The sequence below is a fragment of the Muntiacus reevesi genome, chromosome 5, assembly GCF_963930625.1.
Source record: "Muntiacus reevesi chromosome 5, mMunRee1.1, whole genome shotgun sequence".
In the NCBI taxonomy this organism is placed as follows: domain Eukaryota; kingdom Metazoa; phylum Chordata; class Mammalia; order Artiodactyla; family Cervidae; genus Muntiacus; species Muntiacus reevesi.
In genome coordinates, this window is record NC_089253.1 from 34,758,140 (window position 1) to 35,005,626 (window position 247,487).

Sequence of the window (247,487 nt, forward strand, 5' to 3'; positions counted from 1 at the left end):
CTGTCCGTTTATTTAGGCCCTTAATCTACTTGCAGTTTATTTTTGTGTGCAGCATTAGGAGTTTTCTAATTTCATTCTTTCTTCTGCCCAGTGTCCTCCACAGTGGGTGCTCCCATTTTCCATTCCCAGCATCAGTGTAGGAGGACTCTCTTTCCTCCACCCCCTCTGCAGCATTTATTGTTTGCAAAGTATCTACCTGTGACCATTTTGACCAGTGTGAGGTGATAACTCGTTGAAGTTTTGATTTGCATTTCCCTCATATTTAGCAATGTTGACATCCTTTCATGTGATTTTTTTTTGAAACTGTGAGTTAAAACTTACATATTGAAAATGGCTTCTTAAAATCCTGCCCTATTTTGAATATTTTTCCAATGACCTCCCCTAGGACATTTCTTGAGGGCAGGTGTGTTTTATTTACAACCCTGCAGGCCCCGTCAGCAATGGTTTCAAGGTTGTTGTTATGGGAAATGGCTACAGGGCAGCATGTCTTTATGCCCAACTCTGCTTACTGGGGGCACCAGAGCCTTAGGGAAAGTCCTGTTCCTGGATTGTCAGAGTGGAAAGTGACAGGAGAAACACCCAAGGCTTGTGTCCCATTCCTTCTTCCTTCCCCCATCCCCTGGACAAATCCCAGTTCCTTTAACACCACTATGTAGAGGGTACTTTCATCCATAGGTGGGGAAACCCCAAGGAAGGAGGCTGGAGGTGGGAACCCCAATACCAGGAGACATGGAGCCCACGAGGCTTTTCAAAGCTCTTTCAGTCCAGACGCTCCACATCCTTCGGGAGCAGTAGGCATAGTTTCACTGCAGGAGGACCCCCTGGATCTGGAGGTTGTGGGCCCGTGCAGAGGGGAACAGGCACGCCAGGTCCACGGGGCAGGGCTCATTGGCTGGTACATCCTCCCTAGCTCCATCATCCCCAAAACAGTCCATCCTTGGGAACCAAGCCTGCCCAGGCTTCAGGGATGTGCCAGCAGCCCAGGTCACCGAGGCCTGAGGGGAATAAAGTCGACATTCTCTTTTTGTAATTTGTATTTCATATTGGTATATAGGTGACTTAATGATGTTTTAGGATTTTTTTTGATCTTTGTTTTAGATATGACTCCCTTTGCATAGATGTAGACATGTCCTTTTCTGGGTTCCCTTCCCATATAGTTTACTATGTGGTGTTGATTAAGGGTCCTCACTGACAATTTTATAAAGAGTAGTGTGTGTTATGTTCTTTTGAAAATGAAAGTCGCTCAGTCATGTCTGACTCTTTGCGACCCCATGAGCCGTATACTCTGTGGAATTCTCCAGGCCCGAATGCTGGACTGGGTAGCCTTTCGCTTTTCCAGGGGATCTTCCCGACCCAGGAATCAAACCGGTGTCTTCTGCATTGCAGGTGGATTCTTTACCAGCTGAGCCATGCTCATTTCTCACCACACCGCCTTTCCTTGTTGGTAACCATAAGGTGCTTTGCTATGTCGAGCCCCTTTCTATTTGGTAAAGAAGTTCATTTGTGTCCATTTTTAGACTCTACCTCAAAGTGATACCATATGATAGTTGTCCTTCTTTGTCTGACTTCGCTTTTTACGATCCTCTCTACTTCCTTGTTGCTGGACAGGGCATGATGTCATCCTTTTTATGGCTGAGTGATATTGCCCTGTGCGTGTCCCCATCTTCTGTATCCACTCATCTGTGCTTCTCCGATTAGCCTGCTTTCATGTCTTGGCTAGTGGCACCGAGATCGAGGGTTACCCATGCTTTTAAATTTTAGGTTTTGTCTGGATTTACTTCCAGGTATTGGATTGCTGGGTCCTAAGGTACTTCTGTGTTATTTTTGAAATGAACATCCATACTATTCTCCCTATTGGACGTACTATGTGATTGTGAAGAAGGCTGCAGGAGGGCTCCCTTCTCTCCACACCCCCTCTAGCATTGATTGTAGAGTGTTTGGCCATGGCCATTCTGACCAGTGTGATGTGAAAATTGCTGTAGCTTGGATTTGTATTTCTCTAATGTTTAGTGATGTTGACATTTTTTCATGTGATTTTTTGAAAGACTGTGAATTAAACTTACATCTTGAAATTGGCTTCTTCCAAAATTGGCCTGCCTTCTTTTGGATTCTTTTCGATGACAACCCTTAGGACATTTTTCGAGGGCAGCTGTTGTTTACTTACACTCCCTGGATCCTTGTGAATATTAAATGCCCAACAGCGCGGCTCTCCATGGTGTTATTACAGAAAATGGCCACAAGGGGGCAGCACGTCCTCATGCCGCATGCTTTTTTTGTTTGTTTTTTTTTTTCTTTTTTTTCCTTGTAAATTCCTTGTTATTTTCTGCTGGAATAGAGTGGATTTCTGATGTGTTTGTTTCAGGAACTTGATTCAGTTATACATAGATGCTTATTCTCTTTCGGGTTCTTTTTTGCATATAGGCGATTACAGTGTGTTCAGTAAACTTCCCTATGTTGTTCAGTAGGTACTTTATATTTTTTTTTTCCAGTAGGTACTTTTCAACCCTCTAATTGATATGTGTGTGTGTGTGTGTGTGTGTGTGTGTGTTACTTCCAATCTCTTAATTTATTCCGCTTGTATCTGGAGGTGGGGGTCTCTCCAGGGGGAAACAGGAACTCCAGGTTCATTTCAGGGACACACCTCCTGCTGCATGCTCCCAGCTTGCTCTGCCCCAGGACACTCCAGCCTTGGCACCCAATCCAATCGGGCTCCAGGGATGTGACACCACAAGTCACGATGCCTTGAGGGGAAGAGAGTCGGGATATCCTTTCCGTTTTATCTGTCTTCATCCCATCATTTGAGCTGGAGCATACAGGTGAATTACAACCTTGTGAGTGTTTTGTTTTTTCCTTTTCCTTCTATGACAAACTGTTTCACTTCTACATAGTGAAATATGACTATGTGATTTGTTGGGGTTTTTCCTTTATAGGTTAATACAGAGCGTGGAGTATGTTTCCTTCTGTTACATGGTGGGTCCTTCTCACTTGTTTAATCAACAGAAGTGTGCATGTATTAGTCTGAAGCACCTCATTTCTCCATGCCCCTCATCCTTACATCTTAGTGACCAGAAGCTTCTTTTCTAAGTCGGTGAGCCTGTGTCTCCAGGCTGTAAGTTCACTTGTATCCATCTGTAGATCACACCGAGAAGCGATATACTGTGGGATTAGTCTCTCCCTCTCTCCCTTACTTCACTTGGAATGATCATCTCCACTTTCTTTCCTTCAGCTGATCTGGGCACTTTTTCCTCCTTCTTTATGGGTGAGATGTATCGCACTGTGTACACGTACCCTACCCCGTTGTGTATCCCTTCACCTGTGCTTCCACAACTAACTTGCTTTTCTGTCTTGGCTGTTGTACATAGTGGAGCCAAAATTGCAAGGTTGCCCAACTCTATTAAAATTTTGGTGTCTCAACCTGGCTGCCTCGACCCCAGATGAGTCCAGACATGAGACCCAAGCCTGCTCAGGCTCCCGGAATGGGAGCGCAGCCCGTCAGGGAGGTGGGAGGGGATAGGCATTGCTTTCTATTCCTTTTCTCTAGTCTCATGCCTGTTTTGTGTCCGAGTATAGTCAATTTGCAGTTTTGTGCTTGTCTTCAGGGTACAACCACGTGATTCACTAATGACATAAACATACAGCTTGTCTGTTCTTTTTTGGATTCTTTTCCCGTAGAGGTTATTGTAGAAGGTTGAACAAAGTACTCTGGGTTGAATATCAGGCTCTTCCTGAGAATCTATTAGAGATACAGATTTCTGTGTATATGTGGTGGGAAGGAAGGAAATAATGATTTTGCATTATCCATTACAGATAGAGATTTCTCTGTATATGTTAGAGGTACAAATTTCTGTCTATTTGGAAGAAAGAAAGGACAGAGATTTGTTATTACAGATACAGATTTCTGGGTATATGTTAGCCCTGACCTACTAATTCAGCCTTGTTTTTTCACGTTTTCTTGGAACATTCTATTTGCATTTGAATTCTCAGAGTCACTTTTGTGGTGTAAATTTGTTCCTTTGTATCTATTTTTTTATTTTGCCTAGAAGGGACATCATACGTTTTTTCCTTTCTCTGTCTGGCCAAGTTCGCCTAGACTATATTCCTCCAAGGTCTATCTTTGTGATTATTACTGGGATAATTTCATAATTTCAGTGGCCTCTTTTCATGGCTGAGTAATACTCCATCGTATATATGCACCACATCTTCTTTAACTTTTATTCTGTTCAGAGATATCTTGCTGGTTCTATGTCTTGGCTATAATAAGTAGTGCTGCAGTGAATGTGGGGTAAATGTGTCTTTTTGAATGATGGTTTTCTCAGGATATAGGCCCAGATGAGGGTATGTCAGATCATGGGCTGCCCTCTCTTGAAATCTTATTTTCTGGCATGCAGACAAACAAACTTTCTAGTAGCTGTTGCTAATGTCTATTCCAATGGCCATGTTAGGGGGGTTCACTCTTCTCCTAGCTGTTGCCCACATTTATTGTTTGTAGAATTGTGAGTATGGCCATTCTGAGGTGAGATTTGACCTCTTGCTGTCACTTTGATTGGCACTTACCCTGTCATATTTAGGGATATAGAACATTTTGTTCTCTGGCCATTTGGGGATATTTATTCTTTTTTTCTTTACCTTAAAGGGTGTATGGAGAATTTACCTTGTAATTGGCCTCGTCAAAGCCGGTTGTGTTTGCAGTTGATTTCTGCAATAATCGCCCCAGGTCCTTTTCTGAGGGCAGCTGTCATTGACAGCCCCACAGGCCTGTGACTTGGAGGTGCCAGAAGCGCAGCTGCTAAAGTTGTAGTTACAGCAATGTCCACAAGGCGGCAGCACGTCTTCATGCCCATCTTCGCTTCCACCTAGAACCAGAGCCTTAGGGGAAGTCAGCTTCCCGGGCTGTGAATTAGTGTGGAATGTGCTGAGCAAGCACCCAGGGGCTTGTGTCTCACTATTTCTTCTCCCTGCAACTTCACCTCCCTCCTCCAGAATCATACGTACCTGGGACACCCCTCCCTGCTGCGGTGCCTAGGAGGCTGCACTCTCAGGAAGGAAGCTTCAGCTGGGGACCCCAGCCCCGTGGATCTGGATACTTGGTGACTTTACCTGGTCCTCGTGGCCAGACGGTCGTGGCACCGTCATCAGGGTGCACAGGGCGAACCAGAAGGTTCAGGTATAAGAGGGGTCTCAGTGCAGGGCAAACGCCGGGCTGTGTCAACACTGCAAGTCCAGCCTTGGGACTCAGATCTACTCTGCTTCCAGGGATCGGATAGCATCTCAAGTCAGAGAGGTTGGAGGGAATAAACTAGGCATTACTTCCTTTCCTTTTATTTTTCTTTAATCTCATGCTGATGCTATGCTGAAGTATAGACCAGTGTATTTTGTTCTTGTCCTCAGTGTACAACGGACTGATTCAGTTATGAAATATACATCCACAGAGTTGCATTTTTTTATTCTTTTGCCATAGAGATTATGGAACAAGGTAGAGTGAGCTCTCTGTGGTGAACATCAAGTCTCTGGGAAGTAACAGAGAAGCAAATCTTTTGTATAGGTGCAAGGAAAGAAGGAAGGAGATAGTCCTTGTGGATTATCTATAACAGCGATAAATTTCCTTGCATAAGTTAGAGATAAATAATCCTGTGTAAATGTGCACAAAAGAAAGGAAGGAAGGAGAAAATCCTTGTGGATGATCTAATAGAGATACAGACTTCAGTGCATATGTAGAAGGAAGGGAGGAAATAATCTACGTAATTTTATCTGTTACACATACAGATTTCTATGTACAGATTAGTTCTGACTTAAATTCATGCCTGGTTGTCTCCTTTTTTTCTTAAATTTGATTTGTGTTTGAATCTCTAGAGATTCCCAGGTGGCTTAGTGGTGACGGTTCCGCCTACCAATACAGGACACGTGGGTTTGATCCCTGGGTCAGAACAATCCTCTGGAGGAGGAAATGGCAACCCACTCCAGTATCCATGCCTGGAGAACCCATGAACAGAGGAGCCTGCCAGGCTATATAGCCCCTGAGGTCACAAAGGGCCGGACATGACTGAGCACACACGCAGTAAAAACAACACCTCAGAGCCTCTCTTTGTGCCTTAAATCACTGCCCCTGTATCTCTTTGTTTCCTAATATGGCCTAAAAGGGACATCGATGAGGGAAGGTTTCAATGAAGGGCTCCTTGCCAGGCTGTGTCAAACCCATCCCTGTCCAGCCCTGGGAATCAGGCCTGCTCTGGTTCCAGTGATCAGGTGGTATGCAGGTCAGGGAGGGTGGAGAGAATACACAGGCATTACTTTTCTCCCCGCTCTGTTCCTTTATCTCATGCTGATGCCCCGCTGAAGTATAGTAAATTTGCAGATTTTGCATGTCCTCAGAGGACAACAGACTGATTCAGTTATTATCGATAAATAAAGCGTATTTGTACCTTTGGTTCTTTTGCCGTAGACGTGATTGAACAAAGTGGAGTCAAGTTCTCTGTGTTGAACACCAGGTTCCTGTGGAGTAACTGGTAGAGATCCAGTGTTTCTGAATCATGGAAGGAGCAAATGATGGTCTTTGTGGATTACGGATTAGAGACAGAGTTCTATGTATTTGTTAGTGATAAATATTTCTGTGTCTATTTGCATGGAAGGAGGAAGGAAGGAGGGAGGTAATCCTTGTGGATTCTGTTCAGTCGCTCAGCTGTGTCCAACTCTTTGCAACCCCATGGACTGCAGCACGCCAGGCTTCCCTGTCCTTCACCAACTGCTGGAGCTTGCTCAAACTCATGTCCATCGAGTTGGACACAGATAGAGTTCTGTGCATACATTAGAACCAACTTCTAAATCATCTGTGGCCATTCCCCTGCCATATTTTTTTTAATCCCTGCTTTGTGTTTTAATCTGAGAGCCTCATTGTGTGTTTTTAATTACTTCCCATGTATCTCTTTTTAATAGTGCCTAGAAGAGACATCATATGCTTTACCTTCCTCTGTTGCTGAGTTCACATTTTGTATAATCCTCCTCTTGTGGGGAGAAGTATCATAATTGCATAATTTCAGTGGCAGTTTTTCATATCTGAGTAGTAGCCTATTGTATATAAGTACCACATTTATTGACCATTTAATTTTTTTTCATTTATTTTTATTAGTTGTATGCTAATTACTTTACAATATTGTAGTGGGTTTTGTCATACATTGACATGAATCAGCCATGGACTTACATGTATTCCCCATCCTGATCCCCCCTACCACCTTCCTCTCTACCCGATCCCTCTGAGTCTTCCCAGTGCACCAGGCCCAAGCACTTGTCTCATGCATCCAACCTGGGCTGGTGATCTGTTTCACCCTAGATAATATACAACCATTTAATTTTTGATGAACCTTTCCTTGGTTCTGTGTTCTGGTTTTTGGAAGTAGCAGTGCAGTGAGCATTGGGGTGCATGTGTCATTTTGAATGATGGTTTTTCATAACATTGGCCCAGGCATGGGTATTAAAATCCTAGGCTTTGGTCTCTTGAATTTTTTTGTTCTGGCCAGTGGAGGCTATTCTTTCAGGGGTTGTTTCCAATTTCCGTTCCCCTGAAACTTGCAGGAGGGTTGGATCATCCCAGCCCTCTCCCCCATTTAGGGTTTGCAGAAGGCAGGATGGCCATTCTGTCAGATGGAATGTGGTTTCTTGTTGTCCATTTGATTAGTATTCCTCCTGTAAAAATTAGCAATGCTGAACATCTTGTCCTATGACTGCTTAGGGTTATCTTCCTGAAAGGGTGTGGGGAAATTTATGTTTGCAATTGGCCTCTTGAAAGTCGGTTGTGTTTGGAACTGATTTCTGCAGTACTCACCCCAGGTTCTTTCCTGAGGGCAGCTGTCATTAACAGTTCCGCAGGCCTTGGGACTTGGAGGTGCCAGTAAGCACAGGTGCGCAACTTGTAGTTATAGGAAATGTCCACAAGGTGAAAGCACTTCTTCATGCTCATCTCTGCTTCCACCTGGAACCAGTTCAGTTCAGTTCAGCAGCTCAGTCGTGTCCAACTCTCTTTGTGACCCCATGAATCGCAGCACGCCAGGCCTCCCTGTCCATTACCAACTCCCGGAGTTTACTCAAACTCATGCCCATCGAGTCAGTGATGCCATCCAACAATCTCATCCTCTGTCGGCCCCTTCTCCTCCTGCCCTCAACCTCTCCCAGCATCAGGGTCTTTTCCAATGAGTCAGTTCTTCGAATCAGGTGGCCAAAGTATTGGAGTTTCAGCTTCAACATCAGTCCTTCCAGTGAATATTCAGGACTGATTTCCCTTAGAATAGACTGGTTGGATCTCCTTGCAGTCCAAGGGACTCTCACAGTTCAAAAGCATCAATTCTTCAGCGCTCAGCTTTCTTTATGGTCCAACTCTCAAATCCACACATGACTACTGGAAACCCTGCTTATTTAACTTATATGCAGAGTACATCATGTGAAATGTCAGGCTGGATGAAGCACAAGCTGGAATCAAGATTGCTGGGGAAAATATCAATAACCTCAGATATACAGATGACACCACCCTTATGGCAGGAAGTGAAGAAGAACTAAAGAGCCTCTTGATGAAAGTGAAAGCGGAGAGTGAAAAAGTTGGCTTAAAACTCAACATTCAGACAACTAAGATCATGGCACCCAGTCCCATCACTTCGTGGCAAATAGATGGGGAAACAATAGAAACAAGGAGAGACTTTACTTTGGGGGGCTCCAAAATCACTGCAGATGGTGACTGAAGCTGTGAAATTAAAAGATGCTTGCTCCTTGGAAGAAAAGCTGTGACCAACCTAGACAGCATATTAAAAAGCAGAGACATTACTTTGCCAACAAAGGTCCATCTAGTCAAAGCTATGGTTTTTCCAGTGGTCACCTGTAAGCACAGCCTCAGGGGAAGTCAGCTTCCTGGGCTGTGAATTAGTGTGGAGTGTGCAGAGCAAACACCCAAGGGCTTGTGTCTCACTCTCTTCCCCCGAACCTTCACCTCTCCCCTCCAGAATCACCCATACCTGGGACATCCCTCCCTGTTGAGGTGCCTAGGAGGCTGCACGCTCGGGAAGGAGGCTTCAGCTGGGGGCCCCAGCCCTACGGATCTGGATACTTGGTGACTTGACCCTGGTCCTTGAGGCCAGACGGTCGTGGCACCATCAGAGTGCACGGGGTGAACGAGACAGTTCATGCTTAAGAGGGGTCTCAGTGCAGGGCACCCTACCACATGTGTCACCCCCAACCCAGTCCAGCCTTGGGACTGAAACCTACTCTGGTTCCAGGGATCAGCTAGCATCCAGGGACATTTGAGGGGATAAGCTAGGCAATATTTTCCTTCCTTTTGTTTTTCTTTATTCTCATGCTGGGTCACACACCTGGTTCTTAATCACCTGGGTCACACAGCCTGTGGCATAAGCCCTCTTGGAGGAGGTCGCCATTAATCCCATCGTAGAGCAGATGACCCACAAATTGCAGAACAATTATACCAAAGAAATTCTTGCACTGTTAAGAAAGTTCCAGGACCCACAACAGATTTCCCAACCTGGGGATCTGACAAAGGGACTGAGAATGCCCGGGAATCTGATTTTGGAGGCCGATGGGATTTGATTACAGAACTCACACAGGACTGGGGAAACAGACTCTTGGAGGGTATAAACAAAACCTTGTGTGACTAGGACCCAGGAGAAAGGGGCGGTGACCCCACAGACACTAATCCAGACTTGCCTGTGTGTGTCCAGGAGTCTCTGGCGGAGGAGTGGGTCAGCAGTGGCCTGCTGCAGGGTGGGGGATGCTGAGTGTGACAGTGTGTGCAAGGGACCTTTTGAAGGAGGTTGCCATTATCTTCATTACCTCCACCATCGTTTGTCTCAGGTCAAACAACAGGGGGGAATACAGCCCCGCCTATCAACAGAAAATTGGATTAAAGATTTGCTGAGCATGGCCCCACCCATCAGAATAAGACCCAGTTTCCCCTCCAAGTCAGTCTCCCCCATCAGCAAGCTTCCATAAATCTCTTATCCTTATCCACAAGAGAGCAGAATGAATGAAAACCACAATCAAAGGAAACTAATCAAACTGATCACAGGGACCACAGCCTTGCCTAACTCAATGAAACTATGAGCCATGCCATGTAGGGCCACCCAAGACAGGTGGGTCATGGTGGAGAGTTCTGACAAAAAATGATCCACTGGAGAAGGGAATGGGAAACCACTTCAGTATTCGTGTCTTGAGAACTCAGTGAGTAGTATGAAAAGGCAAAAAGACATGACACTGAAAGATGAACTCCCCAGGTTGGTAGGTGCCCAATATTCTACTGGAGAAGAGTGGAGAAATAACTCCAGAAAGAATGAAGAGACAGGACCCAAAGTGAAATGATGCCCAGCTGTGAATGTGACTCATGATGAAAGTAAAGTCTGTGCTCGCTTTGGCAGCACATATACTAAAAGTGGAATGACACAGAGAAGATTAGCATGGCCCCTGCGCAAGGGTGACATGCAAATTCATGAAGCATTCCATATTTTTAAAGCCATCTTGAGAAAGAAGAATGGAACTGGAGGAATCAACCTGCCTGACTTCAGGCTCTACTACAAAGCCATAGTCATCAAGACAGCATGGTAGTGGCACAAAGACAGAAATATAGATCAATGGAACAGAATAGAAAGCCCAGAGATAAATCCACGAACCTACGGACACCTTATCTTCAACAAAGAAGGCAAGAATATACAATGGAGAAAAAACAACCTCTTTAACAAGTGGTGCTGGGAAAACTGGTCAACCAGTTGTAAAAGAATGAAACTAGAACACTTTCTAACACCATACACAAAAATAAACTCAAAATGGATTAAAGATCTAAATGTAAGACCAGAAACTATAAAACTCCTAGAGGAGAACATAGGCAAAACACTCTCCGACATAAATCACAGCAAGATCCTCTATGACCCACCTCCTAGAATATTGGAAATAAAAGCAAAAATAAACAAATAGGACCTAATTAAACTTAAAAGCTTTTGAACAACAAAGGAAACTATAAGCAAGTTTCTTCCATCCTTCAGAATGGAAGAAAATAAAGCAAATGAAGCAACTGACAAAGAATAAATCTCAAAAATATACAAGCAACTCCTGCAGCTCAATTCCAGAAAAATAAATGACCCAATCAAAAAATGGGCCAAAGATCTAAACAGATATTTTTCCAAAGAAGACATACAGATGGCTAACAAACACATGAAAAGATGTTCAACATCACTCATTATCAGAGAAATGCAAATCAAAACCTCAATAAGGTACCATTACACACCAGTCAGAATGGCTGCTATCCAAAAGTCTACAAACAATAAATGCTGGAGAGGGTGTGGAGAAAAGGGAACCCTCTCACACTGTTGGTGGGAATGCAAACTAGTACAGCCACTATGGAGAACAGTGTGGAAATGCCTTAAAAAACTGGAATAGAATTGCCATATGACCCAGCAATCCCACTCCTGGGTATACACACTGAGGAAACCAGGTCTGAAAGAGACACGTGCACCCCAGTGTTCATCACAGCACTGTTTATAATAGCCAGGACATGGAAGCAACCTAGATGCCCATAAGCAGACGAATGGATAAGGAAGCTGTGGTACATATACACCATGGAATATTACTCAGCCATTAAAGAGAATTCATTTGAATCAGTTCTAATGAGATGGATGAAACTGGAGCCCATTACACAGAGTGAAGTAGGCCAGAAAGATAAAGACCAATACAGTATACTAACGCATTTATATGGAATTTAGAAAGATGGTAATGATAATCCTATAGGCAAAACAAAAAAAGAGACACAGATATACAGAACAGACTTTTGGACTCTGTGGGAGAAGGCAAGGGTGGGATGTTCTGAGAGAACAGCATTGAAACAAGTATACTATCAAGGGTGAAACAGATCACCAGCCCAAGTTGGATGCGTGAGACAAGCGCTCAGGGCTGGTGCACTGGGAAGACCCAGAGGGATGGGATGGGGAGGGAGGAGGGAAGGGGGATCAGGCAGGATGGGGAACACATGTAAATCCATGGCTGATTCATGTCAATGTATGACAAAAACCACTGCAATATTTTAAAGTAATTAGCCTCCAACTAATAAAAATAAATGGAAAAAAAAAAAAAAAAGCTTAGCACCAAAGAAAAAAAAAGAAAGTGAAGTCCATGCTATAAAGAACAATATTGCATAGTAACCTGGAATGTTAGGTCCATGAAACAAGGTAAATTAGTCGTCAAACAGGAGATAGCAAGAGTGAACATTGACATTTTAGGAATCAGTGAACTAAAATGGACTGGAATGGGGAAATTTAATTCAGATGACCATTTTATCTACTACTATGGGCAAGAATTCCTTAGAAGAAATGGAGTAGCCCTCACAGTCAACAAAGGAGTCCGAAATGGAATACTTGGGTGCAATCCCAAAAACAGCAGAATGATCTCTGTTCATTTCCAAGGCAAACCACTCAATATCACAGTAATCCAAGTCTATGCCCTGACCAGTAATAGTGAAGAAGCTGCAGTTGAATGGTTCTATGAAGACATACAAGACCTTCTAGAACTAATACCCAAAAAAGATGTCCTTTTCATCGTAGGGCACTGGGATGCAAAAGTAGGAAATCAAGAGATACCTGGAGTAACAGGCAAAATTGGCATTGGAGTACAAAATGAGGCAGGGCAAAGGCTAAAAGAGTTTTGCAAGAGAATGCACTGGTCATAGCAAACACCCTCTTCCAACAACACAAGAGAAGATTCTACACATAGACATCACTAGATGGTCAATACCGAAATCAGATTGATTATATTCTTTGCAGCCAAAGATGAAGAAGCACTATTGGTTCAGTTCAGTCGCTCAGTCATGTCTGACTCTTTACGACCCCATGAACTGCAGCACGCCAGGCCTCCCTGTCCAACACCAACTCCCAGAGCCCACCCAAACTCATGTCCATTGAGTTGGTGATGCCATCCAGCCATCTCATCCTCAGTCATCCCCTTCTCCTCCTGCTCTCAATCTTACCCAGCATGAGGGTCATTTCAAATGAGTCAGCTGTTTGCATCAGGTGGCCAAAGTATTGAAGTTTCAGCTTCAACATCAGACCTTCCAATGAACACCCAGGACTGATCTCCTTTAGGATGGACTGGTTGGATCTCCTTGCAGTCCAAGGGACTCTCAAGAGTCTTCTCCAACACCACAGTTCAAAGGCATCAATTCTTTGGCGCTCAATTTTCTTTATAGTCCAACTCTCACATCCATACATGACCACTGAAAAACCATAACCCTGACTAGATGGACCTTTGTTGGCCAAGTAATGTCTCTGCTTTTTAATATGCTGTCTAGGTTGGTCATAACTTTTCTTCCAAGGAGCGAACGTCTTCTAATTTCATGGTTGCAGTTACCACCTGCAGTGGTTTTGGAGCCCAAAAATATAAACTATGACAGTTTCCATTGTTTCCCCATCTATTTCCCATGAAGTGATAGGACCAGATGCCATGATCTTAGTTTTTTGAATGTTGAGTTTTAGGCCAACTTTTTCACTCTCCACTTTCACTTTCATCAAGAGGCGCTTTAGTTCCTCTTCACTTTCTGCCATAAGGGTGGTGTCATCTGCATATCTGAGGTTATTGATATTTCCCCCAGCAATCTTGATTCCAGGTTGTGCTTCATCCAGCCTGGCATTTCACATGATGTACTCTGCATGTAAGTTAAATAAGCAGGGTGACAATATTACAGCCTTGACATATTGTTTTCCCAAATTTGGAACCAGTCTGTTGTTCCATGTCTGGTTCTAACTGTTGCTTCTTGACCTGCATACAGGTTTCTCAGGAGGCAGGTGAGGTGGTCTGGTATTCCCATCTCTTGAAGAATTTTCCACAGTTTGTTGTGATCCACACAGTCAAAGGCTGTGTAGTTCTAAGTGTCCAAAATGTGCTTTTAGGTTTTAAAGACACATATCTATTCACATTTGGACTTTCCCCATACTGTTTATGAGATATTGTCAGTAGAAATCTTTTGGTATACCTAGGTCCTTATTGGGAGAAGACAATGGCACCCCACTCCAGTACTCTTGCCTGGAGAATCCCAGGGATGGCGGAGCCTGGAGGGCTGACGTCTGTGGGGTCACACAGAGTCGGACACGACTGAAGTGACAGCAGCAGTAGGTCCTTATTGATTTTCCTCTTTATATGGAATGACTATATTTGTTTCATCTAAGACTTTGGATTTATTCTTGCACCACTTTATCTCCTTTACTATGCATAACTTTGGTTTTTAAGTCTCTGAATTGATTCTCTTAGTTCGTTGGTGTGTATATTTAGATTCTAACTGTAAGTGATATGAGATTTTTCTGTGACTGACTTCTTCACTTAGTTAGATTACCCCTAGTTTTGTCTATGTTCTTCAAATCTCATTATTTCATCCTTTCTTGGCTGAGTCATATTGCATTGTGTACCTGTGTCACATATTCATTATCTATTCACTTCTCCCAAAATACTGTGTTTGCCTCCATTTGTTGGATATTATAAATCTAGTCCAGTGCAACTTGGCTGCATGAATTTTTTCAAAATTTTGCTTTCTCCTCAAGCACTCTTTGTTGTGGTTCTGCAGAATTTTATGGTAGACCTATTTTTATCTCTTGAAGGCAGTTCTATACTCCTCTCTATAGTGACCTTTATCGTTTACATGTGACTAGGACCTTTGTGTTAGCTGCTCTGTTCTGTCTGACTCTTTGCAACCCCATGGGGGGTAGCCCGCCAGGCTTCTCTGTCCATGGGACCCTCCAGGCAAGAACGCTGGAGTGGGGAGCTGTTACTGATCAAGGGATAGAGCCCCTGGTCTTCTGAATTGCTTTACAGGATACCATTTTCTCCATGCCTTTTCCACCATTGATTCTTTGTAGGATTTTCATGACCGCCTTTCAGGTTGACGGAGAGTGATCCCTCCTCGTAGTTATGATTTGCGTGTCTGTCATAAGTCACCAGGTTCAGCAGCTTTTCATGGACTATTTTTTTAAGCAGCATATGAAGTTACTTTAGAAATTTTCTTCTTGATTGCTTGCCCAGTTTTTATTATTTTCAATTGGTTTCCCTTAAAAATGTTTCAAGTGCAACTATCAGTTAATGCCCAGTAGTCCTTGTGAATATGAAGTAACCATGAATAATAGTTAGAATGCTGATTTTTCGGAAAGGACCACTGGTGGCAGAATTTCTTCTTGCCCTACACTTGTTACTATGGTAACTGGAGACTTAGCCTTTAGTCCTGGTTCCTCCTTGAAAATCAGTTTGGAATGTGAGAGCTTGTGTGTCCTTACTTCATCTTTTTGTCTTTTTTTTTTTTTTTAAGTAGAGGTAATGTGTATTTTTATTAGAGTAAAATTTGACTTACATTGTTGTTTTTTCTCTAGAGTTTCGAAACTTCGTTCTTTTATACCGGTGCATGTATCTATTCATGTTTGTTTTCTTTTTTTATCCCCACATATAGGTTATTTTAAAGTATTTAATACACTTCTCTTAGTAAGTAGTTCCATGTAGGTTATATATTTTACATGCTTCTTTGGTATAAGTTGATCCCAACCTCCACCTAATTAACCCTTCCACCACCAATTTAACCCTTCCACCACCAATTTTTTTTTTTTTCTGGTGGATAATTAAGATTTCCTAAGATGTGTGGTTATTTGGAATCTAAGTGAGCTTATTGGGAACAATTTCCCAATCTTCCCTGCAAGTGATATCATAATTTCTATTTTCCTAGTGAATGACTTCTCTTACTAAGATTCTCTCTCTACAAATGACGTATGTCTGCAAATGATATTATTTCAATTTTTTCATGCTTGAATCATATTCCATTGTGTAGATGTGTGATTTTTCCTTTACCCATTCATCTTTGCCCATGCAATTTCTTTCATTTCAAGTCTTTCTGATTGTATACCCTATTGCAATGCACTCCTTGGTGCATGTGTGTTTCAAATTCAGGTTTTCTCGGTGTATATTCATAGGAGTGGGACTATGGCGTCTTAATGCACTTTCATTTTTACCTTAAAAATGCCCTTCCACCAGCATGAAAAAGGGGCCCTCTTTTCCTAACCCCACTGCAGCATTCTTGAATGTAGACTTTTTGATAGTGGCCTTTTGCCTTCAATAAGGTGGTACGTCATTGTCATTTAGATTTTTAGTGTCTCATGATTTGCCTTATGTGTAACTTTTTATGTGCTGTATTTTAAACATTTATTTACCTTCTTATATTTTCTTGTGATAGTTTTCCCTGTTGCATTTTTTCTATTATATTCCTTTTTTTTTTTTTTTTTTTTTTTTTTGGAGTGTAGGTAGAATTTAAGTTCCCTAAAGGACAGGGAAGCCTGGCATGCTGCAATGCATAGGATCACAAAACAAGCCAGTTTAGCAACTGAACAGCAAAGCAATTATTTATAGGTTGCTCTGTGGGGGCAGGATTCCCTCGTGTCCAGCTGATGTTACTCATGATATGAGAACCTAAGTGAAATTTCTGCTTTGGGATTGTAAATTAGAATGGAGTGTACCAGAACAGACACCCAAAGGTTTGTGTCTCCTTCCCAATTTTTTTCATTAAATACAATTTTATTTCTCATTGTAAGTAATAAGTGTTAGCTGTTCAGTCATGTTAGGCCCTTTGTAACCCCATGGACTGTGTAGCCTGCCAGGCTCCTGTGCCCATGGAATTTTCCAGGCAAGCATACTGGACTGGGTTGCCATTTCTTTCTCCAGGTATCTTCCCAACTCAGGGATCAAACCTGGGTTTCACCATCTGAGTCACCACAATATATGTGTGTGTGTGTGTGTGTGTGTGTGTATGTGTTGATGTAGGTTGCAGGTGTACAAAATCTGCTTTTTAATTTTAAATATATATATATATATATTCACATTGGATTTCTTTCCTATCTAATTTATTACACAATGTTGATATAACTCGCTTCGCATACCTAGGTCCTTGTGGATTATCTATTTCATATGGAATGGTTATATTAGTTATGTCTAACCTTTTGAATATATATCTCTTGCCCCTTCATTTTCCTTCAATAAGCCTAAGTTTGTCTTTTAAATCTCTGAGTCTTTTTATGTTTTACTCAGTTAATTCATTGGTGTATCATTTTACTTTCTACCTATAAGTGATAGCATATATCCTATGATAATAGTATTTTTCTCCTTCTGATCTTTACATAGTGATTATCCCAAATTTTATACATCCCTGAAAATTGCATTATTTGACTTTTTTTCCTGGCTGAATCACTTTGTGTCCATGTGTCATTTCTTCTTTACACATTCATCTCTCCATAATTGTTTTGAATCCTTCCATTTGTTACATGCTGCAAGTTGTAAGCCAGGGCACACTAGCTGCATGAGCCTTTTCAAAATCTTGATTTTCCTTAAATACTGTATGACATGGTTCTGCAGGATCTATTTTCTTCTCATAAAGCAGTCCCATACCCCTCCCCATAGTGATTCTTACCATTCTATTGCCAGTAGGCCATAACAGGGTTCCCTTTTCTCCATGTCTTTTCTACCATTACCCTTTTTGAATTTTTCTGATGCCTGTTCACACATGCCCAGAGTGACCTCCTGTTGTTGTTTTGATCTTATGTCTGTCATAATTCAGCAGGTTTACCTAGGCTCTTTATTAAATACTGTGAGTATAATTTGCTGAACAAATTTTCTTCTTGGTAGTCTGTCCTGTTTTTTTTTACTATTTTTAATTTGTTTCCCATGAAAAGGTTTTAAGTGCAGGTATCTTTTAGAGCCCAGCTATTCCTGGGCTCTATATGAAGTGCCCGTGAACAATAGTTTTAAGGTTTTTGTTTAGGAAACAGCACAGGGCTACTTCATGACCTTGTGTGGGAACTACAGTAATCGGAGTGTTAGGGGTAGCCCTGCTCCTGATCATAAATGAGAGAGGAATGTGAGTTATTAGCCACCACACTTTGGGTCTGATAATTTCTTGTTTTCTTAAATAATGTGTTTTTTATTGGAGTAAAGTTGACTTACAATGTTGTGTTGGCTCTAGTGATACAGAATCTTGTTTACTTATAGCCAGGCGTGGATCTTTTCATGTTTTTTTTTTCACAACTAGGTTATTACAGAGTGCTTAGTACAACACTCTTAGTACTGTCAGACTATGCTGATGACATATTTTACATTAGTCATTGGTATAATTTTATCACAATCTCTTAATTTAGTCCTTCAACCTACCATTTCCTTTTGGTAATTATAACTTTTATTTACTCAGACAATATGGTCATTTCATATGTAAATGAGTTCATTGAGAACAGTTTCTCCTTTCCACACACAATAGACATCATAGGATATTACTTTTCTTGTTGTGATTTACTTCAGTTCCTGTGATTATCTCTAGACTGATCTATATTACTGCAAATGGCACTAGTTCATTTTTGTCATGGCAGAATCATATTCTGTGGTGTACGTTATGACTTGTTCTTTATCCATTCGTTGTCCATGTACATCTTGTTTCCTTCCTTGTCTTGGCTGATAGACATCCTGTCCCCGTGTACTTTTGGGTGCTTTAGTTATTTAAATTCTGATGTCTCTGCATTTATTCTTAGGAATGGACTGCCAGATCATGTGGCAGCTCTATTTTTGACTTTAAAAGTTACTTCCCTATTAGTTCATATAATGGCAGTGACCAGTTACATCCTACCAGTTTAAAAAAAAAAAAGTCCCCTTTTTAAACCTGACACCAGCATTTCTTGAACGTAGATTCCTTGATAGTGGTCTTTTTGACTTCTCTGAGATGATACTTTGTTGTTTTAATTTTCATCCTCTCTGATTTGCCACATTGCATAATTTTAATGTACTCTTTCTTTAAGCATTGGAAATTTATTTACCTTTTGATATTTTGTTCTCATAGTTTGCCCTGTTTTACATTTTTTATTAGTTTCCCTTTATTTTTATTTTTTATTTTTTTCGATGGCAGTTAACATTTAGAGTCCATCAAATTTTGCAAATCTTAACTGCCTATAGGGAAGAGTTTTTAGGTGGCCGTTGCAGAGCACGGTCAAAGGTAACAGAGGTTCCTCTTGTCCAAGTGTGATTACTGAGGCAATGAGAGCCTTATCAAAGTGCTGAATTGGGGTTTTACATTAGAGGAGAGTCAATTGTAACAAACACATAAAGTTGTGTGTTTCTTTCAGTTTTTTAATAAATATACCTTAAGTCCTTATTGTAATTATCATTAAGTATACTTTCTCATTCTCCAATGCAAGTTCCTTTGAATTATAGTTGTTCAAAATGTGGTCTTTAATTTTAGATATACATACATCTATTCACGTTCATACTTTTCCCCATATTGGTTATTAGAGATTGTCGATAGAACTCCCTTGGTATACCTAGGTCCTTGTTAATTATTTTACATGGAATGATTATTGTTACATCTAAAGTTTTAAATTTATTCCTGGCCCCATTCCTAACTCACTGAGTAAGCATGAGTTTGTTTTTTTAAATCTTTGAGTCTGCTTGTGTTTTCTCAATTAATTCATTGGAATGTATTTTTAGAGTCTAACTGTAAGCAATGTATTTGTCTTTGATCCTGACGTCTTCACTTAGTTTGATTGTCCCTGGTTTTGTCTGTGTTACTGAAAATTTCATTATTTCTTCTTTTTCCTACTGAGTCATATTGCATTGTGTACATGTGTCCCATCTTCTTTATCCACTCACCTTCCCAAAAATATTTTGTTTTCCTTCATTTGTTGTAGGTTGTAAATTTAGGCCAGTGTACCCTTGGGTGCTCTTTTCAAAAGCATACACAGTGTACATTTCTCAAAATCTTATTTTCTCCTCAAGCACTCTTGGGTGTATTTCTGCAGGATTTTATAGTAGGTCTATTGTTATCTCTTGAAGGCAGTTCCTTACTTCTCTCTGTAGTGATCTTTACCATTTATGTGCTACTTATTCTTTGCAGATTTCTCATGATGGCCTTTCACAGTGGCACTGAGTGAAGCCTCATTGGAGTTATGATTTGCAAGTCTGTCATAATTTGTGATGTTCAACAGCTTTTCATGAATTTTTTAAAAGCTTTAAATTTAAGAAAAAAATTTTTAAACATCTTTTCTCCTTGAGTGTCATGCATGCTTAGTTGCTCAGTCCTGTCCTACTCTTTGTGACTCTATGAACTGTAACCTGCCAGGCTCCTCTGTCCAAGGGATTTTTCAGGCAAGAATACTGGAGTGGGTTGCCATTTCCTCTTCCAGGGGATCTTTCTACTCAGGGATCAAATCTGCATCTCCTGTGTCTCCTGCAGTGCAGGAGGATTCTTTACCCGCTGAGCCATCAAGGAAGCCCTTGGTTGTCCTCTTTTATTATTTTCCATTTGTTTCCCTTACTCTTTTTTTAAGTGCAGCCATCATTAAGAGCCCAGCAGTTCTTGCAAATCTGAGCTGACCGTGCGCAATAGATTAAATGGTGCTTTTCTGGGAATGTCCACAGGGCGGCAGAGTTTCCTCCTGCCCTGCTCAGTTCAGTTCAGTCGCTCTCAAGAGTCTTCTCCAACACCACTGTTCAAAAGCATCAATTCTTTGGTGCTCAGCTTTCTTTATGGTCCAACTCTCACATGCATACATGACTACTGGAAAAACCATAGCTTTGACCAGACAGACCTCTGTCGGCAAAGTAATATCTCTGCTTTTTAATATGCATTGCCTTAATAAGCAATGTAGACAAAGACATTTGTCCTTTGCTCTCCTTGTGAGCCCCAGACTCCTTATCAACCTTTTAATATGTATCTCATTACTTCATCATTTTTTAAAGAGTTAATCTCTATATTTTTATTAGAGTAAATTTGATTACAATGTCATTTTTTCCTCTAAAGTTCCCAAACTTTGTTCACATCTTACCATGTGGGTATGTATTCATTGTTGGTATTTTTTTTGCATATAGATCATTTCAGAGTGTTTAATATTCCTCCCTTGGTAATGAAGGTCCATGTTACATATTTTATATCCTTCATTGACTACATTAATCCCAGTCTCCTAATATAAATTTAAACCCACCATTTCCTTTTGTAATTACAAATTCATTTCCTATGATGTATGGTTATTTCAAAAGTAAATATGCTTCTTGGAAACAATTTCTCAATCCCACCTGTGAGTGATAGAATGTGACATTTCTATTTTCTTTCTGACTGACTTCTTTTACGATGTTTATCTCTGGATCTGCGTTCCTGCAAATGAGATCAGTTCATTTTTCACAGCAGAGTCATATTCCATCATGTAGATATGTGCCTTGTTCTTCATATATTCATCTCTGCATGTGTATTTTCTTTCATGTCTTACATAAGTGTACATACTGTAGCAGTGCTCTTTTGCATGCATTTATTTATCAAAATCTATTTCCTCTGCACCTATTTGTACAAGTTTGACTGCCAGATCATAGTGCCCTGTGTTTTTATAGTTACTACACACTTCCACATTGGTCTTTATAATGGATTTGCTAATTACATCCCACAAGTATCCTAAAGGGACCACTTTAATTATCCCCACAGTATAATTTCCTCGGTGTAGATTTATAGATACTGGCCTTCTGATTTCCCTGTCTTGATCTTGTTTTTTTTTTTTATGTTAGTGTCTCTAGTGAATTGCATTATGGTGAACTTTTCTATGTGTTATTTTCTTAAACATTGCAGTTGTATTTACTTTTTTATATTTTCTCTGATAGTTTCCCTATTTTACATTTTTTATTCATTATCCCTTGTATATTTTTTTAAGGGTGGGGTCATTAGCGCATGGAAAATCTTGTGACTGTTAACTGCTCATTACCCATAATTGTCAGGTTGCCACAGCAGGAAGTGCCACAAGACGGCAGAAGTTCCTCGTGTTAACTGGCCACACAGGCAATGAGAGCGAAAGGGATTTGTAACCCCTGATTTGGGGTTACAATTCAGAGTGGAGCATACCAGAGCAATTGCTGAAAACTCGTGTCTCACTTTTTTTTTTTAATTAAATATCCCTTTAGTTATAATTGAAGTAACATTGACAGACAAGGTGATATAGGTTAGTCTATAACTGGTTGTTAAATTTTAAATATACATATATAGATTCACATTCAGGTATTTTAAGCAATTTATTACTACAGAATATAGATGGATCATACATAGTATACCTAGGTTTTAATTGATAATCAATTTTATAGGACACTGGACATAAAGAGCTGAGACTACAAGAGGCTTCATAACATACACAACCGGAGAGTCATCAAGAGGTCTCACAGACAACAGGGGCTGAGTGTCTGCATAGAGGTCTCACAGCTATTTACAAGGTGAGCATCTGCCGAGGGGCTTCCTTGGAACACCCGCTGAGTGAAAGCCTCCAGGCCCCATAGGCGCACAAAAGATGTCTTACTCGAAGCCGTGCAGCTCTAAAGGAGCTCAGCTTCTGCCTAAAGGCCTCATAGAAAGACACGAGCTGAGCATCTGCCTAGAGCCCTCACGGTCCCACAGGAGCTGAGCATCTGCCTCGAGGTCTCTAGACAGGCACAAGCCGAGCATCTGGCTAAAGGCCTCATAGGCCCACAGGAGCTGAGCATCAGCCTAGAGTCTTCACAGGAAACAGGAGCTGAGAGTCTCTCTAGAGGCCTCTGAGGCTCACAGGGTCTGAGTATCTGCCTGGAGGACTCATATTATACACAAGATGAGTGTCTGCCTTCACGTCTCTAGACAGACACAAACTGAACGTCTCTCTAGAGGCCTCATATTATACTCAAGCTGAGCATCTGCCTTGAGGTCCTTAGACAGACTAAAGCTGAGGCCTGCCTAAAGGCCGCATAGGACCACAGGAGCAGAGTGTCTGCCTAGAGGCCTCGGAGGCCCACAGGGTCTGAGCATCGGCCTAGAGGACTCACATTACACACAAGCGGAGCATCTGCCTTGACGTCTCTAGACAGACACAAGTTGAGCCTCTGTCTAGAGGCCTCATAGGAAAACAGGAGCTGAGCGTCTGTCTAGAGGCCTCTAGGCCCACAGGAGCTGAGAGTCTGCCCAGAGGCCTCATAGGAAAACAAGATCAGAGAGTCTGCCTAGAGGCCTCACAGAAACACAGGAGCTGAGCTTCTGCCTAGAGAACTCATAGTTATCCTCAAGCTGAGCACCTGTTACAGGCCTCTGAGTTATGTATCAGCTGAGTGTCTGCCCAGAGGCCTCAGTTATACATGAGCTGAGCGTCTTCATAGAGGCCTCATGGTTATACACGAGCTGAGCGCTAGCCTGAGTCCTCAGAGTTGTATACAAGCTGAGCATCTGCCTAGAGATCTCCTAGTTATACACCATCTTAGCCTCCTCTTTGTGGCCTCGTATTTATACGTGAGCTGAGGATATGCCTGGTGGCCTCATAGTTAGACATGAGCTGAAATTTTGCCTAGAGGCCCCATTGGACAGATGATCTGAGGGTGTGCCTAGAGGCCTCAAACTTATACATGAGCTGACAGTTTGAATAAAAGTATCATTGTTATCCACAAGCTGAGAGTCTACCTACAGGCCTCGTAGTTATACGAGTTGAACCTCTAACTAGAGGCCTCATATTTGTGCACGAAGTGAGCATATGCCTGGAAGCTTCAAGGTACAACACGAGCAGTTCTATATCCCAAGAAAACCACCATTCATAGACACACGCCCCACTGTTCACTGTAGCACAACGTCCAATAGGCAAGGCAGGGAACCACAAAATTTCCACTCACAGCTAAAGCTTAAACAAGATGTGGTATATATATACAGCAGACTGTTACTCAGTCATAAAAGGCATTACTGAAATTATGGTATTTTCCACTCTTCTCTACAAGGTTGGACCTTGAAGGATCACGTGCTAAGTGAAATCTGATATACAAAGAAAGAAACTGGCAGATAAAGAACATTCCAGGCAAAATTAAAACGAGATAAAAAAGGAACTAATTTATAACATAAAAGGAGCCTTTGAAAAATCAAACACCAAAAATTATTAAAAAAAAAAAAAAGGTCAGTATGATATGCAGGAGATTGGGATTAACATACACAAAGAAATCCATTACTCCAACATATACACCAAAATCAGTATATGTATAGATAATCCACAAGAATTCATTCCTCCTTTCTTTGACATTCACATAAAATAGGTATCTCTGATAGATCCTGCACAAGGATCTGATGATCAGCCCAGGGAATTTTTCTCTACCTTCTGCAGTCACCTCCATGGAAAAAGAACCCAGAGAAGATGAATCAAGCATCTGTACACTCAAAACAAACTCAAAACCACCAATCAGCTCTATTCAAATGTAGCACTGGCAGGAGACTAAAGAAAACACAAAGAAATAACAGTAATATCTATCTCATCCCTTCCAGCCTCCCTGACTTGGGCTGCTGCCCCTTCCCTGGAACCTAAACAGGCTTGGTTCCCACAACTGGGGTGGGGGCGTGACCCCGGAGAGGGGGCCCTTAGTTTAGAGCCCGAGTACACCCGCTCTGTCTGGTTTGCTCAATCTGGGACCACACTCCCTCATGCTCCCAAAGGATGGGGGCACACCCTCTGCCTTCGAGGACCTTGGAAAGCTCACCTAGTCACCAGGGGTCCTGGTGATGGGGTCCCCAATTCAAGTCTCCATCCTGAGAGTGCAACCTCCTAGGCCCCTTAGCAGGGGTTGTGGCACAGCCTGGGATGAGTCTAGAGGGGAGAAGAGGGGAGTAGCTTTAGGGGAAGAAGTAGTGAGACACAAGCCCTGGAGTGTTGCTCAGGCCAATTCCATCCAAATCCCTGTCCCTGGAAGCTGACTCTCCTTAAGGCTCTGGTTTGCAGGAGGACCAGAGTTGAGAATGAAGAAGTGCTGCTGCCTAATGGACATTTTCTGTAACTACAACTTGATCACCTGGGCTGACTGACACCTTTCAATTCATAAGGCTTTTGGGCCTGTGACATCTGCGCTCCGGAAATGTCCAGGGGCTGGTATTGCAGAGATCAATTCCAAACACAACCAGGTGTGCACAAGCCAACTACAACAGGTATATTCCTCAAACCCCTAACAGAAAAAAAATAAGAGGAAAACAAAACCAAATGGCCACAGGAAAGATATTCAGCATCTCTAATTATACGAGGAATGTCAAAACAACACCAAGACATCAAATCCCACCATGAAGAATGGGCATCCTCACAGGTCTACAAACAGGAAATGCAGGAGAGAGGCAGCAGATGATGGAACCCCACCACGTGATGGCTGGAAATGGACAAAGCCAAAAACCCCCTAGAAAACACAGCCTCTCCATACCGGAAGGAAAAAAAAAAAAAAAAAAACCTTTCAAGAAACCTAAGCCTAGGCTCTGACATACCCACACCTGAGCTCATATCCCGAGAAAGCCATCATTCAAAAAGACACGTGACCCCCACATTCACTGCAGCACCACCTTCAGTACCAGAGCCATAGTCCCAAGAACATTTTAACTGACAGATTGAAGCTTCAGGAAAATATGGTACAATATACAATGGTGATTACTCAGCCAGGAAAAGCCACCACGGAAGTGATGCAGTTGTGCCATTGGTCGACACAAGGATGATCCTTGGAGGATCACACATTAAGTGTGTGATGACAGCCAGAGAGAGGAAGAGAAAAGGAAGTGATATCCCTTATAGGAAAACTTTAAGACTTTACAGGGGAAGTGATTTAAACACAAACTAAGTTCATTAGAATTCAAACACAACCAAGCATTTCTTTAAAAACACACACAAAAGGGTCAGGGATAAATTTGTGTATCTACAGCAAAGTTTCACCGCACACTGGTCCCCATCGCCATCATCGAAGAGATCTACAGAGAATAAATACTCCAGAGAATGTACAGAAAATGGAATCCTCCTACATTCTGGAGGGAATCTAAATGATGAAGCCACAATGTAAACAGCATGGCAGTTCCTTGAGATGCTAAACACAGCGGTGACATATGATCCTACGATCCTATTCCTGGGTTTAGATCCAGAGAAAATAATGATCTGTGCACCTTGATGTTTACTGCAGCATTATTTACAATAGCCAAGACATAGAATCCACCAAAATGACCATTGACAGAGAAATGAAGATTACATTGTCTTCATTTTTTCACAGGAATACTATTCAGCCTTAGAGCAAAGTAATTAGACTGGCAGCAGCATGGATGAACTGATAAATTTCATCTAAATGATGTAAATCAGAAAAAGACAAATATCCTAAGATATCACATACAGGTGGAATCTATAAAACCATACCAATGAACTAATGTATAAAAGAGAAACAGACTCACAGCCCGAGAAAACCAAATTATGCTTACTAAAAGAAAGGTAGAGGAGAAGGATAAAGTAAAAGTTTGAGATGAAAATATATACACTAATATATATTAATTTGATAATGAAAAAGGAGCTACTGAATAGAACCGGGAACTTTAATGAATAAACTGTAATAGCCTATATGAGAAAAAACAGAAAAAGAATAGATAGGTGTCTGTGTATAACTGAGGGCTTCCCTTGTGGCTCAGCTGGTAAAGAATCTTCCTGCAATGTGGGAGACCTGTGTTCGATCCCTGGATTGGGAAGATCCCTTGGAGAAGGGAAAGGCTATCCACTCCAGTATTCTGGCCTGGAGAATTCCATGCACTGTATAGTCCTTGGGGTCACAAAGAGTTGGACATGACTGAGCGACGTTCACACATGTATAACTGAATCAAGTTCATGTATACCTAAAACAAAACATTGAAAATCAATTCTACTACAATACAAAATGAAAATTAAATTACATGAGGTCAGTCTGGAGGACACCAGACACTGGTGACCCTATGAATTAGATATACGACACGTCATGATATGAACAAGACACCACCAAAGGTTTTCACTCAGCAGAACACACCGCAGCAACTCACTCAAAGTCCTGACCTCAAATGAAAGCAACAAGAAAACAGAAGAAAAAGGACCATGGGTTAATCAGGGCAACAGCCTCAGTTCAGAGGCTGGGAATCTCAGAGGAGAAAGACACGCTGCAAGTAAGGAGCAGACGTGGGGGCTCCAGGCACAGGTTCCTGACCCATGTGGGTGGGGTGAGGCCCACACAGTCCCCAGAGCCGGCACCTGGGACCACACGTCCACAGTCTCCAAGGTGACGCCCCTCCCCAGCCCCTGCACCTGGAGCCGCATGACCCTTGCTTGGGACGCCAGGTCTCCGCTGGCTGGACCCCTAAGGTTACATTCCTGCAGAAAGATGTGTAGGGTTGGTCTCCTCTCCCCACTCTTGTCCCAGACAAGTCCTGCTCTTTACTCTGGCTCTGTGTGATATGAGCGGTTTCTACAGCTGTCATGATAATGTTGAACACACTACCTTGGTTCTGGCAGGCTCTGTCTGTCTTGTCCCGCTGAGATGAGGAGAAAACAGGAGAGCTGGGCAGCTCTGTCCTCTTCTGAGGAGAGTCGACTGGAAGAAGATCACACCGGCAACCTCACCTGCTGCCCGCGGACTTCTTGCCCGATCCCTGGAATCAGTTCACCGGGTGAACCTGCCTCCCTACTCAACCTGAATGCGCTGGAAAATTGGAATGGTTACCAGGTAGCCCACCTGAGGGGTCTCCATGCCCCAGGGAGGGTGAACCTGGCAGGGGAGACTCAGAGCCTGCCGCAGCACTGCCCCTGGGAGGGCCATGGAACCCCCTCAGAGGAGAGCACGATGCCCAGAGAAGCCCACCTCAGCTCCAGGCCCCCGACATCTGAGCTCTGACATTCAGACGCAGGCGCGGAGTTTCCAGGACAGAGGGCAGGCCCGGTCTCTGCCCAGGTCTCCATGTCCCAGTGTAGACAGAACAGGGTCAGGTCTAAACGTTCTCGTTGTAGAAGCACATGGTCATGTCTAAACATCATCAGTGTAGACAGGACTTTGTTCACTTGCTCTACATTCATATATAAATAAAGGAAATTCTACCACTATCATATATGAAATATGCACCTCTACTTTCAAACAGAAAATACAGAAAAAGTTACCACTTTCATATATGAAATGTGCATCTATATTTTCATATATGAAATAGAGAAAATATTAAAATAATGTCATTTTCAGCAACATGAACCTAGAGATTATGCTACCAAGTGAAGTAAGTCAGGAAGACAATGAAATATACCATGATATCGTTTTATGTGCTATTTAATATGTGAATGAATTCATATGAAATGAATTTATCTCTGAAGCAGACTCACTGATATAGACTACTAATGGTTACCAGTGGTGAGAGGGGGCAAGGTGAGTAAGGTACACATACCACTGTGTGTAAATGCAAAACTAGGAAGTCAAGAGATACTTGGAATCACGGACAAGTTTGACCTTCTCCAAAATGAAGCAGGGCAAAGGCTAAATAAGACTTTTGCCAAGAGAATGCACTGGCCATAGAAACACCCTCTTCCAACAACACAAGAGAAGACTCTACACACGGACATCACAAGATGGTCAATATCAAAATCAGACTGATTATATTCTTTACTGTCAAAGATGGAGAAGCTCTATACAGTCAGCAAAAACAAGACCTGGAGCTGACTGTGACTCAGATTATGAACTCCTTATTGCAAAATTCAGACTTAAATTGAAGACAGAAGGCAAAACCACTAGGCTATTGAGGTATGATCTAAATCAAATCCCTTACGATTATACAGTGGAAGTGAGAAATAGATGCAAGGGATCAGATCTGATAGAGTGCCTGAAGAACTATGGACGGAGGTTCGTAACATTGTACAAGAGGCAGTGATCAAAACCATTCCCAAGAAAAAGAAATGTGAAAAGGCAACATGGTTGTCTGAGAAGCCCTTACAAATAGCTGAGAAAAGAAGATAAGTGAAAGGCAAAGGAGAAAAGGAAAGATATATCCATCTGAATGCAGAGTTCCAAAGAATAGCAAGGAGAGATAAGAAAGTCTTCCTCAGCGATCAATGCAAAGAAATAGAGGAAAACAACAAAATGGGAAAGACTAGAGATCTCTTCAAGAAAATTAGAGATACCAAGGGAACATTTCATGCAAAGATGGGCTCAATAAAGGACAGAAATGGTATGAACCTAACAAAAGCAGAAGATATTAAGAAGAGGTGGCAGGAATACATAAAAAAACTGTACAAAAAAGGTCTTAATGACCCAGATAACCATGATGGTGTGATCACTCACCTAGAGACGGACATCCTGGAATGTGAAGTCAAGTGGGCCTCAGGAAGTATCACTGCAAACAAAGCTAGTGGAGGTGATGAAATGCCAGTTGAGTTATTTCAAATCCTAAAAGATGATGCTGTGAAAGTGCTGCACTCAATATGCCAGCAAATTTGGAAAACTCAGCAGTGGCCACAGGACTGGAAAAGGTCAGTTTTCATTCCAATCCCAAAGAAAGGCAATGCCAAAGAATGCTCGAACTACCACACAATTGCACTCATCTCACATGCTAGTAAAGTAATGCTCAAAATTCTCCAAGCCAGACTTCAGCAATACGTGAACCATGAACTTCCAGATGTTCAAGCTGGTTTTAGAAAAGGCAGAGGAACCAGATATCAAATTGCCAACATCCTTGTTGGATAATATAAAAAGCAAGAGAATTCCAGAAAAACATCTGCTTCATTGACTGTGTTAAAAACTTTGTGTGGACCACAACAAATACCAGAAAATTCTAGACTTGGGAATACCAGACCACCTTACCTGCCTCCTGAGTAATCTGTATGCAGGTCAAGAAGCCATAGTTAGAACCAGACATGGAAATTGGGACTGGCTCCGAATTGGGAAAGGAGTACTTCAGGGCTTATATTATCACCCTGCTTATTTAACTTATATGCAGAGTACATTATGCAAAATGCCGGGCTGGATGAAGGACAAGCTGGATTCAAGATTCCTAGGAGAAATATAATAAACTTAGATATGCAGATGGCACCACCCTAATGGCAGAAAATGAAGAGGAACTAAAGAGCCTCTTGATGAAGGTGAAAGAGGAGAGTGAAAAAGCTGGTTTAAAACTCAACATTCAAAAAACTAAGATCATGGCACCCAGTCCCATCACTTAATGGCAAATAGATGGGGAAACAATGGAAACAATGACAGACTTTATTTTCTTGGGTTCCAAAATCACTGCAGACAGTGACTGCAGCCATGAAATTAAAAGATACTTGCCCTTTGGAAGAACAGCTATGACAAACCTAGACAGCATATTAAAAAGCAGAGACATTAATTTTGCAACAAAAGTCTGTATAGTCAAAGCTATCATTTTTCCAGTAGTCATGTATGGATGTGAGAGTTGGACCATAAAGAAGGCTGAGTGATGAAGAATTGATGCTTTCAAACTGTGGTGCTGGAGAAGACTGTTGAGAGCCCCTTGGACAGCAAGGAGATCAAGCCAGTGAATCCTAAAGGAAATCAACACTGAATTTTCACTGGAAGGACTAATACTGAAGCTCCAATACTTTGCCCACCTGATTCAAAGAGAAGGACAGAGAAGCAAGGTATGATGCAGTCCATGGGGTCACAAAGAGTTGGACACAACTGAGTGAGTGAACAACAGTAATTTCCTCACACAGTTCACAACCGCCATTGTCCAAATGTGAACAAACATATAAATGCTGGGAAAAGTGAAAAAAGAGAACCCTCCTACACTGTCAGTGAAAAGGTAAATTAGTAACAGCCACTATGGAGAGCAATGTACAGATTTTTTAGGAAATGATAATAAAAAGCAATTAGAATACTCTCTAACAGCATACACAGAAATAAATTCCAAATAGACTAAAGATCTAAATAAAAGGATATATATAATGAAACTCTTGAGGAAACCAGCAGAACACTCTGTGACATAAAATGAAGCAAGTCCTTTTTTGACTTGCTTAGAATCATGAAAAATAAAACAAAAATAAATAAATGGGACCTAATTCCCCTTAAAAGCACTGGCACAACAGAGGAAACCATAAACTTAACAAAAGACAACCCTCCAAATGGAACTATATTTGCAAACAAAAACACCCATGAGGAATTTCTCTCTAAAACATACAAACAGCTTGTGCACCTCGCTATCAAAGAAACAACCCAGTCAAATAGAGGCACAAGATTTAAATGGACCTTTCTCCATAGAAGACAGAGAGATGGCCCTGAAGCACATGAAAACATGCTCAGCATCTGTAAGTATTAGAGAACTGCGAATCAGAAGTCCAGTGTGGCATCACCTCACCCGCGTCAGGAAGGTCAGCACAGAAGATCTACAACGGTAAGTGCTGGAGAGGGAATGGAGGAAAAGAGCCCTCCTCCCTGTTGGTGGGAATGACAGACAGGAAACCCACGAAGGGGAACAGGACAAAGTTTCATCAAAAACTAAACTGAAAAGTACCATAGGACCCAGCAATCCCAGTCCTGGGCACAGATCGAGAGAAAACCATAATCTTAAAAGACAGGTGCCCCTCAACATTCATGGCGGCACTATTTACAAGAGCCAAGACATGGATGAAGCCTAAGTGGATAAGGACAGATGAATGGGTAAACAAGATGAGGGACACGCACTCAGAGCAATATCAGTCAGTCATAAAAAGGATGACATCATGCCATGTCCAGCAACAAGGAAGTAGAGACGATCATACTAAGTGAGACAAAGAAAGACAAGTATCATATGATAACACTTAGTGGTGGAGTCTAAAAATGGATACACGTGAACTTCCTTACCAAAGAGAAAGGAGATGGTGGTGAGAAATGAGCAGGTGGAGATGAACATACACACACTCTTTATAAAATGATCAACAAGGACCCTTAATCAACACTGCATAATAAACTCTATGGGAAGGAAACCCAAAAAAGGACATGTCCACATCTATGCAAAGGGAATCATGTTTGGTGTACACCTAAAACAAACACATCCTACAACATTGTAAGGCACCTCTATGCTAATACAAAATACAAATTATAAAAAGAGAATGCTGACTCTATTTCCCTCAGGCCTTGGTGACCTGGGCTGCTGGCACATCCTTGAAGCCTGGGCAGACTTGGTTCCCAAGAATGGACTATCATGGGGCTGATGGAGCTGGGGAGGATGTACCAGCCAATGAGCCCTGCCCCGTGGACCTGGCGTGCCTGCTCCCCTCTGCACGGGCCCACAACCTCCAGACCCAGGGGGTCCTCCTGCAGTGAAACTATGCCTACTGCACCCGAAGGATGGGGAGCCTCTGGGCTGGAAGAGCTTTGAAAATCCCCATGGGCTCCATGGGTTCCCATCTCCAGGCTCATTCTTTAGGGTCACCCCATCTGTGGATGAAAGCACCCTCCCCAGAGTGGGATTGCAGAAATTGAGATTTGTCCAGGGGATAGGGGTAAGGAAGGAAGAAGAAATGGGACACGAGCCTTGGGTGTTTCTTCTGGCGCATTCCACTCTAATTGACAATCCAGGAACAGGACTTTCCCTAAGGCTCTGGATCCCCCAGTTACCAGAGTTGGGCATAAAGACATCCTGCCACCTTGTGGTCATTTCCCACAACAACCCTTTGAAACCAATGCTGATGGGCACTTAATATTCACAAGGCCTGTGGGGCTGTAAGTGAAAAACACCTGCCCTCAAGAAATGTCCTAGGGAAGGTCATCAGAAAATCAAAACAGGGCAGGTGTTCAAAAAGCCAATTTGAGTAAGTTAACTTACATTGTTTTTTTTTTTTAAAATGACATGAAACGATGTCAGTATCACTAAATATGAGAGAAATGCAAATCAAAACTTCAAATATCTCACACCAGGTCAGAATGGCCATAGACAGAAACTCCACAAACAGTAAATGCTGGAGAGGGTAGGGAGAAGAGGGAACTCTCCTACACCCGATGCTGGAAATGGAAATAGAAAACAGCCGCATGGAGGACACCAGGCAGGTTTCTTAGCAATGAAAATGAAAATGGAATTAGAATACTCCCTAACACCATACAGAAAAAGAAACTCCAGACAGATTAAAGATCTAAATAAAAGGAGAGATACTATGAAACTTTTGAGGAAGAAAGCAGAACACACTTTGACATAAAGTTCAGCATTTGTAATCATGAAAAATAAAAATAAACAAATGGAACCTAATAAGCATTAAAAGCATTTGCATAGCAAAGGAAACCATCAGTTAAAGAAAAAGACAACCCTCAGAATGGAAATAATTCTTGCAACCGAAGATACCCCCAGGGAATTTATCTCCAACACATACAAACAACCCGTACAGCTCAACAACAACTCACCTAACAAAAAATCATCCAAAGATCTAAATGCACATTTCCCCAAAGAAGTCAGAGATGGCCATAAAGCGCATGAAAAGATGCTCAGCATCACTAGTTCTTAGAGAAAGGCAACTCAAATGTACTATGAGGTATCACTTCACATTGATCAATCAGAATGACCATATCAAAAAATCTACAAGTATAAATTCTAAAGAGGGTGTGGAGAGAAGGGAACCCTCCTACACTGTTGGTAGGAATGTAAATCAGTATACTCACTAGGAAGAACATTATGGAGGTTCTTCAAAAACTCAAGTGATGCAGTAATTTCATACCAAGGCATAAATCCAGAGAAAACCAAAATTTATAGACACCTGCACCCAACCATCATGGTACCACTGGGTACAATAGCCAAGACGCAGAAGCAACTTAAGCGTTCATGAACGGATGAATGGATACAGAAGATGGGGTACATACACACAATGCAATATTACTCAGACATAGAGAAGGGTGAAATAATGCCACATCCAGTTACAGGGAAGAAACTATAGGTGATCATACTAAGTGACGTGAGATTGGGAAAGACAGTATCATATACCACTACTTCTGGTGGAATCTAAAAATGAGTATGAATGAACTTCATTAGAAAGAGAGACAGATCCACAGACTTAGAAAAGAAACTTATGGCTACCAAATAAGAAAAGGGCGAGGAGTAACTAGCTCTGTTCCAGTCAAAATATACACCTTAAAACAAGTGCTATTGTTGTCTAGTCGCTCAATCGTGTCTGGCTCTTTGCCACCCCATGGACTGTAGCCCACCATGTTCCTCTGTCCATGGGATTTCCCAGGCAAGAGTACTGGAGTGGGTTGCCAAGCCCTCCTGAAGGGGATCTTCCCAACTCAGGGATCAAACCCATGTCCCTGCATTGCAGGGGCATTCTTAACCACTAACCCACTGGGAAAGCCCCACACTAAAATATTACTCAGCCATAAAACAATCATACTGGCAGTACCACTGATGGACTTTCATACTAAGTGAGGTAAGTCAGAGAAAAAAAGAAAATATCCTAAGATAGCACATACAGGTGAAATCTATAAATTCATACCAATGAACTAATGTACAAAACAAAACCAGACTCATAGCCTGAGAAAACCAAATTATGATTATCAAAAGAAAGTTACAAGGGAGGAATAAATTAAGAGTTTGGGATGAAAATATACACACTAATATATATCAAGTTAATAATGAAAAAGGACCTACTGAATAGAATAGGGAACTCTACTGGAGAAAAAAATCTGTAATATCCTATATGAGGAAAAAAAATAGAAAAAGGATAGACATCCATGTATAAGTGAATCAAGTTCATGTACACCTGAAACAAACAAAATAATGGAAATCAACTCTAGTCCAATATAAAAAATGATAAATTACATATTAAATTACATGAACTCTTTCTAGAGGAAACCAGACCGTGGTGACCCTATGAATTAGATATGATATGCTATGACGTTAATATGACACCACCGAAGGTTTTCACTCAGCAGAACACACAGCAGCTACCCACTCAAAGGCGCCTGACCTTATATGAATGCAACTAGAGGAACAGAAGAAAAAGGACCCACAGATTAGGGCAATACCCTCAACTCAGAGGATGGGAATCTCAGAGGGGACAAGACACGCTGGAGGTAAAGAGCAGACATAGGGTCTCCAGGTACAGGTTCCTGACTCATGCGGATGGGATGAGACCCATGCAATTCCCAGACCCAGCACATTTCCACAACCTCCAAGGTGATTCCACCTCCCAGACACTGCACTTGGGGTCACACAACCCTTGCTTAGGACACCAGTTTCTGCTGGTTGGACTTCTAAGGCGGAAACGAGGGGGTTCCTGTCGCCTCCTGGGACGGTAGAAAGAAGTGCAGGGTCGGTCTCCTCTCCCCACGTTGTCCCAGAGAAGTCCTCCCCTTTCCCTTTGGTTCTGTGACAGTAACTGCTTCTACAGCTGTCATGATCATGCTGAGCGCGCTACCTTGGTTCTGGCAGGCTCGGTCCTTTCTTGTCCCGCTGAGGAGCTGAGAAAACACGCCAGACGCAGGGCTGGAAGACGAGGGGCAGGGCTGGTCTCTGCTGAGTAGGACGGTCGACCTGAAGGCGCAACCTCAGCTGATCCCATTGGCTTTTTGCCTGATCCATGTGCCCTGTAGTCAATCCACCAGGTGCCTGCCCCCCTTCTCGCCATGTTCGTCCTGGTGAATTGGCATAATTACCAGGTAGCCCACCTGGGGAGTCCCCAGGCGCCCCAGGGAGGGGAAACCTCTCAGGGGTAAAGAGGCAAGCAGGTACAGGCCTGTATAAAGTGAATACACTAAAGTATTGATTCCTAAACACAAGTGAGCTCTCGCATGTTCTTCCCTCTCTCTTAGCTCTGTGTGTGGGGTCTCCCTGCACACGATCCTGACCCTCACAGATGGGGTGAGGCTCACACCGCCCCCAGACCCCCCACCTGGGGTCTCACGCCCCCTCGGTCAGGACACCACGGCTGTGGCCGGCGGGCCCCCAGTGTGTAACCAGCCAGGTCCTGGGGCCTCCCGGCCCCTAGAAAGAAGGGAAGGGTCCTCTCCTCTCCCACAACGGTCCCTGAGAGGTCAGGCCCCTCCTGTTGTCACTGTGGTTCTGTGTGATGTTTTGCTGCTTTGAAAGCTCGTGCTGGAGGGGACACACTACCTTGGTTCTGGCAGGCTCTGTCTGCCTTGTCCCGCTGAGATGAGGAGAAAACAGGAGAGCTGGGCTGAGGGACAGGGGGCAGCTCTGGCCTCTTCTGAGGAGAGGACCGGGAGGAGGTCACAGCGGCAACCTCACCTGCTGCCCGCGGACTTCTTGCCCGATCCCTGGAATCAGTTCACCGGGTGAACCTGCCTCCCTACTCAATGTGAAGGTGCTGGAAAATTGGAATGGTTACCAGGTAGCCCACCTGAGGGGTCTCCATGCCCCAGGGAGGGTGAACCTGGCAGGGGGAGACTCAGAGCCTGCCGCAGCACTGCCCCTGGGAGGGCCATGGAACCCCCTCAGAGGAGAGCACGATGCCCAGAGAAGCCCACCTCAGCTCCAGGCCCCCGACGTCTGAGCTCTGACATCCAGACGCAGGCGCGGAGTTTCCAGGACAGAGGGCAGGCCAGGTCTCTGCCCAGGTCTCCATGTCCCAGTGTAGACAGAACAGGGTCAGGTCTAAATGTTCTCTTTGTAGAAAGTACACAGTCATGTCTAAACGTCATCAGTGTAGAGAAGCTTAAATCTACCATTAACTGGTAGATTTAATTTAAACTTGGTCAGGTTTAACTTAGTTTAAAGCTGCTCTCCCAGGAGGCACAGGTCACACACGTGCAGAATCTCTCACTGTTGGACGGGGCTCACCCTCATGTGGACTAGGATGTACATTTCTTGAAGAAGAAATCATCACTGGGTTCCACACTTTACCCACATCAAGAAACAGAAAGAATCTGTGTCATTTCAACAGGCAAAAGAAAAATGTCACCAATTTCTCTGCCCACATGATGGTCAGGATTCAGGGGACAGCCAGGAATTTCTTAGAGTGCAGCCCAGTGTCCTGTAAAGACAGACAAGAAGTAGCCTGATTCCAGCATCACAGGCTTCCAGCAGGAGGTGGCCACACTGAAAACCTTCTGGAAGAGGATATTTTTTATCAGAGAAAAATGTATTGTTGAGATTACAAGCATACTAGCTATTATCTGCAAACCTAAAATATTCTTAAAGCCTTGGCACCCTGATCTTCCCGACCCTGGGTCAGGAAGATCCCCTGAAGAAGGAAATGGCAGCCCACTCCAGTATTCTTGCCTGAAGAATCCCATGGACAGAGGAGCCTGATAGGCTACAGTTCACGGGGTTGCAAACAGACATGACTGAGCAACTTCACTTTCACTTTCTAGGTAGAAACGAGCCATCATTTCAAACTAGTTTCTTCTAATTCTGTATTTCTTAGCATATCAATGAAAGGTCACACTTGAAAAAAATATATAAGAAAATTCCTGCAAACAATTAGTGACTCAGCCCACAAACTGCATATATTTCATCTTCTAACAGTTTCATTTTTCTCCCTGAAGAAACCTGAAAAAATAGGCCCCCTGATTTTTTTTGCTTCTCTGATCTCTGTTCATTTCCAAGGCAAACCATTCAATAACACAGTAATCCAAGTCTATGCCCCAACCACAAATGCCGAAGACACTGAAGTTGAACGGTTCTGCGAAGACCTTCAAGATCTTCTGGTCAGTTCAGTCAGTTCAGTTGCTCAGTCATGTCCAACCATGAACTGCAGCACGCCAGGCTGCCCTGTCCATCACCGACTCCTGGAGCTTGCTCAAACTCATGTCCATAGAGTCGGTGATGCCATCCAATTATCTCATCCTCTGTCATCCCCTTCTCCTCCTGCCTTCAATCTTGCCCAGCATCAGGGTCTTTTCCAGTGAGTCAGTTCTTTGCAGCAGGTGGCCAAAGTATTGAAGCTTCAGCGTCAGCATCAGTCCTTCCAATGAATATTCAGGACTAATTTCCTTTAGGATTGACTGGTTTGATCCTTCTAGAAATAAAGACCTTCTAGAAATAACACCAAAAATATATTCTTTGCATCATAGGGGACTGGAATGCAAAAGTAGGAAGTCAAGAGATACCTGGAATAACAGGCAAGTTTGGCCTTGGAGTACAAAATGAAGCAGGGCAAAGGTTAACAGACTTTTGCCAAGAGAATGCACTGGTCATAGCAAACACCCTCTTCCAACAACACAAGAGAAGACTGTACACATAGATGTCACCAGATGGTCAATACCGAAATCAGACTGATTATATTCTTTGCAGCCAAAGATTTAGAAGCTCTCTACAGTGAGCAAAAGCAAGACTGAGAGCTGACTGTGGCTCAGATCATGAACTCCTTATTGCCAAATTCAGACTTAAATTGAAACTAGGGAAAACCACTAGACCATTCAGGTATGACCTAAATCAAATCCCTTACAATTATATAGTGGAAGGGATTAGATCTGATAGACAGAGTGCCTGAAGAACTATGGATAGAGGTTCATAACACTGTACGGGAGGCAGTGATCAAAACCATCCCCAAGGGGAAAAAAAGTGCAAAAAGGCAAAATGGTTGAGGAGGCCCTACAAATAGTTGAGAAGAGAAGTGAAAGGCAAAGGAGAAAAGGAAAGATATATCCATCCGAATGCAGAGTTCCAAAGAATAGCAAGGAGAGATAAGAAAGCCTTCCGCAGTGATCAATGCAAAGAAATAGAGGAAAACAAAAGAATGGGAAAGACTAGCGATCTCTTCAAGAAAATTAGAGATACCAAGGGAACATTTCATGCAAAGATGGGCACAACAAAGGACAGAAATAGGATGGACCGAACAGAAGCAGAAGATATTAAGAAGAGGTGGCAAGAATACACAGAAAACTATACAAAAAAGGTCTTAATGACCCGGAACCACAATGGTGTGATCACTCACCTAGAGCCAGACATTCTGGAGTGTGAGGTCAAGTGGGCCTTAGGAAGCATCACTGAGAACAAAGCTAGTGCAGGTGATGGAATTCCAGCTGAGCTGTTTCAAATCCTAAAGGATGATGCTGTTAAAGTGCTGCACTCAATATATCAGCAAAACTGGAAAACTCATTAGTAGCCATAGGACTGGAAAAGGTCAGTTTTCACTCTAGTCCCAAAGAAGGGTAGTGCCAAAAAAGAAGGGCAACGCCAAAGAATGTTCAAACTACCACACAATTGCACTCATTTCACATGCTAGCAAAGTAATGCTCAAAATTCTTCAAGCTAGTCTTCAACAGTACATGAACAGAGAACTTCCAGATGTTCAAGCTGGATTTAGAAAAGGCAGAGGAACCAGAGATCAAATTGCCAACATCCGTCAGCCCATAGAAAAAGCAAGATAATTCCAGAAAAATATCTACTTCTGCTTCATTAATTACACTAAAGCCTTTGACCATGTGGATCACAACAAACTGTAGAAAATCCTTCAAGAGATGGGAATATCAGACCACCTTAACTGCCTCCTGAGAAACCTGTATGCAGGTCAAGAAGCAACAGTTAGAATCAGACATGGAACAACAGACTGGTTCAAAATTGGGAAAGGAGTGCATCAAGGCTGTGTATTGTCACCCTGCTTTTTTATCTTATATGCAGAGTACATCATGAGAAATGCCAGGCTGGATGAAGCACAAGCTGGAATCAAGACTGGAGAAATATCAATAACCTCAGATATGCAGATGATACCACCCTTAATTGCCAAAAGTGAAGAAGAACTAAAGAGCCTCGTGATGAAGGTGAAAAAGATGGCTTAAAACTCAACATTCAGATTACTAAGATCATGGCATCAGATCCTATCACTCCATGGCAAATGGAAACCAGTGATAGACTTTGTTTTCTTGGGATCCAAAATCACTGCAGACAGTGACTGTAGCCATAAAGTTAAAAGATGCTTGCTCCTAGGAAAAAAAGCTATGACCAACCTAGACACCATATTAAAAAGCAGAGACATTACTTTACCAACAAAGTTCATGAAGTCAAAGCTATGGTTTTTCCAGTAGTCGTGTACAGAAACAGATGTGAGAGTTGGACCATAAAAAACAGAGTGCCGAAAAATTGATGCTTTCGAACTGTGGTCCTGGAGAAGATTCTTAACAGTTCCTTGGACTGCAAGGAGATCAAACCAGTCAATCCTAAAGAAAATCACTCCTGAATATTTATTGGAGGGACATATGTTGAAGCTGAAGCTCCAATACTTTGGCCGCCTGATTCGAAGAGCCGACTCACTGGAGAAGACTCTGATACTGGGAAAGATTGAAGGTGGAAGAGAAGGGAAGACAGAGGACAAGATTGTTGGATGGCATCACTGACTCAATGCACATGAGTTTAAGCAAACTCTGGGAAATAGTGGACAGGGAAGCCTGGCGTGCTGCAGTCCATGGGGTCGCAAAGAGTTGGACATGCCTGAGCGACTTAACAACAACAACATATCATAGAAAGGGCATGCTACACCATATTTAACTATTTGCATATTGAGAAACGTTTGCTATAATAAATAATTCTGCAGTCAGAATCTTTAGGGTTTTTTTGTGTGTGTGCTATACACGTGTGTGTGTGCGTGTGTGCACTTAGTCACTCAATCCTGTCTGACTCTTTGTGACCACATGGACTGTAGCCCACCAGGCTTCCCTATCCTTGGAATTTTCCAGGCAAGAATACTGGAGTGGGTTGCCATTTCCTACTCCAGAGGATCCTCCCAACCCAAGGACTGAACCTGGGTTTCTTGCATCTCCTGCCTTGACAGGTAGACTCTTTGCCACTGTGCCACCTGGGAGCCCTTAAGGTTCTTACGATTTATTGATTCTATGCAGTTTCCAAACTGTGATTACTGGTAAATGGTATATTTAGATCTTCATTTAATTCATTTAAAAAATGTTTATTTTAGGCCGTGTGGTATCTTAGTTGCAATACAGAGGATCTTTTGTTGTGGCACTCAGGCTTAGTTGCCCCGTGGCATGTGGAATCTTAGTTCCCCAACCAGAAATGAAACCCAAAGCCCAGCATTGGAAGGCGGATTCTTAACCACTGGACTACCAGGAAAGTCCCTATTTAATACATTTTAAATTTTTGTTTGTTCAGGGTGTCAGGCAGGAAGGAATGTGTTCTACGTTAGTTAGGTTATGGTGAGATGGCTGGATGGCATCACTGACTTGATGGGCATGAGTCTGAGTAAACACCAGGTGTTGGTGATGGACAGGGAGGCCTGGCGTGCTGCGATTCATGGGGTCACAAAGAGTCGGACACGACTGAGCGACTGAACTGAACTGAACTGAACAAAAACTTCCAATAGCTATTACTTATACAACAGTCAATTATGTCAGTAATATTTATAAAATAAACCATTTCCCACTGAATTAAAATGCCCTCCTTGTGTTTATTTAGGCAAACTTACAATTGATCTGTTTCTAAATGCTAATTTGTTCCATTTTTTATTGATGTAGACCATTTTTAAAGTCTTTATTGAATTTATGGAATACTGCTTGTTTTTTTAAATTGCTGTTAGGTTTTTTCCTTTTTTAAAATTTTATTTTATTTTTAATTGGAGGATAATTGCAATATCGTGATGGTCTGCCATACATCAACATAAATCAGCCATAGGCATACATATGTCCCCTCCCTCTTAAACCTCCCTCCCACTTCCCTCCCCCTCCCATCCCTCTAGATTATTACAGAGCTATTGCTTCTGTTTTCTGTTTTTATTTTCTGACCTCAAGGCATGTGGGGTTTTAACTCCCTAACCAGGGGTTGAACCCTCACCCACTACATGGAAGGTGAAGTCTTAACCACTGGACTGCCAGGGAAGTCCCTAAACTGTTCCATTTTTATATTAAATGAGTTTTATAATAATTGTTAGCTGCTCTTATTATATTAATTTATGGTTGTTGATATCTTAGTAATTTATCTTCTGTTAACTGTTTGATTTAAGCTATTTGATTTACATTATTTCCACAGATCAAGCTAAAGTCGGTCAAACTTGTTTTGTAAAAACTGGTTTGTCCTGGCACCTGGATATTATCATTTGAGGCAGAGGTCATTTTCTTAGTTCCGGGTTTTCAATGTTAAGAAGCATCTCTACCCCACTGTGACTACAGCTAAGACATCACATATTTGTTTCATCAACATAGCCTTAGAGGAAAAGAAACCATTACTGAAGTAAAAGCCTGATCACAGCAGAGATCTAGAGAGAGGAACTGAATTTCCCAGGGTAACTGGACTCCACCTTACCACTCATTTCACAAACAATGGGTGTGAGCAAGCATCAGGATGAGCTCTAATGTTAAATCAATTCCCAAGTTGATGGGAAATTGAAGAGGTGCTCTCCAGCCCCTGGCTCTGGAACACTATCCATCTCAAGTTTGTGGCTCCATTAGCCTCTTAACTGACAGCATTGCCTCTGGCATGGTCTCCCGATAGCACTGCCTCTGGCATCGTCTGTTTATAGAGGAAAACTTTGGTCAGGTTTATGCCTTATGTGCAAAAGCCCTTCCTTTGACTTCGGAGAAAAGCCATGTGATCAAAAGAAGCTGCACTTGGGATCCTGTCCTCTTTCCACCCTGCTAGAGTACACCATTTTAGTCGTTCAGTCGTGTCCAACTCTTTGTGACCCCATGGACTGTAGCCTGCCAGGATCCTCTGTCCATGAGACTTCCCAGGCAAGAATACTGGCGTCATTTCCTTCTCCAAGGGATCTTCCCCACCCCTGGATCGAAGCCACATTTCCTACCTTGGCTGGCGGGTTCTTTACTACTGAGCCACCTGGCAAGCCCAGAGTATACCCTTTGTCTCGCTCCAAAACCTAAACAGAGCATCTCTCCTGTGAACCCTTCCTAGTTTCCAACGCCTACAACAATGAAGTGAGCTGGAAGGTATGTGGCTTCTCGGGTCTCAGCCCTGACTTCCTGTGGCCCCTGTGAAGCTTTTACCAGGGGCATCTGTCCACACTCCTCTCCCAAGTTCTGATCGGTGGGTCTGAAATACAGCTATGGCTCTTGCATTATTTTAACTTCCACAGGGGATGGGCAACAGATGGGGTGGGAATAAATGCAATAGGCCAACCCTTTAACTTAGAGATGAGGGCATAGAGACCACAAAACACTACACAGACAGACGTGTGTTCCCTCCTGGAAACAGATCCTTCAAAGACTGGGACTTGAACTCCTCTGCAGCAGTGTCTCCAGAACCTAGAACCGCATCTACCTAGTAGGCTGATTTGTTGGCAGAATTGTGCAGTGAATGAGTGAATATAATGTCAAGCTTCAGTCAGAAAACTGGTCCAGGATAGCGCACTGGAGCCTGTGGAAGGTGCTCCCCCACTAGTTTGCTGGGTTATTCACCCTGTTTGCTTGACTTAAACAGTCTTCCTTGCACCAGCCTGCGCTGTCGCCTCCCAGGCTCTCTAATTGCGTTGCATCATAGGAAGTCAAGGTTAGTCACAGCCAGCCATAGGTGACCGGGCCCGGTCCCTGTGGGAGCACACGCCTTAGGGAGTGTCTGGAGTCTGGGGAAAATGGGGCAGGAAGGTCAGGGGCGTGGAGACCAGCGCGGGCTTTGAGGCGGGAGGCCCAGCACCCGGGCAGCTGCGGGAGGTGGAGCGGGAGCGGGGAGGGCCGGTTGGTGGCGGCCTGGCTGAGAGGGAGGGGCCGTCAAACCTGCTGGGTGGCGGCTGCACTCTGCGCGCAGCAAGGCAACGGACCGACGGCCCGGAGGCGCTTGGCGCAGGTGAGACGCTGGCTGCGGGCAGAGGGCTCGGAGCGCGGCCAACGAAGGGGGCTCGGTCAAGGGAGGCGGCGCGACTCGAAAGGGCAGGGAGGCGCTAGAGACCCAGGGATGGGAAGCTGACCCGGGGCCCCCCCGGGGCTGGGGGATGGCGCACCTGGCGGCTCCCACCTCGCCCCGATCCTGTGTCCGATCGCGGGCTGCCCTGGGGCGAATATTGCTGCGTCTCCAGCCTGGCAGGGCGACCGTGTCGCCCGGGGAGACGAGCTCCCCAGTGTGAAGCCCCAGCATCCGTCCCGCCCCAGAATGGGAAACTCCCGCGGGGACGGCTGGCGTCCCGCCTGGAGACCAGAGCTGTATTGCGTCCGGGGCTCATGGTGCATCTACAGCGACCCTCAATGGGCAGTTTCACCCCCATGAGGGCGCCGACCACATTCCCCCCTTAGGCCAGGAACCCTGAAGGTTAACAGCAAGAGGCGATTGACAGATATTGTCCCCTGAGCCATTATTTAGCTTCCACGAAGAGGCTAGTGGGCCGAGAGATGTGAGGGGCAGAGGGTGAAGGTTAGCGGTGCTTGGAGAGGTTTTAGGTGTTCCTGTCTGGGTCCAGAGGGAGAACCCCTGGAGACAGGAGCTAACCCTAGACGTGAGAAGTGTTTGTGTTGCAACAGCGGGGAAACCAGTCACTTTCTGAAATAAATCACTTTAAAATTTTAGCCAGGCGCCTGTCTAAAAGTAGCGGAAATGACCCCTTCCTTCACGTTCTCTTCCACCACGGCCCTCTGCGACTGCCGTTTTCCTCGCATCCCTGACCCTTGGCACGGTCGCCCCACCCATGGCTCTGCTTGGCTCATAAAGTGACAAATGGATTTTACCTGTATTTTTACATTCACTTTAATAGGTAATGTAGCTTATGGTTAAAGGAAATGTGTCCTGTTTTTAACCCGATGTGCAACACATTCAATACAAACTGGGTTTTGCCCCATGTTGAACACCATTGGGAAGAAAAAATACTACACTGTGATCTATGCAGCCGACACCTGCTCTTCATGACTGAGAGCTTGTCTGCTTGATATGATGTAGTTACCCTCTGTTCCAGCGTCTCTGGAAAAGTTGTGGGATTAATATGAGGGCTCTATTAATATGGCCCCTTAATTTTACAAGCACCTGACATCGGCTGAGGAAGAAGGCGTGGTTTCTGGTTATGAATTCTCTGTTCTGGGACTACAGGAGGCAAACATTCAATTTTCTTTTCAAAGACCTTGGATTTCCTCTCACTTCATCCATACACAATGGAAACAGTGGCTTGCTTATCTCACACTCTGCAATTTTCCTTACATTCTATGGGTTCCTCCCTGCCCCTACTGGGGGGTGTTGGTTATGATGGGCTAGGTGAAGTTATTGAATCTCACCAGTAACTTTATTTAAAGTATGACACCAATATATCCTTGGTAATGTGTCTTCCCTAATCTTAGCACAGGGCATTTCAAAACTGTTGGGATTTGGCCAGGGCTGAGGGAAAAGGGGGATATAAAGAAAGAAAAACTTCCGCTTTCTTATCTCACCACCACTGCCATGCTCAGTTGGTCAAAGTACAGATGTTACCTATCTATGTAGGCTGTAATCAAAAGATTATCTCTTTCCCTCAAGTGCATCTGCTCATTGAAAATGGATAAAGGCAATTTTCCTGTACATAGGGCCACTCCCGTAGCCAAAGTTCCTGTTATTGCAAACCTGTTTATGATTGTAAGAGAGCAGAAGTCACTATTCTGTCATCAGCTAATGGCTGCATCTGTAGACAAATCTCCAGTCTACACTTGTTTCTATAGACAGGTTTTATAGCAAAAACTAGATTATTCACAATACTATACAATACTGAATATGGACAATTATTAGCCAAAGATTAGTGATGTAATTCCCACATTTGTTTTGAACCCAGCTTCCTTTTTAACCAGTCACCCCTCTCCCCTGGGTTTAGAAACAGAGATGATTTCAATTTTAGCTGTTTTTGTTTCTCTTGTCTGTTCACCTACATAAAAATAAAATGGGTCTCAAGGTACACGACAGAAGGAAGAAGGAGACTCGAAAGATCTATCCACCTTGTGTGAAGAATTAAGCAGCAAACATCAAAGCAGGCTCATGTATTCCCCTGGCAGGATTTGGATTGTCTAAGCCATTATCCATCTCTTCCTGGTATCACATCATAATGGGGTTTTACAGAGTACTGGGCACTTTCCTTAATAAGCAGCATCGTGAGGTCAGAGTGTTGTTGTTGTTTAGTCACTAAGTCGTGTCCAACGCTTTTGTGACCCCACGGACTGTAGCCCGCCAGGCTCCTCTATCCTTGGGATTTCCCAGGCAAGAATACTGGAATAGGTTGCCATTTACTTTCCAGGGCATCTTCCCCACCCAGGGATTGAACCCACATCTCCTCCATTGGCAGGCAGGTTTTTTACTGCTGAGTCATCAGGGAGGTCAGAGTTACAGCCCTATTTCATAAATGAGGAAACAGACTGAGAGACAGTTTCTGTCCCAGGCCTATGTGGCAGAGCCAGATCTCAAGCCAGAAATCCCTCTATGACATCACAACTCCTTCTCATGTGTTCTTTGTCGCTTAGTTTGTTTAATTTAGATTGGGGGGTGGTTTGTGTTTTGTTTAATATATTTTGACTTGAACTCATAGAGTCTAAATATAGAAACACTCTTTTGGGTACATTTCAGAGCCATCTTTGTTCAATGTGATCACAAAATATTTTAGGGCTGAGGATAGCCTTAAAGATTATTAAGACCAATCTTCTTGTTTTCAAAGAAGAAAAGTGGATTCAGGGAAAATTCAACACCCCATGAAGCTTCCCCAAATGTACTTTGCTAATGGATTACAGAGAAAACCTAGGTCTCCCAGTGTCCAGGCAGTTGCTATTTCTGACATGTGGACTCCTGAAGATTTCCTACCTACATAAATTGAATGGTTTATTTCCATGGACTCTGTTGCTTTAGGGTCTGTGACAGCAAGCCATAGCCCCTCTGAATCCTGAACCCAGATACCTGTAGATTCTTCTACTCTAACTGTATTCCACACTACATGAGGGAAAGAATCTTATTTATCAGGCCTATTGTGTCATTCCTAGCACACTGCCGAAAGCACTAAAAAAAAAAAAAAGTGTTCAATATATAGTATATCAAACACACTTTTGAATAAGTATCAGATGTCATGAGGACCTCGTGTAGCTACAAGTCACAGAAGACCCTGCTATGGGGGGCTCAGTAACTAAGGAGCTTGTTCTCCTCAGTACCAGATGTCTGGAGGTGCAAAGTCCAGAGCTAGAGTAGGCTCATTCCACTCTTATCATGCTTTCAGCCTCCCTTGAGGACAGGCAGCTCTTCTGTGCTTAATAGAAAGAAGGGCAGAAGCCATGTACCACTTGAGTCTGTCCCTCTTTTATAATATAATAAGTCTCCTGTATATGAACCTTCAAGTTGTGAACTTTCAAAGATGGGAACATGCCTTCCATCACCATCACGTGTGAGGGTAACTGCAGCCTGCCCTCTGTCTCTTGTTGCTGACGATCCTTCAGCTCAACCATCTCCGCCCTCCTCTCCTTCCTCGTCAGTAACTCTTCTTGCCTGTTCACGCAACACCAGGCCCTGTGTGCCTGCTGTCGTACTGAACTACTGTACATTTCAAGGGACTGTTCAGCTCAGTTCAGTCACTCAGTCGTGTCTGACTCTCTGTGACCCCATGGACTGCAGCATGCCTGGCTTCCCTGTCCATCACCAACTCCTGAAGCTCGTACCGACTCCTGGAGAAGTACCCACTACAAGGTACTGTACTGTAGGATTAAAAATATTTTCATTATTTTTGTGTACGTTTTTTATACATTATTTGTGTGAAAAGTATTATAAACCTATTACAGTACAGTACTATACAGCCAATTGTATTGGGTACCTAGGCTAACTTTATTGGATTTACAAACAAATTGGACTTACAAACACACTCTCAGGGCTTCCCTGGTTGATCCAGTGATCCTGCCTAACAAGATACTGGTTTGATGCCTGCTACGGCAAGATCCCACATGCCATGGAGTAACTAAGCCCATGAGCCACAACTACTGAACCAGCACTCTAAAGCCCTTGAGCCATGCTCTGCAACAAGAAGCCTGCACACCTCAGCTACAGGGTAGCCCAGGCTCGCCACAACTAGAGAAAAGCCTGATGCAGCAATGACAACCCGACTCAGCCTCCCTCAAAAAGGGAAAGACTCAGAACCGACCTTGTTCATATGTAGGGGGCTTACTGCAACATTAAGATCTTTCCAGGAAGCTCCACCCAGTAGACCCCTTACATCTCACTGGCATAAAAATTATACCACACAACCACCCCAAACTGTAAGGAGCCTGAGAAAATCTAAATCTAGTGTTTTAGTTGGATGTGTTGCCAATACAGCAAAACAAGGATCCTGTGAATAAGGAAGAAAGGATATCTGGTAAAGCAAATAGCAGCATCTGCCACAGTGTGTTTTATGGGTCACTGACTCTGTTTTCTACATCTGCTGTTGTTTTTCATTTTATTTACTTTTTTTTTGTTTGGTTAACTAAAAAGAAATAAATAAGACAGTGGATCTAGGGAACTTTTTGAAATTGTAGGTTCCAAGTCTGGCCCTGAGAAATGCTGATTATTTAGGTCTGGGTTGGGTCTATGAATCTGAATTATAAACTGGGCACTGCAGGTAATTTGAATGCAGGTGGTCACAGGACTACAACTTGAAAAACACTGAATTTGGAGGAGTTTGGTAAAGGCAGCTTCATTTTATTCCAACAGCTTTCTGTCTCACTCCTCTTGAGGCTATCACTTTTTTTTTTTTTAATTCCCCATTTTGGTCAAAACAAATAAAATAGAAAAGATAGGAAAATTAGAATTCGGATTCAAGAGATCCAACCTCTAAGTAATTAATGTAAGTTTCAGGAAGAATAGTAGGAATTATATAACAGAAGAAAACCACCCAAAAGTGAAGAGTATGATTTTTAGATTGAAAAGGTAAAGTACTTAGAACAATAACCAAACCAAACAGAAAAAGCCCAACATCAACTTACAACACATTGAAATATCAGAGCATGAGGATAAAAAAAGAGAAGGATAAAAACTACAAACATAGTTTTAAAGAATCTGCCTGCCAATGCAGGAGGCACAAGAGATGTGGATTAATCCCTGGGTCAGGAAGATTCCCTGGAGAAGGAAGTGGCAACCCACTCCAGTACTCTGGCCCAGAAAATTCCATGGACAGAGGAGCGTGGTGGGCTACAGCCCATGGGGTGGCAGAGTTGGATATGACTGAGCACACATGCACATACACAAAAATCTGTTAAGTTCTACAAGGTTTTTACGGAGTCAATACTAAGTTACCTCTCCTGAAGCAACCACGTTCAATGCTTTTTGCTATGTTTTTCTTATATTTACTACCATTTTCCCAAATAACATGCAAATATTGCAAATATTGGCTCTTTTTTTGTACACCATTCTAGATAATATTTGCTGACATCCTACCTTGAAGGATGAGGTTATTTAATTTTTTTTATGCAGCCATCATCATGGTTTACTTTTTTTTCCCAATTATTTTTATTAGTTGGAGGCTAATTACTTTACAATATTGTAGGGGTTTTTGCCATACATTGACATGAATCAGCCATGGATTTACATGTGTTCCCCATCCTGAACCCCCTTCCCACCTCCCTCCCTATCCCATCCCTCTGGGTCATCCCAGTGTACCAGCCCCGAGCACTTGTCTCATGCATCCAATGAGGTTATTTTTTAATTAATTTATTTTTTAATTGAAGGATAATTGCTTTACAGAATTTTGTTGTTTTCTGTCAAACCTCAACATGAATCAGTCACAGAAAGGATGAGGCTTTAGCTCTCTTAAACACTATAATTCTACCTCACATTCACTTCCCTTTCTTGCAAGGTCTCTATATAGTTATATTCTAATATTTTCTGATATAGTAATATTTAGGGTTTACATTTTTATGCCTATGTAAATATTCACAACTCAACCATGTGATAAACCAAGAGTTTTTACACCTCTTTTCTTGTATACCTTTTCTCTGCCCACTGGAGTTAGTCATTGCTGCATCTTCTTCAATTGTTTAGGTTTTGGGTACGCATTACTATTAAGCTGGCCAATAAGTTCATTTGTGTTTTTCTGTAACATGGAAAAAACTGAGTGAACTTTTTGATCAATCCGGTACTTCTAGTCTATCCTTTGACAAGATGGTAAAATCTCAGTAGTTAATCAACATCAAGTAAGTAGCCAGTTTGACTTTTTCTTTCTTGGAAACATCTCTGACTCGCCAACCCCCATTCCTTCTCTGAGTTCCTTCTTTTCCTGGGAGTTCCTGGTTGGCCCTCCTTCCTGACTTTCCTCCGGGTTCACCAGCTCACCTTGGAGGGTTGTGATTGCCAATGACTGTGACATCTTTTGCTGTTGACATGGCAGGAAACATTCCACTCCTCAGTGTTAATAGAGTGAGAACAGGTTTATCTGGCGTAGGCTGAACTCAAGTTTGAGGAAAGCTAAGTGTTTTCAAACCTGTCTATGGGAAATGGGAGAAAGAGCTTGCCAGAGCAAGAAGGGCCACTAGTGAAACCAGAGGCTGGGCAGCCATCTTGTTCACTGAGAAAGTGCTAGACAACTTCACTGAAAGTGTGGTAGGGTAATATATTAAACATTTTTTCCCTCGTTGCTTGAAAAACAACCCATCTTTCAAGTCCAGATATCCCCCTTTTACTCTAAGTATGTTGAAGTGGCAACTGGTAACTGGCCCTTTGTTGATGACATCCGTCAGCTGACTTTCATCTTCCTTCACCATGACTCAACTGGCTCAAATTCTGTTAACATAAGTTCTTTGTGCCCAAAGCACTGTAAGGCCAAACAAACTGAAATGTCAGTTTGGAGCAGAGAAAGGTTTATTGCTAGGCCACATAAGGAGATGAGGTGGCTCAAGTCCTAAAAAGCCCAAGGTCCCTGAAGGGTTTCAGCAAAGCATCTTTAAAAGGCGGGTTGGGTGAGTGGGGATGGGGGTGGGGGTCACAGAGTAAAGGTGCACAATTCTCTGACTAGCCAATGGTGAGGCAATAGGGTGATGTCACAGGAGTTAACCTTATCAGTCCTTAGGCTCCAGGAGGTCTGTGGCTATATGCGCATGGTCATCAAGTAGTTAACATCTTCCACTTGCTAGAGAAGGGGAGGTTTTTACATCTGCAAAACAATTCAGGAAATGTGCATCAAATACTGTTATCTGGGTACTTCAGTTCAGTCTCTCAGTCATGTCAGACTCTTTGCAACCCCATGGGCTGCAGCACGCCAGGCTTCCCTGTCCATCAGCAACTCCCGGAGCTTGCTCAAACTCATGTCCATCAAGTTGGTAAGGCCATCCAACCATCTCAACCTCTGTCATCCCCTGTCATCCCCTTCTCCTCCTGCCTTCAATCTTTCCCAGCATCGGGGTCTTTTCCAATGAGTCTGTTCTTTGCATCAGATGGCCAAAGTATTTCAGCTTCAGCTTCAACATCAGTCCTTTCAATGAATTCATAAAGGAGCTAAAGCAGAGGATATGGGGAAAGTTCCCATAGGGTCCTTCTCAGTTACAGTTCCTTTTCATTTTTTGTTTCACAAAGGGATTTTAGAATTAGGAAGGGCCATGGAAATTACCTCTTCCAAACTATATCCATTTAACTGTAGAAAAACACATATACACACACAATGTGAGAGTTTCCAGTTAACTTTTATTTAGGACAAAATGAGGACCACAGGCCAGGAGACAGCATTTCAGATGGCTCTGAGAAACTGCAAGGGAGGAACTGGGATATATAGTTTTGTAACAAAGGACAGGTAGTTTCTTCTGTGCTCAGGGAATATCTCCTGGAGAAGGAAATGGCAACCCATTCTACTAATCTTGCCTGGAGAATCCCATGAACAGAGGAGCCTGGTGGGCTACAGTTCATGGAGTTACAAAAAGTCAGACACGATTGAATGACTAAGAATTTCACTTCTTCCTTCCACCCTGTTGGAGAGGGGAATTGTTCTTGGACTGCTCCTGAGTTGGAACTGGTTCATTGGGGAACTATTTCTCGTGAGGTATAAGCCTACCCTAGTTGGAATTAGTCCATTTGTTTTGTAGGGTAAGGTTTATTTAGTTGGGAACCAATTCAATTGGAATCAGTTCTTTGGGGAACTAGTTCTTGTCGGGATAGGCGGCCTAGTTGGAATTTGTTCATTTATTTTGCAGGGTAAATTTATTTACCTGAGTTGGAAATTGGTTCATCTGTGCATCAGTGCTGGACTGTGTCATTTGTGCAGGAATTTGCCTACATCTTTTGTGTTTTGGTGCTATCAAACTTATAAAAATGGGAACTATTTCACCTATCCCGAAGCAAAACTCTTTGGGGCATACATTAGATACATTAAGATCAGAAGAGCAATGGACCCTGAATGGCTCACAATTATACAGTCTCACAGTTAGGAGCATTTTGCAAAAGAGAGAAACACTGATAACAAACCAAGGGCTCCCCTGCTCATGAGGCATCCAATTCTGTTGACTTAAAAAACAGTCACAACTTGAAAGTTGAGAGTTATGTTTCATTCAGTGGGAATTTTTAAGCCCGGGAAACAGCATCTCAAGTGACCCTCAAGAGAACTGCTCCAAGGAGTGAATGGAGAAGCCAGGTTAAATAGAAGCTTGCAACAAAAAGGAGGTAGTCTGAACATCATAAGTATTCTGTGAATTAAAGAAAACCAGATATCCCAAGTTAAGGAATTTAGTACTTTTCTATGTATGGGAAGACCTAAGAGTCTGGGCTCACTGAAATCATTCCTTTCATATGCATCTCAGCTATCTGGGGCCAGTGTTCTGTATTTTCACATCATGAGTTCCTCCATGCTTACCATAGGGAGTGGCTGCAGCCCGATGGTTATGAGATCACGCAGGTATTCTCCTCCTTCCTGGATGCCCTGAGGGCTCAGAAGCTTACACTGGAAAGCCAGATTCACTGACGATTGTGAAATCCCTGTTTACAATGTGGCAGGAAAGATTCCATTTCTCAGTTCTTATTTCCTCTACAGGAGTCCCAGGTAAACTGACAGTGGAGAGCTTCAGCTCCAGCTTGGGGAGCTCTGCCTGTGAAGAAAAACTCTGTAGGAGGCATTTTGAACAAAGGCCACAGGTCTAGTGGGACTGGGAAGTCACAATAGTGTGGCTTTCTGACTGGCTCTGGTTTGGTTTATTCTGGTTATTGTGGCAACACGCAGAAATCTAGTACTACCTGCTGGAGCTTAAACGAGAAGAACTTTTAAGGTTCCCCCGTTCCCACCCCCGCTTCTCATTTCTTTCTCCTCAAACCCTCTGCAAACAGGCAAGTGGCTATGGAAGCAACTGAGAACTCTGGGCCAGGCTTACTCTCTGGCATGTTCTGAAGGTCCCACAGCCCACTGTGCCCCAGTAGCTGACACCCAGTTGGGTGAGGACTCTCCTCTCCTCTTTCTCCTTTAAGCTGAGCAACAGGCCAATTAAAACTGTGTGGGCATGGGGCAGGCCTTAAAAGCCATTAGGGCACCTGCCACTTGAAGGCTCCTATGACAGGATAAGCGGGTCACAGAACAGACCAGGCTTCCAGGCAGGGCATCTTCCCCCACAGCAAGGTTCCCATGTGCCATCTGGCACATACTGGCTCAAGCAAAACACTGAGCCCACTCCCCTGGCCACCACTTTCCTGGCAGAACCAAAAGGCAGGCTCTTCAGCCTGTCTTTCCTCTTACCTTCACCTCTTTCCCCTTTGGTATTAAACAACAGGGAAACCTAGTCATCCTAGGAGAAACCTGCCTATATCTTTGAGATGTAAATGTCCCATCTGGTCTTCTCAGGAACGCTGCTCTCTGTTGTCTTTTAAAATGCCAATTTTAGAGAAGGTAAAATAATTTAGGAGTTGGCCTGTCCAAGGTAACTAGAAATCCTAAATTCTCTTCCTGCAAATATTCAGCTGTCTAACAGGTGAGCTTGACTTGTTCCATGTGGCAGTAACCCAATTTTAATACAACCTCTTTTGTAAACCGATCAGTTTTACATCGCTGTACCTAACTCAGGGCTTACATCTTGGAATAAGAAGAAAGGCCTCTCTATTTGTGAGTTTGTATGTGGTGATGGAAGTTTATTGAACAGCTAGGCCACTCCCAAGTAAGTAAGATACTGAAACATTAATTACTGAATACTGGCTTCCTTTTACAGAGAAACTAAAGATATCTTTGACTATTAATGAATGTTTGGTGCCACCTTGAGATGTTCTCTAAGAAAGCAAATAATTTAAAAAATTATCACTGGTATTTATGCTCACCAATAAGGTCAGTTTATGGTTGCTGAAGGAAAGTAGGATGTGTGTTTTCAGTAAAGAAGGCATGTAGAATGGAATTGCTTTTTTTTTTTTTTGGAATTGCATTTTTATTAAGGAAAAAGGAAGTAAGTCTGATTTAGAGGTGACTAAGTTACCTCTAATGATGAGCAAAATAAGTGGTGACTACAGAAAGGTTTGTGGAAAGTGACACTGAGGAAAGAATCTTGCACATGGTACAAGTTTTCTGATGATGTTGAACCACGTTTATAACAAATTTTAAGTTCTTTACGTTTACACGATTTGCTCTGTATTTGCCTTTGAAATCTTTGTTACTTTGGCTAAGTAAATAACTATTGTTTCACAATGACCTATGACCCTATTGTGTTTTAAGTTTTTTTAAGTTTCTTTGGACAAAACTTTCCAAATCAAGTTATAATAAAGTTCTTTTGACCTCTAGCTAACTTTGGGATGCTTCCAAGAGCTCCTGAAACACCCCAAAGGGAGATATTAAACTAATTAGGTTCACTTAGTGTACTAAATTACATGGGAAGTGTTGTCAAATGAGTAATACATCATCTTAGGTTATATAGTGTGGTAAATGGTACAGGGATTCTACATACTATGTGGAATTCGGATATGTCTTGGCAATATATTATCAATCATAACTCTAGTTGTTACCTGAAGCAGTTGCATGTCACAACAGTAACTGGGCTTTGTCAACTGCACTGTCATCAGGTTTAAACATGAGTTCTTAAGTCTTTTGTTACTATAGACAGTTATGGTTTCACTGCGATGCCTTTGCAAAAACGCCTCCCCTTCAAGATTTATAAAAAGGACTTTGCAACAAATACAAGTTTCTGACTTTCTGACCATAGTGCTGAACTGAGTAAGAAATTGAAGAATTCTAATGGGAAACCTGTTGGCTTCATAAAGTTGTTAACAAAAAGAAATAGTTATCTAGGACTGAGTGAACTGGTAAATATGGTCATAATTTTTGTGGTTTCCATCTAAAAATTACTGGTTCAAACCTATGTTTTCCAGGTATAAGAAAAACCTCCTCCTTAAACTAATTATGACCTACAGTAACTTGGTAAATTTTACCTTTTGTGAGCAGAAATGAAACATTTACCATTTTTCCCCCCTCTCTACCTGGTTGATCCTGCCAGTAACATATGCTTGTCTCAAAGATTAAGCCATGCAAAAGTAAGTGTGGCCAGTACAATGAAACTGCAAACAATTCATTAAATCAGTTATGGCTTCTTTGGTTGCTCGATTATTGCAACTGGATTACAATTAGTTACACTGATCACTGTTCGTTCTTTGGTGAGCACTGTGTCTCTCTATGCAGTATATCACCGTCCAATGTTACTAGCTGTTATTACTTACATCCTGCCTAACGTTTAAGATTGTTGTTTCTGACAGTAATCAAAGTGTAATCAGGCCTCCAACAAAACTTCTGTGGCTAAACATCTTGAGAAAATAGATCATATTTATAACATAAAACAATTGCTAATAGTGTGATTCTAGGTATGGGATGACACAACAAGGGAAAATGTCTTCTGGATTATAATTAGAGAGAACCCAGAGAATCTTTAATTATTGATGGGGCCTGGTCCAAAATTTAACAACTGGAATGGCATATCAAGAATTTTTGCCCGAACTGGGATGAGTCTTCCAGCCCCATGTGATAAAAGTTGATCAAGAAATGTCTCCCAAATATTGGTCAAATTCCTAACCAAGAGGCGAAGACCTAAGTGCAATCAGCAGTTGCGGCCCTCCAACATGAGCCAGCGAGCCCCGAGAAAGAATACCTGCCATCTGTCGATCATCAGATGGAGGCCACTCCCCAGGGTGAACCCTGAGGAATACAGGACCGCAGGCCCCAGATAGCTGACACGCTACCAAGGAAGCGATTTTAATGAACCCTGACTCTTGCATCTTCCCATACACAGAAAAGCACAATTCTTTAACTTAAAATGCTGGTTCCTGGGTTTGAAGTTCAGTATTTCCAAGTCTATAGGAATAAAGTAGGGACTTTCAAGGGGAACAAAGGAAGACAAGTCTCAACATCTGGGACACTGGCATTGGTGGTGGACACTCTGAAAAAGACCCATGGGACATAGCAGTTAGAAGAGTCATTGCCCCCTTTCCCACAAGACTCTGGAATGAATTTGGACAGTGGGAAACTGTTTCAGGGAAAAATCAATTCTAACTCCAAGTTGGAACCGTTTATTTGACCTGCTTTTCATTGCTTTTTTTTATCATAATCATGCATATTGGCCTGCCTCAGAGAATCCTGCCCCTCTGCCTGACTGTTAAAAGTGCTTTTGTTCCAGACTGTCCACCATAGATGGCAGAAAGGGAGAAATTATCACATTCTCTGCCCGAGGCTTACCATTTAGGAGATGTTTGCAAGATTAATGGTCTTTTTACTTTGTTTCCTCAATCTATAAAAGAACCTAGCCTCCAGACCCGGACAAGATGGTTATTTTGAGACAATAGTCTGCATCTTCTCAGTCTCCTGGCTCTCCAAAGTCGTATTCCTTGCCTCAATACCTCATCTCCAATTCATTGGCCTGTCATGTGGTGAGCAGAGCAAGCTTGGACTCGGTAGCAGCAGGAAATATTCATTTTCTCATAATAAACAAAGAAATTCTGATCCTAAGAGCTTATGTATCTTACTCAAGATCATGGAGTAAGTTCGCAGCAAACTTTGGACCCAGGTCTTCTGACTCAGAGGCTAAAGTTCTTCATTAGAGCTTCAGAAATAGTGGGACTTAGCACAGGTTTGTTCTTCAGTCCTTCAGATCCCAGTACCACCTGATTTTCAGGATAGTTAGATAAGGCAATCAAGAAACGTCCAGCTCCAATGCCAGCCCTTCTGTGGAGCCTTCTCAAATTCTCTGTTGAGAGTTACTCTATGTCCCCAGGCAATCACTGTCAGTATACCTCATGATGTTCAACTTTTCACAAGTATCTAGTTCCCTGCTAGATTATAGACCCCTTGCTAGTAGGGATCCTTTCTTATGCATCAAGTCTTGTATTTCATAGGTGCATGTCAAGGAGAAAAAAAAGGTGGAATGAGATCATCTTTTTTTGAGGAATTAAATGAAGCTGGGAGGTAACTGAGCTCATTTTTGTTGTTTTTTGGCTGTACTGGTTCTTCACTGGCAAATGGGCTGCTCTAGTTACGGCACTTGGGCTCCAGAGCATGCAGGCTCAGCAGTTGTGACTCACAGGCTTAGTTGTTCACTCACGTAGGATCTTAGTTCCCTTACCAGGGATAGAACCCATGTCCCCTGCACTGGAAGGCAGATTCTTAACCACCAGACCACCAGGGAAGTTCCTAACTGAGCTCTTGTTCGTGGTAATTCTGTTCCATATCATAATGCATTCATGCCAGAACAAGGTTCAGACTCATTCTGGTCTTACTCCTTTTGACCATGCTGTTCTAAGAACCCATCTCACAGAGAAAATAACAAAGGTATACTAACTGTCAAATTCTGAAGACAAGTGATGGACTTCAGAGGTGCTTGAAGCTTCCTAGGCTAGCACAGAGTAGGGAGACACCTTGCCTGAAGTTCAGGAGTAAGCCACAGTCACATTGGCCTGTTGGAACTTTCAACACCACGCCCTGTGATTCTCCTGCATTCTACTGCTTAAGCAGCTCACAGGACTGGTAAACAAGGAGCGGTGTGAGCAAAACTGAGTCAGGCACTGCTGGTTCTATTCCAAAGTAAATGCAGACCAGAAATCCTGAGTGTTTCTCCTGGGAAGGACAGATTCAGGAAGTATAAAAACCATGCTCTGCAGTAGAAGAATACGCTATATTCTTCCCATAACCTATGCCCAACTGGCCAAACACATCCACTGTTCCCATTAAAAAAAAAAAAAAAAAAAAAAAAACCACCACCCAGCCACTACCATCTGCAAGGTGACATGAAGGTTCACAGTGACATCCCCACCTCCGGGTCAGCCACTCAAAGCAAAGGACAGTAGCCTTGGTTCTAAGAGACAGGACTCAGTTTCTCCTTCATTGAACATGGGAATGGGAATTAGAGGATCATGGAAGAGACAAAACTGATACTTACTACATACTTGTTTCTAGTTAGCTCCTAGACATTTTCAATTCATCCTCACAAGATCCCTGTGAGGTAGACGTTAAGGTCCCTTTTTAGAAAGTGGCGTACTGAGATTCAGTGAGTATAGGGGACTCAGCCAAGGTCTTCGACTTTTGAGTAGACTGTCTTTTTCCATTCCTGATAGAGACAATTTCAAGACTTAATGCATTCCCCCCACCCCTGCCCTCACATACATACCTCATGGAAGAGAATAATGTCTGGTCTTTTTGGTAAAGACAGTAGTTGATGGTAGGGCACAGAGAGAGTGCTGGGCAATATCATCCAGCCACAGGGATGCCTGGCTGCAACCGCCTCTCACCCCTTGTACCCACACTACATGCAATACTTGTTTTTCAAGTAAGCTTCAGTGATACTTCCCTCTATAACCTTCCTCCTCTTTCCCTCAGGCTGGAGTTCTCCCTTTATTGTCACAACACTACACTGTATTAGAATAGTTAATTTATGTGTCACAGTAGCTAAATTACCCTTCTTCAGCACAGTTTGACGTTATTGTAGGCAAAGGCCTCCACTGAAGATTGATGAAATCCATTTTCAAGAATAAAAAGGAGATAAGGGTACCAAGACAATTCAGTGGGGGAAAGAAGAGTCTTTTCAACAAATAGCAGGGATAACTATATAATAATAAAGCAACCATACCACCTGCCCAGGGGACAGCCAGAAATGCTTAATGAACAGCATGATATACTCTCAAGTTATCTTCTATATTGTTTTCCCTGTTCCTGCAACCACATGCCCGTACACATGTGTATACAAATACCTGGGATGTTCAGTGCTACATAAAATAGGATCCTATTATATAAGTGGTCTTTTCCATCTTTCACGTCTCCGCCAACAGAACCTCATGGAAAGCCTTACAGAAGAATAGGCGTTAACACTAATTCCTTCTTGATAGTGGTCATATAACATTCCACGGTGAAGACTATCCCATGGTGAAGCAGAGGTCCAGGCTGTGACAGTTGCTAGTCTACGCATCTGTATCCTGTCATCACAAATTTGAGGAAATTGGCTTTAATGCTCCCCTTGCTGTGGATGCCAAGTCCTAGATTCTGCTAATTTTGAGAAAGAAAATGAAACACCTGAGAAAGAAAATGAAATTTATTTTTCCTGTTTTTCTGATCCTCTCACTCACCTCCACACACCCTTTCCTTCACAGTTCCTACTTTCCCCATCTACAATAGAGGGAAGCACTGGATTTGTTTTAAAAGGCACCGTATTAACAACAGGCAAACGGCGCCACCCGTGGCTTCTCCTTTCCTCTGCACCACCTCCCCTGCTCCTAGGACTCTCCTTTCCTCGCTCCCGACTCTTCCCCACTCTCACCTCCTCCTCTTCAAGGGCTTCTACCTTGTCTTACATTTCAATTACCTTAAATGAGAAAGAAGGAATACAGATTGTGGGGGGGGGGGGGGTGGTTAAAAACTAGGAGTATAAGGAAAGAGATGAAGCCTTAATGCTCCATTTCCAGTGATCTCCGCATGAAAAGCTGCCCAAGCCTCTAGTCTTCTTGATTTCCAGCCTTAGCTCAAAGCTACTATCTCTCAAAACATTTAACCCTCCCTTCATACTCCCATTTTATCTCGTGTGATAGCAAGAGAATAAACATATTAAAAGCAAGGAAATTTATCTTTGTGGAAAGAAAGTGAAAGTTGCTCAGTCATGTCTGCCTCTTTGCCACCCCCGTGGACTATACAGTCCATGGAATTCTCCAGGCCAGAATACTGGAGTGGGTAGCCTTTTTTTCCCTTCTCCAGGGGATCTTCCCTACCCAGGGATGGAACCCAGGTCTCCCGCACTGGAAGCAGATTCTTTACCAACTGAGCTATCAGGGAAGCCCATCTCTGTGAAACCACTTTCTAATGTTTTCCTATCTATAGCCTTTCCTTAGATTGAAGTATTTTACAAGATTCTGTGTATTCAAGGACCCTCACCCCTTAAATGTTTACTATTTAATATTTCACAATTTTTTTTAAGCTGGACTTTTCAAGGACTTAAGTCTATCTGAATAGTATTGTACAAATTAGTAGAAGTCTACATTTTTACTGTTCTGTTTGAAATTACTTCATTTCCTCTTTTTCAAGACTGGACCCATCTTCACTCTCTAGACAATCTATAATGTAGCTAATCTAATAACCTATTGGGCTTCCCAGGTGACTCAGTGGTAAAGAATCTGCCTGCCAATGCAGGAGACGTGTTCAATCCCAGGGCTGGGAAATCCCCTGGAGAAGGAAATGGCAACCCACTCCAGTATTCTTGCCTGGGAAATCAAATGGACAGAGGAGCCTGGCGGGCTGTAGTCCAGGTAGTTGTAAAAAGAGTTGGACATGACTGAATGACTGAACAACAACCTATTAATTTGTGCTTTTTAAACTTTTTATTTGATATTGGAGCATAGTTGATTTACAATGTTGTGATTGTTTCAGATATACAGCAAAGTGATTCAGTTATGTATACACATGTCCTATTCTTTTTCAAACTCTTTTCCCATTTAGGTTGTTACATAACATCGAGCAGAGGTCCCTGTGCTATATACAGCGGGTCTTTGTGGCAATAACTTATTGATTTAATGGAAGAAACTTCCCCTGCTCCTCTCCCCTGTCAAATCAGGATACTTGGCCTTCCAAGAAGAACACAGGAAGTTAAAACTGGTTTCTCCAGACAAGGTGCAGGTCTTAGGATCCATTGGTGTGAATTTTGAAACAGGTAGATGGGAAGGGTGAGGCTGGACAAACTGGGCGGACGCCACTCAAGCTGACAAGGGCTGTTTCCATTTAGGGTTTTGCTTTTCAGAAAAATGGGGAAGGGCAAGGAGGATTTGCAAAGGTGGCTTTCTGTTCTCTGATTAGGAAAGCAAAGGAGCGTCACCGGCTTGATCAGGAGAGGAACAGGGTTAACCATTACATGAAAATATAAATTTTGAAAAATGTTTTCCAGTAGAGGATTAATAAAGAATGAGAAGGGGGCCTTCCAGTAATGGCACGGATAGGCAATTCCTTTCTGCAGTCCCTGCCCCCCTCCCCCTCCACAATAAGCATACCGCTAGACAAAGTTACCAAAACCACCCATTTCAAGGAACTGGAAATTGGCCAAGGTGGACAATAAATGGAGAAGCTGTGGTGACTGTTAGGGTACTTGTTAAATAGGGTCCTGGAATGCCGCATGGTGAGCCTGTTGACAAAAGCCTACAAGAGAACTGAAACAGAAAACCTGGTTGCCCACAGGACCTGGATGAGCCCACTGTGGGGGGCAGGGTGGGAGGAGGACAAGGTAGAAGGGGCAGGACTGCGGACACATGCCCTTACTAGGGTCCACAGATGGACTATTTCAGGGTTCCCAGGGAAGCCAAACTGGTCAGTTCAGACCAAGAAGAGCAGCGTTTAGGTATGCTTTGCAGGCTTCTCATCCTAGGGGTACACTGTGGGGAAGGCCCCGGGACGTCAGATTGTTTATCACTGTGACTCAGCAGCTGTTTCACGGGCATGCTCACAAGAGGTTAGTGTCAGTTCAAAGCCCCTGCAGGCCACCTGCCACACAAAAGGTGCCAAGGCAGCAATGTTTCGGAGGAGCCCAGCTAGCCTCTCACCAGCAGCATTTATTAAGAAATGATTTAGACCTTCAGGTAAGAACGGCGGGAGACCGTGGCCTTCTGGCTGCACCCTAATGGGGTCCCCCCGACTCAGTCCACATGACTTACTTTTTTTTAAATGTTGACCTTTTTTTTTTAAGCTTTTATTGAATTTGTTACAATACTGTTTCTGTTTTAGTTTTTTGGCCACATAGCATGTGGGATCCTAGCTCTCTGACCAGGGATCAAACCCCAAGTAAATATTAACCGCTGGTTTACAAGGGAAGTCCCCCTCAGTCAGTGACTTTTACATAAGGTGGTGCTGGCCATGAAAACAAGTCACTCGGCTGCCTGTACAGACACAGCTCATGATAGTGATGGGGGCAGGCTAAGAAAAGTTTGGCCTCATGGCGTAAACATGGGAACGAATGCTGGGCAGTGAGCAGGGGAAATAAATGCACAGCTTTGCTAGCCTGCAGTCACAGCCCCAGCTGCGAGCAGCTGGCCAACCAGGAATTTAACAGGGAAAACCCTAGAAATGAGTCACAGAATAGTTGAGATAAAGCTCTCTGCATTATCTCTGGCTGAATGACAGGCTTTGTCATTTTAGCAAATCTGAATGACCTTATACTTAGAGGGGTATAAAAAAACCTTAATTTTTCAAATTAGGTGAAAAAACAGTATTTTCAACAGAACATCTTTACAGTATTAATTATCAATTAGCATTCCCATTCACATCTTTTGCCCATTCTTCTGTGGTCTTTTCCTTACTAATGTGTAACAGCTCCGTAGCAGAATAGCCATTTATCACAGCTCCTGCAGACATCTTCCTGAACGGTTTGCCTTCTGATTGTTTCATATGTAAGATGTTTATGCAGGTGACTTTCTCTTTTTGAAGTCCCTCTTTTACCCTTATGTTTAGGAAGGTTTTTCTATTCTAAGATCAGGAAATATTTACCCATCCCCTGTTCCCTCCGTTCTATTAAAAAAAAAATTTAGCTGCTCCTGATCTTAGCTGCAGCACTGATTTTCTAGATGCAACATGCAAACTCTTAGTTGCAACATGTGGGATCTAGTTCCCTGACCAGGGATGGAACCTGGGCCCTTGCACTGGGAGCTCGGAGTCTTTGCCACTGGACCACCAGCGAAGTCCCCCCAACCCTTTTATTTTACCCATTCTTTTAAAGCCTTGGTGCCTGCATTGCAGGAGACCCAGGTTTGATCCCTGGTTTAGGAAGATCCCTTGGAGAAGGGAACGGCTATCCACTCCAGTATTTTTGCCTGGGAAATCCCATGGACAGAGGAGCTTGACAGCCTGTAGTCCATGGGATCACAAAGAGTCAGACATGACTGGGCAACCAACAGTTTCACTTTAAAAAAAAAAAAAAAGCCTCAGAGCTAGTGTATTCTCCTGGGCTTGTTAACTCACTGAACAGATAAGACTTCAGTGATATAACACAGGTATGTTCTATGAGAAGGAGGGGCTCTTTCTTACTACAGCTTACAACTCGGAAGCCTCAGTCATGGATCATGTTTCCTACAGAAACAACTATTTATGTCTTCATTCAGCCACCTAACAGCTGTTGCCTTCCTCTTTAGGTGTCCTGGGACTTGATGGCAAACTTCAAGGGCCATGCGCTCCCCGGGAGCTTCTTCTTGATAGTTGGACTGTGGTGGTCGGTGAAACACCCACTGAAGTACTTTTATCAAAAGGAGAAGAGCAGCCAACTGACCCATCACTACCAGCGTCTCGAGATCATCGAAGCTGCAATCAGAACTTTGTTTTCAGTCATCGGTAAGGTTGGGAGTCATCTGACTCAGGGAATTCTCATCAAACCCAGAACCCAAAAGCCATCTCCTGGCCCCTGTGAAACAAGTTTCTCCACCAGTAGGGGTAATGGAGAATTTTCAGTTGGGCGCTAAATATCCTACCATAGCGTCCACTGTGTACCAAGCTTTGGTAGGCTGACGGTTGATAGCACCTTTGCTGTTGGTTGTTTAGTCCCAAAGTTGTGTCTGACTCTTTTGCGACCCCACAGGCTGTAGTTGTATGGCTGCATTCCTATTGCTCTTTGTCCCCTAAGGAACAACACAGGCACGTGTCTGCAGATTTCTTGGCAAATAGCTTACATGGAAATAATGGCATCTGAGGCAGCAACGTGGGTCCACAGGGCATGGCCACCCCCACCTGTCCCTGGGGGTGACTTGGCCATCTGTTGGTCCTGGAGCGGTTCTCCCCTCCCTGACCTCCATTCTCGTTTCCCTGCAGGGATCCTGGCAGAGCAGTTTGTTCCTGACGGGCCCCACCTCCACCTGTACCACGAGGACCACTGGGTAAAACTCATGAACTGGCAGCACAGCACCATGTACCTGTTCTTCGCAGTCTCGGGCATCGTGGACATGCTGACCTACCTCATCACCCACGTCCCCCTGGGGCTGGACAGACTGGTTATGGCTCTGGCCGCCTTCAATGAAGGTAACGAAGTGGTATGGATGGAGATTTAGAGGGACTGGAGCACAAAAGATCAGAAATATTGAGACTTTAGTTACCTTCCCCAGAAAATCCCACTCTCTGAACTTGAAAACCCCACAAAGGACCTGATCCTGTGCCCTGGATGGTACAAATGACAGACTCCATAAAGTAGTGCAGGAAAGTACGGGATTTTTAGCCAAAGTCAGGTGGTGTCAGTGGTAAAGAACCCGCCAGCTAATGCAGGAGATGCAAGGGATGCAGGTTCGATCCCTGGGTCAGGAAGATGCCCTGGAGAAGGGAATGGCAATCCACTCCAGTATTCTTGCCTGGAGAATCCCATGGATGGAGGAGCCTGGCAGGCTACAGTCCATGGGGTCGCAGCGTTGGACAGGATTGAAGCGACTTATTAGCACGCTAGGCACAGACGACTCCTGCCCGCCTGCGCGGCCCCTCCACACACCATGAGGCGAGGGGGCGACCCTCTAGTTAGGGGAGAAGGGCTCTGTCTGGCTCCATCAGAAGGCCCACCAGCAACCAGCACACAGCTCCCAGGGTAACTCATGTTAACTGGGAAAACGCAAGCATGTCGTGATCCAACCCCTTCATCTGCTTCTGTACTGCAGGAAGAACTGAATAAAGGCTGGAGGAGGGTAAGAGTGAATTTCAGGTACACACAGACAATTTGTCACACGTCAGCAACACCTCACTGTCCTGTATTGGACCCTACCATCTCGGTGAAGAGGTGTTACGATTCATCCTGTGCTTACACACTTACACACGCACACGCACACCCCCTGCATCAGAGGGCTGCCCCCGAGCGTGACGTGAACTGACTTCCCGAGTGCTGGAAGCTCCAGCTTTCACAGACACTGCCCAGCAAGGCTGAGGTCGGGAGAGGACCCTCGGGCCTGATGGTCCTCTGCTCCGCTCAGGCTTCCTCTTCTACTACCACGTGCACAACCGGCCGCCGCTGGACCAGCACATCCACTCCCTGCTGCTCTGTGCTGTATTCGGGGGCGCCCTCAGCCTCGCCGTGGAGGTAGTCCTTCGGGACAACGTCGTGCTGGAACTCTTCCGCACCAGCCTCCTCCTCCTTCAGGGCACCTGGTTCTGGCAGGTAAACCCACGCTCCCCACCTGGTGTGAGCCAGGATGAAGCGGGTGTGCAGAGCAGACCAGGAGAGGCAGCACTGACGCACCACGCCAAGGGCCTCAGGGCCCGCTTCTCTGCCCCCTGCCCGCGACCTGTGTGACCTTAGCCATCCACATCCTGCTGACGCATAGACAAGCGAGCAGGCCGAGGCTGTCCCTGACCCACCTTCCCAGCAGAGTTACTAATACCGTTATCAGACTCTCCTTGCTAGACTGCTCATCTGCAACATGGGCCCTGAAACTTTAAGCAAGGACCCAGAGCTAACTGAGAGCGATTGCCTGCACAGAGGCCGCTCAACACCAGCAGAGGGGTGGGCTGTGAGCTGTCTGGGTAACTGCGAATACTCTGGCGGGCTTGGGGGCTTCGCAGGTCCAACTAACCTAACAGCAAGGCTGGCTCCTCTATTTTAATCCGCCAGATTGGGTTCGTGCTGTTCCCGCCTTTTGGAGGCCCTGAATGGGACCAGAACAATGATGACAACATCATGTTCATCACCATGTGCTTCTGCTGGCACTACCTGGCCGCGCTCTGCATCGTGGCCACCAGCTACTCACTAGTTTACTGGTAGGTCCAAGAGGAGGTGACTCTTGTCAAGTGTGTCTTCCTCACCAGCCCTGTCCTGGAAATGTATCACCCCACACTGTTCTGATCTTCAGTGACCTCTCCTAAGTGAGCAGTGCAAACATCCACCACGTGATGAGGGCCAGCCATATGCCTACTTCTGTGTGCCTGTACACGAGGGTGATGAAATCTGAGAAGGCAAAGGACCTCTCGGGTCACAGAGATCGGACAGACCCAGGTTTTGAAGGCAGTTCTGGTGGATTTCAGGTCGGAGGTTTGACAGGAGCAGCTCTGCGTCAGGACTCTGTCCTGGTTCACTGGGAGCCCATCACCTAGGTGCTGGGTCCAGGCACACGTGACCCTCAGGTGAGACACGACAGCAGCAGGCGTTCACAACAGCACTGGTACTCCAGGTCATGAGAGCAGCTCTGAGTGCCTGGCACTGCCTGTGCCCGGCACTGTGGTTACACTTAGTGTATAAATCACCTCGCTTCACGCTCCCCTGCGAAGAATGCACGTGATGTCTGTAGCTGGGGAAACCAAGGCTTCGCAAGACTGGGTAACTGGGTCAAGGTCACCCCAGGAGTAAACAGCAGAGCCCAAGTCTAACCACCATACACCTGGTCCTACTAGTTCTGTGTTGTCAGAGATGCCTCGTTCTCTCCTGGTTCCTGATTTCCCTACCCAGTGCAGAGATGCTTCACCCAGAGAGTTCCACACACATTAAACAGCAAGCAAACAGGCCATGGTTTCTTTCAGTTCTATTGCCCGGTCTGTGAAATGATTACCTAGGGGTGGGGGGAGACCGAGGTCCAGTCTCAGTTACAACACTAACCTGTAAATACTACTGACCGTGAGGCCCTTCATCTACCAGAGTCCTGTCTAAGCAGCCAGAAAGGTAGTATTTGAAAGAGAGAGAACGCCCTGAGAGCCGGGGAATGCCTCTGCACCCCTGGGTGAGGGAATATGTCAACCTGGGGGCTCACCCATCTGCCCTTGCTGTCCCCGTTACAGCTTCCTGACGCGGGTGAAGAGGCCGGAAGACAGAGAAGTCATTGGGATTCAGAAGCTGAGGTCGGATCACACATACCGGAAGGCCCTCCTGAGTGGCTCTGATGAGGAGTAGGGGCGGCTCCCGGTCAGCAGCGGAGGGTGGCGTGTCCTGTAGGCGCTCGGCCAGCGGTCAGTGGGCCAGCTCCCTGCCTCCGCTGCTGCCCTCACTGTGATCTGCTCCCAGGGTCCCACCTTCTCGCTTAACCAACTAAGGTCCGTGTGGGTGTGCTATTCTGTCGAGAAAAATGAAGTCAACCTTTATGTGCGTCTCAGAATAAGGAGAAATCAGACTGAAAGTTTTAGAACAGAAAGTGACCTCCTGGATGAATTCAGGATACAAACCCAGAAGAATTTACTGTTTTGATAATTTAGCCCCATTTCTCTCAAATGCGGGAGGTACTTTCCTATCAGAAATCAAGTCAATGACAGAACCTTTAGAGAGACAATTCTAATTTAAGTAAAATAATACACAAGCTTTGGTATTTTAAGTATTACTTGTTAAGCATCTCCTAACTAATCCTAATACTCAAGAAGACTGTATTAACACTCACTGTTGATAAACAACAAGGTTGAGCCAAAGTCACTTTGTATTTAACCAGGAAGCCAGTCTGGTCCAGCTGAGGGCTGAACTCAGATGTTCTTACTCCTCAGACGTACCTAATGACAGGGTGCTGAGAGATCTCCATGAGGCAGAAAGAAACGTCAGGTCAAGGGAGGCCTTGAATTTAAATACAGCTGAAAGCAAAGGATAAGAATCCTGCAAATCCTTCAAAGAATGTGAATCTTGAATAGGTAACAAACACTGGATATGCAAGTCTTAATTCTGGATCTTTTTTTCTTTTTTAAACTTCCTTCAACAAATATTTATTAAAGATTTACTTTGCACCAGCACAGCAATGGTTGTTAAGCATTATAAAATATGTGCCCAGCATGGAATTCAGCCTAAAGGGAGAGCTATAAGCAGTTCCATGCAAGATGACTGGTGTCCCCAGGACATGAAGGAGGGAAGAATGGGGGTGGGGGTGGGGGTTGCCCTGTAGAAAAGCACATCCCAGGCAGTGAGAATCCAGGTATGAACTCTCCAGAGAAGAAAATGTAGAGTTAATCAGGCTCTCTAAGAGTGGGTTAGGACAGACCTGAAAAGCCGTGTGGACCCACAGTGCCACTCATTCGTACAGGATTTCCCAGAGGAGGTTCTCGTGAGGTTCTCACAACTGCCTGCACTGCAAGCACATGGGGCACTTCACGGAACAGGACTAGCCTATGGCCACAAAGTCACTAAGCCCCTAAGGCGGTCCTCAGCAAGACTGAGAGGCCAGCTCCTCTGTCCTGCACCCTCCACTACTGCACACCAACCCGGCAGAGGCCATTTGTGTGAAGCACGGATGCTCTGTGGAAGGAAGGCTATACTTACATGACAGGCAACCAGCCTCCCGGGGTGAGCCAGCAGCTCAGGGCTGAAGTCACACCTCAGGGATTAAGAACTAACTACCTGGAGACACTGACTGAATTCTGAGAGGAGAACCTGTGGATTCCCTTTCAGGATTCACTTTGGTCTGCGTGCTAAGTAGGAACCCAAACGTTCACTGGTCAAGTCCTGAATGAAGCAAGTTCTATTACTGGTAATTAATGTAAACCATGTTCTTTCCTCAGGGACTGGAGATGATAAGAAAGAACCTAGTCCCAGTCTTCCTTTCACTGGGAGGGGACAAAACACTTTAGGGAACTGCAGCATTTTCTCTAAAGTGAGGGACCAAGGTGTCGAGGGTCACATACAAATGTTAAAACTTGCTTTGACACCCTCTGCACAGCACAGGTTGAGACACCTTCACGGAGGTGTGTGTGATGAAGTACCAACCCATCACGATGCCTGTACCAAATCTAGTCTCAGATATGTGATCTGAATCCTTACACCAGCCTCTGAACCAAATTCTTCTGGATCTGTTCCCCCCCAACCCCCACGATAGTTCCCATGTCTCTATAAGACCCCTGAGGGCTGCCCGGAAGTAGCCAGAGCTGATGGCTGTGCTGGCAGCGTCACTCGAGCAGCCTGGGGGGAGGAGGGGCTGCCACCCCGGGGACCCACAGACAGGCTGGGCAGGTAGCACCAGGTCACACATCTCCAGGGTTCTGAAAAAAACCTGTCTGCTCGGATGTAAATGTCTGTGGGCACCAAGGAGACAGTCAGAGTCAGGTGACTTCAGCAAAAAGTGGGGGTGAGGGCTGAGGCTGAACACGTCATTAAATCATTTGCTAAGTAAATTCAGAAGGGGTTTGTTTTAACCAGCAGTAAACAGCAGAGCCAGGATTCCTCAAATTACTGCCTCTTTCTCACTCGGAAACCAGGACCCGGGGTTTTCACGTGCAATGTGCTGCAGGGAGTGACGCCATGTGGACATACCCTCCTTCACTCAGCTCAGAGGCCGTCTTCCCTCCCTGCAGGCTCCACCTCTCTCCATCACCAACCTCCTCTCTGCCCTCCACCACCCGTCAAGAGCTCCATCCCGCCCCGCCCAGTCACCCCTGCAATCTGGCCCCCAGGTTCACCCCTCCCGGCTCAGGGCGGCCACCAGGTCTCACCAGAACACATCACTTCCCCGCAGGAAGGCAGCAAAGAGGGCGCTTGACCTACAACCAGAAGACTGCACTCACATCTTGGTTCTCTCTAACCTCAACTCGGACACAGATTCTCTCAGTTAAAAGAGGGATGACTGTCTGTTTCACAGATCTGCTTTAGGAATCAAATGTCTTTGAGTCCAGTGATCTGCTCTAACTTTCTCTGCACTACTGCAACTTGCCTGATACTCAAGTTCCACCCAGAAACCCCTCCCAAAGATGGCATTCCACTTCTCTGCCTTCCAACTCCACTTCCTCACCCTGACCCCGTCAAAGATAGTCACTGAACTTTCATGGGTGAGGAAAACATTCTTAATAACCCGGATACTTCCCTGAGAGACAGGAAAGCCCCATGACTGCAGAGAAGCTTTACCACCCAACACCCATTCCAATATGAAAGAGGCACATATTGTTGACAACCAGTGGTTTTAATTACATTTTAAAACAGCATTCTGAGCTCTGCCTATGGCTCAGTGGAGACTGAGAACCGTGAACAGTCAGGAGCTAATGACAATAAACCCAGACCCATCTCCTCTGCAGCTGATGCTGCCTCATGGCCACATACCTCCAGCCCCACCATATTCTGGTGCAGAAGCAGCAAAGTTCTACTCAATGGGTCATGTAGGAAATTTTTTGGACTTGAGGCTGTGCAGTCTCTGTGACAACTACTGAGTTCTGCCTTCTAACTGGAAGCAGCCACAGACCATACCTAAGTGAATGGGTGTGGGCTATGTTCCAGTAAAACTTTATTTACAAAACCAGGTAACCAGCCCAAGGAGCAAGATTTGCTGACTCTTGCTCTGGAACAAAGCAAAACGTATCATCTCTGAACCACAATAAAGCTTGTGCTGCAAAAGCAGTTATATATCCTGGCCTCTGCCTGCTCTGTCCACTGGCTGTGGACGTACATGTAGACAGGTTTGACAAGGAGGACAGAGTCAGCAGGTGAAGGGTGGACCACAGTCAAGATCCTGACTGCCCGTCTTTAAACAGAGCTACCACACTAATTCCACTTCTGGGACCCCACATGACCTCACTGCCCACGTTTCTCCTCCACCTCATGGTCACTCTGTTACCAGGCAGCGATCAAGTCAGCCACTAACTTACTAGGAATCTTGCTGTTCTTTCACTCTGGTCAAAAAATTAAGTAAATCTGCCTGCAATGCAGGAGACCTGGATTGGATCCCTGGGTCAGGAAGATCCCCTGGAGAAGGAAATGGCATCCCACTCCAATATTCTTGCCTGGAGAATTCCATGGACAAAGGAGCCTGGCTTGCTGCAGTCCATAGGGCTGCAAAGAGTCGGACACTACTGAAGCAACTTAAGGCGCGTTTTTGGGGATGGGGGCGTGTCTAAGCCCAGGTTTCTACTTGATAGAGATGTACAACAGCTTTTTGCAAAAAATGTTACATAAAAATATCTGGACACAGAACACCAAGCCAGACCACCAATCACAGACAAGACCAGGGTAAACACAATCCCTGCACAGAACAAGTCTCGCTCACCATCCACATACCTGTGACATCAGCCCGTCCCCAGCATCTCCTCTCGGGAGAGCTGGGCTCGTGTGACCACGGTGAGTTCACACGCCCCCACCAGAGACACTTCTCCTGGACCAGACAAGACAGAGCCCGGGGGCCCAGGACACCTGGCGCGGCCCACTCCCCTCGGAGTGCGGCTGAGCGGCCAGCGTCCTGCTGCTGGCCTTCCTCGGGCAGACACCCACCCAGCCAGGTGGAGGGGGGCGAGGCAGCCACCACGCTCCTGCCTTCCCAGCCTGAAGGCCAACTGGCGTGGCGTCCAGCCGCCGAACGTCTTCCTGGGAATCACTGCTGCTCAGGTGCCTGCTTAGGAGACGGGGCTGTGGTCACGACGACAGTGGAGACGGCCTTGGAGGAACCGGAGGCTGTTCCCTGCTGGAGGTGGGACGCGGGGACTGTCTGGATGCGCACCTGTTCACAGAAAGAGCTTCGGGTGGGCAGATGGCCAGTGGCCCGCGAGGATGAGTGCATGGGGAAGGGAGCAGCCCGAGCCCCGCCAGGGTCCCGGGCCTCACCTGCGTGGCCTGACCCTGCTGCTGGAGCTGCTGCAGCTGCTGGGCCGTGAGGAAGCTGACCGGCTTGTTGCCCGCGATGAGCTTCGCACCCGCCGGCATGGTAGTGAGGATGATGTTGCGGCCCAACCCACCGAGGCTGTGGGGAAGAGGCGTGAGGCCAGGCCCGGGCCCAGGGACCCCAGCCCTGGACTGACAGGACCCCAGTCAGAGATTCCCCCACTTCCTCCAGCTGCCACACTCCCATGTCAGACAAAGGCCCCTGGTGCTCTGGATCAAAAGGCTCGACGTCTACTCGGTGACCGGCCGGGGTCAGGATGGGTGTCGGGAGGTGTGCGCTCCCAGCCAAACCCGGCCCCAGGGCAGCTCCCTGACACCCAGACTCCTGCCTTCACCTTCGCTCCTGTCAAGTCAGAGCCGCAAAGGCCTGGCCCCAGGGAGCTCCTCGCCGCTGCGCCATCACACCCTAGGGTCTGACTTCAAGGGGAGCTTCCCTAACAGCACGCTGGTCACCGCCCTCTCCACCCAGTAAGTCCCGTCGGTCCCTTGCTCTGTCCCCAGAGACGAGGTTAGTTCACTGTTCCTACAGAACGAGCCTGATGGCAGCACTGACCTCACTTTATCCCCAGCGCCGGAAACAACTTCAGGTGCTTCAGGCACTGTCAAGCACAATGAAGGCGCCCAGGAAACCAGCCGCCTGCCCCATACCCTCGTGTCCAGGAGCCCCCAGCACTGCCTCCCCCATTCCCCACAGCACTTACTTGGCCCCCAGGTTGCCTTTGATGATGGGGGCTGTGACCACACTCTTGCCCTTCATGGGCTGGCTGATGACAGACAGCGGAACTGTGATCCGTGTAGGCAGCTTCCCCTAGAGAGAAAAAGCAGCAGGTTTATCGGAAGGAGGAGGCAAGGACCACCACCCAGCGTCACCCAGGGGCCGCAGGAGCCAAGGGGTTCTCTGCGGGGCCCAGTGCTCCTATAGCTGGGGTGCAGATGAGGGTTCACGTGTTCTACCAAGGGGTCATCTGTCTGTGAGCCTCCTCCTTCCTGCCGAATCAGAGAGGCAGAGTGCACCTGCCGGCATCAGGATAAAACGTGCTCCTGAGCCACCAGGGAAAGCGTGTGTTCCCTTCAACACAGTAGCGTCAGGGCTCCCAGAAGGGAGGCTCTCACTCACCCACACACCCTGACACTTAGCACACGGCAGCCGGGCGGAGGACCCGAGCCGGGACAAAGGTGATCAGGAGTTGTCACAGTTAGGTGCAGAACAGGGGAGCGCACAGCAGGGCGCATTCCTGGGTGCTGTTCTTCCCAGAGATGAGGGAGGTGAGCTGGGGACACTGATACTAACCTCACCCAAGAGAGACGTGCACCCCACAGTTAAGAGTGTGGGAGGAGCGCAGAGGGAGCTGGACATGCCTGGCGTGTCTGGGACTTCAGGATGGTCAGCATAGGTCACTACGGCCACCAGTTTTTAGGTTGCCTGGTTTTAACCTTTGGTTGATAAAAGTTTATATATGGTAAAATCTTGTGTAAATCTGACTTGAAAAACTTGAAAAAAAACTTGAAAAACTCGAGAGGAGTAGTTGACAAGATGCAAAGAAAAGGAATCAATATTTCCTTACAGGCAAGCTGATTCTACAAGGGCCAGGCACCCAGGAGGAAACCTGTCTCCCGGGCCAGACACTGGTCTCCAAATGACCCAACTGCATGCAGCCCCTTAGAAAGCACTGAACAATGCCAGCAGGCCAGAGAACACGGCCAGGCGGTGCCTTCAGGGAACTGACTGGGGCTGCACTGCTGTCTTAAGAAGCCCAGTGCTGGGAAGACTTCAGAGCAGCATCCACCGACCGAGTGTCCCTCTGTGAGCTAGGTAACCAGCTGCCTAGGAACCACCCCTCAACCTGCCTGCCCACCCGGAGCTCTCCGCTTACAGTCACCCCGACTGATGACCACAAGCTGGATGCCGTGGGACACACCTGTGTCAGAAGGACTCAAGAGAAAAGTGGATCAAGTGAGCGCCTCGTTGCTTAATTCTCTGATGTGAGAACCTGAACAAACATCTCCTAAATTAAAGCCACGCTGCACTTTAGGGTTGGTTGGCTGGCTTTACTACCATATTGGTCCTCCTCTCCCCATCGCTCTGGATTTTATCCTAATTGGTGAGGTTTTACTATACAGCTTACTTAGAGAAGTCAGACTGTTCTGTACTGTCAAGATGCACCCACCATACAGAACAGTGCCCCTTACCTGGAGGCTAAAGAATAAACACCTGCACCCCAAAACACACCTGTGGATACAGGAATCTGGTTTATGGTAACGGTAGTATCTCAAATTAGTTGGGAAGAGACATATTACTCAACGATGCTGGAATAATGTGAAAAATGTAAGATGAGCTCTATCACACATGACATTCACAGAAATACATTTCAAGTGGATTTATCCATTATACTTTTTTTAAACTCTAAAAATATTTTCTGAAAATGAGAACCGACGTCTTCATAACCCTGGGCTAAGGCATAAGATGGTGAAACCTAGGAACCAGAAAATGCTGATGATCTAATCAGATAAAATACCTGCAGAGCAAAAAGCCTTCATATGCAAGGTTAAAAAATGACAGACTAGAAGAAAATATTTTCTACACATATAAGAACTAATATGTGGGAAATATAAAGGTCGGTAGAAACTCACACAACATGGAAATCCCAGAAAAACACCCCAGAAAAACAATGGCAAAGATCCCATTCACCCCTGGAGAGCCCTCACCAGCCCCCCGGTGAAGGGACGCCCATCCCCACCAAAGACGAGGAAGAGAGAAAAAGAACTCTCTTCACCAGTAAGAAGGGGACATAAAGATTTACAGAACAGGCTCTCAAGTGCTGGTCAGGGGATAAGGGAAACAGAAGGCTAGCTGATGGAGCGTAAGCTGGTGTGGTCTTTCTCTGAACACAGCGGGAGTGTCAGAATGTTTGAAGCGTACCTCCCTGACCCACTCTAGGAACCTCCACTCCTGAAACACTGCCCCGTGTTCACACACACAAACAGGCCACGTAGCACCGGTGTTAACAAGCGACATCGATGTCACTAAAAGGGCGCAGTCTCTGCATAGAATCTGGAACAACCCCCAAGACGTACTTTTAAATGAACAAAGCAAATAACAGAACAATATACAGACTGAGGTTTCTCATAGGAATCTTATAATTGTACTTATGTATGAAAACGCTCAGAAAAAGGACTTGGAGGATAAATGGCAAAACACCACTAGTGATGAGCCTCAAAAGGGGAACCAGAGGGTGGGAAGAGAAAGCTCGTATTTACTCCACGCACCTCCACAATGCTTTGCTGTTATGGGAACTACTGCCTGTGCCACACTTTCGTAAATGTGTTTCAGAACTAAACAAGAGTCATCTAGTGAACAAGCCTGTCCGGGTCAAAAGAGGAGACAGACTGCGCTTCTAGTCTACACCCCTGAAGTTACTCACGGCCTGCGATGTGGAGACGACCGCGGTGCTGACTGGGACCTGCCGCACAGCAGGGGCTCCGGTCCCGATGCTGATGGGGGCGCTGGCAGCCCCAGAAGCCACAGCCACGGTCTTGGACACGGCAGCGTTCACACTGGGCAAGGACACAGCCGACGTATGAACAGTTCCAGACCCACCGGCCACTGAGGGCCCTTGCTTGGTGTGGGCTGCAACCGTGATGGTCTGGCCTGCTTTGGGGGGCATCACCCCCAGGCCCTGCACGATGCGAATGGTGGCAGCTGGTTTCGCTTCCGATGAGGCCACTGTGTTTTTCCCCTTCTGGTCGGCCACGCTCACGCCAAGCGCTGGCATCAAGCGAAAAGCTGAACTTGAGGCTTCCGCCGGCTTGAGATCAGGAGTCACTTTGACCACAGTGGTCCCTGTTGGAGTGGACGACGGGGCAGCAGCCACACCGGCCTTGGCAGGGCTGTCAGTGGCATGAACGGGGTTGGATGTGACGTGGAGGGTCGCCGAGATGCCTTTGCCCGTGGCACCGGCGCCCGTCCCAAAGAGGTCCTGGGTCAGTTTGACTGTGGTGACCTGGGACTTGGCCAGCGTGGCCATCATGTCTGGGGTGATGCGCAGCACCGTCTGGCCCTTGGCGTCCGTGGTGATGGAGGAGGGCGGGAGACGCAGCACATCCTTGCCCTGGATCCGGAAGTTGGTGGCTGTGAGGGGGACGCTGCTGCCCGTCTGGGGCTTCACGCCAAGCTGCCCAGTGATCGCCACCTGCAGGGGAAGCAGCACACTGACGGAGGTCTTCTCGGGGCTCAACGGGTTTCAGGGGAAAGCTGGGGAACCTCCATTGAGAGAGATGTGTGTTTCATGTGCTTTCCTAACTTTTTATTTTGAAAAATGGAGGACGGTCACCAAAGCAGAGAACAGACTAACAAATTCACGTACCACCAGCTTCAGAAGTCACCACATGGCCAGAAGTATCTACTTTTCCCCACTCTTCAGGGGCCTGGGTGGAGGGGGGGAGGAGTCGAAATATTTTAAAGTAAACCGGTAAATATCATTTTGCTCATCAACACACTCGTCCCTGGGTAGCCAAGGCTGCTCCAGGCCTTCACATAAAATAGCCCAGAACCAAATTTAAAAGTAACTATCTATTCTTATCTAATAACTACCTGGTAAATATTATAAGACACGCTCATATTTCTCCTACTGTCTCAAAAACATCTAATTATGGCTGAACCAACCTCCACTTTGAGGCAGCACCAGGCTTGGTGCTGAAGGGCATAAGCCCTGGGACCAGACTTCCCAGGTTTTCACACCACACCTACTGACCTACGGCCAACGTCCACGTGCAACAGGTATGACCCTCCTGGCTGGGCACTCTGTCTAGTGAGCCACCCCCCACCTCTGCTGGACCACTAAGTGTCACAGTGCTGCCCACACCCCAAAATCATGCCCACCCCTGCCTCACTCCACATCCCCCTGCAGCCTCAGGTCTCTGCTCTCAGCGAAAGCAAGGCTATCTATCACTGTCTCCCCTGTCTCGCCTCACATTCTATTGTGAACCTGTTCCCCAAAATCCATGACCCAGTGTTCCGGTTAAGTTCACTCACTACCCCTGTCCACTGAGTGCTCACTTCTCAGACCTCGTTTCACGCCCTACACATGCCTAATGCTGGAGCTACACAGCTGCTACTCCCGCCCACGTGGGTTCCCTGCTTCTGCTCTAGGCTCCCAGCGTCCACAGTGCACAAGTAGGGGTTTCTTTTTTTTTTTTAATTTATATATTTTTAATTGAAAGATAATTGCTTTACAGTACCATGTTGGTTTGTATCAAACATCAACATCAATCAGCCACAGTTACCTATGTTCTCTTCCACTTGAACATCCCTCCCAGCTCCCTCCCCAAGCAGGAATTTCTTTAAGTGAAAACTAGGTCAAGTCATCCCAGCCCACAATCTTTCCACATCTCCCATCACATCTAAATTAAAGGCAAAGTCTGACCTGACTTAACTGCTGGCAACCTCGCCTTCTAACACCTTCACACTTGCTCGGGAGCTTCCAACTGCTTTCCTGTCGTTCCTCACACACTCCTGATGGAGGCCTCCTCACGTGCCATTCCCACGCCTGGGAGGCTGGGCCCGGCCAAGCACAGCACAGCCTGCTCCCCAGCTTCGCTCAGCTCGCTGAAGAGGCCCCTCCCCAGACGGGCCTTCTCTCATCAGCCGCCACCTCAGACCATCACCCCTGACCCCGCCATGCCGCTGACCGACTGTCACGGCCTTATGGAACTCGACCCGGAAGTACTTGCCTGTCCCCCACGTGACGGGTGACACAAGCCCCGGGACAGCAGGGACCTGGTCTGTGTGATTCGCCCCTTGACCCCACACCCTGCACAGCGCCCGGGACACAGAAGGCACTCAAGAAGCCTTCGTTTGATGAAGAAATAACTCTGCTTCATCGTTCGTGGTTCTGCTTCTTCATAGTAAAAGGGGAATAATGAAAGTGGCATAAGTGTCATGAGAACGACAGTTCTCAGCATCTACAGCACGCTCAGCACTGCGCAGGCCCTGCCCTCAGCAGTCGGCGCGATTCTGCCCAACCAGTCCCTGCAGCTCAACGGTTATCTTCGCGCACACACCTCCATGAAAGCACAGACATGTTCGCTTCTACAAGTAGAAAGTGAAATGTCAACAATGCCTGTCCAGGTATTCTACAGGCTTTTAGGTAAGCAAATCCATGAAAAGTTGACTCCAAATCCAAAGACTCAGCTACTAAATCCTGAATTTCATGGAAAGAAATGGAAAACCCTTTCCAGCATCAGGATCTCCCAAGCTTGCACTGCCCTTGCTGGAAACTCACACCTGAATAGAAATGAACTCAGAGTCAGAGGTCACAAACCACTAAGGTCTCCAACTGTCCTCTGATTCTGGACAAAAGACTCAGACCCGCCCAGAGGGGCTTCGTGTACCTGCTTGATAATGTTCTGTCCTGCGACGTTCTGAAGAACGGCCGCCGTGGGGGTGCTGGGGGCGGAGCCCCCAGGAGAGCTGGTGGCGGGCTTGCTCGCAGGGTTGGCCGCTGCAGGGAGACTTGTCACCGTGAGCCCCGCCGACCCGGGTCCTGGCCGCTGCACGGTGGCTGTCGCTGTCTGCGCTTTGACCGGAACGGTGGCGAGGACTGTCTAGTTCCGGGCAGGAGGCCAAGAGCTTAATTAGACCGGAAGCTGCAGACCGGCACCTAGAGAGGTCTCCAGCTGTCACCACCCAAGACGCACTCCCCCAGGAAGTCTTCTAAGCTTACAGTGCTGAGCACTCACTACCCCTGAAACGGACAGTGTGGACCTCTGACGTGCTGGTAGAAGAGCTTAACTTGCAGAAACACTTTCATGTCTAACATCACACATCGCAAAAGAGAGGGGAGACACCACACCCCTTCACAGCACAGGAGCCTGAAGCAGAAGACCCTTGTCTACGGCCCCACGGCCAGTGGCCTGGAGAAGGTTAGAGTCAGAAGGAGCCTGACACCGAGAATCACAGGCCTCTCTCACATCCCACCTCCACTCACCACGTTCCTGATGTCACAAACTGGGGTACATCACTAAACTTCCCACAGTTCTGACTCCCAACGTGCAAACACCACTCACAACTCAGCCACCGGGCTCTGAGCATTAACTGAGCTGTTGTGATAAATGCCATCAGCAGCAACCGTGATGCAGGTCCTTGGTCCTGACCTGGACTGGCCACTGGACTCAGGAGCCCACCCGTGCAGCCCGTCCCTCTTACCTGGGGCCCGCCTTTGGCCTGTGCGCCAGTGGCCGGCATGCGGATCTGTGTTCCCGTGGGCATCGGTGGAAGCGCCGGGGCTGGCCCCGCTGGCTGCGTCACGGAGGGAAGGCTAGGTGGGGCCACCACCCGCACCTGGGGGAGCCCGGCCGAGCCCGAGTGGCTCACGACACGGGCAGCAGCCTGAGAACTCGGCGGGGTCTGGCTGGATGCTGGGGACAGCATGGTTCCCAGCTGCGGCATGGTTGGTGAGGACACGAGAAGAACACTGCGAGGAGCACCCAGGGAAACAAGACACAACTCAGGACACCATGCAGAAGGAGCCTGCAGGGAGAAGGCCCAACAGGAAGCAGAATCGCTCACCCTGACGTAGACTTGGCCGGTTCCGAGACTGTCGTGGGGCCACTCTTGTTCACTGGCGGCACTGGCGGCGGGGAGATCGGCGTGGCAGGGAGAGCAGGTGTGGTGGGCGTCACGGGCGTGACCGGGGTCGGGGGCATGCTGGAGTCGCTGAGGCTCAGCTGGCTCTGCTCGGACGGGCCGCCGCTCAGGACCTTCACCGGACCCTCCTTGCTACTGGACTTCTGCACGCACACGGGAGGGAACACACTCGGCGTGAGCAAGGTGGCAGGGACAGCTCGGCCCCTCCACTGCCGTCCCACGAGGTCACTCACCACCTTGGACGGAGGTTTGGGCTTCTGCTGGAGGGCTTTCCTGGCTTTGGCTGCAGCTGCTTGGGCTTGGTGGATCCGCTCTGAGGGCAAGAGTGGGCAGCTGAGCTCAGGAAGGAGGGTGGTCTCACTGAAAGCCAGGGCTCTGTTCCCCTGCACAGTGGCGTCCTGCCCGAATGCCAAGGAGGAGAAGGGTGGGGGACAGAACGTCAGGGCACCCTGGGCTAGCGGGGCACACACCAAACTCCTCCTCGCTGCGGTCCCGATGCAAGTAGATCCACAGCTTCCGCCCGATGTCATACTTCACGCACGGGTCCTTCTCATAATGCAGCCGGTCCAGGGCGCCGCTCACCACTGTGTTCACCTGAGACCCAGGACAAGGGAAAGGAAAACCACCGGCTCAGATGCCAGAGGAAAACCCGGGGTGGGGGGAGGAGGCACAGCCCCCACACAGAGCCTACTCCCAGTGGCTCAACTGTCACTTGGCAAAACAAGAAACTATTGAGTCCTGGGGGATGGAGTCGCCCTGAAGACGGTGAGTTGAGGACCCTCAGCAGACGCTGAAGCAAAGCCTCGCCGTCAGCAAGATCACAGGGCAGCTCTGCTCACCCTTCTCCAGACTCCTTTCTTTTGGGTTTTTTTTGGCCACGCCGCTCAGCTTGTGTGATCTTAGTTTCCCAACCAGAGACTGAACCCAGGCCCTTGGCACTGAAAGCTCAGAATCCTGACCACTGGACCGCCGGGAAATTCCTCAGCAGTTTTATTAAATTTGTTATTCCAGTCTGTATTCCCTCATGTGGGCTTCCCAGGTGGTTCCAGTGGTAAAGAACCCACCTGCCAACACAGGGGACATAAGAAAGGAAGGTTTGAACCCTGAGTGGGGAAGATCCCCTGAAGCAGGGGATGACAACCCACTCCAGTATTCTGGCCTGGAGAATCCCCATGGACAGAGGAGCCTGGCAGAGTACAGTCCATGGGGTTGCAAAGAGTAGCAAAGAGTCGGACATGCCTGAAGTGACTTAGCACACACATTCTGTATTCCCTTGTAAGCATCCTTAAAAAACCCCCTAACAAAACCCGAGCAGCCCCTCCCCTCACACCTGCGTGCTGGTGACGTCGGGCGCCAGGAACTGGGAGTCCTTGAGCAGCTCACAGATCTCCGCCCGCGTGCCCTCCCCATTGGGCAGCCGTGCTGCCGCGTCACGAACTGACACCAGAAACAGCAAAGAGCACGTTAGCAGGGTTCCTGGGGGAGCCATCCCTCAGCTGCTGACCCAGCAGCAGGGGGACACGGCCCTCTGGGGGTGGCTTCCTCCACACCCCTCACACTTTCAGTCAAGGCTGAAGGCCCTGAACTTGAGAGTTCACGGGGTCCAGGAGAAAATTACAACTTAAACTGAAACTTAGCATTTCCTCCCACTGTGAGCCAAGGCTGGCACGACCTTTGCTGGCATACGTTGCCAACCACACGCTGGCAGTGCTGTGATGTTGTAACAGAAATCAGACGATTTCTTACCACAGCACAGCTGCTGTGACAACTCAAAGTATCATTCCTACTCATCACTATGCAGGAATCAGAGGAGCCACAACACCTGCGGCAAAATAAAGACCTATTTCTGCACCATAAACCTGCTTGAATATTTTTGCAATATGACTGGTTTCTTTCATAACTGTGTATTTTATTTCAGGCATTTAAAAACCTAATTCTGAGAAGGGGTCCAGAGGCTACCAGACTGCCAAAAATTCATGGTACAAAAAAGGTGAAAAATCTCACCTTTAAAAAAATCCTAGTCTGGAGGAAGAAAATTCTGGCACCTAAGCTAACTGAACAATTCCTAAAGGAACGTAAACTTGAGCACAGAACCCAGGAAGAAAACAAGGATTCCATGTGACTCTCTGGGCAGGAGCCTGCCCTCCATGTCCCCACTGCAAAGCTTCCTGGAAGGAACCGAGGATTCCCTGTGACTCTCTGGGCAGGAGCCCACCCTCCATGTCCCAATTGCAAAGCTTCCTGAAGCTACACTGACCCTCCAGCCTTTGCTGGGGGGTGGGGGTGGGGGCGCACCCAGGGACAGGATGGTGACGTAGGCGGGCCGGTCAGAGCGCAGCAGTGAGTGCTCCCGTGCCTTGTTGAGCGAGGTCTCCTTGTCAAACACACCCTTCACGGGCCCCACCACGGACTCGAAGCCGTGCATGCGGAAGGTAAAGGCTTTGTGGGGCTGGCTGTACCGGTAGCGCTCCTGTCAAGAGAACGGACAGAGCTCCTGAGTCAGTCAGAGGGGTCTCTTTCAGCCACCCCGAGCAGTAAGGGGTTGGCCTGGAGAGACTGGAACAAGGAGGAATCAGGCTATTCCACTAGGACCACTGAGTCGACCAGAGTGGGGAAAGGATGACCCCCAAAGGCCAGGCACTAGCAAAGTCATCAAGAAGTCAGTGTGTTTTGTTATCTGCAGAAAAAACCATCAAAAGGTTTCTCATTCCCTTCCTCACATCATCTCTACTCCGGAAAAGCAATCCCAACTAAAGGAACAGCTGAGGTTAAGAGTCTGAGCTGCTTCCAAGAATTTTGGGCTCAGAGCATCTCTTCACCTGGTCTCGCAGACACAGAGATTTACATGGGGTTCCAGTTTATTCACCAGTTTATTTTCCCTGGTGGTTCAGACGGTAAAGCGTCTGCCTGCAATGTGGGAGACCCAGGTTCGATTCCTGGGTTGGGAAGATCCTCTGGAGAAGGAAATGGCAACCCACTCCAGTACTCTTGTCTGGAAAATCCCATGGATGGAGGAGCGTGGTAGGCCCATGGGGTTGCAAAGAGTTGGACACGACTGAGCAACCTCCCTTCCCTTCTTCCAATTTGTTCTCACCTGCTCCTGAAAAACTCGCTTCTCCTCCCCTGTGCTGGGCCGCACCACGTAGTCAGTCCTTCTGGAACACAAAGACCTATGGGTACACTGCACTCCACCAGCGCCCAGAACTAACAGGCCCATCACCCCTTCTCCAGCGTCCAGAATCACCAGGGTCCATCACCCCTTCTTCAGCACTCAGAACCACCAGGCCCATCACCCCTTCTCCAGCATCCAGAACCACCAGGCCCATCAGCCCTTCTCCAGCACTCAGAACCACCAGGCCCATCATCCCTTCTCCAGCATCCAGAACCACCAGACCCATCAGCCCTTCTCCAGCACGCAGAACCACCATTCTGCACGGGAACTGAAGGGAGACCAGGGAAAAGCACACACCTGTAGGTGGACCCTGCCACTCAGGCTTCTAGGGCAACACTCCTACTCTGGGAGCACGCTGCCCCCCGGGGAGGCTGAGGCCGGCAAGGACCCAGGGACCCAATCTCTCTCAAGCTCTCCGGCTCTGACATACAAGGATATGTCAGCACAACCAGGGTGGGACTGAGACAAGGGTTTCCTGGGGTACCAGCCTCAGTCAGGGCACTGCTATACTCACACCCGAGGAACAGGCGTTGTGGCATCTGAGCTGTCTTCAGTTTCTTGCTGGAAAAAGGAAAACAGTGACAGGTCAATGGACTGAAGAATTCCAGTTAACTCAAGGGTTCTGGAAGCCCAAGACGAGAGAGCTGGCGGTTCTCAACAACATACCTTACAGAAGGCCTGGTCTTTGGTTTCCAGCCACAGCTGGAAGAGTGCAGCTAACTCCTTTTCATTATCTTGGGACTGGCCTATTAGAACAAAAAGGCAAAAAGTAACAACAGTGTGATCTAAAGGCACAGTGTAAGGACCTCACTTCCTCTTCCTCACTGTATGCCTGAGGAAGAACCTGCCAGGACCATTGACAGCCCTCGGCCTGGACGTCCACAGGCTGGATGAAAGTGGACTGCTGTCTGACAGCACGCACGGAAATTAACTTGAAATCAACTTGAAGGGATTAAAACCCTGGCAGGAGTAACTTCAAGTGTCTGATGGACACCCACACAGGCTGTCTAGTCAGCACCTTAACTCCTCAGTCACTCCCACAATCACAACTAGACCTTGACACTCTCTAAAACAGGAATCTTCAAGATGTCTAATCCAGTTTCTCAACCCTGGTTATATGGGATTACCTGGAAACTTTTGAAAATACGGGGCTCAGGCTCCCCCAAACCAACCAATCAGAACAAGTGTGGGGAAGGCCCAGGCATCAGAATTTTTTAAAGTTTCCCAGGACATTCCTGGCAGTCCAGTGCTCAAGACTCCGTGATTCCAATGCATGAGCTGCTGGTTTGAATCCTGATCAGGGAATGAAGATCCCACACGCTATGCAGCACGGCCAACAAAAAAATTTTTTAAATAAATAACAACAGATAACACTGTAGAAAGCGTGGTCCAGATCCACTGTCTCCCTAACTGGAGGAGAGCTGCAGGAGAGGGCCCTGACAGCCAGGACACGCAGCTCTCCACAGCGCACGCAGAGGTCAGCTTTGTGGTTGTTTGCCCACGTCCGGTCTCCAGCCGCCCTGCACAGGGCAGAGCTGAGCAGTTGCAGCAGAAGCATCTGACCCACGAGCCCCAGACACTCCCTGGTTGGGTCAGGCCTATCGCCCCTGGCCCAGCTGGACCCATGGCCTCAGATGACCTCTGGCCACAGCCTGCATCACTCCTCCAAAAGCATCACCATTTCTTCCATGTCCACAGACCCTGTCTTGACCTCCTGAGCGGTAGGAGCCATGGCAGCTAATGAACACTCCCCATCTCCTGAGTCAGACCTCATGGCTTCCTCCCAACTCTGTGATCACTGCTTCTGGTGTCCCCCTCTGCCTCTCCCACCTCAGAGTGGCTTCATCTCTCAAGGCTTCATCCCAGGCCCTCTGGCCTCCTCAGTGGGCCCATGCCTCTGGCTTCTCTTACTGCACACATGCCCACAGCTCTCTACCCTGACTCTCCGGTCTGGACTCTAAACCCACCATCCACTCAACACCCCAAAGGAAGCTCAAGGCAGCATGTCCATAACCACACGCATGCTCCTCACCCTCACCAAGCCTGACATCCTCCCCAGTTGCCCATGGTGGAGTTCGTTCACCAGGTCCAAGTCCAGCACCAGTGACACGACCCCCTCCTCCTTCATTCCCCACACAGTCCATAACCACCTCTCTAGCTTTTACCTAAAACTCTGAAGTTCATCCGTCCTCCCTACCCAGGTCCAGATTATCATCATCTCTTTGCAGGCTGGTGTGATCCTGAAAGGAAGCTTCCCCGCGCCACTGACCCACACCACTCCCTCCATGGGAGCCTCTTCCCCTCTCACTGCTGGGCTGGTCCCTAGCCATCGTGAAGAACTCTGCTCAAATGACCTTCCCCAGGACAGCTGTCTCGAACTCTGCATGCACACCACATCAATGCCTCATTACTACCCCTACCAGCACTTTCCCTCACAGAATGTGCACGTTTGCTATTTGAGTTATTTGTTCCCCAAACAAGTCTTAAGCTCCACGGGGGGAGCACACTGTTTAAGTCACCAACCATTATACCCAACACCTAACACCACCTGACACCTAGAAGGTGAATCACTGTTGGAAGGAAGGAATGAACCTACTGCTTCAAAGCTTCTCTCTGTGTTTCTCTTCACAGACCACTGGACAGAGTGGAGAGAGATTTGAGTATTTCCACAGGAAATCAACACGAATCTTCCTCTCATCACCAAGTTATTTCAAGTACACGTTACTACAGCCTACATGGTAAGTGGGACTTTACAAGTTTATAACAAAGGAAGCCTTTCCTGTAAAAACAGCTTACTTGGGGCTGCCTGACACATTATCCTCAACAACAAAGCCCATTTTAGGAAAGAAAAGCAATCATATTACTATAAGTTACCCTAAAGGCACAGATACAAATGATAGAAACACAGGTGCTACTGTAAGACACCCCACAGATTTCGATTCAGCAGCCCTGGGGAGCATCGGGACACAGGGCAACTTCACCTTAGCCAAAACCCAATGGGGTTCACGAACTTAGACCGTGAGACTTCCTAAGGGCCTGGAAGGATCCTCTTACTAAGCAAAACAAGGCCTAACACTGCCCTTCTCAACATTCTCGTGGCCTGCGCTGCCCGGAAGGCACCAGAAGCTTAGGGGAGAAAACAAGAGAAAGAGAACCTCTGTGACAGGTCAGTGGTATGCAGTACTCACCAAGCAGTTTCCACTGCTGGGTTTTCTCCTTGAATTCAACAAACGGAGAGAAGCTGGATGGCACAGCTATAAGAAATGGATGCCCATGAGCAAGCCACACAGGCCAGAGAGTGCTGAACCCAGAACCACCGACTGCCCTGGGCTGGGAGGTCACTTCTGTGCATCAACGGCGTATCAGGGCAGCACAGCCCATCGCCGCATGGCGTCAGGCAGAGTCATGATGGATGCAAGCAGTGAGGCTGCATTCTAATAGGAGAATCAGATAAAGGCGGGGCTGGGTGGGAGGGAGAGAGATACTGACCCTACAGAAAAAAGCACCTTACCACGGCTTTCTCCAGCAAGATACTGTAGGGCTGGTAATACCAACTCTGCCCAGTTGGGGGCCGCGGAGAACCAGCTATTGAGGGAGCTGGCTGGAGAGGACTGCCAATCCAAAACCCGCTCTTCTAACTGAGGGAGAGAGAAAAGGCAGGACCAGGTTAGATTTCCACTCTGTTTCAACACACCAGCAATTCTCTGGCCGTGCTGGAACGAGCTGGCGGTGTCTGTCCAGTGAGCCCTAGTCACAGAGCAAGCTGGCTGCAGAACTCTGGGGAGAGCCCAGGATTCTCAAGCCACAGTCGGCTGAAGATTTCTACCACCTGAAACCGCAGTGCCCTTGGCTCTTCCTAAACTCTCACCAAAGGAAGGCTAGCCTGTCCCTCCAGCAGCAGGATCTCCAGCAGGAGAGAGAAGAAGCTGGAAGATATTTCATTGATTCCAAGGCAAGGCTTGAGATCTTCGAGAGGCCTAGTAAGGGAAGAAAAAGATAAGGACCACCAAAAAAAAACCCACACCTCTCAGTTGCTGTAGGCCCTCCAAGCCTACTAGCAGTCACAGATCAGTTCAGTGAAGGACCACACCACGCACTTTCCCCAGGACCCTGGGACTCAGGGCTCAGAGGCGGCACCAGCACAGGGGCAGCCCTGAGCCATGAACCCCTCTGCTCACTTACTCTTCCTTGATGGCAGGTATGGCCAGAGGGGATGGAGCCTGCGAGAGGGGTGGGAGCCCTTCGGGACCACTCAGGGATTCGGCCAGGTCCTCTACCTCTGACTTGATCAATTTTATTTTCTTCTTTTTCCTTTCCTCTTTTTCTTTAACCTTTTTTTTAAGGACAGCCAAGTCATATAGGGCTGGAGAAAAAAACAACATAAGTCATAAAACTACAACTTCTACATCAGGAAATGAGGGAACTTATCTTATTATTTTCCCAAGGCCCACTATCAAATGAAAGAAAAGCCTCAGAAATAAGACATAGTTTTGTTTTTAAAACCAAACCCAATGAGTGCTTTAAAAAGCCAATCATCTGTTGATCTGATTTAATAACCATTCTCCACCTACAAATCCATGAGGCGATAACGAAACAAAGATCATCAGCAAGGAGGAGGCTGTAGCTACATTTCCTTCTGCACTATGCAGAGAGGCCTGTATGAGCAGACACCAGTCAGATGTTCTGCAGGATCTTCTTACCTGCTAGCGAGCCCTTCCTGCCGGCGTTCACTCGAGTCATGATGTCATTCAGAGTCAAGTCCCCTGTCAACAGGTCCGGATGATCCTAGACACGATATTCAGAGATGTGTTATCAAGGCCCCAGAGAGGAGCTAGACATTGCTGATGATTTTGCCCATGTACCTAACAGACACAACTAGATGGTAGGTGTGCTTGAGGAAACTGTCTTGAGTTTAAAACACACACAGAGAAAAACTACTGCTCTTTCTAACAGGGCAGAGGAGAACCTTTCATGTGTGGTATTCAAAGTTCATAAAGCTCTTGTGCATTCTTTATATGTTCTTCAAATAGTACTGTTAAGTGATGCTATATTTTACAAAGATTGACAATATCGCTCAGAGAAATGAAGGGATTCACCCAACGTCATGGTGAGCGGAAAAGACAGAGACAGAACTTGGATTTAACTCCCATGGAGACTCTGCCCATCTCGCCCCTCTGCCTTAGAAGGACTGCCTTTCCTTCCTCCACTGCACTCTGGCTTGGCGTTACCTTGATCTGGTGGTGTGGAGGAACAGAAACATAAAATGTGGGAGGAGCTCAGGCTCTGCTGCTTGGCTCTGCTGCTTGCTAGCCATCAGGCAGAAGACAAGCTCCCTGGCCTCTCTGAGACCTGCAAACTGGACATAGTGATTCACACATCGGTACTGTCCTAAAGGCTAGATCAGACAACACGGTGAGCATGTCTTATGAAGTCCAAGTGTTTGTCTTCTCACATTTTCGGTGTTCCTGGGCCTCCATGCTGCTCCTGCCCTCTAACAAGTACAAGGAAAGGGGACTGAGGACACAGTGATTCCCTGTATGGTCCTCAGGACACCCGCTCGGAGATTAGACTGAGCAGCTACCGACCACCCCCTCCAATCTTACTGGTTGGTATTTCCGCTTCTCGTGGTGCTTCTTTAACATGATCTTCAGGTCGCTGTCCCCCAGCTCTATTTTATCTGAGGGAAAAGGAATTAAACCACATGGACAGTCCTTATTTCCAGAGGGCTCAGAGTCACATTTTCCTGGCCACTACAGTATTCAAAAGTAAGACATTTCTGGGTTTCCCTTCTGACTCGTGTGCTACAAGTAACGCAGTCTTAAAATATGGACAGTCACTGACTCAATTCTGCAGCTCTTCTGTAAGTTGGTCAGTAACAATAACCTCCGTACTCAGCTACTCCTGAAACGCCTAGAAGTTTCTCTATAGTCTTCTTTGATTCTTATCCAATTAAAAATATTCTCTAATTCCACGGACATGCCAAGAAACTGTTATGCCTCTGGTTACCACTCTTGTTCTATTATTAAACTGTCCCTTAGTATTGTTATTTTAAGATTCTGCTTTCTCTAGGTCAAAATGCCAGCTGATCAAATCCTAAGGGAAATTTTCATAGTAAAGGAAGAAACGCTAGCTGGCTTATTTGTAAAAAAGTAGAGCCAAACAAAAACTTCTCCAAACCTCCCAGTTCTAAGGAACATTGCTCTTTCCTGGCAGGAAGAAGCCAGTGCCGCTCCTGCCACCACACACCCCCACCACGCCCCGGCCCCAGAGCAGTGCTCACCTGCGGTTTTCATGTCCGTGGTGGAGAGCGTGGGCACCACCCTCAGGGGAACAGCAGGGCTCGGGGAGCGTGCTGGGGAGCTTGGAAGCCACGAGCTGAGATCTTCAAAAGAAAAGTTTCCTTGTAAATCCAACATGGCCTTGGACCCCGGCAGGGGAGACTGGCCAAGTGGTCGTTTGGGTTCAAGATGGCTAGGCCAACAAGCAGGAAGTCAGGTTCCAGCACTCCCTCCGGACCCCCGCCCCCCAGTCGGACTGTAGCTCTGAGGTCACGTAAGCAGCTTTTCCAGGAGGAGAGACATCCACGGTGGGGGTCACTGTGGAGGCCAGGTCACTACGCCCTTCCTGTGGGGAAGCAGTCCTCTAGAGCAGCTGGCAGAACCAGAGAGCCCGCGGTAGGGCCGCGGGCACCTGAGCGCCAAGAGCGAAGTGGTCTGCAATCACAGGAGCCCGGCGGGCGTGCCTCGGGCCCGGAGGACCAGGGACTCCGAGCTCCACTCCCGGCCCAGACAGACCACAGTGCAGAGGCACGGCTTCCTCATCGCGGGGGTGGGGAAACGGTGCCTGCCGCCCCAGGCGGACAAGCAGCCGCGGAGGAGACGGACGCCAGCCCGGGCCCGAGGGCACGCACCCTCCTCGTCGGAGGACAGCGCCGTGTCCCCACACTCCTCCTTCACCTCCCGCAGGACCTTCAGGTAGCGCTGCTGGGTGCGCCACTCCCGCTCCTCGGGCGCGCGCGACGGCCAGGGCCGCTTCTGCCGGCACGGCAAGGCGGGACCGCTCCGCCGGGCCATCTCCAGCAGGTCCTGCAAACACAACAGACAGGACGGGGTCCTGGCAGCTTGCTCTGGCCGGTCCCCCAAGTCCCTGCTTCCTTCTCTTCTTCAACGAGCTCAATTCCCTCCCTCCGATCACAAAGATGCTCGTGGATGAATACGTTCAAATAAAAGGGGCTTCTACTGATTATGGTGGAAAAGCCCAAATCGGAGAGCTACTCCATCAAGAATGAATACTTACACCAGACACCTGAGTACTGTCACACCGAAACTTACAGGTCCTCTAAGGGTCACAACTACCTGACCCTAAGGCTTCCCGAGGCTGGTCCAGACCTGGGGCCACTACACCTGACTCCCCTTGGCACCCAGACGTGAAACTGAGGGCAACCTGGTTCTTCTGAATGACCCACCATGGACTTGAGAGCCACCTCTCCGGGTAAATAAAGAAGCTATGACATTCCATCGATTCTAAGACGTATCCTTCTTCCCATCTGTCCTAACATCTCTGAAATCAGGACACGTCTGAAAATGCAGCTGAAGAAGGAAGGGTGCACTTGGCCGGCCGTGTTAGGGGTGGACAGGCAGCTTCCTTCCTCGTGGCCTTTCCTTGCTGCCCCGCCCCACCGCTGCAGGTCACCAGGTGCATGTCCGCACGGCTCCCAGGACGGGGGACACTTACGCTGCGCGAGGCCAGGATCTGCTTCAGCAGCCGGTGGAAGTACTGCTGCTGGGAGCTGAGGTAGCGCTTGTACTGCGACCGGAAGCACAGCTGCCGGTACTTGACCACCTCGGGGTTGAAGTGTCCGTCTGCAGGAACAGGCACAGCCACGTCAGCCACCGTCCACGTGGGCTGGGGAGGGGACAGCTCTGCACTGACCAGGGGACGGTGCTGGGGGAGGGGAGCCTGCGGGACGGGGAGGGGGCGCGAAGGGCGGTGGGGAGACACAGGAAGCACCCACGCCAGGACTCGACTCCCTGAGGCTGTGCAGGACCAACCTGGAACAATCCTCAGGAGCAAGAAGAGTCGCCCTAGAGGCGGCGACATAAAATGAGGCCTGATTAGAGCGACCGTGGGAAACGTCAACTAACAAATATGGGTCAGTTTCATGCGTGTCCACTGTACATGCTGTTTTTCAGCTTTTCTTATGTTTAAAAAATTTCAAGATTGGGATTGATATATATATACTATTACGTATAAGATAGATAAGATAATGAGAACCTATTGTATAGCTTGGGGAACTCTACGGGTTTGAAGCAGGAGAATAACACAATCAAGAGCAAAAGATAAAGATGGTCACCACCGCAGTGGTCCAGGTGAGGGCCGGCAGTGGCCTGGTCCCACCTTGTCCCCCCACATCCAGTGCAGAGCCGAGGCCCCAGGAGGCCTACAGACCCTGCTGTGCGGGCCCCATGCATCGCAGCCTCTTCTTCCACCAGCCTCCCTTCTGCTCCCTCCACCCCAGCCCCACTGGCCTCCATGCTATTTCCCAAGTGCACCATACTTCCCCGAGGCCTTTCTCCTTAGCGTCCTTCCACCTGCAAGGCTTCCTGCTAAGACCCAGTGTCTTCACAGCTTGCTCCTCAGATCTTCACGCAGCCTCTGTCCAAATGCACCTCATCAGAGAAGCCCTACCCAACTACCATCCAAGACAGCTCCTTCGCGTCACTCCCAGGCCCACTACCCTTCCTGAGTCTCTGCAGTGTGTAACACCGCGACACACCTGCTTATCTATCATCCTGTTTTCCCCTATTAGAATTAAGAGCTTAACTACAGCTCCAGAACCTCGAAGAAAGGCACATGTCAGCTGATCAGTTAAGTAGTGGTTAAGTGAGCAGCAGCAGAACCCTGAGATGTATTTCAAGGGACAAAGATTAGACCTGCTGATAGCCTGGATGCTGGGGCAGGAAGAGGAGCGTGGTACCCAGATCACTCGACTCGGGCGACTGGGGCCATCGTGGGAGCCACGGTGAGAGAGGTCCGTTTTAGAATACTAGATTTAAGCAGGGTGCTACAATGCGAACTTAAGGAGACAGATGGAACAGCTAATCTCAGAGAGCTAAAACACGGCATCAAAATGTCTGTTTTTATTCGAACCGCCTTTAATGACATTCCGACGTAATCAATAACAGCAAACACTTGGAACAGCACCTGACACATAACTGTCACCATATAAGGGCCGTGCATATAGTAACTCACCTCATCTTCACAACCCCTCTTCCCTGCATAAAGAAGATACCACTACACTCTCACATTACAGAAGAGCCTGAGGCGTGGGGAAAGTATATAACTTGTCCAAGGTCACACAGCTGAAAGGGGAAACTGAGTCTGAAAACAGGCCATCCAGCTCCAGAGCTCAAGCTCTCGGCCACCACGTTGTAACGCTGCCTGCTGTAGAGAAATAGGGAATTTGACTTTTAAGGAAAGAGGCAAGAGTTTAATGCTACTGATGCTGACATACAGGAACTGGACGAAAATTCTACTTCTTTACTTCTGTATTTCTCTGATGTGACCTTCCTTCAGTCTTTAGCTCCCCCAACTTTTGACAACCACAACAGACAAATATTCTATTAAAATAGAATTCTGAGTACATCAAACTAAAGAAAACACATCATTACAATCAACTGGTTTTAGTATTCTTAATGTGGTCACTGGAAGTTTTTTACCTGAACATGTGGCTCATGTAGTATTTCCATTGCCCACGCTGAGCCACAGAGCAGTGGAAAAGGCAACTACAGCCCTGGGTGAGGTTGGTAAGAGGGCAAAAGAGCCTGGTAGGTGGTGGGTTTTATTCCAAGTGAAGGCAATTGGCAAATATTCTGAAAACTGAAATTTTGAGATGCTCACGCTGGTGGCTGTGTGGAGATGGTGTCTGAAGTAGCCCCAGCAGGAGCTCCCAGAGAAGAGCTAGTAGATGGGAGCAGGCAAGTAAGGAGGGAGAGTGGGCCTAATGGCACGAGCAGAGGCAGGAACAGTGAGTCAATGAGGACTCAGCAGAGAGGAGTATGCTGGAAGGGTGTGCAAGGCCCAGCAGGAAGTCAGGAACGGGAGGGCCATAAGTGCAGAGTGGGGAGGCGAAGGTCTCACTTCAGACATCAGACATTATGGTCAAGACATCAGACATTATGGATGGGTTAAGAAGAGAACTGAAAATCATCTGCTGATCTGCAAATTGCATTTTCACTGAAAAGAAATATGGACCAGAGGAAAAAATGAGCACTGGAACAAGTAGCAAAATAAGAATATGGGCCACACAGTAGCATAATAGTGTTAAATTTCATACTGACATTCAGAATTTAAATTCAATACAGTACTTTATGTATTTCTGAACTTGATCATTTCTGGTTACCTAAGAGAATGTTCTTGCTTTTCGGAGATGAATGCTGAAAAATTAGGATTTTTCAAGTGGTTCAGGGAAACTAAAAATAGTGGTAATAAGCACAATAAGGACAAGAAAATAAATGGGGCAAAATGTTAATAGTTGGTGAACCTGGTAAGGAGTATGTGGGTGTCAATTACAGATTCTTATCACTTTTCTGTAGGTTTGAAGTTTAAAATTTAGAAAGGTGCTGACAGGTGCAGGGGACAGCTCCCCAAGGACTGCAAGCTATGATGTCTTGCCAGAAGTTTGGAGAAAAGGGAAAACGACAGATGATGATGAAGGGGACAATGGTCAAGGACTTTTTCAGTGTGAGATCCCTGATCCCATCTACAGACTGAAAAAGAACAAGTACAGCAAATACACACGGTGGAACAACTGCTAAGAAATGAGGTCCCGGAGGACGCAAAACATGAAAAGAGCAAGAGCGGGGGTCAGCCTTAAACGAAGAAAGGTCCTTCCTCCAAGACAAGTAGGTGAGCGGGCAATGACCACAGTGAGCTGGGGTGCGGCTACAAGTAGGAAGCCGAGTCCCTGACAGATGAGGCTTTCCTCAGAAACAGAAGACTGGGGAGCCTGAGAAGCATCTGGGCTTAAGAAGAAAAAGGAGTCTATCTAAAACATTACCAGGTAAACAAAACCAAAGGTAAGAGAACTGGCAGCAATGCCAACTCGGTCAAGACACATAACCACAGTAACCATGGTGACACAGCCTTCCTGATCAACACTGGACCTGAAACACGATGCAGGACAGTGAGAACCACAGAACTCCTACCTTGACATTCCTTGTCTGCATCCTCACCAGGACCATCACTTTGATTTGGAAGGAAACATGCCAACATCACAGACAGTCCCTGACATGGCCTCAACCACCAACCAGGCCTACCAGCTTAACTCCCACCTGAGACGTGGCTTTAGCCACATAAACCTTGGCCAACCAGAGGGGAAATCCTCCTTAATAACCCACCAAAAAAGGGAACACTCATTTGAACCCCTAAGATAATGAGGTATGAAATGATAAGCTTTTTCTCTCCAATATTTCTGCAGCTGTCAAACTGTCCAGTTTAACACAACTCAAGAGGTGGTGTTTTTCAGGGGCTCCTGCCAAAGCAAAGTCACCCCAGAAAGCGGGAAGGGGAGAAGCACCTTCTGCGACTCTCCATGGGACAGGGAACAAAGGGGACTTCAGCGTAACCACAAACCCATTCTGGAATCCCCAGTGTAATTACGGATTCAGGAAAGAATTGGTGGGTGCTAAAACCACTGGGGAAAACAAAGGCTTTTTGAAAGTAAGATTATCACATGGTCCCTAAATATGACCTATAGATTGCATATTAATTACAGGGGGAGAAATGTGCCCTTACAGTCAGTAGGCCCGGCAGACACCACAGAACCAAGTGATCAAAAGCAAAACTGACATCACATGCCCCCTGTGGGGGAGGGGGAAGGGGATGAAATTTCCCATTTCCTTTCTTGGCAAAATGTTTAACCCAAATTTATATCGTGAGGAAGCAATGGTAACTCCCCAGAAAGCAAGACATTTTACAAGTCAAGTGTCCTGGGCTTGTCACAAATGTATTTTGAAAGACAAGGGGGAAAAGGTCCTAGATTTAGGGAGCTGAGAGACAGGAAATCCACACACCACACACAAACCATGAGCACAACCTGGATTTAAAAGTTGACCCTAAAGGACACTGAACCACCGGGAAAATCTGAACAAGGGCTACTATGCTATTACCTGTTCACTGTGAAGCTTCTTGGGTGTGGTATTAACACTATGATTATGTGGAAGGACGTCTTTGCTAACAGATACACTACCTGCTAAAGTGCCTGGTGGGAAAGTGTCAACTTTTCTGCAGGAAAAAAGTGTATGCACATCACACACACATAAATATTTGCGACAAACCTGACATGAATGAATTAATTCGTGAAGTGAATTCTTTAGTGAATTCTGAAGACTGTTCATAAAGGGTGTCCTCAAGATGCTAATAACGTTTTGCTTCTTAATCTCAGTGGTGGCTACACAGCTGGGTTCATATAACAAACCAATGAGCAATATCTACTATGATTTATGTTTCCTATTAAGTGAAAATTTTTTATTAAAAAAAAAGAACAGCCTAGGCAGCAAAGTGCTGCCTGAAACCACTCTGATTGAGAGAACAGTGTCTGCACCTAAAAGCAGAGTAACATGAAAGGAGTACGCACAGAAGGGGGCGTGTTCCCACTCCCAAGCCTCTAAAGACAAGACTGTGGGGCTACACACCTCGGAAAAGCTTCTGGGCGATGTGCAGAGGGTTCCCAAAGCGGAAGTTTTCCCCACTGAACAGGGCGAGGATGAGCTGATTCTGCTGCTCCATGCTGTCTTCAGGAAAGTGGGGCAGAAACTGCTGGAGATGTTCACGCTGCGAGTCGCTCAGCACTTCCTGCCACGTTGAGAGGCTGACTACATCGAAGAAGATCTCGGGCTGGGAGAATCCGGAAAAGCAGGAGGAAAGCAAACGAAAAAAAAAAACAAAGTTTTTAAGTTTTCTGTGCATAAGTGGTAAAATACACATAACATGAAATCTACCATTCTGTCCATCTTAGGGTGTACGGTTCAGTGGCATTAAATAAATACACTTACAATGTTGTGCAACCATCAACACCATCCAAGGTTTTATGTTTTTTAAACAAACTAAAATTCCACTGATCTTTACCCAATTCTGAAATCTTGAGAGATTTGTCAGGAATCCCCTGGCAGGCCAGTGGTTAAGACTTCGTGCTTTCACTGCTGGGGCCCAGGTTCAACCCCTGGTTGGGGAACTAATTTACCAAAAGCCGCACAGGACAGCCAAAAAAAAAAAAAAAAAAAACTTGAGAGATCAGTAAAGATTACATATAAACCACAATCTTACACCCAGCAGTAAATAATAATCCTCAGGAAAGTGAGCTCAGCAGAGAGAATCTTTTAGAAACCACTTCTGCCAACAAGGGATAGGATGGTGAACATCTCAGTTCAGCTCAAGATGAGGGGCAGAAAAAGTCCATGTGGGAGGCAAGAACTCTAAGAGCTGAGGGCATCTGCTGAGAACGCGAAGCAGCAGGACCAGGTCTGTTCTCCACTCGGCAGTTATGTACAGGACACATCCTAAGTGCCGTGTGCTAAGATGGACGAGTGCGTATACCGTCTGGAGGCAGAATAATTAAACGAGCTATTGCAATGGAGTGGAAGTTTACCCCTGAGTACACGGGAGAAGCACACTCCCCAGACTTACAGTCTCAGAGAACACCTTTCACACGAGGTGACTTATCTAAGACAGCAAGGGATAAGAGGAGAATGTGCTGAGGCAGAAGGGTTAAAAACCCACAGAGCAAAACCCAGAGTAATAAAAGAATAATTACTAAAACAAAAGACAGCAGCGACCCATAGGAGCAATAGAGAGGGAGAAGAGGAGAGTTAGCATTCAAGTGGGGGCTCCATAGGTGTTTTATTACTGCTTAAACTGCATATAAATGTGTGTGTGTGTGTGTGTGTGTGTGTGTGTGTGTGTGTGTGTGTGTGTGTGTGTGCACTGTATACATTCTTACATGAGACACCTTTCACATTTTAATTAAAAAAAAAAAAAAAAGTTTAGGGGACTTTCCTGGTGGTCCATTGGCTAAGACTCCACTCCGCCCTAAGACCCGCTTCAACCAAGTAAACAAATAGATAAACAGAAGTCCAGGCAACATCAAGAAGCTCAAGAAGAAAGAGGGCAAGGGAAGCAGCAGACAGTAAGACAGGAGCAAGGGACCTAGGAACACGGTGAGTACTTGTCACTTTATCCTAAATGACAAGGACAGACAGTAGGGAGACAGTGAAGGGTGTAAGCAGCAGACACCCGAGAGACCAACCACCTGCAGGTGTCTCAGCAGGCAGGAACACAGCACCTCCGGCTCCCTGTCTCAGACCTCCCCGCACAAACCTGCTTCTGCACACCACGCTACTACTGGCATCTCAGCATCTGGCACAGAGCAGGCACTTAGGTCAAACAAGAGCTTGCTGGCTGACTGAACGACATACAGAGGTTTACTTGAAAGAGCATGCAAAGAAAACATGGATGGGAAGGACATATTCCAAGTCCAGTAGCTGTTACTTTGCGAAAGGAGGCAATACGGGCAAAAAGCTGGCTTTAATTTTATCTACAATTTTTAACACATGATGAAAGAAAAATCTGAACCAAATATGACTAAATGAAAGTATCTTCCCAAACTGAATGCATGGATGTTCACCATATGATACTCTATACCTGTCCGTATATTTGAACTTCGGCAAAATAAACAAATAAACACATGTTTCAGCATACCTAGTGCCTTGCACATAATAAGCATTAAATAAATGGTAGCCACCTTAACAACGATGACTGCACAGCTCAACTGTGAAAAGTGGCCAAAAGCACACTATTAATACTATCTCAAGAAATGAACTATTAATTGACTAGAAAGCTGGTTACCTTATGGACAGATAAAGGATGCATTCTGTACCATGATTCACAACTTGGGTAAATATCTAATATAAAAGATACACACAATTCGGTCCTTAAATATAAAACTTCTTGGGATAGCTCTGGCAGTCCAGTGGTTAATAAGAGTGCTTTCACTGCACAGTGGTGCAAGTTCAATTCCTGCTTGGGGAACTTAAGATCCTGCAGGCTGAGCGGCCAAATAATTTAAAAAAAAAAGAAAAGAAAAAAATCTAGTGAACTGTTGAAAATTGTCTTGTTAAAATATGGCTTATGCCATATTATTGAGTGATTAAACATGTAGAATGAAGCTTATACCCTCAGATTTACACTTAAAACATCGCTCTGGTTGCAATGTAGAAAATCAGAAAGAAGGGAGCACAAAAGACTGAAAACTTGCAGAGTGTAGAAAAGAGTGTAGAGAAGAACTCTTAGAAGGAAACAACAGTGTGGCTGTCACTACTCACGTCCTCCAGAAGGTCCTCAGGCAGACTAACCCTGGTGCCCCCCAGGAGGCAGTCCTCCATGATCCGCGAGCCGTGGCCATCCCCACACGGGCCCAGTTCCAAGGGATCCGTCAGCATATGGTCCAAGGAATCCATTGTTTATGTTCCACAAGTGCTAGACAAATCCGTGCAGTCAAACCATGAGACACAAAGGCAGAAACCCCAGAGATCTCTTGACACTAATGTTCCTTCACAAAGTATCCAACCCAGAAAACATTCAATCTCTAATTTCTTCTTTTACCTTATCCTTAAACCCTGCTGCTGCTGCTGCTAAGTCACTTCAGTCGTGTCTGACTCTGTGCGACCCCATAGACGGCAGCCCACCAGGCTCCCCCGTCCCTGGGATTCTCCAGGCAAGAACACTGGAGTGGGTTGCCATGTCCCTCTCCAATGTGTGAAAGTCAAGTCACTCAGTCGTGTCCAACTCCTAGCGACCCTGTGGACTGCAGCCTACAAGGCTCCTCCACCCATGGGATTTTCCAGGCAAGAGTACAGGGGTGGGTTGTCATTGCCTTCTCCGTCCTTAAACCCTAACCACTGCTAAACAGCTCTTCTCCCTCCCTCTCACCACATCCTCATCAGAATTTCACATCTTATCCAGTAGGTCTCCCCCAATACTCAGAACACTTCTACAGCAACTCCCCAATTAACAGAATTTCTTATACCTTCATTTTACACACAAGCAAAATGAGACTTATAGATTAAATAACTAGATCAGAGTCCACCATTTAGACTTCCCTAAGGGACTTTCACTACTTTGGGGGCTTCCTTGGTGGCTCAGATGGTAAAGAATCTACCTGCAATGCAAGATCGACCTAGGTTTTGATACCCGGGTCGGGAAGATCCCCTGGAGAAGGTATCTTCTCCACTCCAGTCTCTTGTTTAGAGAATTCCACAGACGGAAGAGCCTGGTGGGCTACAGTCCATGGGGTCACAAAGAGTCAGTCATGACTGAGCGACCAACACTTGAAATCTCTCACACTAATATAGTTTACTTAATATTGTTTTTTTAAGCAACTCTTTGTTGTTCCCTCATAAAAGAAATGACTGAAAATCCAGAGACTAATGAAGTTCAGAGAGTAACACTAAGTTAATGAGGGCCTGTTAAGTGCCAGGCCTTTCATGTACCTGATTTAATTCTTATAAGTGTGCAAGATAGGGTTATTACATCTGCACTACAGATACTAAAACCTAGGATCAGAATAGGTAAGCAACTTGCCCAACCCCAGACGCAGGACTGAAATTCAGGTGAGCAGGACTGCAAATCCATGTTCTTAACACTAAAAGTCAGTGGCCAATGCACCTAAGTTGGTCCAGCTGATATGTATAACCATGTAAACATAATGCTATTTTTCTCCTTCCTATAATAAGTGAACACTGTTGGCTACCTTTAGAAACATACATATGAAAATTTTTTCAGAGAGCATCTCATAAGGCTGATGGCTGGAATTAGGTGCAAAGCAGAGGCCATAGTTATTAACAACTGGTCCAAGGGGAGGCTGAACTCAACCACCCTACAAACACTTGCTAAATCCCTTCTCCAACTCTGATTCCTACCAAATGGAAAGGAATAAGAACAGGTTTAATAAACACCAAACTCCTAGTCTCATCTCAGCGACTCTGAGCACATCTTACCTAACCAGCTATCAATTTCTTTACCTATCTAAGATGAAGAGGAGCAGGACCTGGTCCTCTGGTCCTCTCTACAGTTATTTCCAACCATGAAATGCAGTGAATCATTTCCAGATGGATGCATTCATATAGCTTAATGCAGTCATGTAATGACTTCTCATTCTGAAAAACTCTCAAAGGATAAAGAGCAGGTCTGTAATATTACTGTTAAAACAAGCACCTTTCCCCTAATTATTTCAAGTTATCTGGAAGAGATGTCAGATCTACATAATGATATAGTGGAAAGACTCCTGTTCAAAGCAGCTGAGTGGTCCCCAAGGGACTATGTCCCATCACCCTTCAGTACACGATGAAGGACGGAATCTTGAACACCTCTGATGCCTAAATTACTGACACCATTGAGAAAGCACAATGCATTTGCCTTTAATAAAAACTTTTACAAACAAAACAAAAAAGTAGATGCAACCTGATGCTCAGAATAAAGCCCTCTTAACAGAACTGGCACCGAAGAGGGTAACAGCTGCAGGGTTTTACCTGACTCTTAGGAGAACCACCTGTTTCACAAACTGCTCACCAGTTTCTTCAATTACACTGAACGGCAACCTTTGCCCTGCAACTACTCTTTAGGTAATCTCAAAACACAAGAAAGCAGGCAGCTGCCAAAGGGTCGGGACCCCGGAAGCCAAGGGTTTTTTAGGGTTTTTAACTCTTGCGGCGTCCTGCACCACTTGACCAACCAGGAAGGCCTCTCTCCCCAAGGCCCTTCCTCTGCACCTGGGAGAACCTTCCCTCCCAGCCCCTCCCCAACACAGAAGTTAAACCCCAGGCTCCGGCCGCGGCAGCCGCCCGCTTCAAACTGCAAACCCCTCCGCAGCCCCCAGGGCCGGGTCCCGCGCCACCTCCGCGCCCAAGGCCCCTCCCCCACACCGCGCTAACCCTAACCCCCACCCACCCAGGCCGCCCGGCTCCCACCGCGCCCGCTCCCCTGCCTCGAGCCCGAGGGAGCAGCGACCCTCGGAGACCCGGCCGCTCGCTTCCTCCCTCTGCTCCATACACAACACTTTAACGCTTTCGCCGCCCCGGCCCGCCCTCACCAGCGCCGCGGGAGCCGGTCTCCTAACCCGTCTCACCTCTCAGCCCGCGGGCTCCCAGACCGGACGCGCTCGCTCCCGCAAGGCGTCTCGGTGCGTGCACGCTCCGGGGTCGGGCGGCGGAAGGGGCGGGGCTGCGCGGGGCGGGGCCTGGAAGTGCCGGGGGCGTGGCTTTCGGGGCGGGGCCGGAGGTGCCGGGGCGGGGCTCGCGAGGCACACAGCCTGTAGTGCCGAGAGCCCGCAGGGCTGGACTTTGGAGGGCAGGCTGCTGTCTGGCTCGTTAATCTCACCGGACTTAGAAGTGTCCGGAGGGCGAACTCGGTGTGGCCAGTCTTTACCTGGGCGCGAGCTGAGGCTCCAGAGCCCATAAGTGAGTGAATGCAGTTTTATTAGCTAACGTTTGCAGAGCGCCTACCCTGCTCCTGGCACCTGAGCACTTTCCATCCAAGAATCTTTGTACCAGCCACGTGGTGCGCTGTTAGCTCCTATTTTGTGATTTCTCAAGTTTCATCGAGGAGAAGGCTGATCAGAGCCTGTGCCGCTCCAACTAACCCCGGCGTGGCCCCAGTACTCTCTCCCATCCCTGGATCCTCGACGTTCGGAAAGAAAGTACACACATTTAAAATACATTTTAAATCAAACTCGATAGTCTTCTCTCTATTACTATACCTTCTCTCAACTATTCTCGATAGTTAAGAACCTGGGCCCCTTTCTTCTAACTCGCTAGGTTTCATTTTGAACGGCTTCGAACTTCTTATTACACAGGTACTTCCAACCAGTTGTTCAGGGACTGTCCTCTGTTCTCTGCATAGAAATATGTCAGACAAGCTGGCAGGCCAAACTAGTGCTCTTCCCTGCTTGGAAAATAGTGGTTTCCAAACAAAGCCAATCTCTGTTCCCTCGCTGACTGCACGCCTGCCTCTAGTTCCCTTTAGATTGTTGTGAGGCATCTGGAATCACACACCACCAACTAAAAGGACAGGGGAACAACGTTCCATACTGCCAGCCATAAATTCCCAGACTTTGTGTCTCTGACCACACCAGAGTAAACCAAAGAGTCAAAACAATGCAAGTTGTACTATTAAAAAAAAAAAAAAAAGTAACTATCAGAAGCTCTTGTATTTTGTACACATACAAACAAGGAGGATGTTTATTAAAAAAAATATTTATTAATTTTTACACCTGCTGAGTAGCACAAGACTATTAACACTATAACTCACTGAATGTACATAAATGTTCACATTTAAATAACAGGGTAGGGTCATATTTCCAACCTGTGGGTCAGCTTCAGCATCTCACGAAGTGCTTTTTAGCCCTACACGTCCTAAGAGTTTTTTGAAAGGATAATTCCAAATCAGAAAACAATTCAAGAAGACCAAAACAATAGATTTTCCCAGAATAACAGTAAGTTTACATGATGAAATGTCTGTTTATGTGGGCACAAATCAAGCAGTAAAAATGTAAAATCTGTATGTAACCTACTCCAAAATTTCCACACTGCACTGAAGTCTACAGTGCCAGCGTGTCCTAGGAGAGACCACAGTATAAACAGTGGCTACAAAATTTTTTTTCAAATTGGGTCTTAGATGACTTATCATCTGCCACCTCTTCAAATCCAAGTCCTTTTCAAAATCTATTACCTTAAAATAAATGTGCTGAATACCTGATCTTAAAGCAAAATTGTTTGGCTCAACTGCCACACCTGCAACTCTGGTTGATAATATACAAATTATCAATAGTTCTAGAGTCCTTACTTATTCCACATAAGGACGAAAAAAAAAAAAAAAAGGAAAAGAAAGAACTTAAATGGGAAAGAAACAGAAGTCCTTCCACAATATTTTTTCTCTTCTGTGTATCTTAAAACTTGAAATAGCTGGCATAAAATGAACATTCCATTCAATGATAGTTTTCCATCTTAGTCAATAAGTTATTCCTGAGGGGAGGGAGGTACATTGCTGGTTCAAATAAAAAAAGGAACCCAACAGGGCCAAAAAATTAACTGGACCTTTGGGAAAGTTTGATTTTCTTTACCTAGCAAATCTTTTGAGGCTGGACACTAGGAGATTTGTAATCATCACAGTGGAGGACTGTGGGGCTCAGAATCTCTACATTGTGACACACGGTCTGTATTTTCTGTTGAAAACATCAGCATTACCTCTTTGTTACCAAAGATACAGAGTCCATTTTCATTTTCCACACAACTACCTAAGAACTCTCAGGTTCTCTTAGTGCCTAAATTTTCAGGGCTAACTACATGAATGAGGTCTCAGTAATAAAGTGCAAAATCTACATGTTAGTAAAGTTACTTCAATAGAATTGCTTACTTTTCAGAAAGGTATCTTTACCATAAAGAATCTACTATACTTCTTAATTTGTAGAGCCAGTTTTTACCCAGAAATGTAAATAAAATAAATTAGTTAACTTCATTTGAAACTGAAGGTCGGTCTTCCTGTTCTGGAATGATAAATTCTACCATTTCCATAATTATTCTAAAAAATGTATGTCACAAAAAGTTGCTAAAATACCTACTGGTTTCTGTAATGTTTTATGTGCACAACTGGAATGTACAGTAAAAGGAAGGGAAATACCTTCCCCCACTGAATTCATAGCTACTAAGACTCCCAAACTCCAGGAACAATGATAAGAAAAACTATCATTGAGGCAGAATTTTCTCCCTCTCCCAACTAACAATGTAATATGAAGATTGGGTTTCTTCCAGATCCCTTATAATTGCCCTAAAAGACATTATAAATGGTCCCACCTTTTAAAATTTTCCCCCAAGGTGTGAAGTTAGTTATCTCACCAAAAGGCCCAGATGAATTGCAATATATTTAAAGTGTTAAGAAATAAGGAGGACCACTTTTCCATCCAACCTGAAAGAATGTTCATTTTAAGACAGTATTGGAAGGACTAAAATACACTGCACGCACGCTGTGAGCGAGGGTTTCAGGTACACCTGGGAAGGGCAAGGGTTCGCCCTTTATCAACGAGTGGTAAACGGATCCTGAAAGGCAGGAAGAGGTCTCAGTGCTTCTCACTCTCTGTATAGTTGCTTTAGCCATTTTTCTTGATACTGTCATCTCCAGTATCTCCTTCATATAAGTTCAACCAGAGAATGGGAGAGCAAGCTTTAAGGTGGGAGTTTAAATTCTGCTGACATCAGGCAACCTTTCCTTGTACAGGGAGTCCATAGTTGTGGAGTAATAAAGTAAGATCTATCAGAACATGAGGTTCTGACCTAATCTGCTAAGGACCAGGGTCTGTGCAAAGCACTACCAACAGCCCAACAGCGCTTTTCCCCAAAATGGCAAGTTTCTTAAAAATCAGCAATAAGAAAAATTTAGATGACAGTTTTTCCTTCAGACCATCATAAGGTTTCATCATTGTAATTTTCATATTCAGTGGGCTCCCTTTGTTATATTACTGAAAATGCAAACTCACAAGAGGAAGCAGTTCTAACCTAATATGTGCCTACAAAATGCCCCTTTGCCTTTGGTGCCGTGGCTTGGGATTAAGAAGTCCAATGGCCGTGGACTTGGCACATCCTTTCTCCACCTTTGGTACCACACAATACATCTTAATATTTCCACAAAGGAAAAGTAAGGCTTATCCATGTGTTAAAAAACCAGTTCAAGAGCAAGGCAAAGTTTTTCCATCTTGAAATCTGAATGACCTCCATTCCATGGCGGGAACTCCTAGGGTTTGAAGAGTCCACTTGGTAAAGATGACCTGGATAAAATAAGCCCTGGTGAGGATCAAAACTGTGATTTCCAAACTCTTGAGTGAATGATAAATCTTAAAAAGGAGTTGTGTCAGAAGCTTCCAGACATATGAATAAGAAAAGACATGATGTGACTGCTTGATTCTGGCTTGAGGGTGGGAGTTAGGGTTTAGTGATATGCACTTCACTGTTCCCATTCCCATTGGTGGTGGTTGTGATGATGTACTGGGTGGGCTGTTGGCTGGTGGTCTGGGGGTCCAAGTCACTGTGTGCAGCTGGTTGAACCTGGACTCCTCCAGAGAGAGCAGATGCTTGCTTTTCCTCCAATTCTGATTGACTTTCTGATAACACATAATGACCCTAGAGCAGGAAGAAAAGGATCTTTAGAAATCTGAGGCCAGAAGTCAGGGTGAGAGCCAGAGAAGGAATATGCAAAGAAATGTTCTAAGGGGAACCCAAAAAGGCACCTATGGGGGGAGATGGTTACCTAAGTCCTTTAGAGGGGATGGTCCAGCCACAGAAGTAGACTACAAAGGTGACTTAAAGGAGGACCTTAGTTGTCCTACCAAATGATAGAGTGAGGAACATCAAGTACAGAAATTTGCATCATGATAGTAACCTACCCGGCAAAGGAAATGTGCTATATATTGTCCCTAAGAATTTAGAAATTCATAAAATAAGGTGACTGTGTCAATTAATGTCTAAAGGCAAATACAAAATGGGTCAAAGAAGAGATAGTTAAATTATCCTTAAAGAGGCAGAATGACCCCCCCCCCAAGTCAAGATCAATGGTTCCCAGAGTTCAGAATTTCAAAGACCCAGCAAAATTAAGGTAAGAATTAATGTTCCCAAATTTTAATTTGCCAAGTGAAATCATTTTTTAAATGCTGCTGTCAAATGAGAGACATTTTAACACTCAAAAGCACAGGAAGAACACAGTCTTAGAATAAAGTCCTTTGCACTGAATAAATTTGACTTTATGAAGACATACACTGTCTTAATTTTTCCTCATTTTTCCCTCTGATCATGAAAAACATCTCCATGTCAGCTACCTTAACATTTTTAAAGAAAAGATGTGTCTGTCAGAAGGAAGATTGATCAGCTATATAGACTGAGAGAGAAAAAAGTCACGGAGGAAAACTCTGGTAGCAGCCTTTCCAAGGACTGTCCAGAGAGAAAGCCACAGCCAAATATGAATTTGATTTATCTGGGGCATATGTTCTGAGTCCATGCTCATCAAAGCAACTCTCTGATCAGCATTTGGTTTCCCAAATGGGTCTTCCTCTAGCTGGAGGGGGCTGGTTCTCAACCAAGGGTCCATGGACACCTAAGTGGTTCTTGGTGGGCTGCAGATAATCTATGGCCAAAACTGTTTAGTCGCTCAGTCATGTCTGACTCTTTGTGATGCCATGGACTGTAGCCCAGCAGGCTCCTCTGTCCATGGGATTTCCCAGGCAAGAATATTGGAGTGGGTTGCCATTTCCTCCTCCAGGGGATCTTCCCGAACCAGGGATTGAACTCGAGTCTTCTGCATTGGCAGGCAGATTCTTTACCACTGAGCCACCAGGGAAGCCCCATGTATACTGTGGCAGGGCCTAAAAAGAGTCAGTAAGTCCTTGTGGGGCTCACAAAAAAGAGCAAAAACTTCACTCACCATGCCAAGGAGACCATTCCATTCTCCACTGGTTACTGTTCCCATGACAAAAGTGTTACTCCAGATTTATACAACTCTCCTCAGTCTAGTTAATATGAATTCATGTGCTGAGAAATGAGTGAGCTCTTGGTGTGATTTGGGAAAAAAAAAAAGCCAGGTTTCTGAGGCCACTAAACTACCCTGTTACACATTGAGGCCTCTTGGGCAGTAATCAGTCTTCCCCTGGGCACATCCCAATATCCCAGGCCAGTTAAGAATATCTTTCTTAATTTAAATTTACAAACTCTGTCTTCCAGAGGCAGGCCAGAAGAACCCAGTGAGGATAAAAACAGAGTAGCAGATGCAATACAACAAAATAATTTACGGCAGGGAATTCCCTGGCAGTCCAGTCAGTAGGACTCTGCTCTCACAACTGAGGGTCTGGATTCCTGGTCAGGGAATTAGCAACCCACAAGCTGCACGGCATGGCCAAAAAAAAGAAAAAGAAAAAGAATTTCATAACACATTCATTATATTATTCTCTCCCTACTTGAGGATCAACAATCATGAAGACTCATATACTTTCTAAAAAACACATAAAAAGATGATCAATTATCTACATGTATCTATATGTATGGGCTTCCCTGGTGGCTCAGTGGTAAAAGAATCTGCTTGCCAATGCAGGAGACGCAGGTTCCATCCCTGCGCCAGGAAAATCCCCTGGAGAAGGAAATGGCAACCACTCCAGTAAGCTTGCCTGGAGAATCCCATGGACAGAGGAGCCAAGCAGGCTACAATCCACGGGGTCACAAAAGAGTCACACATGACTTAGTGACTAAACAACAACACAACAAATACATATATGGATCCAGAAGGTTCACTGTTGTTATTAATTGAATACATCTTTCTTGAGCATTTTGCTATAGCCCAGCCCCCTGTGCAAGACATTAAGGATAAAGACTAAGACCCAGCTTTTGAGGAATTCACTGCCTAGTAGAAAAAGGTGGTGAACCAATAATTGAAATAAGCTGTGCTATAATACAGTACCACAAGATATTATGGGAAAACAGAAGATATACTTCTAACTCAGATATGAAAAGTTTGGGAGGAGAAGAGTTTGGGAGGAGGGTGGGGTTGGTGCAGCATGGGAAACAGGAAAACCCTCCAAGCAACACAGCTTACCGGAGTGACCGCCTTCACCTGGCCAGTGGTGACCGGAGTTGCCACACCACTGTCTGTAATCACAAACTGACCTGGGGGAAGTGTCATCATTTGAATCTCCGATGCTGAAAAACAGGAAAGAACCACAGTTCGGTGGTCTCACATTTCAATACAAGTGGTAGAAACAAATATCTCACCAGTGACCGCATTTCCTACTGAGTCATTTTCCATGGGTTTGCTTGCTTCCAGAGTCTTATGTTGATGTGATTAGATAAAACAAGGAGACAATTCATTATTTTGAAAACTGGTAAATTAAGGAGATGAGCCAAGTATTTAAAGCATTTATCCTGCCATTCCTGTGCAAATCATACCCCACAATAACCTGACAGTTAATATAAAACTGTTTTTATTATGGAAGTTTCCCAGCAATAATTGTATAAAGGTTGATAGAATCAAGGGACTTCCCTAGTGGTGCAGTGGCTAAGACTCTGCTCTCCCAATTCAGGGGGCCCGGGTTCGATCCCTGGTCAGGGGACAAGGTCCCATATGATGCAATTAAAAGATCCCGCGTGCTGCAGTTAAGACCCGGTGCAGCCAAGTACATAAATGTTTATTAAAAAAGAAGAAGAGTGTGATAGCATCAGAACAACACAACTCTGCAGTGCCTAATGAAATGCCGGGGTAAAGGAAACAGACAAGCGTCATGTGCCTCCTGATGGAGGTAATATCAACAGATACGGAATGTTTGGGGGGCAAAAACCAGAACCTGATCTGATCAAGCCTCTAGGTTTAACTGCCCATCTATAAGAAATAAAAGAGACAGAGGAAAGCATCTTAAATGACAATACAGGGATGCCAACTGCAAAATTCGGAAGGTAGGGAACACAAGTGACCCAGTTTCTTCAACATGTTAACTGCAACTTAGGAGAAAGAGAACACATATATAAACAAAACTCAACAGACATGATCAATGCCAATGTATGGCCCTTATTTGGAACCCAATTTGAAAAACCAACTGTTAAAAAAAACATTTATGAGACAGTCACAGAAATATGAACCCCGGATATTTGACAGCATTAAACAGTTACTGTAATTTATTTTTAGGTGTGATAATGACACTGGAGTTGTGCTTTTTGTTTTCACTGCTTTGATTTTAGAGATAGATACTAACATATTTATGGATGAAATGATATGGATCATATTATATAGTTGGAGGACTGGGAGAGAATGACAGTGTGTACATATCAAACAAGACTGCCCGTGAGCTGGTAAGTGTTGAAGCTGGATAATTGGTACAGGGGAGTTCATTACTGTTCTATTTGTGTGGGTATATTTTTGTGTTTATATATATGGTTTTGGGGGGTTTTTCCCCCAACACTGCACACCTTTATGTGATCTTAGTTCCCCAACCAGGGATCGAACCCACACCCTTCACAGTGAAAGCGCTGAGTCCGAACCACTGGACTGCCGGGAATTCCCTATTTTTGTATATTTTAAACTTTTTTCCAAATAAGAAATTTCAGATCATTTCACCAGGTTAGAATGCTAGTTATTACTATGACTACCATGACTGTCGGCATCATTCCACATTCTTCTCACGGGAATGAAACTGAATGTGAATGTCAGTCTATTTACCAGGATTACTGGGGTTCATCATGAGGAAGGGTACTTCCCTGACACACACTAGGCTCAGCTCTCATTGTGACCACTAGTATTTAAGAAAATAGATTGTAAAGAAACGGTAGCATTCAAGCCTGTCTCCACACCAAATCTACATAACACAGCCTAAGATCAATCACAGCAGAGATGGACCCAAAAACAAAATCAGTAGTAAGACAGAGACTAACACAGCCCCTGTTCTCCTAGTTCCTGCTATGGAGCTCTTAACTGTTACTATTCCTATTTCTTCCATGTCCTCAGTGATAAAGGTCTCGTACTTTTCAGCTGACACCCAAAGCTGTTGTCCCCACCAAGATTTCTACTTGTTCTGACCTTTGGCAGTCAGCCCAACTGGTTCTGGTAACACGAACCTCAGGGTTTTGAAATCAACTACTCATATATCTGTCTCCACCTGATGCGAAGAGCCGACTCACTGGAATAGACCCTGATGCTGGGAAAGGTTGAGGGTAGGAAGAGAAGGGGACGACAGAGGATGAGATGGTTGAATGGCATCACCGACTCAATGGACATGGCTTTAAGCAAATTCCGGGAGTTGGTGATGGACAGGGAAACCTGACATGCTGCAGTCCATGGGGTTGCAAAGAGTCGGACACGACTGAGTGACTAAATAACAGTGAGATAACAGTTTCTTTGAGCCCAAGACTATCTGGTGAGGAGGAGCAGCACAGTGTGCTGGTTTAGAGAGGAAACTCTGCACCCAAGTTGCCTGGGTCCTAGTCCTCTGTTTAGTAGCTATGTTCCTTGGATGAGTTACTCTGTGTCCAAACTGCCTTATCTATAAAATGCAAGTACTGATAACTTATCTAGGAGGCTGCTGTGAATATTAGATGTGATATAGATTCAGTTTAGAATCCTTCCTCGCACACAGTAAAAGCTTAATGAAACTTGGTTAGCATGATTATTGTGTGGTGTTACGTGTATGAAAGTCAATATTCATCTTTTGTACACACAGGGTCTCGCACAGTGATTGATATATACACATTCCATAAACACAGCTAGAAGAGATCAATCATGACCTGAAATCCTAAATGCAGCTACTGTACTAAAACCGCCTGCCTACACTTGCTCCAGCAATATTCCTGACTTCTCAGAAAAATGTCATTTCAGGGTGGCCCTGACATCAGATGCTGCCTGAATCGTGAAACGCATCGAGGTACAAGCTTTGCAGAGTGTAGAAAATGGCTAATGAACCTTTAATCCAGAAAATTGATGATAAAGCCGATGAAATTCCACCCTGTAGCTGCAGGTCCCCCACCTGCAGTAAGTGCCAGCCTTACTTACGGTAGCCACGGAAGGAATTCCAGGTGTTGGGGAGGTACGTGTGCTGGACCGTGGAGCCCTGGGGAGGCTGCTGGAGGGCCTGGCCCTGTGAGGAGCTACCTGCGACATGCGAGGGGCTGAGCCCCTGCTGAGACTGCTGTGGGGAGGGACTCAGCGGCTGCCCAGTCACCTGGAGAGAAAGAGAGTGGGATGCGTGAACTGTCAACCAGTTGCTGAAGAAAATAAATCATGCTCATGGGAATTGTAATGCTGAATGCAGAACTGTTAAAATTGTAAATTTTATTCTGGACCGCACCATATTGCATGCAGAATCTTAGTTCCCCGACCTGGGATTGAACTCATGCCTCCTGCAGTGGAAGGGCAGAGTCTTAACCACTGGACCACCAGGGAAGTCCCTAAAATTAGACTTATTTTAAATAAGAATAGAATTAATGGAAAGCAATCATAACTGTGAAATCCTAATTACTTTCCAAAGGATGATTATCTACAAGGGTACCCAAAGACTTAATTGTTAGAAAAGTAAATGAATGGAAGTATAATTATCTTCATTGCATAGCTTAAAAAAAAAAACCTAAAAAGCTCAATGACTTTCCTGTGTCACAAAGCTAGCCTGTAATTTAACACAAACTGAAGTTGAACCCAGAAGTTGGAATCTCCACTTCCGTATACTAGATACCCCCCAGTTAGTGGAGATAAAACACGGGACCCATTCTGTCTACAGGATAAACAAACCCCCCCCCACCACTACTGTCTGCCACTCAAGCCGTCCACCCTTCAGTTCCAAAACACCTTCCTGGCCTTGTTTCCAAGCACGATTTCCTGTCACTAACACACCACATCACAATTTACAGATGCACCACAATTTCCCACGTCTCTGTCTGTCTCACTCATCCCCCCATGTCTTTCTCACAATGAGAGCATATTCAAATCATACAGCCTCCCCCAGTTACCATGTCAAAATCACACCCTCCTCCAAGACCTAACTCAAACACCACTTCTACATGATTTTCCTTGATTTCCTGCTAAGCACCACCTTTCCCTCCACTGAGCTCCCATAAACTAATGACATGTCCACGTCATCCTCAGACGCAGGCCCGTAACCTAATGACACATCCACGTCGTCCTCAGATGTGGGCAAGAGGCACCCTGCAGGGATGTTGGCCGGCCCTTCTCAGGTGAGACCTCCTGGACCTTGGAAATGGCCCTGTACCTGCTTCCAGGACCCACACAAGTCCCTCCTCTGAGCGTGGCCTCCCGCAGGGGTCCTGTCTCCGGCACAGGGCTCCTCTAACTGTATTCAGGCACCTGAGACCAATGGGGTGGCCTGGATTGCCAACTGCAGGGGTGTGGATGGAGCTGAGACATGTGGGCTGAGGCCCCGTGAGTGCAAGATGGAGCCTGGGTGAGGAGAAGGGGCAGCAGGCAGCCCCTGCTTCCCAAAGGAAGATAGAACAGCCGCCTCATCCTGACAAGGAACTCTGAGGAGCCCGTCCTGGCCCTTCAGCCTCCAGTTCCTTTGAAAAACTCAGAAGTGCGATGTTAGTGGGCCAGAGAAACTCATGGCCCTTGTGGATAGAGCCCAAGCTGCCTGTCTTGGGCTGGGACGAGTCACCAGAAACCTCACACTAGAAGGAGGGGGGGGCAATCAGACAGCCAGCAGCAGAACCCCGCCTCCACCCGCCACCAAAAAATAATAAATAGGAGGGCAGAGAAAGTGCATGTTTATCCTACGGATTTCCATAGCAGTTGGAGCCAGGAAAAGAGGGATACAAAAGAGGAAGCAGTTGGAGACCACAAAAAAGGGCTTCCCTGGTGGCTCAGTGGTAAAGAATCTGCCTGCCAAGGCAGGACGTGGGCTCGATCCCTGGGTTGGGTAGATCCCCTGGAGGAGGGCATGGCAGCCCACTACGGGAGAATCCCATGGACCGAAGAGCCTGATGGGCGACAGTCCATGGGGTCCCAAAGAGCAGACACAACTTAGCAACTAAATGTCAACGACAACAATCCTGTTCCCTACTTCCTCCCACCTCTACCTGGCCACTGCCAGTGCCAGCCATGTGTTTGGCAGAAAAACACATTTAAATATTTTTAATTGTTTTTTAAATTTCATTTTTACTGTTTTCCAGTGCACACTATTTTGGTATAACAGCTCATTTTGCACAAGTCTGTAAATATCATCTCACTGCATGGTGGATTTAATTTTTAATTAGCACTATCCACTTTATTTAATATCCATGGTTACTTTATGTATATTTTCCAATGTGATTATTATGAAAGTACCTATGTCAAGCAGGAAGACAGAACATATTTATTTAATGGTTGGTGGGTTTGAGTGAAACCTTTAACCACTCATACGATGACATGTGGCCTTCACATGTGCTCCTGTCCTGGCCCCTGTGAATGTCAGGAGAAAGTCTATGGGCATCCTTTATGGTTCAGGTACCTTCCCTTCATGCCCTGTTTGCTTGTGCGCATGTGTTACATCCCTACCAGACTCTAAGCTCTTGAGGGCAAGATGTAGAAAAGTTTCCTGCAAAGAGTAAGAATTTAATAAAGATTTTGCAAGCAGATGTAGCTCTGCTTTTGGAGAAGGAAATGGCAACCCATTCCAGTGTTCTGCTTTCTCAACGAAGGTCTCTATCACACAAACACAGTAATCCTTCACAATGTCACTGCTCTCAAATTACAGAAACAACCCTGCTCTTGCCAGCCATCATCCAGCCACCGAGAACAGGAGATCTCCAGAAGGTCAGAAGTCAGGCTCCATCCAGACAGGGGAGGCTGAGCACTCAATGGTGTGTCCCTAAGGCAGGCACACTCAGTCACTCAGGGAACCCTGCTGACCCAGGGATGGAACCTGGATCTCCTGCACTGGCAAGTGATTCTTTACCAGTGAGTCACTGGAGGCAAAGATGACTTTTAAAGGCCCCCCAAATAAAAATATCACTCCTATAGTCAAGGAGACTAGGTCTGAGATAACGTCTCTCCGCTCTTAGTACGTCTGCAGAGTCCCTGAGGCCACGTTATCCCGAGACTAGTCCCTGGAGCAGGGGCCAGCGTACCTGGGATGTGGACACAGCAGGCGCAGGGGGTTCGGTGACCTGGATGTGCTGCACCTGGATGGCATGCTGTGTGTAGGTCTGAGGGTCGTGGAGCTGGGCGACATCCACTGTGGACTGCTGGGACTGGTGTGGGGAAGTGGCCTGTGGGAGGAGAAACCCAGACCCATGCTGAGTACAGTTCAGGGAAAGCCTTCCAGAGAGAAAGTGCAGCTGAAATCTCGTCCCCCAGAAGAGATGGGACTTCAGAGCCAGAGCTCAGTCCCAAGAGCCCACACTGAAGCTAAGCTGGCAAACATCGGAGGAAAAGACAGCCTTAAAAATTATGCTTGCAAGCCTAGATGTCCATCAGCAGACAAACAGATAAAGTTGTGGTACATATGCACAATGGAAAACTACTCAACTATAAAAAGGTACACATTTGAGTCAGTTCTAATGAGGTAGATGAAACTGGAGTCTATTATACAGAGTGAAGTAAGTCAGAAAGAGAAATACCAATACAGTATACTAACACATATATATGGAATTTAGAAAGACGCTAATAATGATCCTATATGCAAGGCAGCAAAAGAGACATAGATGTAAAGAACAGACTTTTGGACTATGTGGGAGAAGGTCAGGGTGGGGTGATTTGAGAGAATAGAATTGAAACATGTATATTACCATATGTAAAGTAGATGAGCAGTGCAAGTTTGATGCATGAAGGAGGGCACTCAGAGCTGGTGCTCTGGGACAACCCAGAGGGATGGGGTGGGGAGGGAGGTAGGATGAGAATTCAGGATAGGGGGACATGTGTGCATCCAGGGCTGATTCATGTCAATATATGGCAAAAACCACCACAATATTGTAAAATAATTATATCCCAATTAAAATAAATTAATTTAAAAAATTTTGCTTACTAACCATGACACAGTAATGTGATTTAATACTGGAAGGGAAACGAGGGAATATAGCTCCTAATAAGAAGCTGAATGAGAAGCTCTCAGGAATCAAAAATCTTCTCCCCTTAAATTTCAATTAAATGTAATGGCCTACCCTTTATCAGCTAAAATAGATCAAAGTAGAGAAGTTGCTTTTGGCTTGTCACTCTTGATCACTAGAACAGTGGTTCCTAACCTTATTTGTAGCACAGACATCTGTGAACATGTGGCCAAAGTAGAGATACTTTTTCCAAAATAATGTACATATGTATCACAGTTTAAGACAACTTCAGATATTCAAAGATTCTTCCAAAGCCTAGAATTAGTAACACTGCTATATATTAAAAAAATAACCCTCCTATAAAAAAAATAAAGAACAGTCAATGACAACTTTCAATTTCCTGCTTTCATACTAGCTTTAAATCTTCAGAGTCCAGTTTATTTCAAAGCAAAACGTTTGTTCATGTGTGCCTTGAGTACAATTTCTCAGCATAATTAAGTGAAACAATAGTTTGGGGAGGATTTTTTCCTTTTAGCTCCTGAATCAGTAAGAATGAGCTACTAATTACCTTTCAGAAGGAACAATTATACCTCACTACTAATAAGGTACTGATACTCAAAATTCACAATTATTCCCTATAAGCTCCCACTGATAGACATCATTCAATGCCCAGGTAGGGGCTGATCAAACAGGTTCCTCCACAAGTAGTCAGCCTGGATGCCCAAGGTAAGGGTTCAGAAGAGGCTCACACCGTCCTGCAGTAGGGCAGGATAATGGTACACACCGCAGCTAGTATGCTAGCTAGCTGCACATTTTCTCTAGCGTCTAGAGAAAATCTCCTGGAGAAGACAATGGCACCCCACTCCGGTACTCTTGCCTGGAAACTCCCATGGATGGAGGAGCCTGGTAGGCTGCAGTCCATGGGGTCGCTAGGAGTCAGACATAACTGAGCGACTTCAGTTTCACTTTTCACTTTCATGCATTGGAGAAGGACATGGCAACCCACTCCAGTATTCTTGCCTGGAGAATCCCAGGGACGGGGGAGCCTGGTGGGCTGCCGTCTATGGAGTTGCACAGAGTCGGACACGACTGAAGCGACTTAGCAGCAGCAGCAGCAGCAGAGAAAATCTCTAGACACTATTGACAGAAATCCCTCACACCGCTGAGTCGAGAGCCATCAACAGCAGGGTCTGTACAAATGCCTCCGACTCCAAGCTGACAGGCACGGTGATGTAGGGCCCAGCTCCAGCTCTGAGCATACGGTGCTTTAGGTGACCCCCACTGCCCTACTGACTGATGGCAATACGGTATTCATGCAGGTAGAGAAATAAACGCAGGACAGTACCGGAGCCACCTGCACCACTTGAAGCTGTATGTGCTGAGGCTGCTGCAGGCCGGACGTAGACTGCGACACAGGAATGTACTGGATTCTCTGATAGTCCCCTTGTGGTGTTCGGTAGTCCGTCGTTAAGGTCTGAGACAGCTCTGTCATTGCCTGGGTCAGCAGGTCTGTCGTCTAGACAAATGACGAGAAGCACATTGCTAATTACACTGCTGGTTGTAGCTATTTCAGTGCTCTGAAATTCTACAAAATTTGGTTTGTCTTGGGACTTCCCTGGTCCAGTGTTAAGACTCTGGGTTCCCCATGCAGGGGACATGGGGTCGATCCCTGGTTGGAGACCTAAATTCCCACGTACCACACAGCTCAATCAAAAAAAATTTTTTTTTCTTTGGTCTGTCTTACTGGTGGATCAGGGGACTACAGATAAGTCCTAAGCACAGATAGAAAAAAATCCAAAGTTAAGAAGACGTTGGGGGACTTCCTTGCTGGTCAGGTGGCTAAGACTCAGAACTCCCAATGCAGGGGGCCTGGGTTTGACCCCCGGTCAGGCAACAACAGATTCCTCATGCTGCACCTAAGAGTTTACATGTTGCAGCTAAAAGATCCTGTGTGTGTCTGGCAGAAACCAACACGACAATGTAAAGCAACTATCCTTCAATTACAAATAAATACATTTAGAAAAAGATCCTATGTGGCACAACTAGGATCTGAGGTAGCCAAATAGATAAATAAATATTAAAAAAAGAAAAAGAAGAAGGTGCTGGAAGATGACCTGTCTATCTCAGTCTATCTGTGTTGGGCAGGGGAGTTACCCCAGAGGTTCTGAGAGTCTTGGGATGAACAGGCAGCATTGAGGACTTCCTGCTGCTCCTTTCACAGACAACTTTGGGAAGCACCAACTGGGAGACCCGGGCATAAACATTATGCCTTGCATAGGACACTGAAGGGTGGGGGGCTACATCTCCAGCCAATTAAATGCCAAGAGACACGCGGCCTTGGCACTGGAGCTGTGGCAGGCAGGAAGGATAGGAGAGGCACTTTCTGCGCACACTCACCACCACGGTCTCTCCAGTGGCGCTGTCGGTCGTTAGGACAGCCGGCGTTGCGCTGATCACAGCCGTGGTCAGAGGTGTGTGAATGGTGTTGGGGAGCTGGGCGTACTCTGGGTGCTTCTTTCGAATGTGTTGTACCATCTTGGTCTGAAAAATGGCAAAAAACAAGAATAATTACTAGAATTGGTTATTTTCAAGTTTTCCCAAATGCAAATCCTCCAATGGTTCCTAAAGTCTTTCATGTTATACTTTTTCTTTAAAAAAAAAAAAAAAAAAGTCAGAGCAACACTGACTCTACTTGCCTTTCCTGAAGTGGGACAACGGCATGTATGAAAGGGGGAAAAGAGGTGTGTGACTCCCCCCCTCCCCGGCCCCGGCCCCCCACCCCCTGCCATGCTATCAGGCAAGGTGAGGATACCTCACATAAGCCCTCATCCCACCCAAACCTGCAGCAAGCGGTGACAAGCCCCCAAGCAAAAGTGACTCGCTTTTCAGGAGCCATCGTTGAAGTTCTTAGGTACTGCTGCTGCAAGCCTGAGCTCATAAACCACGAGCACAGAATATTCAAATCCGAGGCCCTCCTCGGACCAAGGGAAAAGGACACCACTGGAGTGCTGGGCTCTCAGATGCCGCTAATTCTGGAGACAGTCCATTCGTATTCTCTTCCCGTTCTGTACTGTGGTCCCTGATCACAGAAAGCAGCTCCTCTAGCCCCCCCACCAATGCAGAAGAAGCCATCACAGCACCCAGAGGAGAAGCTGTCTTAAGTCAGGCTTCCCTAAACCGGGACCTCGGTTCCCAGGCGGCCCGAGCCGTCCACGTACCTTGCTGCTGTACTGTTTGGAGCAGTGAGGGCAGCAGACGGGCGGGGTGGCTATGGTGCCCGTGAGCTGGGTGTGGGTGCTCAGCATAGGGTCTGGCTCTCCGGGGCCCGCGGGGCGAAGTTTCCGAATGCTTGGCGGAAGCTCGGCCCCAGGATGGTTCTTCAGAATATGGGCTTTTCGCTTGCTGGCACTTTTGTAAACCTGAAAATTCAAAAGTTTTGCCGTGAAAGCAGTATATAGTTCTGCTGTCTTGCTTAAAGTCAACTAACAATTTCACTACAAGGAAATGAGAAAGAGCATTCATATAGCCCCAAATAAAATATATTAACAGACATATTGAAGGATAATGAGGATATAACATACATTAGAATAACATAAGAACATAATTTGGGACTTCCCAGGTGGCTCAGTGGTAAAAGAATCCACCTGTCAATGCAGGAGACGGAGGAGATGTGGGTTTGATCCCAGGGTCAGGAAGATCCCCTGGAGGAGGAAATGGCAACCCATTCCAGTATTCTTGCCTGGAGAATCCCATGGACAGAGGAGCCGGGTGGGCTACAGTCCACGGGGTTGTAAAGAGTTGGATACGACTGAGCGACGGAGCACAAAACGCAGGGCAAGAACATAATAGATACGTGAGGCATCTTCTTGAAGTTATGCGTCTAAGATAGAAATAGTAAAAATATCTATACCTTTATCTAAAGTTTAAGAGGTAGATACATAGTCATAGAAACAACTGCTTCTAAGGCCAGCTCACCCTTTAGACTCTCTGAGAAAGCTCTCATGTGATGTATGTAGTTGATTCATATGCCAAAGAACCTTCCAAAACAGCAAGTCTAATAGCAACTAGAACCCATAGTGGTGAATCTGTGCTTTAAAAATGTTTCTTGCTTTTAAGTTGACACTACTTATATATAGCTTACACCTTATACAGCTGACATTGGATAAGGGAACAATATTACAATGAAACAATAAACGTATATTCTATTCCTATCTTCTTCCTAACTACTAAAAATCAAGAATGTACAAGTACAAGCAGAGTATTACACCATAAAATTTCTTCACATCCTACTCAATCTTCTAGAAACACAAAATGTACTGTAGAATGATAAGCACTCTCATTTTAGAGCTTGCGAATTTAAAACCAATTCATAAACCAAACTCTTGGCAATAAGCCTCTTCTTCTATAGCAAAAAAAAGAAAAAGAAAAATCACAGAAAGAAGAAACAACGAGAAAAGCAAAGTCAACTAATTTTGAAGAAAAAAAATTTGACTTAAAATGAGGGTGCATTTCTAGTCCTTTCTTGCCTAAATGGAAAACTGCTGAGACAGAGAACTATCTGTTAAGAGAAACTGCGAGATCCTAGTGTGTATTTATGCGTGTGTGTGCTCAGTCACTCAGTTATGTCCGACTCTATGCAACCCCATAAACTGTAGCCCTCCAGGCTCCTCTGTCCATGGGATTCTCCAGGCAAGAATACTGGGGTGGGTTGCCATTTCCTTCTCCAGGGATCTTCCCGACCCAGGGAATGAACCCATGATCGATGGCAGGCGGACTCTACTGCTGTGGGAAGCCCAGTATGAATTTATACACGCAGACAAGCCAGCCCTGAGAGGAGCTCCCACAAAGGTCCGTCCTCCTGTGGGCCGTTTCCTTTTACCTTATCACAATACTGACAGAAGTAGTCACGGTTGGGCTTTATGATGGGTAGAGTTAACTCTGGCACCTCTTCTATCTTCATGTCTGGGTGCCTCTTTGATAAGTGATTTACCTAAAAGGAAAAAAAAGCAAACGAGAAAACGAGATCCCATTACAATCACTGAACAAACACCTCCGATATCGACTGCTGGAAGTTGAAGTTCTCTGAAGCAACGTCCCAAAACGTAAGGCATTCGGCCAGAACCAGCATGGCCAGGTCCCTCTGGGACCAAAGAATTAACAGGAGTTAATGGTAATTCAGCAAATTACTGAAGGTGAATTGGGTTGCTGTGGATTCCATTAACAGCCTTTGACCAAAAGAAAAGGAAAATTACACTAGCAGGAATTTCTTTAGTGAATTCTACTGATGGAAGCCTGTCTCTCATTACTTAGGGCCCTAACCTTACTGAGGATGTTGAATAGAATGCAAACGAAGGCTCTGTATTGTAAGTAATGGTCTCCGAAAGAGAAATATCAGAAATATCGTATGATATCTCTTATATGTAGAATCTATAAAGAAATGATACAAATGAACTTATTTACAAAACAGAAACAGACTCACTGACTTAGAGAAAGAATTTACAGTTGCCAGAGGGGAAGAATGGGGGGAAGGGGTAGTCAGAGAGTTTGGCATGGATGTGTACACACCACTATATTTTAAATGGATGACCAAAAAGGACCTGCTGTAGAGCACAGGGAACTCTGCTCAATGTTAGGTGGCAGCCTAGATGGGAGGGGAGTTTGGGGGAGAATGGATAAATGTATATGTATATAGCTGAATCCCTTTGCTGTCCGCCTGAAATTACCACAACATTGTTAATCAACTATACCCAAATATAAAAGTTAAAAGTTAAAAAAAATTAAATAACCGTCTCCGACTTTACTGGCAGGTTCTGGCAGAAATACATGTCGCAAAACCTGTCATCGGAGCAAAATGAATTGAGAACCAGCTCTCCTGGTGTCTCTGCTCAGCTGGTCCTCGTGCCATGCCTAGATGGAAAGTCCCGTCTACTGTTGTGTCGTATCTGGGACAATCAGAGTGGGCGGCTGGGGGAGAGGATCCCACCAGAAAGGCCAGTTTAGGAACACAGAAGAGAAGAGGGAAAGAAAATACACAGCAAAGCAAAGCAAAGCTAGCGAGGAAAAGTGATCACAAAGACCCCTTCCAAGAGACCCCAGAAATGAACCATGGCGAGGGGGGCAAGGGAGCCTCAGGAGGAGAGGAGCCCCAAACTGGGAACTGTCTGTCTCCCTGTCATGCCCAGCCAGTGAGGAAACCCGGTGACAGGTTGCGTGCAGAACTCTGTTTAGGTGTAGGGCAGTGGACACTGACCAGCATGCCCCGCCTCCGGAAGCCCATCATGCAGAGGCGGCACTTGAACGTGAAGCTGTCGTAGTCGGTGGACGTGATGCGGGGCTTGAACGTCTTGGAGCGGCTGCTGCGGTCAGCTTTCTTGGCCTCCCTCTCAGGATTATGCATCCTTTGCATGTGCTCCCGGAGTTTGTCTTTCCGCTGTTGGCAGAGAATTTTTGAGAAGGCAGCAGGTGGGGGTGGGGATAGAAAAATTTTAATTGAAGAGATTAAAAAAAAAAATCAATACTAGTTAGCAGTAAGAGGACCCACCAGGCTGCATCCAAATTGCTAGAAGGTACAAGGATGCGGCAACACTGGCTGGGAATCATTCCATCCACCAGGGAGTAAGTGCATTGCAGTGAGGTGGGCTTTAAAATAACCATTCAGTTTGAAAGCTACACACTGACTTCTGAGAAAAAAGACTTGGCATTTATGTAGAAGCAATCAAAGGGCACATGGAATAAATTTGGTATTAAGAACTGCAAGATAAATTGATCATGATAGGTGATACTGGATTTACAAAGCCATGTATGTACTCAATTCCCACATGTTTTGTTTTTTTTAAACAATTCCCACAAATTCTCACACACATCATGGCATTCCTCTAAACCCCGAGTGAATTTAAGTGTTTTTCACCATACGGATTTACAAGTGTGTAAGCAGTTATACTACCCGCTATGGATGGGGTATACGATCTAGGTCAAAGTCACAGCTTTTAGTCTGATGATGTGATCGAGGGATACGGGTTGATATGAGTCCACAGACAGAAAATTAGGCAGAGCCCATCCTGAATAAAAACAAACTCCAAAAATGCCAGCTCCCTGATCCAGTGAGGCTCTGCTCTCAGCATGTAATTACATGGTTGTTGGTCTTACAGAGAGTTTGAACCTTTCCACCAGAGCAGTTCTTTCCACATTTTGGCTCAAGGACGTTTCTGTAACCTCCTTCATTTTTCAGCACATCTACGTAACAAACATTTCTTGAATGCCCACCGTGCTAAGTTCAGAGATACATGGTCAGGCAGCCCCACCAACCTCCACATTCTACACAAGCCTCCTTTTCAAGGCAGTTTTCCCCTCCTGAATCCATTTCTGATTCTTTTCCAGTTTTTATGACAGGATGACCTACACTCATATTCAGCAGAGTGTCTCTCAGTGACATCTTTGCAGAAACATCTGGCTTCCCAAGGAAGCTTGTTTTACCATTTTCACAATAATTTGTTTAACTCTTATCTCTGAGTCTCCTGTGGGGTTTTCCTTTGCTTTCTTCTAAATTCCAGGCATGTTATTATACTTCTTATCTTTTATCTTAATCCCAGAAGTCATTAACATTCCCCAAAGGAGCCTAACCCTCTCAACATCCCATACACCTCCCACTTCCACTGGGTGATGTCCTAATGACCTAGGGCTCAATTATCAGACTCTTACACTTCATAAATGCTCAAGAAAAAAATCTCTTGATTTGATGGGTAAATATATTGTCCTCTCAGGAATTCCTTGATAGCAGTTTAGTTCTATTCATCATACACTTGGATTCTTGTAGGAGATGCATTATTACTCTTATTGGAGATATGAATTAATTATTTGGGGAAATTACAGTGAATTTCCTCTTTAATTTTAGGGCTTCCCTGGTGGCTCAGTTGGTCAAGAATCTGCCTGCAATGCAGGAGAACTGGGTTAGATCCCTGGGTCAGGAAGATCCCCTGGAGAAGGAAATGGCAACCCACTCTGGTATTCTTGCCTGGAAAATCCCATGGACAGAGGAGCCTGCTGGGCTACAGTCCATGGGGTCGCAAAGAGTCGGACACGACTGAGCAACTATCACTTTCAAACCGAACATAGACATAAAGTACAGCTCAAGTCCCCGCTGGAGCACAGGGGATACACCCTCAAAATGAGCAGGCTCATCCTCGGCGTGACAGTTCCGGTGGCCCGCTGGTTCGCACCTTAAACTGCTTCCCACACGTGGAGCACAGGAAGTCCTTGCGGTCCGAGTGCCGGAGCATGTGCAGACGCAGCTTGTCGGGACGGCAGAAGGCCTTGTCGCACTCCGTACACTGGTAGATCTTCTCTGAGTGGAAGCTGCGCACGTGCTTCTTCACCTGGCAGAGAAGACACGGAAAGTCAGGGAAAACGACAGGAGGCAGCTCGCCAACACTAGAGGGAGCCAGCTGCATTGCCTTGGATTCTCATCAGCCTGGCCTGGGAGCCAATCGGGTGAAACTGATAACTAACATCGGTGAGCGCATCCTTTTCACAGTGGCCGGAAAACCTTACTGGCCTCGACCTCCCAGGACTTGAGAGGAGGAAGAAAATGCTTGCTTAGTCCAAGCCCTGATCGCCTGGGCCACATTTGTCTCTCTCCCTCTTTTGTGTGTGTGTGTGTGTGTGTGTGTGTGTGTGTGTGTGTAATAAAGTTTTATTAAAGTATAAAGGAGATAGAGGAAGCTTCTGACATAGGCATCAGAAGGGGGCAAAAGAGTACCCCTCTCCCTCTTTTTTTAAAAAGAAAAGATTAAAAGTAAGAGTTCCTTTGGATTTAAATGAATCTTGGCAAAAATTAAATATAAGAAGACAGAAAATAATTCTTTCTCACTTTTTCCTGCTTCCAATATGGATACAAACAATCTAGCCCCTTGCAGTAATAGGTCCGTTTACACCCTTCCATAAAATCAGCTTCTGAAGAATTAAAGACATGCGTGCATGTGTGCTCAGTCTCTTGTACGTGTCCGACTCTTTGGAACCCACCAGGCTCCTCTGTCCATGGATTTTCCCAGGCAGGAATACTGGAATGGGTTGCCATTTCCTCCTCCAGGGGAGTCTCTTGCATCTCCTGCATTGGCAGGCGGATTCTTTACCATTAAAGACACGAATTCAATGATACAAAACACATTACCCATTTATGAGGACTATACAACACCCGCATCCTTTCCCCTTACTCGAGACTTATTCCCTGTACTTTCAGATAACTTAAATAAAAGAATATGGCCTCTCAGTCATAAATATCCAGTGAAGAAGAGTTATGTACGGGGCCTAGGTATTGAGCTATCAAACCATTCCTACAAGACTTGTCCTTTATTATTTTTGGAGTCTCTTGTGCCATTAAATTCTACACTAATGCAACTCTTCAAGGCTAAAACATAAAAATTAAAAAAATTTTAAGCAGAAACTTACTTGTTTGTGTAAAGTGAGAAAATTACCAAGACTCCCAATACTAGCAGAGTGAGTGAGTGAACGAAGTTGCTCAGTTGTGTCCAACTCTTTGCGACCCCATGGACTGTAGCCTGCCAGGCTCCTCCATCCATGGGATTTTCCAGGCAAGAACACTGGAGTGGGTTGCCATTTCCTTCTCCAATACTAGCAGAATTATGATTAAATCTCAGTTTTCTTTTGGTAATTTAAAAAAGAAGAGAGGGGGATGTTTTTATTATTGAACACAGGTCTCCTGCACTGCAGGTGGATTCTTTATCATCTGAGCCACCAGGGAAACTCATTAGATATTTAGACTCACTTATTCATTCACTAGCATATAACACTATTATCACTTGAAATCCAAATGAAATCATGAATATTCTGGAATTTATCCTGACCCCATTTTGCTCCAGAATATAACACGGGGAGGAGGTCAGTGTTTAAAACCAAAGTATACTGGCACTTTCCTTGTGGGCCAATGGTTAGGAGTCCACTCTTCAAAAGCAGGGGGTACAGGTTTGATCCAGGATTGGGAGCTAAGATCCCCCATGCTGTACAATATGGTCCTCCCCCAAAAAATCAGTATGTTATATACCAACTTACTCTATCATTTCCTTCCAAAATGCACCACCTTAGTAGCCTAAGACAGGAAGCCACAGTGATGGGGGGAAAATGTTTCCAGGCAGGAAATGGGAGCCTGTCTTCTACAGGTGCTATGTATTTTATAAGTAGTGAGTATTGGCAGGGATGAAGAAAGACTTTTTAAAAAATTATAACCAGATCTGAGTGTTTATTTCCTGTAATATAACTTAAATGCTTAAATGCCAATGTCTTATTTGGAAAATTAAGGGTCGCAGTCATCTTCTACTTATCAAAAGCAGTTTGAAGAGGTATCATTCTCCAACTATGAAGTTGTTGTCAAGAAGGGGGATGAAAGATACAGATAATGGGCCATCTCAATTTTCCAAAAACAGCTGTTTTTCTTTCCTACAAACGGCAGTACTTGGGCATCTCGGCAGTTGGTACTCACCTGGATAAAATCTGGGAACCGTTTCTTACAAGTTGGGCAGCTGAAGTAGCCATCATTGATATGAATGGCCACGTGATCTTTCAACAAATCAAGGCGGTCAAAGGATTCTGGGCAAAAAATGCAAGAGTAAGTCTTCTGGTCCGAGTGGAGCTTCATGTGGCTCTCCAAGGACGCACTGCTGATGAAGCCCTTGTTACAGAGGTCACAGGTCAACGGGCAGTTCCCCTCCCGCCCATGGAAGCGCAAGTGTTGGTCCAGTTTGTCCTTCTCACGGAAGGCCTTCCCACACTGCAAGCATTTAAAAGGCCGGAAAGACTTCCGAATAAACAGATGCTGCAGAGCTGCATTCTGAAAGACACACACAAATGGGATTACTTAGTGAGTAGGCCAGATGTGCAAGCAGCTCACACATTTATAGGAAGAGAGGACGATCTCAGCAATCACAGACTTTCCATGGAAGTTAAACTAGGATACACCGTTGAAAGAAGATTTTTTTTCTGGCAGAGACCTTAAAAATGAAGCCATCTTCAAAGAAGTTCATCTTGAAAAGACAGACTTTGTGTTTTGTTTTATGCCTATGTGTGTGTGCTTTCTTCTGAAAGGATCTAAGTCACGTTCAAAAAATAAGAGTTGTACAATAGAACAAATCCCAGAGTCAAGTAGAATAAAAACTGAAGATTTGGAAGAAATGACTCTGGATGAGTGACACATGCATGATGAGGCAGGAGCAAGTCAGCCAAATGTTACTTGTTGAAGTCCTTGAGCCGAAGAATCTGAAGCTTGATTAAGACATTTAGCAAAACTAAAGATAATAAAAAGAACTGAAGCGTAGCAGGGGCTGGAGGAAGGAGGCAGTGGACATGGAATTTCTTTTGAGGATGATGAAAATGTTCCGGGACTAGTGGTGATGGTTGCACCACATTGGGAGTATTCTAAAAACTCTACAAAAGAGTGAATTTTATAGTACATGAATTGAATATCAGTTTATGAAAACGAACTGAGAGAGAACAAAGATACAGATTTTCATGGATGTGCTTGCTGCTGAGATAAGATATATAAGCACACGTCCTAAATGGAATATGTGCCTTAATTATGTCCTACTTAAGAAATGCTACTCACTGTAGCTAGTTGGTGCCACTGGTTAGAATTCCTCGCTAACTGGGTTAAGCTTATTGCTTTGTTCTCTGTCTAGACCAGTCAATTCTGCTCTTTTTCTTTTTTCTCAGTTACAGATTGCACGTCTAATGCTGGTTAGCCATCTTGTGAATTCATGCATTGTTATAAGGAATCCAAGTGAGAGAATATGGATACTTAGTACAAATTCATCACCACCACTGGGAAAACAACTCTGCTCTCTACTGACAGCAAATCAACAAACTCATCTTTCACACAGAGAATACAGATTCAATATTTCAGTTCTACTATACTACATAAATTCCTCAAAACACCGGGAGGAAAGCTCTAGACAACTATGAGGGAGGAAAATAATTTCTCAAAAAAATGTATCTGTGAATGGGTATGCTTATGACTCATACTGCAAAATTTGCCTGCAATGCAGGAGACACGGGTTTGATCCCTGGGTTGGGAAGATTCCCTGGAGAAAAGAATGGCTACCCACTCCAGTATTCTTGCCTGGGAAATCCCATGGACAGAAGAGCCTGGAGGGCTACAGTCCATGGAGTCTCAAAGAGGCAGATACAACTGAGTGACTAACACTCTCACTTTCATGCTTAGGTAACTATAAGAGAATAATAGTTAAAGGATTAATGGAGATCTTAATGCATTATTTGTGCAATGGAAAATAGTATAATGAACAATGTTGAAACTCTTAAGCTTCAAATCACTTATAAGTAGCAACTTCTAAACTAAATCTATTGTGAAATAATCTCTTAAGGGAGAAGCAAAATAATTATTGTCAATTTTTTTATTTATTATTACTGTAAAGAATTTTGAACATAGTTCCTATGTAACAGGAAACATCTTTCTCAGGGCTTCTCTAACAAGGCTGTCAGAGATATTTCACCTACTCATTTATCTTGAGTAAATATTTAGCAATTCTGTCATCTTCCCAAGCTGACTGGGGTTGCATCATATTTTATTCTCCTTTGAATCTAGATCTCTTTAAAAAGCTGAGTTCACAGAAAGTGTCAATAAAAGTTTGTGAATTAATGAAATGTATCTCATGTGAAAAATCAAAAAGAATGATTCCCAGATCTTTTCTGCAGCATCTGAAGAGGTTGTAAACAAAAAACCTCTTTGAAATCAGCCAGAGAGCTCTCTTCCACTTCATTATACAGCTTAGCAGTCACCTAATCTCGCTACTCTATCTGGAAAGATACTTCTTTTACATAAAAGCTCTCACTATTCTGGCTACTTTCCAGACTTTAAATATTCCAAATGAACAAATGCTATCATGAGGTTCAGAGGTTCAAGGCACAGGGTGCTCAGGAAATCTAATCACCATTTCCTTTACCCAGGTTCAGCGATGTTTCCAAGGGCAGAGAGTGCACAGCAACTGATCTTGGTCCCTCAGGGGTTCCACTTCCCCTTGGGCGCCAAATCTGGATCGTGATTTTATTTGGGTTCATTATGCTTATAAGTCTCCTGTCGTCTCTGTTTAGTGTGAGTGTCCTCAGACACCGGATCTAAACCCAGCAGCGGCTCCACTTTCTTAGCTCTGTGGACAAACCTTGTCTTGACCATCTTTGTGATTTCCACGTAGCCCTGGACGCTGTCTACATACAGGAACCAGACTGCCTCTGTGATCAAATAACCCTGCTGGGGCCCCTTCATCACAAGGTGGTGGAAGTGCTGAAACTGCCCGCTCCCTCTCCCCACTTGGAGGCCATCTCTACACAACTGCACTGCAGAGCTGTGATTGGTACATATTTTCTAGAAGCTATAATGAGAACGGGCAGAGGCAGCAAAGATGAATCCCAGAGTTGCCGCTGGCCAATAACTCTGTGCTGGTTGGAACACACGTTGCCAAAATGGTAGAGATGCTAAAACCTGTGATAAGGGAGTCTATTCACATTTAAGTGAGTCCTGAAATGACAGATTCTGTGCAGACAAAACCCATAAAATGTTTCTAAAGTCTGAAATGAATAGCGAAAGGAACCTAAATTATTGACCAATTTTCATATTATTTTGACCCTGACACTAAAAGGAAATCAATCATGTTTGTTTGCCTTTAAAAAAAAAAAAGAACAACAACTTTCCTCTGGTCTATTTTCTGCCTGGTTTTCAAAACTTCTGTTGGGCCAGTCCTACCCAGTATCTCACTCTCCACTCTCCTCCGGCTGGCACCCATGCTCAGGTCAGACCAACGTGCGCAGGGCCCATAACCACACCAAGCACATTCCTGGGTCTCAGCCTTTGAAGTTACGGCTGCCCTCCTCTAAAACAGTCTCCCTTCCTCCTGTCTGTCTTTCAAGGACCAGTTTAACTCTCACTTCATCTATGAATTATTCCCTGAATCCAGCTTTCTTTAAACCTTTCACTCTTCCAATTTTCTCTAGTAATTATGGGCTCTACCTTTCCCTGGGTCAGGAAGATCCCCTGGAAGAGAGCATGGCAACCAACTTCAGTATTCTTGGTTGGGAAATCCCATGGACAGAGGAGCCTGGCAGGCTCTAGTCCATGGGGTTGCAAAGAGTCGGACAGGACTGAATGACTGAGCATGCATGTATGCACGCACCTTTAAATGTGACACTGAACTGTGACCCAGCTTACATTGGCATTGTGTCCCTAATTAGACTGGAAGATCCCAGCAGACAGGACTCCAGTGAAAATTCTCCTATGCACCTCGACAGCACTGGGCATCCAGTCAGAACTTGGTGTCATTTCAGAAGGCATTTCAGAACACTCAGCTGTCTCAGAGCTGGAAGGGACCTTGGAGATCACTTAGTCCTACCCTTCATTTCATGTATGAGCACACTGCAGCCCACAGTTTACTCACTGATTCTTTGAAAATAAATTAGCATTATTCGTTAACTAATTTGCATTGACTGTAGCAACCAAACTGTAGTTTCCACCAGGATTTAGTAAGTACGGGTTGCAAAGAACAGTAGGTCAGGCAGACACTTAAATAGCATTCTGTTATGTGAGTGAAACACAGGAAACAGACGTACCTGCAGCTCCAACTGAGCAGGCAGCATTAGAGGAGAGAAAAATAGTTACATTACCAATGGGGTTGGAAGGCTTCCCTTCAGTGGGTCATTACCAATCTGGATAGAAGAGATGAAAAAATACATAGCCCTGCTTCTTAGAATGTGTGAGAAGGTAAAAAAACAAAACCAGCTCACCTAAGACTGACTGCCAAAAGCCACATGCATGTGGTTTTTCTTTGATACAAGGAAACTTGTTCCAAAACCAGTGACCCAATTCATTCCAGGACACACGTACAACCACGGCCGCACTAGGCTTGCACACCCACGCCTCACAACACGTGTGGGCTTTAATTTTTGCCTTCAAAAAATTTAATCTAGGAAGCAAGTCTCTGGACCTAGTAAGAAATCAGAATGGCCAAAGCGAAAAGACAGCAGTTGCACAAGAGAGAGAGGAAAGCAGACTGGGAATCGTGTAGCATGATGGATAGAAGGTATTCATAGCCCTTTGCTGTTCTGGTCTGTATTCCTGTATGCTTATGTTTGCTTTTGAAATAATATTCACGGAGCTATAAGGTTCATAGGTTTCCATTTCAGGACCCTCATAAAGGCTATTCAGCCTGACTGCTCAGAATCCCGTCCGCAATGCCATTCAGAACAAATGTATAAACGTATTTTTACATAAAGACTCAGACAAGACTATTGTTCAAGTTTTGTCTGTGCCTTCTAGCCTATAGGCAAATAAGACTGAAAGAAACATAAGCTGAAATGAGCGTTCATCTAGAAACTGCAAAGCTTGGGAAGATACACAAAAAGTCTCTTTCATCCACATATAAAAGACTAAGAAATGTCTTTAAACAGCTTGCTGCCACAAACATGGATTTAAGTCATTGTTTTCTGGATGTCAATTGTCCGCACAGGCACTGAGCCCGCAAAACCACAGGGCTTTCCACCTGCGTCTCCCGCAGGTCCAAATGCACACTCAACGCAATCTGTTAAATAGGGACAAAATACACCTGGCCAGGCAGCCACTGATGGAGGCCCTGCAGCCACACGGTCTGAAGTCAAATGTGGGTTACACAGGAGAGAAGACACCGCCCTACCCCCACACCCGGAGCTTAGCTCCGCGCTGTCCCCGTGTCTGGGCCGCACCTGCCAGATCTGCTTGGACTCAGGTCCCTGTGCATTGATGAGACATGGCATTTGCCAGTTTCCCACTGGAAACTGTTGACAACCAAATTAAACCCCAAATTGACTTGAGAGCTCTGATCTGGCACAGATTAGCCTGGCTTCAATGTAAATAACTATTACAGCTCACTGTCCTCATTTCTCCATTTCCAATCTGTGAGTTTTAGGGTCCAGGGCGCTATCCTACTCTAACCACGCTAGTCTGGAGGCTGCCAAGAGCCAGGCTTCCATGTCACTGCTAAACTGATGGAATCTAGGACCAGCCATGCCAGCCTGCCATGGGACACGGAGGCCCTGAGAAACAGTTCACACTTTCTTCCAAAACAAACAAGGGCTTGAGCAGCGGGTGGTGAACAGCACGGCGCCTACAGAGCCGGCCCGCCTGCAGGAGAATCGGCGCCCATGCGGTGGGCGGAGGGGCTGGGGAAGGGGGGACTGGGCATCCCGCCTACCCGGATGCGCTTGGCACGGCGCATGTCGTCGGCCGTCAGGGTGCTCTGGGCGGGCAGCACGCTCTCCTCATGCTGGGGCTGCAGGTGCAGCTCGTGCGTGTCCGGCTCCTGCTCCAGAGAAGATGGGGCTTCCGGAGGCAGCTGAGGGAGCGGGAGGGTGGGCTGCTCTGGTTGGTCCAGCCCATTAGGAGTCGCGGCTTCAGCCTCATCGAACTGCTCCTTGGTGGAAAAATGCAACAGGTCCTGAAATCACAAGAACCAGGAGTTATTTCCCTGTCTAGACTGACGTCCATGCAAAGACTTAGAACTGCTGCTTTATGTTTTAAATGATCAGCCTCATAAGGCTCAGAAAAGATTATTTTCCTCCTGAGAAAATGAATTAGGTAACCATTCACAGGATATAAAAACCATGACATATTCCAGATCACTTTATGAGGAAAAAAGAAGGCGGGACTCTTCTGGAATATCCTAATTTCAATTGCCTGCACTAATTAAACGGAGGCCCCCATAATGTCTCTGGACAATTTCAAATCTTTAGGGCTGCAAAGTTGGGCTTCTGTTGTAAGTAACATTTAAAAATATGTTCTTTTGAGTCTTTGATCAGACTTTAATTAACAGGCAGTGCTGACAGGTAGGACTGTCAGCCTCTGTAAGGCATTTGTGTTTCAGTCCAGTGACCGTTCTAAGTTCTCTGAGCAGGCGTCCAAGAAGAGTTCCTGCTTTCCCCTCCCCCCTTACCTGTGTCCCATCATCACACTTTTCCCCATTTTCGCTGGTTATCTCCAAGCGGATAAATTTGGGAGGACGTCCTGGCCTTCGACCAGGGCCAAACCGCCTCTTGCCTCGGCCCCTTCCTCTGCCTCTTGCTCTGGGGACAAGAGATCGGGTGATAAATAGTCACAGCTACATAATACTCCACAACAAATATTTCCCTAAATGATCCAGAGTAAACCCAAATCTTGATTTCCACTCACTTTCTTTCTTTTCCTGTAATGTAGACGATCATTTTGCCAATACACGCTACCTCAATTTCTCATCTTTCCCTGTCTATATAGCTCAAAGAGACATCTTAAATTATTCAGAATAAAGGGAGCTTTAAAAATTCAAAGTGCTGACACCATTTTGCCACTGAACATTCTGAAAGCTCGAACACATCGCAGTTATGTGAGCAACGCAGACAGGACAAAACACACCAAATCTGGTGTGTATCCTAGAGACAAGATTCGGGTCTTCCCCCTTGCTCACCTCATGTTCCTTCCATGGAATCTGGCTAGAGTCAAATCTATGTTCTTGCTTTACTATTATCTTCTGGGAGGCCAGAACGAATTTCTAATTCAGTGGTTCAATAATACATCCAATAAATGCCAAATGAATTTTATCCCCTTTGAAAGGTTTCTAACATACAAAAGTTCCTTAATCAAAGGGATTCAAAAAAGTATGTCACTAAAATCTCCTTTAGAAGACATGTGTGCAAGGTGTGTTTAAAATCAATCAGACTGTGCTTTATTCTTCCACTCATGTACTTAACAATTTAATTAAAACTATAGATTTTTTCCAAGGACTTTTAAAAGATCCTTTTTTATGGGAAATTCTGAACCTTGGCAAATATGGCAAATACAAGCCCAGTGTACTTACTACCTCATTTCAATACTTATCAGCTCATGACCAGTTTTATTCTATCTGAATCCTCACCACTTGTCCCACACACATACCCATTAGACTATTTTGAAATAAATCCCAGACATCATTTCATCTCACTCATATTCATAAATATTTAAATACATATCTCTAAAACATAAAGATATATAAATGTATATATAAAATACATATGTCCACAATACCATTATCGCAACTGATAGTTGCTCAATGTTTATTAAATCTAGTCAAAGTTCAGATTTGCCTGATTGTCTCAAATTTCTTTCAGCAGTTGGCTAATGAACATTTTGTCTGCGGTGCGCCCTGCCTGGGGCTCAGCACTAAAAGACGGGAAGTTATCCCAACAGTTCTTACCCTCAGGAGTCCAGCAAAGGCGGCAGGCATGTAAACCAAAACTCGCAAGAGGGTATAAAAGGTGTTATAACAGAGCCACGATGGAGTGTTTGGGGTGCCCTGGAGGAAGTGCAGGACAGAACGCTCGCTGTGCCCTCCACGCACCTCAGCCGTTTGCTCCCGAGGTCACACCTTGCCCTTGTCATCCTCGGTAGCTGCAGATCCCCAGGACCCTGACGCCATGCCCCGTCCACCCCAACACCACGCCCTAACTTTCCAGTTCGCCCCTCGGGCACCTGAACGCCCGGATCCTGCACGCTCACCACCATCTCCAGTCCTGTAGCCTGTCAGCAGTCTTGTGTCCCCATCCTGTTTTCCCTCCCTTCTTCCACTCATCACCTCCAAAGCCCATCACTGGACTCGCTCGCGTGCACATGCTCTTCCCCCACCCTGCTGCTTCATCACTCTCCCTGCGTTGCAGGCGCTTTCTGAAACCCACTCCGCGCCCTCCCTGCATAGACACCCTCCCAGTGAAACACGGGGTGAGGACGTGGCCTTGACTCACGAGAGCCGCCAGTGAGCTTACTGCCGCAGGCAATCACACCACACTTGCCTGGAGTATTTACTCTCCCACGTTCCTGAAGGTCGTTTCACACCACCTTCTCTCTTCTCAAATTCTATAAATGCTGGCAAGCCTACGTCTGTCCCACTGAAACTACCCCAATCCAAACCACTCTCCTTTTTCATCCAAACTGTTGGAATAGTTTCTAACCAGACTCCCTGTCCTCCCTCTTACTGCAATATAACCTAAGTGCTGTTTTTACTTTTATCCACAGTGATGTTTGGGCTTCCCAGATGGTGCTAATAGTAAAGAAGCCACCCACCAATGCAGGAGACTCAGGTTTGACCCCTGGGTCAGGAAGATCTCCTGGAGGAGGGAATGACAACCCACTCCAATATTCTTGCCTGGAGAATCCCATGGACAGAGGACCCTGGAGGGCTATAGTCCATGGGGTCACGAAGAGTTAGACATGCTGAAGGGACTGAGCACACACACATAGTGATGTTTAGAAGTATAACTGACATCATAATATCCCTTGCTCAGCAGCCTCTGAAGACTTCTTATCACACACAGAATGAAATTCACTTCTCCTATCACTATCATCAGGCCTACGTGATCCAGCTGTTACCCGCCTCACCCTGTGGAATTCTCCTTCATTTACGCCTTTTTTCTTTTTTTTTTATATAGGAATTAAACACAGGACTTAGTTTAATGAAGGAATCTTACCTTTGAAGAGTCTGAAAATCAGAGGTGCAGGTTATTTCAAAGGTGTATGCTATCTCAAGAATTCCTGTTTCAGAATCTCCAGTTAAGGGAGATGCTTACTAAGGTGGAAAGATCTCCTAATGCTGGGTATTGATTATGCTTGTTAAGGGAGATGTTTACTAAGGTGGAAAGATTTCCTATTGCTAGGTATGCATTATTCTGGAAAAGACACAAGTTGTGATGAGGACCGGGGAGGAAAGCAAATGATGCATAAGAAACGTCCTTCAGCAGCCTAACTGGTTATCTGTCTACACACTCACCCATGTGCATACAGACACAAACACACACCCACTCATACATTCAGAGATGATACAGAAATGACTCTGGAACTTTAAACACTAAGTTTGTGAAAACTTCCCCCTCATTATACCTGCTGAACACATCCAGTTTCTCATCGTGAGAATTGAGATGCTGCTGCAGCTGTTCAGAGCTTATAAATCGGCGGTTACATTCATAGCAGGGCCAATTCTTCTCTTGCTCTCGAAGAACTGCAGCCATAGGAGAGAGACCATGGAGGCTGGTGACCAATTGGCACCAATAAAAGTCAAATGCCTGGCACCCCCACCGTTCTCACCTCACCGTAGCTCAGTGCTCATAGATACCCAATGTCTGCTGCTTTGTTATAAAAGCAAAGGCTCAAGTTTGACAGAAAGTAGTTTTGGGGATCTGGTTTTCTGATATATTCACATAAGACATCAAAAGAACAAAAACCGTGTGCTACCCTCTCCCACCCCCGACACACACACAACCTTACCCCACTGGGAAGACAAAGTGTGCTACAATAGGAATGCATATGCAGATAAGCCAGTAATTCAGATCCAAGCTTCATAGTCAGAGGGTACAGTGTATCATACAAATAACTGGAAGATGAATGCTCAATATCATCACTTTAGCGAAAGATTCACAAGCACGGGTTCAAGCTGATTATACCCGTACCCTATGACCCAGCAATTCCACTCCTAGATGTGCGCCCAACAGAAACATGCACATATGTTCAGTAAAGGACATGTAAGAAAGTTCACAGTGGTACTTTCACATCAGCCAGACACTGGACACTGAAAATGACTTTGTCGAACAAGAAAGACTGTGGCTGACTTTTGTCCCCTAGGAAATAGCCTCACAACTTTTGGAATTTCCCAAGTAAATGGCATGTCTTTGTCACTCCTGGTGATCTGTGACTATACCTGAGCTTATGCTAAAGAGATGGTCCAGATGGAGCCAGCTGTGCCTGGAAAGCCATCTACCTGAAAACAGGACTGTGGCTTTGAGTGAGGGAGGGGAGCCGGGGCTGGAGAGGAGGTCCAGTCATGGGCCGAGGATCCAACAGATCACACCGCTGTGATGATGCATCGCCAAGAGCTCTAGACACAGAAGCTCAGGTGAGCCTCCCACACCAGTGATGACACATTGGGCCTCCAGGGCTGTGACACAGGTGCTTCTCGTTTGGGACCCTCCCAAACTTTGCCCTACGTGTCTCTTCATTTGGCTGGTCCTGACATGTGTGCTTTATGATAAAATGGCAATTCTAAGCCAAGCACTTTTCTGACCTCTGTGCACCGTTCTAGGGAATTATTAGACCTAAAAGGGTAGTGGATGCTAAATGCTACTAGTCTAGTTGCTCAGAAGTGCAGGGGGCATGGGATCCCCCTCACTTGAGGACGGTGCCTGAAGTAGAGAGAGTCTCGTGGAGGACTCTGCCCTTGACCTGTGATGTGACCTAACTCTGTCTAGTCAGTGTCAGAGTTGCATAGTTCAACCCAAACTTCTGTGCTGAAAATAGATAAATTACTTGTGGTATATTCAATACTTTGGCCACCTGATGCAAAGAGTTGACTCATTGGAAAAGACCCTGATGCTGGGAAAGATTGAAGGTAGGAGAAGAAGGGGATGACAGAGGATGAGATGGTTGGATGGCATCACCGACTCAATGGACATGAGTTTGAGCAAACTCCGGCAGATGGTGAAGGACAGGGAAGCCTGGCATGCTGCAGTCCAGAGGGTCACCAAGAATCGGACACGACTTAGCGACTGAATAAGTTCACACAATAGAAAACAAAATGGCAAAGAAAATGAACAAATTACAATAATACACTGCAGTATGGGAAAATCTCACAAACAAAAGATTCTCACATGCCAGAAGTGTATGTGCCACATAATTCCATGTAAACAAAGTTCAGTAACAAGCAGATGGTATCTGTGGTGTTGAAGTCGGGAGATAGTTATACTTGGGAGTGAAGAGGAATTAGAAGGTGCCGGGGACTCCTGGGGCTGTGGCCCACTCTGTGTCTTGACCTGGGTCCCCAAGTATCCTCATGCTGTGAAAATTCATCAGGCTGTTATTTATGACTTTGTACTTTTCTGGACATAGACTATACTTCAGTGATATTTACTTTCACAACAAAGACAACGCCTGCCTTGCTATGTTCAGAGATGATTACATCAAGATAAGAATCATCCTCTGATCTAGGTTCTAATTTAATATTTGGACTTTTCATTATATTAAATACTATTTTCTAGAACCCATGAAAGAAATGTAAATATGTCATTGTCATTTGACCCTAGAATTACACAAGGTTATTTAGTTCTAAAAATAAACCCAACTAGAGTATCTTAAATATACATAGAGAAAAATTAGGGACTGCATAAGATGTAAGTCAGGGCTTCCCTGGTGGCTCAGAGGTAAAGAATCCACCTGCAATGCAGGAGATATGGGCTCAATTCCAGGGTCGGAAAGATCCCCTGAGGAAGGAAAAGGCAACCCACTCCAATATTCTTGCCTGGGAAATCCCATGGACAGAGGAGCCTGATAGGTTACAGTCCATGGGGTTGCAAGAGTCAGACATGACTTAGTGACTTAAACCACCACCAAAGATGTAAGTAATATATACAATTTACAATCAATACAAGAAATTAAAAAAAAAAATCCAAGTACCTTTCCGCTCTTCCTCAGAAATGTCATGGATTTTCCGGTTCACAAATTCGGCATAGGAAGCAGCATACCACACCTGCAAGAACCAAGCACGTCATCAGGGACGAGGACATCACAGGATGCACTTTAGAGGCTTCAGTTCCTCCCCCTGCTCACAGAAAACAACCCGGGTTTCCCACAGCAAACCAACAGACTAACAAAAGAAGCCGCACTGTGCGGTGACCCCGCTGGCACAGACGGTCAGTCAGGAAGTTCACACGGCAAGACACACACGGTGTGTGGGTCTTTTTTTCTCATGTGCTATACAGTAGGTCCTTGTTGGTTATCCATTTTAATGTTTTCTTAATCTTTTTTAAAAAACTGTTTTTGTTAGTACAACAACTTCACGAGAGATAACATCAGTCGTCTCTTGATCTAACGAAACAGAGCCTCTTCTGATTTTTTATCTGTTTAAACACAGGTTTCCACACAGCTGCGGTCACAGTGGCTCCACCCTCACACCGCTGGGGTTACCAGAGCCAGCCTGCCCTCCTGCGTCTCTGCCTCCATCCCACCCCGGGGAGGTTGCTTCTGCTTCCTGCCTGGCTCACCCTCCCCTCTACAACTCCTAAACAGTGCTGCTTCTGGAAGCTGAGTCCACGTCCAGGGCCTCCTCATTTCTCCCCAAGGTGATCACATCTGTTTGCAGCCAACTCTGTGCTAATGACTCTCAAGTTACCACATGCATCCCAGACCCTCCCTCTCCTTCCCTCTATCTACATTCTACCACCTGCCCGATGGAGCCGGCCCAGAACTGACTTCTAGACACTTCCCTCCTCACCTACCTTTCTCATCTCAACAAACACCCCACCTTCCACCCATTTGCTCAGACTTGAACACTAAAGGTTGTGTGCGTGCGTGTGTGTGTGTGCACACGATCAGTCGTGTCCAGCTCTTTGCCACGCATGGACTGTAGCCCACCAGGCTCTGTCCATGGCATTTCCTAGGCAAGAATACTGGAAAGGGCTGCCATGTCCTTCTCCAGGTGAGCTTCCCAACCCAGGAATCAAACCCAGGTCTCCTCCATTGGCAGGCAGATTCTTTACCACTAAGGCACCAGGGAAGCCCAAAATGAAGTGAAGTAACTCCATCTTTAATCAACAGAGCTGTCTGTACCCCCAAAATAACTCCTTCCTAATTCCCCACCCCCTGGGCCTAATACCTTTATAAAGAAGGTCTTTGGTAGACCCCAAAGTCATATACTTCTTATTCTGCTTTATTTGTGGGATTATTAGAAGTGCACAGCAACTTCCCTGGTCTCCAGTGGTTAAGAATCCACCCGCCAAGGCAGCAGACATGGGTTTGACCCCTGGTCTGGGAAGATTTCACATGTCTCGGGGCAACTAGGCCCAAACACCACAACTAACAAAGCCTGTAAACCCTAGAGCCCATGTTCTGCAACTAGAAAAAGCCCTCTCGCAGCAAAGAAGACCCAGTGTAGCCAAATAAATAAATAAAATTTAGAAGTGTATAGTACACAGCAAGTATTCATAAATAAGTGAACTACGAGAAAAGGACCTTTTTTTTAAATCTTTTTAAAAGATTACCACTTCGAGGAGAAAGACAAAAAGTGTGAAAAGCATGAAGCGAGCACAATGCCCAGCAGAGTGGCCACCGCCCCAGAGCTGTACCTTGAGCTCCTGCTTGGGCTCCACGTTCTTGATTGTTGTGTAGTACACGTGGTGGCCATACTGATACGCCACCAGGTTCTGCTCCAGGTGGTTCTGGGCCGGACGTACGAACATCATCCAGTTACAGAGGGTCTCGTCTGACAACTCAAACCACAGGTCTTCATGCAAATCCCTGTCCTTTCTGTCCCCTTTATCGAGAGAAACCTGCAACCAGAGTGAAAGTGAAAAGACACATACCCACAAAACCTTAACATCATAGGTAGTTGTGTAATAATATGCAAAAACTGTTCTTTAAATTAACCAGATACATTGGTTCTCCCCTTTGTATCTGGAAAGATACTAGAATTGTGTCTTCCCAAATGAAAAAGGGAAAAGATGCTTTCTAACGACCCACTCATAGGATTACCTAGCAAAATCTAAAAGTCAGCACACTGAATGTACAGCTTTGGTTGGCATTTCATCATTAACTAACACATCAAAAAATGCTATTGATAAGCCAGAAAGTGCAAGCAAAATATTTTGCGGTTCATTGTAAGCGGCTTCCTTTGGGCTTTCAACTGCATTCATTTATAACGTGGAGCCTGGTGACAGATCATTCTCTCTACAAAGTGATATTCTTTCTTGGACATCCTGAGCTCTCACCAAGAAAATCTCCCCATGACAGCTGCTGATTTCTCAAAAACACATATATTCTCTCCGCCCACTGTTCTTTCCCGGTTCTCCAGAGTGGCTCTCAAAAACCAGACAGCAGAGGCTTTCAATCAAAGCAAAAGCATAGAAAGTGAGGAACAGACATCAGTATACGCATACTTGAACATTCTGTGAACTATTCTTTAGCAGAAGATTCAACAGGAGAGACCTGTTTCAAAGACTGAAAAAGAGGTTTTCCTAAAAACATTCTGAGCACTTCACAGATGATACTGGTGTTGTTTAGTCACTAAGTTGTTTATGATTCTTTGCCACCCCATGAACTGTAGCCTTCCTCTGTCCATGGGATGTCCTAGGCAAGAACACTGGAGTGGGTTGTCATTTCCTTCTCCAGGGGATCTGCCCAACCCAGAGAAGGAACCTATGTCTCCTGCATTGGCAGGAGGATTCTTTACCACTGAGCCACCAGGGAAGTCCAACAGATGACACGAGTCAACATAATTCTCTTTGTATTCCAGTCAAAGTTAATATTAAAAAAAAAAAAGTTGTCAAGCCTCTATTATAGGCTGAACTGGTTTTCCCCATAATTCATACACTGAAGTCCCAGCCCCTAGTAGCTCAGACTTGGACTGCATTTGGAGGCAGAGCTTTGGAAGAGGTGATGAAGTCATCAGAGCAGGTCCCAGTCTCAACTGACTGGTGTCCTTACAGGACGGGGCGATCAGGGCAAAGAGAAGCACCAGAGGTGCTGAGCACATAGGGACCGCCCAGTGCCAAGGCAGCCACCTGCAGGGACCACCCAGTGCCAAGGCAGCCACCTGCAGGGACCACCCAGTGCCAAGGCAGCCACCTGTGAGCCAAGGGCCGTGATCTCAGAGGGACCCAACCCTGCCTGCACCTTGGCCTTGGACTTCCAGCCTCCTGCAGTGTGACAAAACAAACATACATTGTTTAAGCCCCCTGGTCTGTGGTGTTTGGTCCTGGAAGCCCTCAAAGACTAGTCTAGCCCCTGAGAATGACAAGAGCTCAGAATTATTCACATAAGGTTTCAGGGTCTGAGGGCTTCCCTGGTGGCTCAGCGGTAAGACTCTGCGGCCAACGCAGGAGACGCAGGTTTGATTCCTGGGTCGGGAGGATCCCCTGGAGAAGGAAATGGCAACCCACTCCGGTATTCCTGTCTGGGAAATCTCATGGACAGAGAAGCCTGGCAGGTTACAGTCCACAGGGTTGCAAAGAGTCAGACAGGACTAAGCAACTGAGCACTCTGTGGTCTGAAACTGTACCGTCCGTGTTATTGGTTAAGAGAAAACATCTACATTTAAATCAGTCAAGCATAGAAAGAAAATCACAGTGAACAACTGCTATGAGACTGAATTGAGAGGCTCGGTGGGAAAATGCATGCCCCTTACAAGTCATCAGGACAGGAGGGGACTGGGACAAAGCGTACACTACCTTGAGGTGGATGTAACAGTCCTTCAGCTCCGATTCCCTGACCAGTGGCCCCTCCACGGGGCCAAACTGGGTGCGCTTGGGGATGCGCCTCTTGGAGAACACACCGCCCAGGAACCTGTCGATGTAGAGCACCAGCGGGAGGCTGGCCCGTGCCCGCGTCAGCACCGGCCGGTTGGGGATCGGGTGCAGGGGGCCATGCTTCGGGCACACGGAGGAGTGTGCGTTGTTACACTCCTCACACCCTGCACAAGAAAGAAAACCTATAGGTGACAGGCTCGGGGGAAAGAGTCCTAACCTGGAGAAGCCCCATCTCTGAGTTTTTAAGACCAAATTCAACCAGCTCCTACAACTGCACAACCCATTCCACTGTAATACATGACTCTCCAGAGACTGGGAGAATCCTGGTCTTTTCTGCCAAAATCAGGCAGAATTAGCTTGTGGCCTGCCAAAAATAATAAGCAGTCTGTGATTTATTTCTCTACTGGATGTCCATTTGAAGAGTGGCACTAAATTTACAAGTCAACGTGGCTGAGTACAGCAAAAACAAACGCAGCATGGTCAAGCAACTACGCTCCAATTTTTTAAAAAGTTTAAAAAAAAGTTTATAAATCAAATGAAACATGTCTGGAAAGAGGAAAGAAGTGCTTATTAGTTGCTTAAATGTTGCAAAATCTGATGAAACAAATGAGGTAAATTTTATAGTATGTAAACTATAGGTCAATAAACCTGTTTTTTTTGAAAACCTGACAATATTGTCAGTTTCCTCAAAGGGAGCTATAGAAACAGTACTGTTGAATTTGAGATTCCCATGCATACTGCGTGAAGATAATGTTGAAATGAATGAATTTAGCATCCCATCCTTCATTCACCCGATGACACAACGAGGCCAGGCCTGATAGGTATGTTCAGCTCATTCTGGGAGCGATGGGTATGCACGAAGCATCCACATCCACCCACTCTTTCCCAGGGTCCCCCATCTGGAGCTTACCGCCAGGCTGTGATGTGTACAACAGCAGAACAGAGGAAAGAGACTGCATCCCACAGAGAGCAGAGTCCTGACTCTCAACACATCTAGTCAACCAATCACATCTCACCCAGCTCTGGCTGTGGGGTGGCCTGGCTTAGGAAACAGGTATTTTCAATTTCTACAACTCTCCAATAATGGAGAGCTACCTTGTGTTCATATTTACAGGATTAAAGTGACTTCATGTGTATTTGACTAAGGAGTTGCCCTGAAAACTTAAGAATTCAAAGCAAAGCAAAACGAGGAAATTCTCTGTTGGGTACGGAGATGAACACGGACCCCAGACAAACAGCTTCATCATCACCACACAGAGGATCCCGGGAGAGATACAGTGAGGCAACAAAGCTCTGCATGGTCTTGTAACTCAAAAGAGGAGATAAGGACTTTGCCATCTATGTGGAACATTGGTAGGCAGCAGCAGCAGCTTGGTAGAAGGAAACAGGCCCCTCCAAGCAGGCAGGACAGACGGGCAGTAGTGTCGGCTGACCGTGGGCACCAGCAACCGGACCACCTGCATTTGAATCCTGACTCCTGCAACAACTGAGCAGGACCTCTAGAAAGCTGCCGACTTCACAAGCCCATGGACAGCACTGCTCGAGTTAGGAAGCTAGTGCAGTGTACTAGTGCCCGGGCTGTGACAGGCGTCTTTTTACAGTAGGCATTTTTTAAGGTTGGTACGAAGAGAGGTGAGCACCAAATACGTGAAAGAGGGAATGGCCGGATCTGCCAGGACTGGACACCATCATGGCCTGGCGGCTGGAGCTCTGAGATCAGAGGCTAAGGCTTGGTCCTGACCCAGCGCCGGCCCCTGTGACCCCAGCAGGCTGCCCGGCTTCCTCCGGCAGCCGCTCGTGGGTGCAATCGGAGCTCTAGCAGCAGCCAGCACCTCCCTCCCTGGCTGCCCGAGGATGACAAGAAGGGGCACCTTTGGAGAGGTGAGCAGAGTCTGCACTGGGAGCCCTAGCAGAGGGGCCCACGCTGCGCCCGAGAAGCAGCGCCACTTACACAAGTCGTGCGGGTCGAAGGGCCGAGGGGGGTCAGGTTCCCAGTCGTCCAGGTCAGTGTCCTCACCGTCTTCCTCCTCCTCGTCCTCAGAATCCTCATCCTCGTCCTCGTCCTCCTCCTCCTTGGCCTCCAGTCTGGCCATGGGGTTCTGCAGAGTCGCCAGAGGGTCCGAGCCATCCACACTCTCGATTGAGGGTAACACCTGGTTGTGCACGGGCAGCGAGGCCTGGACAAGGTTTAATCACAACGTCAGCACAGCCCACGTGGGGTTGGAGGGGACCCGGACACACAGAACACGAGGTTTTGGTGGAAGGCACTCCAGTATTCTTGCCTGGGAAACCCCACGGACAGAGGAGCCTGGGGGTCTACAGTCCATGTGGTCACAAAGAGTCGGACACGACTCAGCAACTAACGCACACGCACACACTCTTCTCACCATTCCCCTCCAAGGCCATGCAGAAAGGCCTGTCTATGGGCAGTAATGAGGAAGCTGTTTTCATCTTTGCTGTTTCTGTCCCACATCTGGACTCCTTTCATGTCAGCAAGAGTTTCAAACCTCACAAGCCCCTGCCAGAGGGCTGGGGACCCTCACACTGACCCCGGCCTTCAAGTCCCACCTCCTCGCTCTCTCAGCCTTTCCAAACTTGCTTGAGAGGCCTGCCCTGCCTGCCCAGAGGCTTCAAATATGAAAGTAACAAACCCTTCCACACCCTCCTGGGGCATGTGTGGTGCCAACAGCCGCAACATCTGATCTTGGTTCTGGGTGGGGGCCCTCCTGCCTCTGCAGGTGGCCACACCTTAGTGCAGCTAAAGGCCTGACTGGTTTGCCACCATGTGGCTTTAGAACTTTACACGTGGTGCAAGATGCAGGCGGCAAAATTCAGTGGGTATGGGTGCACTTTCACACACTCTAGAGAGGTCAAGGTTTGTTAAGAAGGAAAGAGATGCCTACTTGGTTCATCATGCTGAAACAAGCTGAAATTATCTTTTCCAAATAAGACAGGGTTTATGTCACAGATTAGATTAATGCCACTTTACCAAATATGCTGGAAAAAAGTAATGGTGCCTTGAGAGTCCTCACCTGGGGTTATACACCATCCAGGCCCTCTTATGCAAGGCTATTTCTCCTGACCTGTTAGCACCATTAGTCATACTTAAGCTTCTTCCCTTGTCTGTATCTTTCCTCCCGTAGAATGCTCGGACTTCCCTTTAGGCAATCTCCTAAACCCTGTCCTCTTCCGCCTCTCCGGGAACCATCTCTGCTCTCTCTCCGGTACATCTGCAGTCATAGAAGCCCACCTGAAAACACCATCCAGCCCATCCGGCAGCCCAAATGGTTCTGAAATAGCTCAGGAATGTTACCGGGGGGTCGAGAGCCCCCCGAATTTCCTCTCAAGTTAGACCAAATAAGTCCGCCCCTCCAGTAAGTTAGACCACCCCTCCACCACGTGAAGACAGCTCCTCCGGTAGTTCAAGACCAAAACCCCCAGGTCATGGACTCATTTCTCATGAGACGAATCGTCCAGATCCCTCAGGGTCTTGCTGTGTCCATTCAGCCCTCAGTGGGTCCCCACCAGCCTGCACCTGCGCTCACTGAAGACGGCCACTTCCTAGCGCTGCCCCATCAGGACTCTGCAGGTCCCCGAGACCCCTGGGCCTAGCTGTCCCCTCACAGAGTATATGGAACCCCTATCTCCTGCTCAGGACTTAAACAGCGGATTTTTACTTACATGGCAATTTATCCCTAGTAAATTTCAACGTACCGCCTCTTCCGTTCTTCCAGCCAGGCAAGATCTTTCAGAACCTTGGTTCTCACATCTCACACCTTGGCTGCCCCCCTAGCTTGGTCTCCATTGCCCATTTGCGTGCATTTTCACTGAGTCCAGCTTGCTGCTCCAACTGCACCGCAGGGATGGAGACTACAGGTTTTGGAGTCAGACAGATTTGGATTAAACTCCTGGCTTCACTACTCAGCAGGTGAACAAACCTCTCTGAACCTGTGCTTCTTTATTTGTAAAAAGGACATGGTAATACATACTTCATAAGCTGTTGTGAGGATTAAATGGAACGATGTGTATATGAGGCCAGTAGTAGTATCCAGCATTTAGTAAGCGTTTACTATTAATAATAATTATTATTATCATAAGTCCTTTAAGGACCAAAGCAACAGCACATGTTTCCTCTACAGCCCTAACAGGCTGCTGGGCATGCGGCAGGTGGCCAGGGGAGGTCAGGTTGCGGAGAGGCGGTTGGCCCTTTGGAAAGGATGTCAATCCCTCTAGGCATCTAAAGGGACTCTGCCGATCATCACAGAAAAGTATGTTTTCAGTTGTGCATCTACATCTAAGAACTTCTTAAACTCCATGAAGAAACAGTATTGTGGGTGTTTACAGAATCTGACCTGCTCTGGCAATTAAAGATCACTGCCCAACATGAGAAACCCTCAGGCTGAAGAAGGCAGATAAGATCAGCTGCCTCAAACAGCACCTGCATGTTTGAACTGTGCATTCACTCAGCCCAGGAGCCCAGACTCATTCATGACATTCCACCTGCAGCTCAGGGCCTTGTACAAATGACAGGAGGACATGATTCTGGGACATGCTCCTGCTTCAACTTCAATAGAAACAAGAAAATGCCCATTGCGGTGAGGTCTCAACAAGGAAAAAAGAGCAGGGACTTCTGGCCATGAAACTCGATCTGCCACCCCTCTGGGTCCTCACTTGCTTGGCTCCCGCTTGCTATCTCAGAGCGTGGCTCTGGTATCACCCTTAGCTTTGAGCCACTTAAACTCTATGCCAGTGTTAGGGATGAATGTTATCACACACTGAGCAAACCAAAGCATACATCCACCTCCACTCCTCATAAATTCTTCATCTCTTTGCAGAGCTGACCTGAAAGAATAAAATCGGCAATTGAGAGTTACTCCTGGGAAGCTGCTATGTTATTTTTTCCCAACTGATGCTGCTAGAAAGACTGTGGTCAGGCAAGTTACTGCTGGCTTCTCGCCACTGCTGAAAAGCTGACATTAAAACAGACTGACAACCTCCTCATCCCCAGGCTGCAACTCTCCTCAAAGGCTGTGGCAAGGAAAAGGCTGGAAGGCTTCAGCAGTATCTAGAGCAGGGATTCCCAGCCTCCAGGATCTAATAATGCCTGATGATCTGAGGTGGAGCTGATGCAATAATAAGAGAAATAAAGTGCACAGTAAATGGAATGTGCTTGAATCATCCTGAAACCATCCCCCTTCTGGGTCTGTAGAAAAACTGTCTTCTAGGAAACAGGTCCCTGGTGCCAAAAAGGTGGGGGGCCACTGAAAGAGAACTGATACTATACACACAGATGGAACATACACCAGAATCATGAGACTTTCTGTTGAAAAGCACAGCTGATCATCATTTTGTAGGTAAGAACTGTGCATATCAGACAGCCTGGACCTTAACACGCAGGAGGCAGGTGTTACAGATTTGTTTAATTAATAATTCAAATTCAGCTGCCATTCACTGAGTGCCAGGCATGCATTTAAGCTCCTTTGAGGCCAAATCATTTTACCACCAGCTCCTGAGAGGCAGAGATGAAATCCACACTCTGATTTGGCCTGGCTTTCCCACTGCCTCACAATGGCCCCTGCGGCGTGGGGTCTGTTCGAGGAGGAGGTAAACAGTACACACACCTCGTGGGCTGAGCAACAAGCTAACACACCTGCTCCTGAGGCAACAGCCAGGCAGCAGGGCGGGGAGCTGTGGGTGTCAACTTCACTTGGAGGGAAAGAATAGTAACAAAGAATAGTGTACGCCCCTGCATGTTGTCATGCACCGTAAAACGTGGGAGAGGAAAAGGAATTTGTTAAAGTCATGGTATACTTTCTCCTTCCCACTTAGCATCACTCTCGGTAATTATTTCTGAAACGGCATCACGCATTGCAGGACACAATTTATCTGAGAGGGAACTATGAAATGACGCTGGACGGCAGCAAACACAACAGAATGCTCTGGGTTCCTGCTGAGGCCAATTATGAGGGCAGCATATTTTCCTCACAGTGTGTGGGCAGTCACACATGTCCTTGCTCAGAAACAAAGCAGAGATTGCGCTTCTAGGTCTGGGAGTTCCATGGCTTCCTTACGGACGGGGGAATGCATCTATGAACAAGGCTTCACGTGGATGTCGCTACCACTAAAGACAACTGAAAGCAGGAACCTTTTTGCTAAGGATAAAAGAAAAAAAAAAAAAGGCACTATCATCTATGTTAAATCCTCACTCCAAACTTCTATCCAGAATTTATCCAGGTCACAGAACAAACCGATGACCACTGAGGTGTTACAGCCAGAAATAAAAATCATGCCGGTTGAAAGGAAACTGCAGTAAAGACAGAGGCGAGGCAGGGGTGACAGTGTCTGTAATGCTGGGTTCACAGAGCTGTCTGAGTACAACTTTTCTTTTGTGCAAAACATGAAACAGGCAGGTTGTTTCAGGAGATGGGAGAAGATGAAGGGCACTTTGAGGTGCAAATGGCAACAAAACCTCTAATTAAAATGATACCTTAAAATTAAAACAACAAAATGCCGCTTTGCTTATCAGATTGGCACAATTTTAAAAGAATGCAAATACCCAGTATGGAAATGGGAGAGCTGATGTATTGTTGGTGGGAATGTAAACTTTTTCCGTATCGGAGACGCAATTTGAAGGTCCTATCAAAACTTTTCCATTTATACTTATAAATTTCAAACATATCTCAAATAGAATAGTGTCATAGATGTTATCCACCAGTCACTCAGCTTCAAAAATTATCAACTTACGGCTCACCTCTCTTCAACTGTTCACCCACCCACCTTTCCCCTCACTGGATTGTTTTGAAGCAAACTTCAAACACTATTCACTTTCATCTCTAAGTAGTTCAGTAGATAACTCTCTTTTTAAAAAGGACTTTTATAATTTATTATCATCCCTAAAAAAAAAAAATCACTCCTTAATATCATCAAATATCCAGTTATTGTTAGGAGTTCCCCTAACTGTTTCACATTCTTTTCTTTTTTACAGTAGGATTGTTCATGTCAGAACCCAAACAAGGTCTGCCTATTGCACCTGACTGATACATCTCTGAAGTTTCCTTTAATCAATAAGTCCCTTTTCTCTTCTTTTTCTCTGCAGTTTGTCTGCTTCTCACACTGTAGACTGTGCTGACTGCATCCTTGTGGCCTTACAACTTATTCCACTTTGTTGACTGTGCCTCCTATTCACTGGCAGTGAAGCCTAGAGACTCGATCAGATTCAGCTTTCATTTGGGGGGAGGAAGAGGAATACCTCCTAAGTGGTAAAACAGAAGAGGAGGCACACAAGACCAGGAACCCTATAATGAATGCTCTCTCTTTGTAGTGATGTCAAGTGTTCAGGGGGGTAAGCTGGCCCATTCACTACAAAGTGCCTCCTCAGCTTTTTCCTGATGACAGGAGATGAGAAATGATGATGCTCTAAGCCAATCATCCCCTTTCACTTATTAGCTGGATGCTCCCTTAATGAAATTTCCCTCATCAAGTGAGGATATTCTGGGGGAAAGGCTGGATTCGCGCCCATCACTTACCACTTTTCCCAATAACACTGTGGTCTCCTAGCATCCTCAGAAAGTGACCAAAGAGTATTTCTTTTCCTATCAGTATGAACTCGTGGGTTTTAGATATATGTAATGTATTTCAATCTATCGGAGATTTTTTCCTTTTTAATGGGTCAAATTGTATCCCCCATTTTGGACTCTTCAGTTACATCTTGAGTTCCTCTCCCAGGACCCTGAAGAGAAATTTTTATCAATATTTGCTTCCTTTCATTCTGATAAGACAGGATGTTTCAGGTAGATGTCTCAAGCACATCTCTAGCCCCAGAGCTAGAATCTGCCATTTTTCTAAGTAGTCCTGATTCCTCTTTTTGGGAAGTTGTATTTAGAGACCACATAGAATCATTGCTACTGGACTGATGACTACATTCAAATCTTTTCAGTGGACAGAATTAGAAAATCTATTTTCTAAGAGAAAAGAAATCCTGAATTTATACTGATATTCTAATTCAAATTTAGGATTCAAAATTTTTTTTTTGATTAAAACTTATTTAACTTGTGTGATTTTTATATTTGTATCTTTCTTCACTTTCACAAAAATCTTGGTTCTTAAATAATTTAAAATGTGAATATCTTTAGTATCTATCATTTCTCTTTGGAGAATTTACTCTAAGGAAATAATCTGACATGACATCTATGACAGCGTTCTGCCTTCTAGCAAAAAAGGAAGAAAGGAAGGGAGAAAGAAAGAACCTACATATACAAACAATCGACATTTTAGGAATCAGTGAACTAAGATTGACTGGAATGGGTGAATTTAATTCAGAGGACCATTATATCTACTACTGTGGGCAAGAATCCCTTAGCAGAAAAGGAATAGCTCTCATAAGCAACAAAAGAGTCCAAAATGCAGTACTTGGATGCAATCTCAAAAATGACAGAATGATCTCTGTTCGTTTCCAAGACAAACCATCCAATATCACAGTAATCCAAGTCTATGCCCCAACCAGTAATGCTGAAGAAGCTGATGTTGAACCGTTCTATGATAATGTACAAGATCTTCTAGAACTAACACCCAAAAAAGATGTCCTTTTCACCTTGCATTCCACAGGGGACTGGAATGCAAAAGTAGGAAGTCGAGAGAGAACTGGAGTAACAGGCAGGTTTGGCTTTGGAGTACAGAATGAAGCAGGGCAAAGGCTAATAGAGTTTTCCAGGAGAATACACTGGTCACAAAAAACACCTTCTTCCAAAAACACAAGAGACGACTACACATGGACATCACCAGATGGTCAATACCGAAATCAGACTGATTATAGTCTTTGCAGTCGAAGATGCAGAAGCTCTATAGTCAGCAAAAACAAGACCAGGAACTGACTGTGGCTGAGATTTGCAATAACTCCTTATTGCAAAATATAGACTTAAATCGAAGAAAGTAAGGAAAACCACTAGACCATTCAGGTATGACCTAAATCAAATCCCTTACAATTATACTGTGGAAGTGACAAATAGATTCAAGGGATTAGATCTGATAGACAGAGTGCCTGAAGAACTATGGATGGACATTCATGACATTATACAAGAGGCAGTGATCAAGACCATCCCCAAGAAAAAGAAATGCAAAAAGGCAAAATGGTTGTCTGAGGAGGCCTTACAAATAGCTGTGAAAAGAAGAGAAGCTAAAGGCAAAGAAGAAAAGGAAAGATATACCCAGTTGAATGCAGAGCTCCAAAGAATAGCAAGGAGAGAAAAGAAAGCCTCCCTCTGTGATCAGTGCAAAGAAATAGAGGAAAACAATAGAATGGGAAAGACTAGAGATCTCTTCAAGAAAATTAAAGATTCCAAGGGAACATTTCATGCAAAGAAGGGCACAATAAAAGACAGAAACGGTATGGATGTAACAGAAGCGGAAAATATTAAGCAGAGGTGGCAAGAATACACAGAAGAAATATACAAAAAAGGTCTTCATGATCCAGATAACCATGATGCCGTGATCACTCACCTAGAGCCAGATATCCTGGAATGCGAAGTCACATGGGCCTTAAGAAACGTCACTATGAACAAAGTTAATGGAGATGATGGAATTACATTTGAGTGCTTTCAAATCCTAAAAGATGATGCTATGAAAGTGCTACACTCAATATGCCAGCAAATTTGGAAAATTCAGCAGTGGCCACAGGACTGGACAAGTCAGTTTGCATTCCAATCCCAAAGAAGTGCAATGCCAAAGAATGTTCAAACTACCACACAATTGCACTCATCTCACACGCTAGTAAATGGTCAAAATTCTCCACGCCAGGTTTCAACAGTATGTGAGCTGTGAACTTCCAGATGTTACAGCTGGGTATAGAAAAGGCAGACGAACCACAGATTCAATTGCCAATACTTGTTAGATCACAGAAAAAAACAAGAGTTCCAGAAAAACATCTACTTCTGCTTTACTAATTATGCCAAAGTCTTTGACTGTGTAGACCACAATAAACTAGAAAATTCTTCAAGAGATGGGAATATCAGACCACCTGACATGCCTCCTGAGAAATCTGTATGCAGGTCAAGAAGCAAAAGTTAGAACTGGACATGGAACAACAAACTGGCTCCAAATTTGGAAAGGAGTATGTCAAAGCTGTATATTGTCACTCTGCTTTTTAACATATGTGCAGAGTACATCATGTGAAATGCTGGGCTGGATGAAGCACAAGCTGGAATCAAGATTGTCGGGAGAAATATCAATAACCTCAGATATGCAGATGCCACCACCCTTATGGCAGAAACTGAAGAGAAACTAAAGAGCCTCTTGATGAAGGTGAAAGAGGCGAGTGAAAAAGCTGGTTTAAAACTCAACATTCAAAAAACGAACATCATGGCATCTGGTCCCATCACTTCACGGCAAATAGATGGGGAAACAATGGAAACAGTGACAGACTTTATTTTCTTGGGCTCCGAAATCACTGCAGATAACTGCAGTCATGAAATTAAAAGAGGCTTGCTCCTTGGAAGAAAAGCTATGACCAACCTAGACAGCACATTAAAAAGCAGAGACATTACTTTGTCGACAAAGGTCAATCTAGCCAAAGCTACAGCTTTTCCAGTAGTCATGTATGGATGTGAGAGTTGGACTGTAAAGAAAGCTGAGCACCTAAGAATTGATGCTTTTAAACTGCAGTCTTGGAGAAGACTCTTGAGAGTCCCTTGGACTGCAAGGAGATCAAACCAGTCAATCCTAAAGGAAATCAATCCTGAAGGTGCACTGGAAGGACTGATGCTGAAACTGAAACTCTAATACTTTGGCTACCTGATGCAAAGAACTGACTCATTGGAAAAGACTCTGATGCTGGAAAATATTGAAGGCAGGAGGAGAAGGGGGTGACAGAGGATGAGATGGTTGGATGGCATCACCAACTCAATGGACATGAGCTTGAGCAAACTCCGGGAGTTGGTGAAGGACAGAGAAGCCTGGTGTGCTGCAGTCCGTAGGGTCACCAAGAGAAAGACACAATTGAGTGATTAAACTAATACAAACAATAGTTGAAGAATATGAATGATAGTAAATCCCCATAATAGAACACTGTAGCGCCAACAAAAATGATGATACAGCCTTTCAGAATGTTATTAAAAGAAAAAAATATCATCAAGTTGAAAGCTACTTTAAAAGGAAAAAAAATCAAATAAAGTAGTTAAAAATACAATGAACTAGTGAATAAAAACATAAAACCCCAAACAAAATATCAGCAAACCAAATCCAGACACACAAGAAAAGGAGTTTATAATAGAATGAAAGGCTGGCTTAACTTTCAGTGGTGGTTTAGTCGCTAAGTTGTGTCTGAGTCTTGAGGCCCCAGTGGACTGTAGCCAGCCAGGCTTCTCTATCCATGGGACTCTGCAGGCAAGAATACTGGAGTGGGTTGCCATTTTCTTCTCCAGGGAATCTTTCTTACCCAGGGATCAAACTGAGGTCTCCTACATTGCAGGCAGATACTTAGGTGGATTATTGACTGACTGATCCACTAGGGAAGTCTGTGACTTAACTTTTAAATATCAATTAATATAATTTACCCTATTAACAATGAAGAGAAAAATCTCAACAGATTAAAAAAAAGCATTTGGTAAAAATCAACATCCATAAAAAAAAAATCAACATCCATGAATAACAATCAACATCAATAAATAATAAACATTCATTAAAAACCATAAAGGAAGCCTTCTTCATCGATGTGTTCTTTTTATAAAAATCCTGCCTGCACGAGACGACTTCCCTGGTGATCCAGCAGTTAAGACCCCATGTTTCCACTGAAGGGGGTGAGGGTTCAATCCCCGGTTGGGGAACTAAGATCCCATGTGCCATGTGGTATAGCCAAAGGAAAAAAAAAATCCCTGCACTGAACATCATTCTTCATAGTGAAGTAGTGAAAGTTTTCCCTCTGCAATCAGGAAGGAAAACGAGTAACCTCCGCATCTACCAGCACCAACTCCATTCACTAATGGATTGGGGATCCTAGCCAGCAGAGCAAAGGGGAACAAAAGAAGAAATAAAACTGAAAGAGGTAAATGAGCAAACATGACAAAATAGAAACAGTTACAGACAGAGAACAAACAGATGGTTACTAGAGTAGCAGAGGGTGGGGGATGGAAAGAAACAGGTGTGGCAAATTAAGAGGTACAGGCTCCTAGCTGCAAAATAAATGAGTCATGGGTATGAAACATGCAGTGTGGGGAATACAGTCAGTACACAGCATCTTTGTATGGTGACATGTCATAACTAGACATCATGGAATATGTGAAATGTATAGAAAAAAAAACCACTATGTTGTGTAACAGGAACTAACCCAGTGTTGTAAGTCAATTATACTTCAAAAACAAACAAACTAAACACAGCACTGCTATATGACCCAGCAATCCCAGCCCTGGGCATATACTGTGAGAAAATCACAACTCAAAAAGACATATATATTTTTTTATTACAGGACTATTTACAATAGCCAGGACATAGAAGCAACCTAGACATCCAACAACAGATGAATGGGTAAAGCAGCTGTGGTACATGTATACAATGGAATATTACTCAACCATAAAAAGGAATGAGACTGAATTGGCTGTAGTGATGTGGATGAAGCTAGAGCCTCCCTACAGAGTGAAGAAAGTCAGAAACAGATACCATATATTAACACATATATGTGGAATCTAGAAAAGTGCTACTGATGAGCCTATCTGCAGGGCAGGAATAGAGATGCAGACGTGGAGAATGGACCTGTGGACACACCAGGTGAGGAGTCGGGGGAAGAACTGAGAGAGCAGCACTGACATAAACATATCGCCGTGTGAACACCAGACAGTTAGTGGGAACCCTCTCTAGAGCACAGGCAGCTCAGCGTGGAGCTCCGTGATGACCTAGGGAGGTGGGATGGGGGGATGGAGGGAGGCTCAAGAGCGAAGGGATATATTTATACACAGAGCTGATTCATGTTGTTGTATAGCAGAAACTAATATAACTTTGTCAAGCAATTATATTCTAATTGAACAAAGAAAAAAAATAGACTCATAGAAAAAGAGATCATACTTGTGGTTACCAGAGGTGGGGGCAGGGAGAGGGGATGGATGAAGGTGGTCAAAATGTACAAACTTCCACTTACAAAATAAGTCCTAGGAGTGTAATGAATAGTATGATAAATAAATTTAACACTGCTATGTTATACACAAAAGCTGTTAAGAGAATAAATCCTAAGAGTTCTCATCACCAAAAAAAGTTTTTTTTCTATTTTTTTAATTTTGGAGATGACGGATGTTCACTAAACTTACTGTGGCAATCATTTCATGATGCGTGTAAATCAAATTATTATGCTATACACTTTTAAACTTATAATACAGTGCTGTATGTTAATTATATCTCAATAAAACCAAAGGAAAAAAGGTATAAAGACTGCAAAGAAGTAAAAATGTCAGGATTCATAGACAACATAATTATTTACCATGAAAATCAGACTATAACTTAGAAAATGAAAGTTTTAAAAATTATACCGTAATTTACAATACCATCAAAAGACACCAAATATCTAACAGTAATAGATATCAATGGATATCAATCTATCTATTGAAAGACCTCTGCCCATAAGAAAATTTTTGAACTTTCATTCAAAACTCAGGGATACTGCTATATACAAAATAGACAACCAACAAGGACCTACTGTGTAGCACAGGGACCTATATTCAATAGCTTATAATAAGAGATAATGGAAGAGAATGTAAAAAAAAGAATACACATATGTTTACACGTATGTGCAACTGAATCACTGTGCTATACACTTGACACACAACACTGTCAATCAACTATATTTCTATAAAAATGTTAAAAATAAATAGATAAATAAAACTCAGGGATAGAACATGTTCACAGATTAGAAGACTTAATATTATATAAGATGTCAATTTTTCACAAACTGACCTATAGGTACAATGGAATGCCAGTAAGTTTCCCACAGGACTTTGGTGGAAACTTCCAGGCTGATTCTATTGTGTATGGAAAAGCAAGTGAAAGTTGTGAAAGTCGCTCAGTCGTGTCCAACTCTTTGCGACCCCATGGACTATACAGCTCATGGAATTCTCCAGGTCAGAATACAGGAGCGAGTAGCCATTCCCTTCTCCAGAGGATCTTCCCAACCCAGGGATCAATCCCAGTCCTCCCGCATCGTGGGCAGATTCTTTACCAGCTGAGCCACCAGGGAAGCATGAAAAGCAAAGCGACAAGAAACTCTTGAAGAACTTAGTAGAACTTGTCACACTCCTGGATAAATGGTGGTACATTCATAAAACTGAACATGATACAGCTATAAAAACAGAAGGAGAAATAACTACAGCCACACCAAACAACATGAACTCATGACTATCCCAAGCACGATGCTAAACAAGAGAACAAAACAGAAAGGAAACCATACGAAGGTATTCCACTCATATAAAGTTCAAAACCTTGGAAAACCAGTCTAAGGTGTGTGACCTTTGAGGAGAAAGGAAGGAGCAGTGATTAGCAGGAAGCATAAGGATGGCTTTTAGGAGATGAAGTTTGTGTGTGTGTGTGTGTGTGTGTATCCAACTCTTTTCGACCCCATAGACTGTAGCCCACCAGGCTCCTCTGTCCACAGAATTTTCCAGGCAAGAATACTGGAGTGAGTTGCCACTTCCTACTCCAGGAGATCTTCCTGACCCAGGTATTGAACCTTCATTTCTCACGTCTCCTGCATTGGCAGGCAGGTTCTTTACCCCTGAGTCACCTAGGAAGCCTTTAGGAGATGGTAATGTTCTGTTATTTAATCTGGGTGTTGGTTAACTCATATCATTGCATTATTGCTTATAATTTTTTGCACTTTTCTATGTATATGTTATAATTTAATCAGAAAGCTTAAAAAACATGGTAAGGAAATATGAGGGACACAAAAGAAACTATACAAATAAAATGGAAAAGAATAGATATAAAAATGATCAGAGAAAATGTTAGGTCCAGAAAATAAAACCAATATACTCACACTGATATTCCTAGGAAGATGAACACATCAAATGAAACTAAAAAGATCTTCAAAAATCTAATAGATGAAAATGTTCCCAAAATAGAGTCTTAACCTATACATCAAAAGGACACACCCTGTCCTAGGCAATTCTGATTCATGTGCTGGTGAAGTCACTAGACTTCAAAGAAAAACTTCAGGGATAAAGAAAAACTCAAACAGGCATTAAGATAGAGAAGGAATGAGGAAAATAATCAAAATTAGACTCAAGATTTCTACAAAAGTAAATGCCAGGAGATAACAGAGCAGAATTCTAAATAGCTGTGGTTACTGAATAGAACCGAAATGTATTAGTTATAATAATAACACAACTAATCCCAAACAGTGGGGGAGGGAAGCGGGGGAAGGGTCAGTGTGCCGAGTCAGGTCATCACAGCAGGAGATGAAGACTAAGGGGACCAGAGCTCAAGACAGGTTAGGAAAACATGAGTACATTAAGTTTAAAGTATTTAGATTAATAATAGCATTTAGGGCACAATTTCCCTCTATCTGTTTATCTTTGCTTTATGTCTGAAAGAAGTCCAGAATAATAGTTACCAACTGTAAGTTAATGAAGATGCTTCTGGGCAGAATTTGTTTGGGTTTTTACATACTTTCTTTTTTGCATTGCTTCAACTTTTTTATGAAAAAAAAAAAATCATTACTCTAAAAATGAGTAAATGAATTAATCATCTAGAAATACCAAGGCATTTCATTTTGCTTTCTTCCTGTTCAGATGTAAAAATGAATTAAATCTAGCCATTGCTTGTTTGGTAGAATCAATAAAAAGAGAAATGGACATGATTTGTTTTTGTCAAGAATAAACTTAATTAGTATAAAATTCTAAAATAAAATAGTAACTCTGCTACACAATATTTGTGTCTCCCCTAATTTATACATGTTCAAATCTAATCCCCAGTGTGACGAAGTTAGGAGGTAGGGCCTGTGAAAGGTGATTAGGTCATGAGGGTGGAGCCCCTATGAATGGGATGAGTGCCCTTCTACAAGACCCCAGAGGGCAGCCTCGCCCTGTCTGCCATGGAGGACACAGCGAGAAGTCAGCCATCTGTGAATAAGAAGAGGGTTCTCACTAGACAATAAATCTATTGGCACCTTGGTCGTGGACTTCACAAACTCCAGAACTGTGAGAAATAAATTTCTGTTGTTTATAACCCATCCAGTATATGGTAGGAGCTTCCCAGGTAGCTCAGCAGTAAAGAATCTGCCTGCCAATGCAAGAGACACAGGAGATCCCTGAAGGAAACCCACCCCAGTATTCTTGACTGGGAAATCCTATGGACAGACGAACCTGATGGGCCACAGATCACGGGATTGAAAAGAGTTGGACATGACTGAGCAGCTGAGCAAAGGCACATGTGCTATGTATGATGTGTTGTTACAGCAGCCCTAATGTACTAAGACAAACTCTCATTCACGTCGACAGACCTCACAAAACTGTAGGTCACTAGCAATCAGGAGAAGGCAATGGCAACCCACTCCAGTGTTCTTGCCTGGAGAATCCCAGGGACGGGGGAGCCTGGTGGGCTGCCGTTTCTGGGGTCACACAGAGTCAGACATGACTGAAGCGACTTAGCAGCAGCAGCAGCAATCAAGAATAAGTTCAACCATAAATGATACGACAAAGACCCCTAATTTTCTTTAGATTCCATAAATAATATCAACACAACTACTGTTCACTTTTCAAATTTTAAAATCTAATTATCCAAGGACTTCCCTGGCAGTCCAGTGACTAAACTCAACTTCTGCTGCAGGTGGCACGTGTTCAATCCCTCAGAGAAGAACTAAGATTTCACAGCATACTCAAAAATATAACAGGATAACAACGTCCCATCGATTTAAAAACATAATAATAAAATAAAATGGAAGTTTACAAATCACCTGCTAAGAAATCTGAAAAGCAAAAAGTGCCTACTAATGAGTAAGCTTACTTAGTAATCACTCATGACACTCAGTGGTGCAGCTGAATAACAGTCATACTAGCCATCCTGAAAATAAAACTATTTGGAGTCACATTCTTCTTAGGGTAGGGCTGACAATTATCTAGACTTTGCACCTTCTTTATCACTTTGACAACCAGAAGAAAAATAAGGAAGAAGTCCCTCAAAATCAAATAGGATATATTAGAAATAGAGGTAAAAGAAAAGAAATGTTTTAAAAGAAAACCAAGAAGAATCTCAATTCTCAGATACTAGAAGGAAGAAAGTTGCCACTAAGGGTATAGGCAATTTAAGCAGGAATTTTACCCCAATATTTTAAAACGGATTATCATACTAAGTCAGAGAAAGACAAATATCATATGATATCACTTATATGTGGAATCTAAAATGTGATACAGATGAATTTATTTACAAAAGAGAAACAGACTCACAGACTTAGAAAACAGACTTGTAGTTTCCAAAGGGAAAAGAGGGGTAGGTATAAATAAAAAATGGACAGACAGCAAGGTCCTACTATATAGCACATGGAACTATATTCAGAATCCTGTAATAAACCATAAAGAAAAGAACATTAAAAAAGAATATATATAATATAAATATAGATATAACTGAATCACTTTGCTATATACCTTAAACTAACACAATATTACAAATCAACTATAATTCAATAATCAAAAAAAAAAGAACAAGTACTAAAATGTTTCCAAATTTTCGCAGACACTTTTGAAATTCAGGATTATTCTTTGGAACTTGAACCAATACCCAGTTAATATCCTTATTTTAATTTAATGCTTAAATTTCTCCGACAAATCATTTTTATATTACCAAAGTATTTCAGTATATACTGGTTGGAGTGTGTTAGTGTTGCGTTCTGCTTTGTCTTCATTAACAGACATCAAGAATATTCTAAACACATGAGACACAGACATTCAGAGAATGTGCAGTGCAGAGGGCTGAGGGCGTTCCAGGATAGGGTAACCTCATAATACTATCCACAAACAACAAGAAGGCAAAAAAGCGACTCATTACCTGCTGAGCGGCAGCATCCTGCTGGACGTAAGCTACTTGGCCTGGGTCTGTAAACAGTGTCTAAACAAACAACAACAACAACAACTTATCAATAGATCTTTAGACAGCTTGTCTATGCAGGAAAAATTATCCTACTGCTAAGCACCAATTCCTGAGAGAGTTAACTCTCAAATAGCTAGTAATAATCTTTCATTAATAAAGAAGATAAAGACAGTAATTCTATATTTTGCCAAAGCCTTCCATTCATATGTCTTCAAAGAGATTGTAAAAGCTAAATTTCTCCATTGGCTAACACACTGCACACTTTGTGATTTTACTCTAAAGCAAAGCCTCTCCTGAGATTGAATGTCACAGTTAATTAAAAAGGCATTCCACGAACAAGGGGGCATGCATTCTCACGTAACACTGTGTCACAGGGGTAGACTTGCAATTAAATGAAAATGGTTGAAGATACACCGACAAATAGAAGAATGCTGTATACCCAAGAATTACAACTCTTTCCAATATAAATCCACACTCAGCAGATGTAGAAAATAAATAAATAAACTGCATTTAATGTTCCATAGACTCTGTTTTTAATAAAGTCAGTAAGAGGATAATTTTCAAAGTTCTCATTATAAACATTAATTGGCTGATGGTCATGATAACTAAAGAAGGAAAACCTTCAAAATTATTTTAGTTGGGACACCACAAGAAATCTCCAATCCAAAAAAGTATTCCTTTCTCTAAAACTTTTAAATGACTCTAATTTGCCTAAGGCTTTAGCAAATTTACGGTCATAGGAACCTCGGTTAAGTGCTGATTCCAAAGAACTGTAAAAGAGAATTTCAGCAAGCTTCAGATTTCTTACATTTGACGTTTAAAAACTATCCTAACTCAGACATTTCGCAACATAGTAATGATCTAAAAGTTGGGGACAGGACATTCTTTACATAATCTACGTGTTCTTATTTCAGTACAGCTGCGGGCCTAAAACTGAGAAGGGCTATTCCAAAATAACTATCAGGCAATTTCACCTTTATATAGATTTGAAAGGCATTTATTAGGTGGGTCTCATTTCTTCTTGGGAGTGCTTTGAGTCTCTTGATTAAATATTGCATGAGGGCAAATTTTTATTACCAGGATCCCACTACAAAAACTATGGAACTGGGGACTTCCCTGGAGGGCGAATGGTTAAGACTTCACCATCCAATGCAGGGATGCAGGTTCAACCCTGGTGGGAGAGCTAAGATCCCACATGCCTCTCAGCCAAAAAACCAAAAGCATAAAAACAGAAGCAACATTGTAACAAATTCAATGAAGACTTTTAAAACTGTAACAAATTCAATGAAGACTTCTAAAATGGCCCACGTCAAAAAAAAATTTTTAAACAAAAAACAATGGAACTGATTTCTAATCTATTTTAAAGTGCTATGTACATTATAAAGTGCTAAAAATACAAAGCAACATTTATATATTGGGGGATATTCCTGTTATGCATTTGGAAACCAACACTCAGAGTCACTAGCCAAAAAAATGAGAAGCAGTTATAACTGTACAGCTTTTACCCTCACTTCTATACAGTCCTAAAAATCAATAAGTTATTAGTAAACAGCAGTTAACAAGCTAGTAGGATCTCTCACTTACACGTTTAACTGAAATAATGTGCATGTTCCCACTGAGATTCATCTTGATTAAGTTACACAAAAATAAATGCCATGTTTGGCCTGGTTCTTGATACTTAGGAAAAGTAACAGGCTGATAATCCTGTTTATAACAATAATCAATCAATATCAACAGTCAGTGGGGAAAATACCTCATTCCAGATTAGTGCTCTAACTCCTTACATTTAATTTAAATAAATAAACCACATCTTCCTCTGCCAAGATGGTTATAAGCTCCTTGAGAGCACACATGTCATCTGCATATTTCCTGCATCACCTGCCAGCAGCACAGTGACTGGCAGAGCGTAAACCTAAGGGATGAATTAACAGATTAACAAACAAGCCATCAACCATGGTCCCAACGTGCCTGTGCAGCTTCCACGGGATGGATGTAGACCAGTGTGTGCTGAGGACCATCCACGGAGGCGTAGGAGGCACCATCTGCCGTGTACACCACCTGCTGCGGTGGACGGACCTGGTCATCGGTGTAGACGATCTGGGCCACAGTTCCAGCGTCTGGAACAAAATGCACCTGGGGCAAAAAAAACAGCAAGTATGAAACGATCACCCTTGTGGAACCCACGCTGTAGCGCAAAGACGGGAACTGACCGAGAAGACCACACACTTGCATTTCTAAAAGATCCCCATGAAAGGAGAACGTGGTGAATGAATGGGTCTTCATCTGTGCTGAGTTAGTGACTTGGCAGAGGGATCCAAGGACCTTCTCACTGATTTTTACTTAATATTAGGTAACCGATAAAACACCCCTTTGCCTCAAATATCAATCGCAGGTCTCTCTTTTGGGGCATGCTGAGAAGAAATGTGACAGAAGATTCCTGATGGACAACATTACCAAACTATAAAACACAGATTATTCTATAATGTGGAAAAATATGTCAAGACTCAAAAGTCAGTTGCTTTCAACACGTCATAAAAATTCTACTTTCTAACGAAGAGTACCTTTTGGCAAACACATTAAAACAGCCATGGAGGGACAAATTCTTTTGTCCCTCCATGGCTGTTCTGTAGGCAAGGGGTGAATGTCTGCTGACTTGGCGAATGTAACAGAACTTTTCTTTGCCAAGTAGATAAGGACACAAAAAATTCTGTGAATGTACTTTTCAGGGGTTTTGGATAACTATTCCAGTTGTCACCAGGGGAAATAATTTTCTGTCTATGAAGAACGAAAGCAGAAACTGATTCTGTAAAGCGCTCTCTGAGCAGTCAGCTTTGGAGGTTTGAGTTCCTGCAGGCTGGCACACAGCCTAGTGTCTGATATTGAAGGTACAAAGCAGATGGTCAAAGTACACATTTGGGAGAGAAATAATTTATGTGCTGATACTGAAGTCAGGCCCTCTTAGGTCGGAATCTTTACTCTTATACTGTCTTGGCTTTACACATAATTTTTTATTTCAGTTTTTTCCAGTGGAGAACAGATCCCAAAGATGACATAAGCTAATTCAACCCACAGAAAGAAAACTAAAGACAAGATGCAGTCAAGCACCATGTAAATAAAACAAACTTCCACTTTAGCGCTAAGTGATTACCCCAGCTTCTACATAAATCTGCTCTGCCCATGAAGATACAGTTTGCACAAGAATTGGGCTTTTGAAATATTTCTGCAATTTTAAGTGCTGCAAGATAATTTTGTGAGTTTAGATTTGTTCATTCACATCAAAATCTTTAACTAGTTTCGGTGCTTAAAAAAATTTTTTTCCCTTGAGAGTTATCCAAACTCTTCAACTTCATCTTCATCACCAAGTACTCGGCTAAACCAGGATTCTTGGATGGGAGAAGAAGTATTGCAAAGGATGGGGTGCCACAAAGGGTGCTGAGCTCTGCTGTCTACTGTCTGGTTACCTGCAAATGTGGACCCTATTTATTAATGGACTATATTTTTGTTTATAAACAAAGTACCCCAAAATATATAGCTACATGAAAGTAGCCTTCCAGGTAGCTTCCATGAGAATCAAAACAGCATTCTTAATTATTCTGTTGGAAGCTTCTCTGGTAGCTTTTTCTCAGTATTCAGACACAGACTTTTAAATCACATCTGATGATTGATTTTATCTACTGTAACATTAGTTATACTACTTAAATCAAACATAATATGTGTATTTAAAGGCTTCAATGTAAATTTTCTGATGACTTGGCAACTGAACAACTATGGTTATGTAATTTGATGAAAATGAAATTACATATATATCATAATGCTTTAAAATGAAGTTTCATACTTTGGTCACATATAAAACGTGGCTCCCTATGACTGCTGACTCTTACCAAAATTCAAATCCATACCAAAAATGCAGAGATTCACTTTTGCTAAGGACAATCAAAAGAATATGTAGCTGGTTAGTAGAGCAATTTGAAAGGCAGTGATATCTGAATAAGTGACTAACCTCCAGAGCAGTTGATTCACTGGGACAACTTTCAATAAGAAGTTTACATTCTGAATTTGAAAAGAAAAGGAAAAGCCACTCACTTTATAGACATACCTTGTACTTCACTACACACAAAAAATCAAAACCCTTTCCTGGATAACATAAAAGAAACCCTGCAGTTTGAAGCTTTCACCATGAAATAAAATGGAGCAGTGAAGAGGATTATGACAGTAAACTGGGGGGAAGGCAGAGAAGCCCATGGGTGGTATGTAGCTTCTTGAAATCACAGCAACCTGTGCAGATGGAGCATTCGAAGCGCTGAAATGCTGCCTATTCTTTACGTACCATGTCTGCCCATCAGCTCCCGCCTTGCCCCGCAACACTATACAGGAGCTGCTATTTCTCCAGCTGTCAGCAAACTCTACCAACTAAAACACCGCGGTCAGCGCCCAGCTGGGAGAGCACTTTTCACCTGTGTGGCATTCTCCTCGTGCTCGGCAGCCGGGGGCCACACGTGTGAGCTTTCATCTTTGGAATCCATCCCCTCCCGGCTGTTCAGCGGCCCGGGCACCTAGAGTTGTGCGAGGTGAAGGACAGTCATCTGTCTCCCACGCGCGTGCTCGTCAAGGACAGGAAGGCCTCTCTGCAGCATGCCTGAGAAAAAGAGAACAGGACGCAAGACTTTAAATACATGAATGCATTTTAATAAGTTACAGTCTCAGCCACAAAGAGGAAAAAAAAAAAATAAAAGCTTTGTAAGAGATAACACACCTGGGCAAAAAAGGTGAAAATGGAAAAATTATATGTAATAATGACACAGTGTACTGCGTGCACGCTCTGCTCCGGGCACACGTCGGGTGGATGGAGGCTTTATCACAAACACTGAGGGCGGTCCTTAGTTCTCCCTAGGAGGAGGATGACAAGGCCCCCACATATTAAAGGCAGTCAAGTGCTGGGTTGATACCAAATCTTACTGCTGCTCAGCCAGCTTGTCCCTGTTTGCACACCTATCGAGACACTGACTTCCCATACCACCAACTCAAAACGAAAAGCAGCATAATAAAAGTCACAAAATAGGGGAAAATGGCAGGCGGAGGCAGCCAAATTTTCTGGGCCACAGTTTGGTGAATACAGATACCAACTCTGTTCCCTATGGAGTCAATACAGGAGTGATGAGCTGGCAAATCAAAGCCTCTCTAAACATCAATGGGCACAAAACCTATATCTTGAAATATGACTATTTTCCAAAACAGATGTAATCACTCTTCCCTTTTGATGATGATAAAACACTGATGGTTTAAAGGTCACATGAGATCCGCTGTTTAACAGGGCAGCCGGGCCCAATACACCTCCTTGCACTAGCCCAGTAAGTGGCATCATAGACAGGTGAGGCCAAGCTGCTCAGAACACCACTCAACTAAAGGTGAGAAGGACCACTGCCAGAACCCTGCCAGAACTTTCTCCACTGTGAAATAACCTGAGAAACATTCTGAAGTTATGCATGCTCCAGCCTCTGAACTGGAATAAGGCCCATGGAAGAAAAGAAACTGGGACACAGCGTCGGGGTGTCTGGGATACAGAATGTCCACGTCTGAACCACCTGGGAGCCTCTCGGGAGCCAGGGAGGGGCGTGCTCCGGTTCAGCTACATCACTAGCATCCTCACCCCAACAGAAGCTGCCCCACCACACACACTCGCCCTGCGCCCTCCAGAGGATCCTGCAAACAATGCCCCGGTCAACAGCAGGTGACTGTAAGCAAAGGGGCTATAATGTTCTCTATCTTGTATCTAGACTGGGGTGGCGGATACATAGGGAATTCACATGTCAAAAGCCATCAACCTATCAGTTAAAAGAGGTGAAATCTATCATGTGTAAATTACACCTACCATGCTGTCTTTTTGTTAAGCATATCTTCCTTATATAGTAGTACTATTTAAGCATACATAAAAAGATAGAGTGAGATGTACAGTATGTGAATTAAACTTCAACAAAGTTGTTATATATTTTTTAAAAGGAACAAAAATATTAAGAAACTCAGAGGAATGTCACCAATAATATAAAGAGCTATAGGAAGATAATCACAAAATTGTACAAAAGGAGATAAAAACTGTACAAGAGGCCCAATATTATAAAATCAGAAAATGTTCCACATTATAAAAGTTTTTTAATTTTTATTTTGAAATAATTTCAGATGGAAAAGCAACAAAAACAGTACAAAGAATTTCTGTATTTCTTCACTGTTCCCCCAAATGTTAACATTTTACCATGTTTGCTTTATTATTCTCTCTCCTCTTTCATCCTCTCTCTCTCTTTTTCATCCTCTCTCTTTTTTTAACTTAAACTATTTGAGAGTAAGTTGCAGCCACAAAACCCCTTTACTACTAAATTCTTAAGTGCCTATTTCCTAAAAGAAGGATATTTTCTCACAGAACCACAGTACTCCAATCAAAATCAGGATATTAACAGTGCTATTACCTAACTTGCAGACCACATTCAACTTCTGCCAGTTGTCTGATTACCGTCCTTTGCAGAGAAGGAAAGCCCGCTTTTTCTGGCCAAGGGTCCACTCTGTCCCAGCCAACATGTCCTGTCAGTCCCCTCCGCCTGGGAACAGGCCCCAGGCTTTCCTAGTTCTCCATGACCTTGACATTTTAGAAACTCACAGGCCTTTTATTTTTCAGAAGGTCCCTTAATTTGAGTTCATCTGATGTCTCTTCATGGTTAGACTCAGGACACCTATTTTCAACAGGAATTAATACAACAACAACAAAAAATGCTATGCTTTTCCCATACAGGAATCGGAGGTTTTAGTTTTTCAACTTGGTTGATCAATTGCACAAATACCCAAGCACACACTGGGATGCAGCGAGGATGGAGGCAGGCTTAACCCCCACACTCAGAAAATACACCAGCCCAGAGTGCCTTTCTTATTTGTTTTCATTTCTAGCAAGCTGCCTGTTATTTCTTTTATTTTTAGTTATATACTTTCAGTAGGTGGCAAATTCAGTTGACTCAAAATTCAAAAGGCACAAAAAGGTGTACGGTGGACAATCTTGCTACCTGGAATCTCTTACCAGTCTTCAGAACCAATTCAGAGTATCGATTTCTTATCTATTCTTCCAAAGATATTTTATACAAATAATTTATATTATATTATATATAAACTAAATATATATTATATATAAACAAAATATTATATTATATATAAACAAAAATATAAATACTCCCTGCTTCTCCAAACCACAAACGGCATCATAGTATTGATTGTATATGATTCTATACAAAGCAGCATCTCTTTTGAACCGTATTTATTCCATATAAATCCATCCCTTTTACATTGTTCCAGATCCCTGTAGCATTTGCTCCTTCTTTACTATAGCTTCATCATTTCACTGTATGAACATATTATAATGTATTTAATTTTATGTCGATAAACGGTTATTTTCAATGTTTGTGATGAGTAAGTTTGGACATAACGTGTTATATGTTGAATTCGTGTATCTTGAATTCCTAACTGAAGGGTGATGTGCAGTCAGTTAAAGTGGCTGTGTGACTGCTAAGTAACTTACTCTCTAACTCCAGCGCTGGGGCTGTCCGCTCCCTGTGCCTGGCACACAAGGGTCTGGGCACACAGAGGGAAATGCTCTGACCTGCAAAGGAGGCAGAGTAGCTCCAAGCTTGGGCTCTGGACCCAGATTTCGGCAGCAGTTCTGTGACTTCAGTGATGTTAGGCAGAACATGGACTTGCTCTAAATCACTCTCCCTCTCCTTAAAATCGGGATCATAAGGTTATTGAGAGAACGTGAGATAATGCACGTAAGATGCTCACTTCACATAATGCCTGCCCCATGATAAGCACACACCAAGTAGCTTTAAAATAAGGCATTCGTTCAGTCATATCGCATCTTTCTGTCTCTGTGCCTCCCCATCTCAACTCTAAGTTCCTTCATGTCAAGGAATCTAAGTCACTCTAGATCGAGCGTGTGGCAAGTCTTTGATCATGTGTAAGGATTGGTTGCCAGGGGAAAAAAGAAGACACCTGATTCCTAAGGGGGTATCCACAGATGACTTCTTGGAGAAGATGAAAGTTGAAGGATGAACAGGAACAAGAAAACAGAGATGGGAAGGGATGGGATATTTACTCCAGACTAAAATATCTTTCTTCTAATCTTACCAAGATAAAGAAGTAGACATAACATGACATAAAATACCAGAAACCACATAAAGCAAGGATAAAGGGGGAGAGAAAAGGAAATAACTACTTAGTAGATGGGGGTAAAATAACAGAACAGTTCATTGACACAAAGGAAAGCCTGCTAGTAAAGTTCAATATTACAGATGTGAGATATTGCCCAAAATGGCACTTCCCAATCATTTTCCCTTTTGGCCTAGCTGGTAAAGATTCCACCTGCAATGCAGGAAACCTGGGTTCGATCCCTGGATTGGGATGATCCACTGGAGAAGGGAAAGGCTATCCACCCCAGTATTTTAGCCTGGAGAATTCCATGGACTGTATAGTTCATGGGGTCGCAAAGAATTAGACACGACTGAGCAGCTTTCACTCACTCACTCACTCAATCATTTTAAAATACTGTTAGCACATAAAGAAGCCCAAGATGGTGATGACTCTTTCATTCATAAAATGTTTGGAATCTAAAGCACCGATACAGAATACCCAGTTCTTGTTCTTTAAGATATACTAACAAGACCTACGGAGCTTCTGTAACTACTGAACTACTCAAAACAGTGTGATATTCTTCAGTTATCTGTTGTTTAATAAACTGTTCAAGAAAACTGAATTCTAGGTATGAGTCCGCTCCTAAGTAAGTCACTTGAAATCCTCTAGCATCAGTGCTGTCAACTATAAAACCAGAGTATAAAGGGGTTTCTGGCCTTAAGCTTAGATGGGAAGCAGCAGAGAATAGTAGAAAATCCACAGACTTTGAGTTGAGCACCCGGGCTTCCCCACTATCTCAGCTGCTCAGCAGTTACACCCCTTGGCCAAAGTACGTATGCTTCCGGAGCCTCGATATCATCCTATATAAAATGGAGATGATAATGACCTCCTGGTGTTACTGTGAGGGTTACATGACATGTGTCAAACTCCCAGGCATAGATCTAGCACATGGTGGTGCTCCAATCTGCCAATTTTCACATTTTCCTGATGAACTGTAAGAGCTTCAGAATTTTCAAAACATTTTATATTTTTTTAACTTAGCAATTTGTCCAATAACAACTGCCCAGTACATGGACATCCTTCATAGCAAGACTTGTCATATTTGATTTCCTTTATTTCATGGCACAGTTTATAGAGCTCTGTTGATCTTGATTTATAGGCAATGGGCCAGGGACAGGAAGGATTCCAGGAAGTACCTTAGCGCTGTCCAACAGGAGGGTGCTGACAGACTCTGCGAGCTGGGGACAGAGTTCTCTGCTCCTCTTCTCAACCTCAAAGAACCTGGGAGCCACAAACTGTAGCTTGTCTAGAGAATGGCCACACATCGTTCTTTCTTTCTTTCACCCACTGTCCAAAATGTCAGAGACTTCATTTCCAGGAAAAGAAGCATTCCTATCCTCTCTAATGATTTTATGGGCTTCCCTGAAAGCCCATTGGTAAAGAATCCACCTGCAGTGCAGGAGACCCCAGTTCGATTCCTGGGTTAGGAAGATTCACTGGAGAAAGGATAGGCTACCCTATTGCTTGTATACTTGGGCTTCCCTTGTGGCTCAGCTGGTAAAGAATCCACCTGCAATGCAGGAGACCTGGGTTCGATCCCTGGGTTGGTTATTCGACAAATATTTATTAAATTTATTAATAAATTTATTAAATTAGTATGTGCCAGGTACTATTCTAGGTCATATGTATTAATATACATTATAGGTACTGGTGGTAAAGAATCCACCTGCCAATGCAGGAGAGGTAAGAGGTGTGGGTTCAATCCCTGGGTCAGGAAGATCTCCTGGAGGAGGAAATAGCAATCCACTCCAGTATTCTTGCCTGGGAAATCCCATGGGCAAAGGAACCTGGTGGCTACAGTCCATGGGGTTGACAAAGAGTCAGACACGACTAAACATACTCACAGATGAATAAAGAGTGTAACAATATAATTGAAAGTATGAGTCTTAGAATCAGACAAATCTGATTCTATGCCCCCAAATCTACCACGTGTTTACTAGGGTATGACATTAGTAAGCCATAGACTGAGTCTCAGTCTCCTCATTGGAAAATCCAAATTATCTGCCTGGCACGGTTGTTGTAAGAGTAAACAGTCCACATTTCATCAAGTCTTTAATGTACTTTTTTTCACCTGCTCATGCTTCTGAACAAGGGTCTACTCCACCACACTGGGCTCTATATTAACTATCATCCAGATGGTGGTAAGGATGCGGACACACTGCCCACTCAAGTGTGACCTTGCTCGCCGCCCTTCATTAGTTCTGTCCTCGCTTCACTGAGTCAGTGTATTGTCAGCACTAGACACCCTGAGTGGAGCTGCCACTTTAAATGTCTTCAAAAAGATGACACTATAATTTGGCATTAAACCAAGAGGCATATGAACAGCAGCTGGGCATAAATTTGATTAGGGAAGCACACATCCATCACTGGAAAAATGACCTTGCCCACCAAATCTATGGTATGTGGGTATGAGACAGGGCAGCATGAATGATGCTTCATTGTGTGACGTTATTACTGAGACATGTGGAAACACATGCCTGCCACAGGCTGAGTAAAAAAACAATAGGATCACAACTCCCAGAATGGGTAGGAGCTGCTTGCAGGAGATTGCAGGTGACAGCAGAAATGCTGTGTCTCCAACCATCTTGGTGACACAGAGACAGTAATGACTCTGAGCCAAAAGAGATTCTCAAGAGTCAGATTCTGAAAGTGACAATATTTAGGAGTATCTTGAACATTTTACTTATATTTTCACTTCCACGCATGTGCATGAAAGATACCAATCCATGCCTAAATGAATCTAAAAGAGTTCTTTCAACAAGTATACAATAAAAATTCTAAGTAGCAGACAGCTCTTGTATCAGAGTTTAGTTGGCAAGGCTTGTTCCTTTCGTAACAATACATAAAATAATTGTTTCTTACCAGCAACATCTTAGATTCAATACAACATGACAGCATTTGGGATCACAGAGCACAATGGTGAATATTCAAAAAATAGTAGCAATTTTTTTTTCATGCTTTGTGAACATCGAGCATTAAAGGTGAGCGAGAACTCTGCTCCCTTGGAGCTCACAGTCTAGTGGGAGGGAAGGGTGGCTGGCTTCCCAACTCACAGGGGGATGCCTGCATGGTTAAGACTGACACCAAGGAACAGTAAGGGGGAAGAAGGCAAGAGAGACACCTGCCTTTCCAGCTGATTCACAGGTAAGGCAGCCCTGAACCAGACAATGGAGCACCCCACGGGTCCAGCCTCCACCTCGTCTACCCTTCTCATAGTTCCCATGTTTCCCAGATGCTGCTCACCCCGTACCACCCACCAGCCTGGTTCCCACCATCACTGGCCCTTCTGGGCTGAAAGGAGCCAGTTCTCCAGAACCACTTAGGACATGGAATCAAGAAGCTCCTGTTTCATGACCTGCACGAAGAGGTGGAAGAAGAGGCCCAGACCCACCTTCAAAGGCAGACAGGCACATTACTGAGCCTCTGAAACACTGAGGCTGCAGCAGAGGGTTCTGTGCTGGAGTGGCATGGCAACCTCCAGATTCATCATTCTTTACATGGAGAAGTGTGCTGCATTCCAGATAGCAGGCAGGCAAACCAAATTTTCTGGCTCATTACAAAGTAACCAGCAGAAACTGCTAACCCCTTCCCTGAATTCTAACACAGACATGAGTCAGGGAGAGAAGCTAGAGGGAGGGTGACACGCTTGCAAAATGGATATAAAAACTGTGGAAAGCAACGGAGGAGGTGGCTTCGCAATCTGCGGAGGGAGCGGTGGGTGGGGTCTGGAGACAGAACAGAAGGGGACCAGCCCCCAGAGTGGGGGGCGCTGTCTTCTCCCTGAGCGTCTGGTGCCACCAGCACCACAGTGCAGACACTCGGCAGCCAGCGGCTGGGAAACGTCAAGCAAGCACGAGAAGGCTGGGGGAGCAGACACCAAGGGGGCCCGCCAGCTGCCTCTCCCCAGGGCAGGGCAGAGTTTGCAGCACAGGAGAGTTCCCCTGGGGTAGACAGATGATGGCTGGGCCCAGAGGCTGCCTGGCCTGGTGCACAAACAATTGCTTCTTTTTGTCTGCTTAAAAATTTTTTCTCTATTAAATTTTGGATCTTCATTGCTGCACGCGGCTTTTCTCTAGTTCAGAGAGTCGGGGTGTGAGGGCTTCTCATTGCAGTGGCTTCTCTTGCTTTGGAGCATGGGCTTCAGGGCATGCAGGCTTCAGTAGCTGTGGATCACGGGCTCTAGTTGCCCTGACCAACGACCAGGGATCAAACCCATATCCCCTGCGTTGGCAGGTGGATTCTTGACCACTGAACCACCAGAGAACTCCCTGTTTGTTGAACCTTTCAGCTTTCTTTGAATGAGCAGGGATAGCATAAAAAGAGCATCCTTCAGGAATACCTATGTGGAAATTTGTCTCCATTTAAAGCAGTGAGGCCTGCACTTGCTTTAGGTTAGTTACACTGGAACAGGATTGCAGCCACTGGAATGACAACTTCAATTTGCTGTACTGACATTAGAGCAGGCTTCGGAGTCAGACTTTAAGCCTGACTTAAAGTCATGGATCTGCCACTTGTAGCTTTTGACAGTTTGTTTACTCTCTCTGAGCTTCAGCGTCCTCATCTATTGGATAAAAACCTGAAGAATAATAGGCGTGTAGCAGGAGATAACTGTAACTAATGTACACAATACAAAACCACCTTTGTGTCAAGAAACAGAAAGGAAACCCTTTGAAGTCATATTTAAGATTAGATCCCACTTAGAAAAGGAAAAGAGTGATTCATGCTAGGGGAGGAAAAAAACCACTTTCATTAAAGCACTAAGTTATAAAAAAGGGAAAGAAAGATAATGGGGAATCTAATTCTGTGACACAGAATAATGGGATTTCAGAACTAGGAGAGAAACCCCAAACCCATGGTTCTCAGATATGTTCACAGTACAGGACCACAGAGTTCTCACCATGAAATATTTACCTCTAACGTCACAAAACGACATTCCATAACATTGTATAGCACTATATGCCAGACATATTCTAAGTATTCTGCATGGGTGGATTCACTTAGTTTCCACAATAACCATGAAGTTGGTACATGATTGTCTCTACTTTATAGGTGAGGGACAGAAAGAGAGGGGTTAGGTGACTTGCCCAGGGTCACAGAGCTGGGAGGAGTCCGTATGTGGCAGAGCTGTGATACAAGCTCGGGCACCTGCTTCTGAGCCCAGGTGGAGGCTCCCACACCACCCTGCTTCACCATCCACAAACTAAGATCACTGCCCTAAGACTTCAGCATAAATGGCTCCATTATCTGAGACATATAAATATCACATCCAATCTCATTTTACAGCTCTTTAAACTATCCAATTAAGCAAGACTAGGTATTTCCACATCTTCCACTAACTTTTTTTACTCCTTGTTCATTTGTCACCTCCCAGTGCTAAGTTGATTGGCAGTAAAAGCAATAAACAGTTAATGAAATTTCATGGGATAAGAATCTCAAAATTAAGAAATTTCTATCCATTGTTTTTACTTAAATGGAGAAAACACATTGGCCTAGCTCGAGAACACTGTTTGGGGAGAGGGTAGTTTGGGAACCACTCATCTAGGACAGCTTCCATCTTAGAGAAGCTTCCATCCAGGCAGCCCTCTGGCTCGTGAGCCTGGTGCAGCCGAGGGAAGACAGTGTGGCCTGGCCAAGCTCAGGACGGGCCGGGCTGCCGTGTGCCAGCACCGGCCTGAGGAGTCACGGTCAGTCCGTTCAGCTGATTTAACGTCATGACACCCAAGAAAGCTGATTAACCTCACAATTCAGAAGACACGACAGGACATTGTCACAGCAAGTGCCCCGCTCTGCACACCTGACCATCCCTGCGTGACTGAGGTGCTGCAGCAAGCCTGCAAGCTATAAGACCAGACGTTCAGACTGGCAGATGAAGAAGACAGGGAACATATGTGTGTAACGGAACATGACTCCGTCATAAAGAGAGCAAAATGGTGCTATCTGCAGCAACACAGATGGACCTGAAAGTGAAGTGAAGTCAGACAGAGACAGACAAATATGCTATGATATCACTTACATGTGGAATCTAAAGTGAAAGTCAAGTCACTCAGTTGTGTCCGACTCTTTGCCACCCCATGGACTGTAGCCTACCAGGCTTCTCCATCCATGGGATTTTCCAGGCAAGAATACTGGAGTGGGTTGCCATTTCCTTCTCCAGGAGATCTTCCCGACCCAGGGATTGAACCCGGGTCTCCCGCATTGTAGGCAGACGCTTTACCATCTGAGCCACCTGGGAAGCCCTAAATTATGACACAAATGAACATATCTATAAAAGAGAAACAGACTCACAGACATAGACAACAGACTTGTGGTTATGGTGGGGTTGGGGAGAGATCGACTGGGAGCTTGGGATAGCAGACGCAACCTAGCAATATGCAGGATGGATAAACAACAAAGCCCGACCGTATAGGACAGCAAACTGTAGACAATAGTCTTTAATAATCTATAATGGAAAAGATTGTGAAAACGTATATAAATATATACATGTGCATAGCTGAATCACTTTGCTATATACCAAAACCTAATACAACACTGTAAATCAACTATATTTTAATAAATAAATTAATCCATTATAAGTTGGGAGAGAAAAGCTTCTACAATGTTCACTCATTTGGAATGGGGAAGTTGAGATTTTTACATTTCATTGATATCTGGAAGAAAGAAGCATCTTTTTCTTACCAGTTCTAAAAACTGAACTTGGTTCTAAATGGTGAACAGGAATTGGTAGGGGGGGAAGTAACAATAGGCACAAAACAAAATTACACAGATTTCAACACAAACTCCCCATTCTTGCTGAAAAGGGGAAGACCAAATACTCCATCACAGAGTTTCTCAATTTTAAAAACTCACAACAAATTACTGTAATTTCATTGAGAAAAAATGAAAATGAGAAGTGAAAACTATAGCAACATTCTTGACTTGCCTGGAAAGGTGCCCCACGCCCAGCAGACACTGTTTATTCGGGCTTCACCTCAGCCAGAGCGGCCTACAGATCACAAAAGGCAAAGGGACCAGAGTGCCAACTCGACCACAGTTCTGGGTCTGGTCAGCCTGAGGTCACTCCGTCTGTCAGAGCCCAGTTCCATGGAACCACTCTGACCCCAGCTCAAGAGCTCCTGGGAACCTGTAAGTGAGGGCAGAGAAGTAGGACTAAAATAACATTTTCTAACTCTACAAGGAACTATTAATAAAATAAGCACACTTTCAGGGAAGGGAAATATGCCTAAAAAAAGAAGTTTCTAAGAAAGAAAATAATCAGGGAACCAGATTTTTATAAAAGCTTTTCATGAAATTTTTTTCTTTTTATAAAAGAAATTTTTTAAATTATAATAACAAATCTTTGACTAGGTGCCAAATAAAAGAGGAGGCTTTAATTAAGCAGTTATGGATTGGGGATATTTCCCTATAAGCAGAGAAGTCTAAGGGTAAAGAAAGGATGAAAAAGGCATCATAATGGGGTCCTCCGGGTATTTCTTCTACCAATGCCACTCATGTTTGTTACAAATGCTAGCAATGAAGTAAATAGTGAAATGCACAAGACTACAGAAAAACTCCAGATAAAATTTTATGCCAGTGGAAAAACTCCAGAAAGACCTTCAGAAACCAGATAAGTGAGTGGGAGACAACGGCCGACAAATTGCAGCATAAGTGGCATTTGTAATATTAACAAGACAGAGCCAGAACCGCCTGTTACAACCTAAACACTCTGCAGACAGAATCCCCACAGGCCAGGGGTTAGCATTTGGCGCTTCACGGCCAGGGCCAGGGCTCAAACCTGGCTCAATCTTTCTAATTTGTTTCTGGACATAAACAAGAATGACACTGTGTAACCAGAAGAGAGCTGAACAGAATTTTCTCTCTTTAAAAAAAAAAAAAACAGATTAGAAAATACAGCAAGCAAGGAATGAGATATACCAAGCAGGTCTGAAATGGTCGCCTTGGCCGTTTCTACTCCTCTCTGTGTGTGTCTCTGCTTTCCACTTCCCTACAGAAATTGTACAAAATTCCCTATAGAAATTCCTCCTGCCTTTCTTGTGCACAAAAAAGGGCTTCAGAGCCTATGAACTAACGGTACTCTTCTTTGAAAGAAGGTTATTTTTTTCCAGTCAGGGCTGTGGCACTCCTTTCTTCATGCCTCAAAAGAGGCATGCCAGCAAATCTTTCTTTCTTTGTGTCAGCCCAAGAAATGTGGGCTTTATTTCCTAGTTCAGATAAGAACTTTTCATGCACCAAAAAAAACAAAGATTGATCCTCCCACCCCATTTGACAGTTTGTTAGCAATGCATTAGAACCCCATCAAGTCATTCAAAACAACTCCTACTGTACACTTAAAGGAAAGAAAAACCCAGACTAAGGACATGCTGGAGGTCTAAGCCAGACAATTCTACATTCATATCCTTGAGAGTTCAAAAGGAACCAGCACTCAGTCTGAGTTCTAAAGAACGGTAAACCTTGATGTTTGCTTTTCCTTTTCTACAAAGAAGAGCTGGCTGGCTGGCAAAACGTGAAGGCAGTTTCAAAGAGAAATCTATCAGGAGTCCTCCATTCTTCTCTTACAAGAGTTCAGGTGGAAATCTCAAATAGCAGCGTATCACAGGCCTACAAAGGTCTGTATAGTCAAAGCTACAGTTTTTCCAGAATTCATATACAGATGTGAGAGTTGGACCATAAAGAAGGCTGAGCACTGAAAAACTGATGCATTCAAATTGTGGTGCTGGAGAAGACTTAGAGTTCCTTGGACTGCAAGGAAATCAAACCAGTCAGTCCTAAAGGAAATCAACCCTGAATACTGACTGGAAGGACTGAGGCTGTAGCTCAAGCTCCAAAACTTTGGACACCATATGTGAAGAACCAAATCATTGGAAAAGATCCTGATGCTGGGAAAGATTAAAGGCAAAAGGAGAAGGGGATGACAGAGGATGAGATGGTCGGACGACATCACTGACTCAACGGACATGAGTTTGAGCAAACTCCAGAAGATGGCAAAAGACAGGGAAGCCTGATGTGCTGGAGTTCACGGGGTCACAAAGAGTCAGACACGACTTAGTGATTGAACAACAATGACAAAACAACAGGCCTAGAGAGAAGCACACAAATCAGGAGCATCCAACTTGAGGGATGCTCACGAAGTGAATATGTGTGGATCAAGGAACAGAAAGCCACCAGCTCCTGAGTTCTCATGGCACCCTCTCCCAAAGGCACCACCACTCCCCCACCACCCTCAGCAGGCTGCAGAAGGGCCCTGCATTCCATCAAACTGACTCAAGGCCGGTCTGCAGTTTCTGAAGGACCAGAAAACAGAATCTCCTCCTAGGTTTGACCTTCTGGAAGTGGCAATGAGAATTTCAAGATATTTCCTAGGGAGCCTCTTCCTTGGTGGGCTCTGAATTCCAATTTTTTTCTTCTCAGCAAAGCAAAACTACCCAAATCCCACTCTGCTATTCAGCTGCTTAGGGCCTGACTTGCGAGCCTCCCGACCAGCCCAACCTAGTCAACAAATACCTCGAGGGAAAAACCAGATGTGGGGTATGGTGCATTAGGCTGCCTCCTTGCCTCTGGGATGCTGGTCCCTCAGTTCTGATAGCTTTTGCAGCCCTTCACCCAGAATGTCTTATCTCTCCAGCCCAACAAGGCAGCCTAAAGCACTACCTGTCTCTTCGCCTCTCAGCAGCTCTTACCAACCAGCTTCCCAGCCTCCTGGGAATCAGAAAATGCTCCAAGGGGGAAAGCAGGTGCAGAAAGCGGGGCACACTTTAATAAGCACCTCTCCCCTGGATCTGACCACTCAGAACTGGCTGCCTCGGGAGGAAACTGAGGGCAATCCCAGGGGGATGAGACTGGAAAACAGTTTCTCTTTGACCTTGTGACTGTGTTTCTCAAAATCTGTGGACACCACTTACGGCAGACCCTGGTAAAAAAAGCACTCTGATGTGACATACCTGATACAACAAATCACAAGCAATCTACACCCAGAATCACTTAACAGGTCATTGCTTTTTTGAGGACTGGAAAAGCAATGAGAAAGCTTTGGAATATAGGCAGTGTCTAAAAATATTGTGCTGTTATTAAAATGTGATTCTCCCAACTTTGAAATGAAATATTCCCCCCTCATCCTTCCTGGTACACTGTGATGAAGGAAATGTCCCCTGTCTAACCCAAGCCAGGCTCTCCACCTGGGCTGGCGGGCAGCCAGTGTCCACCGGTCCCCTCAGAGGCTGCACCCGACCCTATGCCTCTCTGCAGCATCACAGCTCCCTCCCTGTTGGAACATTCACATCAGCAAATGTGAACAGTATCTCCTAACTTTACTGTGCACTTTTCTAAAACAGCTGTTTTATTTCAGTTGATTGTTTACATATAAAAAAACTTTCCCTTGAGCCCGCCTCCCTGCTCACCTACCCTCTCTGCTGCTCTTACAAGCAATAAAGAGCTGTCTACATCCACCTTCACTTCCTTACTTTCTCACCCCACATTCCCTCCCCAGTTGGCCTCTTCTTCTACCTCTCCAGGTTCTCATCTCACTTGACCTATGCAACATTCACACCCTCCTTAAACTCTTCTCTCCACCTCCTAATATGGACTTCCCTGGTTTCCTCCGGCCTCTCTGCCACCTCCTTTATAAGTTCACTCGCTGGGTCAACCCTTAAAGGCTGCGCCAGTCAGCCTCTCCTTCTCCTTCCAGCTTTACACCCTCCCAGGGCTCAGGCCAGCCTTCAGGGCTTTCATAGAGGCTCTGCCAGGATTCAAATGGCCACCTTCTCCTCCTCATTCAGATTTCAAGGTCAGTGCTACCCCCTCAGCAGGCCTTTCCTGCTCCCTGTCCCCATGCTGCTCTCCCATAACACTCTACAGAGCATGCACCATCAGTTAAGTGATGCACACATTTTGTGCAGAGTCTGTGTCCCCTGCCACCTGCCTCAGGGGAATGCAGCTGCCCAAGAGCACCCTCACCCGATGGGGCAAGGCAGGGCCCTCAGCACCTGGAATCCGGCCAGGAGCAGACAGTCACCACTGTTTCAGGGCGAGTCTCCTGCCTCAGAGGAAACTTGTTACTTAACAAAGACCCTCTTAGGATAAATATATAATGCATTACCACAAAAATGATGGTGTATAACTGCTTCCGTGGTAAAGAAGCTAAGTTTATGTATGATATCAATATTTACAACTATAATGAGCTGAAAAGAAAAAAACACAAAAGGGAAAAAGTAAATTACTCAAGACATTATGTAGTACCATAAACTAGCAAATGCGAATATCCTAAGGGGAACTGAAATCACACCAACTGTAAGATTATCAAGGTACATGGAACTCAGCCACTCCCACCTGACACAAAATCAAAATCAGTCCTAGTAAACGCAAAGCCAAATATGATGGAAAATGCTTAGCCAAATATGGCACTAAAAGACACTCTCTGAGAAGTCCACTCATTTCAGCCCCAGGTGCAGATCTTGATGTCTCAAGATATAGTTTCTGAAGTTTCCGCAACCATGACCTGTGTCATGCCCACAATGGCACTATCACATTTGTTCAGATATCGCCATCACCACCACACACAGAGGAGACCACCTCACAGTGGGTGAGTTCAGTTCAGTTCAGTCACTCGGTCATGTCCAACTCTTTGTGACCCCATGGACTGCAGCATGCCAGGCTTCCCTGTCCATCACCAGCTCCCAGAGCTTGCTCAAACTCATGTCCATTGAGTCGGTGATGCCATCCAACCATCTCATCCTCTGTCGTCCCCTTCTCCTCCTGCCCCAAATCTTTCCTAGCACCAGGGTCTTTTCCAATGAGCCAGTTCTTCGCATCAGGTGGCCAAAGTATTGGAGCTTCGGCTTCAGCATCAGTCCTTCCAGTGAGTATTCAGGGTTGATTTCCTTTAGGATTCACTGGTTTGATCTCCTTGCAGTCCAACAGACTCGCAAGCGTCTTCTCCATCACCACAGTTCAAAAGCATCACTTCTTCAGCGCTCAGCTTTCTTTATGGTCCAACTCTCACATCCATACATGACTATTGGAAGGAAAAACCATAGCTTTGACTACATGGACTTTTGTCAGAAAAGTAATGTCACTGCTTTTTAATATGCTCCCTAGGTTGGTCATAGCTTGTCTTCCAAGGAGCAAGTGTCTTTTCATTTCATGGCTTCAGTCACCATCTGCAGTGATTTTGGAGCTCCCCAAAAGAAGTATCTCACTGTTTTAATTGTTTCTCCATCTATTTGCCATGAAGTGGTGGGACTGGATGCCATGATCTTAGTTTTCTGAATGTTGAGTTTTAAGCCAGCTTTTTCACTCTCCTCTTTCACTTTCATCAAGAGGCTCCTCTGTTCTTCACTTTCTGCCATAAGAGTGGTGTTATCTGCATATCTGAAATTTTTATATTTCTCCCAGCAATCTTGATTCCAGCTTGTGCTTCATCCAGCCCAGCATTTCACATGATGAACTCTGCATATAAGTTAAAAACCAGCAGTGACAATATACAGTCTTGACATTCTCCTTTCCCATTTTGGAACTAGTTAATTGTTCCATGTCCAATTTTAACTGTTGCTTCTTGACCTGCACACAGGTATCTCAGGAGGCAGGTAAGGTGGTCTGATATTCCCATCTCTTGAAGAATTTTCCACAGTTTGTCATGATCCACAGTCAAAAGCATTAGTGTAGTCAATAAAGCAGAAGTAGATGGTTTTCTGGAACTCTCTTGCTTTTTTGATGATCCAACAGATGTTGGCAATTTGATCTCTGGTTCCTCTGCCTTTTCTAAATCCAGCTTGAACATCTGGAAGTTCTTGGTTCACATACTGTTGAAGCCTGGCTTGGAGAATTTTGAGCATTTACTAGCGTACGAGATGAGTGCAATTGTGCGGTAGTTTGAGCATTGTTTGGCATTGCCTTTCTTTGGGATTGGAATGAAAACTGATCTTTTCCAGTCCTGTGGCCACTGTTGAGTTTTTCAAATTTGCTGGCATATTGAGTGCAGCACTTTCATAACATCATCTTTTAGGATTTGAAATAACTCAACTGGAATTCCATCACCTCCAATAGCTTTGTTCATAGTGATGCTTCCTAAGGGCCACTTGACTTCAGACTCCAGGTGAGTGATCACACCATCATGGTTATCTGGGTTATTAAGATCTTTTTTGTACAGTTCTTCCGTGTATTCTTGCCACCCTTTCATAATATCCTCTACTTCTGTTAGGTCCATACCATTTCTGGCCTTTATTGTGCCCATCTTTGCATGAAATGTTCCCTTGGTATCTCATTTTCTTGAAGAGATCGCTAGTCTTTCCCATTCTATTGTTTTCCTCTACTTCTTTGCATTTATCACTGAGAAAGGCTTTCTTATCTCTCCTTGCTATTCTTTGGAACCTTGCATTCAGATGGATATATCTTTGCTTTTCTCGTTTGCCTTTAGCTTCTCTTCTTTTCTCAGCTTTTTGTAAGGCCTCCTCAGACAACCATTTTGCCTTTTTGTATTTTTCTTGGGGATGGTCTTAATCACTGCCTCCTGTACAATGTCACAAACCTCTGTCCATAATTCTTCCGGTACTCTGTCTATCAGATCTAATCCCTTGAATCTACTTGTCACTTCCACTGTACACGATGTAAGGAATTTGATTTAGGTCATACCTGAATGGTCTAATGGATTTCCCTACTTTCTCCAATTTAACTCTGATTTTGGCAGTAAGGGGTTCATGATCTGAGCAACAGTCAGCTCCTGGTTTTGTTTTTGCTGTATAGCTTCTCTATCTTTGGCTGCAAAGAATATAATCAATCTGATTTTGGTATTAACTATCTGGTGACGTCCATATGTAGAGTCATCTCCTATGCTGTAGGAAGAGGGTGTTTGCTATGACCAGTGCATTCTCTTGGAAAAACTGTTAGCCTTTGCCTTATGTCATTTTGTACTCCAACGGCAAGTCTGCCTGTTACCCCAGGTATCTCTTGACTTCCTACTTTTGCATTCCAGTACCTGTAATATTTTCTGTAATATTACAGAAAAGATGATGAAAAGGACATCTTTTTTCAGTGTTGGTTCTAGAAGGTCTTGTAGGTCATCATAGAACGGTTCAACTTCAGCTTCTTCAGCATTACTGGTTGGGGCATAGACTTGGATTACTGTGATATTGAATGGTTTGTCTTGGAAATAAACAGAGATCACGCTATCATTTTTGAGATTGCACCCAAGTACTGCATTTCAGACTCTTTTGTTGCCTATGAGAGCTACTCCTTTTCTGCTAAGGGATTCTTGCCCACAGAAGTAGATATAATGGTCATCTGAAATAAATTCACCCATTTCAGTCCATTTTAGTTCATTGATTTCTAAAATGTCAATGTTCACTCTTGCCATCTCCTGTTTGACCACTTCCAATTTACCTTGATTCATGGACGTAATATTCCAGGTTCCTATGCAATGTTGTTCTTTACAGCATCGGACTTTACTTCCATCATCAGCCACATCTACTCCTGGACATTTTTTTGCTTTGGCTCCACCTCTTCATTCTTTCTGGAGTTATTTCTCCACTCTTCTCCAGCAGCATATTGGACACCTACCGACCTGGGGAGTTTATCTTTCAGTGTCATATATTTTTGCCTTTTCATACTGTTCATGGGGTTCTTAAGGCAGGAATACTGAAGTGGTTTGCCATTCCCTTATCCAGTGGACACCTGGGAAACACTGGCAAATGCTCTTGGTTGTAGTTGTTCTTGTTACTGATTGTTGTTCAGTCACTAAGTCGGGTGTGACTCTTTGCAACCCCATGGACTGTAACATGCCAGGCTTTCCTGTCCTTCACTATTTCCCAGAGTTCGTTCAAACTCACATCCACTGTATCAGTGATGCCATCCAACCATCTTATCCTCTGTCACTCCCTTCACCTCCTACCCTCAGTCTTTCCTAGCATCAGGGTCTTTTCCTGTTACTGATACTAATTATTAATACACCTTAACAATTCAAGTTGACTCCTAAGGTTAAGAGGAAAGAGGACCCCTGGTTCTTCACCTGATATTGTGTAAGCAGAACATTCTTGAAATTCAGTTGATACACTTGTAAACTCTCCACTAACAGTAAAGGTTTTCCCAGCTAAGAAAATACTACAGCATACTGCAGCTTCAGAATCCTAGTTGAACATAAGGAAAAAATACAACATATTGCAACTTCAGAATGCTAATTGAACATAGCTTGTGCTTGGTCTCTCCGTCATGTTCCACTCTTTGCGACCCCATGGACTGTAGTTTGCCAGACTCCTCTGTCCATGGGGATTCTCCAGGCAAAAATACTGGAGCGGGTTGCCAAGCTCTCCTCCAGGGGATCTTCCCAGCCCAGGGATCAAACCCAGGTCTCCCACATTGCAGGCAGATTCTTTACTGTCTGAGCTACCAAGGAAGCCCATGAATACTGGAGTGGGTGGCCTATCCCTCCTTCAGGGGATCTTCCCAACCTAGGGATTTAACCCGGGTCTCCTGCACTGCAGGCAGATTTTTTACCAGCTGCGCTACCAGGGAAGCCCACTGAACATAGTTTGTGTACCCTCAACTTCAGCAAAATATTCACCTATATCTTTAACACTGGCAACATCTTTTATGATAACTAACTACACAAAGTTGCCTTTGTTAATGATCTAGCTTCTATTATGCTTATTTTGGCAGTGTACTTTAATCTTCTCAATTTCATTCGAAATTCTGAAACAGAAACAGCTAATAGCAAGTGTTGGTGAGTAAGTAGGAAAACGGGAACCCTCATACACCGCTGGTGAGAATGTAAAATGCTGCAATCACTGAAAAACAGTCTGGTGATTTCCTAAGGCTAAACAGAGTTAACCAAATGACCCAGAGCTTTGCCACCAAGGTATAAAAAACCCAAAGGAACCCAAGGGAAATAAAAACATAGGTCCACAGAAAAACTTGTACATGAACATTCTTAGCAGCATTATTCATAATAGCTATAAAGTAGAAACAACCTAAACATTCATCAACTGATGAACAGAGGTAAAATATGGTACATCCGTATAATGGAATACTACTCAGCAAAAGGAGAAGAATACTGAAACATGCTACAATAAGAATGAACCTTTAAAACTTTGCTAAGTGAAAAGCTGGTCACAAAGGACCACACATTGAATTTATATGAAATAACAGAAAAGACAAATCAATAGAGACAGAAAATGGATAAGTGGTTGCCCAGGGATTGGAGTGAAATGGGGAATTAGGGGGTAATGGCTAAGAGATATAGTTTCTTTTGAAGTTGTGAAAATATTTTAAAATTGATTGTGTTGACAGTTGTATAACTGTGAATACACTAAAGCCACTGAACTGTATGCTTTAACTGAGTGAATTGTATGGTACGTGAATTATACCTCAAGCTGTTTTTCTTTTTAATAAAGAATAATTTTTATTTTACAGCAGAAAATAGGAAAGGATAGGGATTAAGTTGGCACATCAATTAACAGAATGAACAACAGAACATGTTCAAGTTGTTTTTCAGAAAGAAAAAAGATGGGCATTTAAATCAATGCTAACCTTCGAGGAAGCCATTTGGCAATAAACATCAAGAATCTTTATATACAGGGAGATAGAGACAGAAAGAAAGAGAATATTTGCTTCTAGAGTAAATGTAAGGGTATTTCTGACGAACACAGCTTGAGAAGGTTTCAAAGGCAACAGAAATTGAGGCTATGCTCAGGGACTGGTGTGGGTACAAGAGAGAAAAGCCTCAAACACAGTTAAGGATGGGCTCTGAGACCTCAAGGTGAAGAATTACAGTTCCCAACATCCGTGAACTGGTTTTATCAGATTCACCTAAGGGCCTAGGCAAAAAGACACATTCCAGAGTCTCACTCTTGAAATTCTAGATTCTCTCCACTGCAAAGGTAGAGGGGAAGAGTAGGAGTCTTTGTTTATGAACCTCTCCAGAGGATGCTGAAGTCAGCTGAAGTCAGTCAACTCTTGCATAAAGACAAGAAACATATTTTATCACTGTAATAACACTTTTTTGGAGAATCATTCTAAAGGCAATATGAAGGACTGATTATACTGACGCCAGGAACTGCCTTTAGGAAGCACTGGGCAAAGACTGGGCATTCCTGGTGGCTCAGATGGTAAAGAATTCATCTGCAATGAAGGAGACCTGAGTTTGATCCCGGGGTCGGGAAGATCCCCTGGAGAAGGGAACGGCAACCCACTCCAGTATTCTTGCCTGGAGAATTTCATGGACAGAGGAGCCTGGCGGGCTACAGTCCGTGGGGTTGCAAAGAATTGGACACAACTGAGCAATAAGCACAGGTAATGATCAGAGCACTTAACTCGTACTCCAACTTCATGATATTAGTAACTATTGATGGCTGATGCCCACTGAAGATTACTTGTAAGTTCTAGTAATATGAAATGTCCAGAATAGGCGATCTATAGAGACAGAAATATCCCCTGGAGATGGGGTTGTCAGGTGAATGGGAGTGACTCAATGGATATAGGGCTTCTTTCTGCAGTGCTGAAAATGTTTTCAATTTAAATTGTGTTGATGGCTGCAAACCTTTGCATATAAGCTAAAAAATTAACTATAATGGGTATATTTTATGGCATATGAATTATATCTACTAAATCTGTTAAATAATTTAATTCAAAATTTAAAATTTTTTAAAAATCTTTAAAAATCTAAAAAAAACTTTAAAAATTAAATAATTGCATCAATTTACCCCCAAATAATAATTATTAATTATTATTCATGGGAATTTCTTGGCAGTCTAGTGGCAGGACTCTGAAATTTCACCGCCAAGGGCGGTTGCTTAAGTCTCCCTGGTCAGGGAACTAAGATGCAGAAAGCTGTGCACTGTGGCCAAAAAGAAAGAAAAACAGAACTTTAGTGCCCAAAGTCACCTTTTAAAAAGAGACATCTTTTATTACTAAACAAAAACTTAGCAAGAATCTTTATACCCTTCTTCAAAATATGCATCTTACCAGCTTCTCTAATACATTTGTGGTATGAATGTCTTAGAATTCTGAAAAGGCTGGTGGTGGTTACTTCAGGTGGTCTTCCTTGCCAATCAGTTTACTCTCATGCACACTTGATTTTCCAGCTTTCCTTAGCCACGTGATAACAAGCAAATCCATTCCATGCACTTACCAGGAATATTTGAAACAAGCTTTGTATGCAAATATGGGTCTATGAGGAACATCTGAAGACTGAACGATTGATACGAATGACTCATCAAATAATATGCAGCATCCACGTTTTCCGACTGCAGATAACACAGCTCTGAGCACAATCCCTCCAGCCCCCTTTCTCAACAGAAGCATCTGTTCTCGAGAGAACTGGCAAGAGTACAAGCACAGTCTGTGGCCCAGGCACACCTATAGGCAGAAAGCTATCTGGCCCACATATCGCAAGCTCCTCACTGAAACAACAATCGCGGTAACTAAATAGGAGACTCGCAGGTGGGTCTTCTGGGGCCCTGGAACCCGCACTTAACAGAGGGCTCCAGGTGGTAACTGTGACTCGATGATCACAAATCCAGGTTAGCATAAAATACCAGGTCATGTTAAGAGGCATAATCTCAAGTACTAAGCTGTTCCCTCAATAAATTCAAGTGCTTCAAAGTGTTTTAACTAGAAAAAAAAAAAGTATTTAAATTGCATAGAGGAAATTATTCTAGAGCACAGGTTTCCTAACTTAACATCATCAAGAGAAGACAGTGTGACTACCCATTCACTCTGCATGAAACACTCAACTCCTGAAATAAGCCCAGCCTTTTGTTCCAGCAGACTGGACCATGGCTCTGTCCCAGGACTAAGAAGCCAGATGACACTGGCTCCAGGTAATTCCCTCTGTATCCAGTTCAGTCCCCCTGTGAACAGGTAATATGGGTCTCACCTACTGTTCATGATCAAATTCTCACTCCTCAGCCTTGGTCCCTTGTTCACAAAGTTAAGTATGAAACACGGAATGGTCAAAAATAAGCATTTGATTAACAAAATAGTATGCCCAGACAGATGACACAATGAGGCAGTTATTGCCTTCATAAAAACTCTGTATTAATGGCATATAATTAATATGCTGTTCTAATTTCAACCTCCTCCAACTTCATAAAACTATTACAGGAAGCCAGTGGGACTTCCCTGATTCAGTTGGCAAAGAATCCACCTGCAATACAGGAGACCCTGGTTTGATTCCTGAGTCAGGAAGATCTGAGGTGGAAGGGATAGGTTCCCCACTCCAGTATTCTCGGGCTGCCCTGGTGGCTCAGACAGTAAAGAATCTGTCTGCAATGCAGGAGACCTGGGTTTGATCCCTGGGTTGGGAAGGTCCCCTGGAGAAGGGAAAGGCTACCCATTCCAGTATTCTGGCCTGGAGAATTCCATGGGTGCATAGTCCATGGGGTCACAAAGAGTCAGACACGACTGAGCAACTTTCACTTCACTTCACTTCATAGGAAGCCAGCATTCACCACTGGCCTGGTATTCAGAGATATCTTGTACAAGTCAGGACATTTCTCAAAGTGTTTTCTCAGTACAGAGCGGTGGGAAAATACTGGATGTGAGGCGAGTTCTTTATCTTGATCTTGACAACTGGAACTCACAGATTTAATTGAGCAAATTAATCAACAGCCAGGGATAAGCAACTACAAAGCTATAGTGAATGGTACTCACTATAAAAATTCAAATAATTTTTAAACATAAAAATATTTACTAAAGGCCTATTCTGTGCCCCAGCATGGTTTTAGGAAATGAAGACCAGACTGGATATTACAGCTTTCCTAGTGGCTCAAATGGTAAAGAACCTGCCTGCAATGCAAGAGACCCAGGTTCAATCCCTGGGTCAGGAAGATCTCCTGGAGAAGGGAATGGCTACTCAATCTAGTATTCTTGCCTGGAGAATTCCATGGACAGAGGAGCCTGGTGGGCTACAGTCCATGAGGTTGCAAAGAGTCAGACCCAACTGTTTTAGGAAATGAAGACCAGACTGGATATTAAAAGATCCATCAGAGAAGGAAAAAAATATTTATTTACCATTGTGCCAAAATACAGCTACCTATTTACAGAACACAGCAGCCCTCAAATACGAATTCAGTCAACTCATATCAGGGAAATTAATTACCCCAAATATCCTTCCGGGTTCTGTGATGCATACGAATTTCTCTAATAGTGTAATAACTGGGCTTTGGCGTCTGCATGTCTTTGACTTTCCAGGCAATGCCAAAAGGTTTTCCTAAGTGGTCATACCAGTTTCTATTTCTACCAGCCAGATATGACTGTTCTATTGCACAACAACTTCAGGACTTGGTATTGCCAACTTCAAGTTAGGTATGTGTTTGCCAACTTTAGGTTCACAGTAACATAGCACTCTGGCTGTAATTTGCATTTCCTTGATTATTAACAAGGTTGAGCACCTTCTCATATGTTTATTAGACAACTGGATTTCTTCTTTTCAGAAGTGCCTGCTCAAGACTTTTACCCTTACTGTTAGTGCAGGTAACATCTTAAATAAAGATACCCTCTTTAGACTGAGGTCATGAATTTAGTTCTCAATGTCAACTTCTTAAAGTTGTGTTGTTTGGCCTTTTATCTGCCATGCCTCCTGGGTCATAAATCAAATGTTTGACTGTGTGAGAGACTGTTTCTGGACTCCTTGGGGTGTTCAGTTGGTTTATTGCTCTACCCTGGTGCCAGGATCACACTGTCTTTATTTAACTCTTCTTCATCTCTGGAACATAAGTTTTTCCAACTTCGTTTTCTTTTTTGAGAGTGTCTTGCTTTATCTCAGGCCTTGACAAAAAATTTATTAGCTTGTTTAGTTTTTGCTTTTCAGTTTGCTAGGATTACATTAAATCCGTAAGTCAGTTTCCAAAAAATTGATTCTTTACAATATTAAATCTTTCAGTCCTCAAAGCAGTCTCTCCATTTATTTAGAGTTTACTCGGAGTCACTCAGTAAAGTTTTGGATTTTTTTATGTGGCGGTCTTATAAAGATTTTGTGAGAATTAAAATATACCTCCTATAGTTTATAACTGTTGAAAAACCACAAATCTGAAAAAGAGATGATTTTTAAAATGATGTATAAAAAGATACAATTGTTCAATGAGATTCCTAAGGTTTGGGAAAACTATGTATATATATAAGGATCAACTTCCTTAAATTGTTTTATCTTTTTTTTTTTAATTTCATTTTGTTTTTGTTTTCCTTTTCTTTTTGTTTTTTATTTTCTGTGATTTTTTTTCTTTTCAACTTTCTTAAAATTTTTAAATGAAACAAAGTTAATCAAAGTACAATTACTGCTCCATAATTTAGTTTTAATTCTAGAACTATTGCTTTGTGGTTATTTCACACCTTACTTCAGTGGCTTAAACATACTTGAGAAAACTTATGTGTTACATAAACAAGTGTCCTAAATGGCTATTGGCCGCTGGTGCTTGTTTATCAAGTTATGAAGCACCTGAAATCCAGAAAACTTTCAATTCATTACTTTAAGAGAAAAAGGATAAAAGAGAAGATAAATAAATAATGAGTAAGAGGCTGAATCTTATAAAAATACACACCACTGCCTGGGACTGAGGACCCAGTTCTTGCTCCCACCACTCTTATGCTAAACTTATGTCTCCTTTTTTTCACTTGTAAACCCCTGTTGCCACTACCACACAGTAAGAATTAAACGTGAAAAGTCAAACACAAAGCAATAATTAGTCAAAGGATTACAGCTATTCCTCTATCAGAAAAACATTATAACAAGTTTGCCTATAATGATGGTTTGCGGTGAGACTGAAAATAACCCCCAAGAAAATAACCCCCAAGCAAAACCTTCAAGCAATGCCAACAAGATGGTGAAAAGTAAGAATTGTGAAGGAGAGGGAGGAAAATTCTCCTTCGTACTTGAATGTCTTATGTTAATTGCACTCACTCCTTTATTCCCACAGGACACAGACTAAACACAGCACAGCACAACTAAAAGGCACTTTCAAGCTGCATTCTGTATGAGGGGACTAAAAAAATGCTCCAAGCTTCTAGGAATTTACAACACATTTAGGAAGCAAGAAATGAGCACAAATGGTTGCTCCACGATATTGTGTGTGCTCAGCCGTGTCTGACTCTCTGTGACACCATGAACTGTAGCCCACCAGGCTCCTCTGTTCACAGGATTTCCTAGGCAAGAATATTGGAGCGCACTGCCATTTTTTCTCCAGGGAATGGTCTCGACCCAGGGAATCAAACTCTCCTGCATCTCTGCACTGGCAGGCAGATCCATACCACTGTGCCACCTGGCAAGCCTGGTACTACTACACCCCATCAATAATTAAGAAACTAATTTAATAATTTGATAAAGAAACGAAGGCTTACAGAAGTTAACTAGTGGGCCAAAGATCACAGCCAGTCAATTGAGCTGAGCTCTGAAGATAGGGGGTTTTTTTGCCCCAGAGGGCCCATGCTGTTAAATTGGACACTGCATCAAACCATCACACAGGGTAGTAAAATCAAACAAAAATAATATGACTTTTTTTTTTTTAAGTATAGTATCTCATCTACTTTTTTTTTCTTGGCCAGGCCACTTGGCCTGCAGGATCCTACTTCCCTGAACAAAGGATGGAACCCATGCCTCTTGCAGTGGAAGAGCAGAGTTTTAACCACTGGACCGCCAGGGAAGTCCCAAAAGAATACCATTCTTTTAACTGTGTTTAAAGGATAGTTGTCCCATGAGCTGGTCCAAAGTGTTCCACACTTAAAAGCAAACAATTGTGGCCTTTTCTTCAATCACAGGAGAAAAAAATAAATCGTGAGCTTGATTTTCTCAATTTCAAGTTTCTCTCAGAAATATTTCTTAAATCTGTGAAAAACAGTCCATTATAAAAATCAATGAGTAAGTAGCAGACCAAGCTGGGGAAAATTCAGCTGATTATGCTTAGCTCAACGTTTTCTTTAATGGATTATGTGCTTAACAGATGTCATTTCATTATTTTAAGTTCAGTGATTAATTGAATATATTAATTCAGTAACAGTTAACTCAATTACCTGGAAGTGGTTTTAAGATTAAGGTATTCTTCAGAAGAATAATAGTGCTTCTGTGAGAGCTATCATAAAGCACTAAAAGAAATCAGATACATCTACCATAAGCAGTATCTTTTGGTTGAAACTATAGAAACAGAGATAATACACTGTATGATGATTTACTGCCGCCTGGGAGCACACGGCCCCACGGGACTAAGGTGGCTGTTGTTATCAGGCAAAGCCACACATGCAAGCCATAAACATAATTTCAAATCTTACAACGGCCACATTTGTTTAAAGTACAAACAGGCTAAATTAATTGCAATAATATATTTATTAACATGGGATTGGCAACATATTATCATTTCGACACGTAATCAGTATTTTAGAAATTGAAATATTTCATTGTTTTTACACTAAATCTCAAAATCTGGCCTGTAAGTCACACACATGGCACTAGCCACTGGACCAGACAGTGCAGGTCTGAGAGACAGTTAGGAAGAGACTGTGGCTGCAATCAGAGAGTCAGAGTGCAGCATGTGGGTAGAAAAGTGGGGATTCGGCTCCAGTGTTCCAATGCTGAGATAAATGAGGATGTTTGCAGGTTCACCTTCCAGCAATCTCTATGTTTGGAGTTATTAAAGCCCTGCACATTATTGTTTTATAATGTGCAATAATGAGTGTTTTATAATTTTATAATGAGTGTTTTCACCACATTTTTAGCTGGTCTTGCTATGACTGTAACTTGGGAGGATCTATAGTCTCTCTCCTCCCTCTCCATTTCTTCAACCCCAATTCTTTAGAATATTTCAAAGTTATCCAAAAAGAACCTACTGGCAGTTGCTGTCCACAACCTGAACATTTAAAATCTACAAAGGTCTGGGCAAGGGGAAGCCTGAAACCACCAAAGGACTTTGGAAAGGGACTGGGAAGAATGTTTCAGTACTAACAGTAATGTATCAAGTATCACAGAAAGGGCAAATAAACTGCTTTGCAGATAAAACTGGAAAGGCTACTGCTCAGAATGTCCCAGGTTAAGTCCTGAACCAGGCTTACAATTCAGAGAATAAATACGACCCAGGCCAGACACCCCTTAAGCAGTAATTCATGTAAACAGCATAAGGCCACAGAGGGAGAGGAAGGGTTCGAGAATGACCAACATAATAAAGTCAGAAAAGCTACCCTCTCACCTTCCTTGCCCCTACCAGATCCCCAGGAGAACTCCAGTGGGACCATTCTACATAGAGGTGGCCATAGCATTTCCTTAACTCATGGCTCTTTCTAGTCACCAGACCAATACTGCTAATCTATTAGAGCACCTATGACAAATTTAAACAGTAGTCAATAAATTCTGCTTGTGAAAATCATACAAATGGCTGGACAGGGTGTGTCTACACTCTCTGGGACTTAAGTGGGTGGGGAAAGACCGAATTTTACCGGGCATAGGTCAAAGAATATCAGTACTCTATTTTAGAACAAACTCTGGCTAAACAAATCCAACATTGGGATGACAGGGTATATATGTAAGCCTACTAAGGAAACCAAAATTACAGTTCAGTATTTCTCAACTCTTCAAACAACTCTACTTATTACTCAGAAATCTACTTCATTAGGTTACCTATGATAAATTTAAACAGCAATCAATAAATTCTACTTGTGAAAAACAGAACGATCCAAATTTCCTAATTCCTTTAGTTCAGAGGATTTCATGATGGCCCCTTCAAATAATGGGGAAAAACTACTGAAAATAGCAAGTCATCAGTGAAGTCATTAGGTAACTATCTACATTTTTAAAAGAGAAAAATAATAAGTAAACAACCCCCCCCCAAAAAAACTAGATATGAAAACCACATAACAAGTTTGTAAAAACATTTTCCATGCACATACAAAAGATTTGAAGTAACCAAAATACTAGTAGAAACTATCTCTGGTAATTGAACTTCAGATTAATTTTTACTTTTTATATACTATTTCTCTATTTTCTACAATGATCATGCCTTACTGTTAAAACCAGAAAAAAAAAAAATTCAGACACGTGGAGGTTGAACCAGTGCCAACCAATTTAGGATTACACTGCATTGATACACTATCCCTTATACCACCGTAGTATCTTAAAAAGTACTGAGGGCCCTTGAAGACCTGAGCTTCGCCTTATCTACCATACATACTCGATGGACACGTTATCCTGAGGTGGGGCATACTGCAAAACATTAGAAGAAAATGGCTTATTCAGAAAAGCAGACAGCAGTTTAGCGCCCTTGCAAAACAAAGAAGAGCCAAGAATGGGTGCAAGGAATAAATAAGAGTTACAAAGTGAAAAAAAAAAAAAGTTTTGGTTCAAAAATTTTAAATGTGCATCTAGTACGAAAACTGTTCACTTTATGTCAATTTCACTTCATTTAAAAACACAGAAGTTACTTTGTAAACATATTAGATTGAATCAACGCTGCTTTAAGGATGGCTTTGCCTCAATCTATCTTTTTTCTCAATCTTGCTTTTTCATTTCTAGAGCATCATGTAAGCACGGCTTCTCAACGTGGAAGCTGCTGCAGTGCCATGGGAGGAGTGTGTGGGAGGGTACCCGGGGCACGCCGCGTATCTTCCTGCCCTCAAAAAGCTTCCAGCAAAAGGTAGAAAAAGAAACAAAGGAGCGGGTCTGACCCGGAGGCCGCAAACCGTCACAAGCAGTTCTGTTTTTAAGGAAGGTTGCTTTTGAGTTTCAAGACCGTTTGGGGACGACGAGCCAGGCCAGATTTGAACAGGCGCAGACGGCACAGGGCCTAGGTGGGTGGGACGGCTCAGGCGCCGAACCCTCGGGTTCAGACCCAGAACCGGCTCATGCTTAGACGTAGGCAGACGCTGACTGAAAATGGAACGAAACGCACCAACCCGCCAGGCAAGGCTAGGCAGGCACGCACGCCCGCGATTCCAGAGCGCTGCGTTCGCTCTATTCGGTGGAGGGCCTGATACGGGGCCGCAGACTCAAAAGCGCTTAAGGAAAGCAGACGGTCGGCTGGCATCACCAACCGGCTCCCCAGAGGCCTCGGGCTAGACCCCGAGCGCACGTGGACCTCGGCCCGCGCCCTGCCCACTACGGACACCGTCCACCACGAGCGACCCACGCCGGCCACCCCCACGCCGTCCGAGCAGGGCCTCGCCGGGTCCCGGGGACACCAGGAATCCACGGCAGGACGGCGGCGCGGCCTCCCGAGACAAAGCAGGGTGCCCGGTCCACGGAGCCCGCCGCCCCCGCGCCCGCCGGCCGAGACGGCCCGCCGCACCCCGAGCGCCCGGCCAACCGCCGCCGCAGGAGCGCGCAGGGCGCCCAACTGCCGTCCCGGCCCAACCAACGCGGGCAGGGGAGGAGAGGTGCGCGCGGCCGGCGGAGCGTGCGAGCCGCTCGGGGGTCGCGGGGGGGAGGCCGCGCGCGGGGAAGGCAGGGCGAAGAAGCGCCGGAGCCATGGCCGATCGCAGCGCCAGGAGGGCTCCGAGAGCGGATCTCGCCCCTTTCCCCTTGGAAGGTGCAGATGGTTTGACCCCCCACCCCGAGTGAGGTGCCTCGTCCCAGCCCCGGCTGGACTGTACCATCGGGCGGTGCCGCCGGGATTTCTCCCCCCCACCACCACCATCAAGTCCCCCCCCACCCGGGTCCGCGGTCGGTTGGCCCCGACCGGGCTCTGAGACGCGGAAAGAGCTTGGCGCCATTTTGGGTGGGACTAAGCAAAGACGAAACACCCTCCCAGTCGATGGGGTACTCTGGACTCTGGCTTATCCGGTTCCCCTAATCCTTTAGGTACTTACACGACGTTGGGTGAGGGGAGCTGGGAGATCAGCGGGTCCCCGGTCCTCTCTCCCTAGGGGTGATGGAAATCAAACCCCCCCCGCCACCTCCAGGTGGTTCTTCCCGCCGCAGAGTGGGAGCAGCATAAAAGGCGGGGCCTCATTAGCATAACCTGCCTGGCAACCTGATCTCGGCCTTATGTGATTGGTTGAACTCTGTAAACTCCGTGCCTCGCCTAGAGACGAGTAACGCCGGGGCGAATTGACAGGCCCAGATTTAAGACTCATGACCGAGATCCTGAGACGCTAATTCAGTCGGCGGAGAAGCCAAAAGGAGATTCACACGATGGCCCAATGACGGAAGGCCTCTTTATTTCGTGTTCTGCTGTTCGTTTCAAATCCAATCAAAGAGCGCGACTCAGGCAGCGCTCGCCTGCGTTTGTGCTCTAAGCCAATCAGAGAAGCCGACTCTCCGGATTCAGGGCCGGGACAGCTTGCAGGGACCCCCGGCTGCCCAAGTGGGGAGACTTGTGCCCCAGGTCCGGAGGAGGGGCCGCTCGTCGGGTGCCCAGCCTTCCCCGCAGGCTCCCGAGGACCCGCGTCCCGGGAGCCGCGCCTGGGCACCCGACCTGCGGAGGCCCCGCCGAGCCCACGCCACGCGCGCACCCGAGCGCAGCGCGGCCGGGACTTGCGCCCCTGCGCCTTGGAGCCGGGCCACGGAGTCTGGGCTCAGCCCGGCAGAACCCTAGAGCGCCACGCCGGCTCTCTCCTCTCCCCGTTACCGTGCTCAGAGGAAGTGATTTTCACAAACATGATCTTATTCAACCCTGGTTAACCCAGGGCTTCACTCGCTCTTTTAACCTCAGGTTTCCACATCGTACCATCCCATAAAATTGAGCTCAGATTTAACAGCAAAACAGCAGCCCTAATCCCCCCGCCCCTAATATGAATGACAACTAGCTCTTGAACAGATCTTGAACCTTCGGACCTTCAGGGTGCAGTTACCCTGTCCGTGACATCTACCTTGCTACGTTGTTTTGAAGATTAAGGGGAATTTACATGTAAAACAGCACACTAGAATTTAAACGGATAAAAGTATTAACGACGATGAAAGAGGCAAAATTGCTAAACTATTAGCTAACCAAGAAAAAAGTACAACTAAGTAAAAGATTCGAGAGTAGAAAATAGGGACGGGAGGTGAGGAGGAGGTAAAATTCATTCAACGATATCCTCTTTACGGTTATGTGTTTTAAAAACTGGAAACAAAGTTTGGGAAATCTTGGGAAAACATGTCCTTAGAATTTCAAGACAGTTGACTATCTTGTAAGCAACTTGATGACTAGCCAATGGCTTGTTCCTCCATAGACCCCTGTGCACGCTGTCGTTAAATATTTGTTGAATTTAACTGAAAAGAAAGCATATTTTGGGCTGGATGAGGCAGACCTTAACATTTATAGTGAGAGGTGCTGTTGACTCATCACTGGATATAGATATGCGGAAGTCAGTGGCCTTAGGAAATTTTTTTTTTAACTTTTTATTTTATTGACATTTTAAAATTTTATTTTTGTGCGGGATCTTATTTGCTGTGCACAAATTTTCTCTAGCTGTGAAAGTGGGGCTACTAGAGAGTGGGGGCTACTCTCTAGTTGCAGTGTACGGGCTTCTCACTGTGGTGGCTTCTCTTGTTACCTCGAGGCATGTGGGTATCTTCCTGGACCAGGGATTGAACCCGTGTCCACTGCATTGGCAGGCAGATTCTTAACCTCTGGACCACCAGGAAAAGTCCCACAACTTTTTATTTTATATTGGGGTAGAGCCAATTAACAATGTTGTGATAGTTTCAGCAAAGGGACTCAGCCATACATATAGCCTGTTACCATTCTCCCCCAAACTCCTCCCCTCCCATCTAGGCTACCTCAAAACATTGAGCAGAGTTCCCTGTGCTGTATAGTAGGTGCCTTAGGAAAGATTCTGTTGGTTAAGAGACCCACTTTTAGGTCTGGTGTGGTGAGTAGACAATGCCAGAAGGGGACAGATCCACTGCCCCTGGAGAGAGCTTACCCTGTTCTCAGATTTAGTATGATTGCATCCTCTCTGATGGATTGGGAGCATCACAGCTGAGGCCTGGTGACCCTAAATGTTGCCAAGGAACCCAAAAAGGGAGCTTGCCATGAGAAATGGGGCTGTCTGGACTAGAGAGCCCAACTTAGCCTCATGGACTTGGAGAAATTGAAACTTAGATTGCACAAAAAATCGATGAGTAGACACAACCCCAGCGATTTTTTATTCAGAAGGTTTGGAATGAACCTCAGGAATCTGCCTTTTAGATAAATGTTTAAATTAAATTTGCATACAGTAGAATTTTCTCCTTTCGGTATTGAATATGTTGTTGTTTAGTCATTAAGTCATGTCCATATGTACTGTGTACCAATCACCATTGTAAATAATGAAGATGGAATGGGGAACCAAAAACAAAATGGAGCCCCTGCTCTCATGGAGCTTACATTCTGGTAGAGGCTACAGAAGAAAATTGATAAATGAGATAATTTCAGGTAACAATAAGTGCTTTGAAGAAAATAAAAGCAGAAAAATGCAAAGGAGAGAAAAACGCTTGCAATTTAAATAGAGGTGTCAAAGATATCTTTTCTAAGATGTTAACATTTGAGCTGAGACTTGATTGAAAAACAAAAAAAGCCTGCCACGCTAAGGTCCTGGAAAACATTCCAGTCTGAGAGCAGCAAATTTAAGGGCATGATAGGGAAAGAAAAGTTTGCACATACTCATTCTTCCACTGAATGAATATTCACCAGATGCTTCTGATACGTCAGGCACTGTCCTAGGTGCTTTGAGATTTGTCAACATTATGAACAAAAGGAAAAACAACCCATAAAAATCCCTGCCTTTATGGAGCTTTTATGCTAACACACTGAAAAATTCAATAAGGCCTGAGTTGATGGAACACAGGGCAAGGAATATAGGGATTCAAAAAAACCTTGGGGGCTGGGGATCCTTCCCTGGTGGCTCAGTGGTAAAGAATGCCTGACAATGCAGGCAATGAGGATTTAATCCCTGGGTCGGGAAGATCCCACATGCCAAGGAATAGCTGAGCCCATGGGCCCAGAGCTCATGCTCTGCAGCAAGAAACCACTGCAGTGAGAAGCCTGCACACAACTAGAGAGCAGCCCCTGCTCTCCGTAACTAGCGAAAGCCCATGTTTGTTGCTCAACAAACATCCAGCACAGCAAAAATAAATAAATACATCTTAAAATAAAAAACCCAGAAACCTGGGGAAACAGGCAAAGGCCAGATCATATGTGGTTTTGAAGGCTATGATATAGAAGATTGTATTTAAAGTAGTTGGGGGTTCTAAGCAAAGATGTGATACATTATTTTGTTTTGTTTGAATGACAACTCAGACTGCTCAAGGAAGCTTTATCATGGTGGGGAAGGGAACGAATCAGGAGAAAAGGATAGTAAGTGTCTGTTGCAATATGATTTAAACAGGAAATGATGGTGATCTGGACTAAAACAGTAGTGTAAGTGGGAGGGAAAGTACTAGTCAGTTTAGTTCAGTCGCTCAGTCCTGTCCGACTCTTTCTGATCCCATGGACTGCAGTACACCAGGCTTCCCTGTCCATCACCAACTCCCAGAGCCTACTCAAACTCATGTTCATTGAGTCAGGGATACCATCCAACCATCTCATCCTCTGTCATCCCCTTCTCCTCCCACCTTCAATCTTTCCCAGGATCAGGGTCTTTTCAAATGAGTCAGTTCTTCACATCAGGTGGTCAAAGTATTGGAGTTTCAGCTTCAGCATCAGTCCTCCCAATGAAGTCATCTGTGTATCTGAGGTTACTGGTATTTCTCCCGGCAATCTTGATTCCCGCTTGTGCTTCATTCAGCCCGGCATTTTGCATGATGTACTCTGCATGTAAGTTAAATAAGCAGGGTGACAATATACAGCCTTGATGTACTCCTTTCCCAATTTGGAACCAGTCTGTTGTTCCATGTCTGGTTCTAACTATTGCTTCTTGACCTGCACACAGGTTTCTCAGGAGGCAGGTAAGGTGGTCTGGTATTCCCATCTCTTGAAGAATTTTCCAGTTTGTGGTGATCCGCATAGTCAAAGACTTTTGTATAGTTAATAAAGCAGAAATAGATGTTTTTCTAGAACTCTCTTGCTTTTTTGATGATCCAATGGATGTTGGCAATTTGATCTCTGGTTCCTTTGCCTTTTCTAAATCCAGCTTGAATATCTGGAAGTTCATGGTTCACATATTGTTGAAGCCTGGCTTGAAGAATTTTGAACATTATTTTGCTAGCATGTGAGATGAGTTCAACTGTGCAGTAGTTTGGGCATTGCCTTTCTTTGGGATTAGAATGAAAACTGATCTTTTCCAGTCCTGTGGCCACTGCTGAGTTTTCCAAATTTGCTGGCATATTGAGTGCATCACTTTCTCAGCATCATCTTTTAGGATTTGAAATAGCTCAATGGAATTCTATCTCCTCTACTAGCTTTGTTCGTGGTGATGCTTCCTAAGGCCCACTTGACTTCACATTCCAGGATGCCTGGCTGTAGGTGAATGATCATACCATTGTGATTATCTGGATCATGAAGATCTTTTTTGTACAGTTATTCTGTGTATTCTTGCCACCTCTTCTTAATATCTTCTGCTTCTGTTAGGTGCATACCGCTTCTGTCCTTTAGTGTGCCCATATTTGCATGAAATATTCCCTTGGTACCTCTAATTGTCTTGAAGAGATCTCTAGTCTTTGCCATTCTGTTGTTTTCCTGTATTTCTTTGCATTGATCGCTGAGGAAGGCTTTATCTCTCCTGGCTATTCTTTGGAACTCTGCATTCAAATAGGAATATCTTTCCTTTTCTCCTTTGCTTTTCGCTTCTCTTCTTTTCATAGCTGTTTGTAAGGCCTCCTCAGACAGCCATTTTGCTTTTTTGCATTTCTCTTCCACGGGGATGGTCTTGATCCCTGTCTCCTATACAGTGTCACGAACCTCCGTCCATAGTTCATCAGGCACTCTATCAGATCTAATCCCTTGAATCTATTTGTCACTTCCACTATATAATCGTAAGGGATTTGATTTAGGTCATACCTGAATGGTCTAGTGGTTTTCCGTACTTTCTTCAATTTAACTCTGAATTTTGCAATAACGAGTTCATGATCTGAGCCACAGTCAGCTCCTGGTCTTATTTTTGCTGACTGTATATAGCTTTTCCATCTTTGACTGCAAAGAATATAATCAATCTGATTTTGGCATTGACCATCTGGTGATGTCCATGTGTAGAGTCTTCTCTTGCGTTGTTGGAAGAGGATGTTTGCTGTGACCAGTGTGTTTTCTTGGCAAAACTCTATTAGCCTTTGCCCTGGTTCATTCTGTACTCAAGGCCAAATTTGCCTGTTACTCCAGATGTTTCTTGACTTCCTACTTTTGCATTCCAGTTCCCTATAATGAAAAGGACATCTTTTTTCCCATATAGGCTATTTATTACAAAGTATTGAGTAGAATTCCCTGTGCTATACAGTAGGTCCTTGTTAGTCATCTATTTTATATATAGTAGTTTGTATCTGCTAATCCCAGTTTCTAATTTATCCCTCCCCCCCCATAAATGGTTGTTCAATACACAGGATTCCATGAAGTCTAATAAGATGAGGTCATCTAATGAGGATTAGACAAGGGAGAGGGTGTTTATAGAGGAAACAAAAGGGTCCAGGATTAAACTTTGGGGAGCTGCTGAATTCAGAGGTGAGAGACAGGAACCAACCAAAGAGGTCAGAGGGGAACCAACTAAAGAGATCATGAAGGCCAGTAAGACAGAACAAATGAGGGTGGAGTCTGAGAAGCCAAGGGAAGACAATACTTGAAAAAGGGTATAGTCATCAGATGCAGCTAATGATGCTGAGAGGTAAAGAAAGATGAAAACAGATAACCAGAAAGATGGAGAGGAAGCAGCTAATCATTTGTCAATAGCAGCTTCAGGGAAGGTTAGGAACTGTAGTAGGGATCTTCTGAAGAAAGAGTGGGAGGTGAAGAGTGACATCTGCTGCCAATAGTATAGCAGATAAGATAGGCCAGTATAAACAACCGTTAATCAAAGGGTTTCCCTGGTGGCTCAGTGGTAAAGAATCTGCCTACCAATGCAGGAGACAAAGGTTTGATCCCTGATCCGGGATGATCCCACCTGACCCTGTGGCACAATTACTGACTCAGTGTTCTAGAGCCTAGGAGCTGAAATGACTAAGCCCACATGCCTCAGCTTCTTAATCCTGAGCACCCTAGAGCCCGCGATCTGAAACAAGAGAAGCCATCCTGATGCCTGGGCATCACAACTAGACAGTGGCCCCCGCTTCCACAACTAGAGGAAAGCCCTCACAGCAACGAAGACCCAGCATGCCAAAAATAAAATTCAGTAAATAAAATTTTAAAAAGAAAAACAACTAAAATGCTGTTTGTAAAAGACTTTTTTTTTAATGCATTACAGACCTGCATTAAAAAAAACAGAGTGAGGACTCTACAAAGGTTAAAAACAAAGTCCATGAGTAAAGAAGGGAAAGCTCATCATTTTAGAAGAAAACTGATCAGAAGGAAAGGAATGCTAGAAGAAGAGCAACCATTTGGCAGCAAACATAACAATTATCTCATTTTTTTTCAAGCAAAAATGACAAATGGAAAAGTACTTCCCATCCAACATTGTTCCTTCAAGAAAACATTTTATGAATGTAGCTCAGTTTGAAGACTTTGGACCATAACTTAGATTTCATTAGGAGGGAGCCTATGTGAGCAAGAATAATTATGAATATAATGATCCTGATATGGTTCCTCCTACGTGTAGGGAGTCTTCTCAGAAATACAATGTCAACAGATACCTGAGGATGAATACCAAAGAGAAACATTCCAATGTAAGGAATGTTGGGAATTTATACTGGAGGAACACTCACGAATATAATGAGTGTGGGAAAACCTTTAGCCGGAGGAAATGCCTCAGAGACCAGGAGAAAATGCATACTGTGCATTCAGGCATGCACTGAGTGGGGTCAGGCGTCTCTCACTCACTCTTTCAAGTATTCTGTTGAATCTCATTCCTCATTCTATATTTCAGAATCCACATAAGGAGGAAATCATATAAAAGTGATGAAGGTGGAAAAGCCTTCAGCTGTCATAGAAAAAGCTCATGCTCAGCTTTCTAAGAAGACACCTTGTAAATGTGTGGGGAAACTTGTATTCGAATGTCATCTCTCCTTCAAAATCAAAGAGGGCATGTGGAGAGACCCTGTGAGTATAAAGAGAGTGGGCAATCCCCACGTCCGTAGCAAATCTCATCTCACAGAGTGTGAGACAGTCCACTCTGGAAAGACTACCCTGAGTGTAAATCAATGTGGAAGTGTCTTTACCTAGAAGGAGTGCCTCATTACAGATCAAAACATTAACGCCAGAAAGGAACTCCGTGAATGTAATGAATTTGAAAAATCTGCAGACAAAAGGGAAAACCTCATTATTCATCAAATACATGCAAGAGAGAAATCTTACGAATGTGGTAGCGATGAGAAAGCTTTTAGTCCAAAGTCAAGCCTTAGTAGGTGCTTGAGAGGTCTTCCTGGAGATAAACCCTATGCATATCAGGAAGATGAGAATGTATTCAATGGCAAGTGAAACGTCTCATTTGAGAGATACCCTGTAAATACAGTGAATGTGCAAAAACCTTCAGGCAGAAACTGTGCCACATTAAATTTTACAGCATTCGTATAGGCGAAGCACCCTGTGAATGTACTAAGGGTGGAAAGCCTGTGGAATCGCACAGCTTATTGTATGTGAAGAACTCACACAGGTAAGAAACATGAATGTAAAGTGTGTAGAGAAGCCTGCTCTCCACACATGAGAACCAATGCTGAAGGCGATGTCCAAAAACATGTGAATGGTAAATATACTGTGGTATATCTGCATGATGGAGTGCTATCCAGCAATAAAAAGAGATAAACTTGGGACTTCCCTGGTGGTCCAATGGCGAAGACTCTGCCTTCCAATACAGTTCTGAGTGGGAGTTCAATCCCTGGTTGGGGAGCTAAGATCCCACATATCTTCTGGCCAAAAATCAAAACATTGAAAAAAAAAGAAGAAGCAATATTGTAACAAATAAAGACTTTTTAAAAAATGGTCCACATCAAAAAATAAATTTGAAAAAGAAATTAACTAAGAAAAACTATTGATACATGAAAGTGTGAAAGTAGGGGCAGAGGGAAGCGGGTGGAGGGGTCAGGAGGAACAGGAAAAAAAAAAGAAAGTGTGAAAGTGTTAGTCGCTCAGTCCTGTCCAACTCTTTGCAACCCATGGACTGTAGCCCACCAGGCTCCTCTGTCCATGGGATCCTCCAGGCAAGAATACTGGAGTGGGTAGCCATTCCTTTCTCCAGGAGATCTTCCTGACCCAGTGATTGAACTTAGTTCTCCCCTTTGCAAGCGGGTTCTTTGTCATCTGAGCCACCAGGGAAGTCCATTGATACAGTCCATCATGTAAATTAATCTTAAAATGCTGAGTGAAGAGCAGACCGAGAAAAAAAAAGTACACACTTCATGATTCTATTTATATAAAATTCTAGACAAGTCAAGCTCACTGTAGCGATAGGAAGCAGATCTGACTGCCTGCATGTAGGCAGGAGGGGGAGGGGTAACGAAGGAAGCTTCTGAGATGGGTATGTTCAGTTTCCCAATGGTGGTGGTGGAGTCATGGATGTGTACATTTTTCAAAGCTGATTAAGGCACCCGCTTTAAACATGTGCAGTTTAATGGATGTCAGTTATACTTCAGTAAAGCTGTTCAGATTGTGGGGGATTTCTGACAGTTATTGTAAGTCAAGAAATGTTTTAAATTGGTTATGAATTTGAAAAGGAGAATTCAATTTCCATTTGTTTATAATATGATTAAGATTTACCAAAGCTGCTTAGGTTTTTCAGGTAAACATAATATACACAAAAATACTAAAAGGCTTAAATATAACAATAAAGCAATACAAATCTTCTAAGACAGCCTACAAACACCATCTCTTCTAAGGATATCGGCAACCTTCTTCACCGAGATTTGAAACCAGGGAGCTGTAATGGGGGATAAAATCTGTAATGGAGGGACTTCCCTGGTGGCCCAGTGGCTGAGATTCCACCCTCCCAATGCAGGGGGCCGGGTTTCAGCCCCTGGTCAGGGAACTAGATCCCACATCCCAACTGAGAGGTCACATGCCACAGCTAGAGATCCTACATGCTGCAAGGAAGGCTGAAGATCCTGTGTGCCAAAGCTAAGACCCAGTAAGCCAAATATATATGTATGTATGTATAAGGGAGACAATAGGCATATTTTAATTGCATGTAAATAAAAATGTTGGCTAATATACCATAACCAAAGTCAATAAACAATATGTTAAAATTTTTGCTATACAGAGAACAGAGTAATATCTTATAAATTTGTAAGAATGGGCAAACAGCCCAAAAGTAAAATAGACAAGGTACATTAAGAAAATTTCAAGAAAGATGAGCAAATCCAAATGCTCAAAACTATATAAAATACTCAATTTACACATCAGGGAATGAAAATTAAATGATTATTCTATATCACTTTATAGTCATCAGAAAAAAATAGAACAGTAGCACCTATTGCTAGAGTGCATTCACGTAAGGAATAGCACTGGAGTTGTTCCACTCGTTTTGGAAAGTAAGGTATTAATATCAATATTATGTATATATGTGTATACATGTTACAGAAGATACCTACATAATCATTTAACTCAGCACTCCCCTTTCTCGGATTCTATCTAGAAGGAAAACAGTCACCAGTATAAGGCGTTTAATGTAGCATTTTCTGTAATGGCAAAAAAGCTGGAAATAGTAAAACTTTAATGGTACTTCATGCCATAGTACAGCATGCAGGCATTAAATAGAATGAACTATAGCTATGTCAGTAGGCTTGGAGTAATTTCCAAGAAATATTGTTGAATTAGAATGCAAAGTGAGAAGAGTGTGTTGTATCAGTCAGGACTCATGTAGAAAAACAGAACCAGTAGGGACATATATTCAGGGATTTATTGCGGGATTCGCTTTCATACCTATAGGAACTAGCTGTTCTAGTCCAAAATCCATAGGGATGCCCAGGAGGGCAGCCGGAAGGGTTAAAGCTGGCGGTTCCAGCTCTGCTCTTCCAGGCTTTCAGCTGGTTAGATAAGACCTGCCTGCATAACTGAGTCACTCACTGGTCATGGGTTGTAATCTCATCTACAAAATACACAACAACACTTAAATCATAACTCAGGACACATATATCTGACATCACATGGGTAATATTTCATTTTTGAAAAACAAATAATGAGAAAAATGCCTGTGTGTTTATGTGTTTATGTACATATATATGTATGCAAATACCTATACAAGTTATATATACATGGTTGAGCATGGAGAAAAAAATACTGAACAATTACCTGTGTATATGGGCTAGGGTAATGTACAGTGGATGGTGGATGGGAGTAGCTGGTGGAGAAGAGGAGGAGGCTGCCAAACAAGAAAAAGACTGCAATATTAAAAGCACAGTGCTTCCCTGGCAGTCCAACGGTTAAGACTCTGCCTTCCACTTCAGGGGCATGGGTTCCATCTCTGGTCGGGGAACTAAGGTCCCTTCTGCCATGGGGTGTGGCAAAAAATTAAAAAAAAAAAAAACTGAGGAAGAGGCTGAAAAAATTTAAAAACATAAAATCCAGGCTATCATGTTATCATATTTTCATATTTGTGAATTTATATAAGATAATCTGTGTGCATAAAAATATATAAAGACACTTTAAAACTAAAATACATATTTAGCAAGTATTCAATAGATAATAATAAGAGTACTCATTGTAAATATTCTAAAATATCATAATCAAAGAGAACTATTCTTAAATATCTGTCTTAAAACAGAAAATTACCATGAACTGAATGGCTTGATCCAATAGACACCTGCTCTCTCACAGTCCTGGAGGCTAGCAGGTTGAAGACAAGGTACTGACAAGGTGAGTTTCACTCTGAAGGCTCTGGGAAAGGATTCTTACCTGGTTCATCTCAGCTTCTGCTGGGGGCTAACAATCCGTACGTTCTTTGGCCTGTAGCATCATCACCCCAATCTCTGCCTCTGCTGTCTCATGATTGTCTTCCCCTTGTGAGTACATGTGTATATTCAAATCTCCTCCTAAGAGGACAACCATCTCTGGATTTAGGGCTCATCTTCAACTGATCACAGCAACAAGGTCAATACTCACAGGTAACAAAGCTTAGGACTTTAACATATCTTTTTGTTGTTGTTGTTTAGTCGCTAAGTCATGTCTGACTCTTTGCGACCCCATGGACTACATCCCACCAGGTTCCTTTATCCATGGAATTTCCCAGGCAAGAATGCTGGAGTGGGTTGCCATTTCTTCTCTAGGAGATCTTCCTGACCCAGGGATCAAACCCCCGTCTCCTGCATTGCAGGTGTATTCTTTACCATGGATACAATTCAACCTGCTACAGTATATAATTTATGATAATTGACCAAAACATTTTTGTTAAAAAGGAGAGAACAGCTATGTCACATGAATTGCAGTTATTTAGCACTGCCCTGGTAGCTCAAATCAGTGCAATAAAATAGAAGACAAAAACAAGATAATTGTTGGAAAGAAGGGAAAAAGTCAGGGTTATGTGCAGAAATCCAGAAGCTATCCATTGATACACAATTGGGTCTATAAGAGAGTTTGAAGTAGTGACCACACACACAATGTTGTTGTTGCTTAGTCACTCAGTCATGTCGGACTCTTTGTGAGTCCATGGACTGTATCCTGCCAGGTTCCTTTATCCATGGAATTTTCCAGGCAAGAATATTGAAGTGGGTTGCAATTTCCTTTCTCCAGGGGAACTTCCCGACCCAGCGATCAAACCCACATCTCCTGCACTGGCAGGCGGGTTCACAGTAATTAAATGCAAATTAATAGTTTTCCTTAACAGTAACAAAAATCATTAAGAAGCATCATAGAAAAATATGTAGATATGGAGAGCCTGCTACACACTTGGCTCTGTCCTTCAAGAAGTGAGACGTGTCTGAGGGACTTCCCTGGCAGTCAGTGGTTAAGACACCATGCTTCCCCTGCAGCGGGCATGGGTTCAATCCCTAGTTGGGGAACTAAGATCCTGCATGCTGCACAGGGTGGCCAGAAAACAGGAAAAAAAAAAAAAAAAGACATGAGATGGCTCAGTCATTCAGAGGACTTTCTGAGTCCCAGCGGGAAGGTTTCTGCTCCAGGTACCCCAACCTGCTTGACCAGGTTGCCTGTGGTCTGCCCACTTACCATGGTTACCTTTAATCCTCTCTGCATTCCTCCCTGACAGCAGGAAACACAGCTGGGCAGTCTACAACTCTCTGTTCTCCGGTCACTGTCGTTTGGTTCCAAAGCCGTTTGTAGGTAGCTGCGCCCAAGCCCCCTGTGTGATTTTGATGATGATGTTCACTCGCTGTGTTCAACTCTCTGTGACCCCATGGGCTGTAGCCCACCAGGCTCCTCTGTCCATGGGACTTCCCAGGCAAGAATACTGGGGTGAGTTGTCATCTCCTTCTCCAGGGGATCTTCCCAGCCCAGGTATAGAACCTGCGTCTCCTCTGTCTCCTGCTTTGCAGGCAGGTTCTTTACCTGCTAAGCCATCGGGGAAGACCCTGTATGCCTTGACTTGTGGCTAAGCCACTGGAGTCACTGCCTTGCTGGTTGCCTATGAGAGGTCACTTTCTAAGCAGAAGCCAAGAACTGTATTTACATGTAGACTGTTTTAAACAAACTGTGGCTGTTAGCCAACTTTCTCCTCCTGTTTATGATTTGGCTTCCCCTCTCGCTGAACGATCATGGGAGAAAATGACAGGACAAGACCACAGATAGCAAGAACGACAACTGCAGAATTTGATGGGAAAAGTAGGAATGGGGGAGCAAAATGAAAAAAGAAACAACAAAATCACCACCACCACCAACTTCACTCAAGTAAGCTTAGCTGTGAATGACCAGTTTTCAAAAAACTCCCAGAAAACATTAAAGAAAAATACTTTCTAAGAATTTCCACAATGAAACATTCAGAGCTCCCTTTTCGGGTTGCTTAAAGCTGAATTAAAAAAAAAAAAAAAAGCGCAGGACAATTTCTATTTTGAGCTAAGCCCTTCTCTCTGTATAGCTTCAGCTTGCTGAGTCTTTCATGTGGATGGCCCCTTCTGATCTAAGTGAGATTGCAAATACATTGGCCAACCAAACAATATACTGGGGTTAGTCTTATGCTGAGTGGCAGAAAGGAAATGGAAATTTTTTTTAGAAAACAAAACACTAAGCCAAATATAGCAAAGATTAAGATCCATAGAAATGTTGTTCTGAATATTGATGGGTAATCCATGAATAATCCTCAGAAATAGATATTGCTGATGCAAATCAGATGAAAAAAAATTGGAGTGGAATTTTTCCAGCACATATGACGATAAAGAAGAATAAAACACAGCATTACTGTTACCAGGGCCGTGGAGGCCTAATTTTAAAGACTTGAGAGGAAGCTCAGTCCCATTGGCTAGAAAAGTGAGTGTGGACTTTATGTTGTTTAAGCCTTTTGTTCCTTCTCAGTAAATATTGACAAGAGACAGGTCCTGTATAGATTTAAATTTAAGACCTTTCCTGCTCCTTCCCAGTGTTTTTTTTTTTTTTTTAACTCTGCTTCTGTGGTCACGGAATGTAAATATTCTCTTAACTTCTCTCTCTTGTCATATTAAAATCACCAACCAAGGGCCTGGGATTTAAGCAGGATTCTTTCTTCTGAAGGCTGCTTTCAAACTCTAGTCTGGCATCAGATTTCATTTCAGTCAAGACAAAAATTAAATGCTTTTTATGTTTAAATTTTTTCATTCCCTCACCAGAAGGAAACATTAATCACTAATACCTGCAAACACAGTCATGGCTGGCGACTACGTTTCTAGAAAAAGTACTTTTTAGTTTTGTTTGCTCACGCAGAAGTCACGCACACATTCAGCTTGTGTTCATGCCATAGTTAATCAGCCCGCTCTCATGTCAGTGGTTGGAAAGTGTTTCCCCAGGTTAGAAAAGGAAAATAAGATCCTGGCTTTTAGCCTTGAGATTATGGATTCCTCTAAAAACTTTTAGGCAAAGTACCATGTTCAAGATCTCAGGTGCATTTGTTGGGAAGGGAGATCTCATAGTTTCCTGCAGTCCAAGATCCCGTGAAGACAAGTAATCACTGCCTTACAACAATTACTAAAAACCAAAGGCTTTTCTGTTGCATTCCATGTGCTTTCTTAATTGACTCCCTCAGTGCTTACCAAATTTTAATTCACAAATCATGTGGGGATCCTGTTTAAAATGCAGGTTATAATTCAGAAGGTCTAGGTTAACTCTGAGAGTCTGCATTCTTAACAAAATTTAAGGTGATGGTGTTACCGCTGGCCCATGGACCACACTTAAAGTAATAGCAAAAAATATGTCCAAAGAGGATCCTATGCAGAGCTTGGAAAATTTCACACATTAAGATGATTCTAATACTATGTTTGTCAATATATCCTGCTGTCTGATGAAGACAGGAAGGTAGAGACACTCACAGCGTTGACTTTTGCCACACTCAGAATAAAGAATATATTCATGAGATGAAAAGAAACACTCTCCCCCACTGTTGGGAGGCCTGAAGTTGATTTTATAAATACCATACATCATGGGAACTCTCTGAATTCCTTATTTTTCTATTTCTTCCATCCCCTGCCCTAGTCCATAGAATTGTTCACAGAGTTTCACAAGATGCTGTCTATTCCCCAAGTGCAGAATAGATAAAAATTAATGATGCTCCTTAAAAAAAAAAGTCATTGTTTCATTATCTTCAAGAATGAAATATTACCCTCTTTGTTCATCCTCAGGCATATAAAGCCTTGTTACAAATGAGTTTAGAAATAAGCAAAACAAATTTATTTTATTATTCCAGTGGGGTAATATCATTGCTTTTTCATACATTCACCTTATTTTCTTCTCCTCTGCTTTCTTTTTTTAATGCATTTTTAAAATTAAAGTATGGCCAAATATTCACAATATCTTCTGCTTCTTATGATTGACTCACTCATGACGATCAATATCTATCTGGAAGTTTTTTATTTTTTATTGAAGGATAATTGCTTTACAAAATTTGCTGTTTTCTGTCAAACCTCAACATGAATCAACCATAGGCATACATATATCCCCTCCCTTTTGAAACTCCCTCCCATCCCCCTTCCCATCCCACCCCTCTAGGTTGATCCCGAGCCCCTATTTGAGTTTCCTGAGCCATACAGCAAATTCCCATTGGCTTTCTATTTTACATATGGCAATGTAAGTTTCCGTGTTACTCTTTCCATACATCTCATCCTCTCCTCTCTTCTCCCCATGTCCATAAGTCTTATCTGGAAGTTTTGCCAATATCTGAAACTTAACACAAGAAATTTAGCAATTCCCCTTTCTCATTTATATGTATCTTCTATGACCCAAACACCTTGTGATCAAAACCTTAAGATTTTGTTGGACTCTGTGTCAAGCTTCACACTTAATCATTTACCAGATTCATCAAATCATCCTCTTGTTTTCAAAAACAATATTGAGGATTTCAAGTGGGAAAGACGATAATGGACTATACTGGGTTTCCTCCCCCCGGCCCTAACTAAAAACTGTAGCCTCCTCTCTCAGATCTGAGGGGGAAAGACAACAGCAAAGAGAAAGAGAAGGTGCCAAAGAAGAAAAAGGTAGCACAAAGTGTGTTCCAATCATTTGCACCCCATCTTAACTGAGAGCAGGACCAAAGCAGGACCATAGTGCCATGTAATGTACAAGCTTGATAACTCGGGCTCTGCTGACAGACCCACTTCCAACAGTATTTCTAAGCATTCTTATGCCTCATCTGTCTCAACTGTAAAATGAGGATGATATTTTGGGTTGTCTTCCAAAATATTCATTCTTTCCTCTTTATTAACACATTTTTATTTAGTGATCTCATAGCCTCCTTTGCAACTAGAGGGGACCACGAGACATAGTTCTGACCAAAAAGATGCTGATGGAGGTTCTTGAAAAGAGATGTTCATGTCCTTTCTGTCCAGGAGGCAGATGCAAAGTCTGAAGTGTCAGTGCTATTATGACTGGGAAAATGAAAGACACATGCTGAGAAGAGCGAAGAAAGAAGATAGGATACTTGGTGATGTCATTGAGTCATACAAAAACTGGACTGGAGGAGTCCTTATTAAATGAAAGAAGAGAGGGAAAAAAAACACTGGACTTCTTTAAACACTTGTAGGGTTCTCTACTACATGTAACACAAACCTGATAGACTATTTCACTGTCTTCGAGAATATTATTGTGTGATGTTTTTCAGTCACTCATTCATGTCCGATTCTTTGTGACCCCGTAGTCTGCAGCATATCAGGCTTGCTCAAACTCATGTCCATTGAGTCAACGATGCTCTCCAACCATCTCATCCTCTGTCATCCCCTTCTCCTCCTGCCCTCAGTCTTTCCCAGCATCAGGGTTTTTTCCAGTGAGTTGGAATTAGTATGACAGCAAATATAAAAATGGTTAACACAGGGCATAGCACATAGTAAGCATGCAATAAATGTTCGTAGTTATCATTGCCATTATATTATTATTATTATTCCCTATGGCTTCATCATTCTTCCCACCTCTAACCCTGTAACACAAGTTATTTTGCATTCTACTTTATTTCCACATCCATCAAGCAAATCAAGCCACTCACTATGTTGCATCTGGACAGTAACCAACTCACCAAGTGTTTTAGTTGTGGCTTGAAAGATGAATTGTCTTAAGTAGGCAGAGAAAAGGACCGGGGCCTTATTGATGAGGGAAACAGAGGTGTCAACACAGGTAGGGAGGTTGGAAAGCAGAGTGTAGCAGAAATTCCACACATTTCTGGAGGATTCGTGTAGGATAAGTTAGAGAATTTGGAGCCAGATTGTCAAGGATTTTCTATGACTAGCAAAGAGCAGGTCAAGGAATTTTTAGTCTATTTTCCTGTGAAAATTTTAGGACACTGTTTGGTTTGGGTTTGACACAGGAACTAATACAATTAAGGAAGTGGAAATACTTGATTCTTTTGCTTACTTGGCTGGCATTTCATTTGCTCAGTTATCACATGAAGAAGTTAAAGCAGATGCTCTCAAAAACCTGGACCATTCTAGAAGTCTAAGAGTCACTGGGAATTATGAAAATATTCTAATATCTAAATGAGTTCAAAGCCTCAATTTCAATACTAGCCTTGACTTTTTCACATTTCACATTTTGGGTCTAAGGAAATTTGCTGCTCCCTCAAGTCTCACTGGAAGCAAACTTCAATCATCTTATAAACTTCAAGAATCTGTAGCAGCAACCCTCGTTCACCCAACTTTCACACTCCTCTGTCAACCAGCTTGGGTACCAGTGAAATCCATCTTTGTCCTCCCCATTCTCCTACAGCTCATGCAGGATGCTGAATTCCAAGGTAAGCAGAACATTAACTTACAAATCAAATGTGATGGGACTTCCCTAGTGGTCTGGTAGTTAGTACTTCACCTTCCAATGCAGGAGGTTCCAGTTTTGTGGTCAGGGAGCTGAGATCCCACATACATTATGGCTAAAAAACCAAAACATAAAACAGAAATTCAGCTCAGTTCAGGTGTTCAGTCATGTCCGACTCTCTGCAACCCCATGGACGCAGCACACCAGGCTTCCCTGTCCATCACCAACTCCCAGAGTTTGCTCAGACTCATGTCCATTGAGTCGATGATGCCATCCAACCATCTCATCCTCTGTCGTCCCCTTCTCCTCCTGCCCTCAATCTTTCCCAGCATCAGGGTCTCTTCCAGTGAGTCAGCTCTTCGCATCAGGTGGCCAAAGTATTGGAGTTTCAGCTTCAGCATCAGTCCTTCCAATGAACATTCAGGACTGATTTCCTTTAGGATTGACTGGTTTGATCTTGCAGAAAACAGAAGAAATATTATAACAAATTCAAATAAATATTTTTAAAATGTTCTACATAACAAACATTTAAATAATCAAATGTAGTAATAGTACAAATGGCTTAATATCTAATAAATATATTGTGCCTGTTTTTAAAAATAGGTTTACTATTGTTAAGTTCTAGTATATTGCCAATCATAAAGGAAAGCACATGAAATACTTTTTAAAAATAAGGAATAATAATACCTCCATTCAAAGGGAAATGTGTTAATTTGGAGAGCTCTTCCTCTGTCAGTCTTTTTGGTGCCTTTTAGATAGTTGTAATCATTCTGAATTTTAGTTTAATGTTATAGCACAAATGTTTTCCATGTTATCATATTTGCTTTATATGTAACTTTGTGATAGTTACATAACATTTTAAGTTTATCATGAAATATTTCATACAAAAAGACATAAGGAATAAATATAATGAAATGCATGTATCCTCACAGAGCTTAAGAAATAAACCATAGAACGACAATACAATATCTGATGGCCTGTTATTGCAAGGAAAGGACAACATAAAGCAGTGGACTATTACCTTTGAAATGCTGAAACAAAACAAGTAGGGGCAGTCATTTAAAATTACGTCTGTGTAGGGGATATATGTATATGTATGGCTGATTCATTTTGATGTACAGTAGAAACTAACAACATTGTAATTGTAAAGCAACAATAGTCCAATTAAAATTAGTGGAAAAAAAATCACAGGACCTAATATGTCATCATTGCCCAATAGATATTTGTAAGTGAAAAAAATAAGTCTATGCAAATCAACTATACATCAATAAAAAATAAATAAATAAAAGTACTCTAAGAAGCTGAAAAGGACAAGGTGCTTTTATGAAGATAAAACCCCTCCCACAGCACAGAAATAACATGGTTACAGCGATCACTTCCGTCAAGGGCAGAATAAAAAAGCAAGGGGACTCATTTTTCACTGAAAGCCCTTCTGTGTCTTTCATACCGACTTCTGAATACCATTTAGCTGTTCAGAAACACTAAATACTTTTAAAGCCTAAATAATAAAAAAAGTATATCTTCCTGTTATAAAACCTATGTTTCTTTTAATTTGCTATTTCATGCCTAACAATATGGTCAAGAGTTATTCAAATATACATTCATAAATCTAGAAGTGAAAATGAACAGCAAAGTCATTTCTCTCTTCTTCTAGAGAAAAAACAAGGCTGAGCTTTGAAACAGGGAAGTGCTTGCATCTGTTATATAAAAACTGTTCCTTATGAAATTGCTTTTTCATTCTAATGAAACGGCCCCAAATTGAAACATACTTCCTTCCCCCAAACAATGGCAGTGCTTCATACTGCAAGCTGCTCTTTGGAACCCTATGGAATAGCCCATGGAATTCTTTAGGCCAGAATACTGGAGGTGATATTCTCCAGGTCCCTTCTCCAGAGGGTCTTCCCAACCCAGGGATTGAACCCAAGTCTCCCGCATTGCAGGCAGATTCTTTATCAGCTTAGCCACCAGGGAAACCCTTATTAGATCTAGAAGTAATGAGAAGAAGCACAACACAGATAAGCTTAATCAGCAAAACTGGGGGGGCGGGGGTGATTGTAAAATATAAGTTAAGCTTCAAGATAGTGAGAAGTGGTCTGGAATTTGAAAGCTCAATCTGCATTTAATTTTCACACTAACTTCCATGTACAGGGTGTATAACTGACTCAGAAAAAAATGTAATTTCATATTTTAAAGCCACAGTTTAATTCCCTGTACTACTTTAGGGAAAAGCAGCTTAGCATAATGGTTGACAGCACAATTTTGAGCTGGCCTAAATCACTTCCAATCACAGTTCTGTCACTTATTAGCTATACAAGTTTGGATCAATTGCCTTAATTTCCTCATCCAGAAAATGGGAATAATAATGGTACCTGTCTGATGTGGTTCTTGTAAAAATCAAATGAGGTGGCATAGTACTAAATTGCTTAGGACAGTAAATGAATGCATGCGTGCTAAATTGCTCAGCCGTGTCTGACTCTTTGTGACCCCATGGACTCTAGACTGCCAGGTTTCTCTGTCCATGGGAGTTTTCAGGCAAGAACACTGGAGTGGTTGCCATTCCCTTCTCCAGGGGATCTTCCCAACCCCGGAATCAAACCCAGGTCTCCTGCACTGCAGGCAGATTCTTTACCGTCTGAGCCACCAGGGAATATGACATGCAATAAGCAGTCAGTAAATGTTTATATGTGTTTACAAATGTTACATAGCATTTTAATTAAGTATTAACCATGCTAATATAACCTTTATTGTTTAAAAACTAATTTGTCTCTGTGTAAAATATCTTCACTGCTTTTTATTATTCCTCTGTACTTGATTAAACTTGATGAGTGTAAGCTATTGGAATAATGTACAAAAGTATTTTATTTTTAGAATGGCTTCTATCTGCAGCCCTGGAAAAAAGAAGCTCCCTTGCCACACAGTGCCATATATACACTCCCCAGGACTTTTGTCAAATGTAAATACATATAAAGTGTTTAAAGAAAGGAAAATTAAAAGTGGAGGGACTTCCCTGGCGGTCCAGTGGTTAGGACTCTGGCCTTCCACTGCAGGGGCCACTGGTGCAATCCCTGGTCAGGGAACTAAGATACTGCAAGCCTCATGTTGTGCCCATAAGTAAATAAATAACATAAAAAGTGGAATTCTATGATATATAAATTATATTCCAATAAAGCTATTTAAAAGATAAAAAATAAAATAAATAAATCTTTACAATACAATTCATACCTCTGTGTGATCATTCTCTCTGTAGCATAACTACTTTCTTAAATTCTGTGACTATCCAGTTCTTACAGTTTTCTATACTTTTACCACATATGTATGTATCCCCAAGTAACATGTAGTAACATTTGCATGTTTCAGACTCTACATAATTAACATCATACAGTTTGTATTATACAACATGCTTATATTTTTTCCTCCATGCTGTGTTTATGGGAGTCATCAAGTCATATTTGTTATATCATATTTCATCAGATAAATATACTATAATTTCTCTTATGTTGAATATTTAGGTGGTTTGCAACTATACAGACAATATTTTGACAAATATCACTTAGCATATTATATTTTTCTTCATGTAGGATTATTCTCTTAAGTGTAGATCCTCAAAGTGAAATTATCAAAAAGCATGAAGATTTTTTAGATCCTTGACACATATTGTCAAAATGCTTTCCAAAAGGATTATACCAACTTTATATTCTCACCAGAATTATAGTACCTTGTTTTATCACATACTTCTTAGCCATGGATATTGCAAATTTTTTCTTTAATTTCAACTAGTTTGCTCAGCAAAAGATAGTATATTGATTTCTGAAGAAGTTGAAATTTTTCTATTATCATATCACATCCTCTGTGATATGTCTTTCATGGCTTTTGCCCATTAAAGCTGTTGGAGAGGATTTTCTTTCAACTTAAAAGCTTTTTATGTAACAATATATTAATCTGTTCTCAAATTTGCTATACATTTTTCCTAGGTTTGTTGTGTCCATGGTTTAGTTTTTAAATAATGCCTATTAGTATACAATTAACGATGATGTGATCACTCACCTACAGTCAGACATCCTGGCTGGAATGTGAAGTCAAGTGGGCCTTAAACAATATCACCACAAACAAAGCTAGTAGAAGTGATGAAATTCTAGTTGAGCTATTTCAAATCCTAAAAGAGGATTCCGTGAAAGTGCTGCATTCAATATGCCAGCAAATTTGGAAAACTCAGCAGCGGCCACAGGACTGGAAAAGGTCAGTTTTCATCCCAATCCCAAAGAAGGGCAATGCCAAAGAATGTTCAAACTACCGCACAATTGCACTCATCTCATACATTAGCAAAGTAATGCTCAAAATTCTCCAAGCCATGCTTCAACAAGTGGATTTAGAAAAGGCAGATACACCTTTTGTATAGGAGATAAAATTGCCAACATCCATTGGATCATTGAAAAAGCAAGAAAGTTCCCAAAAGAGATCTACTTTTGCTTTATTGACTATGCCAAAGCCTTTGACTGTGTGGATCACCACAAACTGTGGAAAATTCTTCAAGAGATGGGAATATCAGACCACTTTACCTGCCTCCTGAGAAACCTGTATGCAGGTCAGGAAGCAACAGTTAGAACCAGACGTGGAACAACAGACTGGTTCCAAATTGAGAAAGGAGTATGTAAAAGCTGTATGTTGTCACCCTCTTATTTAATTTAAATGCAGAGTACATCTTGCAAAATGCTGGGCTGAGTGAAGCACAAACTGGAATCAAGATTGCCAGGGAAAATGTTAATAATCTCTGATATGCAGATGACACCACCCTTATGGCAGAAAGTGAAGAGGAATAAATAACCTCTTGATGAAAGTGAAAGAGGAGAGTGAAAAGGCTGGCTTAGAGCTCAACATTCAAAAACTAAGATCATAGCATCTGGTCTCATCACTTCATGGCAAATAGATGGGAAACAATGGAAACAGTGACAGACTTTATTTTGGGGGGTTCCAAAATTACTGCAGATGGTGACTGCAGCCTTGAAATTAAATTGCTCCTTGGAAGTAAAGCTATGACCAACCTAGACAGCATATTAAAAAGCAGAGACATTACTTTGCCAACAAAGATAAGTCTAGTCAAGGCTATGGTTTTTCCCAGTAGTCACATGTGGATGTGAGAGTTGGGTTATAAAGAAACGTGAGTGCTGAAGAAATGATGCTTTTGAACTGTGATGTTGGAGAAGACTCTTGAGAGTCCCTTGGACTGCAGGGAGATCAAACCAGTCAATCCTAAAGGAAATCAGTCCTGAATGTTCGTTGGAAGGACTTATGCTGAAGCTGAAGCTCCAATACTTTGGCCACCTGATGCGAACAACTGACTCACTGGAAAAGACCCTGATGCTGGGCAAGATTGAAGGCAGGAGGAGAAGGGATCGACAGAGGATGAGATGGTTGGATGGCATCACCGACTCGATGGACATGAGTTTGAGCAAGCTCTGGGAGTTGGTGATGGACAGGGAAGCAGGGCGAGCTGCAGTCCATGGGGTCGCCAAGAATGACTGATCGACTGAACTGAACCGTTAAAACTAAAAGTTTTAATAACTTGATTCTACTATAATGTCAGTTTGCTAATGTGGGTGAAAGTGAAAGTTGCTCAGTCATGTCCAGCTCTACTGTGGGTGGTCATACACACAATAGATAAGACATTCTGGTGGCCAAATCATTAATATAATCATTCAATTTACAAATGTGTTAATCTTTCCTGGTGGCTCAGATGGTAAACAATCTCCCTGCAATGCAGAAGACCTGGGTTCTGTCCCTGGGTTGGGAAGATCCCCTGAAGAAAGGAATGGCTACCCACTCCAGTATTCTGGCCTGGAAAATCTCAGGAACAGAGGAGCCTGGCAGGCTATAGTCCACGTGGTCTCAAAGAGTCGAACATGACCGAGTGAAACTTTAAGATTCTCTTGGTCATAACTCATCTATTTCCTAGAACAGCACTGAAGGAACTGTTGAATGCTAAACCCAGTGTAGTTTGTAAAGTGTGAGCAATTTTTAATCTTATGGAAAACTTTTGTTTATGTTTTCTTTCCTTTATTCATTTTTGTTTTCCTGGGAAAATATTTAGCTGTTCACATTTAAATAACCATTGTGTGTACTCCATTGCTCAGTTGCGTCCCGCCCTTTGCAACCCTGTGGGCTGCAGCCCACCAGGTTCCTCTCCATGGTATTCTCCAGACAAGAATACTAGAGCAAGTTGCCATTTCTTTCTCCAGGGGATCTGCCCAACTCAGGATCAAACCCCTGTCTCCTGCATCTCCTGCATTGCAGGCAGATTCTTTACCATTTCACCACTGGGGAAGCCTTCCCATGATCATTATATCCCTTCAAATAACATTTCCCTAAACTGTGTAATGTTAGCAAACTAAGTAGCCTTGCTATTTCTTCACAAATTTCTTTCACATTGAAGGGCGAGCACTTCCGTAATTTTAAAATAAAGATTTGGCCTTCAAAACAATTTAAGACACAGAGAAAGACAAATACAGGATTTCACTTCTGTGTGGAATCTAAAAAATAATACAAAACAGAAACAGACTCACAAACAAAGACGAACTTAAGGTTGCCAAAAGGGGGAAGGAGTGGGGAGGGATAAATTAGGAGTATAGGATTAACAGATACTTACATACATAAAGGCTTCCCTGGTGGCTCAGATGGTAAAGAATGTGCCTGTAAGCAGGAGACTCGGGTTCAACCCCTGGGGTGGGCATGGCAATCCACTCCAGTTTTCTTGCCTGAAGAATCCCATGGAGAGATAAGCATGGTGGGCTACAACCCTTGCGGTCACAAAGAGTTGGACGTCACTGACATGACTTAGCATGCACACACACTATATATAAAGTAGATAACAAGGTGGCTCAGCTGGTAAAGACTCTTCCTGCAATGCAGGAGACCCCAGTTTGATTCCTGGGTTGAAAAGATCCACTGGAGAAGGGATAGGCTATCCACTCCAGTATTCTTGGGCTTCCCTTTTGGCTCAGCTGGTAAAGACTCTGCCTGCAACGCAGGAGACATGGGTTTGATCCCTGGGTTAGGAAGATACCCTGGAGAAGGGAAAGGCTACCTACTCCAGTATTCTGGCCTGGAGAATTCCATGGACTGTATAGTCCAATGAGGTTGCAAAGAATCAGACAAGACCGAGTGACTTTAAAAATTATTGTATAGCACAGGGAACCATATCCAGTATCTTGTAATAACCTATAATGGAAAAGAATTAGAAAATATATGTATATAAATAACTGAATCACTTTGTTGTGAACCTGAAACTAGCACAATATTGTAAATCAGCTAAACTTCAATTAAAAATAATTTAAGACAGAGGTTGAAGGAATCAGTGATTTCACTAAGAAGGGAAAAGCAAACAGTGATATTTGCTTACCATTCTTATACCTCTTCTGTTATAAAGAAAGTTCTAGGAATTAGTAGAAGTCTCCTTTGAAGCCTCATAGAATTAATAGAGCTCTTCACAGGTCAGAACAACTATCATCTGCCTTGAAGTATTTATTGATCACTGCTTTATGTCCAAACCTACCACATGTGCTAGGAGATATAAACAGAATGACCAAGAGATCCTTTCAGGTAGAGCAGAGAAGAAAAGAGAATAGTGAGAAATCTACCTGCAGGTTCCACAGCCAGGATACAAATTATCTTTGATAACCTGAAAGAATATGGGTTTTTTTTTCCCATTGTCACTGACAGCCTTAAAATATATTTTTTTCTTTCTTTTGGCTGTACCATAAATCAGTGGGCATCTTTAAATGTACAGACATGCATGGTGCTTCATTTGCCATATTTGCAATGCCATGAATCTAATCAAATTAAAAAAAAAGCACTCGTCATTTCTCTTTGAGTAAAAAAATGTGTTTTAGAAAGATAATTCAGGAATCAGTGTGGAAAATTGGCTGCAGAGAGGAGATACAGATGGAGGGTGACCATTGTGAGATGGATTCAGTAGTCCAGGTGAGATAAGGTGAAGGTCTGATGTTACAAGACTTCCCGCTAAGCACCGCAGGGAACAGAAGCTGAGCAAGACATGGCTCCTGCCGGGAAGGATGATTGAAGAAAAATGCCAAACTCCATGCTCACTTACCCTAACATAAGGCCCTTGGAGCCAGTGATGTAGAAAGCTGTGAATAAGAGAAGAGGGGCTTGTATTAAAATCCTGCTGAAGGTGGAGGTTATAAAAAGCAGCGATTCTTCCTTGATGTGTCAGTTGAACTAGGCTGTCTCCCTTGTCCTTATGGAGTCAGTTTTTACAGCCTGCTGTTTGTGTTTTGAGCGGCCATACGAAACAAGACAACAGGAACAATGCAGTCAGCAGTTGCCTGGGCTTGTTATCGGATGTGATTTCAATAACTAACTACTTGCTGACTCAGAGATGATAGGAAAGCACAAAATCTCCTCTCCCAGTTCTGTGGCCAGCCAAGCGATTACAAGACTGCCAAAGTCCACGGGGATGGGAGACCCAGCTGGCTCATTCACTGTGTCATCCATTAAGCAGGACCGAAGTTTCATTGCAAATTGAAAGAAGTAAGTGAGTCATGTAAATCATTTCCGGGGCTTGGTGCTCAGGGCCAGGTGGGAAAGGAGACACCTTCCCTGGCCCGAGGTCCCATTACTCACCTGATGTCTCCAGTGGTTCCAGAGGGAGTTGAGAGCAGAGCTACCGCGGCACTTCCCCCACCTCTTTGGAGAAAGCAGACACCCAGCACAGAGCCTAGTCTCACAGGGAAGAACTGCAGGAATGTGGGATCAGATATGGCTGAGTACTGGCTTCGTCAAGGCTGGGTGACTTCCTGCAAGTCAGTTAAGCTCTTTCAGGCTCAGATTTCCCACCTTTAAAACAGTGGTCATGAAATGACCTCATACATCTCTGCAAAGCTTTTGGCTAAGATCAAGTGTGGTATGGGGGCTTTCCAGGTGACTCAGTGGTGAAGAACCTGCCTGCCAGTGCAGGAGACGCAAAGATGTATGTTCCTGCCCCGGTCAGGAAGATCCACTGGAATCAGAAATGGCATCCCACTCCAGTATTCTTGCCTGAGAACCCCACGGACAGAGGAGTCTGGAGGGCTACAGTCCACAGGGTCACCAACAGTCGGACATGACTAAGCACGCACAGAGCATCTCTGCAAAATAGTATATTAACAACACCTGGCACCCTCGAGCTTTGCCGGGAGGAATGTAAAATGTTGCCGCCTCTTTGGAAAACAGTTTGGCAGTTTCTTAAGAAGTTAAACATCAGTTTGCCATACAACCCAGCAATTCTATTCCTAGGCATCGGTCCAAGAGAAATGAAAACATATGTCACCACAAAGACTGATGTGTGAATGTTCATAGCCGCTTTATTCATGAGTGAACCACAAAAACATTATGCTAAGTGAAAGAAGCCACATAAAAAAAATCACATATTGCCTGAGCCCATTTACACAAGGAAAGGTAAATCCAGAAAAGACAAATCTATAGACACTTAAAGTAGGTTAGAGTCGCCTGGGGCTAGGGAGGGGGGAAGAGAAGAGGCTGCAAGGGGGCAGGAGGGATTTGTCTGGGGTCATGGAAATGCTCTGAAATTGGACTGTGGTGGTGAAGATGCAGAACTCTGTAAAATTTTCTAAAAGCCACTGAACAAACACTTAAAATGGTGGAGTTCTATGAGATTTAAATCAGACCTCAATAAAGTTGTTTTTAGAAACCCACCAGACATGTATAGATACTCAATACTATAACAAATCACTAAATGATAGTAATAGAAAATAAGTATCAATAATACATATTCTATTTAATATAATAAATAATACATATTAATTACTAATAAATACATAATAATATTAATAATAAGGATTTACTGGTAAGCTGCTTTAAACACATTACACGCTGAAACTCAATTCAACTCATTTATTTCTAAGGCCTATTTCTTTGTTTGAGTCTTTCAAACACCACTTTTACTATCTTTTCCTTATTCACTTAACGTCAACACCAGTTATCAACCAAATATTGTTTTTTGAACAAAATTACTTAAATAAAACTTAGATAAATTCACTTAAAAAATATCAGTAAGGTAAACGCAAAATCAGCATCATTTGTCACAAATAAAATGTACTGTGAAAATAAGCACAAGGAAAGCCAAACAATCTTGGTTTGCAGACAAGTGCTGTTACCTATGGCAGTCAGGCTCTCTCTGCTTGAGAGAAGATACTGACAATACTAGCGAGGTGGTTTATACCAGCACCAAAGGGGAATTTGTCTCTGATGTAATCAGAACTCAGGACAGGTATCCCAGACTGAGAACAAAGCAGGTTTTTTGTGCCTCCACCATCAATAGACTTGAAGACAATGGAAGCCAGATACCTTCTTAGGTTATCAGAGGTGGAAGGTGGCTGAGAATCCAGAAGAGCCCCCAGAAAGAGGGGCTGGGGAGGAGTGGGGACGGCCACGCTGACTCCCGACTTGGGCAGGAATTCTGCCTCCTCTGAGGCAGGATGTGGCCTGAGAGAGTCACTCGTGGGGACCACAGAATCGTAAGGGAGGAGATGGCACCCATCCACTGGAGGTTGGAAGCTGCCTCAGCCTGGAGCTGTGACCTCAACAGAGACACAGGTCTTGGAGACCGTGGGTGCTCCCCCCACCCCACCCCCAAAGTGTGGAAAGTACGTGGAATGGGAACTAAGGGACAGTGGAGGTGGTCGAGCCAGAGTTACCCTCTGATGTCGGGGAACTACTCAAGCTAATGAGAGAATCAGAATTTATTAAGACACCCAGAACAAGGGGACCTCAGTAGTCAAGATGTGTTAGCCAGAGAGGCAAGTGAGCCTAAGGGGATCAGACTTCATTTAGAGCAGAGACGTGTGTTCTCTCTTCCTTCTTTCCCAAAGTTATGGGAGAAAAAGATCCCACTGAGCATGGCAGAAGGGAAAAAAATAAAACATTTCCAGTTTATGTTGTTGTTGAGTCGCTAAGTCATGTCTGACTCTGTGACATAATGGACTGTAGCCCACCAGGCTCCTCTATCCATGGGATTTCCCATGCAAGAATACTGGAGTGGGTTGCCATTTCCTTTTCCCGGGGAGTCTTCCTGACCCAGGGATTGAACTGGTGTCCCAGGATTGGCAGGCAGATTCTTTTCCACTGAGTCATGAGCTTCCTCTTTTGGGTTTACACCCCACTTGATTCCAGTTGTTCAATAAACTGTGTAGATGCCGTTTAAAACAACTTAAAAAGATCTCACTTTCACACTCTGCCATTCAACTGCTGCCTAGACTGTGACATCTAAAATTATCTCTGGTTCCGCCTACAGTTTAGGAAACGCAGCTCTAGGGAAAGTGAAGAGGTACCTTCAGCCCCACCTACATCCCTAGCGTTGCCGATATGAAAATGTGATAGAATGACAGCTAAACGGCTTCTCCTCCCAATCTTTATAAACCTTGTTCTGCCTCTTCCAAGCTATGGAGTCCATAAAATTTAGTAACATTCCTTCCCCAACCAAAATGACTATTTTTCTCTCAACCCCTCCCCCTTTCTATTTTTCTCACTTGCTCTACTTTGCTTCCTCCTTACTGATTTCTGGTTCTTGACTTTCCTTGGTCAGCAAGGGAGAATTGCTTCCCACTGCTGGCTCTAAGGATCAAAGGAGAATCCAGGGCACCACAGGAGACAAAAGGCTGAGGAACCAAAACTTCTGCCTACAGTGGTCAGGGTCTGAGTTCAGGTTCTGCCTGTAGCCCCGGGCAAGTTCCTGAACTACTTGAATTATGTTTCTATATTAAATGGTATTAATAATATCTGTTTTCTGTGAGGTTGTAAAGCTCAAATAAGATAATGTGAAAAATACATACCATCAATTCAGTTCAGTTCAGTCGCTCAGTCGTGTCCAATTCTTTGCAACCCCATGAATTGCAGCACGCCAGGCCTCCCTGTCCATCACCAGCTCCCGAAGTTTACTCAAACCCATGTCCATCGAGTCGGTGATGCCATCCAGCCATCTCATCCTCTGTTGTCCCCTTCTCCTCCTGCCCCCAACCCCTCCCAGCACCAGGGTCTTTTCCAATGAGTCAACTCTTCGCATGAGATGGTCAAAGTAGTGGAGTTTCAGTTTCAGCATCAGTCCTTCCGATGAACACCCAGGACTGATATTCAGGATGGACTGGTTGGATCTCCTTGCAGTCCAAGGGACTCTCAAGAGTCTTCTCCAACACCATAGTTCAAAAGCATCAATTTTTCGGTGCTCAGCTTTCTTCACAGTCCAACTCTCACATCCATACATGACCACTGGAAAAACCATAGCCTTGACCAGAGGACCTTTGTTGGCAAAGTAATGTCTCTGCTTTTTAATATGCTATCTATGTTGATCATAACTTTCCTTCCAAGGAGTAAGCATCTTTTAATTTCTTGGCTGCATTCACCATCTGCAGTGATTTTGGAGCCCCCCAAAATAAAGTCTGACACTGTTTCCACTGTCTCCCCATCTATTTTCCATGAAGTGATGGGACCAGATGCCATGATCTTAGTTTTCTGAATGTTGAGCTTTAAGCCAACTTTTTCACTCTCCTCTTTCACTTTCATCAAGAAGCTTTTTAGTTCATCTTCGCTTTCTGCCATAAGAGTGGCGTCATCTGTATATCTGAGGTTATTGATATTTCTCCCGGCAATCTTGATTCCAGCTTGTGCTTCTTCCAGCCCAGCGTTTCTCATGATATACTCTGCATATAAGTTAAATAAGCAGGGTAACAATATACAGCTTTGACGTACTCCTTTTTCTATTTGGAACCAGTCTATTGTTCCATGTCCAGTTCTAACTGTTGCTTCCTGACCTGCATAAAGGTTTCTCAAGAGGCAGGTCAGCTGGTCTGGTATTCCCATCTCTTTCAGTATTTTCCACAGTTTATTGTGATCCACACAGTCAAAGGCTTTGGCGTAGTCAATAAAGCAGACATAGATGTTTGTCTGGAACTCTCTTGCTTTTTTGATGATCCAGCAGATATTGGCAATTTGATCTCTGGTTCCTCTACATTTTCTAAAACCAGCTTGAACATCTGGAAGTTCACGGTTCACGTATTGCTAAAGCCTGGCTTGGAGAATTTTGAACATTGCTTTACTAGTGTGTGAGATGAGTGCAACAGTGTGGTAGTTGAGCATTCTTTGGGATTGCCTTTCTTTGGGATTGGAATGAAAACTGACCTTTTCCAGCCCTGCGGCCACTGCTGAGTTTTCCAAATTTGCCGGCATATTGAGTATCCTATAATTTTGCCTTCTCATACTGTTCATGGGGTTCTCAAGGCAAGAATGGTTTGCCTGAAGTGGTTTGCCATCCCCTTCTCCAGTGGACCACATTCTGTCAGACCTCTCCACCATGACCGATCATCTTGGGTGGCCCCACACAGCATGGCTTAGTTTCATTGAGTTAGACAAGGCTGTGGTCTGTGTGATCAGATTGGCTAGTTTTCTGTGATTTTGGTTTTAGTGTGTCTGCCCTCTGATGCCCTCTTGCAACACCTACCGTCTTACTTGGGTTTCTCTTACCTTGGACATGGGGTATCTCTTCACGGCTTCTCCAGCAAAGCGCAGCCCCTGCTCCTTACCTTGGCCAAGGGGTATCCTCTCACGGCCGCCCCTCCTGACCTTGAACGTGGAGTAGGTCCTCTCCTAATTTTCGTGCTGATGGTTTTTAAAGGACCACCTTTAAAAAAACTGATTTGTCTGATTAAGATCTGTAGGCACATTTCAACATCTCTCAGAAACACAAAGTTCAATGAGAAGAATGAACCTGTCTGCAAGGCAGGAATAGAGACGCCGCTGTAGAGAACGGACTTGTGGACACAGGGTTGGGGAGAGCCTGGGATGGTCTTAGAAAGTACTATGGAAACACAGACATTCCCATGGGTAAAACAGATAACTAGTGGGGAGCTGCTGTACGGCTCAGGGAGCCCAGCCTGGCTCTGCGACCACCTAGGGAGGTGGGAGGGAGGCTCAAGCAGGAGGGAATTATATACACGTGCAGTTACGGCCGATTTACATTGTTGTATGGCAGAAACCAACACAATGTCGTAAAGCAACTCCCCTCCAATTAAAAAATAGTAATTTTGAAAATGGAATGGACAGTAATTTGTGGAAACATATGCAATGTGATTTCTTGCGTATTTTATTTTTCAAGCTTTATTGGAATCTAGTTGACAGACAATATTCTGTAAGTTTAAGGTATACAGTGTGAAGATTTGATGCATTTGTATACGACAAAATAATTACTAATTAATACCTCCACCACCTTTTTTTTTGTGGTAAAAATATTTCAGATCTACTCTCCTAGCAACTTTCAAGTATATAAGACAGTATCACTAACTTCGGTCACCATGCTGTCCATTAAAGCCCCAGAACTTACTCATAACTGAAAAGTTTGTACTCTTTGACTGACATCCCATTTCCCCGCCCCCTAGCCCCTGAAAATCACCTTTCCATCTCTGTTTCTGAGTATAACTTCTTAAGATTCCATATATAAGTGGTACATGTGATATGTATGGTATTTGTCTTTCTCTGTCTTATTTCCTTTAGCATAACGCTCTTAATGTCCATCCATGTCATCACAATAGGCAGGGTTTTATCCTTTTCTATGGCCACATAGTATTCCTTTGTGTATATGTTACATTTTCCTGATCCATTCATCTGTGGATGGACACTTGGATGGTTTCTGTGTCTTGGCTAATGTGAATAATGCTGTTATGAACATGGGGGTGTGACTACTTCATTAAGATAGTTATTTCATTTTTTTAATGTAAGTACCCAAGGAAGGGAATTGTTGGATCATATGGTAGTTCTATTTTTAATTTTTTTAAATTGAAGCATAGTCAATATATATATGTGAGTCAGGTGTGCAATATTGTGATTCACAATTTTTAAAGGTTATACTCCCATTTATAGTTATTATAAAACATTGGCTCTATTTCCTGCATTGGAGAAGGAAATGGCAACCCACTTCAGTGTTCTTGCCTGGAGAATCCCAGGGATGGTGGAGCCTGGTGGGCTGCCATCTGTGGGGTCACACAGGGTCGGACACGACTGAAGCGACTGAGCAGCAGCAGCAGCATTTCCTGTGTTGTAGAATATATCCTTGTCATGTATTTGTTTTATACATAGTAGTTTGTATCTCTTAATCCCCTGCCACTATCTTGCCCCTCCTTCTTCCCTCTCCCCACTGGTAACCACTGGTTCATCTGTAAGTCTGTTTCTCTTTTGTTATTTTCACTACCTTGTTTTGTCTTTTAGATTCCACATATAAATGGTATCACACAGCATTTATCTTTCTCTATCTGACTTATTTCACTAAGCATAATACCCTCCAAGTCCATCTGTGTTTGCAAATGGCAACATTTCATTCTTTTTTGTGACTGGATAGCATACTGCTGTATACAATGGCATGCTATATATATACATATATATGTGTGTGTATATATATAGTGTCTTCGCTTGTGGCTCAGCTGGTAAAGAATCCGCCTGCAATGCGTGAGAACTGGGTTTGATCCCTGGGTTGGGAAGATGTCCTAGAGAAGGGAAAGGCTACCCACTCCAGTATTCTGGCCTGGAGAATTCCGTGGACTAGATAGTCCATGGGGTTGCAAAGAATGAGACACAACTGAGCGACTTTCACTTTCAACAGTGTCTTCTTTATTCATTCACCTGTTGATGGACACTTAGGTTGATTTCATATCTTGGCTACTATACATAATGCTTGTATGAATATTGGAGTGTATGTACTTTTTTTAATTAGGGCTTCCTTTTTCTTCAGGTATGTATCCAGGAGTCGAATTACTGAATCATATGCTAGTTCTATTTTCAGTTCTATGAGGAACCTCCATACGCTTTCCATAGTGTCTATACTTGTTTACATTCCCACCATCAGTACACAAGGATCTTTTTTTCCCCACATCCTGGAGAAAGATTTCTGGTCATTTCCTGCCTGTTTGATGACTACCATGCTGACAGGTGTGAGGCAGTATTTCACCGTTGTTTTGACTTGTGTTTCCCTGATAAGGGGTATTGAGCGTATTTCCATGTATCTGTTGGCCATTGTATATTTTCCTTGCAAAACACTTTAAATTTTTTAAAAAGTAAAAATAGTGCTATGTGTTGTTCATGAACATATGCATATGAAGGGAAAGAACTTCAAATGTGCAACTTTCAAATGAGTAAACTCAAGCTAATGGGAAAAATGGGCCATGGGCCTGGGGGATTCAGCCATAGGTATCGTGTTTTATTTCTTCAAAAAAGAAAAAAAAAAAAAGAAAAAGAAAGAAAGTGTCAAAGTAAATATAATGAATTAGGGGCAACTGTTCAAGCTGAGTGGTAGACATATGAATGTTTATAATATTTTTCTCTGTGCTTTTATCTTTTGAAAAAATTTTTGTTAAAAAATATTTCTGCTCAATATTGAAAATCTGGAGGCAACAGAAAAGGATAAAGACAATAACAATAATAAAAACCCAACTAGAATAATTGCTATCAACATTCATGGGTGTATGTACTACTCATTGTTTTCATTCACTTATACACACAAATGCACTTAAACACAACGGGATCATTTTGTTTGTGGTACCTAAGTTGTCTGCTGGCATCTGGGTTGGATGGCCCAGGTGTCAAACAACAGCCCTTAAGAAAATGAAACATTCCCTCCATCCTTTTATTATTGAAGCTGCATGGTTTATAAAATTGCTCTTTACAAAAGATCTGCTGTGTAGAGCGTAAATATTTAATTTAATCCACATCCACTTAGGCTTGCCTAGTGTTTGTTATTCATTTATATTTTACTGTGTTACATAATGCCAAATTCATCTGCCAGTTCACTCCATTCAGTTTTTTCGTTTTTTTTTTTTTTTTTTTTAATTTATTTATTTGCACCAGGTCTTTACTTGCAGCATACAAACTCTTTAGTTGTTGCATGTGGGATCTAGTTCCCTGACCAGGGATCGAACCTGGGTCCCCTGCACTGGGAGCATGGAGTCTTAGCCACTGGACCACCATGGAAGTCCCCGTTTTTTTTTTTTTTTAAAAAGCAATAGTTTTTTGATGTTGTATAGATACCAACTGTTCAGGTGATCAGCTAAATTTTTTTTTTAATCTACTTAATTTAGAACTGTTTATGTATCTTCCTTCTACTCTAATAATATATGAGGGTATTTTTTTTTTCTTTTCACCTTTTCACTTCTCAACCACCTACTTCTTTGAGTTTGAACCAAACTGAGGAGTTGGTTAAGGTTTGAATACTCAATTGGCCAGGAAATCTGAATTTGGGCTCTGATAGCTGGATAAGTCACCTTAAAGTCTAAAACTGCACAAGTGTAAGTAGCCACAGGCATAGGCAGTTCTTTAAGTTCATTAAAACTGAATAAAATTTAAAGTTCAGTTCCTCAGTCACACGAGACACGTATCCAAGTGCTCAGTTGTCACGTGTGGCTGGTGGTTCCAAGCTGGACAGCCCAGGTCTCAAACATGACAGTCTCAGAAAGAACTGTAGGAGGGTCCTGGTTTAGAGTTACATGCCGGCAGCTCCAGCACTTTCCACACTCCCCACCTTCCTACCTGTGAAGAGCTTTTGCAGGTACAACTCTGGATGAGGAAACTGTGCGTAAGACATGAGTGATGTGCGTAAAACTAGCTAATTCGAGCCCTCTTCACTCTTCCCTAGGGAATGCTATTTCTCATGAGCTATTCAGGCTTCTGTCCTGGTCTCCATCTTTGAATTGTTTTTGAGATAAAGATCTTAGCAAGAGGGGACTTTCCTGGTAGGCTCAAGTGGATGAGAATCCACCTGTCAATGCAGTGGGCACAAGTTCGTCCCCTGGTCTGTGAGTAAAGATCCCCAATAAAGGGGCCACTAAGCCTATGCGCCACAACTACTGAAGCCCTCGCACCCTAGAGCCTATGCTCTCCAAGAAGGGGAACTTTTGCACCACAACTGGAGAGTAGCCCTGCTTGCCGCAAGTAGAGAAAGCTTACAGGCAGCAGTGAAACTCCGGTGCAGCCAAAAATCAAATAAATAAATATTTTGTAAAAAAAAAAGATCTTACCAAGAGACAGAAGTAAGTGTGTGCACCCAAGGCTCCTTGTTAGGTTTGTTTGTGAGAGAAAGTTTCAGGATTTGAGGCAAATGTAATCAGTAATCTAATTTCGTTCTTAAACAAACTTCTAGTCACTTCTTCCTTCCTGAAAGGTAGACTAACAGTCAACTAACAGAATGCGGAGAGCAGGAAACTGGGCAATTTGTGTTCAGTGACTCCATAAGGTCAACAAGTGGTCACAGCTCAGGACGACTCTTCTTTTTGAAGAGGACATGATCTGCTGACAAATAAGGTGGTGAGATAAACTAGCATCTGTAAATCTTTGAATCCAGGAAAAATAGTAAGTGAAGTTTCTCAGGACTCCATCTTTCCAAAACTCATGAGAAGATTTTTGCTTTTAGTTTTTAAAAATGTATTTATTTGGCTCTGCCGGGTCTTAGCTGCAGCACTCAGGATCTCTTAGGTGCGGCACGTGGGATCTACTTCCCTAACCAGGGATCAAACCCAGGCCCCCTGCATTGATAAGATTTTTTTCTTAAAATTCTCTCCACTGTTTCTCTGTACCTGGCACACTGTTATTTAACTTTTCATTAAGTTTTTCCTCCCTCTGTACTTTTCCATTTGGCTTTTACAGAAGTGTGCTCTATGACTCTTTGAGAATGACTCTATGTACCACTTAAACCTTAAATCATCACCTTTTATTAGGACACCTATAAAATATTTATTATTTCAATTAATAAATGTATGTCCTTTTCAATAACTGCCTTGAGGCATGAGTACAAAATTAAGAACCCTCAGAAAGTTATGCAAAACTGTAAAAACCTTCAGCTAATGACAAATGTACTCTTTAGGCATTAAGCCATTTTAAATAATTTTAAAACAGCTTTCACAAAATTCCCTCTACTGAAGAGGCCAGCTAAAGAAAGATAAATGTTGGTACAAACTCTGCAGGAAGCCACACAAGAGGCTTCATCAGGGTTGGAGTGGAGAAGAGTTTAGGTAAACGAGCGACCTCCATGGTGAGGCCTCTGTGGCCTCCTGGTCCCTGTTTTCTAGATGGAATTTGGGACCTGTGAGTAGGTGTCCCGCACCAGATCACAAATTGCCACAGCACTGCAGAGGGAGAGAGGCAGTCACTAGGGTAACCAAATCTCAAACCACTTAGGTCTTTACAGACATGGTCAACCCTTGAAATTCTCCTTGGAAGCAAATAGGCAAATTGTTCAGACTCTGAGATGATTTTGGTCTCATAATTGGAGGGTTTCAGAGGGAAAGAAGATATATATGATGACTTTTAAGTCTGTGAATCTTCTCCCTGAACTGCTAGGCAAATATTAGTCCTATAATGCTGTCACCACAGGCTTATCTTCAGTCACTAGAGGTTAATCATCGCTCCCAGCTTTGCCTCTCTGCTGTAACAATAATGAGCTGGAAGGAGACTCTGAGAAGCTGCCTTGATTTTAATCAACCACAGAGAGTAACTCATTACAAATAACCTCACTGTGCATTGAGTGTATTTTCCAGGGTGATGCTCAGACCCCCTGTGTAAGCAGAGTCACATGCTTATGAAAAAGCATGTTCCCTGGCTCCACCTGAGACCCAGTGACTCAGAATCTTGGGAGAGAGGCGCCAGCAACACACATTCTAATCAACTCTCCTCTATGCTTCGTTAGCAAAAATGTGAGATTCAGTGGATGGAAGATGAGAAGGGGTTCTACGTTTATTTTTTTTATGAAGAAACAAGATGAGTCAGAAACTCAGCTGAATCTCTGAACAAGAACAAAGAAAAATTAATAATTGAGAAATAACTCTGGGTAAAAACAGAGTAGAAGAATTTTAAAGCTATAGATACTTCTAAGGAGCCCAGGGACTGGACTTGACAAGTCCTTGATCATCCTCTATCCCTAATTTTTCAAGCCAGTTCAGTTTCAGATATCCTGTCATGTTGGTGGAGCCCACTGGCCAGTGTTCACTTCCCTTTATTTCCATTTCTCATTTGGAAAATGAGAAATAGAAATTTCGGTCTTGTATACCACATAATGGTTTTGTAAAGATGGATCCAATGAGATGACATATGTGAACACAATTTGAGAACTATAAAATGCTTTACAAACATTATGAGGTCCAGGGAATAGTGAATTGTATTATTCTTTCATTGACTAATTCTTTGTCATTTTGGGGGCAAAAATCAGTTACTAATTCAATCTTCTCTTCTGTGAATTAGGGCCGTGTCTTTGCATCATGAGTGAACTCTATTATGAAACAATCAATTCATTCATTGTTTGTCTTTGCAATTGAATTAACATGTGGTAATTTACACTGATTATGGAGCTACAGATAAGAAGCCTTACTTAGGGCTCTTCGCAAATGTAGACACAGTTTAAATTCTCAGTGCTGTGACCATTTTTCATTTTGTTTCTTTTCTACTTTGCCATTCATTTAAAGTTATCTAATTAGTTTTTAAACAAGTAATACATATGTAAGAATCAAAAATCAAAAGGTATAAATCTACATTCCCCACCCAATTCCTGCCTATCCTTGTAAGCAATTACTGTCATTATTTTCCTTTCAATTTTATTGAAGTATAGTTGATTTACAATATTGTGTTAATTTCCACTGTACAGCAAATTGGCTCAGATATATATTCTTTTTTCCTATTCTTTTCCATTATATGTTATCAAAGGATATTGAATATAGTTCCTTGTGCTATATACTAAGACTTTGCTTTTTATCTATCCTGTATATAATAGTTTGCATTTGCTAATCCCCAAACTCTGTGTCCCTGAATTCTCATGTACACTTCCAAAGATTATTTTTATGCATACAAACACGATATAAATATATATCATCCCTCCTTTTACTTTTTAACATGATAGCAGCATACACCACACACTGCTCATGCTTTGCTTGTTTCACTTCACAATACATCTTGGAGATCTTTCCCTAAAACAGAATAAAGAGTTTCCTCAATCTTTTTTACAGCTACAGTAAATATCATTGTATAGCTAAGCTGTAATTCATCTATAACCAGACTCATAATGATAAACTTTTAGGGGGATTCCAATCTTTTGTTATTATAAATAATGCTATAGAGAATACAGTTGAACATACATTATTTTTCATTTGTGTAAGTATATCTGGAAGATAAATTCCATATGGTTTCTTTTCTAGCCTCTGAATGTTTTGGTTGAGTTTTTGGAACCATTCCCAAGTTGCACACATCTTTCTTCAATTAGGGAAACCAAAATCGTACACAATACTCCAAGAATAATCTCCCCAGTGCTGCATCTAGCAGACTGCTTTTTTTCTCTCTTGTTCTTGTAAATCAGATCTGCCAAAATTGTTAGCCATTTAAAAATGTCCTAACAACTGTTCAAAAAAATAAAGTTTATTAAAAAGAATGACCTAACATTGCTGAAGAATATTAAATATCTAAGCAGTATGATTTCCAGTTATGTGACCATTTGTCTTTACACATTTTCTTCCTCTTTAGCACATGTTCTTTGTTTTGGTATCTAACTTAATGAAAGTGTTTGTTAAGGTCAAGGCTGCCCAATACACAAAAATGAAAGTAGTTACGAGCAAGGGTAGAATGGAAAAGTACTGTTTTACCTGTCAAGTATGTATGGTGGCTAACTGTTCTGATTTAAAATATTTCATCTCTGGGACTTCCCTGGTTAAGACTCCGAGCTTCCAGCGTAGGGGGCATAGGTTCGATCCCTGATCAGGGAAAGAAGATGCCGCACACTGTGCCACGTGGTTAAAAATAAAATGAAATATTTTATCTCATCTGATCACATGCCTTAGCTTTAGCAAATATAATCACCACACAAATACAGAACATCTTTGGACCAGGAATTTGGTAGCCATCACTGTTAGTGCATCAGATGTCAGCAACTTGCTTAAGAATTTCCAGTTTCCTTTAATGTGGCCCACTGCTCAATGGCTCAAAGTAATGTAGCAGGCAGAAATAGCCACAAACTCTAAGGAAGTTTTTGGTTTGTTTTTTAAATTTTATTTATTTGGGACTGCCCTGTGTCTTCGCTGCCTTGTGCGGGCTTTCTCAAGTTGAGGTGAGCAGGGGCTTCTCTTCGTTGCCACGCATGGGTTTCTCCTTGCGGTGGTCTCCCTTGTGAAGCTCAGGCTCTAGAGCATGCGGGCTTCAGTAGCTACGGCGCAGGGGCTTAGACGCTCCCTGGCATGTGGGATCTTCCCAGACCAGGGATCGAACCTGTGTCCCCTGCATTGGTAGGTGGCTTCTTTACCACTGAACTACCAGGGAAGTCCCTTTAAAGAAGTTTTGAGGTATTACTAAACATACCCAAGTCAAATGGCACCAATTTCCTTTTTGATAAGAAGTGAAACTTAAGTAATTGAAAACTGTCCAGTGGTTAAGAATCTGCCTTCCCATGCAGGGAATGTGCATTCGATCCCTGGTTTAAGAACTAAGAGCCCACACGTGTGAATGTGCTCAGTCACTCAGTGGTGTCTGACTCTTTGCGACCCCATGGACTGCAGGCTTCTCTGTCCATGGAATTTTCCAGGCAAGAATGCCAGAGTGGGTTGCCATTTCCTTCCCCAGGGGATCTTCCCGACCCAGGGATCAAACCTGAGTCTCTTGCATCTTCTGAATTGGCAGGCAGGTTCTAAACCACTGTACCACTTGGGAAGCCAAGATCCTACATGCTTAGGGGCAACTAAGCCGGTACACTGCAACTAGAGGGAAACAAAAAACGTATGCATGACAAAATGAAGACCCAGTGCAGCCAAAAGTTAACAATAATAAAAATTTTTTTAATAAAATAAAGGGGGTTAGCAGGTTGAAGAACTAAGATAACACATAAAGTAGATAATGGTTGAGAGTTGACTTTGATTTTCATCCATCACCTCTGAACTCAAATTACAATTGACTTATAGCTGAGTGATACAAAACAGTGGAATGCAGGATTGAAAACCCCAAATTTCTTTTCAAAGAAGTAAGCAAAATGGCATGATGAAGAATGAGAAAGCCATTCTTCACCTTTTCTCAAGGTAAGAACACTGAAATCAATCTGCACACTTTGTCACTGTAAATCCAACCTCATAGATCCTGAAAGCTCCAACTTTAATCTTTCTAGGGCAGCAGCCAAGAGCAAAAGATAAAAAACAAAAAACAAAAAACAAAAACCATTACAAGAATAACTTCTCTTGCAAGGGTAGGTTATTTGCCCAAACATCAGTCTTCACTATTTGAAACAGTTACAAAGCTTTTATTTGGTAACGTTCACTCACTCTTGTGATGTTTAAGCATCACATACCCTCACCAGGTATGTCAGTTGATATCTTTGCCATATCTGTTTATCTTAATGCTCTTTTAGCACTTCCGTGTAAATAATTTCTATCAGATCTAAAAGGTTGCATCCATAATCAAAACTCAATCACTCAAGTGACAATTAGGCATTTTTTAAATTACTTGTGTCAAATATTCAAATCTTTCTGCCTCTCACAGCCTCTTCCTTTAAGGGCAACCTCTTACTCTTCAGTTTCACTCTTAGATTTTTTTTTTTGTATGCATCTCAAAGGAAAAAAATTTTTCTCACATAACTACAATACCATTGTCACATCTAACAAATTTAACAAAACTTCACAAGGTGAGTCTTTTTTTCTGAACTTTTCATTTTGTATTGGGGTATGGCCGATTAGCAATGTTGTGATAGTTTCAGGTGAACGGTGAAGGGACTCAGCCATAGATATACAAGGGATGTTATATGATATCTCTCCTCTGACTTACTTCATTCAGTGTGATACTCTCTAGGTCCATTCATGTTGCTGCAAATGGCATTATTTCATCCTTTTTAATGGCTGAGTAATAGTCCACTGTTGTATAGGTGAGTCTTGATTTCATAACATTTTACTAAGGAATTCTAACTTAGTGTGTGAATACTAGCCAGCGACAGGCGATACAACCCTGGTTGTCTCAAAAGATCTGTAAAGCTGGTCCTTTCAAGGTGAGCAACAGCTAAGCCATGATGATGGGTTACTCACCCCACCGTGCCTTGTCTGGTCTGCAACTCACCCCCCCAAAAGGAGGGAGACCTAGAGTGACCTGCTGGAAACAACTCTTTAGTAGCCTCCATCATGTACATGAACATCATGTATATCCAAGATGTAACGAGTGATTTAAAAGCTGATTTCAACTATGTTTCTGGACTGCTGTATGCAGAATTCTTTTTATCTCAAAATAGTACTGACATCATCAAAAGTCTCTGTAGGGCAGGCCTCCAGCAACTGTTTTTAATGCTGCTGACTGTGCTTTTAAGGAGGTGTGCCAGAAAATGTGATCAGTAATGCTTCTCATAACATGTCAGTAGAGACAGAGCCACATAAATGCACCTCTGGAATTTAGATATCAGGTCCCTTTTTGATAATAAAACTACTGAGAGTTATACACTTATTTCAAGTAGCCACTTGCAGAAGGAATTGTGCTGTAGGTGAAAACACTGGAATCAACCCATTTCCAATAAATGAACAGTAAAATATTTGGTGGCATTTCAGGATATGTGTGTGGATCACAACAAACTGTGGAAAATTGTTAAAGAGACGGGAATACCATATCACCTTACACGCTACTGGAGAAATCTGTATGCAGGTCAAGAAGCAACAGTTAGAACTGGACATGGAACAACAGACTGGTACTAAATTGGGAAAGGAGTATGTCAAGGCTGTATATCATCACCCTGCTTTTTTAACTTATATGCAGAGTACATCATGCGAAATGCCAGGCTGGATGAAGCACAAGCTGGAATCAAGACTGGAGAAATATCAATAACCTCAGATATGGAGATAACACCACCCTTATGGCAGAAAGCAAAGAAGAACTGAAGAACTTCTTGATGAAAGTGAAAGAGGAGAGTGAAAAAATTAGCTTAAAACTCAACATTCAAAAAACTAAGATCATGGCACCTGGTCCCATCACTTCATGGCAAATAGATGGGGAAACAGTGGAAACAGTGACAAACATTATTTTGGGGGCCCCCAAAATCACTGCAGATGGTCACCACAGTCATTAAATTAAAAGACGCTTGCTCCTTGGAAGACAAGCTATGACCAACCTAGACAGCATATTAAAAAGCATAGACATTACTTTGCCAACAAAGGTCCGTCTAGTCAAGGTTATGGTTTTTCCAGTAGTCGTGTATGGATGTGAGAGTTGGACCATAAAGAAAGCTGAGCGCTAAAGAATTAATGCTTTTGAACTGTGGTGTTGAAGAAGACTCTTGAGAGTCCCTTGGACTGCAAGGAGATCAAACCAGTCAATCCTAAAGGAAATCGGTCCTGAATATTGATTGGAAGGACTGATGCTGAAGCTGAAACTCCAATACTTTGGCCACCTGATGCAAAGAACTGACTCACTGGAGACCCTGGTGCTGGGAAAGATTGAAGGCAGGAGGAGAAGGGGACGACAGAGATGAGATGGTTGGGTGGCATCACCGACTTGATGGACGTGAATTTGAGTAAGCTCCGGGATTTGGTGATGGACAGGGAAGCCTGGCATGCTGCAGTCCATGGGGTCACAAAGAGTTGGACATGACTGAGTGACTGAAATGAACTGAATGTACATATATATATACATATATGTATATTCTTTTTCATATTCTTTTCCATTATGTTTATCTTGAATATAGTTCCCTGTCCTCTACAGTAGAACCTTGTCATTTATCCATCCTGTATATCATAGTTTGAATCTGCTAATCCCAAATTCCTGATCCTTCCCTCTCCAACCTCCCCTCCCCTTGACAACCACATATCTATTCTCTATGTTCTGTTTCTGTTTTGAAGACAGGTTCATCTGTGTCATATTTTAGATTCTACATGTAAGTGATATCATGTACTATTTGTAAATGACCATATATCCTATGATTGCATTTGTTTTAATACAGGAAATATCTAGAAAAGGCAAATCTAGAGATACGAAGTGAGGCAGTGGTTGCCTAAGGCTGGAGGAGGTGGAGGACAGGAAACACAGAATGACTACTGATAAGTACAGTCAGGGATTCTTTTGGGTGCAATGAAAATGCTCTAAAATTGATTATGGTAACCGTTGCTCAATTCTGTGAATATTCTAAGAACCAGTCAATTGTACACCTTAAAAGGGTGAATTCTATGATGTGTGAACTACATCTCAAAGCTTTTATGTAAAAACAGGGCAAAACAACAACAAACAAAAAACCAGAAATAGACAGCGGAATCGCATAAACTCCCTCTTACCCCATGAGCCTCTGCCAGAGAAGCTGGCTGAGCTCACTCCCAGACATTTCCTAACTGAAACAACAAGCAATCGTTGTCAGTATAAGAGAAAGAAAAGAACACTGTGCATAGCTTGTTCCACATGTTACCTTCAACTCAAAGGTTTCCAGGTGATTTAAAGCTGAGGGGTTTCATAGACTGCGTCATCCACTTCTATCCAATGATGCACAGGATAACCCATAGAGAATCAAAATAACAGTCCTGGAAGGACAGCTGGGAAGAAGGAAAGGTCAAATTTGTAGGTGACTAGACAGAAAGATCCAACCTAAACTCAATGTTGAGAAATAAAGTAACTGACATTGTCTACATCCTACCCAGTATACTTCCCCCAATTCTCCCTTCACATTTGATTTTCATCCCATTATCACCCCTCCCCCATCTCCCTCTGCCTCCAGTTCCTTGGAGGGCCCGCTGATTTAAGACGTCCAGCACAGGACTTATGTGGTGGTCCAGCGGTTGGGACTTCATCTTCCAGGGCAGGGGGTGCCAGTGTGGTCCCTGGTCAGGGAACCAGGATCCCACATTTCTCACAGCCAAAAAAAGAACCCCCAAAACATAAAAAAGCAGAAGCAATATTGTAACAAATTTGATAAAGACTTAAGAAAAAAAATCTGTGTGTGTGTGTGCTTAGTTGTGTCTGACTCTCTGCGGCCGAATGAACTATATATAACCTGCCAGGCTCCTCTGTCCATGGACTATTTCAGGCAAGAATACTGGAGTGGGTTACCATTTCCTACTGCAAGGGATCTTACCAACCCAGGGATTGACCCCACATCTCTTGCATCACCTGCATTGGCAGGTGGATTCTCTATCACTAGCACCAAGATACTCAGCGCATTATATATTGCCCTTCTTCCCACCTTACACTTCCAGTTTTTGAGTCAGGAGTGAGTATGTGACCTAAGTTATCCAACCAGAGAATCTTAGGACTCTCATTTGGAAGTCTGGGTCAGAAGCTGTCTTTTCTCCTGGACAATTTCCTGCGAGTATGTAGGACAGGATCCAAAATGGTTGCGGACGCCTCACTGTTAGCCTGTGGATGAAGTTGCCAGATGAGGAGAACCAGGAGAATCAGAGACGTGAGCCTCAGTTCTGACCGGAGTCATGCCCACTCTCCACATTTTCACCTCTAGATTTTTCCAGTTACATAAACCTTAATTTATGACTTTTGTTTAAGCCATGTTGAGTACACATTTCTATTATTTACAGCTGGAAACACAAAATTGAGATAATTCTAATAAATTCTAAACTCACATCTAAACTTAAATTTTTTAAAATGTTTAGAACAATGACTGGCAGGTAGTAAGTGCTATGTGTTATAGTTATTATTATTGAAAGTGTTAATATTATAAAACAAAGAAAATAATTATGACTAATCTGTCTGATTAACAAAGCATTATGAATAAGCCAATGGAAAGCAAAAGAGAAGGGTACCATTCCTTTTATCATTGTAAAAGTAATTATAGAATGTTATCTATCCATATAGAACATTCAAAAAGCACAGAAATATGTTGAGAAGATTTAAAAAATCATTTATAATCTCACCCCCTAGAAAAAAATATTTTGGTTTATTTTCTTCCAGTCTATTTTAAATATAAAACTGAAGTCACTCTATATATACAACTTTTTATTCTTTGCCTTTGAAACATTTACCTTATTTCATAAGCATTTTTCCATCCTTTATTCACATTTTGTATTATTTTCCTAGGATGGAGTCCTAGAAATGAAATAAGTGGGACTTGCAGTGGGACTCTTTTGAACTTGAAGTGAGATAAAGGGTACGAGAGACATTTGAAAATTGACAAGCACTATACAGATATGAGCTACTATGGTAATATCATTATCTCTTCCCTGAGCTTGCTCCTCCTCCTGAATTCTGTTTTGCTGAATTTTAGGAGGATGGTAACCACCACCATAAACAGCCAGCCACACTTACCTACTGTGTTGTATCAAGAACTTATGTACTATGCAATGAGCTAAACACATAAACACTTTATCCATTATTCTATTTAGTCTTTGTAAGATTCCTGCTGAAAAGGTGAAAGTATCCTATTTTGCCAAGAAAATTCTCATCTTTGATGGAATTAAATCATTTAAGTCCACACAACCAGAAATTACAGAGCAGGTATTTGAACCTTAAAGTTTATCTGAGTCTAAAGTCCCTGCTTACTTGTCTGCTATGAGACCCTTCCTTTTCCCCAGTTGGCATTTCTCTTGTATTCCCCAGTCATTGAGTGGGGCACTCTCTGACCCGTGTCACTCTCTTCTGCACTTCTTTCTTTTTCTTTGTAAAGTCTTTATTGAACTCATTACAATATTGTTTCTGTTTTATATTTTGGTGTTTTTGCCACAAGGCATGTGGGATCTTAGATCCCTGACCGAGTATCAGACCCACATGCCTTGCGTTGGAAGGCAAAATCTGAACCACTGGGCCACCAGGGAAGTCCCTCTTCTCTGCAGTTCTGCATCTTCTGCCCTAGTTCAGCCTCTCATTGGGTCTTCCCTGGATGATTTCAATAGCCTCCTGGTCTGATGAATCCCTCATCTGTCCTCCTGCTGACAGAGAGATTTTTCTAAAGTGCAAATCTGACCATTATTTAATGGTTCCCCAGATCTGTCAAGATAAGGTTCAAAATCTTTAGTGAGGATCCTTATTTTTCATGATCCCACTTCTCCTGTTGCTCCAATGTAGGTCATGCCTCTTCATGTTTCCCTGTCCATACCCAGATCAATGCCTCGGCTAGCCATAGCTGCCTTCTCTGTCCAGGTGATGCCCGTCTTTTCAAACTCGGTAAAAACATCTTCTTATTTGGGACGTTTTCTGTGTTGTCATCACACTTTTTCATATTGAACAAACAACCTTTATTTATTAAGCAAATTGAGAACAAGAAGCATATCTTATTTCACTTTATATCACAACTAAAGTTCATGGTATGCTACAGGTGCTAAATAAATGTCTTCCAAATGAATTTTTATATAACTTTCCTCATCAGGAAATGTTATGGCTTGCTTATTAATGAAATGTACACTGTCCAGAAAAACATTATGCTCTATGCAGCATGTGAAGTGTTGTGCTCGGTTTTGAAGTTTACATTTTTATTATTTATTTATTTAGACTGTGCTGGGTTGCGGCATGTGGGATCTAGTTCCCTGATGAGGGATGGAACCCAGGCCCCCTGCACCAGGAGTTCGGAGTCTTAGCCACTGGACCACTAGAGAAGTCCCTGGAGTCTAGGGTTTTTAGAGGCTGATTAGTAAATTGAAATTTATAAAGAGGTGTAAAGAAGGAAAGAAGGTCTGATTAACAATGTTGCATATAAAATGGTTACAGAAATGAATCTGTGTACTTGAAGAACAAGACTTCAAGAATGGGGAAGGCAAGATGGGATATAACAATCATCTTCACATAAATGATGAAGATTACCTCGATAAAGACAAAATTTCTAATCATAGAACTCTGAGCTTCTCCATACTACCATGATGGCTATTATAGAAAGGATCTCTATACAGAGTAGAAAGATGCCCCAAATATCAACACATTCAAACTCTGACTTGGGACTTCTCAAGCTGAGTAATTTCACATCCACTTTTCTGAAAAGCAAGTCCCATGTAGAAATCACCAACAATAAGAACTTTTAGTGTAAGCAGTTCTCAGTACTGAGGTTTTTATCATCATTTTATATTTTCCACACTGAAAGCAGGGGAAATCATTTTAAAAAGCATCGAATAAGAACACTAGAAAATGTGGTGTCATTACGACAGCTGAGAAAATAGCCGTTGCACAGAGACAGAAGAGCCTCCTCTGTACAAAGAGGGAATGGGATGTGTCCTTTCAAATGAAGAATCAGGGACAACAAATAAAGGAAGGTAAACAGACAGAGCCACATGCAATAACAAGTCCTCCAAAAGTGATTTGCAGCCAGAGGCAGATTTTCTGCAGCGCTAACTAAACTCCAGGACCACTGTCTTGCCCGGGTCTCCTCCAAGACCACAGTAGGGACTGTCAAAATCTCACATTTGTCTGTACGAGGACATCCAAGATTCACAACTTGTTTGCATCAAGCCTGTCAACCAGTTTACCAGCAAAACAAAACATAGGCTATACATGTCATGTGTTTAAAGTTATTTTTCAAGCACTATATTTCAGCCACACCTACACATCCAGATGGTAATCAGTTAAATCAATATTATCATTGAAAACAAAAGATATTTGCATGAAAACTCCAGTGCCAGATTCTTTCTTCTGTCTAGACCCTGCTCTGGCATGATCAAATTTGGGTGCCCTGTATTGATTTTTAAGTAACTTGATATTTTTGTTTATTTGACTTGATTGAAAATCAAGTCCTATTTTGATTTAGGCCAGTAGAAAGTGTAAGAGAGGCTTTATACATGAAAATATTAAAATATAGGTATTTTAATATTTTCATGTATAAAGGAAGCTGAAACTCTTGCACACTCAGTTGCTCAGCTGTGTCCAACTCTTTATGACCCCTGGACTGTAGCCCTCCAGGCTCCTCTCTCTGTCCATGGGATTCTTCAGGCAAGAATACTGGAGTGTGTTGCCATTTCCTTCTCCAGGGGATCTTTCTGACCCAGGGGTTGAACCCATGTCTCTTGCATTGGCAGGCAGATTCTTTATCACTGAGCCACCTGGGAAGCCTGAAGCTGAAACTCACATAAAATTAAACCTTTCTGCTTCTTACAGAGGGTCCCTGGGAGAAGTGATCCAAGCTGTTCAACTTCAGTGGCAAAGGGAACCTGGAAGTCTTCCAAGCAGGAAAGAAATATGAGAGACCAGGGGAACTTTCTAATTTCTCTTTGTGTGTAAAGAAGTATTTAGTGATTTATTTGACTGCCAGGTCTTAGTTGTAGCATGTGAGATCTAGTTCCCTGACCAGGGATCGAACCCAGGCTCCCTGCATTGGGAGTGCAGTCTTAGTCACTCAACCACAGGGAAGTCCCTCTAATTTCTCTTGAGTTACATATTTGTAGAGTGACTTCTCTGTAAATAATAGAGATTTCTATGGCTCCTCAGGATCTTTTAGGCAACCTGACCAACCATCTTATATTTCCTATTTATTACAAATGCTCTAATGTACTCCAATGAAGTGAAATACTCACATATTCTTTTTAAAAAATATTTATTTTTATTTACTCATTTACGCACCAAGTCTTAGTTTCAGCACACAAGATATTTCAGTTGCTGCATGTGGGATCTAGTCCCCTAACCAGGGACTGAACCTGCATTGGAAGCACAGAGTCCTAGCCGCTGGACCACCAGGGAAGCCCCACTCACATATTCTTACATGACTTATGTTTTTTCAATGCCATGTCTTTGCTTGCATTATTCCTTCCATGCTTTTTGTACTCTCCTGAGCATCCTTTGTATATTACAGGAAGTCTCAGATATAAGATCCTCTATGATCTTTGCCTGATGTCCTCAGCCAGATGTAACCAGCTTCTTCCTCCAATTTATTGCTTAAAGAACACAGACAGTTCTCTTGGGCCATTTATGACTTTGCACTTTGTGCTATCCTTATGCATGCACAGGTTTTATCCTCTCTGCTAGATTGTAAAGCTATTTAGTTTTGTGTTCCCTCCACAAATATTTTTTGAACGTCTATTAAGTACAAGCACTTTGTGGAGGTACAGAAATGAACCCAACCTGACTCCTCCCTTCATGATGTAATAAAAGAGACAACAAAGAAAAAGAAATGATTGATGTTCAGTTTACCAACAGTGTATCAGGGGTATGTGCCGAATGTTTTGGGGAACACAGAGGAGGTGTGTCAGCTCAGCCTTGGGGGAGAAGGGGAAGAGCAGGAAACGTCCGTGAGCAGGTTCTAGTGGAAGCGAGTTAGCCATGGATGGTGGGGTGGGTTTGGGGGTCAGAGGATGCATTCTGAGTATGGCTTATTTATTTATTTATAAAATTTTAAAAAGGAACAACATTTTTCTTTAATATTTATTTATATTTATTTATTTGGCTGTGCCAGGTCTTAGTTTCGGCATGCAGGATTTTCTAGTTGTGGCACGTGGAATATTTAGTTGCAGCATGCAAACTATTTAGTTGCAGTATGTGGGATCTAGTTGCCTGCCCAGGCTGGAGCCCCTGGCATTGGAGGCAAGGAGTCTTAGCCACTGGACCACCAGGGAAATTCCTGGATATTGTATATTTAAAGGCTACCAGTTACAAGCCAAGGCCAAGCTTACAACAAGTTCATATTTATGGCCCACACTGCGATGTTCAAACACCTGCGTTAAACCATGGCCATTCGACTATAAAGTATTCACCATTCTGATTTGTGATGACAAAAAGTAATGTAGTAAGTTGTTAAAAATTTACATTGCACCCATCTTTGAAACTGTAAAATTATGACCATTCTTAGTTTTTATTGTTATTATGTGTTCTTTAATGAAACAGTGGTGATATCAGTTCAGTTCAGTCGCTCAGTCGTGTCCGACTCTTTGCGACCCCATGAACTGCAGCATGCCAGGCCTCCCTGTCTGTCACCAACTCCCGTAGTTTACCCAAACCCATGTCCATTGAGTCGGTGATGCCATCCAACCATCTCATCCTCTGTTGTCCCCTTCTCCTCCTGCCCCCAATCTTTCCCAGCATCAGGGTCTTTTCAAATGAGTCAGCTCTTTGCATCAGGTGGCCAAAGTATTGGAGCTTCAGCTTCAGCATCAGTCCTTCCAGTGAATATTCAGAACTGATCTCCTTTAGGATGGACTGGTTTGATCTCCTTGCAGTCCAAGGGACTCTTAAGAGTCTTCTCCAACACCATAGTTCAAAAGCATCAATTCTTCGGTCATGTCTTAATGTTTTATTTAGAAAACTAAAACACTGGCAATTGTAAATAGTTGATTTACAACAGTGTGCTCGTTTCTGCGGTACAGCAAAGTGATTCCGTTATATGTATGTATATATTTTTTATATTCTTTTCCAATATGGTTTATCATAGGGTATTGAATATAGTTCCCCGGGCTATACAGTAGGACCTTGTTTATCCATTCTATATTTAATAGTTTGCATCCGCTAATCCCAAACTCCTAATCCACCTCTCCCCCACCCTTGGCAACCACAAGGCTGTTCTCTATATCTGAAAACACTGATAAGTTTAAATGCTACTCCAATTTTAAAAATTTTGTTTTACTGATCCATGATGTTCAAGAATCAAGCTCTCAAACATTAGTGGATTAGAATTCCCTGGAGAGCTTTAAAAAATATCTTAATCCCTTATGTCAGGTTAGCCTTAGTGATTCAAAATTTCTGAGGTAGGAGTTTAGGAATTTGTCTTTTTATAAAACTTCTTCGTTGATTTTTTGAAAAGCATCCTGATCTGGGAGCAACCGCTCTAGCTAGATTTACCTCACCTGAAAATGTGTCAAACGGATGAGTGAGCTCTGCTCATATAAGGATACATTTAGGGACATAAACCACTTTTTCCCCCCAAAATGAAATGCACACAACTTAAGTGTTGATGAAAGATAACTCTTTTAGAAGGAAGTCTGATTCTCAAGAAGAGAGAAGAAACAGAAGGTTATGTTAGGCCTTTTCCTTTTGTTAACAGGGTAATGAAGTGAAAACAGTTGCCCTTCACATGACTTGGTCACTGACATGAGCATATTTAGGGTGAAAAATTATCAGTTGAAAATTGCAAGACCAGGTACGCTTCCATGAGTGTCACTTAGTTAGGGGAGAGTAACATTTTGAAGTCAAGAACATTGATGAACAGGGCAACAAAGTTTTATTAATGATCCTTCAGTGACCTGAAAATGCAAATAAGCTTCTTTCAGGACCTAACTAATTTTATTTTATTTATTTATTTATTAAAATAAATTAAAGGGTTTATTTATTTTTTTCATGTGGGATCCCAATTTCCTGACCAGGGATGGAACCCACATCCCCTGCATGGAAAGCATGGAGTCTTAACTACTAGACCACCAGGGGAGTCCCCAGGATCTAACTAATTTTAGATAGAAACTCCCCCAGGTCATTTTTCTACAAATCCTTCTATCCCATGATATTAAAGCTCATCCTTGAATACACAATCCTGAAAGCATGAATACTGGGGCCACAACTTTGAACTCAGGGAATTTCACTTGCTTTTTCCCTTAGCATTTAGAGTCATAGAAATTTAGGCATCTCTGAGATGAGTCCCTAATTTTGTGGGCAAGGAAACAGGTCTCAGAGGGTCTGTAGAACTCACCCAAGGCTCCAAGGTAGAATTAGGTCTTTCACAGTCACTTGATACTGTTTCCGTGTATATTTTCACAGAAACTTGTACTTCATGCTTTTCACTATTGTACATTCATTTTTCATTGAATCACACAAATTGGTGAATTAAGACAGCTTCTTAATATTCCCACTTGACAGGGGAGGAAAGACAGTCACATGATGAAGGGTTTGTCCATAGTTACAGGGCTGCACCAGGCGACTCTGGCTGCCAGAACATAGTATCACAGACTGGGTAGCTCAACAGCAGGAAAATCTTTCTGACAGTTGTGGAGGCTGTGAAGTGCAAGAGCATGATGCTGGCCAGCCTGGCTTTCTGATGATGAGGGCTCTCTTCCCGGCCTTCTCACTGGCCCTCACACGTGGGGGGTGGGGGCAGGTGGGTGAGCTTGGAACAAGCTCTCTTTTCTCTTCTTAGAAGGGCACTAATCCCCTCTTCAGGGCTTCCCCGGCAGCTCAGATGGTAAAGAATCTGTCTGCAATGCAGAAGACCGGGGTTTGATCTCTGGGTGGGGAAGATGCTCTGGAGAAGAGAATGGCAACACACTCCAGTATTCTTGCCTGGAGAATCCCATGGACAAGAATTCTGCAGGGTTACACTCCATGGGGTCACAAAGAGTCAGATAGGACTGAGGAACAAACACTTTGCACTTTTAATCCCTTCTTGAGGGCTGCTCATGAGCTCATCTAACCCTAATTACCTCCCAAAGGCTCCATCTCCAAACACCATCATTTGGGGGGTCAAGGCCTCAGCAGGATGAATGTTGGAGAGGATACACCTCGGTCCATACCAACAGATGAAGGCTGAACTAGGGCCAGAATCCCGCAGAATGGATTTCCATGATGCTGCACAAAAATGAGGCCGCGTGTCCAGGATGAGGGGACCAGGACTGTGATCTACCCGTGTCTTGTCAGTGGTAGGAGAGCTTTGGAAAGAACCAGAGGAGTAAGTGGGCTTTCCTGGTAGCTCAGACGATAAAGAACCCGCCTGCCAAGGCAGGAGACACAGGGTCCATCCCGGGTTGTGAAGATCCCCTGGGGTTGGAAATGGCTACCCACTCCAGGCTTCTTGCCTGGAGAATCCCATGGACAGAGAAGCCTGGCGGGCTACAGTCCGTGGGCGGCAGAGAGGCACAAATGAGGGACTAAACAACAAAGGGTAGCAAGTGTCATAGTGGGAACAGGGCTCTGGGGGTTGAGAAGCAGAGGCGAGCAGACGAAAAGGAAGATGTTTACAACAGGTAACGGGAGCGAGGACAGTGCAGGCACCGAGACGGCTCTGTAATGGAAAGGTGCGGGCTGTCTTTGGGAATGGGGCACAGCCTGTTCAAGTCCAGGACCGGGCGCGTCTGCAGTGGGGCTGGAAAGTCCGGCGTTCTCCTGGTTGGACACCGTCTCTTCGCTTTTACCGTCTTTCCTGTGGTTAGAGACCCCGCTCTCTATGTATTTGGAAACGAGCAAGGACGCTGCAGAGGCTGGTCCATAAACCTCACGGCTGCAGACAGGAAACAAAGCCGGCGGTGCCCCAGCACCGCGAGGCCGTGCCCGCTGTGAACCGAGTAGTATGGTGTCTCCCAGCTGGAGTGGAAGCGCAGCGGGGCACGCAGGCAGAGAGAAGCAGGTCTCTTGCTAGCGATCGTCAACCGAACAAGAGAGAAAAACGATCTTTCCCTGAAACACAGGAGGAAGGCCTGGACCTGGGCTCTGAGGTCAACGTGGTCCTCGCACCGCTGGCCTCCGGTGGGAGGGAGCTATCCCGGGATCTAGTGGCCGCCGGCAAGGAGGAGGAAGGCTGAGGCCTAAGGACCAGCGGTCGAGAGCTTGGAAACAGCGGCTCTGGGCGAGCGGCGGGCAGGGACGGGGCGCGCCCTGCGGGGGTTGGGGCGGAGGAACGCAGCCTCTTGCAGCCCTTCCTCTGTCCGGGAGGACGGCCTTCTGTAAACCTGCCTGGACTCGGAACAATTCATCCTGTTTTTCCTTAAAAAAAAAAAAAAAAAAAAATCCTGTTTTTCATAAAATCATTGTCGGAACCCCGAAGAGGGCGGTACCCAAAGGAATCTGGAAAATAGCCCGCAGGGGCGGGCAGC

General features: G+C 43.9%; 3 protein-coding genes and 1 non-coding gene across 7 annotated transcripts; 2 read left to right on the forward strand and 2 right to left on the reverse strand.

Annotated features, from left to right (window-relative positions):
• The first annotated feature begins 10,387 nt into the window (after window positions 1–10,387).
• LOC136170053 (U6 spliceosomal RNA) lies at window positions 10,388–10,494 on the forward strand. The gene has a single exon (XR_010663511.1). It is a non-coding gene; the product is annotated as a U6 spliceosomal RNA (small nuclear RNA).
• A 32,853-nt stretch (window positions 10,495–43,347) lies between these two features.
• On the forward strand, window positions 43,348–66,952 carry TMEM45B (transmembrane protein 45B). Its single transcript, XM_065937402.1, has 6 exons — window positions 43,348–43,465; window positions 63,143–63,338; window positions 63,813–64,019; window positions 64,949–65,133; window positions 65,587–65,732; window positions 66,744–66,952. The coding sequence occupies exons 2-6, from the start codon at window positions 63,158–63,160 to the stop codon at window positions 66,853–66,855; spliced, it is 831 nt and encodes a 276-aa protein (XP_065793474.1). The 5' UTR covers window positions 43,348–43,465; window positions 63,143–63,157; the 3' UTR covers window positions 66,856–66,952.
• Window positions 66,953–69,324: 2,372 nt separating this feature from the next.
• Window positions 69,325–100,578, reverse strand: NFRKB (nuclear factor related to kappaB binding protein). 4 transcript variants are annotated; one of them, XM_065937404.1, is made up of 26 exons: window positions 100,510–100,578; window positions 97,709–97,862; window positions 95,024–95,225; window positions 90,063–90,190; window positions 89,239–89,413; window positions 88,609–88,710; window positions 87,932–88,005; window positions 87,029–87,113; window positions 86,511–86,691; window positions 86,197–86,305; window positions 85,840–85,966; window positions 85,517–85,582; window positions 82,995–83,074; window positions 82,843–82,889; window positions 82,251–82,311; window positions 81,452–81,626; window positions 80,487–80,593; window positions 79,627–79,750; window positions 79,390–79,469; window positions 79,079–79,299; window positions 78,716–78,983; window positions 77,902–78,114; window positions 74,934–75,701; window positions 72,213–72,319; window positions 71,455–71,590; window positions 69,325–71,350 (listed from the first exon to the last, which is right to left on the reverse strand). In XM_065937404.1, exons 2-26 carry the CDS (start codon window positions 97,841–97,843, stop codon window positions 71,225–71,227), a joined length of 3,897 nt encoding a protein of 1,298 aa, XP_065793476.1. In that variant the 5' UTR covers window positions 97,844–97,862; window positions 100,510–100,578; the 3' UTR covers window positions 69,325–71,224. The 4 variants fall into 4 exon arrangements, with proteins under 4 accessions (XP_065793476.1, XP_065793477.1, XP_065793478.1 ...); XM_065937405.1 differs by having other exon boundaries at window positions 82,251–82,308; window positions 100,474–100,562; XM_065937406.1 differs by having other exon boundaries at window positions 79,393–79,469; window positions 100,474–100,562.
• A 1,079-nt stretch (window positions 100,579–101,657) lies between these two features.
• Window positions 101,658–193,378, reverse strand: PRDM10 (PR/SET domain 10). The gene is made up of 22 exons (XM_065937408.1): window positions 193,289–193,378; window positions 162,763–162,944; window positions 160,277–160,441; window positions 158,267–158,326; window positions 142,209–142,434; window positions 140,180–140,421; window positions 138,080–138,283; window positions 136,413–136,485; window positions 133,851–133,968; window positions 130,903–131,032; window positions 130,165–130,407; window positions 124,419–124,766; window positions 122,143–122,298; window positions 120,177–120,356; window positions 118,806–118,916; window positions 117,145–117,345; window positions 116,324–116,467; window positions 115,272–115,442; window positions 113,009–113,149; window positions 109,947–110,115; window positions 107,007–107,110; window positions 101,658–104,551 (listed from the first exon to the last, which is right to left on the reverse strand). The coding sequence occupies exons 2-22, from the start codon at window positions 162,829–162,831 to the stop codon at window positions 104,354–104,356; spliced, it is 3,453 nt and encodes a 1,150-aa protein (XP_065793480.1). The 5' UTR covers window positions 162,832–162,944; window positions 193,289–193,378; the 3' UTR covers window positions 101,658–104,353.
• Window positions 193,379–247,487: the final 54,109 nt, after the last annotated feature.

Bases quoted from the DNA above. Each gene is read 5' to 3' on its own strand.
- TMEM45B (XM_065937402.1), top strand. From the start codon at position 63,158: ATGGCAAACTTCAAGGGCCATGCGCTCCCCGGGAGCTTCTTCTTGATA. The intron at 65,134-65,586 runs GTAAACCCACGC...TTAATCCGCCAG, and splicing joins AGGGCACCTGGTTCTGGCAG to ATTGGGTTCGTGCTGTTCCC. The intron at 65,733-66,743 runs GTAGGTCCAAGA...TCCCCGTTACAG, and splicing joins AGCTACTCACTAGTTTACTG to CTTCCTGACGCGGGTGAAGA.
- NFRKB (XM_065937404.1), bottom strand. From the start codon at position 97,843: ATGGATTCCTTGGACCATATGCTGACGGATCCCTTGGAACTGGGCCCG. The intron at 88,006-88,608 runs GTGAGCACTGCT...CTTTTCCCTCAG, and splicing joins CACGGACATGAAAACCGCAG to ATAAAATAGAGCTGGGGGAC. The intron at 79,751-80,486 runs GTGTGAGGGGAG...CCTGGGTCTCAG, and splicing joins CCGACGTCACCAGCACGCAG to GTGAACACAGTGGTGAGCGG.
- PRDM10 (XM_065937408.1), bottom strand. From the start codon at position 162,831: ATGGATTCCAAAGATGAAAGCTCACACGTGTGGCCCCCGGCTGCCGAG. The intron at 138,284-140,179 runs GTAGTGTACGCT...CTCTGGTTGCAG, and splicing joins ACTGTTACATCCACCTCAAG to GTTTCTCTCGATAAAGGGGA. The intron at 131,033-133,850 runs GTATAATGAGGG...TCTTGTCCCCAG, and splicing joins AAACTGGATGTGTTCAGCAG to AGCAAGAGGCAGAGGAAGGG.